General features: G+C 32.3%; 8 protein-coding genes and 1 long non-coding RNA gene across 9 annotated transcripts; 6 read left to right on the top strand and 3 right to left on the bottom strand.

Moving 5' to 3' along the window:
- Nucleotides 1-50,642: 50,642 nt before the first annotated feature.
- unc-13 (protein unc13 homolog) lies at nt 50,643-94,844 on the top strand. Its single transcript, XM_089707574.1, has 28 exons — nt 50,643-56,048; nt 57,808-57,851; nt 57,939-58,029; nt 59,253-59,327; nt 59,590-59,809; nt 61,955-62,075; nt 62,344-62,450; nt 63,899-64,040; nt 64,475-64,601; nt 65,283-65,423; nt 80,183-80,361; nt 80,676-80,826; nt 82,599-82,757; nt 83,125-83,250; nt 83,503-83,670; nt 84,009-84,122; nt 84,689-84,856; nt 85,300-85,521; nt 86,036-86,202; nt 86,786-86,927; nt 87,366-87,497; nt 87,878-88,021; nt 88,764-88,983; nt 89,529-89,627; nt 89,992-90,154; nt 90,602-90,728; nt 91,701-91,769; nt 92,106-94,844. Exons 1-28 carry the CDS (start codon nt 51,531-51,533, stop codon nt 92,277-92,279), a joined length of 8,310 nt encoding a protein of 2,769 aa, XP_089563700.1. The 5' UTR covers nt 50,643-51,530; the 3' UTR covers nt 92,280-94,844.
- Nucleotides 94,845-97,821: 2,977 nt separating this feature from the next.
- Nucleotides 97,822-132,959, top strand: LOC149479895 (actin-binding Rho-activating protein-like). Its single transcript, XM_089707358.1, has 5 exons — nt 97,822-97,964; nt 113,919-114,055; nt 117,601-117,778; nt 131,407-131,499; nt 132,317-132,959. The coding sequence occupies exons 1-5, from the start codon at nt 97,908-97,910 to the stop codon at nt 132,428-132,430; spliced, it is 579 nt and encodes a 192-aa protein (XP_089563484.1). The 5' UTR covers nt 97,822-97,907; the 3' UTR covers nt 132,431-132,959.
- On the bottom strand, nt 127,444-130,620 carry LOC149479896 (uncharacterized). Its single transcript, XR_016317149.1, has 3 exons — nt 129,345-130,620; nt 129,160-129,221; nt 127,444-129,085 (listed from the first exon to the last, which is right to left on the bottom strand). It is a non-coding gene; the product is annotated as an uncharacterized LOC149479896 (long non-coding RNA).
- Nucleotides 132,960-138,233: 5,274 nt separating the features above from the next.
- LOC149479894 (adipokinetic hormone/corazonin-related peptide receptor variant I-like) lies at nt 138,234-202,924 on the bottom strand. The gene is made up of 8 exons (XM_089707641.1): nt 202,646-202,924; nt 188,375-188,496; nt 177,686-177,791; nt 173,353-173,557; nt 152,168-152,321; nt 149,261-149,448; nt 145,159-145,217; nt 138,234-138,392 (listed from the first exon to the last, which is right to left on the bottom strand). Exons 1-8 carry the CDS (start codon nt 202,922-202,924, stop codon nt 138,234-138,236), a joined length of 1,272 nt encoding a protein of 423 aa, XP_089563767.1.
- Nucleotides 202,925-212,777: 9,853 nt separating this feature from the next.
- On the top strand, nt 212,778-219,389 carry LOC149479893 (lysosomal alpha-glucosidase-like). Its single transcript, XM_089707451.1, has 6 exons — nt 212,778-212,900; nt 214,526-215,444; nt 216,048-216,255; nt 217,415-217,705; nt 217,790-218,563; nt 219,023-219,389. Exons 1-6 carry the CDS (start codon nt 212,825-212,827, stop codon nt 219,374-219,376), a joined length of 2,622 nt encoding a protein of 873 aa, XP_089563577.1. The 5' UTR covers nt 212,778-212,824; the 3' UTR covers nt 219,377-219,389.
- A 2,916-nt stretch (nt 219,390-222,305) lies between these two features.
- On the top strand, nt 222,306-223,818 carry LOC149479892 (ribose-phosphate pyrophosphokinase 2-like). The gene has a single exon (XM_089707339.1). The coding sequence runs from the start codon at nt 222,368-222,370 to the stop codon at nt 223,391-223,393; it is 1,026 nt and encodes a 341-aa protein (XP_089563465.1). The 5' UTR covers nt 222,306-222,367; the 3' UTR covers nt 223,394-223,818.
- Nucleotides 223,819-226,835: 3,017 nt separating this feature from the next.
- LOC149479891 (glutathione S-transferase 1-like) lies at nt 226,836-230,718 on the top strand. Its single transcript, XM_089707346.1, has 6 exons — nt 226,836-226,966; nt 227,174-227,392; nt 227,859-227,917; nt 228,195-228,342; nt 228,617-228,810; nt 229,991-230,718. Exons 1-6 carry the CDS (start codon nt 226,952-226,954, stop codon nt 230,133-230,135), a joined length of 780 nt encoding a protein of 259 aa, XP_089563472.1. The 5' UTR covers nt 226,836-226,951; the 3' UTR covers nt 230,136-230,718.
- Nucleotides 230,719-231,092: 374 nt separating this feature from the next.
- Nucleotides 231,093-240,182, bottom strand: LOC149479890 (ubiquitin-conjugating enzyme E2 Q2). The gene is made up of 8 exons (XM_089707345.1): nt 239,910-240,182; nt 238,277-238,393; nt 237,605-237,705; nt 236,072-236,207; nt 235,540-235,711; nt 235,057-235,248; nt 231,873-232,100; nt 231,093-231,506 (listed from the first exon to the last, which is right to left on the bottom strand). Exons 1-8 carry the CDS (start codon nt 240,069-240,071, stop codon nt 231,475-231,477), a joined length of 1,140 nt encoding a protein of 379 aa, XP_089563471.1. The 5' UTR covers nt 240,072-240,182; the 3' UTR covers nt 231,093-231,474.
- A 738-nt stretch (nt 240,183-240,920) lies between these two features.
- On the top strand, nt 240,921-252,390 carry LOC149479889 (putative ATP-dependent RNA helicase DHX34). Its single transcript, XM_089707578.1, has 19 exons — nt 240,921-241,620; nt 241,762-241,880; nt 242,421-242,587; nt 242,984-243,187; nt 243,420-243,552; nt 243,899-244,047; nt 244,425-244,532; nt 244,947-245,052; nt 245,488-245,693; nt 246,346-246,549; nt 246,866-247,048; nt 247,403-247,500; nt 247,697-247,904; nt 248,931-248,993; nt 249,470-249,651; nt 249,953-250,063; nt 250,670-250,791; nt 250,997-251,276; nt 252,104-252,390. Exons 1-19 carry the CDS (start codon nt 241,064-241,066, stop codon nt 252,375-252,377), a joined length of 3,474 nt encoding a protein of 1,157 aa, XP_089563704.1. The 5' UTR covers nt 240,921-241,063; the 3' UTR covers nt 252,378-252,390.
- Nucleotides 252,391-288,358: the final 35,968 nt, after the last annotated feature.

Raw genomic sequence — 288,358 nt, 5'->3', positions numbered from 1 at the left:
ATTTTCCTGGCTTATATAAATTTTCCGGAAGTATAGAAATTTTCCTGGCGTATGGAAATTTTCCGGACTTAGAAAAATTTTCCTAACCTAACCTATCCTTTTCCACCTTATAGAAATTTTTCCTGACGAATAGAAATTTTCCTGGCTTATATAAATTTTCCGGACGTATAGAAATTTTCCTGGCGTATGGAAATTTTCCGGACTTAGAAAAATTTTCCTAACCTAACCTAACCTAACCTATCCTTACCTATCCTTTTCCACCTTATAGAAATTTTTCCTGACGTATAGAAATTTTCCTGGCTTATATAAATTTCCCTGACGTATAGAAATTTTCCTGGCGTATGGAAATTTTCCGGACTAAGAAAAATTTTCCTAACCTAACCTAACCTAACCTAACCTAACCTATCCTTTTCCACCTTATAGAAAATTTTCCTGACGTATAGAAATTTTCCCGGCTTATATAAATATTCCTGGCGTATGGAAATTTTCCGGACTTCGAAAAATTTTCCTAACCTAACCTAACCTAACCTAACCTAACCTAACCTAACCTTACCTAACCTATCCTTTTCCACCTTATAGAAAATTTTCCTGACGTATAGAAATTTTCCTGGCTTATATAAATTTTCCTGACGTATAGAAATTTTCCTGGCGTATGGAAATTTTCCGGACTTAGAAAAATTTTCCTAACCTAACCTAACCTATCCTTTTCCACCTTATAGAAATTTTTCCTGACGTATAGAAATTTTCCTGGCTTATATAAATTTTTCCTGACGTATAGAAATTTTCCTGGCGTATGGAAATTTTCCGGACTTAGAAAAATTTTCCTGACTTATACGAATTTTCCTCATCTGTTTAAATTTTCCCGACTTAAAGAAATTTTCCTGGCGTATAGAAATTTTCCTGGCGTATGGAAATTTTCCGGACTTAGAAAAATTTTCCTGACTTATACGAATTTTCCTCATCTGTATAAATTTTACCGACGTATAGAATTTTTCCTGGCGTATGGAAATTTTCCGGACTTAGAAAAATTTTCCTGACTTATACGAATTTTCCTCAGATAAAATTTATTTATTTATTCCTACTGTTTCCCCTATATCAAATAAATGGATGAACCGATTTTGATAAAACGTTCACTTTAATCTTAATCTTAATCTTAATACTATTATAAAGGCGAAAGTTTGTAAGGATTTATGGATGTATGGATGTATGGATGTATGGATGTATGGATGTTTGTTACTCTTTCACGTAAAAACTACTGAACCGATTACAATGAAATTTAGCACACATATAGAGGATAACTTGGATTAACACATAGGATAGGTTTTATCCCGGAAATCCCACGGGAACGGGAACTATGCGGGTTTCCTTTGAAAACGCGGGCGAAGCCGCGGGCGGAAATCTAGTTTAATATATATGACTTAGATTCGACAACTTTAATTTTTTTCATTCCCACTTTTACCCCTATAGGTAGGTATAATAAATGGATGAACCGATTTTGATACACTTTATCTAAGAACCAGCGTCGGAAAATATGCTGCCTAACAAAAAACCGCATCTAATTCGGATTACCTGTTAGCGAGCTACGGTGGAACAAACAGATACACACACACAGACACACATAGCGGTCAAACACTTATCACTCATCTTTTTGCGTCGGGGCTTAAAAATATATGTAATACGACATAATTTAAAGGACATTTTATGTATAAAATTTACCTAAAAATAAGCATAATTTTAATTTGCCCCTCCCCCCCTACTACCTCAGCTTACCCCCTCACCCCCACCCCCACCACCAGAAATAACTGTAGCGTATAACAGATAACTTACGTTTTATCGTACACTGTATAATAGTGTACCATAGAATGCCTTAGCAAATGTTCGCCGTGAATACTTAAATGGTCATAACTTTTTTATTTATAAACCGATTGACATGAAATAAACACTAAATGTTAAATGAAGATTACCAAAATATATTAGTGAAAACCGCATTTAAATCGGATAAGCCGTTTCTGAGATTAGCGTGTTCAAACATACAGACAAACAGACAAACGGACAAACAGACAAAAAAAATTTTAACGACAGTTTTGGGTTTGGGATCGATTTAGTAATAACCCCTGCTAATTTTTTTTTACATATTTTCATTGTACAGACACCACTTTTCTAGAATTTTATTATATGTATTGATTCAAACTCAAACTCAAACATTTATTTATACAATTAGACTTCTTATAAAATCACATTTTTGAATCGTCATAACATTTTTTAACATTTACCACCGATTCGGAAAGCAGTATCCATTGAGTCAAGTTAGTAAAAACCCACACATATTTTCATGCTTTTTATTTTTATCAAACTGTAACAATATTGATATGATTTTAATACTAACAAAGTGGAAACAACGTCTTGTACCGTTGTATGTACCTATATAATGATAAAAAACTGTAAAGATAACAGTTTTGAAGTTGAAAACACAGGGCAATTGGTAGGGCAAAATTTTTACTTTTACCCATGTCTACAGGTGAAACCGCTTTTCACAGCTCTAAAAATATAGTAAAAGGCATGCACCTTTAAAGTAACCGAGTATGACGAAGAATCATCAAAAATAATAATATTTATGTAATGTATGGCCCACACTGATTTCACTAAATATGGACACGCATTCACACTCGCCTGAGAATTCTTATGAGTAATGTAGGATATTTATCATGGCATGACACATCTGCTTTTTTCCTCTTAGATGTCTAAATAAATCACCTACCGAAGAGTGAAGTCTCACATAAGTGGTACATGGAATAGATAAATAAAAATAGGAATATAATATGCCAACCTTTATCACCAGTAAGTAGGTAATAAGTACTAAAAATTACAGTACGGTCCACATATTTGTCTTTAACGGCGCCAACACTTAAACCAAGAGCGCTTATTTCTCTCTAACCTCAATTTTTATTTTTTGATTCAGCGCTTTATAAAGACGTTATCTGTTTTTACAGTTGATAAACTTTTAACACAAAATAATTGTTATATTTTATTATGAAGATAAGTTTTAATTTGTACACAACGATGAGTTTTGAGAAATGTTAATATCTCAACATCTCTAAAGTTTTTGGAAAACATAAAGTTGAGAATTTAATATTCTCTTTGAACCACAAAGGTTTGAAATTATTTGAAACTCTCAATTTTGATCTTACCGTTGGATGCATATTATTTTTTTATAAATCCTTAAATATTAATATTCGCTAATTGTAGAATTATTATTTACCCTAAAACCGTAATTAATAATTTTAGAATATGCTAGATATAAGACAGCCTAATCTATACGGTTACCGTTGCAAAATAATTTATTAGATAAGTGCTCTCTTGTTAATTAATAATATGTACCTACATTTTAGGCTTTTATTTATTTGTTGATGAAAAAATATAAATACATACTTACCCTAAATAATGTTAACGGTAATTTGTAAGGTGTAAAATGTAGGTAAATAGGCGATACAAAGTTTACGAATAGCTCCTTTATAAATCAAACTTATCTTTTATGAGTGCACTCTTAAGGGGCTCTTAAAAGGTAAGTTTTGAATTGCGACAAAGATCTTTTATAGAACATAAACGTGAAGCCATTGATATATTTCTATAGAATATTGAGCACAAGCGTTGGATGTTGAGTAATATTATTACAGAAACACGGTCTTGCTAAAATAAAAGTCAGAGGAATACAAATTGTCTTTTTAACTTGGTTTTATTGCCGACACGTATATACTAAGGTGAAATTTATCACCAGTATGACAGTCCATTATGTCGGCAACAAAAGATCAGATCAAATTATATATTTTTGAAGCATTTTCCTTATTGCATGGGACATAATTGGGGTGGAATGGAATACTTAAATTGCATTAAAAAGGTTGACTAATCCAATTGTACATTTTTCCATGATATTCGAAATTTTTAACCTTTATTATTTTTATTTATTCATCTCAATTATAATTGAGTAAAACACAGGTAATAGGTATCTATAATTTTATTTAAAACTGAATAGAAGCGAAATTAGAATAAGATTTCATTAGCCGTTTATTACCGGGAAAAAAATCTTTTATATTCATTATATTGTTATTTTACATTCGATGATGAATCAATAAAAAAAAATCAGTAACTTCTTTGCATAAAAAATACCTACGCAATCCATATTGATTTCAGGATAACAAACTTCCAAATCCCCCTTAAAACTAGGTTAAAATGGCTCTGAAAATGTGATTGCATCGGTTATAAAAGTGTACCAATAAAGTGTTTTATAACTGTGAAAAAGTATTGTGTTTCAAGTTAAATATACCCATTGGGTCGTAACCGCCCGAAGCGGTTCGAGGCGTCAATATCTCTGAGGCTCTCAGAATAATTGCCTTGAAAATTGCTCGTCGGATGTACGATGTATGAGCATTGGTGTCCTGTTTCACCACTAATTCACAATTCACATGCTTTGTCCTAGCACTAAATTGCTCAAATCATTATACCGTATTTGTGTGACAGTTTCAGTGCTTAGTTGCGCTATGGCACAGATTAGATACTAGACTACGGTGTGAATAAACTCGGAAACGATAGCCTCGCCGCGTAGACGAATAAAAATATTTAGAAGTCTCTATTATTACGTATTAGATTTTCGACCGCGTAGTCATAAGAACCGAATATTTTCTATACCCATCGATTTAGTAGTATGGCTGTGAAAAAGAGACAGATATATAGACAAACATACATACAGACATACTTTCGAATTTATAATATTTCAATATATTGATATTGTACGGATAATAGGGAAATATTTTTAGGATCAAAAGAAACTTCCGCATTTATCTTATCACTAGCCGCTCGCATCGTCTTCGCTCAGACGGGCAAAGGGTTGAAGAATCAACCGAGATAAGAAAGGAAAAGCCTTTATGTTTATCATGGTTGGAAATTTTGTAGCAAATTTTAAGCAAATTAACGAGCTGTCTATGAGAGATTGAGTAATAAACATCTAAATACTAGCGCATTACTCCGCTTCTGTTCTCCGTGATGATATTATATAGCCTATATATAGCCTTCCTCAATAAATGGGTTATCTAACACCGAAATAATTTTTCAAATCGGACCAGTAGTTCCTGAGATTAGAGCGTCAATCAAACAAACAAACTCCAGATTTATAATATTAAAAGTAGGTATAGATATAATAATATCTAGATATTTACAATATTAGTAGTTTATGTAGGTTCAGTAATAAGAAGCAACATTGAATGTGATAAATGTATACTGACCTTATTATTACGAAACTTTATCTGCCTTTTAATGATCGGATCTTGGATCGTAATACTACTAAGTATTCATTATTCGCTCGTGGATCCACACTGGTAACATTGTTATTTTATAGATACTACGAAGTTGACATTATTTTAATTGTAAAAAATGTTATTTACATTGCCGATGTTGTTACTTAAAAAAGATGGTTTTTTTCTAATTAGGATAAGATTTGTTTTGATCCTCTGTTTACCGTCTGAAGCATTATTAAACCGTAGTTTCTTCCATTTATTTAATAAAAATAATTATTTACTTAAGGTTTCTGAGAATTCTATTTGTATGAGTGATAAAAATATAAGAAAAGATGTAGCGTATTTTTTTATTATTCTTGCCTTTTAACGTTGTTACGGAAAGTTAAAAACTCATGCTAAGATTTCGTGTTCGGAATATCTTAACTAGTTATAAAAATATATTCGGCTTTTTCTGTCTTCAAATTATTTAAATTCGGGTAATGTAAATTTTATCTTAACAGTACTGAGCAGGAATTTGGGTAATAAGTTCGTAGAGCATCATATTTAGATTAATTCAATATAATAAAATAATATAATATTATTTATCCTTAAGTTAAGTACAGCTGCATTAAAAGCTTGTTAAATTTGCAATGAAAAAAATAACGTTTGAAGGTCATTTAAATCCTTTCATATCCTTGTTTCTATTCCGAAATTAGCACAATACACTTTTGCTTTAGGTATTATTTTGCTTTTACCATAAATATTTTTATCGTTGGCTAAAGCCCACCTGTTGTAAAAGTTGGGTCAGTCGTCTGAAAGCGTGGCGTAACAACTGCTGTCTTATAACAGCTGCTACCGACTTTTTATCCGTCAACTGAAGCATAGAGGCTAACTGAAATATATCTTGCATAACTGTAGATAGTAGATAGACTTAAACATAGGTCGTTTATCGTCAGTTGTCTTCATTATAAACGATATGAGGCCCAAAGTTCAAGTAATATTAATTTAAGACCTTATCTCTATGATTTACAATAAAGAAAAGACAGAAAAAAATATGTGATGATTATGTAGAAAATAATATTATACCTTTTGGCTATGCAATGTCCAAATAGGTTTCTAAAGACAAAAATGACTGGCTCAGCTTTGAATTTATTCACAACAAAATGTCTGCTACATATATCATTACAACGAGTTAAGGCTGTTTCTTCTAAAGGAGCATTATTGAGGTACACGCTGGCATATTACCGCCCCTTATGGCGTCGCGAAAAAGAAATATACTTAACATTCAATACAAGTATCTGTGCAAAAGCTACCCAGCAAAATCTTATATTATCAAAAGAGGTCCCAATTCTGCCGGCAATGTGTTTGACCTCAATAAGGTATCCGTTATTTACATTTTGAACTATTCTACGAGCCTTCGCCGTCAGTTTTCACATGATATAGCGGAATCGATATCTACTTTCGGAGTTTTATTTATATGATCGTAGGGCTATAGCTTTAGCAATACCTATTTATAAGGAGGTTTCGTTTGGCATTTATACGAGAAAGACAAACAAATATTGTAATGACATGCAATGATTTTGTCTAGTTTTTATTTGTACGTATTTTGAATTATTTGGGGTCGATACGTTCGGGTATAATAATTATAATTGAACATCTGATAGAAAGGGCCATTCAGCTAAAATATTAAGTTAGCGAATTCTCTATCTCGCAGTTCGTACCAATGTCCAATATATATATACCTACAAAGAAAACTCACTAAATGGTCACTATAAAATATTTCTAAACTGTTTTCGTAATAAAATACAATAAAATATAAACTGTCCCATTGCACTCCTAGCAAGATTAAGTGAAGACATACAGGTAAATTTAAAACGTTATTTACACGCTCTCGCTGACCTGGTTAATACCTAAATACCAGGATAATGCAACATAATACCACCTTACTAAGCTCAACGCGTTTATTTAAGCTTATTATGTGCACGAACACAAAAATGTCCAGTAAAATACCTACGTAAGTGTACAATGTTTCACATTTTTGTGGCGACCCTACGAGGCCCTCTTAATTACTTTAGCTGACAATTTTCCGGGGAATAATGACTTCGCCCTAACCTTTCTTATTACTCATCTATGTTAGTCTATGTTAGTGATAATAAAGACAAATCCTGCCTTATGATGATGTAATGAAAATCGTACTTTAATAACGCATCGTTTATTTTATACCCATGCCCTTGGGACAGTTAAATTTAATTAAAAGGATTTGTAGCACGTCGCGCTCCTCTTGGATTTTATTAAATTGTCCCTGATTAATTGAATTTATTATTTCGTTCATTTAATTAAACATACATATGTGAACTTGTTAACTATGAAATATATTAACAAGATTAAGGTTGTCCTGGATTCGATTGAAACGGGAACAGTTAATTTATTTATAAACTTTTTGAATATATTTCTTGCTCTACTAAAATCTGCCTATGCTTTATCATCCAGTATTTTTTCTAAATTGAGTTTCCTAGAACATTCCTAGATCTTCATATCTGTTTTACTGCCATAGGGAAATTAATTACGAACTTAAACAACTCAAATTCGAGAAACAAATCGAATTATATTTATACTGAATTACATTTATTCTTATAGTTCTCTTCCAATGAATAAGAAAGAATAATAGTAACAAATTCTATTTTAAATTCCCTATCTAACATTATCTGTATAAGCATTTTTGCATCATATAGTTCACGACATTGCATTTTCTTCACAAGGATACAGCGCACAACTAAACGAGATTATCTCTTTCAAGTCACACGGGAGCAATCAAGAAAAACGGTTGAACTTCCAGTATCATCTGAGAAAGCTATTTAAGAGCGCGTCATAAAAATGCAACTGTATTTATTTAGAAAAATCTCCGTGCATCGAATGAAAGGAGAAACCGAAACGCTGCGCTCAATCTAGACTAGTTGCTTTTGATTTACTAGATATCCTTGTCCTGTGTATTGAATCAAGTTGAATGCTATGTTTACGACATGCAGAAGGAATATTGAATACTTTGCATGTTGATTTATATCCACGGTCAAATATTTTACTCAAGAACATTTTCGTGTTTACTTTTAAAACTAGAAAGTAGATACTAAGCTCGAAAACGTTGTTCACATAAATACTTCACATAATAATAAACTACAGTTTCACTGTTTATCTACCTATTTTCACTGTTTATCTACCTATTTCATTCAAAAATAAATCGAATATAAAAACTTAAACATTAATAGGAATTTTTCACATCAATCTCGTAACGAGTTATTGATTGAGCATATCACCAGATCAAGGTAACCCGCACAATGGTGGCCACATTTCCTTTCATTCGGAGCTATAAATTTCATTTGTTTCAATTGCCCTTTCATATCATTCTTTCGTTCGGAACAACAATAGGTCGCAACGAGCTGTAATACACCATTCTTTGCTCGCTCTTGTATTTGACATCCGTGGCAATTTACTCTTTGCAGACCGCTTACGGAAAACCTATTGCAATTGCTGAATGTATATTGAATGACCGTATTTTCTGAAGACGTTTGTAAATAGGTGCTAAACATAGTAATTTATTAATTCATTTGTTCATTAAGAACACAAACCATGCAGGAAAATTAATGAAAAGCCTGGTTAGCTCTCACTATCTATATTTCTTATTTATTTAAACATAAAACCGAGAGTTGTTAACTTATGCAACCATGGTCAAATGGACTTCTGTGTCCGTAATTTATGAAGATCAATATTTTCTCCACCCAATTACAAGTTATGTAATTGACTTTACAATGTGATTGTTTAATCCACGTATACCAAATAATGGAACTTTACTGCACCAAACTGTCCGTCTAACCCAAGCAAGATCCTTTATAAGAACCGGCGTCCTAACCTAAAAGTAAATTCTTGTTAAAGACGTCGATAACCCGCCTCAAATAGACCAAGAACATTGTACTTACACGAAATAGCACTAGTGTTGCGTGATGGAAGAATTCCTATTTCTTCCTATTCTATTATTTTGAAACTTTATCTTCAACTTTATCTGTAATTTAGAAATGCACATTGAAAGGTATGAGAATACGAACAGTGAATAGTAAATTACAGATGCTTTTTGAACTTTAAAGTATTGAAAATTTGAAACTTGTTACAAAGGAATTTTGAATAGCTTATAATTTATTAAGTTCTTATACCGTCAACAAAAAATGAAACTAAATTTAAAGAATTGTTTTAAATGAAGATTGTATTTTTACTACAGGATAACACACGAGAAGACAGTTACGACATTCACATTTATAAGTGGCATACGTACTACGTAGGCTAAGAATGAAGGGATTAATATTCGTAGAAAATGTAACAAATCTGCGTATAGGTACTACACACTTATGTTCTGGTAATATTGCAAGTGCAATAGGAAGAAATATTATGAATAAATTTAACACATAATATTAAGGTATACATATACAAGACTTCAATGAATTATTTAAATAAATTACTATTATAATCCACGTCTCCTACGGTTACAAGTGTAGCATACAAATTGCAAGTGTTTTGTATATTATTAAGTCTCTATCCAAAATCTTTTTCATAAAAAATCTTTCACACTTTATTCTTTACGTTATTTAATACGTGACTCACTCACAGCCTAAACGCGCATTCTCGCATTTCCGGCAAAAATAAATTACATGCTCCAAGTTCATTATTTTCACTAGTACATATCTTCAACACACAGACGTCCGACCCTATTACAGTTTTATTATATGTATACTCGAGAAGCACATCGAGAAGCAAGTCACGTTTTGCAATTGACGTCTGACAGCGTCTGCATTAATCTTATTCAATTAATTGAGAAAAGTGGAGCGTATTAAGATGCAAGTGGGACGACTTATAATCCAGGCAGGGATTAGATCTCGTGTGCCTTGTATTCAAACTAATAGATTTTATACTGTTTACTTAATACCGCTGAGATAGATTGCTTTTTAATACTGAATGTTTAATGTGTTTTCTTGGATTAAGGTTACAAAGAACGACTAAAAAGGATCATGTTGTATACAAGATGGGATTTTATATTATTAATAATGCGAATATTATTAAACGTAATAGTATCCGTATCTAAAGGAAACAACGGGACCCTATTACTTACGTTTCACCGTCTTTCAATTTGTCGGTTTGCATTTCTAAGATATAACATTTTACTCGAATATAATTTTGCTTAATAACATTGCACGTGTTAAAAGGATTATATTTTAATACCATTCACTCAATTATGTTAATACATTGCATAGAATAAAACATATTTAATTAAACTCATTATGAATTTTACAAACGTTTCACATTAATGAATTTATCGGTGCGCCATTAAAACTTAACGGATTGAAAATTGTGAGCCGATTAATCGGCAAATGAGTTAACAAACCGGAATTAATGTGATACTGTGGTAGTTTAGTAAAATGGATGATCGTACGTATCTCAATACAAAACGATATTTATCTTGTCTTTGTTGGTATTGTACCCGTACATTAGATTCCTACGCAAACACGTTAGATCTTATTGTGAAGCTTAGAGAAAATGGCATTTCTTATTATTTTCTTGTACACAAATTTGAAAAGAGTTGAATCTACCGTTTATGTTATTCAATAAATTCATTTAATTCAAGTTTTGGGAATCTTTGTCGTGGTTAAATTTAATATTAAATATCTACTATATTTTATACTAGCGGTCCGCCCCGGCTTCGCCCGTGGTACATATTTCGCAATAAAAAGTGGCCTATGTCCTTTCTCGGGTATCAAAATATCTCTATACCAAATTTCATGCAAATTGGTTCAGTAGTTAAGGCGTGATTGAGTAACAGACAGACAGACAGAGTAATCATACTACTGGTAGTCACATTTTGTTATTACGTTTCTTTGCTTATACACATAATATACTATATAGGTCATATCAGAAGCTAAGCAAAGATATCTTTTTATGATAATTTAAGGTGTAAGCAAAATTTAAAAATGCTCTGCTACTCTATGTTAAACATACCACATTTTCTTCCCGCCCCAACACTATCCTTAATCATTTAATTATTATGAAAGCGAACGTGTGGCACGTATAAAACGACTCTCTTCAAGCCATGTACAAACAGATACTTCAAAGCAAACTGCTGTATACATCGATGTATCTTTATCACTTCTCTTTGGGTTATATTTCGTAGAATTTTCGAGAAATACGGCGCTCCCAGCGACTGATAACTCGGATTTGAGACGCGACGTACAAATAGTGATTTTTATTTTGTAAGACGGATGCAAGAGTTTAAATAAAGGAAATGAAATACAATGTTTGCGTTTTACGCTCTTAATATATGTATTTCTTTATGGATTCATTTCTTTTATATCCGCAATAAAAGGAATATGAAGAATATCAAGTTAAACTCTTTCAAAGTAAACGCTAAAGGTCGTCTGATTATTTTATATTTGACTTAAACGTCTCTGAACTGTTCAGCTTCTTAGATAAATTCTTCAGTTACAGACGAATAAACCATGCAATTATTAAGACGCTCACTGCATACAATATCGCGTTAACCTTTGTATTTTGTAAGAATGGTTATTTCTTTACACAACTCATATGATTAAACGTACGGGATAAGTGCACCCTTGTACCCAGTTAGCATTTAAAACAGCAACCATTAAAGCGCTTGCTAGCGATGCATCGCGCATAACCGCGAATATCTAGCCACGTAGTGTGACGTCACGGGTTGAAAATTGTACCTGGAACGATTTTATTATTATAGCGTTGAGTGGAAGAGACTTTTAGGTGATAAGAAGTAGCGAATTTTTTATCTAGGCTAATTTGTTTGCATAAAAATTACAGTCTCTAATCGTATTCGTATGTAAAATACAGTGGTTAAATGTGCATACCTACATACCTATTTTGACAATATATCGATCATTTTGATATCTAAAGTAAAGAAAATCGTTTAAAGCTAAAACAATTTCTTCGTAAAAATATTAAAACACAAACTGAGATAACTTAATCTATTATTTTGTCATTCGATAGAGATTTTCTTATTGCTTAAAAAGTTAAAGTTGACAACAGAGGCGGCTCGCCCTAAGGAGCGCTGGTGCAGTGAACTCCCATAAATAATTATAATAAAATCATACTCCTTAATTTAATTATTAACATTAATTATTACTATTTAAAATCAATCGTAATCTTTAAAACTACTGTTAATACCCATGAATATATCCATCATTCCATCATCCCATACACCTGTATAATACCTAAGTCTGTATTATGTAACGCGCGAAGCGGTGCGCTCACGATTGCGCTCCAATGAAAAAAGATTTAGTACATTTCCTAATACGAAATCCAATAGGAGTGAAAGAGAGGGTTTTGCCAGAGCCCTGCGCGTGAAACAAAAGATTTTCTATCGAAAAGTAGCAAAATTCGGTGCGCCGCACCCGCAAACGTTGCCGGTTCGTTTTTACCGCCCGGCAGGACAGCGATTGCGACGTTGCCAGTTGCTACGTCTATAATATAAACAAACACTCGACTCTCGAGTCAACTTCAATGCACGCGCGCGATTCATGCAATTTTCTAATTAAAATTATAAAATACGTGTTGAAATAGCCTGTAGTTATCAGTATTACTTGTGAGTGTTAAAATGAACAATAATTATAATGTGGCGTTCATTAAAAAGTGTGATAAAACGTTACAAATTCGGCTTGAATGTAAAGCTAAGGGACCGCCACGGCCTGAACTTGATTTTACGCAAAAATGTACGACAAAAACGAAAACATATACGCGTGTGTTTAAATCTGAACAACATGTGAAAACACCGTGGTTGTGTGGTTGTGATGAAGCAACAACAGATATTTACGAATGTCTTGTCGCTTTAAGTTATAGATATTTTTGCACACCAAAAAGAAAGACGTATGTATTTCCTTTATAAGTAATTTTTTTGATAAATGTACTGCTTTACACCATGTATTTTCAGTGTTTTATTTCAAGTGAACACCCATAAAATTTTGTCACGAGCCGCCTCTGGACTTGACAAAATATGATTAAAAAGCGATCAATGTTAAATAAATTACAAGTTAATCTATCACTTGTTATTTAAATCAAAATATTCAATCCTTGGAAAACCTTGGAAACTTTTAGGTAAATGTTAGCATGCTGATGTCATGTTGAGATGCTCGATGGCTTTAGATTTGATCGATCATTGAGAGAATCGAAACGAAAACGGAATAGTTTCAACAAATATCCTTGACAATAAATGTAATCTGTACGTATGCTGTCTTTTTTTCGTTCACAAGTCACTATGTTTTTAGTATAGGTAATCATAATATACAGTCTTTTGCAAGTGTTGAAAATAATATGAAACTTCGAAGACGATCTTTTAAGCAATAAATGATAAGTGTATGTTGAATATATTGTTAAAGTACCTACCTACTTGGTCCGCAAAGGCACACGTTTGCTGTATGATTAGTTGTAAAAATGAATTTTGAATTTCGAAGTTCCAATTCATAAAACTGAAATTAAAAGCTATTTAAAAACAATGTTCATTGCTGCAATTAATATAATTGAAACTTGTTTATACCTTTTATTACATAAGAAATTGTATTTAGTTAACCCTCAGGGAATTCATAATAACGCTGAAATAAAGCGTGTTGCATTTAAGGCGTTAATTAAATTATCTAGGGCCATAGAGAACAATGCTTATTCTCAGTATTGGTCTTGCAAATTCAACGCAATTTATTAGCATTATTAGCATGTTCAAAGGAAATAACAAACAGTAATCAAATGCAATTGCCGGCGATCCAACTAGACTATCTTTCAGGTAATGTTGATAGTCTAGATACACGTTGAAGATATAATTAATGAAAACGTCTTTATTATATTGCGCTAATCTTCTATTGTTTGGAACACGTAATAAAGGTCGAAAATGTTATGAATTTATTTTGTTAGTGATTAAAATAACGATGTTTGTTAAGTTTATTAAATAGACGCAATTATTTTTATGTTCTTAATAAAAAAATAATAAATAATTTATTAATATATTTCATTTAATAACATGAGTTTAAAGTCGTTATATTACGATATTTGAAAAGCAATTAAAACAGTTTAAAATTTGTCAAGTTTTATTCATTGAATGTAGAAACTAGCTGTAAACACTATAATACGAAACTTTAGTAAGTTATTAAAAAAGTTTAATAGTTTGCAGAAGGCTTTTCCTTGAAGCAGAGTAGCGTCAAGAATAAAATTAGGTAATCTATAATAATATATATAAAAATGAAACCCGTTTTCCTTGGTCACGGCATCACGCGTGAACGGGTGGACCGATTTCGATAATCCTTTTTTTATAATATTCCTTGTACGAGTACGAAGATGGTTCTTATGGAAAGAAAACATAAAACATGTACCACGGGCAAAGCCGGGGCGGACCGCTAGTATCATATATTTCCATTTAATATGAAAACATTTCCAACTGATATTTACTACATACTACGCATATCTTCTTCATTATGTAGGTGTAGGTTATAAATATATCCAGTAATAACAAGCAAAACGAAAGTAAAAATACTAATTACAAACTAAAAACTTTTTAAATTACCACTACAACTATTTAACCGACCTCGACGTATTTCGTTCCCTTACACCTGGTCTACAATTTTAACAGCTTATGAAGCGACAAGTTTTATAAAAATAAAAATACTACTCGCCATGCCTTCCTAAAATTCTAGCCCTATTGAAGAAGAAATTTGACTACTTATGGACGAAAAAACACGTCGAAATATTGTGCTCATGCTCACTAAGATATTTGACAACGTTTGACAAAAAACACGTCGAAATACCGTGCTCCGATGTAAACACACTCGCAACTGTACCAAGATTTATTTCCCAGTGTGAAAAGCCTGTTTGCCATCAATATGAATCACGATGACACAAACTACAACCATCCTCAATGGTTATACAAGTGTTTTGACCCAAATTATGGCCAACTTGTACTCTTGACTAATGAACGCGTGTAAATAAAATTCTCTGTTCATTGCGATTTATTTTGCACAAATAACGATGCTAATTTCGCAAATATCATGTTACTTTCCGTACGTAATTGGATTTCTACGAATTAACACCGATGACGGTTTGTATTGGTTTGTAATTTTTAATATAAAGTTAATTTTCCTGTTCGTGCAACAAGCGTTCAAATCCTGTGTGTTTTATCAGTGCAATCTGTACTTTATTGATCTTACCCATGTTCAACGCTAAGTTAATTTCTACTAAAAATAAGAGAAAATAATATTGAATCCAAACGTATTATTTTAATCTAAAAATTCATTATAAGATAAAATTAGGTACGGTGTTTATTTAATTTTCATATTAAACTGTTACTCAATTCACATTCAAATAGTATAACTAAATATATTTTTATTGCGTATTCACAATCTAACTCAATACTAAATTTCGTAAGGAACAAAGACAACTTAAATTTTGGAGGTTCAAAGATACGCTTGCTACGAAAACTTAGCTGAAATAACGCAAGGAATTTGTTGGGGGAACAACTAACAACGCTATAATGTAAAGTGCACATTATCAAAGTCGCCAAGTAAAATATGAGGGTATAAATATTCACAGGTTATTAAGAAACTTATTGTGGGTAGAATGCAATGTAGGATACAAAATACAAATGGCAATGCTACTACAATATGTAGCTGCAACATGATGCTGTACAGATACGACATGCTATTCCCATTACACATATAGGTATTTCATATTATAATTCTAAGAAATGCTGTTTACACGTAACAGAGATATTATATTACTTCATATACTGAGAAATGCTGTTTATAAGTAACAGTTATATAAGAGAGAATACGACACTTGATAAACGCCTGCGGGAATAAATGTTGATTGTATAAAATTATAATTTCTCCGTTATTGTGATGATATTCCACGGTATCGTCGCAATAATTAAATTTTATTTTCATCTGCGAGTTTTACCTGGAGGCGAATATCAATAAATTGCCACGAGTTTATTTCTTCTACGTAAGTTAAAAAGAAAACCAAAGCGACTAAATTCAACGAACAATAGTCATTTGGTATAAAAAACTTAAAAATTATGCTTAGTAATCAATGGTAGTACTTAATTATTTATTAAATCTAAACACAAGGGTCTCCCAGTATAAAAGTGACATATTGTAATCCGTTCGCCTTAACTTTACACACAAGCGTCTTTTGACTCGGGCTAAAATGGGAAGTATTCATAGCTCGCAAGTTTTAAAGGACTCAAGTTCCATAGCTATGTGGGGTACTTTATCAAAGCGAATACAATGAACGCTAGAAGGCCATTGTTTTAACCCGGCCCGGTACAAAACTTACCATTTTGTGAAGATTGTGCGACCTAGTGAACGTATATTGTTATGATGGTTGTGTTTTTCTTAGCTTTTGTAATCCTTTTGAGTTTGCGTGTTTGTTTTACTGTGTTTTACTTGTATTCCTATGTATTTGTAGATACGTTAAAATTATATTTTATTGTGATAGTTTTATTTTAACCCTAGAACTACAACATCCAAATTTAATTAAATGAACCACAACATGGGTCCTGGGTGACCCCAAAATAAAAAAATGATTACTTACAAAATATTAAACTTTAATAAATTTAAACAATTATTACAAGGTTTTTTGGATATTAATGGAATGTTTAAGGGAAAAAAATTTAGTACAAATTTGAAAATCTAGATACAATAGTGACAAATAGGTAACCTGTGTTGTGCACATATTTTTGTTGGAGCACTTTACACATTTCTCTCTGCCCTTCCTATCTTTGGCTCTAGTGCATAAATAGCAGTGGGAACTTGAAGTTGATCGAGCTTGGGCTACCTGAGCACTGTTTTAGTCATCTACTCCCAAAACATGAAGCATTATCACTTTAAGAAATTGGGGCAAATTTTTGACCTCATCAAGGCAGCGTTTCACGTAGGGCTGTACTAAATGAAGGATTAGGTTTCTTAGAAAGTAGTTCCTTTTCAGTTTACTCCTGCGAATGATTGCCTTGAGTATTACATAGGAATTTACACCTCCAGCATCAAGCATGCCGTAGAAAAATCTTAGCGGCCACCTTCGTGTTTTTCTTACTGTTGTCTTAGAATGACTCTCTTTTATGGTTTCAGAAAGTCTGTCAATTTGTGCATTGGTATGCATCACAATAATAACCAATATTTAGTCTGGAAAAAAAAGCTTCCACGCTTCTAACTCGGTTTTTGCGTCGCGTGCGATACCTTTAGGACCAGGTTGATTTATCACGATGTTTCTACTTGCAGTGCGTGTATTAGGAACAGTGAACGGAGTTCTTCGTCAAGTATAACCATTTTTGCCCATACAGAAATCAGACAAAAGAACATCATCATCATCTGATCCAGATTCAACATCAAACAAATCATCTTTTTTTTTTTTTTTTTATTCAAAAACTGTTCAGGCATTTGACCGCGATCTCGCCTGATGTTAAGCGCAGATGCGGTCCATTTGGTTAGCATGCCTGATCAGAGAGGTATAGCCTATTCACTCTTTTCTTAAATAAATCCAAATTGTACTCATTGGGAAACACAGCAGGAGGAAGGGAATTCCACTCCTTCGCAGTTTTGATCAGAAAAGTGTTTTGATAACGCTTGGTGCGCACTCGAGGGATGTCAACCACGAAGGGGTGGAAACCGGCCGTTCGTCGCGAAGTTCTTAAGTGGAAAGGAGAAGGCGGTACAAGGCTGTGCAACTCGGATCCGCATTCGCCGAAGTGAAGCCTATAGAAGACCGATAGGCAAGCTATTTTTCTTCGGTGCTCAAGAGTAAGGAGCTTCTTCTTTAGCAGACTTGGATCTCCTATAAGTTTTTTCGCGCGCTTTTCCATCGAATCTAGGGCCCCTAGATGAGTTTTGGCGGCACCTGCCCATATATGACTGCAGTACTCGACACACGACCGCACTTGGGCTTGGTATAATCTGAGAAGTTGGTCAGGTGTGAAATATCGTCTTACTTTAGCCAAAATGCCGAGCTTTTTTGCAGCCAATTGGGCTTTTGACTCGATGAACTGCTTGAAGTTGAGGTCCGATGATACTGTGACACCAAGCAACTGCAGACTGTCGGACACTTCAATTGGCACACCGCGAAAAGTTGGAGTAAGATGGAGTGAACTCTTTTTCGCTGTGAATAAGCAAGCTTGTGTTTTGGACGCATTGAATTTTACTAGGTTGGCATCACCCCACTCTGATATAACCTGTAATGTGTTGTTTAAGCGCTGAATCATCGCACCTCTTTCAGACGTTATCGAATCCTTCGTCGCTGCTGCACTAGATAGGTATCTTTCAACAACGGTACTGTCGTCAGCGTACCCAAAGATGTTAGGCCCAAGCATATCATTAATATGCAATAAGAAAAGCGTTGCAGAAAGAACAGACCCCTGAGGAACACCCGCGTTTATATCCAGGAGATCAGACTTGCATCCGTCGATGACCACTTGGATGTATCGCTCACTCAGGAAGTCGGCTATCCAAGTGCAGAGGGCGGGGGGTATTCCGTATGAAGGAAGCTTACTTAAGAGGCCAGCGTGCCAGACTTTATCGAAAGCCTTCGATATATCAAGGGAGACAGCAAGTGCCTCCCCGTGATTTTCGATGGCTTCTCCCCAAATATGTGTAGCGTGAACCAAGAGATCGCCAGTCGACCTGTTCCTTCGAAAGCCGTATTGCCGGTCATTAAAAACGTCATTGATCTCAAGGTACGCGAGGAGCCGATAATTCAATACACGCTCCATAATCTTGCAGAGTATGGAGGTTATTGAGATCGGTCGATAGTTTGTGGGGTCTGCACGGCTGCCTTTTTTAGGCACAGGTTGCACGTTTGCAAGCTTCCAGGACTTAGGAACTTTTCCTGATTCAAGAGACAGCCGAAATAAGCGCGTTAAAACTGGAGATAGTTCGGGTGCGCACGCCCTTAGGACCACTGCTGGAATACCATCCGGTCCACTTGCTTTGTTCACGTCAAGGCCACGCATAACATTCAAAACATCCCTTTGCCTAATTCGTATAGCAGGCATATCTGAGCCACAGTGAGGAATTGAGGGAGGTGTTATATTCGAGGAATCAAGACGTGAATTATCAGCAAAGAGCGTAGCAAATGTGTCAGCTTTCTCTTTAGCAGTATGAGCAAGTGATCCATCTGGTCTCAACAGTGGTGGGAGTGAGGAACGGGAAAAGTTTGACTCAACTACTTTCGCAAGCGACCAAAAAGCCTTACTACCAGCAGGATAAGATGAGAGTTTGTTTCCAATACTGCGAATGTGTTGGAACCTTGCCTTTCTGAGAGATTTTTTGCATGACTTGGCGGCTTTGTTAAATGCTTTCTTTTTTTCACCTAAATCTGAGGCTTTATGAATTCGAGCATCGACCCAGGCACGATATGCAGTTTGCTTACTCTTTTCAGCTGCGGCACATTCCGCGTTGAACCAGGGTCGAGCTTTTGCATCGATGTTAACGTCATAAAAGGGGATAAAAAACTCCATACCTTGACGAATAACATCAGTGACACTATTCGCACAGTTTGAGGGATCTTTGGATGCAAAACAAACCTGCCGCCAAGGATAGGAAGAGAAAAAGTTACGCATCTCATCCCAGTCCGCTAATTTGTATCTCCAAACTCGTCTCTTTCCCTTAGTTGTGAAGTCTGGAGGAGAGTAAGTTGAGACAGTTTTTACTAAACAGTGGTCGGAGGTACCGAGCGGAGCTGAAACCTCAACTGAATAGCGGTCTGGGTCAGTAGTAAGTAGCAGATCCAAGCAGTTAGCTGTATGGCCTATAATATCCGGTATACGAGTTGCCTCTCTGACCAACTGGGAGAGGTTATAAGAAGTTGCGAAGTTAAAGGCCTCTCTCCCAGCATGATCTGTCTTCAGGAAGGGGAATAACCATTCGCTGTGGCAAGCGTTAAAGTCCCCTAAAACGACGATTTGAGCGCTGGGAAACCGGAATTGGGCCTCGTCTATTGACTCACTCAGATAGTTGAAGAGCCTAGTAGTCTCCACATCACCGCTGTGCGACCGGTAAACACTGGCGTAAATAATTTTTTCCAATTTAGTTTCCACTATGAGCCAAAGAACGGAGAAGTTTGGATCTTCAAGATAAGGAAGACGTTGAGCACAGATATCGTCGCGAACATACACGCAGGTACCGGCTTTAGGTAGGAACTTATGTTCAAGAAGGTATCCAGGATACCCGAGGTATGACGCGTCTGCAGGACATCTAATCTGCGTCTCCGTAAGGAAAAATAAGTGGGGCTTTTCTGTCTCAAGGTGATGGTGGACTGGTAGGATATTAGAGTGCAGACCCCGGATATTAGAGTTATCTTCATCGGAGTGTTCATTTTTTGCAGTTTCAGATCCATCTTCGTCCGAAAAACTGGAGGTTTCACCTTCATATTCCTCCAAAAGTTGCTCAATTTCATTACTTTCAAGGGCTCGTGACGTTGAGGCCATATTGAAAGACTATTCGTAAAATAAACGTGAAATCACACAAAAATAATCACAAAAAAATAGTTTCGATAACCACAACACGGGTCGCGGGCGACCCCAAACTGCTATATCTCCGAACCTAATGGGCGTGGGCACCCCGCCATGCGTCATGGGCCACTGATTACCAATTACGGAAGGTACCTAGATGCACAATGTTGTAGGTGCAAAAATCGCTAATTTAAAATAAAAATACATGTGCGTGGGGTCACCCATGACCCAATGTTGTGGTTCTAGGGTTAAATAACAGTTGTACCTACATTGTACAAGGGGATGGTGATGAAACTGAAAATTTTAACGTTGAAATGTTACATATTACATTATTTTTCTACGATAATTCGAAACCAAGAAGCTTTCGAAACTAATTCCATATTATTTGCTAACTTCTGTTCAGTATTATTATTATTGGAAATTCAAATCAAATTAATGTCACGTCAAACCGCTAAATAAACTTATTATCGCGAGCTAAACCAAATATATTGTGGCTTGATTTGGGTTTAGTTTAATAATGATAATATGTCAGTATTTTACCCATTGCCAACAGGGGTTTTCAAAATATCACTTTAGTTTTAATAATTTTAACTAAAATATATACGAATATAACATGATAATGTACATTTTAGAAATGCGATGAAACAAAAGAAGAAAAGTAAGGTCAAGGATATATTAATATGTACATAATGTTACATGTTCATGATTTTATTTCTGTTATTAGATTTGAATTATTTTCAAAAAAATCATACTTCTACGTAACCATTTTATTCATAAGGTATTTAATGCAACAAAAAATATCGTCTTAACAGCGACTTGTTTGTGTTCCCCTAATTTGTTAAATCCAAGCGTATTTACAAAATTTGTTAAAAGTTTCATGGTCAGAGAGAATCAATGCGACCTAAAACCATTGAGCCCTATAAATGCGGTCGGCATATAAATTCGTTGGCCGTCGCCTCTAATATGTCAATACTGCCATGTCACACTTCCCGCTTTGGTTTCGGCCAAATAATAGGCGTTCGATCGAAGCGACTTACGATACGTACTTTAGATACAACGTCCATTGCGCTCTATGTAAGAGACGTATTGACAAAATATAGACTGGGACATCTAAGAGATAAATCAATGTAGAAATACATTTTCGAATTAACACAATCGTGTTCGTAGTGAGCTTAATGCGTGAAAACGAAGGCTTATTAAATCTTAGATCATTAAGTAATGGATAACACACGCAGGCGTTTCCCCTTTTGCCGAGGTATAAGATTATTCGAATCGAAAAATCTTATGCTTTCATAAAAACTACTTGCGTAATCGATTACGAACACTCTGCGTATTCGTAAAACATCGAAAGGACGTCTGCGAGTGCTCCGCTAAAAATGCCGTTTTGCACTGTCAAGTCTTGCAGAAGCAATTCAAACATGTCGAATATTAAAAAAGATGGAATAACCTTTCATTTGTGTATATTTTTTTATTTTTTTAACGTACATTTCTAATTAAATGCAATTTCTAATAATCGTCGATGTATCGTTTAGCGATATGATCAAGACAAATAATCGAGTCATGTGTGTACTCGATCATTGATGCGGCCTCACGAGACTATCATGGAAAGAAAATATACAAATTTAATCTTTATGAACTAAGCGATAAAGTTGAATTTAGAACGCGATATTGAACCGCACTCCCCACGAGACTATAAAGTGATGTAGCGAGACTATCTTGAAGAGAAAATATACAAATTTAATCTTTATGAACTAAGCGATAAAGTTGAATTTAGAACGCGATATTGAACCGCACTCCCCACGAGACTATAAAGTGATGTAGCGAGACTATCTTGAAGAGAAATTCGAATTTAATCTTTATGAACTTAGTGATAGAGTTGAATTTAAAAACTCGTCGCTTAAAAGGTCGTTATTTTTTACGACTTTCTTAGTGACGGACTGCTTTTAACTTGAACGTCGATAAAAAAATATTTTTCTAAGTATAATTTGAAATGAGATGAGAATTAATCTTTATTATATTAAAATTTTACACAACTGCATAAAAAGGAGTATAATGTTTATTTTGTAAGTCTTGTATATATTTATTAAAATTTACGCTCAGTTACTTTTAACTGGCAGAACATTTTAATGGTACGGAACCCTTCGTGCGCGAGTCCGACTCGCATTTAGCCGTTTTTTTTGTAATGTTAATCTTGTAACCTTTCTATTATGTAATCTATACTAATATTATAAAGCTGAAGAGTCTGTTTGTTTGTTTGAACGCGCTATTCTCGGGAACTACTGGTCCGATTTGAAAAATTCTTTCGGCGTTAGATAGCCCATTTATCGAGGAAGGTATATATCATCACGCTACGACCAACAGGAGTGGAGCCACGGGGGTGAAACCGCGCGGAGCAGCTACTTTATTTATATGTATGTACGAATATAGCGTATATTTCAGATTTACAAAAAATCCTGCTTTAAGGCTAAGGTGGATTGAATGCTGTGGGAGAAAATCAGAATGGACACCTCGGTACAGAAATAATAAAAATTTCTGGGCCGATATTTATTTTATTGAATATAATATGTGATGTGTTGAATAAATACATATTCAAATACAAATAAAATGGCGTTTTATTGTTTTTTCGTATGCATATAATAATGATGAAAACGTTACAAATGACCTGTGTAGTATTTTTTATGAATATAATATTAATGTTATTTCTAATTTCAACAAAATTATTATTTTTGTAATATCGATATGGTTACATCCCTTTAGAGCGATTGTATTATTACGTATATGTATAGAGATTTTTCTGTGTAATCGATGTATGTGTGCAAAAACATGCTAGTCTGTCCATTTTGTAATAGTTTGAGTTTGTAAAGACACAAATTATTTTTGTGAATGTGTGATTGTGTTTCAAAGTGTGAGTTACCCTCCCCGCACCAAAACCGGCAGAAAGTTTAGTTAGAACATTTGCCAGCGTGCTCCATCCATTACTTAATGATCTAAGTATTAAATAGATTAGTTTTATGTCTCTAAAGTTATTTTACTCAATTAGTTTAACAAGGTTGATAGTCTAACAAAACATTATGTATTTAAAATTGTCACTTTCTTAAATTCTTTATAATATTGTTTATTATTTAGTTACAAAATTTTTTGTTCGTCGATATCTATAAATTTTAACCACAATACAGACAAAAATATAGTGAGGTTAAAATTAACTTTTTAATGAAACCGCGACAAACAGAAACAGTCCAAGCTCGTTAGTCAAAGGTCTACCAAACCTTTAAGGAATGTTTAACGAAAATTTTAATTACTTGTACACGATTCTTTAGCGGTATTCGGCGTTGAACATTGGAATTCGTATTTATTCCTTATTTTATCTCCGTAGGATACGTAGAGAAAATGAGGTTATTTTTTTAAGACTCGATAACATTGTTTCATGTTCCATGTTTTTATTGGATACAATATCAAATGTAATAATGTAATAATCTTCATTCATATAATGTGAATGCAGGGAAATGATAAAGATTTTTATTCGAGATAGTAAGCGAGTTTAAAAATCAGCAATAAGAATATTGCGAGATTTAAGATTACATCTTATTTCCTTCTTTGCGTGAAGCTTTTACGTGTGAATTTAATAGGAAGTAACATTTTCCCTGGAAAATGGCTGAGAATTGTTATCATCACGTGGAATTTTACAATGTTAGGTACAATGACAGCAATAAAAACTTATTAAAAAAAGTAAACATCTGATTTTTATTAAATTGGGTACACAAAAAAAAAAAAGATATTTATCGAATCAGCCAACTTGAAAAAATTAATACCTTCAGCCTTCATATTTCACAAATAATAAACCATCAAAATATCTCGAAATCTATCATTTTATTTCGTTATTCTCCATTTTATATAACAAAATTAATATTATTCGTACATTTATTAACTCTCTGCGTTTAAAACCCTAATTGGAAACTGTATGTGAAACAAGCAAAGCAATGCTTTTGACATAGTATCGTTTTATTAATTTAAACTTTAATTAATATTCGCGCCAATGCTCGAAGCTTTCAGATTAACACTCTTTTACATATTTCTTAATTAAATTCATAAAACGTGTAATTGAAAATATATTAAACGTGTTAAATTTGTTTGAGTTGGACATATTATATAAATTTGAAATAACCTGACGTTATTCGAAATTATTTACTCACACTATATACTATTTAAATAAAATAATTGATGATTAATAATTAGATAAAATCGAGTGGTTTTGTTTTATTATATAGTATTAGAATTTTTATTATATAGATTAGACATGAATAGATTAAAAAATGGAAACATTCTAAATTAGATTAAAATGTAATCTCATTTTTCCGAAGCCATTTGCTACAATTTACACAAAATGTTTTAAGAATTTCACTACTAATGATCATATTCTTAGAATTTAACATAATGATACAACTTGAAACTTAATATTCTCTATACTTATAGCTACGGTATGGAAGTTATTTTGTACTTTCCCCAAGGGCGGCCATTTGCCCGCACAAGAGCAGGCAAGAAACTCGAGTAACTCTTTTAGAATTGTAAAATTTATGCAATCTTACCCGCGTGGCCGTATTTGACTTAATAGAATTCTAGTTTTAAACTCAGTTTCTTACTTGGTCGCATTTTCTTGCAAGCGCCTCTAGCGTATAAAAATGAATGTTAAACCTTTTTAAAGGCTACTTTTTACGACTTACATCTTTAAATAAAGTTTTTTTTATGTACCGTCAGATTACTGGGTTAGATACTTTTTTTTAACAAAAAAACCTTATTCTTGCTATTAACAATGTGATTTCATACAAAACTTAGGATTTGAATTGATTGCAAAATATCTCTATATCAAATATTATAACGAAATATTAAAGTTTTAGTTTTAATATATTCAGGAGCTCCATATAATGTGTTCGTAGAGCTCACTTTAAGTATATAACCATAAGGTTATTTATGGCACGGCAAAATATAAGCAATTATTTAACGTAATATAAACACACTATAATATAAACTACTCCATTAATTATATTAAAATATATTCGTAATATATATATGTAATATTGTAATCAAATATATATAATGCCTTTTTGTAACTGTAATCGTCTAGCAACTCCCAGATTTCATCATTAGATGCTTCATGTTAAAATTATAATTAGTGTACAACTAAACCACGCAAAGTTCAGCAATTTTATATGAAAAGTCTAAGTGGCAGTGACATTACATAATTACATTCTCTCCTATTACTGCGTAGGATTTATTTTACGAAGCACTTTATTTTCCCTTAGTAATAATTATCAAAATAAAATTCATCATCATCATCAGTCCATATGCTTACCCACTACTGGGACACGGGCCTTCTATGAAGGTACAGGCTATAATCTACCAAGCTGGCCAAGTGCAAGTTGTCAGATCAAATAAAAAAAGTTAAACCAAACAAAAACCAAATGTCAATGTAGCGCAAATAATACAAACAGAGCCGAAACCTAAAGTCCACTGAGTTAACCTAACCGTGAGATTGGTCTAGAACTTTATCAGAGTTTTAGTGGCCGTTTCTTATCTCACCGGAAAAGAAACTTGTGCCTGTCGGTATAGCATCGTAAAAGTCAACATTTACTGTGCTGTTAACAGTGATAATAAAAAGTATCGGAGTTGGCACCTTCGCCTGGCACGAAAGTTACTTGTTGCTTTTTTAAATTATGAGTTGCCAGTTTAAATTGTATGTGTCTTTATCGTTTTAGCAGTGTTGATATTATCGTTTCTAATATAATGAAAACTCTTTATTAATTTGTTTACTAGGCACACAAACAGCCAGTCACTAAACTTTTGCAATTAATCACGTGTTACATATTGATTCTCTATTGAGTGTTTACATTTTTGATTTCCGTTTTTCGTAATGTTAAATAAAATTCTAATCTTGTGGTCGTATCCAATAAGTAATTAAAAAAAAACCTGCCTAAAATATAAATTTATAAAGAATAAAAAAAATTCGATCACGAGGCGGGACTCGAACCCGCATCCTTTCGCGCCATTCCGGATGCCCGACCAATTCAGCCACTCGTGACCCGCCAGAATAGTTGCCTAAAATAGTTCAAAACTATTTCTAACAAACAAACAACTAAATATTTCACCTCAGAATATCGTACCGATATTCCCAGTATTTATTTTTTGTTTTACGTAATTTTATGTAAAAAATAAAAAAGCAGTAACATTGTTACAAAGTAAAGGCTTGAATTGACAGATACTGTGCCCCAGCTGATGTCTTGGCATCGGTGACCGCTTTCAATCATCCTGTCTATTTATATAACTTCATACATTAATCACACGCCTTTTCCAATCTGGTCTTTATTGCTAGTAAATTTAGAGAGGCTTTTTATGTGCTCAATTTATAGCATTTTACAACATAGAGACTAATTTTAAATAAGAAAAAAATTGTATTTTTGGACCACAATTTTTGAATTTTATTAGTAGCTTTATTGTTTACTTATACACATAAAATGGATTTTTCTAACTAAAACCAATTTGCATAAGACATCGAAGGTATTTTTTATTGATGTCATCCCACTTTATAGTCGTCCTAAGCGGTTGATAATTACGAAGTAGGACGATATTTAGATATAATTTTAGTTACTATAATGAAATTTTCTCATAATTAACAAATTGGAACTTTTATTAACAAATGATTTAATGACCGATACATTGACTCGATTTAAGAAAAATGCAATAAATAAATTTCGTAGAGCTCTCGTAGCTCTTTAAACATTTCATAATTATTCAATTTATTGATTAAATTACGGCTTACATATTGTTATAATGTGATTCATCATGCGGATAATGTAATTGAAAATTTCACATGGCGATAATATTAAACCATGAACGACGAGAATGCAAATAGTCCACATCAATATGTCAACAATATCGGAACTTAATTAACTGCCAAGCTGAACTAATAAAACTATTGATGCTATAAAATGCCTCCGCTTAATATAAACTCTTCTCTTATTAATGAAATTCTGAATAAACACGGCACAGTGCATCGACGCATCTTCGATATTGAAAAAAATTTATAAAAGTATGTGTGCTCTTTTACTTACATTATTTAAAAATGCAACATTATTTACAACATTTTAAAGATATCGTAATAAATAGCAACATACATCGTGAAATTTAATTTCCCGTAAGTATAATATATTGTTCGTTATTCTGTTTGTTATATAGATCGTTCGTTTATTGTTAGTATATCGGTTCCAAACTATTTATAATAGCCAGCAAATAACCACGCTATCACGTAGGCACATAACATACTAAAAGATGGCCAATTTAGACGACAAACTTATAGGAAGTTGCTTCGGAGTTATTGATCTCGGCTCCGCTTGAACTAGCTATTCTAGTTTTCAGACAGTGCTATAATAGGCTACATTTTATCTTAGAATAGATGTTTATTATCTTGTTATTCAAGTTTTATTACAAGATATATAATTAAATATGTACTATATTCCTCGTTGGATTCTATGGTATCTTTCCCATGTTTATGACAAGCTAAATTGAAATAAACGTTAATAATATAGATCATTATTGTTCGTTACTGATCAGCAAGTAACGTTTGTTAGCTATTTCTAAAGCTTTTGTCAATACGAAATAATTTGAGCACTTATTGGGCGTCGTGTATTATTCAGTCGATTGTACCCTCGTAGATAAAGGAGTGACCTTGTCTTGCGCCAGTTTGATTTGAACCTCACAATTGGGGATATAGAACGTAATGAGTCCTTATTACAAAGAGGGCTTATAGATTTATATTTATATGAGCATTGATTATTATTGGTTCTACAAATAATGTACTTGATTATGATTTACGTTTATACGTGTAAGTATTTTAATATATTAGACACAATGGTGACTGACTGACTGATAATTCTAACTATTGGACGGATCGAGAAGAAATATGGCATGTAGATAGCCACTACGAGGCATGCGTTAAGAACGGATCCAAGGGGATAAAATAGGTAATGAATGTTACATTTAAATTTGAATGAAAATTTATTTTAACCACGCGAACGAAGCTGCAGTCAACAGCTAGTTAAATAATGATAATTTTCATAATGTACAATCTAATATTCCATTATGTAGATATACTTCGCTTCAACAATTTCGCCTCTATTCTTTCAGGTTATATTAAAAGTAAATATTTTGTTAGCGTGTTGAATGTAAAAGTTAGGACTCGATTCTGGGTCGCATCTATCTAACTGGTTTGGGATTAGCCTCCGATGCTCGCTCAGATTTGCGAGATCACTTCCAGCTTAACTTACGCTTTGAGATAAACTGGTTGCCACTCCCTTCACCCTTGCATAATTCTGGATTAATTTTCATGTAAATAAAAAAATTTCATGATTATTTTGTTCATTTCATTAAATCTTCTCGAGTAGGATTGGCAGATTCCTTTCTAATCCACACATTTTGATCACCACGCTCATGCATTAACAGTTGTAAGGATATAGTTGTGGTTGGAATTTAATTTGAATTATAAATAGGTTTTAAGACAAAAATAAATTTTTCATAATCTTTATACGAGTGTTGTTAATATCTAACATATTTGTACACTTAAATTCCTGATAATTCATATTAATCAAAATATAAATTACATTTTCGAATATTTCTCACGTCTTGTTAATAAATAAGGAATATTGTGATTATTGAAATTGACTCAGATTTATTAGGACTCAGTAATTGGTATCCTTAGATTCCAATTACAACGTGAGAAGGCTGATAGGAAATTAGTTTCGACTCGTTTCATTCATATTGAAAATCTGGTATTGATTTGTGCTAACGAAAATTTATATCATTACTTTATTCACAATGACTACGTACTTCTTACTTATTAAATAGATCAGATGATTAATAAGAAAATAATCCTACTTATGTTATTTTAACAGTGTATTCTTGTTTATTTCAGTGTGTTATTCTTTCATGCAAACAGCTTATTCGTTCTGTAAGAAATATGGTACATATTTAGGTTATAGACTAGATATACTATACCTATGATACTTTTTGTCGTGATAATATTACGCATGTTACGCCGCGGGATCCAGCTAGTTCTCGTAATTAATATCTAATTATATCGTACCTACATCAAAGCTTTAGAGTTGTAACTCCAGCTACATTTGGTTAGAAATATTCACTAGAGTTCATGTACAACGCTGTCGTACTAACTTTTAAAAGTATCTAAATGTAATTTGGCGTTAACCTTTCAATAAAACACTTTATATATTTCCGTGCCAACTTCTCTGCTTGGCACACTAGTCTTTTTAGTCCAGATGTTCCTCGACATACAACTACATGTATTGAAAAGCATTGAGGCAGATTAAATAACTGCGAAATAGTTAAAATGTAACAATTTAATCAAATACATTTTATTTTGAAGCGTTTGCAAATAAAATATAAATAAAGTTATTATGAAAACGTACATTTTATTTGTTACATTTCAATTGTGTATATTTTTGATATCAGGCGTGAAAAGAAAACAAATAGTTTGAACAACTAACCACAAAAAAATTTCCACCTTTCATTTTATTGATATAAATCATATCGTATTACGTAAAAATAAGCGTATTTATTTCGATAATTAATCGATTACACATAACTATACGCTCACTCCAGCACTTTCGTACACTAATGTCTTGAAACAAAGTCAGCAAACAAAGTTATTTAAAACATTGTAAGCCTGTTATTACTCAAGGTAGCTATCTAATTCAAGAACAGTTTAATTGGCTTTCCGGTCATCAGTAGATTAGTGTGAATTTTTAAACGTAGCGGCTAGTATTTTGGATTACGAAGTTAATTCTGTGTAACGAGAGGTTCAGAATGACCCATCTGCTTTCGAGACACGCACCATACAAATTACCCTGTAAACGTTGTTACAATACTTAGTTGTTCTAATTATCCTGATATTTATTATGGGTTTTCCCTTCCTTCTTTATCTTGTGTTTTTGTGGAATTAGGATAATGAGGCTTATGTTAACGTATAACATAAAAAGAGAACATTGTTTCAGCATTTGTATGGTTTATCTAAATAATTATTATCGTTATATCAATATTATTAGCTATAGAATTTTCCAATGGTTATATTATTACATCTATTTGTATTATCAAAATATAACATCATATATAGAGTTACAGTAAATTTACAAGTAATTTACATTAGAAAGATAATGTTTATCAAAAATAGTAATTTATCTAACAACTACGTACTCCTAATGGTTACAATTTTAAATTATCGAGTACATAAATTGTACAAGATTAATATCCTTTGCAGTGGCTTTAAAGATCTTATAAAATGTAAAGCTACAAGATAAAAAGTAAAACAACTAAAACCCAACTACGACAAAAAACGACGCTGAAAAAGTATAAAACAAAAGTTAAATTGATGAACTAATAAAGAAGCTATGAACGAAAAGATGTGAATTATATGCAATCAGCCCATGAATACAGGTAAAGTCACAAGCAAATGCTAGTAATATATATATATATTCAAAATGTGCAAGTAAAAAGCTTTCAAATGATACCAAACACGGCATATTTATCTTAACTTTATTTTTTTACGCTGTATGTTTTGTCCGCTAGAGGGCGCCACATTAGATTTTGTGAAACCCCATATAGCCTATAACCAGCGGACAATTAAGACGCTTCTAATGATATGTCATTTGTCGAATTCTGATAAGTAGTTTAGAAGTTACGAGGGAACAGATGAACATACATACATACATACATACATATATACATACATACATACATACATACATACATAGCCTGTCAAAATCATAACCCTCCTTTTGCTTTGCCGTAGTCGGGTAAAAATGGGAAGTGTTTGATGCAGATGTACACGCCCCCGGGGAACGGAGAGAAATCCGTATAGATTCATTTTATCCCCTGCCGTATGCAGTATTAAAAGTTTCGCTTCCCAAAATAACGGTAAAACTACAATTTTGCATATAGTGTGTGTTTTGCGATAAGTATTAACGAGGTATTGAGGTATTGCTTGCGGTGTGTGCTAGCATGTTCGATATGTAATATTAAACTTATGATTGCAGGAATCTTTGATTGATTTTAATATTTGTGGCTGGTTTATTTATTTACAAATGGAAAGAAGGATAAAATCCATAGGGATAATAAAACATGCCTGTTAATCTTGTACATTATATTATGAAGCAAATAAACTATTATTTTTTATTTTTTTATTCTATGAAGCTTAGGACATGATATCTGATTCATTTCAGATTGTTTTTTTATGAGCTACAGACGAAATATTAAATGCAATATATAATATTTGTGTCGAGAAAAAACTTCTTGGTTAAATAAGAATGTTTGTCGGAATCCCAATGAGAACGGTTATCGCCTGATAACAGACCACGCGAAATTACTCTTGGCACAGAATTCATATAAATGTGATAAATGCATGATTCGAATATAAAATATTTATGCTTAACATAATAATTTCATACGTTGACCCTGGAGATGACATGTAGAATACATTTTTCCCATAGGGTTAAATTGCTGACCCGTTTTCATGAATTAATAATTCAACGCACTCGCTATTATTATACTAAAGTTTCCAAATGAAAGCTCAGTTATGTTGATGTATGTGTGTGTGAAATGAAAACAATATTATTTTATGCCTCTATTCTACTTGGGTTTATGTTTGTGATTTATAATAAAATGTCTTGTTATAATGACCTTTGCCTTTTCTTTTGTATTGTGAGACTATCTTTTACATTTGCATTTTATGTTATGCAAAAAATATTGCTCGAAGTTTGAATGAATAAAAATATTATATAATTTTAATAATTATTTTATTAACCATAGAATCATAGACACCTCCACTACAGACCCCTCGTAGACACCTACGCATGTGCCTAACTAAACTATCGCATATTTATTATTTTCTCATAATTTTATATTCTTCGTAAGGAAAATATACCATTCATAAAATCATCAGTTGAACATTTTGCCTCGAACTGAATTCTCGATAAAAATGGTTTTTATCTTGTTTTTATAGTTTGATTTTCGTGACAGGCGTTAACATTCACACATAATATCGGTATTGAAAAGGAAAAAGATATTTATTTTACCAATTTCCGAATGAATCAGCTTATAGTTTTCCTTTGAAGTTGTATTGTGATTAGAGAAATTACAAAAGATAGAGAGACCAATATGAACTCTATAACTCAGCACTTTTCATGCCGATGCTTCGCAAAAGAATTTTCCATTCGATGATCTTCAGTGAGAAAATGAAAAATTAAGCTCAGTATTAAAAAGGAATTGCCTCGTCGTATGAAAAATATTGCACATTTTGTATATTCAAATCGGAAAAAGCATATTAACGTTCCGTAATCCTCTTTTAAGCTTAAAACCACGTTTCGAATGAAGTTTTTGCAAGTTAAAGTTGGTATTTAGTACACAGAATTAGGCTAAGAACTGAACGGGAATAGTCGGGTATTTGAAAGAAGTTCTCTTTAAACAAATTCACTTTTAAATATGATCTTTTGAACTTGAATTTATGTTACGTAATAATGTTTTATCATACTAAAGTACTTAGATAATTTGCAGCATTAATATATTATCATGGCAGAAATATAATGTTCATTTAATGTAAGTCTCGTATGAAATGGCAAAATTTTGTATAAATCTCACATTTTGATAATAGTTGGAATAGTTGCGCTGTTCTCTTAATGTATCAATTATTAAGGTAATCAAACTGTTCTTTGTTATATTTTCAGGAAAATATTACAAATGATATACGATTATAATGTTTACGAAATCTTTATAATTTCATAATAGGTTTTTTGTGTGATTTTTGAGAAAGAAACACTCACTAATTTTTTGCTTACAAAACATAGATTTATATTTCTCTAAATAAATAGAATACATCGAATCTACCAAACACTTCAAGCGCATGACGTGTGGTACCAACTTAGTCACTAAATAGTTTTGATATTATTATACCTTCTTATACCTAGCACATTCTTGAAACTAATGACCTGTATACATATTAAATGGGCCAAAAGAAATCGTTCAGTCACGTTTGCCGTAAACACGGGTTCATTTAACAGATTTACCGTTCGATATACATTCGTACCACCTTGTTGTTGCATGGTTAATTCTCTGCTGAGGTTTATTGAATGTTTAACTAGATGACATTATAACCAATGTAACTGCGTTTTAATTGAAATAAGTCCTTAATAACGCGACAATTATAAACCGGTCAAGGACATGAGTTTACTTCGTTGTGAATTAAAATTTTAATTCATGTATTTAATAATTAATGTTAGTATGTGAAGTAAATATTATATTTTTAAACATGTATTATATTTATTAATTAGAGTATCTTTGTGCACAAACTAGTCTATATAACAGGGATAATACCTAATCCACCACGTTCCTTAAACGGAAAAGTTACAAAGGAGGAAAATGAGAAAATCGAAAGTAAGTAGGTACCACATAAAAACCTATTACGTTGGTCCAATAAAAGAATGTTCTTTCGCGCTTTGTTCCCGATAAATACAACGTGTACTGGGAAAATTAGTATGAAGTTGATACATTAATGTGAAAGAAAGGTACAAAAGTCTTCAGTCAAAAAATCCTTGACTGTTTTATTAATCTAGTCCTTAGCGTAAACATAAATATAAGAATTTGAATTAATTTAAAATATATTTTGAACTGTTTTGTTGCTAAAATATGGACAGGAAATAAATATTATTTTTTTTCTATTATAACGTAAATCTAACATTTTTTAAACATTAATAAGAGTGAGGTCCAATTTAGTAGATTGCATCTTTGTACCTAGTTTAAACTATGAAGTCTAAAGATGGCAGTAATAATCGTTTGTGGAGCCGACTCGGGAACCACTTGTTTATCGTGATGATAATATCTGAGTGGATAAGGCAGTAACTCCAATAGGAAGTTAGTACTTTTAAAGCGCGGGCTTGTGGGAAGGGATTCATAATCTATCTTACTTAGTCGTTATGTTAATTTAAATGCCATTGTACATTCGATTATCAAATATTTTGTTTTATACTAGCTGTCACTCTGTTTTACTCTTATCATTTAGGGGTATGAAAAACATGTGTTATTTAATATGCATTAATATTTTAAAAAGAATCGGTAGAGCCGTGGTAAGAGTATGGGAACGAACGTTTTGACACGAGAATTTTCATATACGAAGATAATTTGTGTAATGGTACCCTTGTGGAATTTCATTTTTATGTTGATTATTAAGAAGTTGATTAAAGGTTTACAAAATTATGTATAATAGTTGAAAATTCTAAAACAATGAAATTATTAGCAATGCTTCACAAGTTTGCATGGAATGCGGTAGCGTGTGTTATTAGGTACTATTCATAAACCATGAGTTATGTTATTACACATTTTACACACGGAATATTTTTACAAGTTTAAATTTAATATTTATCCTGTTTAAATTATAGCTCAGTTTTTTAACTTATTTAAATTTAAAGGTTCCTTTAACATCGACATTCAATTAATAAAATGTAAGGAGTGGTAAGGTTAGTCAGTTCTATTATACTTGTAGAAGGATTTCTATGAATTTGAACCTATTAATAATACAATTATATCCGATTTGATTAATGGTCTTGGTATTAATTAAATCATTTCAGGGAATTAATTTACACATAGGTTCTACAAACTAATTGTTATATTAATATGTATTGTTTATCATATTAGCTCTACTGTTTGCTATTTACTTTACTTATAAAATAAAAATTTCACAACGTGTAAAATGCAGTTATAAATCAGCTAAAACGAACCCTCCGCGTCGGTCAATATCAAACCTTTGAACGAATTAAATTCAAATTAAAGCGTAAGCTTTATCAAAGGCGGATGTCTAGTTAACCCGTTCAATGCAAACTATAAAACGAAATGAATGTTTACTTATGCGGAGTGAAATCCGCGCGGTGTTGTGACGGAGCGTACAGGTGGTAAATGATGTGGGGCGCGGCGGTGGTATCGAGCGACGGCGCGCGCAAGTTCAGTGCAAGCGGTGTCGCTAACTCGGCCGGTCGCGTCCAGTGTTAAATGCGACTTACGGCCACGCTCCAGGCGGCCGCGCGGCGGTCAACCCGCCACCGCCTCCCGATCCCTCTGGCCCTTCTGACCCCCGAACTGTGCACAGGACGTTGCCAGCACGCGCTAACCCGCCGTACCGTGACAACCCGCTAATGAGGGCCTTGCGTTTTTAAATGTTCCTCTTCGTAAATCTCTAACCTATATCAAATTATTCAGTGCATAGTGTGTTAATATGTAATTACGGTCCGTATTATGTTATTCATAAAACTTGAATCCTTTACCCTATTGGCCGATCCTTACACGTAACCCTGTCTCGCTTCCTGACTCCGGTCTGCATTTTAATTCCTCATTAAATACCTCAATTATTTTTGGTTTTCAGTTCTTCATGCATAATTATATGACACACTTTTTTACACCTTTTAAGTTTTTAGAATATTGTGGTAAACAAAACATGTGTTAGTGATGTGAAGTGATTTTGAACACGTGACAACTATTGAATGATATAATATGATCTAATATATTAATATATTATCATCATTGTTATCTACTTAATAGATAAATAATTTATACAGTATAACATAGATAATTTTAGAACACTCTTCAATTATATGAAGTATTTTAAAACAGGACGTAAAAATAGGCCGGGCGTAGTACGTTAACTTTTAAGTGCTACGAGACTACGTGATTGCAATTTTAAACGAATAATATGATAAATATAATTATTTATTTCTGCTATCTTATTTATGAAACATTTTACCTAAAGTAAACTAATTAAATTCACTTTACCGTTTGGCAGTTTCCCACAGCAGCGTAGCGCAATAATTCATTGATATTCAAGTCTACGTAGCGGGTCGTAGCATCTGGCCGGATGCAGGCTACGCCGTAGCTTAAGCGAAGCGATGAATAGTGCACTCGAATATTTTCTCTTTTATATTTTTGGATTACACATTTTCAATTCGTTACTTTTTATATGGCAGTCTATTAAAAGTAGTAGTATAGTCATTAGTTCGTTGATATACCTATCTTGTTTAATGATTAACTATGAAATGATAATATACAATTTATCATTCCATTTATCAATTTATATATACGTTTTTAACCGACTTCAAAAAAAAGGAGGAGGTTATCAATTCGGCCGGTATGTTTTTTTTTTTTTTATGTATGTACACCGATTACTCCGTGGTTTCTGGACCGATTTACGTGATTCTTTCTTTGTTCGATGCGGGATGGTGTCGAATTGGTCCCATAAAAATTTTATTCGGATAGGCCCAGTAGTTTTTATTTTATGAGCATTTTTGTCTGTATTTGTAAATGTTGCAAGTGCAAGTTTGAAGTCGGTTGTTTTTAACGCAGTTATTGACTTGTTAATGAGAAAGATAATCGTCATGAAAAAAAGCTAACGCAAATGAAGCGCAATGCAGCTTCATTTGCGGACCTCGGATTATAAAACATTTTAATACATAATCCCAAAAAAGATTCATAAAAATAAATAAATCGATAAATGTATCTAAGTATGAAGGCCCATACAATGCCGCCGTCTAACCCGGTTTCACAAACACCTACTTTCATGATGTTAAAAATTCATTTGACTTTCTTACGTGAAACGGATTATTACAGAGGTGAAAACAGCCATACAAATACGTATAACCAGCATAACTTGTGTGTTTCATACATTATTCTGTAAGACGAGATTTTTTAAACAAATTTTATACGTTAATTCATTAAAAGTTCAATCCTTCTGAAGTAAAACTAGCGCTCTATAATATTATATTATATTTATTTCGTTGAGATAGTGGGAAAAATATTGTTTTAATTGATCGAGTAATTGTATAGAATCTTGATGATCTAGATAGATCTAAATAATAATGCAAAACATATTTTTTGCACTTAATCTTATTTTCTTGTAGAATAAGTTACTAGTAATTTAATATGCACTTTGTAAACACGATTAAGCTCATTTACGTGTATCTTAGGCAAGATTTCCCCACTTGAAAAAAAAAAAAAAACTCCTTTACGTCAAAATTAATCAGTAAAAGTTATTCTTTATATAATGCAGAATTCACCCTCATCATGACTTTGAGATTAAATTGCCAATATTAGAGAAAGACAGCGGGATTAAAGAAGAAAGAGATAGGAACAAGGACAGATAATTTTAATAAGTTTAACTTGATTGATGACCAATGACTTTATAAGTCACATCTGATTAGAAGGAAATTGAAAGAAAATTTCATTTCCTGAACATTTATTCATGTCTTCTTACCTGATTTATTTCTTTATAATGCCATGTTGAACTTTAATATTAAAACTTATATGTTCCATATTTCGCTTATTATATATTCTCGCTATCAGATGAATAATTAAAGAATTTGCTTTAAGAAATGTTTCGTAATTTTAACTCAGAGATATTTCTGAAATTAAATTACGGGCTCCGTAAATATTTCACACCTTTTCTAAGTAAATTACAAAGAGCGTCAAAGCTTTTTCTTATAGAATCTCTGCAAAATGTTAAATTTCTAGATATTTTCTTCATAAAAGGATTATGCAAATACTACGTTACCGTCAAATCCGTACTAATATTATAAATGCGAAAGTAACTCTGTCTGTCTATCTGTTACTCAATCACGCCTATGTTATTTTGATACCCGAGAAAGGACATAGGCAACCTTTTATTGCGAAATATGTACCACGGGCGAAGCCGGGGTGGACCTGTAGTGTAAAATATTTTTGATATCCTTATAAAAAACAAGAAAAATTGTATCAAATATTGGAAAAGTATTTTGTATTTAGAGCATGATCCTCTTCTTAGCATATTTTATTTTTCATAAAACTGGAGTAGAGTAACGATTGTAATTATGTTTCGATTGATATTGAAAGATCAGAGCCAACCGTAAGCACTCAGAAAACCAAAAGGGAAATTTGAGTGTATTACTGGCCTTTGAAAGAAATAAGGGATAATTTGTTAAAACTCTGGAACGTATTGTAGATGAGAATGTACAATACGTTCCAGAAACTTAAGACCGGCTTGCTCTTGTTCGTTGATATATTATAGTCGCTAATCTTTATCAGTAACAAGATAAATTAATTATTTTATTAATGGACGCTTAAAAGCTTTGTCCTGAATGCGACTAACCTCTTCTTATAGAATATTTGTAGCATCAGTTACAAAGAAATATTGAATCGCTAATATTAAGACGATATTCATTTACTTTATGGACACGTCGTTATGAGTCCATAAGCTTTATTAGCTTATATCATCACTGCAGGAAGACATAAAATATCATATAAGGGTTCAAGTTTAGGTACTGTAATTTATTTAGGAAATCTAAATTGAAAACCTCGTCCATCTCTTTAATTGTCGTAATAAATGAAGCCCATAAAATTATAGTCTTAAATCGACACTTAAATTTTCATATTCCCAATTCTTTGCACTCCATTAGACCAACTTGGCTTTGCTCTCTTAGAAACAAACCATTTGAGATATGTCGACCTATTTCGATTTTCCTTATAGTCGTTCTTTAAACAAGATTCCAAGTGTGAAGCGTTTAGACCGTATTAAATGTCAGCTGCTAGCATATGAACACAAGTTCGCATATTATGTCGATGTACGTTAATGGTAACTCTTTATATACTTCTTTTATTGTTCGGTTGATTTCTGTATAAAACTTAACTTTTCACATAGACTCTTGGTAGAGAAGAAAGTAAGGTTAGGAGTTGTGAATGAATTATTTAGACATGAGCGACGTCCGTGTCGTATAAAAATAGAAAAATTAATTTCTGAAGTTAACTGGATTTCAATTTGGAAACAGAGTCTGACATGAGCATCTAAATTATAAACTATAAATTTAAAAATAACCTCTTCTTTTATATATATTTTTCAAATAAAATAAAATTTCTTTATAAAAAATATGTCAGCATTCATTCTTAAAATAACAAGGCTACTCCAGTTACTAGTAGTATAATATCATAACATAACTATTATTTATGAAGCTGATAAAAATAGGAATCACATCACTTCAAGATTGTTGCAAACTACACCTCATTAGGAAAGAAAACGAGCGTCCGACGCGCACAATACTTTCATGCCAACTTCCTTTTTCTGGCTTTCTTCTACGAGCCCTGCTCGAGGCGCCTGTTAATGAGAACCCGACAGACACACTTATAGACAAACGCTATATCACATCTTACTGCAAGGACATAGAACACAAAATTGAGTGCACACCAAAGTTTTTACCGCGAATTATATATCAGTTTCTTCTATAACGGGCATCCATTCAGCCGACAATGCCGTTGTACTGATTTAAACTTTCGCAATTTGAAATTTAAATGGAATGGAAAAATTTAACTTTATCCTACATTTTCGGCTTTTATTTTTGGGCTTGTTCTGTGAACGATTTCGTTTTTCTTGATTCAGCTGGAAATAAATTGGTACAAATCATCATTTTAGTTTATTGCTGATTTCTCGATCTATAAACTCGACCTAGATCGAGACCTTCTCATATAAAGTTCAGCTCGATCGGTCAAGATGTGTTGCCTCCAACTTGCGAATTTGATATCAGCTATCGATCATATCTGTTACAAACACAGTGTGATGTCTATTAATAGTGTTTACTTAATTAAGTCTTATAAAATGAAGGAAATATTCCTAACGTTTATTCTTTAATCCAAACAAGCGCTTGTAGATTACAAAAATAATACTTTTACTCACTTAATTGTAATCCGTACAAAATTAAAATATAACGTTTACAAAGTTTAAGAATTATACCCACAGGAGACCGAAAAGTTATATCCAAGAACATTTTTCGATAAATTAAAACGTAGAAAGTTAACTAAGTATAAAGTGTCCGGGTGTAGCTTGCATTAAATCCCCAGTAAGAACGCACCTTGAATAACTAATATCAAATTTAAACGAACTTGAGCGCAATAAATAAAGGAAAATGGCTATAGAAAAAATTACTACACCGAATATTTCCTTTGCGTGCCCAACGGAACCCGAAAGAGCTGAAAAAGGCGATAAATAATTTGATGTATTTTGTAAGTTTTAAAAGCAAAGTTCGCGTGTTTATTTTGATAAGATATTCGTTGTTATAGTTAACGTAAAACTTGTGAACACACGTCCAAAACCGCGCTGATTTTCAAAAAAATACTCTCAGCCGTAGGTATATGGATTACTTCATAATAAGAAGCAATTTTTCACTTTCAGTAATGGAGTTGATCAATCATCATTATGTGACATACTCGATTGCTCATATTTTAGTAAAATAGTTTGATACTAAGTCCTCTTCAAGGACTCGTAGTGCCATTGACCTAATCGTACATCAATCTGTGTCACACTTAATACAATTTTTTGTGCGATATTTTATTCCATCACCATTTGTATAATTAATTGTCTACTTCATTTATCTTAGAAATAATGTTTAAATAAAAAATATAAAAATGAAAGTCGTTTTTATATATTGAGCTATGAGCGTTAAGTAACCATATGTTTATCGGTATTAACCGCAGTACATCATCTCAACTTGTTCATAAGATTTATAAGGCAATAAATTATTTATTTCCCCGTCACATCCCCTCATAATCCAAACATATATTCTCGGCATCTTCAAACAATCTCATGGGATGTGATCACGTAATGGTTACAAATATTACATAGAACATATTGTTGACAGCAAATATGCGTTGAAAAATCATAAATTATTTGTGTTTTCTTCTGTTCCATATTGTACATGGCTTAATTTATAAAATTGCTGCGCTGGACAACAGTCTCTCAGCCGGCGGTCGCTTGGGACAAAGGCTTTTGGGATCTTAAGAACAGTGTTAATCAAAAACAAGCTCTTTGTCAATAGGAATTACTTTGAAATTTCTTTTTCATCATATTTTCAAGCATCTTCAACAATCCACGGAGCTTTGCTACGTGAATGTATTAATATGTAGGGTCAATGTACCACTAGCTGACCAAGCGCCAATACCTGACCGAAATTCAAATATACGTGCCAATTAAGAAAATACGGCAGCCCCAGATGATAGTTTATTGTTTTTTCTATAAAGCAACATCATCTATAAAATAAAAACAAACCTTGCTGCCATTGGTCAGAAATATTGACATTTTTTCAACACGAAGATGTAATTAAGTAGGTGCCCCGTAAGTAATCACATTTTTTACTAAGAGTTTTTTATCGGGAGTTGATTGGGAAATCTTAATTTATCTTGAATGCAATCGATTACTCTTTATATGTCTTGTTATAGGCATAATGTTGAACCATTCTGTTATAGACTTTCGGCTTCATTTTTGGCATGAACAGTTTTTCATGATTTTTAGCGGCCTGGTTATCTTTTGGAGCAACGAAAACAATTTTTCGCCTATTGTTGACCAGTATGGTCAGCTCTTGGTTCTTTATATTTTGCTAAGAAAGACTTGCTTTGGTTTGTGCTTATACCTACCTAATTTAACAAACCATATAAGCCGTAGTTAAGTCATAGCTTTATGTTGCATATTTCCAAAAGCTGACCACCGTAAGATTTTTATACCGAACTTAGTTGGTCAGGTTTCGGGGCCGAGAATATTATTAACCTTGAGTTGTCCACTTGATTTCCGTGACCAAGTGGTTTGATTTCATCAACCTATCTTTATTTATTAAATAATATATTTATTTATTAAACAAAACTAATGTTCGAAGAAGGACATTTTGTCCATTTTGAAAATGGTCAACTTTTAGAGTAATGATGGTCAGATATTGGTGATCAGTGGTCAAGTAATGGTGTTTTTAGCAGAAACAACTTTCAGAGTAGTTTTCATAAAACCTTTGAAGGTTATCAAATTGATATTAAGAACAATAGTTACAGTGAGTATTCAATTATCTGTGTCCCAAAAATAACATTGAACGTAAAACAAATAACCCGTTTTTTATATATAGCTAAAGATAAAACCGCTTAAATGGTCAACTAGTGGTACATCCACCCTATATGAGTTTGTGTTTAAGTTGATCGCAGTGCGGTTTTATAAATGATGTTTGTATTAAATTTATAAACAACGCAAGGCATATTTGACGAGAAGCTATTTGCTACTTATTAAAGTGTGATATTTAACGGTCGTAATCTAAAGATTAAATTGCGATTTACATTTTTTTTTATATTGAATTTAAAAATAACATGACGGTTAATTGCTAAATTAATGGAAATAGTGGACTATATTTAAACCATTTGTTTAACCCTTGGCATGCCTGGTAGGGTCTGTCAGACCCACACCAACGCGCGAACCGTTGTAGTTCGTTTAAATTTGAATTTCGCGCCTCACCGTTTTAGTAGCTGGCCGTTACTAACCGCGGAATGCCCTCCGCCCACTTCCTCAGCCCGAGGCGAGCTACGAGCGTAAAAGGATGTGCTTAAAGTGCGTGCGGGTCCCACAGACCCCACCAGGCATACGGCGTGACTTTATTTTGTAAGTATTTATTTTTCTTTTTTCTTATAAATATTGGAATTTGGCGTTAAATAATATTAGTTTGTACATTACATTATCCTATTTTATTGTTTTTTTCAGTTTAATCATGAATAAACAACTAACAGACGAGGATATAGCTAGTTTAATATTCTAAGAGTTGGATGAGGAAGACTTAGTTGCATTTGATTGAGGAGGAAGAAAACGATGCAGGCTCCACCTCTTCGGATACTGAAATGGAGGTGCCTCTGTCCATCCATTAGTACATTTGTGAGACAATTAGTTGTCACATTTGTCTTGACCACTCGATTTTTCCATGCGCAAAGTGTTACCAAACCAAAGCTTTACAAAGTGTAAATGCAAGTGATGAAGACTAATTATTTTGTTATTTAGATTAAGTATATGATAGTGCCTTACCCTGGATTAAAGTCTGATTATGATCTCATTACTTTTGATACTAATTATATGTTAACAAAGTTATAGTCACGAAATGTTGCTTGAAAATGTGAGTTAAAGTTTAATTTCAAATATTTTAATAAAGTTGATTAATTTCTAATGTGATTTTTATTACTATCTCTTTTTTGCCCTTTAAGCATGCGTCTTGAATCATTAAATCACCCTACATAATAAAATTTATAGAAAAAAATACCATTTTAAAATCGGGGTCTGAGAGACCCACCAGGCATAGAGTGTAACTTATGCCCACCAGGCATGCCAAGGGTTAACTACAGCGCTTCATTTATTTAAATGTACTAGATTTCGTGAATGAATTTTAAAATAAACATAATAATGCTAACAAGGCCGCGTTCTATTTGCATAAAGCCAAATGAATTTTTATGCGAAATTTCATTCTTTTAAGCGTACGCTCTAAATGTTTGGAAAAACTGAAATTTAATACACTATAAAAGGAGCTTAATGACCATTTGGTATATAAAAACAACTAGCTCTGCATTTCTGTGACTGGGACGAGCTATAAGATCGATTTCTTTGCTACTTCGTCTGTAATTAATCACGTATCTGGGTCCTTTGTTTTATCTTTATTAGGTTTAACAGCTTTATCTGGCTTGTTCTTGTTGGGAAGATATAAAAAATGTACTATTTATAAAGGACAAAATATTTTGAATGCTATTGAAATCTTATTATTTAATAATTTGATATTGATACGTACTTAATTAAATTATTAAAGTATATCTGACTGCGCTTACTTCCTTAAATATCAGTATTATAAAATAAAACTCATACAATAAAGGAAAAAGAGTAATCCCAAATGTAAAATTCACGGAACTAACCGTAACAGTAAAAGATATTACAATAAGAAATAAGGAACTGGAAGATATTCAGTGAAAAGATTTCTCAAATATGCAGTCTTTGGAAAATTTCGTCAGATGTTTTATGTATATTGTTGTAGAAAGTTATATGTATTCTATTTTTTTCTATACATTTGCAATCATTTTGACGTTTTTATAAATGTGATTTATGTAACGTAAAGTATAAAATTAAGCTAGTGTGGAAATATTTTATAAAAGATATCATCTTATTTTTATAAAAGAAAATAGAATAATAGATAGACCATCTTCTCCAAATAATATCTATTGTTGATATAAAAAGGTTTATGCTTTTAAAGTAACCGATATGTTTCGCACAATATGTAAATTCAAGATTCTGGAGAGCATTATCTACAAAGGATTCCATAAAGAACGATCTAAAGGTCGGATAGGTTTACTAAGACCAATGGTTTGACATGTAGGTCGGGTCAATAGCTTTTGAGAACCGATTATTTAAGATAGACATGAATTACCTATAAGCTAGCGTTTGCTGCTAAAATATGTACCTCTATTTATTGATAATAATTTATCGAAGGTTTTTGAAGTGAAACTTCTTTATCGGGGGTGGACAAAAATTTTGTGTAACATTTTTGCGTTACGCCGCGCGCGTGACATTTTTGCGTTACGCCGTACTCGTGACATTTTTGCGTTACGCCGTACTCGTGACTATATACATTATACATGTTATATTAAAGTGATCAGCAAAATCAAAGGGTTTGTTTTAATTCTAATTCCAGTGAATTTCTAAAAAAAGTAAATAAGTAATTACATCTAGGTATTTTTCTAATACTTAGGTGTAATAATGGTATTTATTTTTCTAAGTTATTTATGATTACCCTCATGGTATCAATTTTTTCTAATACTTGAATGTTGATTGTGGTATTTATTTTTCTAAAATTGTATTTAAAGTTAACCTCAGTTTTTGATTGAATTTTTTAAAACACCAACACGTGGGCGAGATCATGTTATTTATTTTTCAAGTTATTTAAGCTTAACCTCTGTCATAATATGTATATACTATGTGCGTCATTAATTTCTGACTGTTTCGAGATTTCGACATTAGGAATTTATATTTATTACCTCTATTGTTCGAACAAAAATAAGTTACCGCCTTTAAGAACTTGCCGACAATGTAAGTACAGTATTGTTTCTTAGAAAACATTTTAGGAGTATACGATAATAAATCTATGACTCACGTTAACACGTGTTTGCTTGATTGGTGTTCAATTATGATTTTGTGAATTCAATATTTATAAGAATAAACCTCAAACTCTTTATGTCCAATCAAAATCCGCCTAAGTCGAAATCCTTTATAAGTTGAAAACTCTATATAACTCGAATTTTTTGGCGTCTCCCTTGGTCTTTTGAACTACCGCACGAGCTGAGCGAGCGAAGCGAGCGAGTCGCGGCAGTGGCCGGCGTAAATATTCAAATAGGTAGCGAGGAGCGAAGCGACGAGCATCTTAGGTTAACTTTTGAACTACCGCACGAGCCGAGCGAGCGAAGCGAGCGAGTTGCAGTAGCGGCCGGTGTAAATATTTAAATAGATAGCGAGGAGCAAAGCGACGAGCATCTTAGGTTAACTTTTGATTTTTGAACTAGGTACCGCACGAGCCGAGCGAGCGAAGCGAGCGAGTTGCAGCAGCGGCTGGTGTAAATATTTAAATAGGTAGCAAGGAGCGAAACGACGAGCGTGTTAGACTAACGTATTTCTGTAATATTGTATACAAGCTGTGCCGCGCGGTTTCACCCGCGTGGCTATGCTCCTGTTGGTCTTAGCGTGATAATATATAGCCTATATTACTCGTGGATAATGTAGCTTTCGAATGGTGAAAGAATTTTTAAAATCGGTCCAGTAGTTTATGAGTCTATTCATTACAATCAATCAAACAAACAAACAAACAAAGTTTTCCTCTTTATAATATTACTGTAGATAGTAAATTATTTTTTGAAAAATAAGGTCATAAAGAAGTTTCACTTCTTACGTGTGTACTCTAGTACACGCACACATTTTTTGTTTTTGATACATTAGTACACTAAATGAGAGATAAGTATAATCAGATAACAGTAAGTATATAACATAATGCTATTCAAAAGGGTAATAAATGCTACATTACGGCAGTAAATAAATAATGGGTAAAAACCAGTATGTCATGCAAAAAAAAATGTTGAACTGCCATAAATTGCATTCAAAATTGTCTCTATAATTATGATTCAAAAAATATAATATTCGTAATATTCTAACATACCACATTGACTTAAATTAAATATCTTAAGGACAGGTCTCTAAGGAACTATCGAAGTTGAAAAGTATATTGAAAATTCACAGCACAGAAAAGAAAATTCAAGAACAATTCTAATAAGTTATAAGTCGTTTCTCTGAAGGCGCTGCATAGATTGTTCGTGGAAACAACGCTCTTACGAACTACTATATGAAATAAATTTTAAATATAAGCAAACTTCTGATTTGTAAGTCACAATAACAGTTAGAATTTGTGAAATTATTTTTCAATTCAATAGCTGTAGAAGTGTAGATACATTACATTGATATGATTAGAAACAATATTTTATTTATGACAAATAGCAATTAAATATTAAAGTTAATTAAATTCAATGATGACTTATTCTATTTAAAAATACTGTAATCGAATGACATCACTTATTAGTTATTAATGTTAAAATATGAAAGATTGAAGAAACGGGTGACGTCGTCATTTCTTTCTACTCAAATAAATTACGGTTTTATCCAGTCCTAATTATGGTTTGAAATATTGAGTGTTGGATCGCAGCTTCGTTACATATATAATCAAATGAAATTATGTAACTCGTGTGGAACCATTTGCTAATTTATTTGAGTACCAAACTTCATCCAGATTCGTTCAACCGTTTTTTCGTGAAGGATTTTGAAAAATTTATTAATCTCGCAATATTTGCTCGATAGTGAGATGGTATTTTAATGTACTTGATATTTTGAAAAAATAATCCCTGTTATAAGCATGATACAATGTATCGAAAATTACGCAAAGGAAATAAAAATAAACACTTTTTCGATATTCATTTGTTACTCTTCATTGTATCCAATCTAATTCACATTTGAAAACAAATACGAGGTTAATGCGTGCGCGGGAAATTCAGTACAAATATGTTATGTCAGAAATAGTAGCAGTGTGGGTGAAAGGAAACCGTTGGCATGACTCGACAGTTAATGTTATGTCGCTCGATAACCTTATAGTTATCACACTTTGGGTGAAACAGTTTTGTATTTATAATTCTGTTTTATCTATAGTGTCAGTATCAAAAATTATGACTGCAAATGTTATTTTTGTATCAATGATGGAAATTATCACTCTCATTCCCATTTTAAAGACTTTGCTTATTTTTTCACTTGTAGACTACCTATATGTTTAATATATTGAGGTAATATTTATATTTGTTGACCGATTAATTTAATTTTTACTTTAGATCTTTTGTGTTACGCTTAAAACAGCAAATCATTAAGTTAAAGTTAATTCAGTAAAAGCAAAACGGCCATAATAACTTAGTATTAATAAGTAAAAATGAAATAACTAGGACTTATAAAATTACAGCAACACGTAATTTAAACACTTTCTCTAGATTAAAACCGAAGCTGACCTACTTTCCTCAATGTAATGGTACAAAATGTAAATAAAATAAAGACATTATAAATTAATTACTTTCAGTTACCTAATAACTATTTTAAATGGCTATAAACCTGAACTGGCGAGAAAGGGGTGCGTGTAAAATCATGATTACGATTTGTCACGTGAAACTTACATTCCTCTACAAGAATTAAATATTCATATTACGTGATATTTATCGAGTTACAATGCTTTTTGATGCTTTTTCCTGTATTTCTACAATAATATTCTTAATGACTATGATTTGTTTCTTTATGTGATAGCGAAGAAAACTACGTTTTAACATTGCAGAAAATTTTCATAATACGTTAAATCAAGCAATCTTCTACAATTTACGATTGAGGTTGAGATATAAACGATATTTAAATAATTTTCCCATATACCTATTTTTCGTAATGCAATCCATGTAGGTATATTTTTTATATCCAATTATATAAAGCAAAACGATAAAATTAAAATTAACAATATAATATTTTTTTAAGTGAACAAAATTCAACCAAATCTTCTAAAAATAAGATTATATAAAGAATCTATTTTACTGCAAAGATAAAGCGTAAGCGAACACTGCAAAATATTTTCAAACGATTGGTTATAAAGGTGCTTGGGAACGGTTGACTTTTAAAAGCTTTGCAGTAAAAATGCAGTTGTATAAAGTTGAATAATGTAAGTGAATAAACAAGTTAGTTTGAATGTGTTTCTAACATTTTTACCGCAAATTCTCGTCCTATTTACTTTATATATAGTTAAATTCCATTCACGTAATTTTTGACAAATTTTATGATGGCAAATCAAACACTAGTTTAATAAAATATTATATTTAGGAAAGATGCTATAACATAGTGTAGAAAATATACATTGGATGTACCATATATTTCTATTTTCTAAGTGGGTATGTTTCAAACTATAGGTACTATTTTTGAGTATTTAAGATAAGAGAAGAGTCCTAAGCCTATTGTTTACTTTAAATACTACTACGATGCAAAATATCAGTATCTACCGTTAGCAAAATTTACCTACAACACAAGCTTGATTCGACAGTTTCTTACGCCTTCAAACGCATACTAAAAAAATCCCGAAATCCCTCTATTTTCGCTTCCCAACTAGTGTCTCACAATCCCATTGTTAGTACATTCTTGAGAGACGTCGCGTCAAGCCGGTCGGGTTCATTAACCGAAGGCTGTTATGAAACAATCCAGAGGCTCCGGAGTGCAACATCTGGCTCCACATTTGAACATTTGCCAAGCGCATTTCTCTTTTCACTGCCGCTCTTGCGTAATAATCTTTCGTTTGTTCGCACGACGCGCTGCGGCCGATGTTGGCACGCGTTTACAGGCTGACATTCTGATTGGTGCTTATTGCGAAGCGATGGAATATTGGCTATGAATCTGTATTCAATAGACGCTTCTATATAAACAATGTTTTGGAGAATTGCTTGCTTGAAAGGTATGCTTCTGATTGGATGAGTTCACGAGTGCTATGTGTCGAAGATTCCTTCTATACGAGTAAAAATCATTAATATATTTTTAACCGACTTCAAAAAAAAAGGAGGAGGTTCTCAATTCGGCCGGTATATGTCTTTTTTTAATACTTACAGTTTACAGTATACACGAAGTAAGGTTCAATAACAATAAATAAAAGAAATCAACACAGTTTGAAACAAAATAACCCAAAGCAACTATTCATTTTTCTTTTCTAGAATAAAGAATATCAATCCCTTGTTCAAACTTGAAACTTTGCACTATCGGGCTTTGATTCCAACTATGGGCGCATACAAACAACAAAACATCTAAATTCTTCCATTCAAAGTTATCTCTGGTCGGAATAAAGGCATGAATGTTAAATAGAATAGATCAACACAACGACATCGATGTTCAATAAAACTTTCTTCTTTTTCATTGAGTCTACAAATCCAATTAGTGTAAAGCCAAACTTCCAGCTGGTTTTGGCCTGGCTCCAAGCATTTCAATCAGAGATAGCCATTCCAAGAAACTTTATATTCCTTTACCCATTGCTACTAATTTGACTTTGTAAAGACAGACCTTCCAGGTTGGAAACTTCTTTAAACGAGATTATCGTCACACTTCAGAGAGTATTCATTTGACCAAAATCGAAAGGCTAAATCGCTGATATACATAATATGTCATGTAATATTTTTGATTAATTAACACCGCATAAAATGAACCAATCGTATTTTTTTTTTGTTTTCCTCCAGTTTCGTACCGTTCGTATGAGAATAAACTAGAAATACGATGTGCTTAATCTCGTTTCGTTTACGTCGGCAATAAATTTTATATAATATATTGAATTTATGAATGAATTCAATACATACAATTAAAAAAAACTTACCACAACTTATTATTTATCTTAAAGTTATATCAATCATATTATTATACAACTAGTGTTGTACCAACAAACTTAGAAATTATGTTTTGTTTACCACTTCTTTTGAATACCTTTGTCAAGCGAAGCGGTGGTATATCTTGGTATCCTTTCTTACCTCCCATCCATCCTTTACCGAGTATGCCTTCCACCGCTGAGTTATGCTCATGTGGAATCTACAAAGAACCGCTTAGCTGCCTTACACCAAAGCACATTAACTACCAAATTCGAGCAAAAATGTATACAAACTATTAGCGATCTATAGTTCTGTCCGTGTTGATTATTTTCTTCTTTGTAATCCAAATAAGAACACAAATAAAGTGTTGTCTAGTTTACTGTAATATTTAAAGGTGCGCGTTTAGATTGTACGAATATAAAAACATATCGTCAGTGACGCTGAATCAATACATTAAATAAATGCACATTTTACGAAAATTCGGAACGAATTCTATACGTAGTTAATGAGTTTTATTGAGGTATACTTCCCTTCCCCACTGATATGTACATAACAAGTTTATGCGCAAATCAGTGATGATGCTTCATGACCCTAACGACATTTTCATTTACAGAAGTGAAATAATAATATTTAACAAAATATATTTTTGATGTAAATTATCATTCCGTCGAAGTACAAAATATATATACAGTGTTAAAAATATAAATTAGATTTAAAACAGTGTAAAAAAATAAACTAAACAATATGTGCTGAAATTTAAGTGTTACAATGATCTTAATAAAAACTGTGTGCGGCACAGGACTGTTTTGTGTGAAAAGTGTTAAGTGTAAAAAGATATGGGATGACTCATAGTGAAAGATGTTACATCCAGCCCACTTTTCGATCACAAGATGATGCACGAAATTCACGACAATGCTGGGGCAGGCGCAAGCGGCGTGATGGAGGGAAGCGAGGGCGGAGGGAGTGGGGGTGCCGTGGTCGATATGGACGATTGCGGCTCCCTCTCTCTGCCCCCTGACCTGCCCCCTTATTCAGGCGACTACATTATTAGTGATTACATGGAGAGGCTCGGTACTCGGTTGAATATCCTTGAGACAGAGCTAAAATACGCATGGAGAGCTTTAGATCTTCTGAGCCAAGAATACGTTAGAATGTGGGATCGCTTGGAGAGATTAGAATCATTACTGGCTGATCAACAGGGTGTAATATCTACTCTTCTAGATTTTTATACGTGTCGTACTGTAACATCTAGAGATCCTATGACCAGACTTGAGGTTATAAGAGAGATACTAGGAAATGGGACGATAGAAGATGGAATCGAAGAAGGTTTGGATATAGGCCGAAGTGCCATGCTTTTAGATTCACAAGAAGAAGCCATGGAATCGAATGAAGCGTTTTATCGAAGTTTAAATCAAGCATATAGAGATGATTACGTATGTGATGAAACATCCAGACCTCCTTCTCAACTGGACATGATTTGGGAAGCACCTGAGGAGAGAGAAGATATAGATACAGTACAAAACGTTTCCGGACAAATTTACAGCGCAAATGATTACAAGGATTACTGTGGCATACAAGGTGGACCCAGTATAAGCGACAGAGATTTAGTTCATATATCTACATTAAGTACAATAGATCAAATAACAGTCGATAAATTGCATGAATTAGATAGGTTGACAACTCAATTACACAAAGATTCGAGAGAGTTAAAAGACTTAAAATCTAGAATTATTAGCCCAGAGATAAAGATAAATACAGCTAAACACGAAAGAGATATTGAAGCTAAAGCGCTAGTCGAAGATGGAAATATTATCAACGAGCAATTAAAAAGTGTTTATTCTGGCGGCGATAACTGGGCTATTAATGATATGATGAAGAGTTTTGATGATTTTATGTTAACAACACCGAAAGAAAATATCGTAAAAGATAAATCTCCATCCAGATTGTCATTATCTGAAAGTAATGCGGACAGAACTTTAGATTATTTACCTCCGACCCTTTCACCCAGACGAAAATTTGTACCAGAAAGAACAACAACTGAACCTTATACAACTGTAACTGGTCGTTTAGCATATAGCTCAGCAGTAGCAAATGCCGAGATAAATGCTGCTAAAGCATCAAAGTCTCCAAGCGCTCTTTCGAGAGATCGATTCGAATATGGATCCGATTATACAGTGAGTGATCTTGCCAGGTCAAATTATTATCCTCCTAAAGCTCAACAAACACTTGGCGATACTTATAAATCCATTAAAGACCAACCGCATTCACCTATGTCTATTCATGAAATATATGATGGTGGTGCAGATGACAGAATTGATGTTTCATATGATGACAGAATACGTAAATCACCAAGTCCACCACCACCAGCCCCACCTAATGGGGCAGAAATATTTTCAACTCTCGAAAATAATAACGAGTTATTAACAAAACATCAAGCCTTACTTTCTACAGGCATAAGTACAATACAAGCGGAAAGTATGAGATTAAGTCCCCGATCACCAAAATCCCCCAAGACATCTCCTAAACATTTAAAAAGAGAGAGCGCTAACATAGTGACTGCTAAGTCTGATTCTGGTTTATCATCCATGAGTGGTTGGTCAAGTCTAGAAAAGAGTCCTGGATCTCCGAAAACAGGACGTATTTCTCATACTCATGATGGTCATAAAATAAGAGTTCCATCTCCACAATCTATGCAAAAAAATTATGATGATTCAAAGCCATATTTAGAAACTTTAGTAGATTCTTATGTGTATGAAGATAAACAATTAAAAAAAGAATATATTTCTCATAAAGCTGAACATTTAAAAGAATTGCAAAACATGATAGAGTTCAATAAATTACAGGAAAAAGTTGGTAGTGGCTTTCTGAAGAGTGATATCCATTTTTCGGTGCCAAGTCAAACTGCCCCAGGCAATGTAGGAGAGTATTATTACGGTAATGATGCTCCTTCCATATACTCAGTAGCAGGAAACAGACAACCAATTTTTACTACCGTGTATAGCACGCCTAGAGGAATGCTTTCAGAAGATAGAAGTTTTTCTGATTTAATAGATAGGAACGAAATTTTAGATACAGATTCGAAGCAAGCAATAGATCCATACCCCCCTGAACCTAGCTATCATGCACAAACAGTTGTGATGTCAGCAAATAGTGTGAATAAAAAAGCATTAACTCGAGCAAATACAATGACCGGATCAGATTCGAATTTTTATCAAAATGGTTATAAAGTGACAAACCACCGAGCCGGCTATCCTCCAGGTAATCTGACGGATGCTTTATCATACTATCCAACATCTAGTAGGTATGACTCACCCAAAAGGACACCATTAGAAGAGCGTATATCATGGCAAGGAGGAAGTCGCTCCCCAACAAGCTCTGTGGAAACATCTAGTCTTAAATCTCATTCGCTTAGCATAGCAGAGAGAAAACAATTTCAAAATCAACTACAACAAGAATATTTTAAACAGCAGCAATATGACCAACGTAATGGAAATGTAGTTTGTGAGGAACAAAATTACGAAAAACAAATTGCGGAGCACAGTAAAATAAGGCCTGATAAATATATGGACTCCAGTGGTATACTTGTTTCCGAGTCTGGCTATTTGTCAATTTCATCTAATTTAAAAATTAAACCACAAGAAAAACAAAGTAAAAAACCAAAAAGAACTTCATCGCTAAAATCAGCTATGTCGTCAATGAGCCATTGGTTACCAGATTTGCATTTACCTAAAAAACATCGCTCACATTCTTTACCTTCTGGAGTGGACGCAGTAGAACAGCAACAACAACAAGAAAAAACTTTAAAAGAGAGGCTTTTATCTGCGCAACGCCGAAAGAAAAAATATCAATTAGTTGCCTCAATGTCTGGTTTACTACAAAAGGCGAGAAGAAAACATCAAACCAGTCATCAATCGTTATCGGACCCCGAAACTTCAGAAACGGAGTGGTCTGGAGGGCGATCTAGTGCTCAATCAGAAGATAGCGACAGTGTATTTTCTGACTCCATTCATGAAAGCAATATGTTCACAAAAGTCCCAACAAAATTAAAACAACGTAAAGTTAATAATCAAGAAATAATACACCAACAACAAATGATACAGGATCTACAGCATCAACAAGCAATGCTGGAAGGTAATGGTAAAGAATGTATATTAGAGGAGAATGAAAGATTTCCATCTAGTAATGGTATACCCCGTGACAAAAGTGATGACATCGATTTTCATTTTGCTCGTGTTAGTCAAATGAATAAAGACAACATTTCGGAAATAGAGAAGCTAGATATCGACACCGATATATCAAACGTGGATCCGTTTGAGGATGAAAAGGAAGATAGTCAATCTCCGACAGCAATATTTGCAACAGTTGGAGACATGAAAAAGGCATCGATAGCCTCGGATGAATCTCAAAGTGAAAATAATAAATCTTATAGCGGGAGTTCTCAAGAATTCGCTGTGTCACGAGCTTTAGGTAAATATCGTCTTCGTAAATCATCATCTGTAACTGATGATTCATCGGACACATCACCGCCTAAAATCGAAACAAGTACACCAAATGAAATAATGGATGAACCAATGAAACAAAATGAGAGGAGACAAAATAGATTGAGTCCGCCTGAAGCGGCAAAGAGCACAGGTATCACAGTATCAGAAGATCATCATGTATATCCTGAGCGTAGTCCTTCGATACAGAGTGCTAGAGGAGTACAGAATAAATTCCAACCCAGACATCAACAAAGTCTTGATATTCCTAATAAACACGACGATGATGATAGTCGAAGTACACATTCTTGGAGAAGTGGATCCCGAGTATCTTCACGGAGACAGAGTACTGAAGACAGTATCGATTCTGAAGATGAATGGTACCGGTATGAACTGCGTAAATTGGAAGAAATGGAAAATCAATCACAACAAGAACTAGAAAAGGAGAATTTTCTATTAGAAGAGCCAGTTATAGAAGAGGAACCGGAAGAAGTTTTGAAAGAAAAGATGTCGTATGTATTGCGAGAACTAAAATTGAAGACCGCACCTATAAAAGTCAAATATGATGAAGCTCCAAAAGAAGAATCGTGGAAAGATATTACAACTTTTCCTGACATGGATGAAAAAATTGAAGAAACCATGTCGCACAAAGAATCTGATGATGATAAATCTTACGCTTCGTCGGGTTCTGGAGAAACTTCTGGGCCTGACAGTCCAGTACAGAGTGGTGACGAATTTGACGACGAGGAAGAAATGCCTCGAGAGCATCAAGAACCTCTACCAATGGAAACTCCACAACAGCAAGACGTTCCAGCGGGAAGTAAATGGAAACTTTTGAAGGCTCTCAAGGACAGAAAAGCAGAAGAAAAAACAACTGAAACACCAGCTGCCACAACACCGTCGACTGAAAAGGACAAAGTTAGCGCAGGTGTAAGTTATTTGATGCAAAAATTTCACGAAATTAGAGTTAAGAGTTAAAGTATTACTAGAACAATAATTTTAAGTGAAAGTTTAACAACTCGTTTAATGTGCATTGATTAAATTCACCACGAAATATTAATGAATAGTAAAAATTGCTTCAAAGATGCTACAATTCTGTTTTATTATAGGACTATATAGGTAGTTAAAATTTGATTTCAGATACACTATTAGATGGCTTGGCTATAACTTATTTATATATTATCCTAATGCTGAAAATTTTGAATACCGAGGTTGTGAATATTTATCTCTTACCCAACCAATATATATGAGGAAGAACAAAAAGCTGTCAGTATACAATTCTTTGACACTTTTATACATTATATTATTGAATTTTATCTGTACAATTTTATTAATTGTAATCATAGAAGATAGGTGCTCCGTATGAATTAAGTCTCTACTAGACATAATGTTTAATTGACTAATGAAATAATACTGTTTCTAATATGAGGCAATAACTAGATTAACCGCCACAATATATATTGATCGAATAATTGTATTGCTAATATTTTATTGAATTTTATAATGAGTTAAGGTATTAAATGTATTTGTGTCGAGTCGGTTAATTTTGCTTGAAGTTTTTTACCGCTAAGGTTGTAAATTGAAGTTAGTTTACTTGTTAGCTTGATGGTTATTACTTAAGGAGTATATATAATTCAGTGCGAAGCGCTAGTTCTTACATATATTAGCGACATTTAAATATAATTCCAATCGTTTCAGAGGTACAAATCATTCACTACCATATCATGCCATATCGATACAAAAGTATTTACATAAAATTCGCTTCAAACAAATCCTTCAGCAAAATTGAATTTAAAATTATAAAAGCGGTGTCTATTTACAATGTTAAGAGAATCGAAAATTTGTCATTCATTAATACATTGTTGAAATAATAAACATCTCATTACTTTTACGTAATTAAGCCTAGGAATTACGATGCTTAATAATGAAAATGTTACGTAGCTCTCGACACTTACGTAAATGTTAAATGTTAGCTGGCACTAAATGTAAAACATTAACTAGTAGAAATTTAGTAATTTCATACTCGATGTTATTTAATATGAATGGTGTAGCAAAATTTACTATAAACGAAGGCTTTTTATGATATGGCCTGCGATGAAATAAGGGACTCACTGTATTCGATCCCGCTTTTGCAGAATATTATGAATCTGTCAAATTCTATACTATGGCTGTTGCTTTGGAAAAAAATAATTTCAAATGTGTTAAAAGTTTCGTCTGTTGTATGGGTTACCTAATTGTAAAACGCAACCTCTTAGTTCATAATAGAATAATAACATCGCGAGTGTATACCAGATTAGATCGTTGTTATTATGATATTAATTCTCCATTTTTATTAATACTATTTTTAATGTTATTTAGAATATATTTCATTCTGATAAATTAATTATTTGCCGATTAATACGACACATAAGATCACATTAACATTGTCCAAATCGTTTTATGTGATTAATTTTTAGATAACAAATAGATATTATTGAATTATTCAATTGCTGCCATTTTACTTTGGGAACATTAATTTATTTACTCAGTATTATAGTTGTTCAATAGTAAAAATTAATTTATCAGAATTATTATTGTTAAACATTTACTTGTAATTGTATTGTTTTATATTTTATTTAAAATAAAATGTTAGCTTTAGGTTTTTTATGTATTTTTGTTTTTTAATTTTTTTATTTATTTTTATTTTTAGAATGGCACCGGCGGATTCAACGAACAAGGTGGACGTGGAAATGGGTATGTCTTGAACTTTATAGCTTCTATTGCATCTCTATTATGGTTCCTATTAATTATAAAAATAACAATTTATTTCACATATTTTAGGCATCCAGGGGATAATCCGTTTTACAGCAATATTGACAGTATGCCGGACATTCGTCCAAGGAGAAAATCCATCCCGCTGGTTTCAGAACTTGTGAGTAAAACCTTTTCGTTTCCCGATAACTATCTGTATACATGCCCAAGGGGATTAGTTAATGTCTTTATCTGGCCGGTTTCAATTGACTATCTTGTGAATCAAGTTAAATGGAATTAGGGAACATAAATGTAGATATTTGAAACTGACCGTTGATGTATATGGCCGCATCGACGTTCGCTTCCTGATGCTTAGTAACATTTGGCGCGTAATAAATGTTTTCTTCTGACGTCATATCTTCTTCAATGTACTCTACGAAAGATTTATGGGATTACATTTTATCATTGACCATACTTATATTGTTTGTCATACTTTTTTTTTGTCACCACAATGTTGTCATACCGTTGTACTCCCATTAATGTTTCGATTCTGTTTATAATGTGTTTATTGTTTAAGACCTTTACGTTACCTTCTTTCTTTTATGTATCAATGTTACCTCTTGTGTGATTTACTGTCCCTTCTAACTCATTACCTGTGTAGGTGGACGTATGTACATGTTTTAGAGGGCCTTACGACACTAAACCCGGAACGTATAAAATGATATAGAGGTCACCTTTTATGATGATTTGTAGATGTACAACAGTGAATATTCCTGGTTAATTAATGATATTGTTGCATTTTATCCCCAACCGTGGACCCGCAGGTTCTCAAGGTATATCTCTCCCAATAAACTTTCTAATTTCTGCATGCAGTTCTCGTATTGACGGCTTTATATATGCAATTATTATTCATAATATCGACATTATGTTGCTTGCTTATCGGCGATACGCATGATGTAGTTTTAAACTGAGTGTTGTGAAATTTCCAAAACTTAATTGGCACTCAATATTATTAAGATAAACATGCACGAGTTTTATACACCTAAAATTGCCATAATAATATGGTTTTACTTTTTATTTAATTAAGAGTCACTACTTATATAAATTATTATGATAGTAGTAGATACCTATTATAACCTCGACTTCTTACTACAAAGTATGTTATTATAGTTTATACGCACGTTTTATACAAATATAGTATTTAGATGACAGTTATACAACACTTAATTTAATTAAAACACGTTGTTTTTATATTTATCCTACTTTTGAAAAACAAAATGGTTTTACAAACATTAAAGAGCTTATGAACAGCTTAGGCATGCGTAGAATAATTGAGATATATTATGAGGCGGATTTTTTGTAATATTTTAATATTAATGTATAAAATAATGTGTTATTGTTTAGACTATGGCCGCTACTAAAAGGAATGCCGGTTTGACGTCTGCTGTTCATCGAGCCACATTGAACGACGAAGAGTTGGTAATTATGCTTTTTGATAAGACGACGTTAAGCTTAAAAAAGATAAGTCTTGTCTCCATATACGATGTTATGTTACGAAACTTCATTAAAAATATTTCATTAAATTTTACATTCTTTCTCATTCATGATATTAATTTTGAATTTTGTGATATCAAATAGCAAAAATAATCGAAGTTTCCCTTCGCAACAAACGCTTGGGTGCTAAGCTGCTGCAAAACGGTAGATCAAAAAATCAGCACCCTTTCAATAATATCTTTTACAGAAAATGCATGTGTACAAGAAGACGTTACAAGCGCTAATCTATCCCATATCATCGACGACGCCTCACAACTTCGTCCTCTGGACCGCCACGTCACCAACATATTGCTACGAATGCGAAGGTTTACTCTGGGGCATCGCGAGACAGGGTGTCAGGTGTACAGAATGTGGTGTCAAATGTCACGAAAAGTGTAAAGACCTACTCAACGCCGACTGCTTACAGAGTAAGTATCGCTCGACGCTTTGTATTTTTAGCATTCTAATTGCTGTTTAACTAGGTCATGGTGTAAGTATTCAAACTCGAAATTTACATGTTAAAAGAAGCCTAATTAAATTATAGTTTAATGTGAGCGGCTGATAAATTTGGATGAATAAATTGAGTAATTTAATTACGTGAGTAACGCTTTTAAAATTATAAATAATAATCATAATATTCAATTTCTTAATTTAATTTAACTTTCTCTTTTGTACTTTTAATTATTACAGCTATATTACAAAAAAGAATTATATATAATTTTTATATTTGGATAGTAACCAAACTAGTCAATGTATTAACGCTTTATTAAGCTTTTTTGTAATAAAGCTACAATTGTTGTATCGATGGATGTTGTACTATTGGGTATGTATGTTGTAATTATAATTATTGATGATCGTTATCTCATTAGTAATTGAATCGAATAAAAAACCAATACATTGACGTAGATAATGTTTGTTGGGAGCTGGAAGCGCTCCCTTATTAAACTCAAGTAGTGTCAAGTCTCACTCATAGAGGTCACGCTCTGGCTAAGATCTTTGTAGTATAGCTATAGAACATTATCATTATTCAGACGAAAAAGTGATGACACGGATATATTTGAACGTGAATACAGTTTTAGAACTCATGATGTATATATAGAATTAGTTATACATTTGGATGACGATTTATAAGATTGGCTATAGAAAGGAATTAATTTCGTGTATTTTTGAATTTTAAAAGTAGTTAAATAACAGAAAAAAGGTAAAAGTTAGTACTAGTCAGGTTTATCGACATAGTTAAAAAATAGGTGCATGGTAAGGTTGCATGTATGTCGCTGTTTAATGATCAAACATTCTTCCCAACAAATATGTCATTAGTGAAGTCGTTGAGTCAACGAGAGCAGGAAGAATACGTGAATTGAATGAATTTTAATTAATTCTTGGTGTTTTTATTTTCTATAATTGTTGTGTTTTAAGTTTACTGTGGATCTCTTCCTTTCTCTTTTGTCAGACCTCATATAATAGCATGAGTTTTCCCTTTCAAAATCGGTGTTCGCTTCATCGGTATGCATGGCTATCGATCTACGGTTAACACTGTTTTCAAAATTGTATTCCCTATGATTGATTTAAACATCACATGTGCACAATCATGCAGGCGGACAGTCGGTTTAAAAGTATTCAGATTTCAATCAATCGTTAATACAATTCGACTGCACGCCACCGTCATTTTTGTCTACACTTTAAAAGCATTTACATTTTTATTACAATAGTAGCAACACTCCCCTACACTATCCTCACATTAACATGACATTATAGCTCTAACATGTACACATATCATTGTTATATATTATCATTTAAATTAGTAATGTTTTTAAAGTGTAGATCATCACGTAGATAGGGAAACCGGCCCCATCCTCCGGGTTACCCCGCCAAGCGCCGACTAACAAAATCCTGAAACGGAGTTTATTTCTCTATACCCTACTTTACATTTCACACTGTGTAAAACACTCTAACTGAATTGGCTAGACGCTTCACACCAGAGCCCTAATAAAATGGACTAAGAACGTGAATGTTTGCAATGTGTGCACGCAATCCACACCCTCTCCACTTTATATTATATGTGGTCTTAGTTTACTTTCAATGTTTTACGTTATAGTTTTCGCGTCTATACTTTTGTTTTACTTCTCTTCTTGTATTATTTAATGTTTTAGATTCTGAAACTAAAATCTATAGCAGAAGGTTGTAAATTTGCGACATAACTGATCAGACATGAAATACTTATACAGTGCGAATAAAGGGTATTAAAATTTTGAGTTATATCCTATTGCTATTTTAATTCGCTGTACTGGAAGCCGATAGAAGTGCAAATTGAAATGAAAATAGCTTTGGGATGTTTTTAAATTGAAGGCGCCGTGCTCAGGTTTGCTTCGGCTGGCGCCGCTCAAGGTTTATGACTTGATCAGATCCGACGGTTTGCTAATTGTGCGTTTAGTTTGTCGTAACAAGTTGGAGTCTGGTTGGGTCGTGTCCTATGAGAGGTCGTTGCAGGCCTGATTGCGGGGCGGGGAGCCCCCCTGGCGCAACCCGCGTTGACGAGAACTGTGTTTGCACCGCCTGAGCAGTGTGTTTCGCAGGGGCGGCTGAGAAGTCTTCGAAACACGGCGCAGAGGATAAAGCCAACTCTATCATCACCGCTATGAAAGAAAGAATGAAACAGCGCGAACGGGACAAGCCAGAAATATTCGAACTCATAAGGTATAAAATTAAATTTCATTTCACATTCAAGAGCTAACCGATAACTATCTCTTTGTGAATTGAACTCAGTTATATTATAATCTTTCGTTTTATAGATTTGCATCTGCTCTGTTTGGAGAGCTTTATGGTTCGGATTATTGGTAAAATTGACAGTAACTTTTAATTAATTTAGAATTTATACAAGTGAATTCTGAATGTTATTACTGTATTGTCTACTGCCATAACGCTCTCTCGGGATGGTAAATTGACACATTTATGTATGTAACAGACGCGTGTTCAGCATCGAAACAGAGGGGCATTCGGCGCACATGAGTACAGTGAAGCAATCCGTCCTCGATGGCACGTCGAAATGGAGCGCCAAGATCGCCATCACAGGTTGGGAGATGTGTCGTGGTTAACCCTTTCCTCCCCACAGGTGCAGGGGGCGCCAGGAGCGACGATGTTCCAGAACACACACAACACAAGCACGACACTAAATTCTCTTGTCTTTCGTTTCATGTGGCGACCAGGCGGACTTTTAACGTCGATCCTGATACACACATAGACACCCTCGAACAGGCCGAGCAAATTACTATAGAAGGAACTTCGAAATGGTCCTGCAAAATCGCCATCACAGGTTTGCAGTGGTCTTTTGCGGCTGCGAACCGCGTGCTCGCAAGTTTGATCTATTAGACTGAATCTTCGCCTGATTTCTCTCTACCACTGTTTATATCTGCTCAAGTTTTTACTGCAACACTCTGATGAAGAGTTGAGCTAAGAATAGCTGCATTCAATATGGATAGCTCGAAACTTTAGCAGATATCAAACACATTCTATGCAACTTTACCTTACTAACCCCATTCACGGTCAATAGTGCACAGCCAAATCACTTTATTGATAAACGTAGCTTAATCTCATTGACATGAGGAAATTCCACGAATCAACACTTCACTTGAAATACGTAACACAATTTTAACAAAATAACGAGTGAATAAACACATTTATCACCTTTTGTACAATACGTCGATACAATTTACACCAGCAAACGTGCATGAGTCACACGATTTTATGAATTAAATAATTTTGATTAATACTCGACTGAAGTAAGTATTACCCTGTTTAAACTTTAACCTATTTACACACTGTACCAAACGTCCTTAGAAATAAAAAGGTCTATATAAATATACTTCGAATGTTGCAATATAGGTGAATGCGTTTAAAATTAGCGAAATAAAGCATGTATGAAAATGATTCCCAACTTTATAACTTCTTCTATCTTTCTCTTTAATCTACTTCATTTCTTTTTTCGATTCGTGAAAATTCCCACAAGATTAGTTTTCATCCCCGAGCATACTATTTTGACACTGAAAATTTCTCGGCAAAGTTTGCATTAGCGTTTACGATGTAGTCGCTATGTTTCAAGTTGTTTTAGATTTCGAGTTTGGGCATTCATAGTTGAAAGTTTTGGTAGATTTGAAGTTTGAGTCTTCTTAACCCCGACCCATCCTTATCACGGGATCACCTGATAGTCATCAAGACAGGTTTACATTGACATTTCAGTTACAAGGTAAGTCATCATTATGTAATAAATACATCAATTGGTAAACATGAGTAAAAGATACAATCGTGTAGATTCTCGAAGCGCCTTAAATAACATTGATTTGCGTTATTAAGTAATTGCTTTTATAAATTGCTGCTTACAAAAGCTGCAAAAATGTTTCGTGAAGCCTAAAAATGTCGAATATGCAAAGCTAACAACTGTATTTAAAAGATGAAATATACAATGTTCTTGCTCTTTTTAATTGTTTTTGCGAGGTTTTCTAAACGGGCCCTTTTCTGGGCAGTTATTTGTGCCCAAGGTTTGATCGCTAAGGACAAGAGTGGAACATCAGACCCGTACGTCACGGTTCAAGTCAGCAAAGTGAAGAAGAGGACACGAACTATGCCTCAAGAATTGAATCCTGTCTGGAATGAAAAGTTCTATTTGTAAGTTATAGTTATCTTATATATTTAAGTAGTTTAAATCCTCATACTACCTTGGAAATGCAATTATCCAATTAAATTTAATAACTCAATTAATTACGACTCATTACGTTGCTTAATTAATATTTTCACACCTGTCGTCGTGAATGGTCTGAATGTTATGGATATTAAAATCATATATTATATTGATCGAATTTGTGTTATCATATTCTACAATATTCAATGTTAATATAATAATGTTTAAAACAACAATAGACAACGTAATATCAAGCATTACTGATACAGATTTTATATTGTTTTCACTAATAATCAATTACATTATTTTTCTATATATTTCGTCTCTTGTCATCTATATCCCCTTAACGAAAACCGAGAACCAATTTATTATAATTCACTTATATTATAAAAACAAGTCGTAAATATTATTTCGTTTTCAGTGAATGTCACAATTCTTCAGACCGCATCAAAGTTCGCGTTTGGGACGAGGACAACGACTTGAAATCAAAACTTCGTCAGAAATTGACGAGGGAATCGGATGACTTTCTTGGGCAAACAATTATCGAGGTAAATATAATTGATTAATTTGTATGCTAATGTTTGAATTTCAGATATTTTGTTAGAGGAAAATTAAATCAAGTCAAGTCGTAAATAACGATAAAAGGTTTTTTGTTGAACTTGTTTTAATTACTTGGTTATACGATGTGATGTAAAGCAAACTATAATTTATTTTAAACATAATTTCGGCTTATATTATGCTAAAGTTTACCTCTAAACTGGTAATTAATCTATGTAAATAGCCGCTTTACTCCTCGTCAAATTTTGTTAACCGAAGTGAAAGGGGTAGTTTGTAGTTTGCGTAAACGTAATTTTGTCCTTTAATGACTCGCCTGGTAGCTACGTGTTTAGACTACGTGTATACCGGAATATGCAAACGTTTGCAAACCGTAAATTAGGTGTATTGACAATGATGCATTAGGCCATAATTCGGGTATCGTGAGGTGAACATTAAATGGCTTAAAATGAAATAATTTTGGATTATTCCTATGGGTATTGTTATTTGTTAATCTCATTCATTGAATAGTAAACAACCTTAGCGTGTTTTATGATTTTCGATAATTCAATATTTTTTAGTAAATTTAATAAACACTTATTTAAATTATTACAATTCGTATTACGGACAAACAATATTTAAGAGGCTGCACAGAACAATCTTAAAGCGATTCTAATTAAATTATTTCACAATAGGTTCGGACGTTATCAGGCGAGATGGACGTGTGGTATAATCTGGAGAAGAGGACAGACAAATCTGCTGTCTCAGGAGCCATCAGGCTTCATATCAACGTGGAGATCAAGGGTGAAGAGAAGGTGGCACCTTATCATGTTCAGGTGAGTCGTAGTAATATTATTACCTACTTAAAGGCATTTTAATGGTACTAAAGGTAAATGGGGATTGCTGCTGCGATTAAACGTCTTACATTTTTATACTTATTTATTTGATACTTGCGTAGGAAATTATACTATGTTAAAAATGAAATTGATACTAACATAATGATTTACTATTGTGACAAAGATCTTAATCTTTTAAAACGTTCGTAATAAATTACATAAAAATAGAATCCATCATGTTACGGGCAAGTATTTTAAAATAAAAAATAGAATTGTTGACTTACTAAAGTATTTAGAAAATGAATATGTTCTTTAATATTATGAACACTTTGTGGCGTGATTATTTTCAGCGTGACAGCTTATTCTTTGAACGTTGATTGAAATGTTAACATTTTAAATAGGTACATTGAAAAATTTTAAAACTTTATTTACATGAAAACAATGTTACAAAACTAATAACTAACTAAAACAGCCTCGCTACAATATTAAAACGTTAGCTGCTGAATAAAAATACCTATGTACAGCCAAAATGTAAATACAAGAAAAATAATATAAAGACTCTATTTAGACCATATTATGGGGAAGCAACACGTGGTTATGTTGGCACCATGCCACTGGCCTAGTGCCAACCTGCCGGTAATAACCTTCCCGCATAATTAGTAAATAACCAGCGAACAGCGTGTCTTACCTAAGCGGTGCGATAGCTTGAGTTATTGTGAAACGTCACGATTTACGTTTTTGTATGCTAGGTATGTTATTTTATTGGATAAGCTTCTCGCCTAACTTCGCTAGATAGAAGATAAACATTTATATAAGGATTTAAACTGGGATCTGGATACTGGATTACTGACTTAGGAAAGTTCCGTATAAACCGAACCAATCATTAATTATTGATTTATAGTACTACAAATTATCAGCTAAACAAAACTGAATAGCAATTAAATAAATTGTGATTTTTATTAATTTCTCGTTGTTGTTGACATGTAGTTTGTATTTAGTGGAACCCAATGCCTAAGTTAATTTATAAACATACTAGCTTTCCGCCCGCGGCTTCGCCCGCGTTTTCAAAGAAAAACCCGTTCCCGTAGGATTTCCGGGATAAAACCTATCCTATGTCCTTTCTCGGGTATCAAAATATCTCTATACCAAATTTCATGCAAATTGGTTCAGTAGTTAAGGCGTGATTGAGTAACAGACAGACAGACAGAGTTACTTTCGCATTTATAATATTAGTATGGATTATAATATTACTTTATTTATAAAACATCTGACCAGAACAAAGCAATTTCAAACGGAACACAGTTTGTTGTTTTCGCGCGGAAACAAATCCAATGTTATTAAAACTTACGACCAGCTTACGGCCGAGGTATTAAAAGTTTGCCATGTTAAGAACTGTGGCATACGATGGACTGAAATTCATTCAACAAATAATATCTGTTTTTAAACGAAAAATGTTAGTGCTAGTTCCGTTGTATTATTTTCTTTTGGATTAAATCTAAATCCTGTATATTTAATATTTATTTGAATTAAACTTGTTTCAAAAACATAAAGTAAACAACATTAGGTACTTTTAATGTACCTAGTTCTATTCTTTATTTTTTTAAGAAAAATGGATGAAATTTAAAATTTGTGTGTTTTATACCTACCCCAAATTACTGCAATATTTTTAAAAAAATATTCACATACTTACCTAAATCTCTCATTTTACTACAATTTTAATATAACACAACAGTTAATCGTTTTAATAAGTATCGTATATTTCAATTTACACGAATCGTTGTTAATATAAATTCAAAGTCTTCATTAAATGTAATAAAATTATTAACTACTAGGTTTCCGCCCGCGGCTTCGCCCGCGCAGTCAAAGAAAAACCCGCATAGTTCCCGCTCCCGTGGGATTTCCGGGATTGCGTCATTTTCCCGGAATAAAAAGTAGCCTATGTCCTTTCTCGGGTATCAAAATATCTCCATACCAAATTTCATGAAAATTGGTTCAGTAGTTTAGGCGTGATTGAGTAACAGACAGACAGACAGTTACTTTCGCATTTATAATATTAGTATAGATGTACTTCTTTCTTAGTTATTTACAGACGTATCTACTCTTTTAACAACATAAATTCCTTTAGAAATTTATAAATTCACTGAAATACGCTTCACAGATATATTTGAATAAACAAGTGAGCGAAGTATTTTAAAACTTTCTAGATTCTAAATTTCTAAGTAGCAAGTATCCAATTTGTCCCAAGGTATCTAGTATAAGTTGAAAAGTTTCATCCATCGGACTTTACAGCTTTACGTAATGAGTGGAATTGTTAGCTAAGTTAAATAATGTTAAAGTTGTCAGTTGTAACGTACTTACTGCTTATTTTCTTTTTCACAACTTATTCAGAGAATCAGCTATCGCGTAATGTATTAATAAATAAAATGTTGAAGATTTTAATACCAGTTTTTATTATAAAATCTGTAAATAAAAATTCAATAATGTTCAAGAAATTAAATTGAATAAGTACCCGTATTCAATTTAATTTCTTGACATTTGAAATTTATTAATCTTCACTCAAAAAAATAATATCAAGAACGTCAGAAATTATAAATTGAATCTGTGCATATCTAACAAAATGCCGAATTTGTTAGATACGCACAGATTAATAAATTTTCTTTATTTTGCAAAAATGTAACGAGTATAATAGCTATGTTTGAAAATAAGGTTCTTATATTCCAACGTATTGCTTTTCATTTCGTGTATAGTTGTTAGTTGAAAAAATTTGTTACATTTAGTTGAAAAAAATCAATAAACTATTACATAAATGGAATCGCATATGAGGTTAACGACACAAAACTATGAACAAAGAAAGCTGTCAATATAAACAAATTCCTTCGTAAATAACATATACGCTTCTATGTTCCTATATATCTCATATAATCGAATTTCATTTGTTCATATAAAGGAAACGTTCTTTTAACAGGCAATAAATATTATACAGTAAAGTGACTGAATAAATTGCCATAAATCATTTATCGTAAAAATAACTCGTACCTTTAATCACAGATAACGAACAGTTAATACGTAACCTATTCTTACTGTTAAGCTTATAATAGACATACGTAATTATTTGATTAACTATAAAATTTTTGGACAGTTTTGTGTAAATAATATAAAATCAGCTAGCGCGAATAAGAAACTATGCTATCTTGAACTTTCCGCATCCCTAAGAAAAATAGACAATCTCGCCTCCATCAAAACTTTTTCACCAAATTCATAAACCAATGTTGTCAATATAATATAATACAGCATCACATCAATATCGAATGCCTCACGTAACCAACGAAAAGAAATATCTTTTGCGTATAAAGTTTTATTGGTTTGATCGAATTTGTCACCCGTCTCATAAGAATTCGTCGCAAGATGTAGAAACCGCGTGACAAATTTATTGACAATGCTCACATACTACTTCTTTCTGCGGTGTCGCTTAAGTGAGCCTCGGGGTCATATAAAAAGCTTCTTGCCTGGATATTGCTTTTTATTGGTGTACTTGAACTAATGTATCTTGTATGAAAAAGACGTTATAACGAAGTGTAGTGTGATAGGCTGTTCAGATTATAAATAACACTGGCAATCGTTGCAATTTAATAGGTAGTTGCTAATACAATTTGCTTTGCGATTTGTTTTTTACATTTTTTGCTAAATGTAGATTGACACACTTTTACGCTTTCTGCTTTAAAACTAGAGTCATCTTCACAAAATTGATCTATTATTAGGTAGAGTCTTCTTTTTCAATGTGTATAAATTTATGTTACCTATTATAGTGAATTTTATCTGCAATAACAAAACCGAAAGCTGTCATTTAGTATCACAAAATAGGTTAAAGACCTGTCGATTTTCGTCAATAGCTGATCAAATATACATTGTTGGCCTCAAATCGTGTTCAAGTCAAACAAATTGACGTTAATTTATATAGAATTTTGTTTGTTCACGTAATGGTTAAATGTACGAGTACATCGAAGTTTTTCGTATTGTCATCTCATCTATAAATTCCATATTATAATTTTGGAATATCGGATAACGTATTTCTTTAAATTAGTAGCGGCGAATGTCACTTTTGTAATATTTTTTTATCTGTAGCATAAAACAATCCTACGTATATTTATCATGGTGAACATTGGACCTATTTTATAATATTATAATTTTTTTAAATGAAACACGGTAATAACAGTCATCTATATTATGCTTACATAATTCAAAAATAGTGTATAATAAACATATTTTACAATGTACCATACGCTTTAATGTAAAATAAAAATGCATAAGTATGCATTTTTATTTTACATTTCTAAGTAGAAACAGGCGAGAACTATAACATTTCATTTGAATGTTGCATGTTTATAGTCTCATTCGACTAATGAATTAGTTTTATAGTTTGTGCACACGTCAAAATATGCTGTATAAACTTTCATGATAAATATTAATAAGCGGCTTGTTATAATTTACAGAATTGTTGATTATATAAAAAATGTTAATATACAAAATCATAGTATTTAAACAAATGGTGTATACCGGACACCGGTTTACTGGTTGTATTGTTTTTTTTTTTCGTTTATTTCATTTAGTATCTGAGTTGAATTATAAAATATTTCAATTTTAGCCAAATTTTATCATACTTATAGGGCATTTCCCGCGACAGTTTCTATTCGTAAATACAACATAGTGCCTATAAATCGCAAAAATAAATTAAGATAAATCGAAAAGATTAACGCATATACGTACTGTAATAAAATCAGTACCTACGCGTCTAACACTAATCTATGTAATTATCGGATTAATTATAATTCCCGCTAATACCGATATTAACAACACTTACGGGCTTACGTAATTAACAACCATGCCTCCCGGGTGTGCTTAGGTCTTACTGGAATTTACCTCAAATACTAAACTGCCATTGTTAGAATTAACCTCATAAATGTATGGTTAATGGAGCGTAATTTGTATTGATTTAAAGCAATTATAATGCGTGGGGGAGAAACCGAAAACAATATTGAGTTCAGACATAGATTATGTGTAGTACTGATTATAACTTTAAAGTGACCTCTACCTGATTATTCAAAAGATATTATGTCGAAACTTTTATAAGGAGGCGAAAATGTAACTACAATTGTAATAAAAATAAAACATTTCTTAAAAGATAGCATACGTATTTGTTAACGGAATATATCCAAATAGCTTAGCTTATTCGTACAATTTTCTACGACGTTATTGGAATTGTTTTTGCTACTTACATTTCTACTATTTCATTATTTACAGATAACATTTAATAACAACAATTAAATTAGACAAGGAATTAAAGTTCAAAATATTTTCTATGATATTACTTAATTGTTAGATTATTTACAGCATTAATTTAATAGTAGGTTTCCATAAAGACCCTCGATTAAAAACATCCTTGTCTAGTAAGTGTAAAATGCAATTAACAATTGCTTGCGTGTGACATTCTGACCCCTTTACAGGTAATTAAGGTTATAAGAGCCTATAATATCCTCAGCAAGGGAATATTCTCGATATACTTGGAAATTTGTTAACGAGAATGTAGGAATAGTTAATATAGAGATGATATTGCACAGGTTATTAATGAAAAGTAAATTATTTGCCACATTTCTATTTCTTTTTCGAATGTAAGTTATTTATTACAACTTGATATACGCACACGAGGAATACTTTATAAGGAATTAATATTCTATTATTTTTGTGAAACAACGACCAAATTAGTACTTTAAAAAGTATGAACATTGTTACTTGTTAGTGCTACTTAGTGTTTCGCTTAATGTTAAGTTCTAAGAAAAATTCCAAATTTCTTAGAACCTTTATTATAATAATCTTAAAAGAAATAAATTACATTTCATACAAAATTGAAATCTATTTTCTATTTTATAATTTAAAAGATGTATAATTTATAAAATATATTCAAGGTAAAACTAATTCAATAGAAAATTGAGCCTTTTGTCACTGCTACCTAGTACCAAGACAAAAAAAATACAGAATTAAAGCTCAATAGAACTCATTACATCCTTCCCAAAAATGCGGCCTACCCTAAATTTCGAGAAGAATACATTAATTGGAAGCGAGACAATCGTTCATTCAGACCATTACTGTAATTACTGTGACGTCACAAACGGTCCAATATCAGTCCGGGTTAATCGAAACCAATTTATATCTCCTCTAAACTTATCCGTCTATTACACGGTAATGGCGGAGTGCACTTAGCGATTTTGCTTTTTGCCACGGTTATAGCGTTTTAAATGGCCTTAATGTGTTGCGGTTAAAATTTTGGGGAACTAATTACGCAGTTCAAAGTATGTTATTTATAAAGTTATCCTAGTGGTTGGTTAGTGGTGGTCCGATGGATCTACAACGTATTCTTAATTATTCGGATTCTGGACAACGACCATTCTTTAAGAAAATTTACATTAATATCCCTATCATATTTGTTACGGAATTTGTGCTTCTTAAAAAGGTTTATTTTTCTTAAACAAATTGTTAAAATTAATGAAGTCAAATAATATCTCAAATGAACATTAAATTTAAAACATAAATCCGCAAATCTTGAAGCTAGTGTGCAATAAAATAGGATAGGCCTCTAAAGAGCTCACTTAAACTAGACAAAAAGCCAAAAAAATATGAAAAATTACTTTTTACTATCACTTAATTTTATATGACAGCAGCTATATTGCGTGTAAGAGCAAAAACTTGAACCTCTCTTGAGATATATGGAATTTCCTTAGCTTTCACAAACTTGAAGGGAGGAAAAATATTATCTCTCTACGGCCATATAATCTCATCGTAACATGAAATATTAGCGAGATATTTTTAGCTAATGAAAAAATTTATATGTGAAAATGTAATAAAAGTAAATCACGGCTTTCCTTTACCTAGAAAAATATCTACCATGTTCCATTCAAACAACCAGCAGGTATTTTTACCTTTAAGTACTTTTTTTGTATTAGTTAGGCATTGAAATTTATAACAACTTAAGCCAAAAAATTATCCAGCACTATAAGTAACATAGGTATAATATTTATTATGTATTTATCCTATAAGAGAAGAAACTTTTTAATTGGACAAACGATAAAGACATTAAAATAACCATCGATACAGATAAGAAATGGACGTAGCATACAATACAATATATATATACGATACGCCAATTATCGCTAATAAATTAAATACTAGAGTAACGTATTGTTAAAATGACCGCACATATAACTTTATATATCATACAAATATGATATACAATATATAAATCATGGTATAATCCGGTCTTGTTTCTAAGCTGACGTTGGCCTCATACTAAAGTATTAATAGTCAGCTTACTGTATATTTATTCATAACTAAACGGGAACCTAAGCTTATTTGTTTCATTCAAATAACGTTAAATAAAACCATTTAATCCTCTTAAGTTTGCTCTTGGAGAAAGAAATGACTTTAAATATGCATTCTTCAGTCGTCGTTCCAATGTTATTTATTTATGTTATTTTATTTTTTTAACGACTTAACGGCTTCATAGAAATCTCACATCTTTATTGTATTCAGTCATATTTGTATAATACTGGAACAAAACTGGGTTCAAATTTATATCATTAATCTTATTAATGTCCTATATATTTTTTACGGTTAAATTTAAAACAAGTAAGTACGTAATAAAAACACTCTGTACACAACAACCGTACATAAACATTATTTCAGCAGTAGAAAAATTTCTACACTTTAATTTTTACAAAAGCGAAATTATACCTACAAAATTAATTTCCTCTCCTAGTTAATTTCAACTCACATTCATTGTATTACTCCTTAAATAGACTGAGACGTTGCGTGTGATTAATCAATGCATTTAAATTGAATTAATTACGCGTGCTTAGACATAGTTATTAAAGTGAAACTTTTATTACATCGTCTCAAACTTTTTGGTCTGTGTAGCGCATGTCGCGTGACGGTCGGCTGCCGAGTAGGTATAAAGCAGTGTTCGGAACCGTTCGAACAGATTCACTTTTACCGTGGTTTCATAAAACCACACAACATTTTTTCAATTACAGTACTCATTAGTTAATAAAGTAATGTAGGGCGATTGTGTGGCTGTTGAATACAAATGTCAAATTTTAGTAGGAAACGGAAGCTACCGAGCGAATCACAGCCAATTAACATGGTAATTATTCATTGGGAGCCACGCACTAATGTTTCCCTTGCTTAATGCTTGCCGGCTGCAAAGGAAAAGTCAATTTATCTAGTCAATTAGATGGTGTAATGTATGAGTTTAACGTGATTTTAAACGTAGTTGAAGTCTACGGTTATTTTATCATTGGCTTGGCTATTTGACAGAAGATAGTTACAATTGTTGTTTTTACGACATTTGATACTATCCACTAGTATTTAGATAGTAATACAATTTTTAATTAATACTTCATAAATATAAACACAACAACTTCTATCATGCTTATTTTTAAATTGAATTGAACAATTCAATATCATGCAAACAATAGGTAATCTACCTAAATTACAATCCTACTTAAAATCATAAATTACAAACGTTACAAGACCTAAAACTTGACAGGTATAATTAATAAACCTATATTTAGTGTTGAATCCATTAGACGTAGATTAATACAATTTGCTTTGATGTTTTCTCTCGAATCGTACGCATTGAGATTAAAATCAAACTGGGTTAGTGTGTCAGTTGATATAATTTTAAAAGCCTCCCCGAGTCCGTATTACACTCCTGGGGTGACACAAAGCAATGTTTATATAAATTAGGGACATAACTGCGCCTATGTGATTATGTGAGGAAATTATGAAAACAAATGTCAGTGTTTTAAAAATCAGTGCTGTGTGAATGGCAAGAATCAAAGTACCAATATATTATTTACCGAGGCTTGAGTAAATATAAACAGAAACTAGTAAATATGTATATCTAATTACCTAATTAGAAGTCTTTGCCCTTTTTGTTCTAAAACACTATGTTATTACATATAACCGTAACTTTGCCGTTAACCTAACCCTTTTTGTCTTAAAATACTACCTTATTATAACGGGATCATGTACGTATATATTTTATTTTTAGAATAGTCCAATAGAAATTTGGGTTGAATAAAACATCTATGGTACGTTTTTTATCCAGTTATACAAACAGCCTTTGGAATTTATCAATCATCCGAATATTAAATCAGAAAAAACGACATATCGGAAAAATATTTAAACCCACGTTCCAGTTGACATATTTTATCTGTGATTTAGATGCGCTGGTTTTACTACCTCCATTATTGAATAGTTCGAGAATATTTTTCGAAGTTGAAAACTGCATATTTTACTGAAGCAAAATGAAAAACTGGGACTGAAACGATACCTACTCGGCGAAGTTTAAACAAAAATTATTAATATTTTAGTTTCGATTGCAATTATTTGAATGTTTTCATGTTTGTTCATCGTGAAATGAATATTGAACCAAGATAAGTATGCGATTTTAAGGCCATGTATGATTATTTACGTTTGTATGATATAGGTCCTCTACCTATATCATACAAACGTACCTACCTACTAATATTAAGACGTAAAAACTTTATTTTAATTATTCCTCTAATAATTGTCATGTAAAATTAATACATTGTCGATTATATAGATTATTAAAATATTTACTTTGTATGAGACACATTAATGAGTTTTATAAAAATACATCATGATGAGAAAAAACCCGCACGTGTATGAAACATTTTTAATAAGCAACCTTTTTATATTGATTTCACAAGACCGAAAAATTCATTATAAAGCAATATTTTTCCATTTTAGTAATGAAAATATTATCATCATCCGTCACATTAATCCTTTCTTTGTACCCTTACAAAAATTACTTAAAAAAACAAATGCGTAGAGGGAATAAAAGCCTTCCGAGAATATACGAACTTTTGGGTTGGCTCGTTAATTCTTTGACCATACGTTAAGTTAGGGGACATTCAAATTGGTCGCATATCCTCATTCTAAGGTAGGGGTGACACGTTTAAAGCAATTTATCTTAGCTTGATTTATAAAGGTCGCTTTAATTAAATTAAGGTCAAAATAAAGGCACTTGCGTTTCAGAATGATAAATAAGGACCTAAAGTGTTAATAGTACCACATGTTTATCAAAATCTTCTTTAACCCATTGACCACCGTAAGCCCCGATCGGGGCGCGACACAATAGATTTTCTATTGTGTCTGTGATTCCGAGGACTGATGGATTAAATGGCGCATGCTCTAAAATATATTAATAACTACTGGTTCCTATGATAAAAAGAATACGTGTAGTAATGTAAGTACGTAAAAATATTTTTGTGTTTTACTTAAAATTAACTCTAAAGTGTTTTTCTCTAAATTTTCCTTACAATTTCACATAAACGACTCGACAATGTACCACGCTTTTCTTTAAGTACATAATAAATAATACAGAAATTGTACGCTATTATTTGGAGACCTATAACAAATTCAAAGTCCAATTTCTAAGTAAATTGGTAAGGCAACACCTAATCGAATTATTGAAATGAATAAATCTGAGAAAAGAAGCTTAGGCTGTTTTTCAATTATTATGAAAATAAATTACAAATTGGCTGACCAAATAAACCTTCGCAATCCTAATAATATTATAAATGCGAAAGTTTGTGAGGATGTGTGTGTGTTTGTTACTCTTTCACGCAAATACTACTGAACCGATTACAATTAAATTTAGCACTCATAAAGAGAGTAACTTGTATTAACACATAGGATAGGTTTTATCCCGGAAATCCCACGGGAACGGGAACTATGCGGGTTTTCCTTTGCAAACGCGGGCGAAGCCGCGGGCGGAAATCTAGTCAAATATAAACAGGCCTAACGAAAGAAACAATTAGGTATATATATTAAAAAAATATTATTTCAAAAAAATAAACAACAAATTTGGCTAATTAGCCGAGCTCGAGAAAATAACAATGAACAAAATTACTTTTTCTTTATCTTTATTTAACAAGTAACAAGTAATAAGCTCTTATTATTTTGTTTATATATTTTTCCCATGCCGTATTAAGGAAAATTATTAATATTTATTTTAATAAATAGAATTTACTGTATAAATGTGGTAAGATTTATAAGTCTTGCGTAATTATTTCTGGGAAAAGACGTTCTTGAATATTATCAAATGCATAAACTACATAGATTTGATAAATTAAATAAGACTCGGGATGTTCTTCTCAGTTTGGATAATTGGTAGTTTTTAATTCTAGTTCCGGTTAGGTCGTACTAAAACACTTATTGCAAAACGACACTCAAAATGTGAAAATCCAAATAAAATAAAACTTTCACTTTTGAACTTTAAAATCGTCACGTACTTTTATTCCCACAGAATGCACCAATCAGGTCATCAAAAATTTTAATCAGAACACAGGCGCAATTTCCAAGTTCCCTTTTCCACAAGATAATGGTAGTTTCATTATAATCCAGAACAAAAGAGCCTTACGCAGCGTATTTTCATTTTTAGCATACATGCCATTGTTTGGAAAAAAAGTTATATTATATTGAAAAATGGTGATCATTTATGACTTGAAAAGATGAATTGTTGCAATAAACGATTGAACGTTTTTCATTTATGTGGAAAATAAAAGGGGCTCGTCATCCTTTGTAATTCTCGTGACACCAATTAAACAAACATGTATTAATTACGCGTTGATTATTTATTGAATGTACGTTGCATATTTAAACAATATTTCTGGTAATTATTTTTGTATTATTGATTGGGCAGTTTCGTAAATCGTTATTAACAAGATCTTTTTACGTTAATATAGGTATTGAAAATAAATTTACATCGTTCAGCGTCTTTTGCTTATGGCAACTTTTTTGGCGGTGTCGCTACGGAATATTGTAAAGCTGAAAAGTCCACTTCTTGATTTGGTAGGTTGGTTTAACACGCTAATCTCAGGAACAACGGGTTCGTTTTGAAAAATTGTTTCAGTTTTAAGCAGTCTATTTATCGAGTAAGGTTATAATATTATCATCACGCGAATTTGTATTCAATGCTCTGATTAGTATAATTACAAAACCGGTGAAATAAGGACAATTTTACGACTACGATGCAACCGTTCCTTGTATAACACTTTAATGAGTAATTCTTAACTTTATATAGCTTTCGGTGACCCGTTTTCCTTTGAATTTTTTATTACTTTTGCTCAATTTGTTCATAATTATTAGTCCTATATTCAAATTTTAGTAATTATCCTTAAAAAGCAGTCTACTTCCTTCTTGGTTTATAGGGTAAATTTAAATCAAAAAACAATTGACTTGTCCGTATTTACATTGCACTGGTGATTTTTTTAATAACAGTCTCTTTAGTATTCACGTTTTTTTATTTGTGTGTATTTAAAATTTTTGATCCTGAATACAGTGACTAAAAAAATAATATTCACAGCAGGTGTTGCTAAAACGAGGTGACTCGGATAAGCTCTGAGTATTTCAATATTATAAAAAATGTAGTTTGATTTTTACACCTACTTCTTTACGCATTTGTTTTATTTGATTGGCCTCAAACATAACATTGCTAACACAAAATGCGAGTAAACGATGCGTAATTTTATAAATTGGATTTAGTTGACAACACTTAAAGATTACTGTTAGCGGCTTACACGGGCTTCTTGTCATCATTTTCTAAGAATTAAATGGAAACTAAAGGAATATATTTTGCGAGTGAACGCCATTTTCATTAATATCGTTATACAAAATTAGGTCAGCCTAAGTAAAGCTGGCGAAATACGGGAATTAAATTAAAAGCTGGTGGATTGGTGAAAGGCTTTTTATTGATGAAATTAGTTTAGCCATTCGATCCCGTAACCTTTGTAAAAAGTACAAGGCTAGAACTATAATAGCAATTAAAAATGTGGGTATTAAATATGTGTTATTCACTGTTAAAATTAAACTAAATAATTATGATGTGATCAACTGTAAAATAATTTCGTCCCTACTCAATTACAATGATAATAAAAATCTATAACGAGTTTGAAATGTGTAATGATAATATCAAAACGAAATGTTTTTCGGTCTTATAATCGTTTGTAACAGAAACTGAGTTTTTACTGAAACATTCAAACATATGATCATATACGTAAGTATTTTATTCTTGTCGCAGATTAAAGCGTAATGACAACAAGCCCAAACGAAAAAGGACAGGTAGCATCGAATTCAAACCCTTCAGTAAACACTCCACTAAGTGAAAATCAATTTATGCCCGGTCCACTCTGATTTCCCATATGAATTCTATTGTTAGGGGTACCAAATTGAAAACGCCTGAATGTTATGACAAGAACACTTTTTTTACGCAGATTTTTACTCTACAACTTTTTTCATTATAATTTTCTCTTGTTCTAAACTAGTTGTGGAAGATTCTACGGTAATTAGTTTTTTTCAATGAAGAACAATTTTATGGTGAAATTATTATTACTATTAGAAATTTGTCCGAATTCATATGCGGACATAATAATACCTATAACCTTTACGACTTTTTCTGTATGTTTTCCTTTTATGTGCATAAGATAATGGGCGTTTACAATTAAGAATAAATTTTCTTGTTTCTTTCTTGGCGCGAACTTTTCTTTACGTAGAACACAACTACGATACGTAGAACGAACTTTACGTAGAACTAACTACTGTTTACTGCTTTGAGAAGCAGGGCTTCATCTCCAAGGTATAAATTGCTTTAAAAATAAGTGAATGCACTGATGAGACAAAAAAATTGACGCACAATTTATTTTTTTCATTCACGGTCCTTCGCAGAATGACGTCATGCGTCAATGGTTTTCACACTTTCATATTTCGAACGAGGGTACACAAATAGAAAAACATGAGAAAAACTGATGGTTTCATTTTCAAATAGAATACGTACGTACTATGTATGTACGTACCTACGTATCAACTCAAACACTTAAATATAACAAAATAAAAAAAAAACAAATCTCGAACATTAAACAAAGTAATTATCGTTATGTTTTTCAAAAATACAAAACCGCAAACGGTTCAAAGAGACTGTTAATTGAAAATGTAAATGCAATTACATTTATTCTACAAGGCATGACACTTTCAGACCGTTCCAGAAACATCTTTGTTAAGATAGAATGATAAATGGGCAGTTGGTTTCAAGCTCGGACTTACGTTTGCATTGTATATCTGTTACAGCATTAGAATACTATGTCTTACGTGAAATGGTCTTGAAATTCTCTTGGAAAGTCTAAATGCAATGATAAGGTAGAAACTGAATGTATATAGTGTAAATAATAATAAAAAGGCCTTTAAAAGTACTTTAAATTTAATATAAAAAAACAGTGAAGAGATATTATGTTAATAAAGGCGACTTATATTTCTGACTGACCTCGTATTAGCAGTGGTATGGACATTTTGTAATAACGTTTGAATACCAACTTTTCTAATCTTCGACGTGTCGATTTTCTCGCGGTGTTTTCTTTACCGTTGTAGCAGCGGTGATGTTATCAGCATGAGCAGATAAATTGAAAATCAATTTATTCCTGGACTGACTTCTCGATTTGAAGTTTGAGATCCTCACCGTGGTGTCACCATTGGCACTGCTACCAAAAAACATTTTTTTAATTATTTTTCACTCGAAAAGTTTTTTTTATAAGCAAAGCAATTTCAAGTCAATTTACACCTGTCTGACAATCTAGAAACCGACCTTCACCATACACTACATGTTACTTATTTACTTATTTCTTCCACAGTACACGTGCCTCCACGAGAACCTGTTCCACTACCTTTGCGAAGAGAACGGTGGTGCGGTCACGCTACCAGCGGCTCGAGGTGATGACGCTTGGAAGATCTACTTCAACGAGAACCCTGAAGAGATTGTTGACGAATTCGCTATGAGATACGGCATTGAAGCTATTTATCAGGCTATGACGTAAGTTGAATTTGTAATGGAAATTAGCTGGTTAATGATGACACTTTTTTTAAATGGGGAAATCGATGATGATGACCCTAAATACATTCATGCGTTAATAGTATTTTTAGTGATATTGATTATTCCGCTATGTGACTTTCTAATGTATGGGAACGCTAGAGCAAAAATGTCTAAGACCCTTTAATCTACATATAAAACAAACCTCGACATATAACTGTATTGTAATATTTTGTATATACTAAATCTATTTTTCGTTTGTTCTTGTTCCTATATCTGTTGTATCATATTATATTGACACCGTTCATCTTTTCCAGGCATTTCCACTGTTTATCAACAAAGTACTTATGCGCGGGAGTTCCAGCTGTCATGTCAACTCTATTAGCCAACATCAACGCATACTATGCGCATACTACGGCTTCGTCCGCTGTGTCTGCGTCTGATCGTTTCGCCGCTTCTAACTTTGGAGTAAGTCTAAATTATAAGTGAATGAATAAGCTGGAAATAAGAGTTTGTACCCTAATGAAGAATGAATTTTATATAATTACGCACTTAAGTGTGTGAAATATTTAACTAATTTTGAAAATGTTTCAATAATTAATTTTTGTGATATTTGTAATTTCTTAGGCACTTTACTGCTTATCCAAAATTCTCTTGATCATTAATTATAATTAACAACGTAATTACAATAAATTAAACATTAAACATATTTAGTCGCTATGTATATTCAAAAGTTAATTAAACAAGACGTTGTTCAATATTAATTTCATAATGAAAGGAGGCACAAAATGTAATAAAATTCGCAATACGAATGATTAATTATATTAAATAACAGTCTACCCTTTCCCTTTCATTACCCAAGTTATTTCAAGATTTTCACAAGAACAGACCTTAGCTTTGCCAATGCTCAAGTATACATAAAATAAAATATGAGTTTCTAGCGGGCATTATAGGCCTATCGCTAAACCAACCCAAAGATAAAACGGCTAATTACCTTTTCCTTGACTCTGGGCAATAACCCATTTAATTTAAGCAATTTCACTGCGTATTTCAGACCATGATGAAATATCGGCCATGCTGATAATTAATTTCAATTGGACTCTGAATAGATTAAATATATTACCTGTGTTTTATTTCAGCTTAATATACCCTTAATATACCTAAATGGACTACAGATTAGTTTTATAAATTAAGACACACTAAAAATAGTAGCAATAAAACTGAAATTGGGCAAACTCTGTGTCGTTTTAACACAAAATACGATGTAACATTTTCTTTTCATAGTTACGACAACGTATAGAGTTTTTGTTTGAATAAAATATTGTTGATTCTATCGATTTTACGCGATGAGTGACCGATTTTAACGACACGCCACCCGAAAAGAAACAAAATGGTGGAAGTATAATTATGACGTCATCATAAATTCAACACGCCACATATTTTGACATATACGTTGTTATGAATAAGTTCTGTTATGGGTAAGGTTATGGGTATGTTATGATGCTTCATTATGTCAGGTTAATTGTATAAAATGTTATCAATTTCATTGAAAAATGTGTGCGTGTAGGTACTAGTGTACACACGTAAGAAGTGCAACTTTTTTATGACCTTATTTTTCAAAAAATAATTTACTATATGTAACTTTACAGAAATACGTCGAATCACGCGTGGTAGGGATAAGAAAAAGATGGCGCGTAACGGAAAAATGTCACGCGTAACGAAAACATGTTACACTAAATTTTTTTCCAATCCCTGATAAAAGAAGTTTCACTTCAAAAATACGAAAATAGTTAATGGTTTTAACAATATTTTAATGATAGTATCAATATGTATATAATCTCAGTATGTTAGAAATAATTATTACCACGTCGCGATTTTTCATGAAAGCTTTGAGACTTTCCACTCAAAGCGGTTTAAATATTTATGATATTGATCCGAAACTAGGCATTAGACTAGTATTCACCCTTTAGAGAATCATAAATAATATGGAAACTAGATTAATTATTGAAAAGTTGTACCAAAACATGTAATAATCAAAGCATTTCCAAAAGAATATGACAATATTATCACTCTACTACGTCAAACGCATAGTCAATAGTTGCCCTTCACGATTTCACGGAAAAACATTCCTTTGTCGAACCAAATCATTCCATTAACTGAACAAATTACTTTTTCCTTTCAGTCATTGTTATAATTATTGCGTCGATAATCCACTCACACCTTTCTTAATTCGATAACAGAAAGAAAAGTTCGTGAAACTACTCGACCAACTTCATAACTCACTTCGGATAGACCTTTCAATGTACAGAAATAATTTCCCGGCTTCGAGTGCGGAGAAACTTATGGATCTCAAGTCCACAGTCGACCTTCTTACGAGTATCACTTTCTTTAGGATGAAGGTAAGTTTCTTATGAGTTTACGGCTTATATTAGTCAAGTTTGGAGCGAGAGATACATAATGCAAAGAGATGGAGAAAAAACTAAATATAATAATGAAATTAAACGTATTCTTACTAGACAAATCAACTCAAAGTTTATATTAATAAACAACTATACTTTTCGCCCAAATTTCCCATTCCATATTTAGATATTTACCAAATAAATCGTTTGTATTTATATGGCTTTAATTATTTTGCGATAAGTGCTAGACTTGACTCTAGACTATAATTTAATTTTACGTGTAGTTGTTACCAAATTAAAAAAATAAAAATTATCTCATTTTTATTTATTTGACGCTTAATGATTTTAAAATAATATAAATTGTTAGGTACAAGAACTTAGCAGTCCGCCTCGAGCTAGCACCGTAGTCAAAGACTGTGTAAAGGCGTGTCTAAGATCAACGTATCAATTTCTATTCGAAAACTGCTACGAACTTTACAATAGAGAATTCCAGGTAAGTGTTTAAATGTATTTGTCTTTTTTTTCTTTTATTCAACCTTCTTGAACTGGCAATATATTGTCTATGCTCATTTGTCATAACATAGAAAAAAGCTAAGCATTCGAAATTTGAATTACATAACATTTGACGTTTGTTCTGGCGGTAAATGAAATAAAATTTATTTCCAAGTAAATTAGTGTTAACCACTGTATCAATTAATTAAGTTAATGTTTTATGAAACATAAAGAAAAATCCATATATTTTCAGGTAGACCCGAACGAAGCTAAAAGGGATCCATCGGACCACGGACCTCAATTGGATTCAGTTGATTTTTGGCACAAGCTCATTGCTCTTATAGTATCTGTGATAGAAGAGGATAGAAATAGTTATGCGCCTGTTTTGAATCAGTTCCCACAAGAATTGAATATTGGTCAGGTAATAAGATATTTTTTAATATTTTTTGCTGAATATTTAACTATGAGAAGATGTAATTAATAAATGTGTCGATAAGATGACGTGGCCTTGATTAGGCGTTGGTGATTTTTTTACTCTGGAGAATTAACACTAACGCCTATGCATAGTCTACACAATATTGTTTTTTTAGCATAAAAACCTGAAATTCATATATTTTGTTTAACGTCCTTTGCGACACCTTTATAATTAAAATTCTTTATCATAGTCATTTCTTAGTATAAAAGTGAAAAACATACGAAAGATGCAAATAATAAACATAGAATACAGTTAATATGAAATACCTTTCTTTGTATTTTCAGTTATCAGCAGCGACAATGTGGTCGCTTTTTGCAGTGGACATGAAGTACGCTTTAGAAGAACACGAACAGCATAGACTTTGCAAGTCGTCCGCATACATGAATTTACATTTCAAGGTATGTTTCTATATTGTTACTGAACAAATTACGTAAACTAGTAACTAAGTATAGGGATATTCGGATTTAACAATTGTGAAGGTAGATGACAATACACTGTTATTATAGAAAATCATAGATCGACGGTAAGCTATTGTATCAATAATTATAAAATCTAATTCGGTAGCCCAAACTCTTTGTAATTAAATAATAGTTATTCATAGAGTCGACCGCCTCCTTGGTACAGTGGTTGACGCGTGAGCGTAGCACAGAGGGGTCCTGGGTTCGATTCCCGGTGGAGACGAAGAAAAAAGAAATGTCTCGGTCTGGTAGGACACAGAAGGCTGATCACCTACTTGTCCCTAAAGAAAATCGATCAGTGAAACAGATGTATAATGCATCTGCCCCTTACCCCACTAGGGGACATGGGACTTTACTCTCTCTCTCATAGAGCGGATTTTTTTTAAATATCGTTCTAATATCAAGCAGTTACCGAACGGAATATGCATGAAAATATTTTTACATTACTAGACATTACTAGAAAATAACGAATAAAATAAAATAAATACATATTTTCCTTCAAACAGGTGAAATGGCTGCACACAAACTACGTGAAAGACGTGCCTCCATACTGCGGCGCGGTACCTGAGTACCCAGCGTGGTTCGAACCCTTCGTGATGCAGTGGCTCAACGAGAATGATGATGTTTCGTTGGAATATCTAAACGGAGCTTTTAATAGAGATAAACGTGATGGGGTTAGTATGAATTGTTGTGTAATTTTTGATGATTTATCTGGATCATATGGTTACCATTTACGGGTAAATCTGTTTGGAGTAGGTATTGATTGTTTCAAGATTTTTTTCAATTTTATTTATTTTGTGTTAGTAATAGTTAAACATCATTACTAAGTATAATATTTCTAATGATTTGGAGAACTCACAAGAAACAAGTATGTAGTTGATCTAAATTATAAAAATAATGTATTAACTATTAATAAACACTAATATAAGTAGTATTTTATTATCTGACTCGACGTATTACGTTGTTCACCTGCTAACAGGTTACATAACCTTTTATCTTTCGTTATCGTCATTTCTGAAATTAAAGTCATTTCCACGTAACAACTGACCAAAGAAAACAAAGCTTCTTTATATAATGATTTTTATTATGTTTTATAATAAAATAATCCCTTCAACAGTTCCAAAAATCAAGCGAACACGCGCTATTCAGCAACTCAGTAGTGGACGTATTCACCCAACTAACCCAATGTTTCGACGTGGTCTCCAAACTGGAGTGTCCAGATCCTGAGATATGGAAGCGATATATGAAGAGATTTGCTAAGACCATCGTGAAAGTGCTTGTCGCGTACGCTGATATCGTGAAGAAGGAGTTCCCGGAGCATCTGAAGGAAGAAAGAGTGGTGAGTGGATTTAAAATAAAATAGTGGGAATAGGTATTGATTATATGAAACCAAGTCAAGAATAGTAAATGCGTGTACTTAATTAAAAAAAAATGTTTGAACTACTAGAATATTAATAATTGGCGAAACTTTTGAAACTTATAAAAATAAATACTGTATAGGTAGTACTTGAATCCCAAACGTATTTATTCAAGTAGACTTCGTTTAGGAGTGCTTTTGAATCGTTAAAATAGTGAAAAATAATAATTTACACATACACGATCAAAAATCAGTATATTATGTATATTGTTTGAAAAATTATAATAATTTTAATAGTATAGTAAAACTTTTTAAGACGGAAGAGACTTTCGTTGATTCGACTATCTCCACAAATTTTGGGCGATCCACCTCATGAAATATTATCAAATAAAACATCCTAGGCGTCGCTTACATTAAAACTTATTTAATATCTGTTTATGAAATGTGAATGTAAATAAATAAATAAATTAAAACCAAACCACATCCAATATCACAGGCGTGCATCTTAATGAATAACATACAACAACTCCGCGTACAATTAGAGAAGATGTTCGAAGCGATGGGCGGCAACAAGCTGGAGCGGGACGCGGCAGACATTCTGAACGATCTGCAGCAGAGCCTCAACAGCACGCTGGATGAACTGGCCTCTATGTTCGCTAACAGGTAGGGTATTTATTTATGATGAATTATAAACGTTACCAGAAAACACTTTTTGTTGAAACCCCTAATATCTGTCCCAGAAATGAAAAAAAGATCTCACATTTCAAATATAAAAAATAACTCAAAAAGTTTCAGATAATAGTGGTATCAAACATTGTGCCATGTCATATGTATATTTATTAAAGTGAAACTTTTATTACATCGTCTCAAACTTTTTGATCTGTGTAGCGCATGTCGCGTGTATCGCGGCTGCCGAGTAGGTATAGCCGTCACGCGACATGCGCTACACAAAGCAGTGTTCGGAACCGTTCGAACAGTTTCACTTTTACCGTGATTTCATAAAACCACACAACATTTTTTTATTTTATATATTATTTTTATTATATATATAAGTAATTATATATATTATTTTTATTTATAATGATTCCTCCTTCGTCTGAAAAAGCGAAGTAATACAAATAAGCAATCATTCCTCGTTAATCTGAAAACTGACATTTCAGTTGGTTCATTACCAATAATTGAAATTTCCAATAAAAATTATTTATATTTTTTCTTTGTATAATTCAAACCTTTAAATAATCCACAGCCTAGAAACCCGCATCACGGCGAGTGTCAAAGAGCTGGGTGAGCTACTGCAGAAGGTTGGCGGTGGAGCGGCGCCGGGACAACCACAACCACCCGCACATCATGAAGCGGATGAAGTTCTGCGACCGCTTATGGATATATTGGTAAGACTTTTTTGTTGTTCTTGTTTTCTTTTTGCAGAGAGTACATCAAAATGGAACTCGACTGCTGATGGATTTGGTCATATTGGTGTGGTAAGGTCTTTGTTTTCATTTTAATAACTCAGGCCCCGGAATCACAGACACAATAGAAAATCTATTGTGTCGTGGACCGATCGGGCCGTTCGGGGCTCAATGGGTTAAATGGTAGGTTATATGGGAAGAGATGTCAGGTGGAAAGTGATTAGAATTACTCAAATGCAAGTATCATATTGGAGCTGCAGAACTTTGCTGAGAGGCAGCTTTTTATTTTAAAGGCTCTACCAATCAACTATAGGAGTTATCGAAACTAGCAAGGGGTCATATTTATGTTTTGAATTTTTATTTCTGAATCGCATATTCAAGCCAAGGCAACTGCTTAAACAATATTTTTAAAATTTTCAGGACGGTTCGTTGACAATGTATGCCGAATCCTGTGAAAAGACAGTACTAAAGCGGTTGCTGAAGGAATTATGGAAGATAGTTATGAAGATTCTAGAGAAAACGGTCGTTCTTCCACCAATGACAGATAAGACGGTAATATAACTATCAATTATTATCATACCTAATAAAATCTTTCCATTTTTGTATTATGAACGTAAAGACACCCAAAATTATTTTCGAAATTCCAAGATTAAAAAAATAAACTATTATTTTTTCATTGATTATAATATTTAAACGAATGAAAAAGAAATAAGGCAACTTAATTCTTTATTTCCAAATTACATATTTAAATTCTCCTATGTGCTCTTATTTATGAAATCACCACAATCCAACACCATTTTACGTCTCTACAAAAAATAACACACCGAACACGATATCACAGAGTGATTCACAAATCACGTCAACATAACATACATTGATATGAAATAAAACAAATAAATCAGCTCACAAACAACATTGCATCAATCCAACAGATGATGTTGAAGAATCTGACGAACAACGCCAAGAACTTGGCAGCGAACGCTAAGATCGAAGATATGACGCAACTGTTCAAGAGTACAGTTGGCAAACAGGACGTCAAGCACGCTCTGTCCGGGGTTATGGATATATCTAAAGAGGTATGTTTGTTTGTTAATTACAACCGTAAATTTTTAAATTCACACCATAATATACAGACGTTTAAAGTGTGAATTTAAAGATTTACGATATAGAGATTTACGATAAAGAGGTCAAGGCGTAGCCCCGGAATGGCAAAGAAACGGGTTCGAATCCCGCCTCGTGATGGAATTTTTTCTGTTCTTTAAAAATTTGTAAAAAGTTGGTTATTGTTTGTAATTATAAATCATTTGGATGCTATAATTTAACTAAGTATCAAATTCGAGTATATAGTGAATTTAATTGGAATGATGGTAACTGAAATTCCGTTTTGAAATAGACATTTTAATTCCTAATATGAATTTTGTTGAAATCGTAAAGTATAAGTATACTTTAAATGTTACTATTCCATTTTATTATCCGCGAAAAATAAAAAAAACTAGGAAGTATAAATTTCAAAAATTATGGATGGTAAGTAATAAAAACTTTTTTTTTCTTAATATGTAGATAGTAAACGCGTGTATTATGCGGGTTGACACAGAGCGAGGAAAATGGCAACACACGCCCTTAATGCTCCGCTAATTCACTTCCACACAGACAAAGCTGCTTTACGCAGCAATAGTTTCACATTTGCTTTGTGCGGATCCCATCCATTGTCATAGAACAGTTTAGTCGTTCTAAACGCTACTAATATTGTATTTGAAAACATACATTTTAGAAGCCCTACCCTTAATATTACCACTTAACCTAACCTTATTTCCACAGCATCTCTCAGCAGAGAAGAGTCTCACGCCAAAGCAATGCGCAGTTTTAGACGCGGCATTAGACACCATCAAGCAATACTTCCACGCGGGAGGAAACGGACTCAAGAAGACGTTCCTAGAGAAGAGTCCCGAGTTACAGTCACTGCGATATGCTCTCAGCCTCTACACACAGACCACGGATACGCTTATAAGGACCTTTGTTACGAGTCAGCAGAATCAAGGTGTGTGTCTATGGAAAAAAGTTTATTTCAGTCAAAAAGAGTGGTTACGAACCACATACATTGAAATTGTTGGAATCGGTACTGAATACACTAAAACAGTACTTCGAGTCAGCAGAATCAAGGTGCATTATAATAACAACAAAATAAAATTATACTTAATAACTAAACTAAAGTCTAGTTACTTACCTTTTTTTCGATTACGATTCCTATCGAATTGTCGAAATGTGGAGGTCTTAGGTCTTAATAAATTACTTTTATTTTATTTTAAATGTACCTACTAGTGTTGTAGAGGAAGGTACAATTGCTAATTTTCTCTAATATTTTATTGACACATTATTTTCTAACTGTCTATCTACTCATAAAATAACTACTGTTGAACACACACCTTCCCCTAAAAATGCTGTCATTACCATATCTTCGTAAAGAGCATAGCTTTACCACTTTTAATTGAAAATGTTGCAATTAACTTCACATTCACATACCACTATGTACAGACAATATACACACAATTATCTTTATTACATTGACTCGAATGAAATGTTAAGATGCTGCAGTGGCGGAGGAGGGCAGTGTGGGAGAAATATCGCTTCAAGTGGATCTGTTCACGCACCCTGGTACTGGCGAACATAAGATTACTGTTAAGGGTAAGAAATTTATAATTTATTAAAAAAAGAAACATTTCTGGCATAATTGCTCTATCTGATCCCATATCTTCAGTCTCCTAATATTTACTACCTTATTTTTTACGATTCAAAATATTCAATAATATTGTTTTATTTGATCGTATGTATTTCAATTTTGCTCTTTCATTGTACAGAAAACAATTTCCACAACTTGATTTTGTGAAATAATATCTACTACTGTCGTAAACATTTTTAACTCTCTTTTCCTTCCTGCCATCAACTCTTCCAAAAATTCTTTTTGAGTATATTTTCTTTTTTTTCTAATAACTTAATTATAAAATTCTTCTTTTGTGTTTAAATTCTAATATAATATTATATTTTATAGTTGTGGCAGCAAACGATCTAAAATGGGTGATAGCGAGCGGTATGTTCCGGCCATTTATCGAAGTGAACCTCATCGGGCCACACCTCGCTGATAAGAAGAGGAAATTCGCGACCAAATCGAAAAGCAATAATTGGAGTCCAAAGTTCAATGAGACGTTTCATTTGTAAGTTTTTATATAATTATAATCGTCCTTAAATTTTTCATATTATCCAACGTAATGTAAAGTATCAAATTTCCAAAATATATAGGTATATTATGTTGAGCGCAATAGACAAACTGGAACTTTTCATTATTACATTATTCGGGAACATTCCAGAATAACTTGTACATATTCAAAATTTCATTGGAGAACGTTCTAGAACATCTCCATACAAATATTCCTCACACACAAGTAATTTTTTTTTCTCATCACAAAATGGTATACCATTGTTACACATACATTGTTAATCTATATTATATCTTTTAACTAACATTTGTGAGAGACTGGTGCTCGCGATAAGTATAAAATACTTGTGTTACGGTTTAACAAACAAGTGAGCACAATCCACAAAAGTTGTTCATTATTGGAATATTCGAGAACAATCTAGAACACTCCCATACAAATCCGCAGCATGGTGAGCGCAACGGAGCAGCTAGAGCTGTTCGAGCTGCACGTGTGTGTGCGCGACTACTGCTTCGCGCGCGAGGACCGCCTCGTCGGCGTCGCCGTCATGCGCCTCGCCGACATCGCCGAGCAGGTGCGTGTAACCCACCGCGTAGTTACCCCCAGTTATATAGGTGCAAGAAGCTTATAACTAAAACACTGGAGATTTCAGTATGAACATTAACTTGTAACAAGAAAATATGACCTTGAATGACGCCTGTATGTTCACACCTAACTTGCCAAGTGTGTGTGAAAGGGATAAAAAAACATACAGGCGTCATTCAAGGTCATATTTTCTTGTTACAAGTTAATGTTCATACTGAAATCTCCAGTGTATTAGATATAAGCTTCTTGCCCTAGTTATATAGGTGCATACAAACTTTGGAAAAGCGGACATACAGTAACTTCACTTTCTGCTATGTGCTAGCTTCACTTCCTGACACTTTATAGCATAAAGCTGTATAGTGTCAGGAATTAGGGTGCTTTTCCACCAGAGATGTGCGAAGATGCGTACGAGGGATGTGTTTGTAAAGAACCAATCATTTAGCGAAACGATACTATTGGTTCCTTACAAACACATCCGTCTGGTGGAAACGCAGCCTTAATGTGATCATATTATGATAGTTGATTTAAGTTTTGGGTAGGATTTATGTATCATTACAAATTCTTGTTATCAACAGTTTCAGAAATCATTAATTCATTAGATTTTTCAATTCATCCAATAGTTGAGTTCAATGTAGAGTTCACTTTATATTTGCTCAATACATTTCAATAATTTATTTGATATAGTTGCATTAATTGATTAAGTCCATTAAACATTTTTCAAAAGAATGTCCGCTTTTCGTTATAGCAATTTTATGAGCGAATTGTCAAAATTACTGTGTGTTATGAAACTATTTATAATATTAATTAATGATTGGCTGTAAATTAGTTATCTAACACAGGGTGTATCGAAAAATGTCTCTCGACAAAGATACTTATAAAAAACCAAGTTCAAGTTTGTATGTACCATCCATTATAATCATTTACGAACAATATAATCAACTAATTCTTTTGTTACTAGAAGACCGAAAATATTAACCGATTGGTAACACGCATTCCGGATCAGTGTCGGCCAAACAATATGACTGACTCTGTAAGTGCAACATGTCACCGAAATGTTAAACTGTATCTATGTTTTTAGTTATTTCTGTGGAGAGTACCTCTTCTGTATGAATGCGCAACCTGTCAGTAGATATGGTATTATTTAGCAGTTATCTTTGTTCTCCCGTTCAGTTTGCCTTCCTTCGATGTTCCTTCGATGACGATGCATTACTTTCATAGTGCGGCTTTTTGATACCTCTTGGTAGAATGTATTTAGCGGCTGTCTGTGTCGTTCTATATATCCTTCCTTCAATGTGCCTCCGCTGTCGGAGATTGGTGTTCCCGCTTCATTCGAGCTCCAGGGTCTAACTGTGGGTCTTGTCCCTAGGGATCCTGCGCGTGTTGGCTTCCACTCGGCACGAGAGTCAAAATGGACGAAACGGGTTGGACGATATTGAGGATTCTGTCTCAGAGGCACAGCGACGAAGTGGCCCGCGAGTTCGTCAAACTAAAGTCCGAGATGCGAGCTGAAGCGCCGGCGGGAAGTCAAGGCCCCTCGTGAACTTTGTAAGATGTGATCTAGTGTTAGTCGATCGATCGGGATCAGATCTTCCAAATTGCGACTGGAAATACCGGTTGTGATAAGTTAACGATAGTACTAAATACGTACGTTTAAACGTGGTTTAATTAATGGACGATAACGAACGCTCGAGATCCAAGCGGCATTCGGCGCGCCGGCCCTTCCCGGTCAGTGCTCATCGTTTCGTTCGACGCCGTCTCGTTCTCGAGGCGGGTTTTTGTAAATAAATTTACGGTGTTTAGTTGACGCGACTAGTAGAAATATTTTGCACAAACTCGTAAAAATTAGCGAAAAAGACTGACCGTAGGCGGCCGGGCGCTTCGTCCATCGATCTTTAGGGATCCAGCGAAAGACTCCATCGAACATTTTTCGCTATAGAGAATGACATATGTGGAACGTTTAATGCAGTTATTCGTGTAGATATTTACCCGTTTCTTCGAATAAATCATTCAAGCTAACGTAATATTGTTATCCAAATAAAATTTAAATACGAGTTTCATAGACTTTATTTGAAGATTTTGCTGGACACCTAAACGTTCGGATGGACACACTCGATTTATCTACTAATCTGTTTATGGACCAAACTGTCGTTAATACAAACGCATTACCTTATCCTTAAAACGTAATATTAAATCGAACATTATTTATCTAATTAATCATCTAATCGTTATACGTGTACAGTAAATATGATATGGCCTTATGTACATTATTTCCCTTTGTTGAGTTGAAGCTTTCGGTGAGAAAATGTAGGTATGAGTAATATAAAGTGAGGATGCGAGTTCGGAAGCGAATGTATAAATTGAATATAGACGTTCTTTTAGGTGAATGTTCTGGAATTTTTTAATAGAGGTTATTATTTGTTGAACGTCTTCATCTTTTATAACCTTCGTCCTGTTTAAATTCGCATTGTAACGTGATCAAATTGTGTGTAAATAGAAAATTAAAAAATGTTAACGCGTATTCACGTATTTGCTATTACTTTATGCTTAACCTGTTTAACGATGTTATCTAAAATATTCCCTACGTCCTTTTGTATATTATTGAAAATTGTGATATTGTTATGAGATATCTAAAGTAACTGTCGTGGTTATTTACCTATAAACCTGTTTCATAGTTCGTGAGTGTTTACTGTTATATTTCGCTTCTAATTCATTTGTCCTTCAGGGCATCGATTAGTTTACCCATAATATATTATAGTATAAAATGTTTAAAAAATATTTAATGTAATATTTACTATTAGACATTCAGTGCTCAAATTAATTTTTGTTAATAAATATTAGTACGATTATTGTGAGTTATTGAATCACTGTCCAGTTAGAATGGTTACTAAGGAACACGGTGTTTGGTCTTATCACATACATAAACGCATATATTTTCAAAATCGCAAAACTAAAATACCTCAAGTTGTATACGATTTTTATTTTGATAGTTGACGTTTTGTAATCATTCAGATTTCGAAGTTTTACAATCGCTAAGTCGAAATTTTAATCACGATTCCCAATTTCATATACTTATCAACATTAATTTAGTCGACCACGTAATACTGGGTACATTCCACACGACATGGCTAAATTTAATACGTGAACCGAACAAATTTTAGTTTAATTTCCCGGATGCATAAAAGTAAAACGTCATTAGAAGGAGAATTATTTTCGTTTGGTACACACAAGCGGTACAGTACAAACATTGCTAGTGTGTGAGTTATAACTTCAAAGCGTAGTTTGCGCAATTAGTTGTGATTGATGGTTATGAGCGTGCATAATTGGATAAAATCATTTATTATTCCCATTTAAAAACCTAGATAATCTTAAATCGTAATAACGTGCCACCATAAGACTTTTTGAACTCGACAATAAAGTTTTCATAATTAGAGGTTTTGTTCATTCTACAAATGATTAGTGTACAACATGTCATTCTATAGATGTTTTGTAATAAATTGAAAGCGGTAATGAAAATATATGTGAAAAGCACATCACTTATCCGACACGGAAATTAGATTTCAAATAATTATAGTGTTTATCATGGATTACATATCTGTAGATAGAGAATGTGGTTTGTCTAGTCCAAATCTCGATTATATTTAAAATATATTTACGTATCTTAAATTACTAATAAATCTTTTTTATTGATATTGTTTTTTATCTGTCGGCAGACGATCGTATAATTAGATTTTATACTTGAGTTACTTTGACAAATTTTTAGTAAAAATTAGGAAATAAAAACAATATTATCCATCTCATTAGTACCGTATTGATACTTTTTATTAAATTTCGACCGTTTCTATCGATTTAATTATACGATATGAACTGCTGAATCTCCAATTCGACTGAATTTGTTCTAGAGATGTAATAGAGTGAATTATAATTTCAATATTTTCTTATTTGTTTTTTCTAAGCACACTTCTATAATAGTAGATTTTACGTTCTGTTAATCTCTTAAAGATAATAATTAAAGCAAGAGAATCTTCCGTGTGCTATAAATATTGTTGTTTAGTGAAATTACATATAGTGAAGGTATTTAAATGAGTGGTTAGAATTGCTGTCAGGTAAAGTACCCGTCACGAGAAGCTATAAATTATGTAAACAAACATCTTTTACTAAGTAAACATTTTATACTGCGAGATAATAATAAATTGACCATATTCAATCGACATGAAATATAGACGGGTTATATGAAAGTAACAACCTATTTAATTTAGTCGGATCATATTTTAACGACGCAAAGCGCTATCGTTTGTGTATCTTGGTACCGGAACGCGTCCGTCGCAGGGATTGTGAACTATCGGGACGCCATTTTGAAATAAACGCATCATTCGAGTTTCGAATGCGTACGAGTTTGTTTCATTGCTTTGCATATATCGCGGATCTGGTTGTTATTGTTAATTTTGTTATTGTTTCGTTATCACTTTTTTATTGTTGTTACTTTAATTGTTGCGTTAATTTTATTTGTTATTACGTATAATGGAGCCAGTAGCCAGTACATCTAAGGAAATAAATTCGCCACGAAAAAAACGTCAAAAGGTGCGTAATACAATTTATCTAAAATATATAATAAGTAAAAAGAAAGAGTTGTTTGTTCAAACGCGCTAATCTTTGGAAACTTAAGGTTAATATTAGAAGTAGGTTTTAAATTGTGAAGTAGTGCGCGCCGTGCGGAACATTCTCCGCCCCATGCTGGCGTCTCACCTGCCTCTCCGTACGAAGCTGTGCATTTACAAGGCCTACGTTCGCACGCGACTCACCTATGCGGCCCCTGCGTGGTTCGCGCTGACCAACGAGACGGACCGCAAGTCGCTGCGAGCGCAGCAGTCGCTAGCGCTCCGTACCATCTCCGGAGCACCACGCTTCGTACGGAATCAGGTCATCTCCAGGGACCTGCGCATGGAGAGCCTGGACGACTTCGTTCGTCGCCTGAGCTCCTCTATGTTCGCGCGCGCCGATGGAGCACGATCCCAGCATTTGCAGGGCATCGCGCCATACCATCGGAGACCGCCGGACATAAGAGGCCTACCACGTGACCTAGTCTCCTAGGACACGACCGCTTCCTCGCCGCTGGCTGATGGGCGCCCCCCGGCACCTTGCCGGCGGGCTCGACCTCGCTAAGCGGCGGGTGGCTTCACCCACGGACATTCCTCCCTGCAGCAGCTAGCAGATCGCCCGCGATACCACGCGGGCTCGATCGCACTGCAGCAGAACACTTCCCGGACACGACACCTCGGACCATTAGATCCCACCCAGTGCCCCGCCTGTAGTTGCAGGCGGCGTTGCCACCACTGAAAGGGGCCGTCGCCCCGAACAGTTACCCCGAGGCCTGTGAAGGCCTGCGTGGAAGACCCCGAGATTGTGAAGTAATTGGTTAGGTTAATTGGTATATTTGTTATATTTGTATATATATGTGTATTGGTATATTTGTTAATTGTAATATTTGTTACTTAATAATTTATTAAATCTTAAACAAATTCATTTTTTTTGTTGGTCCAAATGTTGTGAACTCCTGAACACTTGTTTACAAAATTTATAGCTTCTCATGACGGTTACTTTAGATTATTTAACTAATTTTTTACCCTCGTTTTTTTAGTTGTTTAAAATAACAGAATTGGCGCCGTAAATATGTTTTTTGTTACTGAACGATGTACATTTTTATTATAACAGTCATATAAATAAAATGGAAGTATATTTTTACACAATACAAGAGTTGATTTTTGTTCTCATAATGTATATTGTATACCGAACGTAGGTTCATTCGTCCATCACAGTGGGTAAGGTAAAAGGGGCTGGATTCATAGGAACTATAGTATGAAAACTTCAAAGTTGTATGCATTCATATTTTTTGAATAACATAGTTTATTTATGTATAATTTAAATTTATTTTCATAGTTTATTTTGAATTCAAATGCGCACAGTATTCATGGATTGTCATTATATACGTCGCTACATACCTTTACCAATTGACAATACCTGGTAAATATTATTTTTAAGAGTAAAATGTGATGTCCCATGCATCAGCATTATTGTAAGTCGGTTACGCTCCAATTCTAGTATTAAATATCACTAAACATTGCATATATCTTTGTATAAACGCATATATGTAAATGTTACATGTTTAAACACATTATTGAATTTAGAATTTTTATGAAAAAAAATAAATATCCGTATTTCAAATATATATTTTTGTTTAATTTCCCCCGTCCAAATAAAATCAATTTTGCTTGGGTATTTTTTCATTGCTTTGATAGATTATATGCAAACAAATTAATTATAGAAAAAGATGGTAAGTATTTATCTTCAGAAACAAGACAATTGAAAAATCAGATACACGAATCACATAAAACATTCTGTTTTTGTCTCGTCTTAAAAATAACTAGCTACTGAAACAAACTAGAGCTGAAAGAAATAAAATATTTTATTGACCTAATTTTACCAAACATAATGAATGATCTCTAATACTTCACTAATCTTATAAAATTTTATATTTCAGGTTATGAAGTCTATAACGAAGAACACAACTGAAGATTTGAATTTGAATTTTACCTTTTTGTAGGTAGATCCTTTTATATCCTCTACTGAACATTGCTACGTGCTTTATAAGATCAACGGTAAGATACTAGGTCAAAATTATGGTGACAAAATTTGGATTGTCCGCATAAAACTGTAAAGTGATATCTGTGTAGTATGGCTACAGTTTACAGATATATAATATGTCAAAACTGTACAAAATTTTCCAAAATAACCTTGGTAAATTCCTAACCAACAGAAAACCATGAATTGACTATAGCAAAAGTGTTATGTAAGTATTTACTCCAACGCGTGTTTACTCCTATCTCCAGAACGGAACTCCGGTTGTGGACGTAACTTTCCACGAAATTCGCATAGCTGATTCACAATAACCCTTAACGAAATTCCAACACAGCTGATCAAACAATCTATTTCAATAACTATATGTTTGGAACGTAGACACTCCTACGTTTCACGTAGCGTCACGATCGTCGAGCAGGGTCAGGCGGGCTATTTAAAAACGTCATTCATTCATAAAACCGGTACAGCATTGCAAGAGTAACCGCTTTGCAGTGAACACGTCCGTTCATATTTCAGTGACTTAAGTGATTTCAAAATGAGCGGGAATTTCCTCACGATACCCAACGATGAGTCGATCCAGCGGCGCTCCAGGGTAAGGCTTCGATTACATAAACTAATCGTATTATTTGATTATCTGTGGTTCGTGCATGTGATTTAAAGTGGTTAAAAACAATACAAGTGCGGTAACGAACAGTGTACGTAAATTTAAATTAAATTGTGTGGTCAGTTAAAATAGTATTGGTAGATATCGGGGATGGACAGTAATTGTGGTTTGCTACAATATTAATATTATTGTATTTTTCGTATTTAATTTACTTTCAATAGATTTAACTGTATCTGAAATATTTTGCTGCAAAAGTATAATTATCAGAGGGAACCCATCAATCTACCCTTAACATCCAAATGGTAAAGGTGTGATATCAAATACGTATATCAAGTCTCGAATATTAAAAATTCTATTTACACAACTTCTTAATAATCGCAGTAAACAAAACAGAAATCTTATATATAAAAATGAATCGCAAAATGTGTTGGTAAGCGCATAACTCGAGAACGGCTGAACCGATTTCGATAATTCTTTTTTTATTATATTCCTTGAAGTACGAGGATGGTTCTTATGTAGAGAAAACGTAAACATGTACCACGGGGCGGACCGCTAGTATATGATAAAATTGGATCATATAAAAACTTCAACCTTCAAATATTTTTCAGCGTCTCCGCTAGACGGATATTCATGATTAGTGGGACATGTGAATAAAGTCTTACAATGTTAAAAACAAATAGTTTTACGATTTGAAATTCGGATGTTCATTCTTTAACCAAGGTCTCTACATTTATTTTGATACAAACATAAAATGATAGTTTATGTAATGTTTGCTATCTGTTTAATAATGTATTTATAATGTTAACTAGTTTTCGTAATAATGTTGTTAGGCAGCTTATTATATTATGTCATTAACGATAATCGTATCATGGGTTAAGTCAACCGATTATATTTAACTGGAAGTTGTAAGCAAATGTACTATTAGGCTCTATAATTTAGAAGGAAAAATTTAAAATAACAGCATTAAAGTAAAGGTAGGCTTTTTGATAAAAATATGTATTAGAAAATCTCATTGTTATAATGTTTTATACTGAGAATCAAAAGAAATAGATTAAACACTATTGTGAAAACAATTATGCTAATATAATAGCTGTCTTTGCCGAATCTGAAAATTAATATCGGTAACATCACTACGGAAAGAGATTCGGCCAAAAATGTAGGTCAAGCAGGAAAACCTTAAAAAGTTAAAGGTATCAATAACCCAAAATCTTATAAGGCTTTATTTAATATCATCGGCTTAAACACCACAGGCGCTAAGTGGTACAAAACAGAATAATAGGATAAAGATTAACCTATAGAGATTCGGTGTTTTTATGATAGGGCTAGCCTTGTTTGCGATAAACACTTCTCGTTTTATTTTTAGGTTTAATGTTTATTTTGTACTAGCTGAAATTCCTAAATTCGTTGGCGAATCGGAATTTGTTTATCTAGGATAATATTTACTCGTATAAACTCAATATTCTTCTTTCTAATATTAGGTTCAGCTGCCTAAGCAAATCCGAAGTACCCCTGAAATGAAACCCTGAATGCGTATATACCTAAATACACGTCTCCAACACAGAATTCTCACTTCGAAAATAGTTGATATGAGAATAATAGTTAATACTAAAACCGTATTATATTATTTGTTGAGATATGACTCAGAGTATAAAGTAAACAAAAGATTGTGACAAAGAAGAGAAGGCTTTGATCATCAAATATGAATTAATTATCATTATCATATATTATATAGATATATAAGTCACAAATATCGCAGCTTTTGCAATTATTAATTAGGGTTTAATACCAGTATTACTAAGCGTTTAAAATTACCAGTATTATTTTGGTATGCAGGTGAACTGAATTTGTCGAATTTTGGCTACATATTTGACTAATAGAGCGACTGAAATGTTTGCTTATTATACAAAACGGTATTTGATAATCAAGTACTTTGTAGCAGTAGGTACATTATTGATTTGTATACAGATATATGTTTAATATGTATATAAGTAAAGTGTAAATACTACTTATGTATATATTTAATCGTGTTTAGACAACTTCCGGTTAGCGCAAAGAAAACTCGTTCATGATCTCATAAAAAGTGATTTATGTGTTTATATTCAGAAACCATTTAGATGTTTACGTGGTTTTAGTAAACTGCGTAGAATAATACAGATCTTTTTGGTTGCATATTTAAATTACAATTTAAATCTGTGTATTTTGAGACAACAACCTTTATACTTAAATAGCTTTTCCCTGCGGTTTTACCCGATTTGCTCCGCTCCTGTTAGTCTTAGCGTGATGATATTATATAGCCTTATAGCCTTCCTCGATACATGGGCTATCTAACACCGAAATAATTTTTCAAATCGGACCAGGACTAATCTCAGGAACTATCCTGAGATTAGCGTGTTCAAACAAACAAACAAACTCTTCAGTTTTATAATATTAGTATAGATAAAAAAACCTTTATTTTACTTACTCAATATTTATAGATACAAAGATCTCATTCCACTTCAGCTGCTGAAAGTAATTATATTAAATTTTAATCAAACTTGTTACCCGCTAACAACTTCATTATTTTGTTTAGGGAAAATTTCCTTCAAACTGTTATAATGAAACTCATTGTTCCTACTCAATTATATAACCATTAGATATATTACTACGCATTTATATGTTTTATAAATTACCTTTAAACGAATGTTTGATATAAAATGATAATTGATTGCAATTTAAGAACATAAAACACATTTGCTAATGGATTGCAATGAATAATAAATAACACATATTTGGGCAACGACCTTGCTTCAAAGTGCATAAAAAGCATACAATTAGTCGCTTTGCAAATGAATATTAATTAGTTATAATAAGACAATACATGAAGGCGACGATAAAGAATTTGTAACAATGTCAAGAACAGAGCTGGCGGATCGCCAACACGTTTTTATTACACAAAAGAAATGTCTAATGCTGTTTGAAGCTGAACCGTTGTTCTATCTTCTATGCCTCTTAAAACAGCTTTAAATTAACATAATAAATTTAACATTTAACAGACACGGGGCAAATATTTTGTTTAAAATCCAATATTAATTTCATTAATTTAAGACTATCGAAAAAATTCGCAACAACTCTACAATTCTGAACAAACAATATAATTTAACAATGAAAGCTTCTCAGTAACGAAAAAAATATATTTATATAGGTTTACACGTATTTCTCTACCTACTCACAACTATTACGTATATAGTTATAGACACTAATAAATAATCTTTCGCACTACTGCCTCTTTCAAAATTTAAAGGCGAACCCAGACACGTTTTTACAGCTGTTACTCTTCACGGTCATCCAGAGTTCGATGACTGAAAAGTATACGAATGCCATGTTCATAAACAAGCAATTACTTGAAATAATTCAAATCGAAGGAATACAGAAATAAACGCGTAATTTGCGTGAATTCCTTTAAATGTTTTCAGTCGGAAGTGACTCATAGCAATCTTTCAAACTGAAGCGAGAGGTCGTAAATATGAATCATTGTCATTACCACATTGGACATGAAGACGTCTTCGTCTAATTATAACTTTTGAGCTCACACATATCAATGGCTTGTAAAATAAATATATTGGTTGTTTATGAAATAATCTTTTCAATATTAGCTAGATTTGAATATCATTCTTCAAATATATTTACCGTAAAATGACTTATTACGGTTTATTTTTTTATGATATATACTGATATTATGAAGCTGAAGAGTTTGTTTATTATTTGCTTGAACGCGTTTATATCAGGAACCACGTGCCCGATTTGAAAAATTATTTCACTGTTAGATAGTCAGATTTATCGAGGAAGGCCTATAGGCGCTATAATCACGCTTAGTCCAATAGGAGCGGAGCAAAGCGGATAAAACCGCGGGGCACAGCCAGTATTACATGTATATGACTAATATTTAACTATAAGCGCCGTTACGCAGCTGCATAATATCTAATTTTAGTTTTAATACTAATCTAAAGTATTGACATAGTATAACATACTTGGTATTAATCCGTGTTGTGAAATGTAGTAATAAAATATCTGTATATATATCTCTTGTGTAATAATCCGTATGTTTCATAATAGGATAGCAATTTCGTTACTTGTTTGCAAATAAATTATTTATATTTTATGTATAGGCCAAGTATATTATCAGAGCAATTCTTGGTTTCTAAGAATGTCGTGTTATCATTTAGGTCCTTACATGTTATAATATTATTTACTAATAAAATAAGTGAAGCTTCTACAGTAAAAGTGGATTAGATATATCACAGATAATACTTTACTAGTACGACTAATAGAGCAAGTTCATGAGTGGCGTAATACTCAATAGACAATAACAATGCTTATAATTCTGTATTATAAATGTTAAGAAATAACCTACAAATGACATAAATAAATAAATAAATCACAATGTTCCTTACTTGAGAAACATAAGGCGATTGATATAAAGACAATAAATGCAGTTTTAACAACTAACAAGCGTACTTACAAAGCGGTTGTTTATATTTTCTCTGCACGCCCACGTAGTTCAAACAGCATTTTACCAATTCCCAGCAACATTTTAGGTTACTTAAAGACCCCTTTTAAATTCTACTTCCGTACTTTTAACGTACATCCCTAATGTTTTATTTGACGAATAACTTTTTATCTATATCAGTGAAAATAATATGGGCTCAGTGTCACAGAGGGAAAACTCTTTTGTTGACTGATTATCTATTATAAGTATTTGTATAACTTGTTTCTTTGGTTCATAATAAAATTTTATTGATTTTAATTTTATTTGACAAACATTTGAATTAGAAGTGTAAAATTGTACCGGAGATAATTCGATCTCTACCTCGTAGTGGTAAGCGATAAATAGTAATTAAGGAGATTTAGGAAGTGGAATAATAAGCCTGAATGTTTCGTATTATCTTGAATTAATAAAGGGTTTTCTCTTATCTGTGCCAATTAAGCTCTTAGAACGATTTATTACTTTCAGCCAGCTAAAGATAGGCGTAGGAATTAAATCATCAGATTTTCAATATCAGATTTACATAATATAGAGAATTAATTGCTAGAAGAGATTGAATTGTTAATATTTGGAAGTCTATTTTTGTTTTACAAGAAAAATCTGTACCTATATAAAATATTTAATAGGCGGAATGGGCGGTATTTTACAATATTATCAAACCTTAGTAAATATAAAGGTTTTTAACGACACTTTTTCAAGGATGTGATTTTTTTTTCATTTGGATTTATTGATATCCAAACAAAAACATTACAATCATTGAAATAAGTTTTATAAAATAATATTAAAATAAGTTTGATTTATAAACAAACAGTTTCATAACTATTTCGTCATAAGGTCATTTCCAGTGAGTAATGATATAATAAATATTTCAGTTTTTCCGGATCTATTTTAAAACCCATGTCATTATAAACCGCTTTATTTTTGGCCGTTCTATTTAGATCCTATTTGTTCGATAAATATTGAGTATTCATTTCTCAATCATCGATAAAACAAATTGATACGGTTGCCAATACATTATTGTGTGTACAAACATAATTAGGTATAAAAATATTTTATTCGTCAGCTTCGATTTTGAATCATTTAAATACTTACTACTAAGTTAATAAGTAGTATTTAATATATAGATATAGATAATAACTCTATACTAATATTATAAAGCTGAAGAGTTTGTTTGAACGCGCTAATCTCAAGAACTACTGGTCCGATTTGAAAAATTCTTTTGGTGTTAGATAGCCCATTTATCGAGGAAGAATATAGGCTATATATCAATCATGCTCAGACCAACAGGAGCGGAGCAATGCGGGTGAAACCGCGGGCAACAGCTAGTACTTGTAATAAGTGAAATTTATAGCACTCAGATTTAGTAATTTCTCCTTTTTTCCTTTTAAAAATACCAAAATTAAAAAAAAAATACTTAAAATCATGATTTAAATCTATCATCTGTACAGCAAATACTAATGTAAAAGCGTATTCTACAGATGCATTATAATATGGTTCCTTACTTGTGAACATTGCATAGTAGATGCTGAATGTAGTAGTTACATATTAGTATTGCTTTTGATTTGAAATTCTATCTTAATTAGATAGAAATTGTATGAGCTTTGGTATATCATATTCACACCCTGACACCCACATGAAAATTTACTTGCAAGAATATATTTAGAGCAGGTACACCTATTTAATACCCATCTAACTTTTGTATGACATTTTATATATGAAATGGTTGTAAAATACTTTACTTTTACATAAAGAAGAATTGTCCTAAATAGCAAATCATTAATTATCATTTGATCGAATTATGAACCTATTTATTATATATTTATTTTCATTTTCAACTAAAATCCACATTACTTGAGACGTCAAAATCATAGAAAATGATACCACAAAATATATTTTATTAACCAAATAATCTTCACAAATACAAAGCAGTGAGTAATGTTATGATATAAACCAGGGTTGGCGCCAATCGTTTATTGTTTTACTTGCATTTAGACGTACATCGATTAATATTGTACAGTTTACTTCGATACATAATATATTAACAAAACATTTGTCTTGCTATCAATAATTTAAAATAACATTACTGTTATCCCAAAGACAGCTAACAATTAATCATACAATTTGGACTTAACTAGAATGATAATAATTATATATGTATTATATAGGTATGCACTTCTGCCCACCACTTTAGAATATAATATAAGGAATGTATGATATTCTTAGCTATATGCCATTTGCATTGCATGATAATCATTCCATATTTGCGTTATCATTCACAAAAATATTTATTCGCTTTTATTTGGAAAACCAAATATATATTTGTAGATAAACTTATTCAGTCATATCCATTCATGAAAGTAACAATTCATTGTAAATAATATCTTCGCATGTACGAAATCAACATTTCATCGTAGATAATAGAATACGTGGAAACCACACGATTTTATATTATTACCTACTGAAAATACATTTCATACTTTTTTCATATTGTTATTTATTTGCGTGGTCGGATTATTATGGAAGCCTTGAAGTACATAGTGATTTCTCGAGTTATTCAAGAATAATTTTAATACACAGAATATGTCAATCCCTTTATAGTCTTTATTGGAATTCCAAATACAAAGAGAATAATTCAAATTCTATATTATTGTACAAAAAAATATTTCTGAAAAGTTACACGTGTATCTAACGTGTAACTCGAACATTACTAATTAATAATTATAGTACCTATTTTATCCCACTTTCTTCTAACATTACTGATGAAATAGCCACCTAAATTTAAAGTAACTGTTAAAATTAGAATTATTAAAACATTGATTAAATTTATCCAGTTATTATTTTGAAACATAGATAAAATTTATCCATTGTATCTAACCTACCTACATATTTTTAAGTAATATTAGTTTTCTGGGTGGTCAAAGACACTGGAATCTTAAAAAGATTCACCTAAGTCTTGTACCTAATTTACGTATGGTCTAAGATCCGAACATAAGGCGAAATTCAACGGCGTGATAATAGAATGAGACCAATTTTATAATTAATTTAGTCTATTAAAAAATGTATTAAAAATGGGTTGACTGGGAAAATCCTGGATTGGACATTTTTAATGAATAAAATTTTTTTATTTATTTTTATTTTTTATTAATTGCAGTTTCGAGATAATAAAACAATTTTGTAATAAAACAGTGCTGACATAATTTTTTTTTTCATCATCCTATCAAGTGAAAGTAACTGGTACCGACATACCTGTTTATACCTGCCAACCTAGCCGTTTGTCCCGGTAAATATTAGAAAACTATGACTGCACATTCTGTAGGTTTCATACTTTAAGTCTATTATATATATTTTTTTTATTATCTTGATACTGCAATTAATTAAAAAAAATGTTTTTTTTTAATTCATTAAAAATGTCCTGTCCAGGATTTTCCCAGTCAACCCATTTTTAATACATTTTTTAATAGACTAAATTAATTATAAAATTGGTCTCATTCTATTATCACGCCGTTGAATTTCGCCTTATGTTCGGATCTTAGACCAGTAGGTTTCCGAAGTTAAATTTATATTAAACTTTTATTAGTTTATGCTTAATGCCTACACGTGGAGGTGTATTTTCAGCTGAGGGCCGAATTTGCAAGTATATTATATATCAAGTATGCATAGAAATCTAAATAACAAGACACTAGAAGTCGTAAGCGTGCGTGACCTTGTCGCCACTCAGGTGATTTGCACATCACCAGTGCATTCGTCACTGTTCAGTTGCTCTGGAGACGTATGAGTGTATACATGGTGTGTTTCAGCAATTCCCATTGCGGAAATTCTTCCACAAGTTGTAGTTATACTTATAAAGGAATAATATTTCATCGGAAAATATTTTTTTTTAGAAATAATGCCGTTTTTCCTTAAAATTATAGAATATTTACAAGTATTACGAGTGTCACCATAGTAATCGAAATAACAATGAATGACACAGTCGACCATTCTTATTATCACGTTTGTTCGTATTGGAGCAAAAAGTCTCATATACTTAGGGATGTTATTCTAAAATAAACCGTAAATTCGTGCGTTAGGATACATATTCAAAAGCTTAATTTAATAGATAAGTTAGTTTTCACTAAAATCAAGCTGTCCAATAAAAGGCATAGTTTACTTGTGTGTACTGTTTAGCTTTCGGTTTGAATGTGTTGATTTTGGCGACAGCGGTTTTCATACGAATTATGACATTATAGCCCTTCTATGTGTCTTGTTATTTAGATTTCTATGCAAGTATGTCACCAAATTTTGGTGACATTATAAGCTTAATGACATTGTTCGTTGTACCAGAAAGCCTGTCACTTCATCCGTGGCTTTACTCGTATGCACGTCATGTGATGCATACATGTGTATGTGCGTTTAATAAATAATTAAATAATAATTTAATTAATTAATTATTACAATCGTGATTCAAACGGCATTGTCTTTAATTCTTGTCAAATGTAACTGTATCTTATCATAATATGGACCTTATTGAGTATTAAATGTAAATTAATTTAAATTTTGCCCTCGTTATAGTTTCAAATTCTTCATTTATAAACAGATAACGAAAAGCATCGACCATAACAATATAAAGAAAATAAATTAATTTGAAACACGTAAAGTAGCTTTCTTTAAAATATACCTACTAACATAACAATGATTGCATAAGATAGTCATAGTCCATAGATACGTAAGCATTATAATTTATAACGATGGATTGAAATACCTACTAATATTCTAACATCAAGAAATGTGAATGGTTGGAATAAACAAATATTCATAATTATTATGGGTCTTCCTTTGATATGCCGGGCTATTTTTAGAATATGCACGTTATCTCATTCGCAAAAGATTGTAGTGGGTTTATTTATTATCACCTATCCTATATTTTATCATTTTCATTTTTCCTCTTTTAATATCTCGTTCTTTGTCACCTTCAACATTTTAGGTATTATATTTATAAATGTAATAATTGAAAAACACAATACAAAGATTTTCGGATAGAAATATTACGTTTGATATTTTCTTTTGTATTTTCAAGGGTCGGCACCTCATTAAATAATTTTTTTTATTAAATTAAATAATTTCATTAATTTTTTTTTTATGTAAGAGCAGGTAACTGAGCAGGTGGATCACCTAATGAAGTGACACCACCGCCCATGAGCACTGACAAAGTTACCTTTGTGAGGCTGTTACCGGCTGTCGAAGATGGATGTAGGCTCTCTTTTTAAAGGAATTTAAGTCATACACGTGCGGGAATACAGAAGAGGGTAGACTGTTCCACAAGGTGGTAGTGCGGGGTAAAAAGTGTCGCGAGAAGCGTACGGTACTCGTTCGCCAGCGGTCCAAATGGTGTGGATGGAAGTATGCTTTGTGACGGGCGGAGCGGTGGTGAAATTCCGCTGCAGGTATGAGCTCGAATAACTCCTCTGAACACTCCCCATGGTATATGCGATAAAAGACACACAGTGAAGCAATGTCTCGTCGCAAAGCAAGAGGGTCAAGCCGATCGCTAAGTCTTGGGTCGCCAACCATTCTGACTGCTCTACGTTGAACGCGATCAAGTGGAAGGAGTTGGTATAACGGGGCGCCGGCCCAGAGATGTGAGCAGTATTCCATGTGTGGCCGTATCTGAGCTTTATACAGTGATAGAAGATGGTCAGGCCTGAAATACTGCTTCGCTCTGTATAGGACGCCCAGTGAAGCGATTAATGAAAGCGATTATATGAAAACTACACATCATGCTGATATATAAATACGTAGGTACAAAGTTATATACGCAATAGATACATAAGCAGTTTCCACATTTGTTTGTGTATATTATTAAGATTATTGTAGCATGCTTGAACTTTGATCAAATTTTAGAAAATATTATGGGAAATACTAACAGACTAATATTATTGTTGGAATAAAAACTTGGACAGTGGGCGAACTAGGGGTATACGTAACCGTAGGCTTTCTACCATCTACGGATTAGTTGTACATAAATTAGTTTAGTAATAGTTAGTTAGTTTCATTAATTGTTCATTGTTGATTACATATTGATCTTTTGTCAGCTATAATATTCCTAATGAGCAATATCGATGCCGTATACAAATATTTCTTTATTTGTTTTGAATGCGCTAATCTCAGCTACTACTGGGATGATGTAAAAAAATATTTTACTGCTGGATACGTGACCCCTGAAAACTATACCTACCACGTAAAGCTGGCACTGACTACTAAACAAAGACAAAGTTAGATATATAAAGTGACAGCTTTTAACTTATTAAGATAAAAAAACCAACGGATTTGGTACTAACAATTCAACATGAAAATAAATCAAAGGCAACCCAGATTTAAGGCAAAGCGCGTTAGGTTTGATGATAATCCGTGATGCCAATTAATCTACTAGAATTGGGAGCGCTTATCCGGGCACGAATTATTCATTTCTGTCCTGTGTGATTGATTCGGGGTAATTTATCAATTTGCTTATTCTGATATTGTGTAGTTGATAACAACTACCTACTTTTGGATTTCATTTTCCTTCGATGGGTCAGACTATAAAAATACACTACTACAATCAAAAAGGAAATAATATATTTATTAATTTAATACAAAGGAGAATGTTTTCTATGTCTATTGTCTCCATCGTCTGTTTTGGCACGAGACAGAAGTTCGTCATCCATCTAAATATTGAGTAATTATTTATTTGTAAGAAGATGAATTATCTTCTTATGCTATATTTATTAATAAATAAAAGTTTAATCAATAAAAATTAAACGTTTAATTTGTAGGCAATAAAGATTTATTACATTCATATTTCTACGAAATTTCGGATTAAAAACTTTAGACAAAGACCTTTTATGGATAATCCCTGACATTTACGGAGATAACGTGGGACGGGATAATAACACAGTTTTTCAAAAATGAGTTTATTAATATCAGATAGTTACATACTTCGTACTTTAAAATATATTTAATGTTATTATCTTAAGTAATCTTCTAGAAATGCACGGATTTACTACGAAGATTTTCTCGTTTACACGCTGATGTAAGAATTATTAGTGTCATTCATATTTTCTTGTAATGAGAGATCTATGTTCACCTTCATAGGTGTACATAGTTCCTAATTAAGACGATTAGATCAAAACTACCTAACGTATTTGTGTGAAACTTAATACATATCATTTATATACATATACTTAAATAATTTACAATATACCTACTGAAATATTTTTAACCATCAGCACACACAAGTAGATGACGCATACGTGGGCCTCTAAGTACTTGAACAAAAGCATTTTTCATTGTACATATAATTAGCAGCGAATTGGCAAGTACGGGAAGATCCATCAACAAAATGAGCGTCACTGAGTAGGAAGGGTAATATTACTATATAAATAATATAAGTATTCGAAGCAAGTCCAAATAACACCAGGTGTTGGCAAAACAGCATGACATAAATCATGATTCAGTGGGTACTAACTGGAAAACTTGTTGCCATATAAATTATAATATTATATAGGTACCCAATGTTTGAGTCGGGATAAGAAAGTTCGTACGTAAGTTGGGGCTGTATGGCATGTGTATTTAGAAATACGTACGTATTGCCGTCTAAATAAGAACCAAGATAATTTAATAAAGAGGATAATATTGATTGTTACCTTTTAACTCAATAATTAATCAACCAATTTTTAAGACCTTTAAAAAATCACGTGATTACTTATTGCTGGCTTTAATTTTGTAAGTTGACGTTGAAGTTGGTAATTAGTTGACCATTAGTATTTTTTAAAACTTTTCTATACCTACTCAATTAAATTGATGATTAATTAATTGTCATTTAAAAGAATTAAAAAATATAATATAGTAACTAATATGTGTTTTCATAAAAGTACAAAAACAATTACATATTAATGCATACCCGGAGATTATTTTGCAAATATTTATGGCACCTCTATGCCCTTTATAATCTTATGCTCAATAACTCTCTCCTGTCTGATATGTTTTCGCGCCGCTTTTTGTTTTTAAAGGAAGTTACTTAAGAAAATATCCGCTTTTTTACTTTATAGTCTAACTAGTGGTCCGCCCCGGCTTCGCCCGTGGTACATATTTCGCAATAAAAAGTAGCCTATGTCCTTTCTCGGGTATCAAAATATCTCCATACCAAATTTCATGCAAATTGGTTCAGTAGTTTAGGCGTGATTGAGTAACAGACAGACAGACAGAGTTACTTTCACATTTATAATATTAGTATGGATGAATATAAATTACATTGTTAAATTAGTATTTAATATTAAGATGCAAAATAAAGACGCAAATTCCTATTTGCAAATGTGTATATTATATTATATATGTATAGTTTTATTAAATATTTTTTCCTCATATTATAATTGAACAATTCGGAAATTCTACCCTAAACAATCCACTTAAAGGGTTCACGAAGGTCGTTGGTATGCATAATTGTCTACTTCCTAAACCTTCGGAACTTAAAACGGTATAATTCCAAAGACAATTTAATCAAAGTTCCCTTAAAGCTGAGGATTTCAGGTATTTGTGAAACGATTTAGTTAAGATTTAATTGAATTAATGATGTGTCATTTCGCGAAATTTTATCCATATTACCTAATGGATTAATTTTTAATTTAATTTTATATTTCGTCTCGTCACGTTATAATTTTCTTTTTAAATTCTTTAGAATAATACGTTTTCATTGTGTGTTTTTTCTTCTATTTCATTGTTGTTGTGCTTGATTGAATTTAACTTAGAATTAAGAGTAGTTATTTAAAAAAATACCTAGGTACATTTTCAACGTTTTCAACGTTTTCAGTACATTTAGATAATTAAAAAAAATGCAGTCTAAGGCTAATGAATGTATGAAAATATCTAGATCTTGTTTATAGCGTAAACACATTAAAATGTTTACGAAATAGTTGCCAAGTTTTGGTAAATATTATATGCTAATTTAGCATGAAATTGCTTAAAATTATCATTAAATAATTTGAATTTAAAAATATTATTATGTACATTGGAAAGTTTTAATCATTTTAACTAGATATCTACATATTTCTACATAAACTAATAAATAGTGAAGCATTGTAAATATACCTACATTCACCCCATTATCGTCTGGAAAAATGTCTTCTGAACTAAAAGGTAACCATTTTCATTACCGTATACATATAATTTAGTATTAATTATTGTGTATAGTCAAATAATTAATTTGAATATCTTATATTATTGTATTGTTATGTAAATAGCGGTTAAACGTTTGACCCCTGAATTGGTTCGTTTAACGAAATAACAAACAAAAGTAGCTTAATAATCAAGGCTAATTGTTGTTTTTGGTTGATATATTGTTTCCGTATAACAAAAGACGAAGAATAGGGTGTTGATTCGAAATGTTTAGGTGGTTTATTTACAAGAATCTACTTAATACATAATTGTAATATTCAAAGGAAAATAGCTACATAACGATCAAATGTATATTTATTTCATTTATTCGTTTCCTGAGTTATTTAGAGCTTTAAATAGTGTTTTAATACAATTCCTTAAAAATGCGTATGGTATTTATAATGCGTTACTACAACTTAAGTCCCGATGTGTGGATAATGTAATCATATTCATCCAATTTACCAATTTAATTTACCACGTTGGATTTAAGAAGTATTTAACGACTGTTCAGGTTACAGGTCTTCTTAAAATAAATTCATTACAATCAAAAAAGTATTTCCGAAAACGAAAATTGACGAGTAAGCGACGCAACGTGACATAATTACGGGTTTAATTACAGAAGTTTGTCGGAAGACGCTTTCTTTTAAATTCTTCGGCCTGACAGCTGGCAATGAAGAGGGCGATGACACATTTTGAACCTGGGACAAACTTTTAACACTGACAAATATTTTTGTTGTAAATATGAATTCCATACAATTTCGTTAACAATGGCTCTGTGATAAATAGCTTCTAGAATCTTCAAGGATAAAGAACTAAAAATAGATTTTTGTTACGGTATAAAACTTAATATTTTACAAATATTACAGATAATCCGTGGCGTGAAGTGGTTAATACTTGACTTTAAATGAGTCTTAAGATCGATGCCCTCTGGAGAATTACAAGAGTCAGTTTGGCTGTTCCTTTTATTTATTTATTTATAATTAAATACACATGACAGGTCACGATCTTGCCGGGTCCATAGGCGCCACATCAATTTCACGAGCAGATCGCAATTCGCAACCCAACAAAATGTGTACAATTAATACTACAATGGGATACAGCTTACAGTTATCTAAAGCGTATTGCAATAAATTAATATTTAAAATTCGATAATTTAATCTTAGATATAAAAGAAAGACAATTAAAACAATGGTTCCTTTAAACTCTTCAATGAAACAAAACATTTGTACTCATGTTTCCATATAACAAAATAAATACGACAGTGTCCTGTCTAGAAAATTTAGCTTTATTAAACATATCAAATAATACAATTTTTTAATTCAATTGTATTTTGCACAGTATCAAATCAGATGATATTTAAAATTTCTCATCTGTTTATTGTTATTTTATTTATACAAAGATGTATTATAAATTCAAGATATAGGTGTTAATACAATTGTCTAGAATTCACCAAATCAAGCTTAAATTACACGAATTGATAGCACTTAACGGAAGTACGGAATTTGATTGAAATATATCGGAATGTATTTGAGACTAGAATTACACATTTAGGCAATATTTGCTTCAGGTGAATGACCTAGGTAACCTTATTATTTAGGTATCAAAATCTAGTAAAATGTGCCATTATTAGGTAATTACCTAATATAGTTAGGTATATATTACGATTTGACTAGCTTAACACCCGCGGCTTTGCCAGCTTTTTTTATAACCTAATAAATTATATACTAAAACCTTCCTCTTGAAACACTCTATCTATTAAAAAAAACACATCAAAATCCGTTCCGTTGTTTTAAAGATTTAAGCATACATAGGAAGCATAGAATACATAGGAACAGAGAAAAGGGACTTTATCTTATACTATGAGTGATACTGAATAATAAAAAATATTAGTTTTGGCAAATGGTTGAAATTCAGTCATGTAATTATTTTGTTCCACTGCACGTATAGTCATGAAAGTATGTTTTCAATATATGAGAAATTCGGAATATCTGCATTGTTAGATCACTAAAAACCACAAATTATTTGGATACAGACATATTCAATAGTTTCATATCTACCAATATTAATTCGAACGAAAAAAAAAAATTTTACCATCGGTGATTACATCACAGATTTATTTTACCAAAGATAAAGCAATAATAACTTTTAACCAAGATAAATGCCATGAGAACTATAGTATGTCTTCTATACTAAAAAATAAAATAAAATGTTCCATGTTTTTAATTGCATGTAAGATTATGAACATTGTTTTACAGAGTTCATCGCTCACAGACCTTATTTCGGCGTTCGACACAAAGGCTCAGGCTCACAGCAATTTACAGAAAATAACGGCTTTCAGTGGACAATTTGACAAGAACCACAAACCCACATTCTCAAAGGACGAGTATGGCAAGTGAGTTGTTTGTTTTATTTTGTTTTTTATTTTAGTTTTTGTTTAAGCTGTAGTTAGTTCCTTTTTAGAGTACAGAAAATCGTATTATTTTTGGAGCATTTGACATGAAGATGAAATATATTTTATGTGTGAGTGATTTATATCAATCAGTTTTTTTTTATAATCGAATACTTCGGGTTTATATAAACACAGATAAATGAGAATTTACCTACCTCATTAATTTATATACCTACCTACCTACTTATTACTTACGTCTTAATTATAAATGTGGCTTATTTTAAGTTTTCCAATGAATATTAATTCAAAGCAAAACAGTTTACATAACATATTACGATATACCTAATATACTTGTTAATAAATAAATAAATTCGGCATCGGCATTAAATTAACATAATGTTAAAAGCAAATAGCATTCAATCAATTAGTAATGAGCAACTCGCAAATTAGTAGGTATATGTATATTAATTTCACATTTAACAACATTAAATTTCAAATTTTATACAGTTGTACAAACTGTACCCCTATTTTTGTTGAAAACTTTAACTAAATTTTAGGTTTTCAAACGAAGAAAACACATAATATACGAATTTCTCTGGGTAGCGCCTCCGCGTCAACAACTTATACCTAAATTTTAACCAGAAGTTTTAATATATTTTTTCTGGACTTGTAAATTTAAATAAAATCTTCGTAGAGTGGCTTTAAACATTTGACTCATATTTTATTTGTTAGAATCGTTTTATAGAGATTGTCTGTTTTGTTATTATGAATTATATTCACAATATATTTTAATTAATTACCTACTGTAAAATGAAAGTAGAAATAATTAAGGAATCTCTTTTTATTCTATAAGTTAGATGGATAATAATATAAATTCTGATAAGTAACTAATTACTTCTTTCTGAGTTATGAACGATAAATCTTTGATGTAATAATTTCAATACAAGATAAATACTGTTGTAAAATTAATTTCTATCCTTTGATTTATTTGGAAAATAGCTCTGAACCGTGTACACTAAATAAATACCTTGGTATTTGAAAATATTTCCTTTAGCCTAAATTTTCCAAATTCAAATTCAAATACATTCAATTCAAGTACATTCTGTCGTAAGATCTCAGAACTACCTAATTTGCCAAATATTGAAATGATATATTAAAATGCTATTACACTAAATACAATCTACATGTTCTTTGTTAGCAGAGAAAACATATTTGTATGGCTTTGTTCTAAGCTGCCGTTAAACTCTACTTATTGCCTTACGATTAACCTAACATTTTGCCAATATTTGTCGTATAGTTTCCTGTGACGTCATACACCCCGAAAAAAGTAATGACGTCGTATTGACTCATGACCTTAGATTTTACCCACACAATACCAATTCTGTACAACATGTTAGTCCTTAAAAAATAGGCTCTACATACAAAAGCTCCTGATTATTTGTATCCCTTTTAGTGGGGTCAGCCTTCACGAACAATATTGAATTACGTATGTTACCTAAATAAATATTCGTGGCCTTAACACTTAAACTTTTATGCGATCTTTGAGAGATAATATTGAGTAGGTACGGGCACGGCCTACATTTATAAAGAGGTCGATGGCTATATTATTGAATAGTTTTTTAGCTTGCTAACGATTTGTGGCACTAAATAGATTTTTTACGTTCTAGAGATATGATGAGATAACTATTTGAATGTATGAATTTTGAAAATTTCTGTAGTTTTTCATTTTTTTTTTTTCAGTTTTCAAATGCAAGCAAACAAAAAAGTATTAACCCAAAATCATTAAAATCCATTCAGATGTTTACAGGCTTACTTACACGTATTAAAGTTTATCTTATTTCTATAAGTTTGTATAATATATATGTATATGGGCGGATGGCCATAATCATCAGGATCAGTCATATCTTCAGTAAATTATAATGTTGGTGGAAACAAATGAATCATCAATGTCACAAACAAATGTTATTTAAATCGCACAAATCTATGCGCTAGTAATTAGGGGATCACTTAATCAATCGCTTTTAATTAGTTTTGAAACAACAATGCACAAGATTACTCGGAACAATAGCGATTCGTCGCCAACGTGGTGCTCTAGCCGTTCTTCGTTTGTAAACAAGCAACGTCTGCAGCCGACAAGCAGCCGACCATCGACGCGACGCTCCGCTAGATCGGCAGTTGTCAAATCTCGTTCCGATGTAATTCTCATCAGCCAGTAATACTCCTACATATATATATATATGTATACGTAACTGTATGTCATCGACAGATTTGGGTTATTAAATAATAATAATTAATAATTTTTAAGCTTTAGAATTTGATACTTAATAGTCCGTTTTAGTTCAAAGATAGTCTCAGTAAATTATTCAGTCTCACGCTCTTGTCGCTTATGTAGATTACGCACTGGATATAACACTCCATTAGGGCAAATAAATGTTAGTTTGTATTCACTACCAACGATTACTATTAATGGTAAAAAAAACACAAAATAGATTATTTAAAAAAAAATTGTGATTTTATGTGTACCTACACAGTACATAAAATCACAATTAACAGATTAACAATTAACGAAGCCACGGGCGAAAAGCTAGTACTGAAATAAATAACTAAAAACGTGATCGAATTAACAAACATGAACGAAAGAAAGGAATTCATTATATCTTAGCATTGTATTTAAATTGTAGACAAGTTTCCAAGAAATCCCGGACGATTGTTTTGATCTTTTAACACCAGTTAAAAGTTTTTCAGTTGTCATCAGCGACGCCATCGTAAAATTTATTACAAACCACATATTGTTCAGACGTTTGTATACCACAGCTGTTCGCGCCAATCTTGAACAAAGATCCAAATAAACATTCCTAAGAATTTGACTAAATACCTTCCTACTAAATGTTTACTGTTTGAAACAATTTCTTTGATAAGTATTCAAAACACGCTAAAGATAATATTTTTGTCCACAGTATCAGTGATATAGCATTAAATAAAGATTTTCTTACGATAAAATATGAATTGCTATCACATTCTAGGGAAATACACAACTTATTTTTACGAAGAATTTCAACGGATGTGACATAAAGAATGTCCACGCATGGAATTTTAATAAAACGTTCTGTTTTGAAGGGTCTTTCCCATTAAAAAGTTTTGCAAAAGAAAAATTACGATGCATACGTTATTAAAAATGGAATATAATGCAAATACATTTATTTTTAATTTTAAATTTTCATCTTTATATTAATTTCTTATTCAATGTCTCAACTAGTTAGTTGTGTTTGAATAATATTTTATCCATTCATAAGCACGAGTTAAACATAACAATGTAGTATCACAACAATATATTTTATTAAAACCTGTAATCAAAACCTGTTACGGAGGTAAACTCACTGTTTGATCAATAATTTATCGATCATTTAGCCATATTCAAACAATGTAGCATCAAAATTAATGCCTATAAATACCAATACAAATAAATGCCTATGCCTAGATATAAACTTAAAACCGAGAGCCAGATTACACTAACTTGCATATAACCTAAAACTACCTTTCTTTCTCAGACCAATACCAGGATCAAAAACAGAATTCCGAGGAGCAGAAGCCCAGGCAAGAGTATGCACAGAGATGAAGGAGCTATGTGAAATCATCAACGAATATGGAAAATCTCCCTGCAAGGGTCTGTTACCCCCTGAACTACAGGGTTCTACAAAAGTAATATCCTTCGGAGAACTGTTCACGGTACGTAAATAAAAGTTTAAATTTAACTTCTCACCTTTGCTCTGTGTCGTATTATATAGTGAATTATAGAGATTGTTATTTACCAGGAAATTCTATTTCTTTGACAGATTTTATATTTTGTGACTACTTATTTTTATGTAGGATATTACCTAACTGTTAGTTGAACGTTTTTCGAGAAAACTTATTTTAAATAAAATTCATGACTTAATATTATGATCGAATCAAAAAATTAATAATCAAATTCTTCATAATTTTGTCCTATTCTTTACAGTCTACTGTATGTAGGAGGCAAATTATTAGTGTCAGGTAGAAACAGGCCCCAAATTCTATGAACGGAGCGTGGGCACAGTATCATTATTAATTATATTACTAAATTTTTTCTAATATGCATCTTATTATTTTTTGAATATTAAAATACATAAATCTCAAAATTCGTAGTAGTACCTTATTTGTCGAGTTCAACAGAGGTTAGGTATATAAACAAAAATGTATTGAATATATCTAATGTATTGTGTATATCCAGGCGTTCACACGGATCTATCACAACGTAAGAATTTGTACAAATTGAGTATGTATTATTATTATATAATTTGTACAATGTATTGAGTCAACATAATATAGTTAGACCCCATCCTTGGTTTAGTGGTTAACGCGTGAGCGTAGATCGATGTGCCCTGGTTTCGATCCCGGTTGAGACTAAAAAAAAACTCTCGGTCTGGCAGGATAGAAAGCTGATCACAGATACTTGTCCCTAAAAGAAAATCGATTAGTGAAACAAGTGTATGTATAATTCATCTGCCCCATGCTTTCTAGAGGACACGGGACTTCACAATATTATATTGATAAATTCTTCATTGAAACATCCAATATTATTCTGAGAAACTGTCATAGAATAAACACCAGTTGCTCTTATAATCTCTACACGGACAACATAAAATTTAGATAAGACAAACAAAATATTTTAAAACTTCGCCTAATGTCTGCGAGACATTCATTACTCTATTTATAAATATTCATTGTTATGTCACAGAACACAAGGCTCGCAAAATTTTCTGGCACATTTAAATAATCAGAGAGAAAAGAAATAACTGAATTACGTACGTGTCAATTTAAAATATGGATTTCTTAGGATTTCGCAGTTTTTCAAAATAATGACAATTAATGTTTTCATATAGATTTCAACGTTATATTATTTCCATTTCTACATAATTTGAAAGTTTTATTTTAGTTTGAAACAACTATTAAACATAATATTATACGTATAGGTAAAAGAAAAACATAGTGGGCATATTATATTTGAATGAAATTATCCACAAAATGATAGGTAGTTCTTAGAAATCTGTGGTAAAAGCCGTAATCAGAATTTTATATTAAATGTCACGGTGTTTCTTTATAATTGGTAATTCGAGGAACTTAATTTGGATAGACGTTATTTAATCTGGATTAATTTTTACAAGTCAGTTACGAAAAAAAAACTAGTAATTATTCAAAAGTATCTTTATTTTCATTTAGATAATAATATAATATCTATTCTATAGGTATTATTTATCTTATATATTTCATTGATTTCATCGTTTGAGAAATAAGACTGTATTAATTATTAAAGTATTGATGTAATTGTGAAGAAACACTACAAAACATAAAAACATACTTCTTAAGATATTAACAACACTTTTAACATTAAATAAGATACAAATACGTGATATTATATTGAATTATGAAGAACTATGTGGGAGGTGATTGAAAGTTTACGATCAATCTGAAAACTTTTCATATTTTGCAAAGTTAAATAGCATCCTATTTAAATATCACGCTTCCTACAAAGTTACAATTTTATATTTCCCGATTTCACGTTCAATCATTTTGGATTGCTGTTCTGAAACAACTTTAGGTGGGAGTTGGAATTAACTCGTAGGTAAAATAAAATTCACTAACTAGGCTCTGGTGATTTCGAAAAACAGGGCTTCAAAGACGAGTGCTTTTAGGCTAATACAAAAACATTCATAACTTTTTGATGCGTTTATGCAATCAAGCTGATACTGTTTCATTTCAAAGAATAGTAGATATATTCGTACCATAGAAACCTACGTATATGGATTTTCATATTGTTAGCTTATGTCAGAATAAAGATACTTTAGAAAGTCAAATGGATTTTCTATTTTCGGCCTTTTCCGGTATATTTACGCACCAAACGTTTGAATATACAAACATTTTCAAATTTAGAAGTGGCAAGAGTGATTCAATTTATTCGACAGCATGTTTATTTGTTTGTCACTTCTAAATGGGAATCCATATTGACGTTAAAACAACTTCGCTTTATGTATTTTCTATTGAAAGCCTATATTTCTGCGAAATAAATTTTGCCGATATTTTTGGTGGAAATTCACAGATTATGTTAGATATACTGCATAGTGCATAAATCTAAACGAAAATTAAAATGTTAGTTACGTAATAGATCCTTAAAGAAACTAGAAAGATAATGCCTCTATATGTTTATGTTTTCAAGCAATACATGAATTTAAATTTGAATTTTAATCGACACCGCGACGAAAAAACTTATCTTGCATTTCATTGCTTCACCTTTTTTCCATTTAATTTTCTTTGTATGTTTTGTTCTCTGAAATTCCAAAAGGCACGAAAATACAATGTGTAAATACATTGAACTGTTTCCTTTGGTCAACAATCACTCACACAGTGCATATATTAAAATGAAACAAAAAACATTTCCTATTTGCCAATGTTTTGTTTGTATTTGAATTATGTTGATTGTAAATACAATACTTATGTAAAGATTTTGCTGATGTGTATAGTTGCTTCTCAATGCAGCGTGCAAGTTTTTAAACTATAACTGATAACAAGTAGGTACTAAGTAATATTATAATATTATAATAACTAATATAATATATATGTACTTATATCTTTTTAGTGGTTAGCCACTTGTCCACTAGCTACCTGGTAAAAAAGTAGCCTCAGCCTCCATCTCACAAATAATATTGTGTTTCCACATTTCTTGTGGAAAAATAATTTTCCTCTAACAAACTCGTTAACTTCTTAATACTATTATAAAGGCGAAAGTTTGTATGGATGTATGGATGTATGGATGTATGGATGTTTGTTACTCTTTCACGTAAAAACTACTGAACCGATTACAATGAAATTTAGCACACATATAGAGGGTAACTTGGATTAACACATAGGATAGGTTTTATCCCGGAAATCCCCCGGGAACGGGAACTATGCGGGTTTTCCTTTGAAAACGCGGGCGAAGCCGCGGGCGAAAATCTAGTTTTATAATATTAGTACCTATAGTATATAGTTAACACAGTCTATTGATATCTAAGCATTTCACACGAAACATGTCTGTCTGTATTCCTTCTTTAAAACACCAATTTTACTTATAATTGGGCATTCAACTTTCGAAAATCCAGATATTATTATACAGCGACATTTTTAACACCTGACTAAACATCTAACAATGAGATCTGTGTTTTACGAGCCTTTGTCTGGTTTAAAATAAACAGCAGAAATCAATGCGACGAGACAATAATGATTTTGGCACGTAAGACTATTACACATGTGAGAAATATTTCAAGACCAACAACGATTTTCTTGAAATTGTTGTAATTCAAATATATAGAAATCAATTCAAGATAATTCTTTCCTATTATTGTACCTACAGGGTTTGCTTTAGTTTAGACAATTTTTAATAACTTTCCTAGTTCTTAATTTTCAAATTCCTACAGCTAACATCCAAATCCAAGTAGAGACAAATCTAGTTAACCAAAATCCATTCCGCCATGAGTATACAGTGGTATAAGTAACTCAACTTTATTTTATTCTTAACAACAATGTCATTTAAGCTTAAGCATCAGCTTCTAAACTTTATATTAGCTCTGTGGGTGTCGTCACTTGAAACGTTCTCGTCAGTTCAAAACAAAAGAATTGATAGCTAAAATAGTCGTATACACCTACTTATGGTTTTAGAATAGCGAAAAATAACATAGTACCTATTATTATACACTTGAAAGCTATAACTTAAGAGTTATTTTAATGTTATTCAGTTCCCAATATTGACAAAAATATGATTTATTTTAAACATTTTCGTATTGTTTTAACACTATATTATATGCAGTGAATGAGAGTGAATCACTATAAAGTATTTACTACTTAGGTTTATTAATATTACATAGGAAAATCTCAGTTTGTTTAGAGTAGATGAAAATTACTACAATTTAGACAACAATCCTCAGACTCAGTGAGGAACGTGCTATGTCCTAAAATATTCCTAGATATTCTATCTAGTCTCGAGACACAAACTGTGTGTCTGAATAGTTACTATTTCCCGTTATTTATAACTTAGTTATCTAGTTACAACTTACAACTTAATCTTAAGTACAAGTTTAGTGACTATTTCTTAAATGGTAATTTTTTTTTACCATTTACATAGGTAATTGATAATTATAGTATTTTCGAATACTTATATAATTGTATGAATATATAAACATCCAATTTCATGCTATTCATAATACAAACATAAATATTTAATTATTGCAAATCGTTCTTAAAAATTAAAATTAAGATATTGAGACCGATTTAATTAAACTTTAACTCTTGTTTTTGGTGAAACGAAAATTTATTTATAGGTATTTCAATTTAAAATATTCTTTAAGTCTTATGCACTTCTACTGCTTAAATGAATTTTTATAAAGCATTTTAAAATTTAATTTAATACAAAACATTTAAGAAGTTTTTAAATTATAGTCATGGAGCATCTAATATCAAATTTTAAATTCTTATATTAGGTTGCATTCAATATAAATTCATTCTAGCGAGACAAGACTTTTTGCAATACATTTTAATCCATCTCAGTGGTGAACGATCTTTGAAGATTTATACTTCAATTAAATGGAATCTTAGAAGGGTACCTTATGTGAATGACTCCTGAAAGCAAGAGACACCATGATAGTATAAAACCTTCGATGAGAAATATTGTTAGTGAATAAAAGTTAGAGGCGTAGGACGTTTTGTTATTTTTTTGTTTTATTCTAGATAGGGAAGCACTTGACCACAATCTTGCCTGATGGAAATGGCCTAAGATGGTAAGCGCTTCCCTAGTAGGTACCTATCCGTTCACTCTACACTTGAAAACCCCCATATTACAGGTACTCGTCGGGGAACAGTAGTCAATAGAAATCAAACGAAAATAATGACTTAGGAAAAGGAAATAATTATTGTTTCATTCATCAGGATTTTTATACCTACTTACAAAAAATATTATTAAAGTGTGGATAACTGTGGTTGATTTTTCTATTCTTCGAATTATTTGAGGAATTCTAGAATTTCTGCAACAATTTCAGTTATAGAGATAGGAACGTTCTAATTAACTTTAAACAATTATTTCCGATAGAGTTTTACGTTTTACTAATATTTTCATTGCCTATTTTTTCTATATTAAACTTTCTAATTTTTGTATTAAGGCATATCACAACTGAGCTTTTCCAACATTTCTATCCATCTCATAAATCCATGCCACAACATCTGCCTAAAAATCCCCATCAAAACATCCAAACACAAATAATAAACCATCAGAAACAATGGTTAAAACGGAATCAGTCATGACGTCACACATTCCACCCGCCACGGCCGCTCGTCGACGCCAACATTTGAACTTGGCATACATTTCGACGATAATTCGTAATTAGCAACACCGCTCCAAACCGAATAAGGAAGCGACCTCAGCACTCTGAAAATAGCTCGGAAAGTGCGTTTTCAGTTGCTTTATGCTTGAAATGATTCAGGATGAGGATGCGAAACAAAAGAAAAATGGCATTCATATCAACCTTCTATTTGATTGATTCAATATTTTTTTTTACTAACTGTAGTGTTTAATTCAGCTATAACTCAAACTCAAACATTTATTTATTCAATTAGGAATCGTCGTAACATATTTTTAACATTTACCTTCGACTAATTAATTAAACAATTGTTTAAATGTAAACAGAAAAATATCAAATTTAAAGTGTATGTTATCAAAAGAAATCATTCTTTCGATTACTGACTTAACGTCGAGTAAAATATTGCTTTAACAAAAATATCGTCAATGTATTTTACAAACTAACATTGACCTGTCCGGGCGTTGTTTACCCGGAATGAGACTAACCCAATTCAAACGAAAACATTCTTAGAATGGCTCTTTCAATTACTATTACGATTTTGATTGGTTGTTAACATTAATTTACTTAACAAAATCAATAAAAATTTGGCCATTACAGCCTTTATAATGTTATTTAAAGTTTCAGCATTCAAGTTATAATAAATATCATGACTATACTATACCACAATATAATATGACATGGCATTTAAACATGGCATGTGTGATATAGAGAATCATAAATTATCCACAAAAATATCGGGAACTTTCCTATAGCTATGCTTTTTGCTAGTTAGTTATAGTTACATTACCTGATGACTCCTTCAAGCATAGTAACTGCAATAATTTTTTATGAAACATGTCAAAATAGCAAATTAGTCAAGTACCTACCTACTTGAAAACCTCATGTACCTCATGTGTTATTTCTCAAAATAGACGTTTAATGAAACAAAAACGATATGATTTCAAAATCATGTCACGTCCGAAAATTATTTGCGTTTGAAATCTCTGAAAAGCTGTAATTATAAATGGACGCTAACTCAGAAGTCAATGTTTTCCCCATTGTAACCTTCACAATGTCATTTGTTATGTGGCTAATTAAATAATTTATTCAATACGTAGCTTTTGCGTAGCAAATGTCAAAAATAAAGAAAAGAAAGGTGGTTCAGACAACATAAAAATCTGGTGACAAGATTATAATATTATTTACATTAAATATTTAGTCTTCTCTCTAATAGAATGTTCTCAAAATCACGCCAGGACTCGATGAGGTTAAAAAATCGTTTAAAATATGAGAGAAAATTGCAAGAAGATTGAAAAACGAAATTATTACCTATAATGGTTATAGAGGGCTGTCGATTAGTGTTAGCCTAAGAAAATGACTGAATTTGGATTATGTTTATGTATTCGTGTAGTATAGATACTTGTAACTTGTAGATAATATTATTAAACATCCCTTCCATCGATAGATAGATAGATAAGCTACATAGAACATATTATCTTGAAGTTGCGAAACTGGGAATTAATCTGCCGTCAACATAAAACTTTGGTTACTAAAATACCGAAAGAAATTTTATACATAAACCCGTTCCAGTCTAGTTATGACGATATCTTTATATCATAAATATTTGCGATAAATATTGGAATAATTTTAGATATTACGTCACGTAATACGATGATCTATAATCACTGAAATAAGATTTATGTAAATATTATGAATACTGTAATCGATTGCAAAATATGCGAAGCACGCGGAACTGTGGAGATTAATAAAAACTTCAGTACAGCTGCTGTTAATGTATGTTTCTTGTTTACTATCTAAATTTAGATGATTTCTTTATCTTTTTACTCAAAGACTTTTGTATATGTTCATCTTAATTGTTACGTAATCAAATTGCTAACACATGCTTTGCGAGTGTGGATTTTGGTCTAACGCTAACATCAGAAGGCCTACGTCCTTGAGGTGGGAACAAGCGTGTCGAATTATGGCCTAAAGCTTAAATCATAATAGCAGCATGTGTCCTTGCTATAGGAACAATATTGGTTAATGATGCTAATTTACCTAGTAGAGTTTTGTTTACGGATACTGTACTATAACCTATATTCGACTTATATATCAGCCACATTGCTTATCATCCATCGAATATTTATTACCCTATTAGATACCAATATTAGATGTAATGGCAGTTGCAGACTCCTGTGCCATAAATCAAACCCTTTACTGCCATTATCGAGTTCTAATAGAAATTGAACGAGCGTCTATTATTGAATTATTGAAGATATTAGATAAAACGATTGTTTAGTTCGTTCATTTTTTATAGATAAAATAAAAAAAGCTTTCCGCTCGTTAAGAGCGCTTATTCAATTTAACGCAAGTCAAAATATTCGCGATCTATCGTAGCTTGCGCTATCCTTTTACTATGAACAGCAAAGGGGCCAAGGAGAGCGCCCAGCAAAATGTCCTCTCTCTGGAAAGGCTCGATCGCTGCCGACTGATTTGAATCGGGTCGCGCGCAGTGTTTTATAGTACTTTTAAAAAAATTGTAGAAAAATAATAGAGATACCTTAGTTGATTTTTTAAATTTTGTCTTATAAAGAAGACATTCTTTTGTTGCAATATGTATAAATTATATTCAATTAAGTCAAATATCTTGGTGAAGATAATCATTTTGTCGACTATAATTTCTAAAAAATTTCACATTGTTCGGATTTTAATTTCGTAAGTTAGGAGTCCAAAATAAAAAAATATTTTAACTAACTATTTTTATAAGGATTTTTGCAGTTAGTTAAAAAAAATGTTTGTTAGATCTGTCAGCAATTTCAGATATTTTTAGCTTCGAAATTGACACTAAAAGTGAAATCAAGTGATCATCGGCTCAGTTATCTTGATTATATTCACAAATACTGTATTAATTGAAAAAAACTCTTAACTAACAACATAGACAATAACATTTCCTAAAATTATTAGTAATTCATATCTTTGTAAGATAAGTGGTTTGATGGACAATCTGGTTTGAAAAATCACATATTTGAGCCAAACAGCGCACGGACCGCGTGCACGGCGCAGTTTCAGTTAAGAATTAATATGATTTTAATCCTTCCATATTAGCTTAACCATACTTTCGCATTAATGTAAGATGAAAATTCGCTTTTGAACGTGATAAATTCTGTAAAAAAGGCGTTAATAGAGAAATTAAACAAAAAAATAATTATTTTAAACTACAGCATCTCTTATTTATCATAATCGGACAACCAAACAACCAGGAAAATAAAAAAAGGACAAACCAAAACTTTTATATTCCGTACATATTACACCAAGATCGGATATTACTTCCCATGTGCAAAATTATTTGCCTCACATAATCTTATATATAAAAATGAATCGCAAAATGTGTTGGTAAGCGCATAACTTGAGAACGGCTGAACCGATTTCGTTAATTCTTTTTTTATTATATTCCTTGAAGTACGAGGATGGTTCTTACGTAGAGAAAACGTAAATATGTACCACGGGCGAAGCCGGGGCGGACTGCTAGTCTTATATATAAAAATGAATCGCAAAATGTGTTGGTAAGCGCATAACTTGAGAACGGCTGAACCGATTTCGATAATTCTTTTTTTATTATATTCCTGGAAGTACGAGGATGGTTCTTATGTAGAGAAAACGTAAACATGTACCACGGGCGAAGCCGGGGCGGACCGCTAGTATAAAATATAAATGAAATAAATAATATGATGCTGCATATACGATGAGAGCCAAGAAAGATCATAATGATGACGTGACTAGAAAATAAATTATATTCGATACAGAATTGTGATACTAATAATGTAAACAAACCTTGTTTTTTATCCGGGTAATAAAATATTGCTTATAAAAAATCAGATCCGATTTTAATGGCGTTTATAGAATATTATTATCCGCTCGTCGAAGTTATTAATCTCTATCTATTAAAGCTAATAATATCTTATACTGATTCCTCAAACCATGCGGATTTAAATTAAAAAGGGACTAATATAAAAAAATAATTTGGAAAATCCAAAAGTGCACGCCTCATAATTTTTTTTAATAAATATTTATTAATTATTATTTTTGTTTATTTAATAACAATTAAACCACATCGAATCAGACCCTGAAAAATGAAAGGGTTCTATTCCTGAGCATACTCAAGCGTAAGAGAAAAAAAAAGACTCGATTAGTAAAGTATTTCGGTCGCTATCGTGTTAAGACGATACACAAAAAAAAATCCACTGCTTGGCGGGCGGAGTCTAATAGCTCGCTATCGCGAACGCGGGTGTGCGCGAAGTCATTCTTGCAAACTCGCCGCGCTGCCGCTGGCCGACTCGGGACAAACATGTATGGAGTCGTCATACAGTTATAATATTGTTATACATTTATTCAATTGTTGATTTATTGGTTTTATTTTCTTGCTTATAAACAAATAATCTTCTTTCCAACAACTACTTAGACATTATTAATAATTATTATTATTTCGTAATGTTTACTTTATTACAAAATAATACAGGTTATAAATAATCTTTAAAATAACAAAAATATTGTTACTCTGAAAAAATGAAATGGTAATCAATAACGCGGACTACTGAATTGATTTAGATAGAATTTGATGCTGACGTAGATATTACATCATGCCCAGAAATGAAAGGTACTATTTCTGAAAGAAGTTATAAACCCTAATTCTTCTCAGTCAAAGTCAAGAGTGGAAGATATCACTAATACAGTAAAACTGATGCGAAACTTTGGATGTTAATTTGTATATTTTTTTGTTAGTTGTTACTTAATCACGTCAAGACTACATTACCAATTTTGATAAAATATAGCTAATTGCCTGGATTTACACATAGGATACTTTTTATCCGAACTGAACACTTCTGTGGGATAAAACAGGATTCACGATATAACCTAATTCCAAGCGGGTAAAGCCGCGGTCGGAATGATATTTTTTTAAATAGAAAAATTGTTTTAAAAAAAAACACAAAATATATTGACGCATGTATTTATTTTTTGCACTCTATTATAATTGTAATTATTCATTACAAATAATCAAAATAAAATAGCCAGAACAAAGTTAGGCCCTGGTAGGGTAGGTAGGCAGGTACAGCAATGTGAGACGAACACTGGCTTATCTATACCAATAATAATGTATTATAAACATTAAATTAAGTTTACAACAAAAATACATAATATTAGCTAATGTGAAAACGAATCAACCAATCATCCCACAACAATGAAATGTGCACACAAATATTCACCCAAATCGGTTCATGTGATTAGGAGTGACTGCAGCGCCATCTTCCGGGCCCAATTGTGTTTCCAGATCACCCAGGAACTCAATTTAATATACTTACACAAAATTATTCGAAATTAAAACTCACATTACTATGTAAATATGAATATAAACCTGTTTTAGTACTAAGCAATTTCCCGCACAGGTGTAGTAAGTATAAATGAAATAAATATCAACATCAAATTCTTTATACAACATACTTATCTACCACCTACTGAGAAATGTAATTCTTGAAATTTTTTCGTATTTTTTTTAAATATAATACTACTCCAATGAGCTCCTGTTCCATATCACGTCCGCCATACTTCCACTAAGTTCACCATGATTTTTTATTTCTTTGCACTTTGTTGCTTTTTGCTAAAAATGGAATCATGCGATAAAACCAGTAGAACGTTGATAACATACATTTTTGACTGAATAAAGGTACTTACGAAGGAGTGGGTTCACATTGTGAACAATCAGTGGGTTTATTTTCCTTCTGGATTCCGGATTTCTGAAAAGATTATCTATGCTATAAATGAAAAAAATCTTACACATTCGTTATGTACTTAAAACAGGGGTACATATCAAACATCGTCTATAATACAATTATCATCAAATTTAAAATAAAACCAACTTCTTCATTAATTTGTTCCAATTGTAAGCATTCTTTTTTCTCCAACCTTTATGTTTCTTCTTCTTATTTTCTTTATTGTCCCCATTTGTCTCATTTTGTCTTATCGTGTTGTCACCCTTTTTTACGATTGCGCGAGCGACACAAGTTCCCCGTGTGACGGCCGTAGCGGGAATGACTCGTGCAGCGATCGGGGTAGGAAGGTACAGGGCGGCTCTCGCTATATTGGCTGGTCGCGCGCTAATTTCAAGTATTTCTTGTTTTTTTCAAAACCATCGCATATTTCAAAATTCTAAATCGGTAGACGTATAGGTTGTATATTTTATAGTTAATATCCAAAAAGTCGTAACTTTACGTTTGTTATTTTGAAGATGCCAGAGATTATAAAAAATAACAATGAGAACTTTGTATTTTTTTTCTATCGAGAAAATATCATGGAATCATGTTTCTAAAACGGTAGACGTATTGTGTTACTATTGAACTTTCTTGTCAAGAATTTTCATCACGACAACTTTAATAATATAAAAATTACGAAGGTTTGAAAAGGGCCGTAAATGTTAGAAAAATTAATTCATCACCTTAACAAGAAAAAGGATCCGCACATACAGACACACGGACGTCCAAGACAGAACTTTTTTAAACTGTTTTTTAACTAGTTTAAATAACAAAAATGACATCAAAAATATCATGAACGTTAAAAATAGTGTTTTTTCTTAATATGTGTGTCTATGTATTATCTTACAAGTGCAATGTATGATACATAAAGACATTTTAACACGTTCGCTGCGGCACAGATATATCTGTACTTTCCATTACTGCGTTACGGGTCGTTTTAAACCTTGTCCTATACCAGAGATTGTGGCGGCACGAGGCATATTAAACCCCACCGCCCGTAGGAGACCAAAATCCTTTTTTTGGCGCCAAATAAGACAAAGTGTGCGGCTTTTGTCGTGATTATTATTAACAATGAGTTCATTAACCTAAATCTACCGCCGCCCGTGGTTAGATTAGTTAGTTTAGATTCTATGGGTAAAATAAAATGTGGGGTCTGATGTACCCCATACCGCACTGAACAAAATTAATTTTTCATATAATTTAGTGATGGGAAAAGAAATATCGATTTTATTTAATTGTATTTATTTATCAAACTTATGGATGTTTTTTTATTAAAACAGGCCAAACCAGAATATTGTTTGCAACCAGTGCATTCTGTGAGAATTTCCTTTACTTTTTTGTCGGCCTCACGACTTGTTAAGAAGGTGCGGAGTTTTTCGTAACATCCTACACATCTCCTCTTCTTTGATCTCCCTTTAAGAGATGATGTGCCTTGTTTGTTGGCTTGTTGACTTAGGCAAGAGTTAAATTTTGATGAGCCATACACCAATTGCCGGGTGTTTTGGATTTGCCGCTAGTTGATTCAATGAACAAACACACTAATAGTAATCATGATTATCAACCTATTTGAAGAAAGTTACTCAACATGTCACATTCACCTTTCTATTAACGATATTTATTATAACGAGTAGTTAGGATGTTTTAAAATTACCTGTATCCACATTCAGGTCCTTCTTTGTAAAAGCTTCAATAAGTTGTTCCACAAATAGTCTCGAATGCGTTGCACAACACTAACCGCGTGAAGCTAGCTTAAGGTGCGGTACGAGGTGCGCGATGGTACGAGGTGTTCGCAACCTCGTTCCGCACTGTGTTAGAATTTTTATTTGTTCAGTGCGGCACGAGGTCTAAGAAACCCGGTATTAAGGTCGGTATACCATTGAACTAGGAATCAATAGCACATCTCAGATATATAGATATCACTTTCCTACACTGAACCAGATGGAAGTTATGCCTCCCGCACGACAGAGAAGTTTAAGTTTTTTCCTACCGCTATAACGACGAGACACGGACAGGGTGTTTCAAGCCCTGTTTCGCAGCGAACGTGTTAAGTTTGAAAAATCAGATGTTTTGCGCGAAGTGACAGTAGTACCCACCTCAACGCTTCGCTTATGAGGCGTGCAATATATTTTTCTTGGGAAAATATAATTAATATGTTGTTTTATTGTTTCAGATATACACAGTTATATCAGATAAATTAGTTGGCCTGTTACTGAGAACGCGAAAACATCAATTAACGTACTTTGAAGGAGAGGTTTTATTCCAAGTAAGTAATAAAGTAAAATGAATAGTCATTTTATTACAAATCCATTGATTCAATGATATTTTTCAAGTTATAAAATTCTTATAAAGAAATTTTGCACGCCTCATAAGCGAAGCGTTGAGGTGGGTACTACTGTCACTTCGCGCAAAACATCTGATTTTTCAAACTTAAAATGTCTTTATGTATCATACATTGCACTTGTAAGATAATACATACACACACATATTAAGAAAAAACACTATTTTTAACGTTCATGATATTTTTGATGTCATTTTTGTTATTTAAACTAGTTAAAAAACAGTTTAAAAAAGTTCTGTCTTGGACGTCCGTGTGTCTGTATGTGCGGATCCTTTTTCTTGTTAACACGATAGCGACCGAAATACTTTACTAATCAAGTCTTTTTTTTTCTCTTACGCTTGAGTATGCTCAGGAATAGAACCCTTTCATTTTTCAGGGTCTGATTCGATGTGGTTTAATTGTTATTAAATAAACAAAAATAATAATTAATAAATATTTATTAAAAAAAAATTATGAGGCGTGCACTTTTGGATTTTCCAAATTATTTTGAACTCTCCACAATAATTTAATGGGGTAGATACTTCTCAAATCTGTGAGATTCTATTAATCAATATTAGTAATACACAATGCATTCTACCTACATTTAATAATTTATTATGAAATTACCACTTAATAATAATTAATTGAACGAACGCCCTAATTTAATTCGGCAAATAGACTCTACAATGATCATGAATTTAACATTATTTCTAGTAAATGCATGTATAGAAAACTGTAAAAGAAATATTATTTTGTTTTTTAGAAACGTGATGATGACGTTCCCATCTTCCTCATGCAACCCATCGCGGACATCAGATCGTACTGTGACAACAAGGCATTACAGGCGCGACGATCAGTGTCGCCCATGCCTAACTAACTCGTCTAGACGCACCTTTACAATGCACACAAGGGCCAATGTATATTATACCCCCTTTATAATGCACTGCAATAAATTTTCTACAAAATAGGCAGTGGATTGTACATTAATCGGTAAATTATGAATGAGCAATCTATTATGCTTTTGATTAATCGCATTCTGACATAGGTGCAATATATTTTTTAGCTACCTGAAATTACAATCTTTTGCCATGTCTTGTATGACATGTAACGAATTTACCGCATATTTTGTAGGACTTTTATTAATTTATTAAAATATTATGTTTTAACATTAAAAACCGACTAATAATCTTAAAATTGTGCAAATAAGATGGTATTTGTGTATGACGCTCAAATATCATTTTATTTGTGAGTAGGTAGGTATTTTAGTTATAGTTTATTATTTTCTAGAAACGTTTATACATTTTTAGTAATTATAGCAATCAAAATGAAACAAACTTTGTTAATAAAACAACAAATAATCTTTTTCGTTTAACAACATTTAAAAGAGAAAGTAAATCCTTTTTGTAATACTGTACAATACCTACTGAAAAAATAATATTTTGATATCTAATTAAAGTAAAAAAAAGAAGTGTTATAAATAAATAAATAAATAAATAAATAATAAAGAAATGTTAAGTGATGGCACTTCAAAATGATTAAATTACATCGCAGAGTAAGTTTATCTTCAACTTGACCAATTGAAATGGATAATTAAGTAAATGGTTAATTTTATCATTTATCAAATTTGCTTGGTTTAACAAAAATCTTACAGAGGAATAACATTGAAATCAATATTTGGGTATGTTCATTGAAAATAAAGCTGAATTAATATTAATTAATAATAAAATTGAAGCAGATGTCTTTCATCACTCATTAGTGGGTGCATTATTTTTCTTTAAATAGGTATGCCAAACGATAAATGTTGTGCCGAATTACTCCTATGTAGGTACTATGTATTTATATAAGACCGTTGCAATGTTAAAATGTTTAAAATAGAGTAATCAATAGACATGTTATATACAGTACTCCAAAATTAATAATGCGCATACAGATCTTCGCTAATTATCGTATTTCCAGAAACACCCGAATCACCCCGAATCATTGAATCGTAAGTGCCCTAAACAATGCACTTGCATCTTGCACCTTGTTCGAAATAAATAGGAGTCAATTCAGAGTCATACACAATCGAAAACAATTCGTGCGATAGGTGACGGTAGCCTGTCAGTCAAAAAATTCAAAAATCCGTCAGTCGTCTTTATATATTGGTGGTGACCGCACGTATTATCTCTGTATGGAATTATATAGAGCTGCTGTTACATACCCTTCTTAGTTTTGTTTCAAAGTTGAATTTTCCGGTAAAATGATTATTTACACAGGTAGCAGATAGCAGTGGGGAAAGTGAAAATTAATAAGAGCATAATGAAAGTTCTGATCATTCTACGATATCAGAAATAGAGATAATCCCTGATTATGTAAATCCTTTGGACTGAGATTTTAATGATTAGATTTCACAATTTAAATGTAAACCAGTGTTTGAAAATCATTTTTTTGAATATAAACTTTGTCTTATTTTAACCTTCCATACATCCATCATTACGCCAGCTTCAGTAAGACACTTTAATAGTCCTAAGTATAGAATTTTCCAAGTAAATCAATACAACGAAATATATATATTCGCAATCGTGTGGCTTATCCTCGCTATTAACTTATTATCGAAACAAATTTTCGTTACTTATCTCTTTTACCATAAAATCACAATAAAACTCATAATTCTAATAAACTATGCATGAAGAAAATACATTTATCCACTCTATATACATATCGTCTTCAGAGGCTCGGAGAATATGACAGTTGCCGAACAGTCACGAATTTTTCTATGCGCATTATCAGTTTGGGAGTACTGTAATATTATGAATTTATATTAATATATAACAATCTAACACCCCAGTTTTGCTCTGCATAAAAGTAGTGTTAATTTTATTCAAATCGATACTTAATTACAATAATTAAACGGGTGTTGTATTGTTATAGTATTAATAAAGACAGAATAGTCAAAATATGTAAGAAAACTTTTACTCCGTTATAAGGCAAACACTGTGTTCTGATAAGTATCATCATATCTTGAGACAAAAAAGTGCAATTATCTCGACGCGTCATTTCATAAAATTCCAATAAATAATAAAGGAATGTTATGAATATAAGTTTTACACAACATTATATGAAATTGTGAGCAATTAAGGTGTCTTTAATAATAATCTGTTATCGTTTTTTCAGACGAAAATGAAGTTTAAAAGTTACGTATATTACCAGCTATCATTGTTGATAATGAAAAACAAAGGCATACAAATAGAATAGTAAAAATTTTTTTTTTAAGAATCTAGTCAATTAAAATAATTAGACTATTTACTGTATAAGTGCAATGTATGCGAGAATGTTTGTATGGTTTATGTATAAGTAATAAAATAATAATAAGAGGATAATGTGTTTTATTGATATTCCTTTCGCTGATTTTTGTTTAATTAATATTTTATTAAAGTAAGTACCTACCCAATATTAGTAAAGAAAATTAAATATATTTTTTGAATTAAAAAATAAATTAAATTGACTACGTCTGTGGAGTAAAATATAATTTATTAATTCAATCTAGCCTGTTAAAGCTTACTCGATTTTTACTCGTGTAAAGTTCGTAATAAACTAAGGTAATAAATTAATCTTTTTCATAAAATAACGAAGTCTTATAAAGGAAATATTGCGGACTTATTTTTGGTTTTGGAGTGAACTAACAACATTTGAAAAATAATGGTTTTTTCGATTTTGTGACAATTGCAAGGAAAATGGCATTTTTATAAATAGCGTCATGTTTTGAAAATGCCTGACCCATATCTAATACCTAAATATTAACATATTTCTTTAGGCAAAAGCCATTTGATTCCAGCATTTGGAATAAATTTAATAACATTATATCATCCGATATTTACATATGCCACCTTTTACATATAAATGACAAAATAATATTATTCTATAATAACGTGTATTGGCAGCTAAAAAATTTTCCCTTTTCAAACAGTCGTCAATATTTAAAGCTCCAACAGTATTCAACACGTGCCATGAGCTCTATTTTCGTAAGCCATAATACGTTAACAGAAGCTTCTTTTAACGAAAAAAGCTGTTTTAAAAGCATGATACGAAATTGTATCATACATTTGTGGGCTGTTTATGTTACAGTTAGAATTCATTGTCGGTCAAAACCACTTTTGACTGTAAAAATCAGTCGAAAATGTTTTACTAGGGGGATCGGTCAAAACAAATTTTAACGTTTAAAGTAGAGCTTAATCCTTGAAAAAAATTTATTGATCAATAGTTCAGCTGAAATCTGACGATACATAATTAAAATGCAAGCAAGTAGTAATGTAGGTAACAATTAGACGATTTTGTGGACAAAATTGAGGCTTAATGTGGGATCCGATTACCATTCATTCCTTTTTAGGCCAAGGTCTTCACGAAACTTTGTAAGGATAGCAATTAGCCGCATCAACGCCTTTGAGGGAAAAAGCTATGTGTTTTCGGATTATAAAAGAAATACAACGGACATAATATATTATTATGCTTATTTGGACTAATTAACAAGAGGTATTTTATATACGTTAGGTTTATCTTAAGAAATATAGATATCCTCTTGTCATTTATTACTACGTATAAAGGTATAAATGGTACCTAATTATTGTCAACTTGCTGAATTTTAGAGTTTCGGCCATATAATAATATGTCAAATATTGTATTCATGATGATAATTTAATTGATGTTCTAAATAGAAATGGATAATTAATAAAATTAAGTTAGACCATTAATATGTTTGTGTCATATTGTGTTCCTAGTAAAACAAATTTCAGTGCACATCTCATTTATTAGATAGCTGTTGGACAGATTGATAATATGATACTTACTTACTTACTTACTTACTTACTAGAGTGGCGCAGGGACCCAAAGTGAGTCTTGGCCTCCGATGATAATATGATAATTGGATTTAATTTTTATGAATACTTAGTTAGAAAAAATTGAACTACTAAAGAACACTACCTGTTAAAAATTACATACCTATATGAATATTTTTTTTGAGTTTAAGATGGATCGTTGAAGAATATTAAAACTTTAAAGGAACAAAACGTAGACTGATTCCAGCAGAACAATAAAAATTCCATTTGGTAAAAATAAAAAATTCATTAGCAAGATACATTACCTTATGTGTAAATATGAACGATGAAACTTTCATGGTGTAATTATCCTAATTACAATGTTGGGGCATTTAAATAAAATAAAATGTGTGAGTAAAAAATTTATTTTACATCCAAAACATTTATAAACTCATTTTAGGTACTAACTTACTTAGGTACATTTCAATTTTTAATCGTATACATACATCACAACAATTTATACATCTATTTATTACATTATACTTATTTATTAATTATTGATCAAACAATTCATTGACTCTCTTAAGATTATAAAATAAATTATTATTGGAAACATATAATTAAATGTAAAAAGTTATGAAATTTCAGCTATATAAATTACGTCTGCTATTCTGTAGAAAGATCTGATTGTGTTTTTCACTAGTTTCCCATATAATTGAGTATTAAATAGGTGTATTTATGTATTCTTTTTATATAGCTATAGTACAATGCATTTTTTGATCAAACTTAAATAATAACGATTTTTTAATATCAACAACACACATTGAATCTTTTAACTCTATATACCTACATTAAACATCATCTTGACTGAGTTTCATTCACAACAAAATAATATTTATATACTTACCTAATACTAGCGGTCCGCCCCCGCTTCGTCCGTGGTACATGTTTACGTTTTTTCTCCATTAAAACCATCGTACTTCGAGGAATATTATAAAAAAAGAATTAACGAAATCGGTTCAGCCGTTCTCAAAATTTGCGCTTAGCAACAAGTTTAGCGTTTCATTTCAATTATAGATATTGATATAATATTATTGTATCCAAATTATTACTATGGCTTAGACGATATGAGTTTCATGAGCAATTGAAACCATAATAATATTATATTATGGAGCATTCATTTCTAAATGGTACTGATAATAATTTACACTTTTAATTAACCTAGTATAATAAACTTTACAAAATTACAACATTATCACAATTAAGTAACATCAATATTAACATCTTATTAAAGAATTGTATTCTTTCCGAACCAAAAACTTCTTTCGTAATATAATTTGGCACTAAATATATCTATTTATATTTACATTTTTACAACAATAAAATTGTTTATATTTATTCAGTGTTTTTTATTCTATTAAGAACAAAAATAGAGTACAATATCATCAAGAAGACTTTGTACAAACACATCAGAAAAAGTAGAGCTTTTTTGGCACATCATTATTAACAGCACACATTTTTTGATAAACATTTGATTTGTAGATTATCTCGATGGGAAGAATACATATGATTTCACTTAGGTCATATGTACAAACGACTTCAATCCGTCGAAACAACAGTCAATCCAGGACCACAGCACTTAAAACTGGTAAGGGCCGATTTTTCAATGAAAACTTATACGTCGAAAATGTATAAAACTGCCATTTTAAAAACGTATTCTAATTGCCCGTATTTGACAGTTTACGTGACATTTTATTATTATCGTGTTTTTAAATTGGACAGATAAGTTTTAACCAAGCATTGAAAAATCGGCCCTAAGTGATATACAAACTCTCTAAGGAGCATTTGAAAAAACTAATATTATAATATACACGTAATTCTCCAACAAAGTTACTTAGCAATCCGATTAGTCTGTAAAGTGAATATTTCGTACGCTTTCGTCTTGTACTCCTCAAACTGGCGCTCACTCCAACACGGGAGGGGCTCCGTACTCCCGCTCGGTACCACTAGGGAGGTCTCTTGGTACCCAACGTACCGGGACTTTATGTTCTGAAAGAGAAGTGGTAATTAGTATGTGGAGTAATGGTTATACATATTTAACTGACTTCAAAAAAATGAGGAGGTTCTCAATTGGGCCGGTATTTTTTGGTAAATATTATTTGATAACACATTTATCAAAGATTAAAAATATTACTTTTAATACGCAAATATTTTCATTTATCTTTGCTCTACATTAATATCATAAAAACCTTGTTCCATAATATCTTTGTTAATATTATAATACGTAGAAATCTAGAGCACCCAAGCGTTGTTGTGATGGAAACAAAAGAAGAATCAATTTGCCAGTGAATTTGATTGATTGTACGGCTTTGTTAACGTCTCTCATAATAGGTATAATATATAGGTAATTGAATAAATTATCGAACAAAATGGGTTTGAATTACGTTGATTAATAGTGAATGTTTGTGATTTAAGTAGGATTTCGAATACAAGCTATTTATGAGTAGAGACAAGTATTTACAGCGACAATTTTTACTAATTTACTTTCAAACGGAAATAGAAATCTTTGTAAATGAAAAGTCAAGAAAAGGTATTTTCTTTGTTAACCATTCGAATCAAAATTATAACATTACCAAATTCGTAAATGTAGTTAATACTAATATTACACTTGGTATCCAAATTTTATGAAGAATGTGAAAATTGTATTTTATGGACTACGTAATACCTTCGCCATCAGAATTGACTTGAAACATTTTCAAATTTAAAAACTCAAACTCAAACATATATTCATTAACTTGACTTCCTTTAGAAGCACTATCAAATCATAAGAATATATAATTTATCCTCGACTTTATTAAGATAAAATAGATACCCACATTGGAAAATCTTGAAAATTGCAATAGAATTTTAATAATTATAAAAAGATGTTTTGATTTAATTTTTTTGTTCGAAAAAGCCGATTCAACTCGTAGCACGTCCCGCGAACCACTATACTTGTTTCTCATACCCATTACTCATTCGCACAGTCTTCAATGTCATTGATTAATCTAACCATCTCAAACATGGCAGCTACAACAAGGCAACTATTGCAATTGTTCACAGAAGAAGGTCAAGGAACCTGGGTCTAATGAGGTAATTAACAAGATTTAGTAGAGATTTACCTACTATTCCTGCTTGACTAATCCTAGTATAAAGTACTCCCTAGGCGGATATGCATGCATGACATGCGTTTACGTGAAAGGTCATGCTGCATGAACGTTTTAATCCGTCAGTCCTCGGATCACAGACACAATAGAAAATCTATTGTGTCTCGGCCCGATCGGGCCGCTCGGTGGTCAATGGGTTAAAATATGAAATTATAGATTGCCACCCGCTTCACCCGCATTTCTAAAGAAAAACCCGTATAGTTCCCGTTCCTGTGGTACTTTACTGTGATAAAAAGTAGCCTATGTCTTATTCTGGGTCTTCAGCTACCTACATACCCAAATTTCATTTTAATCAGTTCAGTAGTATTTGCGTGAAAGAATAACAAACATCTGTCCATTCATCCTCACATACTTTCGCATTTATAATATTAGTGGGATGTATTTTTATACAGTTCGCGTCCAATCTGTGTGTATAGTGCATGAAACACTAAGCTTTTGCAAGACAGCAAACAACCAATCTAAACAAACATGCTGCATGTCAGTATCTTGCAGGTTATAAAATAGAAAGCTTCATCAATAAATTTTTTATCCCTTTCACACCTAACTTGGCAAGTTGGTGTGAAAGGGATAAAAAACATACAGGCGTCGTTCAACGTCATATTTTCTTGTTACAAGTTAATGGTCATAGTGCAATCTCCAGTGTATTAGATATAAGCTTCTTGGGCACATAGTTTGCATGACATTCATTTCAAACTGTCATTCATGCATGACACCACATAACGCATATCATGCTGCAATATCATCTAGGGACGACTTAAGAATTTTTCAGACATATAAATCAATATTTTATACCCTTCCACATTTACACGTGTTACAAGCGTTGCAGTCCATTACGAAATCGACTAACGCTTGTGAAGTTTTCCGTACTAAAATATTTTACAGTTGGCTAAACTCCTTCGAGATTTGCTAACAAGGTCGACGTTTTATAAGATATTAAACTTTGTATAGGTTTTTAATTATTATGATAACTCGATTTTTTTAATTTTTAATTGACTTAAAAAACGGGGGGTTATAGATACTTAAATATTTTTATGGTCACCGATTTTCACTCAACTCTGGGCCTATTATAAAAACCATATTTTAATGTTTTGAACTTATACCAATACGATACGATACAAACCTCGCAAATAAACAGAACAATCAACTCGGATGAGACATATTTGAGTTTCACGACACTAACGAACAGCGTGTAGATAATTAATGCGTAAATCTTAGAACTTTACTTATGTACTTCAAGTCTAACTAAGGCAATGTTACCACACATTCAATTCAAAGCATGCCAAATAACAAGGTTGCATGATAAATATCAAAATAATGGAAAAAGCATGATTATAAACCGTAATACCCGGTAGCCTTGTGGTGGTATTGCTACCGTTAAGTGAAAGACACTGTTTCCAATCCTACTTAGCGATTAATTATTTTCTAATCTTTCATCTTATATTTAAAAGTTCCTTGTAGTAATAAATATCTTTTATTACACGTGTATTCCTCAGGAAAACAGCTACAGGCTGTTTTTATTTTGTCAGTGAATTTACCATCACTAATTAAATTAATAGATAGTAATATTATGAGAGGAAATTCTAGGAATTTCTTTCGTTATATTGTATGTATAATAGAATGAAATATTATGAGATAAAAAGAGTCTTTGTGAAGATATACCGAATTATATTATTATACAGCCTAATATTGAAACGTGTACAAAGTTGATAGTAATATAATACGAAGCTTTATAATATTACTAGCTGCACCCCGCGGTTTCACCCGCGTGGCTCCGCTCTTGTTGGTCTTAGCGTGATGATATATTATATAGCCTTCCTCGATAAATGGGTTATCTAAAAAAAATTTCGTATCGGACCAGTAGTTCCTAAGATTAACGCGTTCAAACAAACATACTCTTCAGCTTTATAATATTAGTATAAATTTACTATTATTTATTATATTAAATAAGTAGGTAGTTAGTATTATAGATTTAGCTAGGTACTAGTTTAATTTAATTTTACCAACGACCATTATTTGCATTCGTCCATTTTGGGCTAGGAATTTCCTTTTACCAGTTTAAATGGCGAAAGTTCTCTCCACAGACATGTATCAAGATAGACTAAGCGAGTGTATGTACTTCCCGTGTCCAAACTAAGTTTATGAACCTTACTTGACGCTGGCCTACACTCAGTCCGCGCTTGCAGTTCGCCAAGGAAAGACGTGAAGCTGAATAAAGTAAAATGCCGAATTGCGCCGTTATAAACTGTAGAAACTCCACAGCTGTGAGTGGCCGAGTTATCGGAGATGTTTCCTTCCACCGGTAAGTAATTTTCTAATCAGAATATGCACTATTTATTTTAAATTCAAATAAAGAATATCTGTGGAAAACGATCGTGACAAACATGGATACCAAACCATACGGAATACATTGCGGCTTTTACTTGGCACGGTAAAGATCGCGTCGTATGATAACAAGCAATGAATAGCGTCTTCTCATTTTTCTGTTCTCATTTTTCTGTCCAATTTTGTGGTTAGTGATGTTCATTTGATGCAACAGTTCTCGATTCTAATCGATTTTATAATCGAACAGAAAAATGATAATTTGAAGGAGCAATTTTTCAGAAAAAAAGGCATAGATTTTTTTTGTCATTTAATACGACTTGACCTAGAACTTTTAAGTATTTTAGTCCGTCAGTCCTCGGATCACAGACACAATAGAAAATCTAGTGTCTCGGCCCGATCGGGCCGCTCGGTGGTCAATGGGTTAATACAAAGGTACTAAAAATAAATATTATGACATGGACGCCATTAGTTAAAGTGTCATCTTGGGAGTTTTTTAAGAAAACTCCTTATTGCTTAGACTATGTCTGTTTTTTCAGTTTTCCAAGTAACCCGAACATAAAAGAAAAATGGATCGATGCAACGGGACATAAAGATTGATTGATTGACAGTTTCATTACTTTCTTTCGATGGCCTCTCTAGTACGTAGTACATGGTAACACAATGGGCATATGTAAGAAAAAGCTAAAACACATTAGTTTACTTGTTAGAATATTAAAAGGTTTATAACTTTATTTTATCATTCCTCTAATTATTTTCTAATAATTAGGTAATTATCATTTTTCTGTCTTGAATCGATTTAGTAATCGATTACGATTCATTTATTTGACTACCTAGACATAGATCTAGTTTGATCTGATTTCTTTCGATTTACTTCGATGGGATAGGACGATACTAGAATCGCCGCGCGAGTGGCGTCCTAATCGATTAAGCGTAAAATGAAATTACCATCACTAAAAAGCGCTCGTGACGTCATAACGCGTCAAGGTCAGTACAAAAAATATGACACGCTTGGTTTTCATACAGATCGCGGTACTTGCGTAGTCTATCTATGTCTGTGGTTCTCTCTAACTGGCTTTGTTTGCATTTTAGACGTTGCGGCTGCAAAGTATGAAGTCTGGTGAACTACCCTTATATTTCAGATAAATTAACTTTTCCTATTTCAATTCAAATAATTCTCAGTGCACAGCTTTATTCAAAAATAGTATCATCATATAAATGTTATCATAATATTATGTGTAACAGGTTTATTTAAATATATGTTTTTAAAAGGTAGTTTTACATACATTTCAAAAGGGCGAAATTTTATTTTTGCTGTGACTTATTTTAATAAATTAGTACTAAATTCACACTTCGACATGTAAAACTCGTAAGCCAATTTTATTATTATTATTTTTTTTATTGTATGATAGGGAAGCGCTTGACCACGATCTCGCCTGATGGTAAGCTGAGATGTGGCCTAAGATGGAGCGCGCTTCCCTAGAAGGTACCTGTTCACTCTTTTCTTGAAGACCTTCATATTGTACTCGTCGGGGAACACAGACTCAGGAAGCATGTTCCAGTCCCTCGCGGTTCGAATGAAGAATGTCGATCCGAACCGCTTTGTCCGGGTATGTACCCGGACAAAATTAATACTCGAAGCCTCTATTTACGGAGTATTCGTAAATAGAGGCTTCGAGTATTATTTAAATACATTGTTAAAAGTTTTCAATAGCTCGCCAATATTTTACGTAGAACAGATATTGAAATTGACCTAAATCTAAAGGTCGAAATATTTTATGGTCTTTTAATTTTGGTTTTGCCGCTGTGATCATTGATAAAACTTTTAATTCACACTGCCTTTTTTTGAACCCTTTTCATTTACTACTAGAGACGAAGAAATATTTCAGAAATTATATATTTAAGGGTAGATATTCATATTCTGTTTCTCTATTTAAGTACTTCTAGATAAACCTACTCATGCAAGATTACTTAAGAAAACAATCCTATAATCCAAAACCTAAACTAGCAAAGCTTTATTTTAAAATAACTTAGCGAGAAATCCGAAAATTGTTTCTCAATTTATCCAAAACCTTTTTGCACAAGGTATTAATTTTAGGCTGTTACGCGTTATCCGATACTCAATAAAAATTTGATGGATTGTCTTTTTTATATTAGGGAGTTTCACGTCGCCATTTTTAATAAAATACTACGAAAAGCTAATCTGACATATTTTACGCCATATAATATAAGTTGATTTGTGCATTCTTTAAACACTTAATTTATTTTGTGGTTAAGACTAAAGATACATAACCCACTTGAAAAATAGGTATTTTTATTTATAGAGTATGTATGTATGTGTACATGTGATATTCTTTATCGCATAATTTTCTAAACTAGGATAGTCTAGTATTGTAACAATTTTCTAAAATTGTAGAAATTACATCGGCGAGGTTAAATTGTAGCATCATTATAATATAATGATGAATGTTAAAGAATGTTAAGGTGTTTCTTCATTATATAATGATGAATTATTACATTTTGTCTAACAATTTTCCCAGAAAACTAAGCATGAAAGATATAAAAAGGTCATCTTTGATAGCAGTAAGTTACATTTCTTTTTATAAGTCAGAAATTCGGCAATCACGCTATTTCAGATCCAATTTAGTCAAAAAGGTTCTATAATGTGGCTCATCTTTATATTCCTTATATAACGTACATCCTAAAATCTCCAAGGAACATTAACACTAGTACATCAAAAAACTGAAAAAGGTACCTAATTTTCACTTCTCCTTTTTCGTACACTACGTACGTTTTCCGTACACATTTTATACCCAACTTTATCTAGACAAAAGGTCTTTCCCATTGAGCAAAGGAATCGTGTAAATCCCTTTTGGACAACAATTTCATTAGACCTCAAAAATCTACTTATTCAAGCGAATAGACGTTTATTTGAAACTTGCGTGTAACATGAAATCGTGAAACTTTTCGGCTGAAGTTGAATGGAATATTTGATGATGTTGAGAATATTTAATATCAAATACCCTAGTATAGGAAATGAACGGGAAAATATTTTCTATAAAAGGAAATTATTTATAATCAATTTGTACTAAATATGATATTACTTTTAAAGGAAATTTAGTATATCACAATATTATAATCAAATAAGATAGAGTCAAGTAAATGTATATAGCGTATACCAAACAAAGCAATGAGGAAATACTGAATTTTAATTTTAATTGTAATGTGACCTTCACAAATCTATTAAATCTGATTCTTTTAAAATAATTCCCTTTATTATCTATACTTACATTATTGGTTTGAACGACAGCCTGTTGTTTGCCAATATATTTGCCTGGCTCCATTATTCCTGTACGAACAAAGAAATTTTATTATTTCAACGGCAAACAACGTAATTTTAGGATAAATTTGTTAATGGATTTGGAGTTGGTTTAGCAGATACACGGGGCGTTTTCTAAAGAAAAATACGTAAAGTAAATAATTCGTTTGGTTTTATTTTTTGTTCCACTTAATTTTTACTTTGATAAACAGCTTCTCGTTTTTCCTCGTTAAAATTAAAGAAATAGTTTTTAATATAAAAACAGGGATGTGGCCAAAAAATAAATACATAAAACAAACATAAGTGCTAAACAGATTTATTTACAATAAATAATAATCAATCTATATTGAATTATAGAGCAAAACATAATAAAGCGGTAACACGTGTAGTTACACTTTATATACTTATATAATTTCAGTTGAAGTATGATATTTTGAAGAGAATATGAATATTTTGTAGGTACTAACATACCGACGATAAATTAAGCACAAATATTTATAGTAATTATTGTTAATTGAATTAGGAATTTTAATATTAATTGAAATGAAGAAGAAATAGAAATATTTAACAAAATTCGGTAATCAACGATATATAAGAAGATATTATATCAAAATTCTACAGATATTTTAATTATATCCTCCTTTAAAATTAACTTACTTTAGCAGAAACAATACAATAAAATCAATCGGGGCAATTATTCAAAATTCTGTTATCTGGCGCAACCACTTATTGTTATTTTTTTCAATTAGTTCAACAATCCTTGTGTCATACATTTCAAAATTAATTACATTTATGTTGTCGGCATATTATGTAAAAAAATGTTTGATCTTGCCAGCGTGATTTTGTTTTCAAAACTATCAATTTAATAATTTTTATCTCAATCATTGTGCTCCTTAATATTTCAAATTTAAAATATCAAATTTCAGTACATAAAAAAGCAAACATACTACATACGTTATTAAATTTCATGAAGCCGTGTGAGGCTTGTATAAGCAGCGTAGGCGATTGAACTATAACCAGTATATTATATTCTGTGCTATAACGTTGTTTGGATAGCAAAGTTTCTATTCATTTTACATATTCAATAAAGATATGTTTTCTTACCGCGAAGTATTTTTTAGCTGCTACCAGCAAACAATATACATGTAAAAAAAAACCGGCCAAGTGCGAGTCGGGCTCGCGCACAAAGGGTTCCGTAGCAGCAAATATAATAAATTACAGTTAAATCAACCTATCTCAAAAACTATAAGAGATACTTTGATCAAACCAAAAATCGTTGAAAGAGTTAATTAGCATGCATCACCTCTATTTTTTTTAGAATTTTATACCCCGTAGTTATAAAAATAGAGGGGGGGGGACATACTTTTTACGACTTTGAGAGCTGATATCTCAAAAACCGTTCACTTTAAGAAAAATGTTTTTTAGAAAACTTTATATCATTTTAAAAGACCTTTCCATTGATACCCCACACGGGTATGTACATCGAAAAAAAAAATTTCATCCCTCAGTTACATGTATGGGGGGCCCCACCCCCAATTCTTTTTTTTACTATTTAGTGTCATATTTTTGTAGCGGTTCATACAACACATATTCCCATCAAATTTCATCACTGTAGTACTTATAGTTTCCGAGTAAATCGGCTGTGACAGACGGACAGACGGACAGACGGACAGACGGACATGACGAAACTATAAGGGTTCCGTTTTTGCCATTTTGGCTACGGAACCCTAAAAATGGTAATTTATTGAAAGAAGAGATCTTCTAATTGAAAAAAAGTTTTATTTTAAAGCAACTGGTATAAAATCCCACTTGATAATAATAAAGATATAAATTTATAAAGAATAGAAAAAATTCGATCACGAGGCGGGACTCGAACCCGCATCCTTTCGCGCCATTCCGGGGCGGATGCCTGACCAATTCAGCCACTCGTGACCCGCCAGAGCAATCGAATCTATTCTATTCTTTCAGTTTTATGTGTCTAGGGACACACCGCGCGCCATCTATTGATATGATTAACAACCATCTCAACCAAGACACATAAAACTGAAAGAATAGAATAGATTCGATTGCTCTGGCGGGTCATGAGTGGCTGAATTGGTCAGGCATCCGCCCCGGAATGGCGCGAAAGGATGCGGGTTCGAGTCCCGCCTCGTGATCGAATTTTTTCTATTCTTTATAAATTTATATTTAAAAAGCATTTGAATGCCATAAAACCAAAAATATCAATTTCAAGAAAAAAGATAATATATATAGTTTTAAATTGCCGTCAAAACGTCTGCTTATTTTTGATGTTGGTATCTTTTTTCCCCACGCAAGCTATAATCTATAAGCCGTTTACACAAAGCGTGTCATAAACATAAAGGTCCTTCTTGCGCAGTCGGGTAAAAAAATATTGAAAAAGGAGAAAAGTTTTAATTGCTTAGACTAGATGTAAGGAAATTTGACTGATAAACGCACACAATAGTGTTAAAGGTCAAATTTTATGTCCGTAAGTAGATAAATATTTTGTTGGTCATTCGAAATTCATTACTTGTATTCGTGTCATGCTTTTTACAGGTTGTGGGCGTAATTGTATCTTTTTCTCTTCGTATACGTCATAAATGATTTTTCACTTTTTGAATGTATTTCCATATCATCGTGGTACGTTATACTTACTAAAATTATATTACAAATGCGCAAAAAAGCTTTCCGTCTATCTTTTACGTTTTTAAGGCCACATCAAAACTTTTATCTTTTAAGGCATTTGGATTGAAAATAGTTGTCTTCAACTACTCTCAAGTTTAATATCGCATTATATTATCCGCAGCAAAAACTATGACCTTGGTAAGAAAGAAAAATTTTTGCTGTGGATATGTCCACGGGTGAAACAGTAGGGCACAGCTAGTCCATATCGCAGAGAAAGTAATAAACAAAATCGGTTAATGAAAAATACTATAAATGTGCGTACACAATTCTTATCAATTCAATTTAATATTTCAATAAACATTAAACATCAAACAAAATTTAACCCTCTACTACCTGACCCTAATTTCTTATACGTAACTACCTACTTGGAGTCTCTCAGACTCCCATACTTTGAACTCTTAATAAACAAAAACTATTATAAATGAAAATAAATTAAAAGAAACATGTTATAGCTTGAACACTTCTTTATTTCTTAAAAGTAAAAAAAATACATATAACCTTATGGCTTATACTTAAAAACCACACTTTTTTTTAAAGTAAGCAAATTTTTTTCAAAAATTTTACACTTTTAATAAATGAGATCCTGAAAAAAAGTAACAAAAATTAGGAACTCTCTTCATAAATTGTTTAAAGTTTAGTAACTAATCAACATAATGTGACACAAATTTTTGGCAAAAAAGAATTTTTTTTATAAAATTGCAAGGCTCAAACTTTACAATTTTTCCCGTCATATTGAGCACGCCGTGTAGGAGCACTGCAGGCATGTAGGCTTCTTATATATGAAACACAAGTACTGCGTCTTAAGTTTTTTTTTTCGGGTCACATGTGAAGCAGTACTTGCGTATTGCCAACTTTTCAGGTGCTTCATAACAACATCCTGCATCTGCATCTCTGTATCAGATGCAGAATCACAGGGAAGAACACAATTTTCTTCAATATCTTCCTCGTGTCCACTGCACAGTTCATCAAAACATTCTTCTTCGTTCGAGGAAAGGTCCTCCTCCAACCAACGATCAATATTTTTATCATTCGAGGTCATTTTGAACTAAAACAGAAAAAAAAAGTTTCATGAAAAAGTCACGTAACTACCTACCTGGAGTCTCTCAGACTCCACGACATAGTTTTTTACTCACCAAAACACAGCGCGCGCGCGTATGACCTCGACGAGTTCAGGGGCGGTACTGCAGGCAGAGGGGCGAAGGTACACGGACGCACACCGTTCAAATACATTTGCTTGTAAAGATATAGACAAAAATAAGACTGCTGGAGTCTGAGAGACTCCGGTCAGGTAGTTGAGGGTTAAATACATATTAAAATCTATCAATGCCACACTTACAAAATACCTACCAACCAAATAAAATTAAAACCAATCAAATTACAATACTTACTGTGTCCATTCAAGTTTTCGCTATGGATGCAAAAGATTTTCCTGAACGTTCTGTTAATGATGTTCATATCCAAGGTATAGGAACCATACACCAGGGGGTCCATACAGGAGTTGGAGACCGCCATGATGAAGAACAGGTCCTGGACCCGCGCAGACACCAGCATCGCGGATTCCCGGTCGAACATGTACCTGAAGAGAATATTAACTTTAAAATCTATAATTTTTAAACTAGTTTTGTTTTTATGGTTCTACTAATTATTCTGATTATTTTATTTTATATAACGGAACGTATAAAATAAAAATAAGTTAATGATGTTAAAATGACGTATGTTTTTCTATTGTGTATATCTACGAGCTTTTTTATTTTTCATTTGTTCATTTATTTTTCCGATTTCTCGGTAATATTTATACTTATAAATAGTAAAAGTACAATCAATTAAGAAATTGATGTACGAAATTAATTGTACTTTTTATTTACTTTAATTGTATGTTATGAAGAGGGTAAGAACCCTTGTAAGAAATTAATTGTACTTTCACTGTACGGTACATTTGCAGAACCACAAAGTACATTTACATTTTCAAACAATAACGTTGTCTGGGACGTTAGTTAGTTGTAAATTAGAATATCAACTACATCTACAAGCTACAATAAGCTACAGCTGCGCCGTCTGTCCTCCACTAATGTGATAAGACAGAAATCTGCCTCAACTGAAACCTATTCAAATGAAGGCCTTACTTTGCATACTGAGAACTACGTGGGATTCTCAAAAGGACCAAATAAAAACCACTTGAACTAACTTGAATAAAGGGCTGGTACATTAAAACAAAAAACATAATATGATAAATCGTAAAAACCACGATATTATAATAACCAAATGTTCAAGTAAACAATTATTTCCCTTGATCTTAAAATAAAAGAAATTATTTACCCTTTCTAAATCGTTATAAGAGAAAGTCAAAGAACTCTATAAGTTAGATAAGCAGGATACGAAGAGAAACCTCAAAGAAATCTGTTAAAAAGTAGTAAAGTGGTTTTCTTTGCCTTAAATAATAGGCTCTTGGGTTCAATGACACTTAAAGGAAACATAAGAGTTAGTGAACCTTTGAAAAAAATAATTTAATGTATATTGTATTCTTCCTTCCTTGTGATGATTTAATCTAGACCCGTATATAAACTTTTTGTTTTATTTTAATAGTATTTAAAACTTTCAATTACCTTCATACGACTTTATTCTATTGTTGTATTTTCTTGTATTTGAAGATTTTTAGCAATTATACGTGTTTTTATGAATCAATTCCTGGCCACCCGTAAGTATAAATACTAAACTGTTAGAAAAATCATGTTCTTTTTATATCTTTATGATTATTCATTGTAATTCTTTCTCTTCCACATATATTAGGTGAGTTTATCTTCTATTAAAAGATGAAGAATTAACAAACATCACAAATCGCACATAGCGAAGCGAATTTCCGTTGGTTTACGTAGCATAAATTAACATCGAATGCAATGTTATAAAATTTAATTAAGGCTACGCTTACAATCTCTCATCGCATAATATATTAATGTAATAAATTTTCAGTAGGTATAGGAACCGTAGTAGTTAAATAAAGGAGGTCGTTCAATATCTTATATATAAAATTCTCGTGTCACAATGTTAGTCTGCATACTCCTCCGAAACGGGTGGACCGATTCTCATGAAATTTTCTGTGCATATCGGGTAAGTCTGAGAATCGGCCAACATCTATTTTTCATATGTACCACGGGCGAAGCCGGGGCGGGCCGCTAGTATAATATAAATATATATATGACTGTAAGTACCCGTTTCCTAAGTACCTAATAATATAGGTAACAAGTAACAACTTTTCAACTGTCTCGTTACGCTGTCGTTGGCTTTAATAAGGCGCTAAATAGTCATCGTATTTCGGAAATTATTAACTTAATTTGAAAGATTAACAAATTAAGTTATTTAAATTTCGAAAATTTGATGGATTAACATTCAAAGCAATCGATTCGTATTAATTAATTGATTAACCTACGTTAAATTTACCTAATCATCCCACTAACCAATTTAGCTAAGATTGTAATTAATATAACAATTGTAGTTAAATTAGCGTATGATTACGATTAGGTTTGGAAATATTATATTTATATTATAATCCGGTCAAATTAGACCTAAAAATATTATTGAAAATGATATTGCCCCTGCGGCCGGTAAGTGAATAGCCCGCTTAATCATGTCAAACAATGGTCAAAATAAAGTTTTTTTTTGTCCTCGAAATGGAATCCCACCAAGGCCACAATTAAGATTACTTTAATTAACTATAGTGTATGTAAGTATATGTATTTATTAATTAATCATCTTATTCGATCATATTAATTTAAAGTTTGTTAAATAAAGTTTTGTGTTTAAACAACTTTTAAGTTAAAAATTTAAACATTTTCCTTCTATCAAATTTCCCTTTCATTCCACAGAAACTACGATGATAAACAAGATATAAATGAAATAAGAATTAATTCAAACTCGAAAGTTTAAATTAATTAAGAAACCCACAAGAAACTATCACTTCAAGTAGTTTGTTAATCAAACCAAATCGATTGCAAATCTATATCTAGAACCTAGCTAGAATGCAAGGTTACTCTAATACCTAGTTTCTTGAAGTCAATACTAATCCTCTGTTTCTGTTTATTTTGAATCATTATTGATACTGAAGACAATCTATATACGAACAAGTTCTTTTCTATTTTAAATTAAAAAACGTTTGTGAGACTTCTTAATTGTTATATGAGATTTGATGATATGTTTTATATTTATGCTATTTTCATTTTGTTCAATAAATATAGCAATATATCGCTAAGTATCGAAAGAAATTCAGTTTATTTTATTTTGCATTAAATGGCCTTACTTACCACAACGTCATAGTGGCATAGGGCATCCAACAGCAGGCGAAGGCAGTAACTATCGTAACTGTCATCCTGAGGGTCCTTCTCCTAGCCCGTGCTAGTGGCCTCTGATCAGACCTCCGCAGGTGAATCCTGCCATGTTCTGATTGCTGACATTTACCTGCCAAAAATTGAGAAAAAATATATCAAAGGAGCTCTTCATAATGGGCAGCGTTGGACGAGTAGAGGCAATCACGATAGTGTAGAGGACCTAAATGTCTATGATCGAGTCATTATAGATAGTATCTGCGGCAAACATCGACGATCATTTGTTCGACCAGAGCTCTCGATTGTGAAGATGGCCCATTAATTAAAGCATGAAAAATAACTAATAGCCGTCAGACATTCCGGGAAACACACACAGTCAAAGTGTAAGCGACTTTTCAAGAATGGGCCAGTATTATGCTATTAGCTGCTAAGTATGATCTGAAAACTGATCGATTTCAATTAAATAAGATTAAATACCTGTATTAATTTTTTTGTGTTTAAAAAAAATAAAATAAATCTTTATTTCACCTTTAGGATATACAATATTGGTTATGAGGCTCTGGCTCTCTTGCTAGGCATAGCCTGTGTTAAGAAAGCCAGTTATAGTTTGTAATTGTAATTTACCTGCTATATCAAATTTGTTTTCTCAAATTCTAGAGTGTTCCTGACAATTTAAATTAAATGTGACAATGTCGTGTCAAAAGTCAAGCCTCTTTCATATTCATTGTTTTAATTATGAACATGTAAACATGAATATAGTATATTTGAAGTATATTTTTACGTATAAGCAAAGGCCTTAATTGATATGCGAAAGTTACCCGGGGTAAAAAGGTTAATGCACGTTTAATGGGAATTATAATTTACGTTAGTTTGTATAGTATTAACCCATTGAGCCCCAAGCGGCCCGATCGGTCCCAGACACAATAGATTTTCTATTGTGTCTATGGTTCCGGGGCCTGAGTTACTAAGTATCTTTACTTATTATATTTTTTTTAATTTGTTGCCTCTAATAATCTGGCTCTAATAATTTTATTTCTTGGTATGTCCACGTAGGTAACAAATAGTGGTGTGTAATATAATAAATATCATGACACGAGATATTATAGCAGAATCATCTTATACACAAATATTATTTTGTCTTCACTGAAAATTGGATTCAATACAATAAATTATTCAAGGATGTATAATTTTCGTTCATTCATAACGATGATTTGTCTATACCCTAAGTAACTACTAAATATAGATGCTTTTATATCAAAATATAGAAATCAGTTCGAAATTATTTATAACTCTAATAAAGAATGATAACGTTCTCCAAAAACTATACATAAAAAAATAGTACGTTAAATTAAGACCAACCTACATTTTCTTCTACCAAATTGATAAATCATATCATTATCGCAATAAACAAAACAACTAAAATTTGGGTACTTCAGTATTTGAAGACGATGGAACAAAAATATCCAATTTAATCTATCTCAAGTTGTCTGACTCGTGACAGACAGCAGGCGTCCCTATAGTCCCTAATACATTCCGATATATTTGTCCATAGAAATATAGTAGATACTTATAGTATGGAAAATTAAGATTTTTGGAGATTTAAGTATTATTCATTTTTGCCTTTAAACACTATTTCGTTTCCGTGTAAATGCAATTTATTAGAAATTAAAATGTTCACTCTTGATAACGGGCTATAGTTTTATAGATTCAAGCCTTTGCCGGTTCTGACCTAGTAAAAGCGACAACACTGCATAAATTAAAGCTCGATCACAATAGTAAATTATACCCGATTCATTTCCCATTCATTTTGCAGTTCATGTCAAATAGAGACGCTCAATATAAAATATGTTTTAAGCTTACTGCTTACTATTTAACTAAGTTTGGAAATAAGAATATAATAGTCAATAGTCAGTAATATAATAGTTTTAATGAAAATAGTATTGTTGTTATATTATATGGAGATAGTCTTAATCTAAAAAAACATGACATTGATATAGGATTTCAAAAAATGTTGAAAATTAGTAGTGAGACAAAATGCAAATTTATGTTGTGTACATTGCCATATTTGCCTAGTTTGACACAAAATCAAAATAGATTTATCTATAACATTAACTTAAAATTATATAACCTAACAAATCATCATAGTGATGCATTTATATATTTTGACATAAATTCATGTACAAAATCTTTTTGCTTGACAAGGAATACAGTGTATCTGCCATTTAGATATAAGAGAGAACTTGCTATGTTAATAGCATATAAAATTATTAACCAGTCTGGTACATGTTTGGTATCAGACCATCGATCTACTATAATTTTATGTAGTAATAATTATATACATCAACCTAGGTTAAGTGTTGACGGACAAACTAGCCCTAAGCTAGATTTAAACTAGTATGTAAGACAACAGCTAAGCAGCCTTTTTCCATTGTACATCAAAATATTCAAGGCTTGGCTAGCAAATTATTAGAAATAGAATTATTTTTAAATCATAATAGTATAAAAATATTTTGTGTAACAGAACATTGGCTTAAACAATGTCAGTTGTTATTAAATATTGATAATTATAAATTAAAAAGTATATACTATAGGGCACATGCTATTCATGGAGGTTCTCTTATTTTTGTACACAATAGTGTTAAATGCAAAGAACGAACTGACATTGTAAGTCTTTCTGTAGAACGCACCATTGAACTGTCCTGTGTTGAGCTTGAGCGTTATATTATTGTTTGCGTATACAGACCTCCTTCCAGTGACTATAATATGTTTGAGACAGTCATGGAAGAAACATTAAAGCGTTTAGGCAGGAGTAAAAAGAAGGTAATAGTATGTGGTGATTTTAATATTGATTTACTTTCACACACACAGACGGCAACACGAATAGTTAATTTGTTTCACTCATTTAATCTGTATAAAGTTTTTGATGAACCCACACGAATTACACCTACTTCTGCAACTTGTATTGATAATATATACTGTGATTGCAACTGTCTAGAAAAAAATATCCTCAATATACTGACTTCAGATCACTGTGGCCAGAAAGTAGTTTTGGAATGGGATTGCATACCTAAGTTTAAAAGAATTAATGTTAGGCCTATAACTAAAAAAGGCATTGATAAATTTAGAGATAATATTAATAATAAACTGCCTAACCTGAATGATCAATCCTTTTATAATAATCCTTGTGAAATGTTTACAAATCTTTTTAATTTAGTTCATAATGAGTTTAAAGAAATATTTAAAGTTAAATCTTTAAGTATCACCAAGGATTTACCATTTAGTCAATGGGCAACACCTAGTATACACAGATGCAGGAACATTCTATATGAGTTATATGGCATGAAGCAATATAACAAAGACTTGTCATTCCATAATTATGTTAGAAATTATTCAAAAACTTTTAAAAAAGTTTGTTTCACTGCCAAGTGTCTATATGTCAGAGATAAAATACGCAACTCTGATAACAAAGTTAAAACAGTTTGGACAATTATTAATGGTGAAATGGGCAAAAGCCGGACAAATAGTACCATAAAACTTGTAAATGCTGGCAGGGTCATTGACAAAAGTGCTGATGTTGCGCTTGCTTTTGAAGATTTCTTTAGTAGTGTCCCTGTTAGTATTACTAAAAAATTAAATTCATCATCAGTGCTTGCGGAGTCCTATTTGAGGGACCATGTTGCGGAGTGTAATGTATTATTTGAATTGCGACATGTGACTGCAGATGAAATTGTTAAAACTTTTAAAACATTAAACTTAAAAAAAACATGTGATCTCTGGGGAATGTCTGTGAATTTAGTAAATAATATTATAGAAAACATTGCCAACCATTTAGCGTTTATATTTAATCAATGTTGTGACTGTGGTATATTCCCTGATTTATTAAAGTTTAGTAAAGTTATTCCTTTATTCAAAAGCGGTGACCAAGAAGACTGTAATAACTATAGGCCTATTTCTATTTTACCAACTTTGAGCAAAGTCTTCGAGAAATTGATTTTAAACCAATTATGTAGTCATTTTGTTTCAAATGGTTTACTGCACGCCAAACAGTTTGGTTTTACAAGGGGGCGCTCTACCACTGATGCTGGAATAGCTCTTTTGTCACATATATATAAAGCATGGGAAAATTCAAAGAATGCTTTGGGGATATTCTGCGACCTTTCTAAGGCTTTCGACTGTGTAGAACATTCCACTCTATTACGGAAACTAAATTTTTATGGTATCAAAGGTTTATCTCAGGACCTCATAGCTTCATATCTTCAGAACAGGGTACAGACCGTTGTTGTTAATGGAGAGAAATCTTGCGGTGCGCCGATTAACATTGGTGTTCCGCAGGGATCTATCTTAGGACCGTTTTTGTTCTTAGTGTATATTAATGACCTACCTTATTATTTGCAGGATATGTGTGAAATAGTACTGTTTGCAGATGATACCTCATTAATATTTAATGTGGATAGATATGACACAAATGTTGACGAAGTAAACTCTGCTCTTTTACGCATATCTAATTGGTTTAATGCTAATAATTTATTATTGAATGCAAAAAAAACAAATTGTGTAGAGTTTATCCTTCCAAATGTAAAAAAGGTCAAAAGGGATATCATTTTAAACGGGGAGGTATTATACCCTGTCGAGTCTACTGTTTTTCTTGGTTTGACACTAGATGAGAAGCTACAATGGGGGACCCATGTTGCCACCACCGCTGCTAAGCTCAGCTCAGCTGCATATGCAGTTCGAAGAATAAGGCATCTCACCGATGAAGATACGGCTAGATTGGTTTATTTTAGTTACTTTCATAGCATTATGTCCTATGGAATTCTACTATGGGGCAGGGCTGCAGATATAGAAACTATATTTATATTACAGAAAAGAGCCATACGCTCTATATATAATTTACGTGCTCGGGACTCACTAAGAGATCTCTTTAAGAATATTGGTATCCTCACTGTACCATCACAGTATATATTTAATAATGTTTTACATGTACACAAAAACGCGGACTTACACACAAAAGTAGGAGATAGACACTGTTATGGCACAAGGAATAGAAATAAAATTGAAATGCCATTTTATAGGTTAGCTAAAGTTAAAAATTCATTTATGGGCCAAGGTATACGTTTTTACAATAGAATTCCTCATAGTATTAAAGAGTTTAGTAGTGTTAAACTTAAAACTTATTTAAAAAATGTATTAGTTCAGAGAGCCTACTACAGCATTAAGGAATATATGGAAGATGAAAATCCATGGAGGGTTGTCGCGTAAGAATAACAGGACAGTTCTTTGGCATATTATGATAATATATAATATTATGTAGTTAGATGTAAGTAACATGTAATGTAAAATTATATTGTATATGGACATGACTTTAAAAGAGCAACTATGGAGTTTCTTGCCGGTTCTTCTCCATAGATACTGCTTTCCGAATCGGTGGTAAATTTAAAGAATGTAATGACGATTCAAAAGTGCTTCTGGAAGAAGTCTAATTGAATAAATAAATGTTTGAGTTTGAGTTTGAGTTTGAGTCCCTTTAGCTTAGGAAAGAGCTTGATACTTCCATTTGTATTATGTGCTAATACCTACGCTGCCTTGAATAATTATTATTGAATCAAAGTTTAGTTTTCTTTGTTCTTAATCGAGTTACTTACGTATACTTATAATATGTATGTTTTTGTTTTAAGAGAATAGAAACTGCTTTCGTTCAAATAATTGTAATCTAATTCATAAGTATTTTATGTACAAGATAAGGTGATTGTGAAAATAGAGTATGAAAACTTTTATGAAGTACGATTATGTTACAATAACATGAATATCAAACAAAGCCGCGAACCAAATATTACTCAATTATTAGTTAATAAAGTAATGATTTCACTTTATTTGTAATCAAATTATGAATAAGATATCGTTGTGTTTATTACTAATTCATTAGGGACCAACTATAATTGGAGGCCTTTTGATATTTGAAGGTCTTTGCTCTTTTAGTTTCTCTCTAGTGGTATACCGGTGACCTCCCAGATCTCTGTAGTTATTAGGCTGTGTAATTCAGAAATAAATCGTTTATGTTACTTGATATTTTAATCTATAGTTTTTATGTAGTTAATTTGGATAATATCTAGTCTAAGAAATGATTAAAGCGGTATAAAAAGCTTATGAAACTTTTGCTTTATTACCTACAACCTTTATTAGATAAGTAACTCGAGTAGTTAGATAGATAGTTTAACCTAGAGTTAAATTGAAGTTAATATTATGTATACTTCAGACCAGAAATACCTATGTTAAATGTAAATTCATGTTATACTAGCGGTCCGCCCCGGCTTCGCCCGTGGTACATATTTACGTTTTCTCTACTTAAGAACCATCCTCGTACTTCAAGGAATATAATAAAAAAAGAATTATCGAAATCGGTCCACCCGTTTACGCGTGATGCCGTGACAACGCGAAACGGGTTTCATTTTTATATATATACTAGCGGTCCGCCCCGGCTTCGCCCGTGGTACTTACGTTTTCTCTACATAAAAACCATCCTTGTACTTCAAGGAATATAATAAAAAAAGAATTATCGAAATCGGTTCAGCCGTTCTCGAGTTATGCGCTTACCAACACATTTTGCGATTCATTTTTATATACATATAAGATATAGATTACTGGTCATGTAGTAATTTTGGCCCCTATACACTATTTTCCATAATAAGCGAGCTAAAGCTAAGCTTCAACTTCTAGGTAAGTATATTAAAAGTTTCAACACTTGAAGATTGTATGCACGATTCGAGCCCAAAGTTTAAGACAAACAATCTACATCTGCTGTATGAAAGTTCTTAAACTAGGACAGGACAATTGGTTTTAAACCTCCATTGAAATTTCATATCTGCTACCGTAGACAGGCTTAAAATTAGGTCGGGACTTAAGGCATCCTTTAAGAAATATACCTATACCTATAAACTATACCTTATAAGTGACAAATATTTTATATATAATACCTATTAAATAAATCTGTGAATTGTCACTGAAATAATCTTCCAATCGCATTTATCATCAAATATAAAAGAAGGGCAATAGAAAGATTCGCCTATTAGAAGCTTGACCAACGTAGTGGAATAATACCAAAGCCATTATTTAGTCTCACTGTCGAGATTGGATACAAAAATAGCTTATTAAAAATAACCCACACTAAAGTTCGAAGGATAACATATAAAAATGTTTATAAGCTTAAAAGAATGGCAATTTATCTTGTGAAAGTGGATTAATACCGTCCATACATCACTGTTGAGCTCAAATGGTTACTTCAATAAAATAGCATTTAACGTACATTCCCTTTATTATAAATTCATTCTTAATCGTTACACGTCTTATAATGTCGGATTAACTGCAAAATATCTTGTACAAACAGATATACATTAAGATATCAAATATATAAGATTATCGTGTCGCGGTGTTTGAAAACTCCTCCGGCTTGATCGATTCTCATGAAATTTTGTGTGCATATCGGGTAAGTCTGAGAATTGGACCACATCTATTATTCATACCCATAAGTGATAAGTGTGGCAGAACAATGTTTGCCGGGACAGCTAATACATTAATAAAATACTAGCCGCTCATCCCGGCTCCGCCCGGGTGGACCCGGGATAAATACATCATAAAATATAGCCTATGTTCATAAGGGATAATGTAGAATTCTAATGGTAAAATATTTTTTTTTAATCGGTATAGTAGTTTCGGAGCCTATTCCATTCACAGAAAAAAAAATTTTTCCTCTCTATAATATTACTGTAGATAGTTTTTCAATCTGAACCATTCTTTTGTAATTTCCTAGAATGCCTAGACTTCTTAGAAGTAAGTTATTGAACAAATAATATTAGTTATTATTTTTGAAATATACTCGCAGAATTTTTCCACGGTAATAGATTTGATTCTATGTCAGTTACATTATTGATCACGTCTCAGCCTCTGTCTCGTGTTAAAAGAAATATTGTCATGTGACGACTTATAAGATAAAAATTATGTACAAATTACCTGTTTAGATATGTCTGTAACGTATAATTCAGGTCAGTTAACTCTTATTAATAAATTACAACGAAAACGAAATAGTTGAAAACAGAATGACGTTGATTAAGTTTCAATTAGGCACAATTCGAAAGACCCATATTCTGAAGAAGTAGGTTTACTTTACCATTAAATAGCGACGAAATATAAAATGCTTAAAAGGTTGCGGTCGCCGCTCAGAAATTTCCACGTGTAGGCATTTTGTATAAATGAATTTTACACATTGCTCAGCACTTAAACAGACTTTGCACATAATACCATAACATTCTTGTCATTGTGTTTGTTCTTTATAAACAGTATTAACCCCGCTGTTTTGTGACTAAACTAATATAAGTAAGGCACAGTTTTATTCATTGATTAACAATCAATGAATAAACCTGAAAATTGGATATATTGCGGCCAAAAAAATTATGAAAATATGGACCTTCAAATATCATAAGTTGCTTATTAACTATTTTGGAGAATCCTTTGTATACATGTCAGATATGATAACAATTTAGTACAAAGTTATTGAAACAGAAATGATGAAAATCTATTCCGTCACATGTGGATACAATACATACGGAATCTCTGTTAAATGTTGTCAAATTTTACTCTGTTACTCTATAGGTTTAGATTATATTTGGCAGTAATGTACTAAATTTCCCTTATGCTACTTGCAAGAAATACTTGCTTTTATGCGTAGGTTTGTATGGCATGCATAAATATTTATTGAACCAAAATATTATGAATTATATTTAATAATCACGATTAGCTATTCCCACAATAGGGTTGATATAATATGTCGCCAATTTAATAAATTACGAAACACATTTCTCAGTTTGTAGCTATCTTTTTTGTGAACTCGAAAGTGTGTAGGAAGCTGTAGTCCGAGCTATTTCATCTAATCCTTATGAAACATGTCACGGGACTAATGCTACGAAATTAAATGAAAATCCGTCGTCTAATATGTACTTGCCTTGATATTTATTTTACTAAAGTGACTGAAATATTTTCAACGTCTGGCTTAGAAAATATCTGTAAGTTTACTTTACTGTCTCTGGTTTGAATAAATACTTGTTTATATTGAGAGTATATTTGTGTTATATTTATTCGTTTTAAGGCAGTAGCTTTAAAATTACTGACTAGGTACTTTTAATGCTTGTAGTTATTGCGTTAAATCATTTAATGAATTTATTGCACAAAAATCATCAATTAATTTCTATTATCTTAAAATTTGGTCTAAAAAAAAACTAGTCGTGTAAGGCTGGAAGTAACAAAGTTTTTGTTGTAGGTAATGCAAGGAATATTACTATATAAATAAGGGTATATTTATTATGTGGGTCGTTAAGCATTCAGTAATAATATATCACATAAGACTACTAGATACATGTGCAATTAAAGGGAAATGTTTCTTACAAAGTGCAAGTGAATCTTATTGTTGTATCGGACAACATGAATACAATGGAGAGCCTTTCAAGTCTAGTGAACCTTAAAAGCATGCTTATATATAAGAAATAGTTTATTATATACAAAAATATCATATAGAAAAACATCTTTTCTACATGATTTCTCGTGATTTATCCATTGGATTTATCACGAGAAATCATGCTCAGAGCCTCAAATCACGATTATAAGCAATTTTGTTTACGTTTTCTCTCCATAAGAACCATCCTCGTAGGTACTTAAAGAAATATTATAAAAAAAGAATTAACGAAATTGGTTCAGCTGATCTCGAGAATTGCGCTTAGCAACCAATTTAAATTCATTTTTACATTAGGTATAGATTACAACTACTATACCTATCATCGATCCGTAATAAATAGAACAAGATAATTAATCACATGAGCTTTATTAACATTTGTGTTTGAAGCATCCCCGGAAATACATTCCCGCATACGTTTGTATTAAAACAACATAGGTACCAATTCCACGAAACTAGAATTGATGAAGCTTTGTAGCAGATACTATATTACGCTTGAAAATACCATTTATGATTAAATATCATTGAGATAATATTACTACGTATGGAGGAGACACCACGAACAAAATCTGTGCGCCATTTTTTTGCTCTAACTAAGTTTTAAAAATTATTATTTAGTTAGGTTCTTAACGATGAAAGTTATTCCTTTGCACTTTTCCGTATTATTTGTATTATTTGTGCAATATCGTAACACACACGAAGGCATGTTTGATGCGTTTCACTTTAAAACCATTAAAAAATACCGCTCAACATACGTCACATGACGTATGTTGAGTGGAACATAAGTGATGTAGGCGGTGTCGTCTCCTATTAATATTATCTCAATGTTAAAAATATACTTTTTTAACACGCAACTTTGTCTGCTATCAAAAGAAATATTTTGGAATATTTTTCTCAATACTGCTTCCTATTGGTCGTTGGTCGTAGAATATAGCCTTATAGTCTTTCTCTATGAATAGAATATCAAAAACAAAAAGCTTTTTTAAAATAGAAGGAGTCCTTTAACAAAATAAATACTTTTCAGCGATATTGTTGTTCTGAGACTCATATTATTTTCAACAACAATGACAGTGCTTCTAAAACCTATTTCGAAAACGCCAAATAATCGCACTGAAGATTCAACTGAACGCAAATTCAGTCTCTTTTGCATTACCTAGTTATTATTCTGTGGCATTACTTATAATATGCCGATAGTTGATATCACAAAATTAATAATCCCGCATGGGATATTCGGAATACCGAACTAATAAAACAAAATTGCTTAATTAGAGGTAAAGTAGCTTTCCACTGGTGAAATCATTTTCAAAATAGCATCAGTAATTTCGGATATAGTTAATTAACAAAATATTGCTCTAGGTGAATAATCTCAACTCATCTATTTTTTGTTTACCTATCGGTAGAAGAAAAAGGCTTGAATGAAACGTGTTCTTTCTTACACACGACAGTCATAATAATTATGTTTATTTCTTTTTGCTATAAAATGGCTATTTTACACGTGTCCGGATCGAGTGAGAACGTGTAAATCCCAGAAGAATAATATCTGACGCACTTGCTTTGGCTTTAATGGATATCTAGAATTATCGGCTTTTACAATTTTATTTATTGTCTTTGAGGAATTTGAATTGATGTTATGTAATTGATTGTAAGGGATTTGTATTTTATTCGATTTAGTATTAAAATTGTATATATATTATTAGAATAAAGCTAACCTATAGCTTTCTATCTGGTATATAAATTTCATTGAAATCAGCTCTTAGTCTTGTCACGTTTAGAGCAATAAGGTAAAAGTTATGAATAAATTTTACATGTTCAAACCACTTTTCTAGAAATCTTTTCTCTTTAACTTAATTTTCGCCTCTTTAAATTAATTCAATTTAAGTGCTTGTTTAAATTTCAAATTACTGTGGCAGTTATTTCAGTCGAAGATCGACTTGGTGTTTGTACTAATTACTGTGTAATTGAATTACATAGCCAAAACCACTATGGCTATCTAATTCAATTTAGTACAAACACCAAGTCGATGTTGGAAAACGGAGAAAAATATAACAAAAAATGGCTTTTAGACAATCAGTATTTTATTATTTCTAAAGACTATTTTTATATTTCATTAATATTTTGTTAACTGAAATATATTATATCATATCCTGTGAAGCTATTGTTGCTTCAAATAGCGCTACTGGTTTTTTTATACAAAAATCAATTTTATACCATTTAAGGCTCGGCGCACATTGAATAAAGGATCATTTTCCACTCTCAATCTATTGGTGAAATTGTCCGTATTGAAATTATATCGAAAATCAATATAGGTAACAATTAATTCATACATATTCAAGCGACTACATGGATAAGGTATAGTGCACATAGTGGAATAGGCAAAGCGCTCCTCTCTGCCATATATGTGCGCTGATCCTTAAATACATACATATCTAGTATGCTAACATGTCATGGAACTCAAGGAGAGCTAGTTTCAGCTTTTTGTCCCACAAACTACTAATTACAAGCAAACACAACACTTAAACTGTTGGATAACATTGGCCGTAATTTCCACCTGCCTCAAACTGTTGACTTGATTTAATTAAACTAAGAACACACAGTAATACAAATAGGCAAACAAATATCAAACCATTGCGCGTCGGTATTCTAAGATCCCATTTGTGGTATTTCAAGAAAAATACATATTCGTTTAATTGAAAAATGTCTTGGTCTAGCAGGACACAGTAATGTACTTGTATATTATATTATATTTTATACAAAAGAAGACAAAAGCCTTGTTTCTATTATCAACTATCCTATTGTTAAAAATTATATTACTGTTTCCTTTTAAATTGTACAAACGAAATCTCATAGACCTTTATTACATCAGCAATGAATTGCTACTCAAAACCAAACAATTATGTTAGATTAAGGAAAAGGGCCAAAAATAAGTTGACAGACAGGCGAGGTCAATCGGAGGTCCAATCTTTTGATCCGTTTTTATACTGATGCAATGAAATAAACATAAATATATTGTCATTCGGGACACATTTCAACTTTTGAATAAGTAAAAACGAAAATATAACAGAGTAAAGGTCAAATTTAATTAAAAGGAAAATTGAAAACTTGTACATATATTCCGAACAATACGATGTATGACTTCAATACTACAATGGAAGAATCAGATATTTTAATACGATATTGAAATTAATTAAATGGGCTGAATCTGGAACGTAATCATAGGACTACAATAAAATCTTTCTCGTACACCGTCGATATATTTTACGAAATATCTTTTTTAAGATTTAGACCAAATACTTTTCATGATTTTAGAAATAGTTCAACACAAAAACAATTTCAATTATTCCTTTTAACTGAATGTGAAACATTTCGGACTTTGACGTCCGGAAATTTCTGGAAGTGAATTGAACAATCTGTAGCTTTAGCTGTCAAAGGCTTTTTATTAAGTACTCTATGCATACCATTTGCAGATTATCTAACATCAAAGAAAGAAGAACTCTGCTCTTTTTCGTGAAATTAAACATCGTGAGGACATAGACATGACGGAGAATCAAAAAGTTCAATGACATTTGATGCGTTAATGAGATTTGTTTAAAAAGTGTCCTACAACAGAGAGCATGTAATCAATGATATTATATTTTATTTAGGGCCGATTTTTCAATGCTTGGATAAAACGTATCCGTCCAATAAAGTATTACACGATAATATTAAAATGTCACGTAAACTGTCAAATACGGGCAATTAGAATACGTTTTTAAAATGGTAGTTTTATACATTATTCGACGAATAAGTTTTATCCAAGCATTGAAAAATCGGCCCTTATTGCAAAGGTTTATTTGTAATTTATCTAGTGCTGTTAGTTTCAATATGTGTTATATACTATACCTATTATACTATACCTTCAGAATTTTGGCGAATAAAAAGCGAGCTGGAATCACCTTGTAATAATATGCATACCCAGCGTATTTTTTTTTTGAAACTATCATTTAAATTATTTATAGACTATAGTATCTATGTTTCATACAGGTAATTATATCTTTGCTTCGTTTCCCTTGACTTGATTTAATATCAACAGCCTTAATTGGTTCATATGGATAGACTTACATAAAATATTATGAGAAATAATAGTATATAGAAATAATAACTCTGCGCATTTTTTGTTAACTATACATTAAAGCTGTTAACAGTAATAGGAGTATATATTTTTGGTTTTATGGCATTTTAATGCTTTATAAATATAAATTTAAAAAGCATTTGAATGCCATGTCCCGCCTCGTGATCGAATTTTTTCTATTCTTTATAAATTTATAGTACCTAATAGGAGTATATATTTTAATATAGTATTAAGCCTTTAGCACAAATATTTACGCATTTTCGATGTATATTTATAAAGTAAATGCAAATTCAAAAGAGTTCATTGTGAATATTGCGTTAATATTTCAGTATTCAAGAATTTCGTCACGTCAAAATACGAAAATAGCAGATAAAATTTCGGGTGGTTTAAACACATTGAAATTTCATCATTGCTCACATTTTAATTCTGAAAATCGACGTTAAATACGTTGGAATTTATTGTAATTAATTCTGCGAAAGAAATATTTAACCGTTTTTAATTTATCTTAAAATAAATTCCTTTATACTAAAATTCATTAAACATAATCAGGTCAATGACACACGCGCAAAGTAATAAAAATCTCGACACGCTTTTGACTAAGTCTAGTATAGTATTTTATTATGTTTGACTAAGTTAATATTATACTAGTTAAACATTCAACCATAAAAGATGAAGCAAACACAAACTCTACGTTTATTGTTTCATTTACCTAGAATTCAAGATGGAATTTTCTATCAAATAAAAGACATATTAACAATAAAATATGTACAAATAGTAAACATTGTCATAATATCCGTTCGTCGTTCGTTCGTTCCAAGTCCCGTAGAGTCCCCAAGAGTAATATGTTAAAGGTACAAAATATAATCTACTTTCTGAACAATTTTCTATAAAAGAAAGGGATTACAATGGTTTAAGTGCAAGGAAAAATATCCTCCTATAAAACTGAAAAACTATATTGTTCCAATCATTTCAGAAAAATAAAATGTTGTTTTGCCAAAAGAAGATGTATTTGAGTGGATTTCAACAACTAGCATTTTTTTACTAATTTTGGTGGAAATTTTTGTTTATGTTTTTTTTTTTATTTAATTTGATTTTAGGTGTTAGATAGTACTATCTTTTAATTAAATTATCAACAAGAATAAGAATATTCCCTTAAATAATCATGTTATTCCTGACACCGAAATTGACCTCCCACCAAAATTGGTTTTTTGACACCAAAATTGAAAATGATACCACCAAAATTGTTACACCCCACCAAAATTATATTTGGATGGAAAAAAACCTTGTACTGCAATAAAAAAATGAAAAATAATAATAAAAATTGCCTTTTGGTAACAGATCTGCTGACTGCCTTGGCTGGCTTGCCTGCCTGAATAACTTTACCTTAAAATTCATGTCATGTAAAGCTAGCGTGCAGCTTAAGATGGACAGAACATGTACTAGTATATAAAGATGAATCCTAATGGCTGAACCTACTTATATATTTTAAAGACTAACAACCTCAAACCTCAAACCTCAAACCTCACATTTACGTAGTAAACAGGCAACCGTAGTTTTTTCACAAGTCAAAGTATTTAAGACCTCTGTTATGGAATTTTCAAGAATAATCTTGTTGTTCTTCAGAGATGATATTACAAACTCCATATTAGCATGCGTTTTACACATGCACGTCTCACGGTTTTCGATTCTTGGCTTAATAACCCAAAATGATCTCATTCTTGTAAAAGTAATATAGCTTATAGGCGGGTACCCATTCTCAAGATATTTTTGATGTAAATTCCTTAGAGAATCATTCCAATATCGTTTTTGCTTTCAAACTCAAACTCAAATATTCATTTATTCAATTAGACTACTATTTAGTAGCACTTTCGAATCGTCATTACATGAGTATTTTTAACATTTACCACCGATTCGGAAAGCAGTATCTATGGAGAAGAATCGGCAAGAAACTCCATAGTTGCTCTTTTAAATTATGTCAATATTACATAATATGTAACTTATATCTAACTACATAATATTATATCATAAAATGCCAAAGAACTGTCCTGTGGTTTTTACGCGATAACCCTCCATGGGTCTTTATCGTCCATATATAATTCCTGAACACTGTAGTACGCTCTCTGAACTAGTACATTTTTATTTTACAGTACTAAACTCTTTAATATTGTGAGGAATTCTATTATATAAGCGTATACCTTGACCCATAAATGAATTTTTAACTTTAGCTAATCGGAAAAATGGCATTTCAATTCTCTTCCTGTTCCTTGTGCCATAATCGTGTCTATCTCCTACTCTTGTGTGTAAGTCGGAGCTTTTGTGTACATGCAAAATATTATTAAATATATACTGTGAATTGTGATGGTACAGTAAGGATGCCAGTATTCTTAAAATGATCTCTTAGTGAGTCCCGAGCACGTAAATTATATATAGAGCGAATGGCTCTTTTCTGTAAGATAAATATAGTTTCTATATCTGCAGCCTTGCCCCACAGTAGAATTCCATAGGACATAATGCTATGAAAGTAGCTGAAATAAACCAATCTAGCTGTATCTTCATCGGTGAGATGCCTTATTTTTCGGACTGCATATGCAACTGAACTGAGCTTACCTGCAGCGGTGTTGACATGGGCTCCCCACTGTAGTTTCTCGTCCAATGTTAACCCTAGAAATACAGTAGACTCAGTAGGATGCAATACCTCCCCGTTCAAGGTAATATCTCTGTTCAACTTTTTTACATTAGGAAGTAAAAATTCAACACAAGTGGTTTTTTTGGCATTTAATGATAAATTATTGGCAGTAAACCATTCAGATATGTGTAAAAGAGCACTGTTCACTTCGTCAACATTTGGGTCATGCCCATCCACATTAAAAATTAATGAGGTATCATTTGCAAACAGAACTATTTCACACCTATCCTGCAAATAATAGGGAAGATCATTGATATATACCAAGAACAAGAAGGGACCTAAAATTGACCCCTGTGGAACACCAATGTTAATTGACGCACCGCTAGGACGTTCTCCACTAACAACTACAGTCTGTATCCTATCATGCAGGTATGACGCTATGAGGTTCTGGGCTTTTCCTTTAATTCCATAGTGATTATAGAATCTTTCTCAATCCACCTCTTGTTTATAATCTTGCTTGCCCGGACAAATTCGACTATTTTCATCATCTTCAAAGAAGTTTTTCACAATATTGCGTAGTCTTTTTTGTTTAGGACTGATTGATTTAGGACTTACCATACGTTTGCTACACCCAACCTTAACTTATCTTCATCTTTTTTTCCAACCTCTCAAGTCTTTTTCTATACAAAAACTTTTGTTGTTGTTCCTTCAGAAGAGCTTTCTTAAGTAATCTTATTTTGGACTTTTTCTGTTCTCGGTATTTTCTAAGTTGGTTGTTCAGTTCTCGTTTAAAGATGCTACTTGTAGAAATATCTGACTGTGGACTGTTTCGCCCAGACATAGAACTGGGAGAGTGTATGCAGCTTATGTTGGGACTTATAAATGGAGAAGCGGTCTCATTAACGGGTGTGCTTCTTTGAATAGCATCGATGGATAAAGTTTCTTCAATCGGAGCAGCAGGAGCAGCTTCAACGGTAAAAGTAAGACTTTTGTTATGGGATCGCAAAACTCGAGGTGAATTTGAAATTGGCTGATGTGTTTACTGTGGCCTGTGACGTAGGCTGTGACGTTGTTTCGATGGGTAAATTATGTAGTGGAATGTAGCTGGACAGTATTGAAGGTAAACCTCTTCGTTTTTTTCTTTCACAGTACGCTTTGAAGTTAATATAATTTCGTCTCTGTTTCAGTCTACGGGCTCGAGATGGTAATTCGGACAACGCACGGTACAATTTTGCCTTCAGCTTTCTTTCTGTGGTATCTTTCGCGTTCTTTTCTTCTCAGTTCTTCAAGCTTGAGAGGATCTTTTCTGATGTTTTCTTTTCTCTTTCTTTCTGACTCTCTCTTTCTTTGTAACTGCTCTGCTCTAGTTTGTTTAGTTTTTTTCTTTGGATTCCTGTAACAGAATACCTTCTTAATTTGAAAATATCTATCTACAGGATAAAAAAATAGTGTTATGTAGGGTGAATATTGTAAAATTACGAGGCAAAGGAAAAGAGGGCACAAGGCGGTACATTGTGCTATCATCATAATATTTCGACTCGTATTCGATTTCATAGTAATTACATTAATATTTAATTCGATTTATTAATTGATTTTATAATTTTGGTCTCATGAAGCAATGTTGGTTTTAGTAGATAAACATTTTTATTTTAATTTTCTAATTTTGGTGTAAGGAAGCAATTTTGGTGGGTCTAAAAATGCCACCAAAACCACCAAAATTGGAAATTGCAAGAAAAAAATTCTTAAAAAAAAACTACGTGTACTAAAATAATAACATATTTACTAAACAATAAACAAACCAAAACTCTACTAATACTCAAAATAACAATAAAATATTACTGTCACAAGTATTATTATTTAAGTACACCAAAATTGCATAAAATCGGGGGTGTTGCAATGAAACTGTTTACTTACATTTTTTGCGGGAAACTGGTACGACACAGCACACAACCACCTGCTAAGCCGGTTAGCGCGTGACTAAATGAAGTGCATAACGTAATTTGTATGCTTTAGGAATCACTGGTGTTTTGTAGAAATATCGTTTTGTAAATGACACCAAAATTAGAAAATTCTCGGCGACAGACCTAAATTGTGCCTGTAAAACTATACTACAGTACTTAATATAATTAAATTGATATATTTTGAATGGTCAACTATTATAAAACGACTACATAAAAATTAAAATCGAATCCTACGTCTAGTTTTTAGTTAATCGATCTTGATATTGAGTGAAGTAGGTCGGCGACAAGCCACCAAAATTGGAAATCGCCTATATTTACTTCATTTTCTTGGAAAATAATAATTATTTTTAAACTATAATGATAGGGCCATATTATAAACATTGTGCTTTACGATTAAAACAAAAAATAAAAACAATATCTTGAAAAAATAGGATAGTTTTCAGCCTTGTCGCGTAAAAAAGCGGTTTGGGAAATCCACCCATTTATGACCTTTGTGATCGATCTTAATAATGTCTCTTTAACATTGTAACAACTATAATATGATTCTTAATCATTTTATAAAACATAATTTTCCGGGCGTTTCTCTAGCAGTCACTTAGAGCAGTATAAAAATAAATTTCATACAAAAGTACATAAACATCTTTGTGAATAGAGCTTCACACTTGATAATAAAAGGCTTAAAATAAAATAGTATTAAATCTAAACGATGGTACTATACTTGTCGTAAGGCGCTTATGTGATTTGCTAGAGCAATAGGTTTTAGCCATTTACTTTGAATAGATTTAACTTTATTTTATTTTTGAAGTCGTCGTGCTTTTATGCAATTATTTAAGCTTAAATCAAAAGTGCCGTTTTGTTTTAAAAGCGGCTAAAGTGATTATTCAGTATCATATGCTCTTAATTAGATTTAAATTGCGTTATAAACGATCTTTTCATTTTATGTGTATTCTCCTCTTTTTCGTGAAATTAAACATTGTGAGGACACAGACATGTCGGAGAATCAAAAAGTTCTATGACCTTTGTCGCGTTAATGAGATTTGTTTAAAAACAGTCCAACAACAGAAAGCGACTTTTAAAAATTAAAGAACCCTAATTCTATCATCTATCCACTAGTCCAGACTTAGTAGACCCTGCCGTTTCATAGATTAATTTTCAATAACCAATAAATAGACTGTAAACCCTAAAAGCTTACATTTTACGTAGGTACATTAAATTATTTTCATGCACGACGCACGTGTTAATTTATTCTTATAGATTCAATACAACTTGTGTCCTGGCCAGGTCCTACAGTCGTTTCTACTGTAATACCTACTGTAATCCCACACTAATAGCCGTTAAAACCTCAATCTCCTGATCTGCAACCTCATCCCGATCCCTAAGCACTCCTTCATTATTCAGAAGTCATTATCGCCCGTAAGACGTTTGACCTCAAGTCGTGATAATTGCCTCTGTCCTAAGAGAATAGTACGACTCCACACAATTACTGTAGAATAAGGAAAAGCAAACAATATCGGTCTGGATCTATATCTACTGTTAATTTCTTGTGTATAACTTATAAAATACTGGAAAATTATTGTGTATTTATACACATTTCTTAACGGTACATTGCTATTGCAAAATAGTACCTATTCAATAGAATATTTGTCCAATTAAAAAACAATTATTTACGTCTTAAACTAACTTCTACGAATCTAAAAACCCACTTTATTATGTATGTTTAATTCCGGACAGATCTAAATTAAATATTATCATTATTTATTATTTTAAAATTTAAATGTATGTGATATGATGTGATTAAAATATATGACCTATTCACTATTGTATTGCAATACCTGCATAAGGTTTCTAATATGTATGTAAAAATGTATTGGTATGCAATAAATGATTTAAATTTTAATTTTAATTTTCAAATAGAAAAGGTATCAGATTTAATTTCTCATCAAAGTGATTTAAAGGTAAATCTTAAAAATCACTTTAATGAGAAATTAAATTATTATCACAAAGCGTTCGCGCCGCGATTATAAATGAACCATCTCTCTCAATCGTGAAATATTTTAAAGCGCTCTCAAATCTCCTACAATCTAATTAAACGCAAACAATGTCATGTTCATTTCTTATAATATATAGTATCATAATTTAGCCTCTAAATTCCCATTATTTCTGCCTAAGTGAAAGGTTAACATTCAGAACACGTGCATAATATTCACGCTTAGGAAAGCATGCTATTGTTAAAGGCATTTGTGGTTATGCGTGTTCAGACTTCGTACATTGCTGGCTATATAACATATTCTATATGTAAGGTATTAAACCTGGCGTTCAATGTAAAACAAATTGGTTAACCGGGCTCTAACGTACGCATGCACGACTATTTCAGTTTATGCAAACTAAATGTAGTTTCGAATAGCAATATTCGAAGTTAACTTAGCCGCAGACGTTTAAAACTAAAACTAGTGGTTAATATGTCTGCGTAAATATCGTAAAGAATAAATAGAAATCAGAATATTTTAATTTTGTTTTATTTGGGGCATCTATTATGAGGTAATGATAAAAAATACAAATCTAAGGTAAAGAAGATAAATATGAAATTGTAAATTTGTTCTTTGTAGATAAACACATAAATGTCAAGAAAATTTTGAAAACTCTTTAAGGTACCACCAGAAAGCTACATTAGGTATTATAATTGAACTACAACGGTCTAGATTTTTCGTTAGTCAACTCAGCCGGCGCAGTGTCCAAAATAAACAAAATTATATAAATCATAATTTCAAACACACTCATACAGTTACAAAAATAAAGCTTATCTATTCATATTTTTTTTAATGTTCTTTGATTAATTAATACACTCGCAGTATTTCGCAGCGCAACTAAAACAATATCTAAACATCAAGTCAAAAGTCGCTCAAACCATTATAACCTTACGTTATAATAGTATACTTACGTTATAAACAGTATAAAGTTAGGTCAAGCACTCACCAGACATTTCAGCAGAATTCTTGGATATTTCGCAGAATATACACGCGTAGCAGACCGTTATTATCACCAACGGTAGGAAGTACATAGCCAGCAGACATGTGACGTTGTACGCCAACTCTTGGTGTTGGTTCGAGAAAGCTTCGAAGGATACGCACTGCTCGAACTCCGGGACCGTCGGATGTCGCATCACACGGAACACGAGGCTCTATAACAAAGAATAAACGATTTAAATACAAAAAACAATAAAATTTTGAAAAGTTACAATGTATAATATTTTTTTATTAAAATGCATGTGTTATAGAGGATTGAATAAACGTTCTAACTTTTTGTGAGTGACTATAATTGAGAACAAATACGTTTTATTTTAACTTCGGTAATGATACTAAGTTAATAAATAGAATTATAAATATACTATAGAGTATAGGTATTAGTATTTATGTAACTAGTAATTAGTATAATAAATATACAAAATCTGCTCTACAATAAGAATAAAACACAGAATAACTATAATTATTTTGAGGGTATGATTAATCACCTGTTTCTGCTCTAACGCCGTCACTACCATAATGTCAAAAATTCAGTTCATATTACAAGTAGGTATATATCTATTATGAAAAGAATCATAGATTAAACTTTCAATTCCTTTCAATTTAATACCATATTTTCTATCTCACTTAGTTCATAAACGAAGAAATAACATATTTCACAGATATTAAAGTCTTTGATTCTTCAAAGACTTAAACCTTCAAGTCGTTTCAATAAAATGATGGCTTATTTTCCATTTCACTTCGTCCATTTTCCCCTCAAGCTACCCCTAAGGCGCGGGACATATACAAGCGGCGCGGCGCGCATCGGGCGCACCGCGGGCGCGCCAGCCGGCGCGCCTCGGGCGCGCTGCCGGCGCGCCTCGGGCGCGCTGCCGGCGCGCCTCGGGCGCGCTGCCGGCGCGCATCGGGCGCGCTGTTGGCGTCCGAAAATGATATTTATATAGAGTGGTTAAATGCATTTTCTTCATGCATAATTTAGTAAAATTATGTTTTTTGTGCTAAAAGAGATTTGAAAGTAACGTTAATTTGAAAGTAACGATTTTGTTTTGATAATTCCTTGTAAGTAAATAGCGAGGATAACCCCACGATTGCAAATATATCTTTGTTGGAAATGTTGGAATTTACTTGGAAAATTTTATAGTACCTACTTTTAAAGTAATTTTAAAGTAGTACTGGTGTAATGATGGAAGAAAAGAAGGTTAAAATAACACAAAATTTATATTGTACTAGCGGTCCGCCCCGGCTTCGCCCGTGGTACATATTTCGCAATAAAAGGTAGCCTATGTTCTTTCTCAGGGTCTAAAGATTATCTGTGCCAAATTTCATCAAAATCGGTCCAGTACCTAGTTTATGCGTGAAAACCATACATACAAACATACATACATACATACATACAAACCTTTCCTCTTTATAATATTAGTATAGATAAAATATGGTTTTCAAACACAGGTTTACATTTAAACCATATAAATCTTATCATTAAAATCTCAGTTCAAAAGTATTTACAGTACCTACTGATCATTCCACAATATTATTACAATTACAAATAAATAAAAAACACAATCAAAATCAGGATTATCTTTATTTCTGACATTGTAAATACATGGGAACTTTCATTATGCTCTTCTTCATTTTCACTTTCCCTACTGCCATCACCTGTGTAAATCATTTCATCGATTAATTCAATTCACCTTTAAAAACAAAACGAAGAAGGGTATGTAATAGCAGCTCTATATAATTCCACACAGAGAGAACACATTTTTGACTGACAGGCTACCGTCTCCTACCACCCGATTTGTTTTTGATTGTGTATGACCGTGAATTGACCTCTATTTGGATGCGATGGGGGAAGCGCGCCTGCGGTACGCCTGCGGTACGCCCGCGGCGCAACGGTGGCGTGCCGCCTCGACGCCTGTCCAAAATTCTTTCATACAAAATGTATAAGAAGGATGAGGTGCAAAACAGATTGAAGAGGCGCGCTTATGGCACGCCCGCGCCCGCACCGCTTGTGTTTGACCCGCGCCTAATAGGATCTAATTGCCTGTCTTTGAAATGCTAAGCTGTAAACTTGACTTTACAAGAAATATGCTTTTTATATTTTGCTGAATTAATTGTGTATTGTAGAGATTAGAAGTAGCTTTTACTAGGTCTAACTTAATTTAACATACCTACCTAACATTATTATTTACGTCAAATATGGATATTATGCCGACTAGTTATCTGTTATGTTTTCCTAATTATGCAGTTTTAAAGTAGTTTTGAATGCTTAAAATTATTTATCGTCATATTATTTTCACATACCTATAGCGAATTCATAACAAAACTTACTCGTTATTTAATTTCACACCTAAATTTGTTCATTATTTTAAATTGAATGAAATATTTAAGTATGTCAATTATTATACTACAAAAATATTTGCGTATTTGAACAAGCTAATTTCACGGACTACCTACTGGTTTAAATTCAAAAAATATTTTCGTGAAACAATATTTTTATTCGTTCCCTTAAGCCTGTTGACATGGTTACGACAAAGCTGATGAAACATAATATAATTTATTTTAATGAATTTGGTTTAACTAACTGTAATTTAATTTTGAATAATGAGATTTTACAGTTGGCATTTAGTTGATATCGTTGTAACTTTACACTAATAATAGTATCTATGTAGCTGTTTTAAAATTTGAAATTACCTATGTTCATATTATAGGTATTAGCATGTATTGTAAACAGATTTAAATTTCTAGTTGACAGCAGACATTTTAACTATTTTTACATAATTTCATCTAAAAGTTTAAAACTTTAAAACATTCCCAGTTAATATTGCCATTCGGAATTCTGAGAAACATCAATTAACTAATATTTGAGAACCCTTGAAGAGCAAATAGTGTAACATCAAAGTCCTTATCCTAATTACTTTTACAGCTTGTAACTAGCATGTACATAGAGCTGAAGAGTTTGTTTGTTTGAACGCGCTAATCTCAAGAACTACTGGTCCGATTTGAAAAATTCTTTCGATGTTGGATAGCCCATTTAACGAGGAAGGCTATAGGTTATATATCATCACGTTAAGACCAACAGAAGCGGAGCCACGCAGGTGAAACCGCGGAGCGCAGCTATAGTGTTATATATTTGTTTCATTTATCGACATATTGTGATTAAAGAAACTCATTTCAAATAAAATTTTATTTTTCTGCTTTTGTGCGGGGACGGTCAGTAATCAAAACTTGTGAATGAATTTGACCCACTTTTCCTTTGATTTTTACTGGAATTTTTCAAACGCATTTTTGCTTTATGAAAGTAAATTATTAAATGCGTCTTTTGATCTATGTATTTTCTATATCTGGAAAATAGTTCAATTTCAGTAATAAATATTCTGGAATACTAATGTCCTGTGCGGTGTTATTGTATCCCATTTTATTCGTGTTGTTTATTCCATAATTTATTTTAAATTTTACATTAACATTAACGGGAGTAAAGTCCCGAACTCAAACTAGTTCAAAATTTAAAACAGGCATACAAATTAATTAGTCTCTCATATTGGTTTTAGTTTGTTTGTTTGTCAGCCGTTGTTACAGTTATACGAACTAATCAATATCCGACGCTTTTGTTTATTCCAAAACTATATTGGATTTTCACAAAATAACACCGAATTTATTGAGATCGTAAAATATAAAGCCATTATTCAACTTAATTAATACCCCAAAAATGTGGTTTTGATACTCTTATATTATTTCGTATTTTACCTGTAGACTAGGTATATTAAGTTAATTACTTTGTGTCGAAATGTATTAAAAAGCCTGCCCAAAACGACGTTGACATAAAATATTGTGTAGATATTACGTATTCAAATTCATGTATGGTCCAAGATCCCAGAGCCGTAAGACACAATTTTTTTTCTAAAGCATATAAGTTTCGGTTCACAGTAGTCTCTAGTGTACTTTACTACTACTTACATACTACTACTACTTAACTTGGTACTTTTTAATATCTGAATGTTTGTGGAGCTCTACCAGTGACACCTGCACCACCTGAGCCAAAACTTTTATCAGACGCTTTAAAGCTCAAATAAATGAACTTAATTTATTTTTAAATGTCTGATTATTTGATATTTTATTAAGATAACTATTACAATGTTATATTTGATCAGTCAGACAAATTGCAATGACCAAATTTAATAATCTTAGCTATTCCTGAGTATAACTTTGTTCATATAATTGTTCTATATATTACACAGATGACGTCATATAAAATACTCACAGGGATTTTAATAAGCAATGTTACTTACTTGAGGTACACTACATAAGAGGGCGACGACCCACGCCACCGACAGCATTGTTTTACTTCTCTTTCTTGCTATGGCCAAGCGGAGTGGATATAAAACTGCGAAAAACCTGCAAACAAAAACAACCATTTCATAACTATATTTTTATTTTGAAATACGATCAAAAAACGTCTAAAGATATTTTTATAAACATTGATTGATGATTTTAAAACTGCGTATTTTATATCTGAATTTTATAAGGTCAACAAAAAATACTTAAACATTATAAGCTTCTATTTATTACGTAGCAACAAAGAGCAAAAATACAATATTAAGAATTAATGTTAATATTTTAATCTTGTAACACAATTCATCAAAAAATTTTCCATTTTATTTCCCTAAGAGACAAAAGATAAATATTTAAGATTATGAGGATGAAAGGAGATGAATGAGGTAAGTTATTTAATATTATTTTAATATATCCTAGTACGATAATATTACATTGCCTAAATTACTAAACTAACAAATAGATTAGTATATACCTAATATAAATAATAACATCGAAATTTCTGAGGAAACAAATTATGAACTTGACGCATGTACAATACATATTCGCTTTTTTCTCTCGCTTTTTTTCACAAAGAAATTAAAATTTTTCGAACCGGATTTCTAAATAATATTTATCTAAATTATACGTTTATTTCTTTAATAATAAATTAAATGAAAAACGAGTTTGAGACGCATCTTTAACGTCAATCTAGAATCAATAAACCGAACAATCTTTAACAAAGCATGAAATAACGTTACAAAATCATCCAAAGACGACATTCAGTTCACGTCTGAGGATTTAGCGACACTTCTATTAATTTCAACTTAAATTTAAAAGCTTTTAACCCATTGACCACCGAGCGGCCCGATCGGGCCGAGACACAATAGATTTTCTATTGTGTCTGTGATCCGAGGACTGACGGATTAAGTCTAGATATTAAATTACTAACTTCATTAACGTAATTCCGACGAAGTCACTATTCATCAAACCATTTTTGCAGTTTATAACAACCACTTTGACAATTAGCTCTTATTTTAACAAAGGCATTTAACAAAGCGAAACCTAATTAATTGGGTTTTGAATGCCTCCAAAAATATTACAATAATAAAGCTGCTTTAATAGACTCGTCTTGGTTGTAAACAACGCCCACGCTATATTTGTTTTGGTGTTAATATGGTACAATAAATAACAGAGCTTAAAACATTTAATATATGAGAATCACGTATGAACGTGATTCTCATATATTTGAGTCGTACTAGTATAACTTATAATATTATAGTATCTGTTGTTATATCTAGTAGTAATAAAATCACACAGCTCTGAAAATTCGTTGATAAAAAAATGCTTTCAATCGAGTTACTTACTTGTTAGTTGTAGGTATGTACTTTTGAAAGAGCGAACGAATCTTAAAAAATTCAGACAGAGACAGACAGAATGTTTGTCTGTTTCCGTTTAGATAATATTCTAGTTAGAAGTTAGCTTGTTTCAATAAAATATTGACTATAATATAATTCATAATAATTAACATTAACTGTTTATAAGGAGGCTTACTTAATAAGAGACTGACGACAAGGCTATATCTCAGAAAACCTCGAACAAACAAAATACGATTTCTCAAAAGAGCTAACTTATGCCTTCTGCTAATACTATAGATTACCGAGATTTTCAGAGAAACCATTACAGTTTTAAATATTTATACAAGTAGTTACTGTTACTGGAAATATTAATTTGATTTATTTCAATTCTGTAAATCCATTTAACATTTATCTCTTTAAAATTTAACATTACAAACTCGATTGTTGAAATCAATACAAATATTACAATTTAAAGTAATTTACTCGATTTCGATAATTCAAGAAGTGATTCATATTTCATTCGCATATTTTATACAATTAATTTTATGCAAAAACATTCCTTCCGCATACGTATTCAGTATTGGGTACACGGATTTCTCTCAAGTAGGTACTGAAAATACTTAACGTGCACTTTTAGAATACATTGAGTAGCATAAAGAACAGCCATAGATTACAGTTTATTAAGTCAAAACTATTTAATGCACAATTAAAGTAGGCACAAAATTACGTTTTCAATGTATAAATATTACGATGATGTTATAGCCATAGCATAATATGGTTTATAGTATTTATTTAATATGCATCATACTGACCATCACCAGACTGCTTCTAAGCGATATGTTCTTTAAAACTAACATTATCGTAACGTAGTTATTAGTCATTAACTATAATAAAAACCCTTCAAAGTATCAACCAATAATTTCACTGTAATATCCTTAAAATCTAAAGTAACGCTACAATTAATGTAAGAACTGTGTCGCTTTGTAAACGACTTAATTGACGATTTTGTTAAAACGTTAACTACAACTGGGTACCATTACAGATTTAATTTTAAAAGATAATAGGCATTTATTGTAGTGATTGTGTAAACTGTATCACTGTTATCATTTTATATTATTTTAGCCCGTTATCCTGGTCCAAAACAGGTTTTATTAATAAAAAATATGGCCTATGTCGCTGAAAAATAATCATATTTCCACCGATAAAATTTTGAAAATGGCTTCACTAATATTTTTTTATTAGACTATGAAAATATACCTACCTATTTTGAGTAGGTATTATTTAGAAATGAGCATTACAGTCTGTGAGCTCGGAAAAATCTATGCGAATTTTTACAATTTAAGAAAAAGCTGTTACCTGATTTAAAAATGAATTGAAGCTTTCGATTGAACATCACAACAACAAGAAAATTACTTATGAAATTAAAAAAATACTCGTTTTAACCCCCGAGTGTGCAACATGTGAATTTAACTTGGTTAAATTTAGTTCAGAACAATGTTTACTAGGTACACTAAATATATTGATCTAGGAAAGGTTGTATTTACTTAGCTGCAATTCCTTAACTACTTGACTTTACGAATGACTGGTTTCATCTAAATTAGAGAGAGTTGTAAAATCTATACTCAATAATACAAAGCTGAAGAGTTTGTTTGTTTGTTTGAATGCGCTAATCTCAGGAACTACTGGTCTGATTTGAAAAATTCTTTCGGTTTTAGATAGCCCATTTATCGAGGAAGGCTATGATATACATATATATCATCACGCTTAGACCAATAGAAGAGGAGTACTGCGGGTAAAACCGCGGGGCATAGCTAGTGTAGGATATAAATATAGGATACAATAATATTATTGTTCTAAATGTTTTTTTCAAGTTTCTGGAAAAGAATGTGATAATTTTTCAATACAAAGAATAGATCGGATCAACCCACTTTAGTTTAGGGGTCAATATGCATTGCATTTATTTTCGATTCATAAATAGCATAATTAATGAAGCTTTACTGTGCAATTAATATTAAAAATTTCAAAAGTTCCAAAAATAAACTCTTGATTTAAAACTTTACAATATTTTAACGTAGGTAGATATGAATCGAAACTGACCGAATGGCTAATGAAAATGACAGAATTATTTTGATGTAAATACTACCTACCATGTAGGTACATATTTCCATTTTAGAATTAAAATGTATAAGTTTTTTTTTTATTAATTGCGCTTTAGTAATGTGTATTTACTCAATGGCCTAAATACCGTACCATAGTAGTAGGTATAGTATAAAGAGTATACCATACTACCATAGTATAAAGAGAAGTACAGTCGCAAAAATAATGCTAACTAAATAACGAGTTTAGACAAACCGTTGCATTATAAACTTGCTTTACCAGCGTTTTCACAACTCCTTTCAATCTTATTGCAGACGTGTCATTCTACCTTAGTAAGCGTAATAAAAGACGTTATCTTTTTCTGAAAAGGCATTTTTAATAAACCGTTCATTGCTTTCCTCCCACGCAAAAAGATAATAATCCAGAACTTCGAGCCGGCGTTAAATTTTAAAACCTCTAAACAATGTGAAGTCTTTTGTAGTTGCTCAATTTACCTTCTTTATATGAAAGCCTGAAACTCGATCTATGAGCGTTCATAAATATATCTATACTATAATACTATAATATTATAAAGAGGAAAGGTTTGTAATTATGTATGTATGTATGGTTTTCACGCATAAACTACTGGACCGATTTTGATGAAATTTGGCACAGACAATCTTTAGACCCTGAGAAAGAACATAGGCTACCTTTTATTGCGAAATATGTACCACGGGCGAAGCCGGGGCGGACAGCTAGTTATTTATATATACGTATTAACTCTTCCATTTAATCTTAACAATTATAACACATTATGTAGGACCAAGTTTCTTACGAAACATATTATTATGCACTTTTAAAAAAAGAGTTATAAGCCTTTGCCTAACAAACTTATATTCAAATTTTCACGAGGAGTTAAGACGGTAATATAGAAATAAACCTAATTTGAATACTTGAAGCAGACAACTAATTTTGTAATTGTTAAATTACATAACACCTACTTATATCTCATAGTTCAATGAGAGTTATATTCAAAATATTAAGCTGGATTAAGTTGCACTAGAGTTTCACTTATGCTTTAAAAATATAAAATTGTGTACCTACTTTAACAATCCCCATATGCAATGTAACATTGTATCAGATATTATGCTCCTCTTGCAAAAATAATATTAATATTGGGGATAACATTCTTTCATAATATAAAATGTTCGTAGATAGATCGAATATTGCTTTTAGAACTTCATATATTTGGACCGTATGAAAATGTATCTAATATATACCATTATATTATAATGCAATTTAATAAGTCAATTCTATGGATGTTTACGAAAACAGGCAAGTACGTGACTTACAACGCTTTATAATTATATTATAAACATATTACTTCGCGCCGACGTCAACATCTTAATTCTTAATCTTATCTTAATCTTAATCTTAATACTATTATAAAGGCGAAAGTTTGTATGGATGTATGGATGTATGGATGTATGGATGTATGGATGTATGGATGTTTGTTACTCTTTCACGTAAAAACTACTGAAACGATTACAATGAAATTTAGCACACATATAGAGGGTAACTTGGATTAACACATAGGATAGGTTTTATCCCGGAAATCCCACGGGAACGGGAACTATGCGGGTTTTCCTTTGAAAATGCGGGCGAAGCCGCGGGCGGAAATCTAGTAATTAATAATTCTGGCTCAACTACAGAGAACTAAATGGATCTTGGGAAACGTGTCTTGTTATTTAGATTTCTATGGGAAACTACTTACACTCTTATTATCTTCCTTTATTAATTTAGGATGATATTAGAAATTAATTTCGTGTTTAAGTAAATTGGATAAAGATGAAAAAAAAAATGAACGTTTTTTAAAATTGCTCAAAACTAAAATCTATTATATTAGTTTTTAGTTAATTTTCCAATCATAATAGAAAGTTACTTAAATCTTATTTTTAACAAGTAATTTTCTTAAAACCTTCTGCGTAAAACTAGTTTTGACATACGGCCATACAGAAATTAACGCAAGTCATACAACCAAGAACGAGTATCTAAAACACCATACAACTCATATCATAGGTACGTGTTATAATTTTTATTGTGACGACTGGATTGTTTAAGAACTAAATATTAATTCGATTTAAGCTAAAGAATACGCCAAACATGAACAATCAAATTATATAATACGTTACCTGAAATGTATGAAATCAAGGAATTGTATACAAATCCTAGGAAATGTGTACAATTCCGATACTATTTAGGAAATGTATAGATTTCCTAGAATATGTGTACTGTGTAAGGCGGGCCGCACACCAGGCATACACTTGTATCTCGATAATTGTGGCACCACATTAGAAACGCGACACATTTATCGCCCCCATATATTTGTACGCGAGCACGCACACCGTGGAAACATTTGTAGCGGGCGCACTTTATGGCGAGACGTTGTCCGCGCTACACGAATTCAAGATCGAACACGTTCGTTATTTGTGGCGCCACACCAAGAAATCGTCGTCATCAGACGATGATGTCGACATTCTCAAAGCGGTGCCACGCTACAACTGTGCTTCCGATGTGCGCATATACAATAAATTTGTAGCGTAGCGCATTGATTGTGGCGGCATAAATGTTCGATGCATGTAGCATGTGGCGCTGGTGTGCGGCCCGCCTAAGTATAAAATAATTTATTTCACACATTTCCGTGCGATTTTAGGAATTAAATACATTTCCTAGGATTTGTATACAATGACGGATTACATACATTTCCGTTAACATATACATTAATTTACCGAATTATATAAAATTAGCAATTAAGTAGACATTCTGAAATAAATGTAAAAGATCAAACCCTTTTTATAAAAATGCTTTTAGATTTGGCAACTTCAAACAAAGAATAAGACGCTTTTAATTAATTATATTCATTGCGAAACTTTTACGGATATAAATTAATGGTAAATTTATTACTGATGAATGTACCATTATAATATACTAGCTTTCCGCCCGCGGCTTCGCCCGCGTTTTGAAAGAAAAACCGCATAGTTCCCGTTCCCGTGGGATTTCCGGGATGAAACCCATCCTATGTGTTAATCCAAGTTACCCTCTAATGTGTGCTAAATTTCATTGTAATCGGTTCAGTAGTATTTGCGTGTAAGAGCAACAAACACACACACACACACAACCTCACAAACTTTCGCATTTATAATATTAAGTAGGATTTTTAAAAGCTTTGAACTAAAGTTTGCTATAAAAAAAGACGGGTTGCACTCCGGGAGTGCCGGCAGAAGTGAAAACTTGATTATTAACGTTCAGCATGTTTGATATTTTGGAATGGTATCCGTCTTACGTGCTGGCCACGGACAATTCGCTATAGCGAAAATTCGCGCGGCGCGACTGGCGGCGCGTCTTGCGAATGAATCAAATGTATGGAAATGTACTGGGCATGCCACGCGCAGCGGCGACCAGCGAGACGACCGGCGAATTTCCCCGAGCGAATCGCGCGGCACGACTAGCGATCGAAACAAATGTATGAGTTATTACGGCGCAGGCCACGGAGTCGAGCGGCAGACGCGGCGACTACTCCCGGAGCGAACTTAATTTAAAATAGTTTGTTTTTTTTTCGCGAAAATGGAGACGGAAGCTTTTATTGCAGAAATTCTAGCTAGACCAGCTATTTGGAAGTCTAGCCACCCGCAACATAATTTTTCATCATGCCTATATTTTTCATATTTTTGGTGGAATTCTCTGTCTGTTGTTACAGACGGAGAATTCCATTTCTATTTAATTCGTGTACTCCACTATATCTTCCAAACATTAAATCTTGAGCAAAAAAGCTGCTACTCCAAACAACGTCGAGCTAACTTTGATAAAGCCATCTCGTCTCCTCGTCTACACTGGTCGCGGCGGCGAACGCAACTGCCCGTGGCATGCTTACCGCGCCGCGCGAATTGCCGCGCCGCCCGTCGCGCCGTCGGTCGCGCCGCCGGTGTCCGTGGCCAAGGTGTTACGCGTGGAATATAAGGGCTAAAAAAAAAAAGTCCGTCTTACGCTTTTTCGATCAGGCCACGTGTCCTGACGCGAGTTTAAGATTTTATACCCAACGCCGCTAAAGAAGTTTTCACTTCAAAAAATCGTCTAGATAAGATGAGTTTTGTATTTTGTACCTTACTTTTTAACTAAAATATTCCCTACCAGGATGTAACTTAAATATTTATAAGGGCGTATAAATTAATGTCACTCGCCGTACTATGAAATGGAACCCTTTACCTAGATTTATTGTAGCATTATGATATTTTTCTTCCCAGAAAGTGACATAATATGTTTAGCTAAGATATATCAATGTTCCGCGTTGTGTCCTAATAATATTAAATTGTGACGAAGTTATAAAATATGAAATTAATTACCTATCTTGTGTCTATTTAAAATATAATGGTTACGTAATAAAATTTACAATATATGAGCACACACACACACACACACACAAAGATACACACCTGTTCTGTTCCTTATAGTATATCTGAATAGTTTTTACATATTTATCTTTATATCACTTTTTACTTTATTGAAGAAAATGTTATTCGTGTAACAATAAATGGTAATGTACTCTAGGAAGAGCGAGATGTTCTAACACAAGCATTTAAATGCTTAAAAGGATGAATAAATGACTGATATAATTGTAAACATATTTGTTACTGAATAAATATTTTTGATTTTTGATTTTTTTTGAGCGAAAAAAATACATTTCTTAGAACATACTTTTTCTAGTTTAAATAGAACTTCGCTCCTTTTTAACGTTAGGACGATAAAGATAAATCCCCTTGTTCAATCCTTATATAAAAGTTTCACTTCCCACTAAGTGCGATTAACTCTAATCTTCTATACTACTATCACATACGTTCTAATTTTATCGTGAGAATTCATACAAATCGTGGATGCATTACGATAAAACCCAAGGGACTTTTCAACTACTAGGTAATCTAAATCGAAATATTCTAGTGTCACTGTTGAAATAAATTCCGAAATGGCTTAACCGATTTTTATGCACTTTTCAACCGATTCAAAAAAGGAGGAGGTTCGACTGTATATTTTTTGTATTTGTTACCTATGAACTTTCGACTGGATGAACGGATTTTGATAATTCTTTTTTGATTTGGAAGCTGGTGCCTGCCATTTAAATGCCATTAAAAAAATTCTGTAGTTCTGACAATTCAAGGCAGTTGTATATTTTTCATAGAATATGCTTGATTACTTCATTATGAAAGCCTTATTCCACTCTTATAAATTCTTTTCAACGATTAAATTAAATGTTATTAAGAGATTGTATTGTAATTAAGAGAAAGCTGAACGAAAACGTTTTCTGTTGAATTGATGAAATATTGTAGGAACAAAGAGGAAAGTTTGTTTTCTGTATGCAAAGAAAAACAAAAGAATTATTGCACATGGCCCATTTAAATAATAATTGGACATAATAATGAAGTTTTTAAGGTGAATATTTTGGACTGAAATGTGATTTTAATTTAATATTCATTGTATGTTTGATTTCTTAATAAATTAATAATATCTTGTGTATATTTTCAAATTTCGTATTCAACATTTTTTACAATCATTGTTTACTGTAATTATTCGATTGCAAGATGAAAAAAGGTGCTTAGGTAATAAAGGTATTAAGTGAATGTCCACGTCACTAGTCACTTAAAAATAAAATAAAATAAATATGCTCTACTAACAAAAAAACTCCTTTACTACTGTTATTTCCATTATATAAGTCATATTTTATTCATCTATTTGGCGATATCATAGATATTTCAATATCTCGAAGTTCATTGTATAAGAGTAACAAGTAACAATATACTACCATATTGATTCTGCTACATAACATACTTGAGCAGAAATCTCAATCAAACTCTTAATGCATGGTCAGACATTATCCGTAATAACTTCAACACGTAGTCGGGGCACGTGAGGAAACAATAGCGTTGCATTTAGTTATAGTTCATGGAAAATCATTATGAGAAAAAGCTGTTATTCAATTTCTGATAGCTACGAAGTACGAACAACTTTATCTAGAAAATACATCGTTAATAAAAAAATAAACAAACAAATCAAATGTCAAACAAATAATTTATTTTACACCATAATTTTATGTTACATACATTAATTATTATTGACCATAAACTGTTTTTCAGAAGCCTGTGTTCACACTAAGTTATATTACACTATGGCGTAGGTATACCAGTTCACTCAGCTAATTACTTAATTAGACATTATTTACTATTATATTATTTACTACATATTTAAAATGGTGTGCGAAATTAAACCAGAAACACTATATAAAAGTGGCCTAAAATTATTAAATAAGTTCAAATTCGCTACTTTCTTTATATTAAATCCAAATTTAATTATAGGTATGAAATTACATCATAGGGGTAAACATCACTAAGCGAAAAGGAAACAAAAGGTAGTCCTTCAAAATCTGTTATGTACATTACTTCAATTCTTATAACATGTAATACCTACGGGATGCGTGGATCTAATAACTAGACTCATAAGTCATAACATTAAGTACCTAAGTTAAGTATTATCTTTATACAATGTAGTAGTTGTTTATCTCAAAATCTTGAAAGGAAATTATCCTACTGTCCATTAGACGTCTTTCCAAGTAAAATTATTTAATAAATGTAATAATCTCTTCATTCATTGAATAAAATCTTAAAATTGATTGGAGTTATTTGAATAATACGATATTGTTCTGGCCTCAAAACCACAAAGAATTATGTATATTATATTAAAATCGATTTTGGATAAGACTTCACACAGAGCTTATTAATATTAAATATTTTTCGGCGTCCATTCATTTTTACTTAAGGCTTTATCAGCTTATTTAATTGTGTGGAAAATTTCTCACAATTTCTAACAAATTTCTTTCTACAAATACAAATTTAATACTTCAGAAAGAATGGATTTCCGATCAAGTTTCTTTCTACGAAATGCTTTTAAATTGGATTTTATATTAAATCCAGTTTCAATATAAATTATAATACTTATATCCCAAAATAACATTAATGATAGTATAATTATGTTATAGCCAATATTATTATATTCTTATGTTTCTCCTGACAATACAACAAAAATTGAATTAGCGAAATCTATCCAATCGTTCACGCATATTCAAATAAAAAATTCTTATATAGATTAAATTATTTACTTTACCGTTATTATATTTTCTACGCTTCTTACCTGTCTAATGATATGCAGACCAGTACATTTGAAGATAAATAGAGTCCAAACGCTCTCAATACTAGGAAAAACTTGCATGCCCAGTTACCAGCTAACCAAGCGTTGGTTGTTCGCCAACCAATCTGAAAAAAAATGTTATTTTGCATAAAAAAATTATATTATGTTCCTTAAATATTTTTACAAGGAAAGATCTTTTTTCTTTAGCATGACATATTTATTACTATATAAAGACGTTAAGAGCAATCCTTACTCAAGTAAAGTTACAGATATAAGAGCCCACGACGGCCAGACTTTCCTTTCTTTCGGAAAGTTGAAAGTTTCTCTGTATATGTCTCCGATACAGATAAGAACGACTAGCGATTATCAAGTCTGGGTTGTGGTTACTTTGGCAGGAAACAGGTAGTAAGGGTGTATAAAATTGTACCTAACTTTCATTATAGTTTAAAAGCTAAATTTTATATATGTTACTTGGGGACCTATAAAAAGACATTACCTTAAGAGCCAGACAGTTTTCATGGTTCTTACATCTAGCCAGACACATTTAAAAAATAACTAACATATCATCAAATTCACATAACTACCTAAAAGCGTAACAAATATGAAATAACCCACTAAAAACATTAGTTAACTATAATTATTAAAAAAATAAAAGTATAATATATAAGTAATAAAGTTATTACTTATCTTTTACTTAGATTTATGATGATGGAATTTCACGTATCCCGATGACTTTTTTATTGTGTCATCGAGATACGTGAAATTTTATCAACATAAACCCCCGTAAAAGATAAGTAATAACTTTATTACTTATATATTATACTTTTATTTTTTTAATAATTATAGTTAACTAATGTTTTAGTGGGTTATTTCATATTTGTTACGCTTTTAGGTAGTTATGTGAATTTGATGATATGTTAGTTATTTTTTAAATGTGTCTGGCTAGATGTAAGAACCATGAAAACTGTCTGGCTCTTAAGGTAATGTCTTTTTATAGGTCCCCAAGTAACATATATAAAATTTAGCTTTTAAACTATAATGAAAGTTAGGTACTATTTTATACACCTTCACTACCTGTTTCCTGCCAAAGTAACCACAACCCAAACTTGATAGTCGCTGGTCGTTCTTATCTGTATAGGAGACATATACAGAGAAACTTTCAACTTTCCGAAAGAAAGGAAAGTCTGGCCGTCGTGGGCTCTTGATCTATAAATCATAGATTCCAGCGGAATGATATCACGAATAAAATACACCGATTGGCGCGAAAACACAATCGAGAATGAAAAAAAATACGATGAATATTTATATAAGAGTGACAGATTCCAAATTCAAATGTAACATTTACAATTTTTTTTTTGGTTATGTGTTTATGGCCAGAGTCTTGGCCAGAGTCAAAGACTACAGAGCTATAATATATTTACAAAAATACTTAAGTAGATAATGTATTAAATTTTAATATTTAGAAACATTGTTTTTCTACGGCAAAGTCAAATAAATACTTTTACAGTTTTGATATACGATAATATTCATAAACTGAAAGTACCTTTCCTCTAACTTTAAAGGCGCGGATGCCCTAAAAATGTATAAAGCTTATTTCGTAACATTGCCAACAATTCTAGCTCAATTTTAATTCTTAAAACTTCCATAATGCTAGTCTTTGTCAGAAGAAATTGAAACTTGAAAGTTACTATGCTCGTTCTTTTCATTTTACAACATGGTTAATAATTAAATTTGGGTTGAGAATGCGCTAGTTCTTTTCACCCCGACTCTCCATTTTAATTTTTGAACGACAAATAATGTTAACATTTTTTGACGTGACAACGTCTTAAATTAGGTTGCGACTGGGAGTCACTTATGAAAAAGTGTAACGCTCGGTAACGTTACGATGAGTCACCGAACGAGAGAGAGGCCCGCCGAATGCCTTGCGTCTCTCTCCCACTCAACTATGATCGAGAAAAAGACGTTGTCACGTAAAATCTTCGCCCGTAAAACCGACTTTACAGGCAACCATTTTTTTATCAGATAAATAGTTTAAGAGATATATCGTAAAAACCATATCAACCGCTATTTTAAAGATGGCGGCCGTGGGACAAGGGTGGCGACCCCACAAACTTGGTGATAGCTTCACACTGAATCACACAAATTGCATCCTCTAAAAAACGCAACCCCAAATGTAACTTTTCAATGGACTAATTGATGTTTACATGTTTACGATATTGCATACTAGTGTCACTTGTAAATGTAAGTCCCTTCGTACACATGGCTTCTCAAATTGACGACAGACGATTTTAGTCTTTAAGCGACTACTTTCATACAAATACATTGAGGTTCGTACACTAGTCGTGTCGTTGGCGATGAAAATTGTCAGTATCTATTATATTTGAGAAGCCTTGTGTACAAAGGGGCTTACTTTTGTATGTGACTTTTCTACATGTAGATTCCAAGTCGCTTTTATAAAAGTATACAGGTAAAAATAGTCCAGTCCATATTATTCAACACAAAACATTCTAAAAATACGTCAATATGTCAATATATCGTAGAGTATCTGGCACACATCTTTTCAGAAAATATGAGTTTGAAAATATACAAGACTTGGTTGAATAGGACCGTTTAGACATGGTTTAGACGTTGCGGTTGATACGGTCATTACATTTTATATGTATTTTATGTCTTCATAGAAATTTATCATGCAATTTATAGATTTTAATAATTAATTATATATACTTTAAACTATTTATATTTTGTTTAAGCCGCATAAGTGCGTGAGATAAAAGTAATCATAAAATAAAACATTGTTTAAGCAAACTCTATGTTAGAAAATACAGTTCATATAATATTATCTATACTAATATTATAAAGCTGAAGAGTTTGTTTGTTTGTTTGAACGCGCTAATCTCGGGAACTACTGGTCCGATTTGAAAAATTCTTTCGGTGTTAGATAGCTCATTTATCGAGGAAGGCTAAAGGGTATATATCATCACGCTACGACCAACAGGAGTGGAGCCACGGGGATGAAACCGCGCGGAGCAGCTAGTGAGTTATATCTAAAATTGAATCTTTCCTACGCATGTGGCTATGAAGCCAAGTTATCACTTAGCTTCATAGCCACATGGACAGAAACGATTGAATTAGAATTTTGTCAAAATAATGATAGCGCCTGAATATATAAACTATTCTCCATATAAAAATCAATTGGGCAGTCAGACACGAAGATTTTGATTTGGCCATTAAGTAAAATAATAAATAGGTCCAGTAAAATATCTATTATTAAAATCACGGAGATAGAACCGCTGATCTTCATACAGTCTTTCATTTGAAAATTGTACAACTCTTATTAACGAGACAATATTTGAGAGTACTTATGCAAGCGCAAGCAATTTATTAAATAAAATGTGTCTTAAAAGAAACTAGAAGAATCCTCCTTAAGATAAATCTTCCAAGCACTGTCAAAGTAAATTGATGTTATCTTTATAAATAAGAATTTCACTGAGAAGAGAACTGCTTATTTACGTATATGATTTATTCATAATTTTATTTAACCCATCGTTTCGAATACTTTACTGCTCTAATTTTTATATGTAAGTACTCGGGATGCACCCGCTACTTCGCTCACGTACTATTATGCAAAAGTCAAAAGGTGGATCCACAAGAGCGAGCAGCATCGCGAAGTAATTACCGCGCGAACTCAAACCAATTAGACCCATTATTTTACACATTTGACATTATTTGTCCAATTAGACTTCTTCTAGAAGCACTTTTGAATCGCCCTAACATAGTTTTACCGTTTACCACCGATTCGGAAAGCGGTCTACAAAGAAGAACCTGCAAGAAACTACGTAGTTGCTCTTTTAGAATAATGTCAATTTTACATAACATGCACATAAATCATAATAATGATACCAAAGAACTGTCCAGTGTCCTGCGGTTCTTAAGCGACTACGTTCCATGCTTTTTCATGCCTAGGTCTATATATGAACGTCTTTCCTCTTTCCTCGGCCAAAGCCAAGGCCAGAGCCACGGAAAAAGGTTCGCGAGGCTGCTCGCTCTGTGTGGACCTATTGAATAACCGTTGTCGGGCTATGAGTGATGAGCCAGAAAGCAAATTGCAGTAAATTTATCACACTTTTGATAAATGATAAATTACAATGTTTTTCATTAAAACGACAAAGATCTGTCACACAAAGTCCCATCTATTATTTCATTCTCAAGTTTAGTTTCCTTGACACAATTTAGCTTATATCCTACGCCAAGGTTCCAGCAATATTACAATAATTGAGATTCGACTCTATTAAAGTTTCAGTCTTGATGTAAATGTTCTAGATGAAAATACAGAATAGCCTTCGCATGAATAATAAGTATACAATCCGCCTATTTGGTCCAGTAATGACGTTTCAAAAGTGCTTCTAGAAGAAGTCTAATTGAATAAATAAATGTTTGTTTGAGTTTGAGTAATTAACGTTTGATCGAAGAACCGAGTTCGATTCCCGGTGGATAAAAACAAAAAAGTTAATCGTCTAGTAAGACAAGAGGCTGATTACGAACAAGCTCGTTAAGAAAATCGATCAATGAAACAGACGTGAAATGCATACTCAGCAACAAATGCTTTACTATAATAGAAACAAATTCAAAAGTATTTTACTTGTTCCTCTTAAGTGCTAGCTAAAAAAAACTTCTTATTTTTGTACCAACATGATTCATTTCTAGCAGATTCCTGGTTTAGACTTTTTGTCTTATAATAGTTCTGTCAAAATTTAACAATCTATATAGGAAGCGAGTATAGATGCTAGAGTTCAATTAAAATAATATTGTTTTCTTATAAGAATACAATGACAATAGTTTTATAAAACGTAAATGCGAACTTTTTTCAGTAAATATAAGTAGGATTCGTCAAAAACTCATATTTTATTATAATAATTCTCAATTTGTATGTAAGCAATTCAATTCTTTTCAACTATCAATCATACAAATAAAAAATAGCACCTCAAAGCCGTTACCAAACCAACTTTTTAGAGAATGTCGAATAAATAATAAATTCACCATAATATAAGGTATCCTTTCAAAAAATACCCTGTATAGAATAGGGTGTTTTTTGGATCATTACGTATTCAATGAACGCACTGATGATGTTTTGATATCGCTAGATGATATACTGTATTGGCTAAAATTTTTTCACAAAAAATCACAATAACATTTTTCCATAACATATATTTTAAGTGAACATCATAGTATGGACGTGGTATGGACCTTAAAAATTAAAATACTTAGTAGAAAAGAAATCTTTATAACGATGAATGATGAATTCATCGCGATTCGTACACTGGAACACAGGTATGGGGTCACGGACGAATTCTACCTATACCCGTGGCCCCGTTGTTGATGCGGCTTGACGGAATACAGTGGGGTTTTGGTCGGTAGGAATCCGACATAACCCACGGCCCTTTCCCCGGAAGCCGTGGGTACCTATGCAAGATTTCCCCACTTAAAAAAAAGGTACATGGTTTTAAGAATTAAATAACTAAGATTATAAATAAATATCCAATAAATCATGTGTACTCTTTACCGCCTACATTGAATCCGCATGCTCGAATTATTCAATGAATATTGAATGGAGATTACCAATGAATACAGTTGGTAATTAATATCTTTCTTCAAATTCAGGATTTGATAACAGACGGGGCAATCAATTGAATATTGTAAATTATTTATTAGCTTTATATTACCGTGGCTTGATTTGGTGAATAGGATTTATGTGAATACATATTAATAGCAATCCGAGAAATACCTGTTTTTGATACATTAGATGTATTATGTAAGAGTACCTATTATCATTCAAAGGCTTTTCTGTTTGTAATTTCTGAATGAACATGTTTTAGATACGAATAAATTTCTATATGAATAGGTATACAGGGTTACTGGTAATTAGGCCTTCCATATTATCCTTAATATCTCAAAAATGAGCCATTTCCGGATATACAATATACAGTCAAATTGTTGCAAATAACCTCCCCTACCACCTCTTAAAAGGATCCGGTCTAATTACCAGTAGCCCTGTATACCAGTTGTATTGTGCTGTAATATCGAAGTGAAGTACTTTTAGTCGTTATCGCATAAATATATTAGATTTAAAAGATAATAACGTCAAATGAGCACGTGCAACGTACAACGTGATATAATATTAAAATTGGTGAATAAAAGTATCGTAAGTTAGAAGTAATACCTAACTTTAATGAGTTAATTTTATATAGAGCAAAAATTATTATCTGCTCAGTATAAAATTACGTAATTAATTTAATACAGTAACTCCTAATTAAACATATTATTTTATAAAAGAGACACTTAAAATTGTTAACAAATAAACTTATTTTTATAACAATTTAAAGCACTTACAATAAATTTAATATCAAAGGATAATTGTGAAAATTTTAAGTCTCGTTGAAAAGCACTTTTAATATGAATAGAGTATTTGTGTCCATTGTTAATTTCCATTATCAATATAATAAATTAAATTCTAGATATTTCTGAGACCTAGTAAGAAGTTAGAAGCATTAGAATTTAATAATTTATTTCCCTACAAAACTCTATTATTACCGCGAAGAAGCCAAAGAAATATCACTGCGAATTGCGAAAGCCATTATAGTTAAATCATAGTTTCCAGAATATTCCACATGGCTCTCTTTAATGAAATAATTACATAGAATTTCGGAATAAATTGTATTTAATGGCGACTGAACATATTGTTATTTAAAATTTAGCTGTGCCCCGTGGTTTTACCCGCATTGCTCTGCTTCTATTGGTCTTGGCGTGATGCTAATGAGCCTTAATAAATAAATAAATAAATATACCTACAAACGGGCTATATAAAACTGAGATAAATTTTCAAATCAGACCCGTAGACGTAGTTCCTAAGATTAGCGCGTTCTACCAAACAAAGAAACAACCTTTCAGCATTATATTAATATTATATATTATATAGATTACTACTAAAACTAGATTACTACATTAAAACAGTACTAGCGAATAGAGAACACAATTATATACTTCTATAATACTAGTTCTAACTTTGCAGAATACAGAAGGCTACAGCTATATGCACCACGTAGACTGTTAATTACTTTGCTCAAAGTTGAGTTACATTGAGAAGTCACAACTTCGCTAACTAGACTGCTAACAAATCCAAAGAAAAACTAGCCGTACATGAAATTATAAACCCACTTCCAGAGAATATTTCTCTGTTTTAAAGTTAGGTATCGATATCGAACTCTTAATTTATCTCGCGAAGTCGGCCTTGTGGCTAAAGAGCAGATTTTTCTATTTTACTGAAAATACAGTCGAGAAAATATAGCCTTTTGTAAATAGTCTGATTTTCTTTTAAATAAATAGCACACTGGTATCTTTTTGTGTCTGGTTTACTCGAGTATTAGGTATTTAGAAATAATCAATAAATAAATAAAAAATACAAATACATACTTTGTATTATCCAGTCTCCCTGTGAAACACAATTTGAATTGTTCAAAATATTATGTTGGTTCAAATCGTCGATATGTAATGTGTAGCATACGCTTTTAAATTTCGTTAAAATATAGGTATTTAATTTCCAAAAATAGGTGTTTCTATGGATGTAAGATGCGTTGGATAACTTATAAACGAATGTTAATTTTAGAAATATGTATTATTTCTATGAATTTATGGAAGTCATAGAAATTCAATGATTTGTGCGAGACTAAGAGTTTTCCAAAGTTAACCAAATAGTAGACCTTGTTCGCTTATTACAAGAATTGGAAAACTTGGAATGAATGCCAATTTTAGAAAACATGATAAATCTATGTATTATTTACCTACAGAAATCATATAACTGTTTTACTTTATGAAGTTTGACATATATTTTTAATCAGAACTTATAAAATAACTTTACATGAGTTTACGATGACCTAGTTTTCTTTATATTGTTTGAGTAGAGCTATTCTTGAGATTATACATCGCTAAGGTCGTTTTCTAAAGGCCCCTATAAAATTAATATTTTGTAACCCAATATTCATAATAAGCTATTGTTGTATTTTAATTTGAACCTTATTCATCCCAAGAAGAAAATTTGTTATTTATGTGATCCAATTTTTTAATAAGCACTGTCTATATCGATATTTTCCACAATATCTCTTCGAAAGAAATATACATATAAGCAATATTTTTAAAGTGAAACTTTTATTACATCGTCTCAAACTTTTTGGTCTGTGTAGCGCATGTCGCGTACGTATCGCGGCTGCCGAGTAGGTATACCTACTCGGCAGCCGACCGTCACGTGACATGCGCTACACAAAGCAGTGTTCGGAACCGTTCGAACAGTTTCACTTTTACCGTGGTTTCATAAAACCTCACAAAATTTTTTATTTTTAAAATTTCACAAAACGTTGCTAGCTCATTGACTGTACGTTAGAGTGAAAAAAGATATATTTTTGTGAGAGTGAAAGATTCCACGAACTTGCTTAGTGTAAATGTTTTGGTAACTAGAGGAAAAGACATAAACATAACTATCAACTAGTCATGCCAAAAGTTTTATTTGACAATTTCTGTACTAGCGTCTTTAGTAAACTCGATTTTGTTTGATTTTTAAAAGTTCACTTTGTTACGCTACGTTTATGTACACTAATATAATATACTTACTTTGTAATTTACCAAAAATAAATAAAAAACACATTTTGGACATAAAAAATATATTTCATCTTAGATTAACCAGCCTTTTCGCTTTTTCCTCATTGATAATATGATTGATATTTCCATAAATATCATTCGTTTGCGATTTAATAATCCTATGAATTCAATGCTCATACAAGTATGTTCAAACATGTCAGAGAGCTTGAAACTCACGAAATTAATGTTTGCTACATATTGTACATAACAAGATGATTCCCTCCTTTGACTGTGAAAGTGATTCTTAGAAGTATTTATAGATCAATAAGAGCATTTAGCCGTCTCAACTGATTCCTTCTATTTAAAAGGTCAGAATGAAACGAATGAAACAAAATGCTATACAGGGTGTAATCGTTAAGTGTGCACAGGCGATTATTCCGTAACTATTGCAGATATAAAAAAAACTTTAAACTGATATCGAAAGTACTTAACCTAATGAGTAAAATGGCCATAATAAATTTTTAAAAATAATACGAGAAATATCCAAAAATGTTACATTAAACGCTCTAAATAATCTTCCCTTCGAATTTGCGAAGTAATTAAAGCAGAAAACCAAAAAAAGAAAGAAAAAGCTAAAATCTTTCATATTAAATGTACTTGGCATATTCGTATCTCATACTAAATGTATGGAAGGGCTTCAAGTTAATTTTTTAGATATTTCTCGTTTTATTTTTAAAAATTTATTATGGCCATTTTACTCATTAGTTTAAGTACTATCAATATCAGTTTAAAGTTTTTTGATATCTGTTATAGTTACGGAATAATCGCCTGTGCACACTTATCGAATATACTCTGTATAAAATTTTATTAAGTTATTCAAAATTACTGTAGATACCTACACGCGTTAGACTGTAAACGTGATTTATTCATTTTTATTATATAGACCGCAAATACACAATTACTAGCATGTTCGTTGTGTATATATGTTAAAAAATACGTGGTATACCACATAATTTTTTATTGTCCTCATTGCATTCGTTGCTTGGAAGAAATTGCGTGTTATATATAGCATAAAGCCGCCTTTTGCATCAAATGTCCATTTTAAGTAAAATTTTCTTTTTTTGCATGCAATAAAGTTTTTAAATAAATAATATTCAAACACGCTCGTTACGTTCAACTTCTCAAAAACTCTTTCCAAAACTACGTATCTATTCCATAATGATATAATTTTTATACAATGTTCAATAAATCCTACATACACAATCATATATGAACACGATAATCGACATGTTTTATTCATAACTTCGCCTAAAACGATTCAAATGTTACACGTGTAAATGGCTAAAATAACACTTGGAAAAAAAATTAATATTAAAAAGCACTCTATCTTCTCTGTTTATGTGTTTAAATTGTATTTAATATTTTATAAGAAACGCTTTCTTTTAGGTTTACTGCAGTAACACATATTAAAACAAAAAGATGAGGCACAGCTAGTGATATCTATATATATAAAACTCAAAGGTGACTGATATAGTGATCTATCAACGCACAGCCCAAGCCACTGGACGTATCGGGCTGAAATTAGGCATGCAGGTAGATGTCATAACATAGGCGTCCCCTAAGAAAGGATTTTAGAAAATTCATCCCCTAAAGGGGTAAAATAGGGGATAGAAGTTTGTATGAAACGTTTTATTCCTTGGATGTATTTGCATGAAATTGGGCATGTAGATAGATCATATGACGTAGACGTTCTGTTAAGAATTTTTTTTTTAAATTCATCCCCTAAAGGTGTAAAATAGGCAATAGAAATTTGTAGGAAACTTTTTATTCCTTTGATGTATTTGCATGAAATTGGGCATGTAGATAGATCTTATGACGTAGGCGTCCGGTAAGAAAAGATTTTCGAAAATTCATACCTTTAATCTGCTTAATAATATATAAAAGTCAAAGATGACTGATATAGTAATCTATCAACGCACAGCCCAAACCACTGGACGGATCGGGCTGAAATTTGGCATGCAGGTAGGTATCCCCTAAGAAAGGATTTGGATCAATTCTACCCCCAAGGTGATTAAATAAGGGATGAAAGTTTGTATGAAAGTTAAGTATTTACATACGCTAAACAAAAGTACCAAAGCCGCAAAAATATACCTAATTAATATTAATACTTCTTAACGCGAGCGAAGCCGCGGGTAAAAGCTAGTAGGTAATAAATAGGATGAAAATTAGAAGTTAGTCTGAAAAACATTTATATTTAAAATTAAATAACATTATCTATTATGAATTTGAATGTCGGATTTTGTTTGTACCCGATTTTATTATATTATATAAATATTAATTACCTATATATTAACATAGCTTATTATAGGTATCCATCCAAATTACCTACATGATCAACTCAAGTCATTTTAGATTAAAACTATTTAATTCATTATTTTATAAACTTACATTATTCGCAAGCTCACATAGCTCATTTTAACCATAAATTGTCAGCTTATTATTTCTGTGTTATTTCCGCCCCTTATACTCAAGACAACCCAATTTACATAATCAAATAATGTCACAGTATTATAACTACTAGCTTTATACTACTGCTTCCCACATGTTTCCACTAATAATTTATACCAGGATATCTCTGCATATAATATATATCTGCATATAAGAGAAAGTTCACATTCTAACTATCGCGTATATAGTCATGGCTTGTTTCGGCTTCTGCGTGGTATTCTGTTAAACAACTTATCCAGACTGTAATCTATCTATGTACCAAATTTTATACAAATCTGATCCATCTGATACATCCATACATACCTACACGACATTCGTGTTTATTATTTAAGGGGCGATTTGTCAATCCTTGGTTTAAACTTACCTGTACAATAAAGTATAACATGACGTTGAGTATAACACAATAATATAAAAATGTCACGTCGAAACTTATAGTTGGGCAATAGAACGGATTTTTGAAATTGTTGTGTAATACGTTATTGGACGAATAAACTTTAACTAAGGATTGAAAAATCACTCAGTAATATAAGGAAAAATAAAGCGGATAACATATTTTTAATTAAACCATTCTGTCATACGTCAGTCAGTTCACGCAAGTAGAGATTTCGCTACAAAACGTTTGCTTTTATTTAACTTTATATAACAAGCCACTGGCTTAACTTCATGAAAGAAATGATGAACTTTCGAGATTTAAAAATTCATTTCATACTTTTTAGATTATCTTGCTCTGAAGCTTGTCTTAAGTTTTTCAAACAATTAAACTTGCAATTTCTTTGTATTTTCTTTTGTACGCACAGTATATCATATTTTTGCATTAAACTTTGGTTTCTGTTATATTTAAGACTATAAGACGTAGCTGGAAACAACTGGAACCAAATTGCACGACTTATGATGCGAGGCATCAGAGAGTGCTTTACGATCGAAAAATTTTTTTCGCCTCATTTTTGCAGCTATTCTTATTATTATAGCCTTGTTAGTTCACGGAATCAAGATATTTTGCATACTATTGTCGAGATAATTTAATGGAGATTAATCCCATACTTTTTAAAAATTGATTTACTTCAATAGAATTGGAAAAAAACACCGAAATAGGTCAAAAAATTTTCCTGTCCGTCATGTGTGAAACCTGAAAACAATAACTTGTGAAAAAATCCATCATTTGAGTTAATTTTTTTTTTAATATTCTAATCGACGATTGTAGGTCACTGAATGCGAATGATTAATTAATTCAGTGTCGTTTAATTGCAATTAATAAAAAACGAAAACTACAATAAGTTTTTTCTTTTTTTTATATATTTCATAATTAAATGAGCATTATGAGTCGTGCACTTTTGGATTTTCCAAACTTTTATTCATATTCAAGTCGATAAATATGATATTTGATCAAAATATAAAACTACATACTTAAGATCTTAATCAAACTTTTATCCCGCGAAAATATCTTTAATATATATCTGAAAATATATTTGTATTTAAAAAAACTCTGTCAAGATAAAGTATTTTTAAAAGCTATACCAAAATAGGACCAGATTTTTGGAACATTCTCATATCATAATATACTAAGCTGTCACATGACGTGAAATAATCCCAACTGACTGATACGACACACGCTCTCGACCTTGAAAGCCTTAAGTACGCAGAATAGATAAAAATATATTCTTGTACTTCTTAATATTATCTAATATATTAAACATTAAAAATGCATTTGATTAATATTATTAAATATTGTGTGCTTTTAAGATATTATATACAGAAAGAATATTAGAATTTCGATTGCTGTTGCGAGATCGTGAAAAAACTTGAGCTTTTAGAAAAGCTACTATGAGAAGAAAACGCATAAAAAAATATACAATTATTCAATTTAAACTAAAGTATAATATACTATCTAAATAAAGCAGAATAAAATTTATAATTAAATTAAATAAAAATATTTTGGGTCGGCTTTAGTGTGAAATGACATCACACTAAAGCGGACACAAATTCCGTAACTATAAGGGCCGGCGCCCACTGCCGGCACGGCACGGCATGGCACGGCAGAGCATCCCGCGGCGTGCAATGGCATCCCGCGGCGTGCAGTGGCATCCCGCGGCGTGCTGCGTGATCCCGCGGCATTCAGTGGCATGCCGTGGCATCCTGCTAAAAGCCCCACTAATGCTGCATAAGTTTCAACCTTATTTCAACTAGCTAGCAAAGTGACGCATACGCCTCGCGGGATGCAATGGCGCGCCGCGGCATTCCTTGGAATGAAACAGCAAGACACGTCATGCCGCCGCATCCTGCGGCGTGCCGCGTCATGCTGCAGCATCCTGCGATACGTCGCGGCATCGTGGCATCGAAATAAAGTAACTTGAATTCTAAACTGATTGAAATAAGATTCAAAATAACTTCATTAGTAATAAAATCCTCTGCCCTGCCATGCCACGCCGTGCCGGAAGTGGGCGCCGGCCCTAAATCATGTATAAATGTAATTTAGGAAACGTCAAGCTACAATTAAAGTGTACGTCAAGCGATCACTTAAGTGCTCCAACTTAAGTCTAACTTAAGTCTAACTTTTTGTCCCAGTGCGGGTTATCACCCTTCAAGAACTTAAACTAATTTATTTTTTCCGGAAGTCGCTCAATGCTTTCTATTGTATTATTTTTAGTTTACCTTATTTTAAGAAGATCTTATACAATTTGTATTTACAGTGCATATAAAAAAGATCATGTCAATTAGTACATATTTAATAAATATCTATACTAATATTATCAAGCTGAAGAGTTTGTTTGTTTGAACGTGCTAATCTCGGGAAATACTGGACCTATTTGAAAAATTATTACGGTGTTAGATTCACATTTATCGAGGAAGGCTATAGGCCAGGTATATATCATCTCACAGCACACTCTCAACAGCTAGTAATTGATAAGTTTGTCTGCCTGTTTTGTTGAACATACATACCGATTTGTATGCGGTTTCTAAAGACATTCTCGTAAATAAAATAATAACGTTTTTTAAATTTAATTGATAAGTTTGTAAAATCTATTCTAGCCATTAAATTCGTTAAAAATAATAAATTTACTAAATATGTGAATAAGCGCTTACATGTCTAGACATAAGCAAACCTAATTTTTATTTAGGTAATTTAAAAAAATTTAAACCAACCTCCAACGGTATCACAATGAAGGTAACTATCAGGTCTGCGATGACCAAATGTGTCATCAACAAGTTGACCCTTGACTTCCTCCGCCTCGACCGAATAAGGGCAATGAACACAGCTATGTTACCAGCAGCTCCAACCAAAAACAATGCACTATATATCCCCACCACAAAACCCTGGTCTGAAGTTAGAACTGTCTCTTGCTCAGGGTCCGTAGCATTCATTATAAAATCCATGTTAAAATATTCCCAAAATTTATGATCTGTGTCCCACGTCTTATTCATCTTAACACTATTGTTCGGTCTGACATTCCTTCACTGCAACTCTCACGGCACTTCATTTAAAGTGTTTGCAAACAGGTCAATTGTACGCACACAATAGCGAAATTATATTGCATTAAATCACTGTCACATAAATATCCGAAATTTCTTTATTCTATTTTATGGAATTACTTTTTTATTTAAAAAAATAATTGCTGTGATAACACTTCGTAAAGTAAATCACGCGTAGCGGGCCTACGACGCGGCCGTACTTCGTAGCAGCGTAGCGGACTATGCCGCCTACGGCTACGAAATACGTATGAACTTCGTAGCGACAATACACTTCAAAGCTAATCAAAGCTCAATTGTTACGATTTCTGTTATCAATGCAATTTACAATTGTGAAATATCATTAATGCAAATTTGGAAATAAAATTATTTAAATAAAGTAATTATATAAATAAAATAATTCTGAAAATTTTAATTATGTAAGATTATGAAAATTAACAATGGCATATGCCATAAATTAATCATTACATAGTATAAAACAAAGTCACTTTCTCTATCCCTATGTCCCTTTGTATGCTTAAATCTTTCAAACTACGCAACGGATTTTGATGCGGTTTTTTTTAATAGATAGAGTGATTCAAGAGGAAGGTTTTAGTATATAATTTATTAGGTTTAAGTCAAAGCGGGCGAAGCCGCGGGTGGTAAGCTAGTATTATATAATAGTTGAATCAAGAACCATTTATTACCGCAGTTATCGAAGCCGATTCTGTATTTCCCATTTCCTTATAGCTGTTCTATTATTGTCATACCTGTTGCTATTATAAACTTCTTATAATAACAACATATAAACACCAAATGATTTAATATCGTACAAGCCAGAGCCAAACCTCCTTTCTAAGTTCCACCCCGGAATCGAACCTGTCCTAGGTTCGATTCCGGGGGTTCCGATTTCTCAATTACAGACTACAGGAGCTTACTACTATACCGTAGTTGACCGACTTGGTAAATGTAATAACTTCTTACATAAAATATTATTTAAGTACTTCTTAAGCAGTTTAAATGATAAAATATTTGACCCTGCCTTCCAAGCCAGAGGTCGTGGGTTCGATTCCCACCCGGGGCAAATATTTGTGTGATGAACATAGATGTTTGATCTGTGTCTGGGTGTTAATTATATCTATATAAGTATTTATTTAAATTATATATGTATGTTTATCAGCCATCTGGTTTCCATAACACAAGCGAAAGCTTAGTATGGGATCAGACTGTGCCGTGTGTGAAAATTGTCCTGAAATATTTATTTATTTAATATAAACTTAGATTCTAAGAAATGCGCTGTAAGAGATTATTAATTCCAAGATATGAGATTAATCTCTACATTTTTGCGGAACTTGAAACATAAATTGTAATAAAATTCTTAATAAAAAAATTGGTTGTTTGTAAAGTAGGTTTACGATCGAGATGTTTACGTGATAACGTCTTATTGGTGGCAGTGCTCGAGATGAGACGGGAGATCGGTCCGTCTCTCTCTCGTTATACCTGCGATCGCGCTCGTGAGGTTTTGGTGTGACACAAGTTTCTGAACATGTCACCCGACTAAAACGATTTTAAAAACGTTATCACGTTAAAAAGTTAAATTTAAAATGTATCTATAAATCTTCAAGATTTATTTCAATCACCTTACTATATTCATAAGGAAATTTCCCGAAGATATTTATTTTAGTTGTAAAAATCAAATGCGTTTGACGTATCAAAATCATCGTTTAATAAAACAAAATATTTTTCCTCCGACCGCCGCCTTGGTACAGTGGTTGACGCGTGAGCGTAGCACCGAGGGGTTCTGGGTTCGATTCCCGGCGGAGACGATGAAAAAAAATGTCTCGATCTGGCAGGACACAGAAGGCTGATCACCTACTTGTCCCTAAAGAAAATCAATCAGTGAAAAAGATGTATAATGCCCCTTACTCCCTAGTGGGGGGGGGGGCATTAGGCATATGGAAATTCACTAATAAATATTTTTGCTTCGGTTGGATTTGTTTGTTAATTACGGAAATTTTAGATAATATAGATGAAGAAGGGAAAGAGGTTAAGCTTCTGGTACTGACAGATTTTATATTAAGCATAATTATTATCAACAACGTGATCCTTTTATACAGTGAGGAAATTTTCGATGGGCCCTTAAGGGGAAATTACTTGAAATACTCAAGATAGAAAAATTTGCTAACAAACATTCCTTTATTGGAAACATTCCTTTATTTTTAAAAAGAAATAGAACTGCAGTCAAAGATTTTCGAACATTCACTTGCTTCGTCCGGGAAGGGCGCGTTCCCGCTATGTCGTAACGACTAATTTATCGTTCGACGACTGTCGTCTCTACCTGTTCCCATTATAACGATTGTTTGTCGTCAACATTTTTTATCGTTTAGCGACTGTCGTATCTAGCTGTTCCCATTGGATCGCGACGACATTTTATCGTTTCCTGGCAGTCGCTTTGTCGTTTACACATCATCAGCAAGTTACAAATCTAGTCGCCTCTGCCTTCGCTTGGTGATTACTAGTGCGTTTACTCTCCTGAATTCAATGGACGTCATAGAGTTGCCGTCCACGATTTTTTTATCGTTTTACGACTGTCGTGCTTGCCGTTCCCACTGTCCCGACAAAGTGTCGTCACTGCAAAAACTGTCGTAGACGACAGTAAATTGTATCGTTCTAAATGTGAACACCTCCATTTAAACATATAAGCCACGACACTTAAAACTACACGATTATCTGTCGTCACGACACGGTGGGAACGCGCCCGAATCGAACTAACTAAAAATTAAAAAAAATATATTCTTTTTTATTTTTTTTATTCAAATCGATATAAATATTCTATACCATTATATCCGTAAAATATTCAATTTTTAATTTTACAAGCAACATACTAGAATAATAGTGTTTTATTTTTTAGTCCAATCAATAGATTTCGTGTAAATCGCAAATTCTTATTACCAAACCAAAAACATACGCATGTGTGCGTGAACGCCTGTGCACCGACAGTACCGGCCGAATTGTTTGTTTTTATTGTAGTGTCCATTTTACTTACTTTAAAACTGATAAATTATTTGTAATTTTGTAAATTGTTGTAAATATTAAGTATGGGAAATAAAACAAAACCCGTCAAGAGGACTAAAATCTGTCTAAAATCTAAAATCGTGATCTCCATCAACCGTCGCGTCGTCGATTGTGTTAATGTATGCGCGAGTCACTCAAGTTCAGCTAGCTCTTGTAGTCCTCTTAAATATTAAAGATTCCCGCAACCTCATTTCATGTATCGATAAATAAAGATATTAAACGCAAATAAAACTAACCTTTGATTAAATTCCAAAACATGTTTATTTCTTCAATTTGACTGAGTAACATCTCAACTACATCCTTTTCTATGAATCTATCGCTTTCATCTTAATACCTAAGAAGTCTTGTGGATACAGTTACAGAACGAATAGATACATTTTCATAATTATTGAAGTGAAACTTCTTTAGACGCGTTGAGAGTAAAATTTCAAGGTCGCGTCATGGTAGTACCGTTACGTCATGGAGTATGACGACGAATTTGGTATCTTTGAATAATGAATACCGACTGTACCGACCGTACCGATGACCGAGCTCACATTTAATCTATATTTTTATGCTTTATGAATGATATATTAATTTCATTAAATCATATAAAATCTAATTTATCCAAAGCTGTAAAATTACACACGATTATAATTAAATCCTTCAAAAGGATTTTCCTTGTTAAATTAGATTTCTCAATTTTGAGAGATGTCATTTGAGCTAAATAACGAGCACCTTTTAATTTTTGCTAAAAGTTAGGCCCTCCTCCCATTACGATACGCACAGGCGATTCAAGTATCCTGCAAGTCTCGTAGACCAGTCGCCGCGGAGTATCTCACATACATTTGTATGATTGTAGGCTCGCACACTACGCTACCGGTAGCCTTCACGTCCGCGACTAGTAGTGCACGACTCACCGTGTTGGTCGCTTTTGCGTCGCGTCTCGCGCGTATCTCTTCGGTAGAAAGATAAAAATTTCTTATCATCATGTTGTAGTTCTCGAGCGGCTACAAAAACTCTACAATTTATGTTTCTTTCAATATATGGATGAATCCAGTACCTACTTCCTACTTTTACGTCGTCACTGGAATCGCTCGACATAACGTCCGTCCAGAAAAACGAGGCATAATAATGATGAATTTAGTCATTTTTTAGTCGCATAATATGCGAGCATCGGGTAGCGAGCAAATGTCTAACTAGTATTCTACTCGAGTAAGTATCGTATTCTAGAAGCATTGTAATGGGAGAAGGGCCTAAGATATCAAATTAAATTTAACTTTACTCTCTACTGTGATAACAACCACGTTTATCAATGATGATTTATTTATCAGTATTTTATTTATGTTAAAATGTACTTTCTTGTTTCTCTATAATTATATTCACACATTTAACATTTAAAAAATAACGTAGTGTGAAATAATAAAATAAAATGTGAAAGATAAGACAACGACTCGTTTTAACTAGTCGTTGTCTTATCTTTCTTTGGTGTATTTTTTATTATATTTTAATATATCTAATAAAAAATACACCAAATTAATTTGTATGATGTTCTAATTCTAGAAATACAAATTACGCAATTGAAGCGAAAAATTCGAAATAACAGCATACGATAATAAATTAATTCACCAAGCAAAAACTTATTTTGTAAAAAAAATAAAAATGCACGATCCTTAGGAATCTACTATAATTTTACTTAATGAGATCTGGAAATATCTAATGAGGCAGAAACCGAATTTTCAACTCAATTTACATATTCTTCATAAGACAGGTAGATGATTGGAATTCAAAGTGGAAACTTTCGGATAAAAATTCAAAATACACGATTTTATCAAACTCTTAGATCAGCAAATCAATAATCACTACATGGTATAAAACAAAGTCGCTGTCGCCGTCTATCTGCCTATGTATGCTTGTGTTTAAAACTACGCAACGAATTTTTGATGCAGTTCTGTTTAATTGATAGAGTGATAGAGTTTATAGATAAGTAGGTGTTTGATTTCTTATATTTGTATAGGCAGATTTATTTACAATTTTGTTTGAACTTTGCGTTTAAATATTGGTTTGTTTATCACTTGTTTTAATGACTTTCTATTATCAGTCAGTTTGACATTCAATTAGATTATAATATATTTGTACTTCATATACAGGGTATATATAGACCTTATATTATGCGCTTATGTAAAAGGCCTATTCGGCTTATATACCTATACTAAGTGTACACATTTGTTGCTGCTGTATATAATGAGGCTTCAAACATTAATCACAAAAAATATAGTATAAAATACCTACATTAAAAATCAAATACATCACAAAATAGAGAAATGTATTTATAGTACCTTATTCAATTTTTTTATATAAGTACTGCGTTGCCACTATTTTGCCAATGTCACGCTGTATATAAAGATAATTAAAGATTTATAAGTTTATACTAATTTCTAACAGCCTACAATAGGGTTGTTGAGGATTCCTCTTCCGCTTTCTCATAATGCGGAAGTTCCGCAATATTTTGGGTTCCTCTACCGTTACCGCATCCTCAAAAATGAAAATAAAAAAATCCTCTTCCGCTATCGCTTCCTCAAAATTTAGAGGAAATTTATGAGGATGCTGATCCGATCGGGCGGCGAATTTACAAAGCCTATTTAAACTAATATATGTATGTATTTGAGTTACGAGTCGGACTCTACTAACGAATAAGAGTAGAGTCTTACCGCCATATTTATATCTGCGCCTAACACTTATCTCTAAACATAATAATATAACATTTTCTCTCATAGGTAGGTACTCAGAAGAAACATATTTTACCAAAGATATCAAAATGATGAATCGAATGTCAAAAGTCATTTTAAATTAAAAAACAAACAAGTTGTTTAAGCTTACATAATATTATCTACCAGTTAGTTTTTTTTTTGTGGAAATCGCCTAATGTCGCTTCTGGCACTGAGATAGATTAGGTTTTTTCGAGTAATATGCATAAACAAAAGCTCATCTGAGTCCGGCTCGTGACTCAAATAGTATAGTACTTAGAGGCTTTGTAAATTCGCGATCGGGCGAGCTAACCTCCCCCAACATCAATATGTACAGACAGGAGAATGGCTTTTGTTTTAATTTTTAATTTTGATTATAATTTCCTATCATCCTCATCCTCATCCGCTTCCTCATCCGCATCCTCTTCCTCAAAAAAATATCCTCTTCCTCATCCGCATCCCCTAAATTTGTGTGTGAAAATTCCTCTTCCTCCTCCTCTTCCTCAAAATCACTTCCTCAACAACCCAAGCCTACAAATTATCATACGTGTGTCCTTAAGATTATACACCAATATAACTGATAGACCTTAATGTCAGCAGTCTGTAAATCTCAGCACTGTCTGGAAGTATTAGAGAGAGGATTATATCGCTAACTTGGCTTGGATTTAAAGTTCCTATACCTATTACAGTAAAGACTACATTGAAATAAAAGAAAGTTAGGGGAAAGGGGCCTAAAGTGGGCACAGAGCCTAAAGCGGGCACTCAGTATAGTATCGGAATTTTAAATAATGGCACGCGCGCGACTCGTGAGCACGATCCCCGCACCCCTCCCACCTTGCGGCAGTCGTTGGATTCTCTTGCGAGCACGCATTTACAAGCTGCAACAAATAAATGTTTTTCGACGATTTTTTTAAAATATTGCAAGGTATGTAATATGTGTTCTTTTTATTTTGGTGTTTACAATCCTTTAACCAAAATTTGTTAGTTATTTAGTGGCTATCTGGCCATATTTTGGTTCCATAAAAATCCACGTGTCTAAAAATTTTGAGGTAGAATTTCGTCTGAACCTTTCAAATGTCGAAAAAGGCAAAGCGGGCAGGGTAAAGCGGGCACGCGCCCGCTTTGCCCCGTCCGCTAAAATGTTACATTCCTTTGTTAATTTCCTTTCAGATGACCGCTTATAACCGGCGTAAATATAAGCGTAAAACTTCACAAGCCTCATGGCAACGCTCAACTATGCAGCAAGCAAAACGAGAAGTGCAAGAGTTAGGGAAACCTGTCAAAAAAGTAACAATTAAAAATGGGATTCCAAGAACGACATTGCATACATCTAAATCGGGTTCGTGTAATGTAAAGCTTGGTAGGTTTACTACTGTCTTTTCTACGGAACAAGAAATTGAGCTTTTGGAATACGTATTCCACATGGACTCTTCATTTTACGGGCTGTCTAAACAAGAATTTTTGGAACTTGTATACCTACCTACCTATTTTAGGATTTATAAATAAATAAATATATAAAATAATTGTATCGCTTATTAGAGACTAAATAATGATAGACTGTAAACAGGGCGTTATTTTTTTAAATATTATTTCAGATATATCTGGAAATATTGTACCTAAAAGTTTAAAGTTCCTAAGAAGTTCCTTTGTTTCATATATACATTTAAAAATAATTGTATGACTGTTTGAAATACATAACTTATAAAATATTTTTGTGTCTTTTACTCTATTTATTATATATATTATTTGTGGCTGTATATTTTGAAATCTACTGTTTAAATCCAGGCCTGCCCGCTTTACCCAACTACTGCCCGTTTTGCCCTAAACGAAAGCCCGCTTTAGGCCTCCCCTTCGGGCAAAGCAGGCAATCGTAGGCTTTTAGTAATCTGTTAATAATTATTATATACGTTAACTTTTGACAAATTTAACCACTTAGCATTCAAAAGTAGTTATTAATGGAACTTTTGGCAAAAAAATAAATGGATTAACTTCTTTTCAAACTTCATTTTTTTTAATTTTTCGGTAAGGCCTTTGGGCCCTTCTCCCCTACTACATTTTAAGAGTAAGGAACTATGCCGTCGTATTCTGTAATCATATTATCATAAATGCAACAGGTATTCTATCCAGGTCGCCGGATCCTTTATTTAAATATACTTTTCTCTAGGGGAGGCATAATACCTATCTAGTAAAGGAGACTGAGATGACGAATATTCAAATGTGTGATTATTCAAATTTTCATAGGCGTATTAATTGCTAGAGTTAATTGAACAATTTTTTTTTAAAAGGCACCCGTCATCACAGGGTGTTCGCGCCACCTCTGGATTATAGTCCAGAGACATTTTGTGCTTTTATTTTTTAAATACAATAAAAAAAATTAAAATACAATAAAAAATACAATATAAAATAATACTTTAAACAAGATAAAAAATACTGGTATAAATTACAATAAAATGACTAAATAAGTACAATAATTGCTTAAAAATACGATAAAATAAAATAAATGACCAATTTAATAAAAGACGGCACAAAAACACTCAACTTAATCCTATATCACAGTAAAAGAGCTAAAACTAATATCACACACTATTCCTTTGGTTGACTACGACTACAATATTTCTACAATATCGTAGGAACGCATCCCTACACTTGTCCCCCAGGGCAGAAGGCAGATTCTCACCCGTCATCGCCATGCCCAATTTCTGCTCAATAGCATATCTATGGCTTGCAAAAATTGGGCACTCCAGTAACAGGTGAGGAACCGTCTCCTCAACTCCAGGCTGACATAGACACGACGGATTATCCTTCAGCTTGAATCTGTTCAAGTAGAAGGCGAATCCGCCGTGACCAGTCAGTACTTGTGTGGTGTGGTGTAGGTTCGACTCGTTAGCTCAGCGGTGAGAGCATCCAATTTATAACTACGCACGTTCATTTAATCTCCTATCTATGTATTGAATGCATTAACAACGTCAACGTTGCAGCTATTAATACCTACAATTAATACCTATTATCAATCTAATAAATTTGTGAAAAGCGGCGTATAATACAAAGAAACAGTTGATAAATATAATCTTTAGCATTATTTTTCATTCCACTATCGGCGTTATCAATAAAATCAGTTTAATATTATCAATTATTGGTATTGTCTTGAACGTCGCAGTGGTTTGAATATTTCGCATAATTTATTTATTTTTATATATGTTAATTCAAAATAATAAAAGATTTGTGAGTGCTTTCTTTGTTATCGGACTATTATAAAGTCAACGGTAAGTTATTATTGTCGATTAGTGATGAAATTGTGTGATGATCGAAGTACCTAATCGAATCTAGTGTGCATAACTTAATAAATTATAATGAGATAATAACACCATTTGCATAAATAATGGGCGTGAATGTACTAATAGCATTTGAATAGTTAAATGTATTATTGTGTTGAATACACCGTTGTTTACACATTTATTTATGCAGCTATGGATATATCACTTGACCTTTAATAATTGTTGAGATAAGGATTAATTTAAATTGCTAACTTCCGTGTCTGTTATAATAATATTAATAGCTTTGAGCCGGCCGCCTCCTTGGTACAGTGGTTAATGCGTGAGCGTAGATCCTGGGTTCGATTCTCGGTGGTGACCAAGAAAAAAACGTCTCGGTCTAGCAGGACACAGGAGGCTGATCACCTACTAGTCCTTAAAGAAAAATGATCATTGAAACAGATCTTTGAATAATAATACATAGGCTCCATACCACAATAGGGGACACGGGACTTACATAAAAGCTTTGGACTAAATTTTAAAGACACCAATATAATATTTTAAAACATTTAAAGCACCTTGTTACGGTAAAAAACACAAATAAAATACAAACCTACTGTATTTTTTATTCAATAAAAGTGGGCCTTTTTATTACAAAATTATTCAGATTTGCAAGTTAATTATGTAGCAGGAAACAACATTCGCGGCCTAATTAAGTAATTTATGAAACCTCTTACTTTTTGCCTCGTGTTTTAATTTCAGAATCATGAAGTGGTGCCAAGTTATATTTTTATAATAAAGGATAAATATAAAAATATATAGAAATGATACCGAGGATCGATGATTCTAAAAGTGAAGACAGTAATGATAATCAAAAATTCTCTTATGATGCCATCAAACGTGAGTATTAAAAAAACACTATAATATATTTTATCTATTTGTGATGTCTCATTCAAATACGGAATTAAAAGCAGTTTGTTTGTTTATTTGTACATTTTAAAGAATTATCAAACCGTCAATATTTTTTAATAGAAGTAGATAACATCTGGGAAAAATAATTGGAAACATTTCGAGTAGATTTTTACATTTATCCTAAGTTTCATAGAAGGGACTGCCACGTGTAGCTCGCAATTATCTTAAATAAGATTTGAAACTGTATTAAAACAGTACTAAGAAACTTAAGTGCCTAATCCTAATCTGCGGCTACAAAATCAAAGTCGAAACTTCAAAGGGCCAAACCGTGTTCCCACTTAGTTTTAGAAGGAGTAGAAGATCAGAAAAGGATAATCTTTATAGAAAATCATTAAACCAATTAGTTAAACTAACGGAACGACACTTATTCTAAAATCCTTATTTATCACTACATTATTATAGTATAAAACAAAATCACCTTCCGTCTGTGTGTCTGTATGCTTAGATCTTTAAAACTACACAACGGATTTTGATGTCGTTTTTATTAATAGATAGATTGATTTTCGATGAAGGAACTTATTAGGTTATGACAAAGCGGGTGAAGCCGCGGGCTGAAAGCTACTTATATATAAGTCGAATGAGGCCACGAACAAAGGTCAATGAATTGTCTTTACAATACTACGTTGCTACGAAGTTAGGTGTGGTTAACAATTATCATAAAAGTTTTCTTTTACAATACAATCACGTTTTATTCAAAGCACTTGCGAACTTTGGAAGTACTGGTTACGTCTTTGAATATTAATGTGTTAAAACTTAAAATTGTATTATGTATTTGAGATCGGCAATAACGCCCTTATGGGCCATAGATGAATACCTAATATTATCCTTCCTTACGAATATTATAAATGTGAAAATGTGTTCGTTTGTTTGTCTTTCTGCTCGATTTTTTGGTATTTTATTTGTCTGGAGTTAGGAGGCTGGAGAGTTACATAGGCTACTTTTTACGGCGGAAGCATCTCATTCCATTTCCTTTGATTAAGCTAACGAAAGCACGCGCGGAAAAAGATGAAAAGGTTTTTGAAGCTAATTTTCTTACGATTAAAATACGGATTGAATTATAGTTGTAGTTCACTTGTAGTGAAATTACTTAGAACAAATACGCAATATAGTTTTATTGTTATTTAAATTATAATGAGCGATAATATTTGACCTTCCATCCACCTTATTAAGGTACTTATACCATTAAGAGTACTTCAATAAGACCTTGTTCGGAATAATATGTAACCTTTTACAAATCTTTTTTCTCAAGTGGCTTGTATTTTCTTTTATAATGAGAGAAAAAATTAATATATCAGAGTTGACCTTCTAACATAATAAAAACAACGCATTAAGAATTATTATCGATATTATAATTTAACGTGACAGAGAAATTGACTTTATTTTCGTAATTTGCTTATGAGTAAAATTCTTTCATACCCTTAGTACTATTTGATTAAAATATAGAAATGTACTCTGTCCTTGTATGATAATATATTAAAACCAATATAATATTATATCATTTGAAATAACCTGTACATGTAGAGAAGAAATTTAATAAAGAACTTTTGTTACAGACGTAAAATGGTACGAGCCCATACTGCTAAATCGTCCGCTAAAAGTGTTGACAACACTGCTTCTATTAGCTGTAATCATTCCCCTATTACTATACCAGTTCTACTTTATTCCCAGTGGAGACTTCCAGCTTTCTATTGGATCATGTCTTATAGCAGAAACTTCTAGACTTCCGTGTGGACCTGGCATCGTGCCAGAAAACGAATGCCACCCAGAATGTTGTTACGATCCCACAACTAACTTCTGTTTCCACCGCCTACCCTCAAGATTCTCATACCTCATGGACAGACCGTGGTCCGAATACCAAGTCTTATATCCCAGAGTATCTACTGTGCCCTACAATTCAATGAACAGCCTCACAAACATCAGGCTATCAATCAGCGAAGAAACAGCTACGCATTTATCTATTACCTTATACAACGCAAGAGACGCCTTGAAGGTTGGCAGGAGGCTATTTAATAAAAATTACTCTTACACAGTTTCGTCTCCAGAATTGAATATAGTAGTAAGAGGCCCTCAAGGAACTATATTTGATACTATGCGAGGGCCATTAATAGCATCGGACGGGGTTTGGGAAATAACATTTAAATTGACGGATGCAGGCATGTACGGCTTAGGCGAATTGCCTTTGAAGCCAGGAACTACTAAAATCATGTATAACAACATCAAAGGATACAGCTCAGTTCCTTTGATATTCGCACACATAAACGGCTCTTACCATGGGTTATTGATAGATACAAACGCACCAACAGAAATTATGATTAGAAGAGGAAATCATATAATCGTTAGGAGCTTAACGGACTTTGAACTGAAGTTTCATTTGTTCGTGGGACCTACACCAAAGGATGTGATGAAAGATTCAATGAAAATAATGAGGGGTAGTAAAAAACTGGAATATTGGATGCTGGGAGCTCACATTTGGTATGTAAAATATATTGACCTACTTACAATAATTAAAATGTGTTACACACGAATATTGAACGTATATTCCATTGGAAAGTTAATTACGATATTGTTTATTGACACGTATAAAACAAAATATATAAAAGCATAAGCCCAAGCTTCGAACGTCTGAACAACAAATTCATAATTTTATGAACTTCATTAATCAATACAAAAGTCTAATTATATTTAATTTTAAACTTATAACAACACCTTGCTTAATAAGGGTGAATGCACTTTATATTTATTCAAAGAAACAAAGTAACGAAATCAAGTTATTTGTATAACTAAATCATTAATTATACAAATAACTTGATTTCAGTTTCAAAGAATCAAGTTATTTGTATAATGGTATAACTAAATCATTAATTATACAAATAACTTGATTTCGTTCCTCTAATATGAATATTATGAACTGTCTGAATTTCAGTGAAAGGTAGAGCTTCAATTGCAAAATGCATACCAAAATTATTTTTCAAAATAAAACAAACATAGACTTTTAATCCGCTTTCTATTATCCTAGCCATTAAATAATTACAGAATTCAGTAGGAAAAATATTTAAAAAAATATATTTTTTTCAGTGGTACAGCCGGCAAAGAACTAAGTGAGTTTATTTCCACCCTTACATCAAATCGTGTACCATTTGAAAGCCACTGCGGTCATAGACCTATTGTGCTAGCGAGCAACCGCTGTGAAAGTATAGAAGAGAAGAATATACAGGATGTTGCTGATGGAGCTAATGTTATACGGCGGGCGAATAGACGTTTAGTACCACACTTATCACCATATGTAAGTGTTTTTCAATACATAGTTGCAAAGTCGCTTCCCGCGTCTGTCCTAATGTCTGTATGTATGCTTAGATCTTTAAAACTACTTAAAGGATTTTTTTAATAAATAGAGCAATTCGTACTTGTGGACTTATGAATTAAAAAATAATCAACCAAAAAATAACTTATCTACTGAGGTTAGTTTTATGAGTATCCGATGTAATAATTATATTTTAACAAAAAACTAAACTAAAGAACTAAAGAAAGAATTATCAACATCGGTTTACCCAGTTGAAAGTTCTGAGGTAACAAACCCGAATTAAGAACTTCCTCCTTTTTTAAGGTCGGTAGAGAAAGTTCAACAATCTTTGTTTTCACATAATAATCACAAGTAAATTGCATTTTTATGCATGAAATATAATATGTGCATTAAAGCATCTCTTCAATTTAGTCAGGTTTCACGAACTCCGGTTATTGAACTTTTTATCAATGAAAATATAATTATAATACGACCAATTTAAAGGGTGCCTGGTGTAGTATTGCTTTTGACAGTTTAATAATAGTATTTTAATAGGGTGGATATCAAGGCATTTAGGGATAAATATTTAAGGAGATTGCTGAAAAACTATTAGTTTATTCCTATAGAAAAAAATATATACACCTATCAGAGTAGTGGCAATAATGATCTCTGCGAGATTATATGAAACTTCTTCTCTTACACAAACATATTTATTAAAAAATCAACGGCAAAAAGTAATCATTTGTAGCATTCCTATTACGCAATACTTTAATACGTACACGTGAATTTGAACGTGTATTTCAGCTTTCTTCAATACAAATTGAAACACGTTCGTACCAGACTTTAACAGTAAACATACTTAATAATCAAATTCATACGACCTACTGTTAGGTTGGATGTTTTTGATAACATAATATCAATTTATATAGAGTCATGTTCATCTCCTACATAATGATTGAAGAGACAAATATTTCTTACATAAATTTGTACGTTTTACTTAAGGTTTTACTATTTGAAACTATCCAAAGCAATTAAGAAAGTACATACCTTATAGTTCAATTATATCCTACAATTATAAAAAATGTCGTCTTTTAAGAACTTGTAATAGCATTAAAAGGATGTTCCTACATAGTAATGTAGTTTCTCCAATTTCTTTTTCCAGATACGCTATAATGAAAACAACAATACACCAGCAATTCCTGCCTGTTCTATTTTGCCGGAATTTCAATTATTCATGTACCATGAGCCTCATAGTTTTGAAATGTATAAAGGTAAAATTGGAAACGATTCAGTATTATATCCTGCTTATGACGTCGCCACAACTCATTTCCTGTCAAGGGTATGGCCTCATTCTATCAAATTTGACGGAGTAGTGATGGAAAATAATTGGCCTTTGGATAACAGTAATAAGTCTAAACATGATCCATCTCCGTATTTACCATATTTCAATCAGGTATTTTTTTTGTATTAACTTATAATTATTCTTGACTATTTATGTAGTCATTTGTATTGTTAATGTATTTTGTTTGTCTTGCAGAATTTCAGAGAAGTGCTCACACACACTCCCAAATGGAATATCACCTTACTAGATAGAACAAAAGATTATTTTTTCAAGCATAATGCGTATGGACAAGAATCCATAAACGCCTTCAGGGAAATAATTGGTAACGACACATATACATCAGCTAGCAGTCACTGGATGGATGGATCAGTGGTTGTAAATAGACAGAATATAGATGCTCTATGGTCAATTCTTCATAAGGAACTAGTAGCTGCTGCTCTAGGAGGAATATCAGGACATTGGCTGTGGTCTACACCAATTTGTGGAGACACTGATAAATATTTCCCTACAAACCAGACGGATCTCTGCGTAAAATGGTACATGGCTGCCACGTACTTTCCAATGATTAAAATAGATTCTACCTCCGTCCCAAGAGACCCTACTTCTGTAAATGGAACGTACAGAAATAGAATGATAAAAGCATTGAATACGAGACTGTCGCTTCTCCCGTATTTCTATACGGTATTGCAAGATGGTCCACTGCTCAGACCTATGTTTTACCAGTTTCCAGAAGCAGATTATCTCCGAGAAATAGATAGCCAATTTGCTGTGGGAGACGATTTGTTAATCGTTCCTAATCTACAACCATTTCAAAGTCATGTGCATATAACCATGCCACCTGGGACTTGGTACGAACTGTGGGGAGGTGAAAAAATAACATCTATAGAAGGAGAAGTTATTACAATGCCAACTTTAGAATCTGATTTTCTCACTTTAATACGTGGTGGGTCGATAATATTACTTCAGAACGTAAGTTTGTATATTTTTTCTATTCAATTACGTTTATTATCAAAAAATATGGTAAACATTGTTAATTATGTTATGTTTACGATTTCTAATATTCTTAATAACAAATTAATATGTACAAGAATAGATTTAATTATACATATTCTACGCGAAACGATTCCACAGGGTAAATAAAGTTAATTTAATTGGTACCCCAGACAAAGTTAGTACCTACCTACCTACCTAGGTACTTCATAACAGACTAATTTAAGGTTATGGAAATAATTAAAATTGTCTAGGTATTTATTATCTTTGTCTGTGAATGTGAACCTAAAGGAAAATTATTCAAACAAATAAATCTATTTTAAAAATTAACTAGTAAATTACTTCAGATATACCAATTGTTTCAATTTGTTTTTAATACCCAGGTATTACATATTTAATATGGTAGTTAGCTCTTAACTTACAACATTATCTTTTCAGGATGTCAGTCAAACGGCAGAAGATACTCGTGTAGACTCGTCTTTTTCCCTTATCATCGCCTTGGATTGTAACAATTCTACAAACTGTTCAGCATCAGGGGATCTTTATTTGCTGCCAACAATCTCATTTCACTTTGAGGCTACGCAAGAGAAGCTATACGTCACAGCTATAGGGAACGATTTCAATCCATTATGTGATTGGAATAATGCGATCATCAGAGACGATATTAAAGATATCAAAATATTCGGACTCGACACTCAGTTTAACAACTTCGATACGCACAGACATATTGACGACTGGATTATATTTTGTGATTTGGAATACGATGATGTTATTGAATATGACCTTATTTAAGATATTATTAAAGTATACTTCTATATTTGTGTTATTTTAATGTTACCATATAAGGTGTGTTTTTTTCGGTGATATAAATATCAAAGACGTAGACAAAAGATATAGTTTGTACAATTTTCATCGTTCAATTTACTTAAATACCCGCAGCTAAGTAACCGTATGTAAAAGACAAAAGTTGAATTTTAAATTTGAAACTAACTAAACTAATCTAATTTAAAAAATTACTGTCCATTTTGAAACTATCGAAATCTAACATTAGTTATTTCTAAAAATATCTAGTTAAGTACCAATAAAAATAATGTTCTGGTAAAATTATCTCTACTTGACGTAAACCTACTTATAAAATGCACAGAGCTAAATAACCTGGATTCGAAATCCTCCTCTTTAAAAATAATAAAAGATAATTCCAACACAATTATTCATAATAACATCAAAAAAATAAGTAATTATAGAAATTAGAAATTATATTGGAATGGACGGAAAATTAATATTAATTTTAGATTGACCTAGTTACTACTTTGGTATTCATTACGAATTTTTTATTGCTTCCATATGGTTAAGCGTGGGAAAATAGGCCGAATTTATACAGATTATGGAATTATCTGAACGCTGTTTTAATACTAAGAACTTATATGAGCCGGCCTTTAAAAAATAATATTTCTTTAATAATATTTATTACTGAAGAAATACTTTATAGCCATAAGCCATTATCTCACTTCACTCGTACCTATATATACAATAAATTACTTATAAATTAATATTCCTGTCACAATGTACACAAAGGATTTTAATTAAAGAATTCTACTAGATAAATTTATAAAAGGGAAGGAAACTCAAAAATTTATCAATGCAAATTTGTAAAGACATGTTTGTAAACATTTCTTAGTTATGATGAGGTACAGAAATGTATCAGATGTTATCTTTGGATGTAATACAAACTAACAAAGGATCATCAGATTCTACTATGATAGACTAGCTTTTTTCAAAATGGATAAACTTCAGGATAGAAGAGTCACCCTAGACCTAACATTTTTGTTTAAATTGTTAAACGGAACAATCGATAGCCCAGATTTGCTCAATAGTATAATGTTTAATGCTCCCCGTTCGATTCCCAGAAAACCTATCCGAACTTTCAGCATTCCAACTTGTAGAACAACTCTCGGTTCGAACTCACCAGTTTTTCGCTTATTGAGAACCTACAATGAATACCTCACTAAAGTTCCGAACCTTGATATTTTTCACGATAGTTTATCAATGTTTAAACGAAAAGTGCACAGATCATATCACATCACGTTTTAAAATTAAGCAATATTGAATTAATATACTAAGGTACTTTATTTGTATAAAACATCCCCATTAACTACATTTATCTTTAGTTTTTCTTGTAATGCTGTGTACATCTATAATAGGATCAAGCATTAGAATATTCTTACTTTGTAGGTATTTATTATTAAGGAATGATGTATGCGCGATCTGTCGATGTACCCAAATAAATAAATAAATAAATCAGATTCACGTCAGTATCATTATTGGCGTCATTCGATAGACGAGAAACACAATAATACCTAATTAATTAATCTCTTTCATAGATTTCTTTTCAAATAATTTGTAGATGAGCTTATTACTTTAGTTTGATCCGAAATTAATTAGACTTTTGAATTATATATTTAGTTTGATGAGATATTTTTAAAGTGACCTACCGTAGTACCATACCTCGTCAATAAATAATATAAACTTAAACAATTATTTAGTTACGTATTGCATTATGCTTCAATATCATATTATTATTTTGTAAGTAGATAATTTTAATGTTGTTTTAAAAATAGGAAAAAATACATCTATTCATAAATCTATCTAAATAAACGAATTAAAAAAATATAAAAACTCGATTAGGTACTGGTAGTTACTCATACATAAATACACTATAAAACTTAAAATTGTTACAAGTAACTAGATATCATACCTTCTACAATAATAAATTACAATCTTTAAACCTGGCGTTAAATTGAGATAAAACCATAATTTATCAGAGTATATAAAGGGTGATTTTTTTGCTGGTTTCTTTTTGGCAATACTGTTTTTGATAGATCACGCGTGAATCGTGTCTTGTGTCTTTATCAAACTTGTTCAGTTTGGTCTATAATTTAACCATGAATCGACTTACGAACGAACAACGCTTGCAAATTATTGAATTTTACTATCAAAATGCATGCTCGGTTAAGAGAGTGTGAAGTCGGTTAAGAAGTGCGCGATGCACTTCATCGATTGGCGATTTTATTTTTTTTTGCCCAAAATGGAAGAATTGGACATGCCTCACACGTGGTTTCAAAAAGACGGTGCCACATACCACACGGCACGCGAAACAATAGCCCAATTGAGAGCCGTCTTCGGCGAACAGTTTATCTCACGTTTTGGGCCCGTCGATTGGCCGCCTAGATCGCGTGATCAAACGTCTTTGGACTATTTCTTATGCCTACAGGGATAAACCAGCAACGATTGACGCACTGGTAGCCAATATTGAAGCATTTAAGTATTCGTGATATACCGGCCGATATGTTGTAGAGAGTGTGCCGAAATGCGAATGGGCCATCTAAACCGGAGCCGTGGCCATCATTTGCATGTAATCATCTTCAAACATTAAATTATATTGATCGTTTTATCAATTCCATTATAGATTACATCAACATTTTCAAGTTTTTTGTGTTTTTTTTGAAAATCAAATCCTATACCTCTTAAAAAATCACCCGTTATATATAGAGTCAATTAATTATATAACCGTATCTCTCATGTTGACATGATGAAATCGTGCTTGTTTATTTAGTTATTTAAACGTGATTTGGTGACAAACAATGTACTTCTATTACGGTTGCGATATGAATCGAGCTGACCCCGACTTGAACTTTGATAAATCTGCCATTTTATGTACATAACATTTCATTTCACTATCAGTAACCGTAAAGTGAAGATTCTTCACTTGCGTCAGTCAGTCTCATGAAACCAACTGGTGACCACGAACCTACCACCGAACAAAATAAAAGTAAAGCCAAAGAAGAACCAAGGATGCCAAACATCAAAGTATTCTCTGGAAGCTCTCATCCAGATATTGCAAAAAGGATAGTCGCACGACTCGGTCTCGATTTAGGTCGAGCGACGACAAAAAAGTTCAGCAATAAGGAAACTAATGTCGAAATTGGGGAATCCGTCCGTGGAGACGATGTGTACATCGTACAGAGTGGCTGTGGGGAGATTAACGACAATCTCATGGAACTCTTAATAATGATTAACGCTTGCAAAATCGCATCCGCCTCTCGAGTCACAGCAGTAATTCCGAGCTTTCCTTATTCCCGGCAAGATAAAAAGGACAAGAGCCGTGCTCCTATCACCGCCAAGTTACTCGCTAATCTCATATCAGTTGCCGGTGCCGATCACGTTATAACAATTGATTTACACTCATCCCAAATTCAAGGTTTCTTTAACATCCCCGTCGACATTCTTTACGCTGAGCCAGCGATCACAAAGTGGATAAAAGATAATATACCCGAGTGGGAAAGTAGTGTTATGGTGTCGCCTGATGCGGGCGGTGTAAAACGAATGACATCTATCGCTGATAGACTCGACATTGATTTTGCGATCATACACAAGGAAAGGCAGAGAGCGAACCACGAAGACTCGACCGTATTAGTAGGGGACGTAAGGAACAGAACCGCTATCATGGTAGATGATTTAGCTGACACCTGTGACACTATTGTAAAAGGTGCTGAGAAATTACGCGAAGCTGGAGCTAACAAGATCTACGCTATTCTTACACACGGAGTTCTCGCTGGAAATGCTATTGATAAAATCAACAATTCTTGTCTAGAGGCGATGGTTGTTACGAACACTATTCCGCAAGATAAACATATGAAGTTGTGCCCTAAATTGCAAACTATGGATATATCTGTGATGCTCGCTGAAGCGATAAGAAGAATCCATTACGCCGAGTCAGTTTCGTATCTCTACACTACCGTGCCATATTAAAACGTATCTTGTATACTGTAGAATATTACCTACCTATACTTATATTTGTAAGACTAATCTAAAATAAATGATCTATAACTATTATAGACATAAACTATGTACCTACTGTTAATCCATATTTGGTTTGAGGTTGTTTAATTTAGCTACCAAGGCTGCAATCCATATTAATGAGATATGCATATAAAGTAATTGTATAATATTATCATCCTCAGAACATTATTACGTGTTATCTTAATAATAACTAAACAATATAAACTTAATATGTTTTATTGTCAGGCAATAATTGCGTCATCTTCTTAGTTATCGGTATAAAATTGAAAGTGTAAAAATATTTCACGAAGGTTTGAGTTCGAACGCTGGAATCTTAAAAACTCATTTTATTCAAAAGAAACATAAGAAATAATAATAGTTAGTAGGTACCTAACATAATCTGTTTTTATTTTCCGACGTTCTTTTTTGTTTCTGTGCGAACCAAGTGTAGCTTGTTTATAATAATATAATGTTTACTGGGATATACTGTTTTCACCATACAAATCGTAATCCTAGCTGACACTCTGATTAATTACAGTGAGCGTCAAAACCATGGCTAAAAGTAAAAGGGGAATGTGGTGTAATGTGATTTATCGTTTCTAAGTAACATTCAAGAACGTAGCAAAGAAAAGTAAAGTAATTCAGATGAATTGCAATTAAATCCAAGGCACTCGGGACTTCGAATTTGAGGTTTTTGTTTAACGTAATTTCATTAAAATATTGGTATCATGGAATTAATTATGACGTCGTTGGAAAGGCGCCGTATATTAACTCAGGCATAAAATATTAATACTTGATATTAAATATTTATACCATAATAATATAATAGTTAACTACTTAGTTACCTACTTCAATTAGTTATGTGTAATTTTTCAAAAAATTGTAGGTAGTTAAGGATGCGATACCGAGTCGTAAAAAAAGATAAGACATTTTCGAAATGAAATACTTAGTACACTATTATCATATTAATTACATAATATATTAATATGGTATCTGGATAATGAGATCATTTATTAGATGACTCGTGTGACTAACATATTTCTTGTATAAACTAAGATGTTATGCTACGGCATTGAGGTATTATTACTACGTATAGAGAGGACACCACGAACAAAATCTGTGCAACAATCGCGGCGGTGCGGGGCGCGCGCGGGGCGGCTAGTTAGTCACAGATATAAGCGATGTTTGAGACGCTTGGCTCTAACTCGTGTTACAAATAGTACGTAGTACGTACGTGTACGTAGTACATAGTAACTCAATGTGCTAAGGTGTTTCACTTGCTCATTTTCGTATGAATAAAATTAAAAGTATCTAACATTGATTACAATTTACAGTTCATTCAAAGTATCATAATTTTTCTTGAATTTTCGAAAATGAAGTTCTATTTATTTTTAAAAACAGGAATCTGGAATGTTTCCTTTCAGAAAATTTTGCTATTTCCAGTATTTCACGTTGGTACTTTCCCTCCAGGGCCCATCAAAAATTTCCACACTGTAGGTAGGTATAATTGAATATTTTGCAACCCATATATGCAGGAGTACGTAGTTAGAGATTTATTAAATTAACTTCAATAACGTCAATAACGAATCACAAAGTAAATATTGTGCTGATGTTAAATGATCGCATCGATTAAATTGTATTTTGAACTTTGATTTTTGAACGATAACGTCACCAGTGGGTCGACACTTATGGCTGGCGTCCACTAGGCGGATCGGGCCGGGCCGCATCGCAACGCAAAAATACGCCGGCCTATGTTTTGTATGAAACATCGTCCATTAGCGACGGATCGGGCCGGGGCGGGCCGCAACGCATTGGCGGATATCGCTTCGCAGGCGGATTTCTGCCGGCGGTGCGCTGCGGCCCGGCCCGGCCCGACCCGTCTAGTGGACGCAGGCAGGCGGATGTAAGCGGCGAGCGTCTGTTAGATAAAATCCGCCTAGGCGATCCGCCGCGCCCCGTACAGGTGGACGCAGGAGCAAACAGCGCGTCCATTAGAGACGGCCCGTTGCGATGCGGCCCGGCCCGATCCGCCTGTAATGGACGCCTAGCATTAGAACATCGTTTTCGTTAGGATTCCATTATCAAGCAATTTTAAACTTCATTCAATTGACATAGAGTTCAAATTATTTTGTACTTTTCCAAGACCTAAGGGCGAGTCTGGCATGCCAACATTTAGAAAAAATATATTTCTAATGTTGGCCTCTCCGATGTAATCAAACATTATAAGATTTAAAATTTTAGTTGTAATTATTTATTATTATTTCTTCTTTTTTTTTAAACCTTATTTTTGTACATTTTAATTTTAAGCTAGTACATTTATAAATTATTTCTTTCTTTCTTCGATTTCTTGTCAATGGTCAAGACTTAAGCATAGACAACGTCTTGATGTTGATTCGTTGTTTGTAATTTGAATTCAAAATGGCGTTTTATTTTGTTTTGGTGGAAGTTAAACAAAATTTGTTCTTCATAAATCGTAGATTTTGTTTTTTACTCAGTTAATCAAAGTGTACATTGAATTTGTTAATTTGTTAAATTTCTGCCAAAAGTGATAAAAGAAGAAAAAGTGTTATGTGTAAACAATGTTAAAATCTTTGTGTGTACATAATAATTATTTGATTTATGACTTAATATTTGCAATATATACCCAATGACTGTTCTATAAGGAAGATAAAACATAATAATTACATAACAATTTATGAGAAAACTTCTCTATTACGTCATGTTCTGGCTGTAGAATCAATTGGAGAGATATTATTATGTCCAAAGAAAACAACGGCTTCTTCATATACAATTCCAATATGGCGATCCGAACGGCAACGATATAATTAATAATTATTATTGGTATCGAAATTTAGAACGAGATTTTAAAATAGAAATCCCGCAAAATATTTCAAGGAAAAGTATAAAATGTGAATCTAGTTGTATTCACATAATATTTAAGCCGTTAGCCGAATTAAGTCCTACATGCCTAAATAAATATATTCAGTAAAATTCAAATGGAATTAACCATTTTTGCTGATTATAGTGAGTTTTAATATTATATAAAAATGTTATTATATAATTAATATTATATTATAATAAACTTATTGATCTACATTGTTGGTGTTTTATTTTTAATTTCCTATAAATTTGAATAAGCATGAGAATTAGTAGTGATGTTACCCAGCATAGAAAATTTTATCGATATCGATATGAAGTTTTATCGATAATATGCACTCAAAGAGACATCACTAGCACGTCAACTTTTAAATGTTGGCAGCAATGTGTGTCATTTTTGACGTAAGTGAGCTTATGTTGGTATATAAGATTCGCCCTTAGCCAATACATGCATATGTGTGCGTGAGCTCGAAATCAAAGTACTGAGTGCCGTCTCTTACTTTAATTCTTGCTCTGTGAACGTCACAATGTCACAATATGATTAAGTTTGACGTGTATGTCAATTTATAGCAATAATAAAATATCATGTAAAAACTCAAATAAAATTGAATTATTATATTAAAGTATATAATACAAAAGTCTGCAGTCTACATGTCCAAAGCTAAGGTTAGTAATTTTTAAGGTTTTACCAAAATTTATAGATAAATTAGGTAATTAATATGTAGGATATTTATGATCTTATCATAATATTGTTATCAGAAAATGAAAAAGTAAAAACAACACTTTTAATCTAAACATTGGGAATTTAATAACTTGGCAATTATTGAAACATAAATACAGGCTACCAGTTAATAATAAAATGTATACTTACAGATTCTTATAGGATATTTATGGAAAGAACGAATAAAATCCTTTCAAAGGTTGACCTGTAATAATTTATCAAGTACAGTGAAAATGGCGAAGTTTTACAAGATAGATGGCAGTCCCCCAGCTCGAGCAGTGATGATGCTTACAGACATCCTTAAAATTCCATATGAAGAAGTAATAATTAATCCATTCCTTAGAGAGCAAGATACACCAGAATTGACCAAGGTAAGGAACACAATAAAAAAAAAGTTGTCAGGTATATGAAATTAAAGAAAATGGTGATTGATGGTCATGAATTTCTATCTCACTAGCTGTTCCCCGCATTTTCACCCACATTACTCTGCTCCTGTTTGTCTTAAGGTGATGATAAATAGCCTTCCTCAATAAATGGACTATCTGACACCAAAATAATTTTTTAAATCGGACCAGTAGTTCCTGTGATTAGCGCATTCAAACAAACAAACTCTTCAGCTTTATAATATTAAGTATAGATTACATACTTTACTACAGATATAGCAATTTATTGATAGGTACTAGCTTAAAAATAATATACATATGGAGAGAATCAATCAAGCTGTTTTGAGAAATTTGATTACTAACTCTGACACAAGAATTTTATTTAAATAGAGATAAAATTACATATTTGCATAAGTTATCGTATATAATTAAGTTATACAATTAATCCTTACAGAAAAACCCGATGAGAACTATTCCACTATGGGAAGAAGATAATTTTAACTTAGCTGACAGGTGAAATTGATTTTTTAGCACTTAAAAACAATTTAAGGCTCATCAAATTAATTTTTATTGATAGTATAAAATTACTTCTGACTGAAGGAGGAAAATGTATTAAATAAATTAATAGTCTAGTCAAATTCTAAATCATAAGCTTTGAATGGATCTGCAGGATGTTGTTGATATTATATCAATAAACAACAAAAAATATACATTTAATTGTTATATTGAGTATATTACACTTATTACTTACCCCTTACTTATCATCTTGATAATTTATTATTTATTCCAGTCATGCCATAATGTTGTACTTATTTGACAAACATGCAAAACCAGAGCACTGTTATCTATATCCAGAAGATAGAAGGAAAAGGGCCATAATTAACCAAAGACTATTCTTTGACTGTGGTATTTTGTTTCCAAGATTAAGATCAATTATGGTAAGCTATTTTTTTGTGTCTGTCTTTTATTAGGTACTTTTAGTGTCGCTTGATAATGAACTTATTCAAAAATTGGAATACACAATTATATTTGAATTAATTCACATATCATTATTTATGTTAAGGTTTTTTTTTCAATCAAAAAACTGTTAGCAGAACTAAATCTCCTCTTTACCAATATTCAATTAAATACAATACTTTAAAAATATACATCTACTCATTTAATAAATAATACAAATTATAATACTTAAGATTTATTACTTATAAATTACAGGCTGGTACTTACACAGGTAGAATGACTGAGATATCAATGTCAACAATAAGAAACGTTGAAGACTCATACAGGATACTCGAAGCTTACCTTTCCGAAAATCTTTATTTGGCTGATGATGTCGCCACACTTGCAGATTTAAGTGTAATGACAACAATGTCTTCACTACATGGATTGATTCCTATAGATCAAAATAGGTGATTCTATTTCTCATGTTTCTACATAAACGGCGAAAGTTTGTAAAAATATTTGTTACCAAACAATCACTGAATGGTTTTTAATAATACATGGCAGTGATTTAGCTTATGCCCCAGCCACACTATGCTACTCGTCCTGCTACTCGTGCTGCTCCTCGTCCTGCTCATCGCGCTGCCGCTCGCCTCGATATTGCCGTCTGGCCACACACTGCTCTACTCGCGCGATTAATCGCGACGCTCTTCACTAGGGATGGGTCGTCGACGTATTTTTCATCAACGAGACTAGATAGTTAAATGTCGTTCATCAACTAGTCATTCAACTAGTTAAAATCTTCGACTAGTCCATGTGTAAAATAAATAACTATTATTAAATAAATTCTTAAAACAATAAATTCTAATCTCAATAAAACAATTAATAAATATTTATGCTTTCTTACAAAAATTATACTCCCTAAAAAAAGTATTACTAAAAAACTTATTATCGTTTGTTTTTATAGTTTAAATTCAAAACATTGGTCTTGTAAACCAAAAATATTTTTTTTAAAAAACTTCAAAGAAAAGAATTTATTCTTATCAATAAGACTGTTTAGCCGTTGAATTCAACTAGTGCATTGGTGAGCGATGGACTAGTCGAATCGTTGAGTGTACATATAGACGGTTAATTTAACTAGTCCGTTGATTCCATGACGCCCATCCCTAATTCGCACTCGTATTGCCGGTCCTTTGACTCGCGCGCAAAAGCCGACAGCAGTGAGCAGGACGATGAGCACGACGAGTGGCATGACGAGTAACGTGGCCACACTACGTCCCTGCCTACTTCCCTCGTCACTTCCCATACCACTCGTCGAGTCGTGTGGCTGGGGTATTATGTACTAGAATAGCATATAAGCTATAGAAATACTTGCTTATGCATGCAGGTAAAACTGACAGCACAGCTAGTAAATTATAATAGTACTTATATTTTTTTAATAAATGAAGATATGTTATAGCTTGCATATATGAAGCTAAAATGAAAGTGATAAAATAGTAGGTCCAGTTGTATTCACTGTATATTTTAATATAAAATTGCAATAAGTATTTCAGTTCGTATGCTTCCATTCCATTTTAATTTCTTTAAAATAATTAATTTTTACACATTAATATCTTAAAATAACTAATACTTACACATCATTTCTTTTAGATTTCCGAAATTAATGCAATGGTATAATACTATGAAGGAAAAAGATTATTGCAAGAGAGTGAATGAGCCTGGTGCAATACAGCATGTGATGGGGTTGAAAAGATTCATGGAACATAATAAGGAAAATGCCAAAGCAAAACTATGAAAAGTAAATTCTATAGAAATAGGGTTGTTCAGTTTGTATTATGTAGAAATAAGTAATTTTGTAAGTTTTATATGGTATGTGGTGACTGTTAAGCTATTTATGAAAAGATAATAATATATACGTTTTAACATAATCATTGCTATTTTATTTATCATGCTTCTTATTAACATTTAAGTATAGTGATGGCAAGTATAATAAAAAACATTATTTTGTTGTCTGTTGAGAGATACTGGTTCTGCAGTGTTTTTTAATGGGTGCCACTGGTAAAATTGTCCATTTTTGTTTGCAATAAAATCATCATTCATTTCATTCCAATGAATTTGGCTTTGAATTAAAAAATATTGCAAAATATTATAAAGCTAGTGTAAAAGGGAAAGTTTGTAGTTTACAATAATCAAGTAAATATGAATATATTTTTATTTTTTTTACGCCGACAACTAAAAATATTTACAAGTTCTGGTTTTAGGTACAATGTTATTATTTTTTTTTATTCTGTCTCAGAATAACCTTACTACAACTTAATTTATTTAGGCACAAGATGAATGAGTACATTGTTTTGCTGTTCATATAAAATTGTAAGTTATTTCAAACTATTATAATATAAGCCTTACCTTTAAGATGGTAGCATATAACATTGTACAAAAGTGATACATACAAGATCCTTGCTTGATATGAAATATATCTTGATCTCTACAGTGAATAGTTACGTCTACATCCATCCAAGTGTTCTATAATCATCTTTCTTAATCTTCATATGCCTTATTCATTTTCATTCATTATTTCTAGAAGTTTCCTTCATATAGCATGTTTTCTGTACATTCAAATGTGTCAATCAACTATGCTAATCTCAAATCCCAGGTCGGATTGAAAAGCTGCACTTCTATGACTACTCGTATTTCACTAAATATATATGGAAGTACTAAAATACCCAATAATAAGAGGATCAACAAAAAACTGTTTACGAATCACAGGTTCTTTTTATTCCGATAACTAAAAAGAAATGCAAAGAGTTTTTCACTTTACACTCCGTTAACGTCTAGGTCTACACATATGGATAACTTTACGAGAAAAAATTAATGATTACAAAAAACGTTACACATTAAACATTTCCTATAAGTCTTATGAGTCTCTCGTTACCACTTGCATTCAGAACAATAATAGCACTTATCAATACACATACAATATGAATACGTTCCACAGTCATACACGACACAGTATTATACAAACTGCGCTCAATAAAACGTAATGGAATCGAATACTATTCGTCACTTTCCGATTGAGTGTAGAGTTCATGGGCGATAGTAACACGTTAGTCTTATGTGCTGTGCGACGGCTACGCTTAGCCGTCCTCCTTTGGCGGTGTGAACCATCCTGGAATAACAAACGCTATGTTAATTATATCAATTAATTTTTGATTTGGTAAGTTATATGAGTTGATAATAAGCAAAAAAACTATAAACATAGTCATAGTAACAATCGATAATATGAGATTTAGGAAGTGACAAACTCGTAACAAAACCTCCTTTGTTTTTATCTGATGCACGCTGGCGAGGATGTACTGCGACTGCGACACGACTTTAGTCGCGACTGTTGACTTCAGTCGCAATTGTAACTCACCGTTCTTCTCGTGTATCTGCACTAGGCACTTGAAGCTCTGTTGCGCGCGGGCGAGGCTGTACTGCGACTGCGACACGACTTTAGTCGCGCCTGTTGACTTCAGTCGCAATTGTAACTCACCGTTCTTCTCGTGTATCTGCACTAGGCACTTGAAGCTCTGCTGCGCGCGGGCGAGGCTGTACTGCGACTGCGACACGACTTTAGTCGCGCCGAACTGGATCCGCGCCTTGCCCTTGACTAAAGTCGCGGCTATCTGCATGATAACCGCCTCCACGGTGTACGCGGACGACCAGCCCTGTTTCGTTAACAGCTCCATGCATATCGCGCCGCCGACTAGCACGTAGCCTCCTGGAATTATAAAAAATAAGTATTTTTTAATTCTGAGCTAAAATAATCTATTGATGAACTCTTTCAACGGTTTTTTCGTATGTGTAGCATCCTGCAGGGGCGTGCACAGAGTTTTTGGACAGGGTAGGCAGAAATTTGCAATGATAATAAGTCATAAAAACTAATATTTCATATTGCAGTACTGATATTTGATTGGAGATACATAGTATTTCCGCAAAATAATGGAAAACATATTATCACGAACATAGGTCATATTAATATCTATAAAATAATTGTCAAAGTAGGTATGATATCCTAACTAGTAGTTCTATATTATGTAATTAATGATTAACTTTACCTTTGTGTATTACAAATTCCGGTATAGATCCATTTATAGATCGGCCTTTTTCCTATCACTCTCTGCTTGATAAAAGTGTATTCATAAAACAAAAATATAAGAATTTTTCGTTAAATTAGGTATGCCTTATTATCTTACAAAATACACTGATGATAGACATAATCTATCTAGTTACTCTCAAAACACTTCACTTGCAAATTGTCGTAGTAAACATTGTTAATTTTCTCAAAAAACAAATTTAACCTCAAAGTAAACGTTTGTTATTTCCAAAACAAAACAAACGAATAATGATACTATTTGCAGATGGTCTTTACCGCTACAAAATTGTATACATTATCACACTTCTTAAATTGGTCGCATATTCAACTTCATTTTCGACTTTCAATGTAGTTCCGAATTCGGTTCGTATCTAATTCGTATATCTTCGTAAAAAGACACTGCCTACCTTGTGTGTTTGTGTGCGTGGTTTTATTACATCAGTGTGCCGTGTTTATAGGCACGCACACATATAAAATATGCGTAGACACGCAGAGCACACATATAAAAACTTAGACACGGATAGTTTGTGTCTTTGCCGTCCCGTGACGTACTGGGTCCTGTGGCGGCGCTAGTGCAGCGCATGAATAGCTCAGATGAATAGTGACTTGAGCCGAGCCGGTGTTATAGAAATTAGATAATAATGCTATCAAAATACCGATAGATGGATCTAAAATAATATATTTGAAATATATTACTCCAGAAGAAGTGTCGTCTTACAGGCCGATAAGTTTGCTTCCTACTCTTTCCAAAGTAATAGAGATTCTTTACTTGAAAAGGTTGAACTCAGTTATAGAAGAAAACAAAATCATACCGGACCACCAATTCGGATTTAGACAAAAACATGGAACCACAGAACAAATTCACCGACTGGTAGAAAAAATTCACAAAGCTTACGAGGCCAAAAAATACTGCAGTGCAGTGTTTCTTGACATATCACAGGCTTTTGATAGAGTCTGGCATCAGGGCCTACTATATAAAATAAAAACTAAATTACCAACTAATCACTTCATATTTCTCAAGTCCTATCTAGAGGACAGACACTACCAAGTAAGGCAAGGAGAATATGTTACGACCCTTCACAAAGCTCACGCCGTAGTTCCCCAAGGAAGTGTACTCGGTCCTACACTGTACCTGCTATTTACAGCAGATTTGCCCATGACAGATGGCGTGGTAATTGGAACTTTTGCTGACGACACTGCAGCCCTAGCGATCCACGAAAATCCAGTACAAGCTAGTGAAAACCTCCAAGTCTGTCTTGATAAAATTACAGATTGGTTATCAACCTGGCGAATTAAAGCCAATGAAAAGAAGTCTGTACAGGTAACATTTGCGACTCGTTACGGCTCGTGCTCACAAGTGTCTCTCAATGGTGTACCTATTCCTCAGGCCGATGGCGCGAAATACCTTGGCATCTATCTGGATCGCAGACTCACATGGAGAACACATATTTTTACTAAACGTAAAGCCCTTGGCATTCAACTGAGAAAAATGTACTGGCTCCTCAACAAAAAATCTAAACTCTCGTTGGAAAATAAATTACTTTTGTACAAAAGCATCATTAAACCAATCTGGACCTATGGGATCCAGTTATGGGGAACTGCTTCCAACTCCAATATCGAAATTTTGCAAAGGTTTCAATCGAAAATGCTTAGACTAATCACAAACGCTCCTTGGTATGTTACAAACCAACAGTTACACCACGATCTTAAAATTCGAACAGTTAAAGACGAAATCAAGCACTCTATGAGCTCCTACAAAAAAAGACTTGATAAACATCCCAATGCTTTGGCCATGGATTTAATGAAAAACGACACAAGATTCCAAAGACTTAAAAGAAAAGCTCCCATAGATTTATAAGAAAAGAAAAAAAAAAAAAAAAAAAGTAATAACGGCTGGCATCACTGGATCGCTCGCCCTACAAGTCTCAATACATTCATAACCAAGTGCTGAATGTTCTATGAACAGATTGCATTTACATATACATAAAAAAAAAAAAAAAATATTTTTATTTCATAACTACATTGCGCAATTAATAAAATTTAATGACGCTGTGAATTTCATTTATGCATATTAAATATTGATCAGAGTTTGGTAAATGGTAGGGTAGGCAGTGTCTTTATGTCTTTATGGAATGCACGCCACTGGCATCCTGTAGTTATTTAGTTACATTTGTTAATGTGTTTTTAATTGACAATGATGTTCATAATATAAATAATATGAATATGAATAGTTCCATATGTTCCATGATGAAATTAAAAAATTTGAATGTAGAAAATAAATCAGCACAGTATTTACTGAAAATAATAAGAATTTTTTATAAATGTAAAAGTAATTGGGTACTTTTTCACAACAGTACTGCTTAGTGGTGAATATGTACAAAGTCGTAATAGAAAGCTAGTAACAAATACGGACAAAGTAACATGTTTAAATTAATTTTAATCAATCCACACAACTCATCCCACAACTATCTATACGCAAATATTTGTTAATTAACAGTTCCGTCCTAAGTAAACATTCACAAGACTTTAACCTCAACAATTCCTTACCAGATATAATAGTGACCTTAAAACGAAATCTTACCTGATATAATCGGGTACACGACCCTTACAAAGGGCGGCTCAAACGGATATGTCTCCTTGAACATGATATTGAGTAATATCGAGTCCTTTCCCTCCTTCTCCTTGAGAACTAACAGATCATTGTGTAATGGACTGTCCGGATCCACTGACCTTAGTCTAATGTTCCATTCGTATAGTGAATCGTTTACCAACTCTGGAAATTTTAAACAGTCAAAAAATTAATAAACTAGGTGATTGAAATTTTATAGCATAAGTTGACACAAATATTTTTCTATAAATAATTTTTATTTATCTTTTATGAACAATAATTACTTATATTCAACATTCTCACAGGTTAAATTACAATTTTAATTAAGTATATCAGCTCTGGTATATGAATATGGTTTATATTTATCAAATGTTTACACTTAAAACACACAAAACGTAATACATTTCTCACCAAAACAGTTAGAAATTAATAACATTAAACGCAAAACCATCTTACCTATAGAGTACATATTATTCTTAAACGAGTGTGAACGGTATATATCCCTGAGCTCCTTCATCAGCCGATCAGTCGCTTGTAAGCTCCCCGACACGCTCCCCGATAGATAGTCCTGTCGTTGGTTCTGTCTGAGCCGCTCCAGTGTCGCCAAGTGCTCTGTTTCCATGTCATCCTGGAAAATGTTCAGTTTTTATTAATATTTTAGTTATTGATTAAATAAAATATGAAAATTTTCTTTAAGAAATATTGAATTATTATTTTTCATTCCAGAAATCAGCTATTCATACCTTTTTCAACTTAAATAAAAAAAAATCACAAATCTATATATTTATATAAAAGAAGTCGTGTTAGTTTAACACTATTCTATATAATATTAACTCACAAACTTAGAACCAGGAGAGATTTTTATTTATTCTAGCCAATATCTACTTATGAATTAAATAAACATTCTTAATTATTACTATTACTTATTATAATTCTACATACTAATTAATACATAGTTGAAAACATTTCTTAATATATCACTACTAACCTTATTGCTTCTACCAGCATCGTCAACCATCTCTAGTGGCAAGTCATCCTCCCCCTCTGATTCGTCCTCCTCGGCGGCCATTTCCTCGTCCTCCTCTGTGCCAGACTCCGCCCCATTCGATGTTACACTTGGTACTCTGCAATTTTTTATTAATTACTTGTAAATATTTCGATGTTTGAGAAATAAAAGACGGATTTTATTCCATCAGGCCCCAGAATCACAGACACAATAGAAAATCTATTGTGTCGCGGTCGGATCTGGCATCTCGGTGGTTGAGAGGTTAAACGCGATTTATTCATTATATTATTAACCCTTAAATCAAACACCAGCAAATACTGAAACTTAACTTATTGAATAACTTATAAAAAACTACAATATCAATAAGATTCAAAAGCATTAACTAATAAAATTAAATTTTGCAGCATAGAAGTGAATAGTCACAGGAAACTTGTATAATTTTGAAATCAAGTTCATTGTTACCCCAATATTTTAATGAGTAAAGATAGAGAATAAAGACAATCCATATTATACATATAAAATACAAATAAATAAACTAAACATAAATGTTTTAGTTTTTCTCTTCAAAAACAGCAATATCATTCTGAGATGTTATTTACACAAATAGTTAAAACGCGAGTGAATGAATTCGAATAAAATGAAACATAATACAATAACAGAGGTTATAGCAAATAGGTACATATATGTTTTTTAATAGCATTATTAACAAAACCTACAACTATTTATTCACTAAAAATAAATCTTACTACAATTCTTACAGTACTAGAACGGAAGGAGTTACCGTTCAATGAATATTTAATGTAAACACGATCAACGTACGGAAATAAAATTGCGCAGTGCACTATCGATTATCGGGTGTTATGTGGCGAGCGAACAATAGTTATTTACGCTCGATAAAAAGGTGAAAAAACGAGTTTATCCATGTAAACTGAAGTTGCGGAACCTTTTTGCATACTACAATGGCTAAACTGAAAGTGCCAATTGAATAATGTATGGCTAATTTTGCATATTTTTTTAACATGTTGGTACTATAATATATGAATGTTATAACAATAGAGGGATTTAGAGAGGTAGCCAGCATTCATTACCTATGTTTACAACGAGAAAATTATTTTATTCAGAAACAAAATATTATAATTTCATACAAAATTGATTTTACATCTTATAAAATTATGTATAATACATATATAGTATGTAAATGTAGTGCTCGTTTCTTATGTTTCCATTTTTATAATTGTTTACTTAACATAAGTATTTTAATCTCCGCATGCCTGCTATTTGTTGAGCCATAAAGTTAAGAAGGTTAAAATTAGTTTACAAGCATAGCGTTAATTGAGACATTAAAAAAATTTGAAGTGAAATCTGTAGGACCAGTAAGCACCACATGCAACTAATATTTATCTGTGCACCAATATAATTGTTATTAATATTATTAAAGTTATTTACATTTAAATTTCTCATTTTCTAATTCACGAAAGTGTTATTTGCATTTAAATTTCATATTGTTTGACAAACCTCTGATGGGGCGCGGGGTGGAGGGGCAGAGAGAGCGAGTCCAAATCTGGAGGCTCCGGCACACCGTGTAACTTGCATAGCTCTCTCAATAATATACCCACCTATAAATTATTTCATCTTGTTTATTGTTTAGTTTAATTTGCTAAGTTAACTATAAAAAAACATGAACTACAATGAAGAATACTATAAAATATTGTGTGCATTTAAAATAAATTGTGTTTAATTTATTTTGAATGCTAAAAAAATAAATGTTTTTGGAAATGTTGTAATAAAAGAATAATGTACATATATCATCTTCTTCTTATATATAAAAATGAATCGCAAAATGTGTTGGTAAGCGCATAACTCGAGAACGGCTGAACCGATTTCGATAATTCTTTTTTTATTATATTCCTTGAAGGACGAGGATGGTTTTTATGTAGAGAAAACGTAAACATGTACCACGGGCGAAGCCGGGGCGGACCGCTAGTATAGAATAATTACATTGTTTCATTTTTTATAAAATATTTTATACTCATCACTGACATATTATCATTTATAAAACAATTATTCATATAAAACATTATTTTCAGCAACTACACTAAAACGAATAAGCCATTTAACTTTAATGTTAAAAACTTCAATTTAAAATTTATACAGTACCTTCATAGGGACCTGAATTAACCATCTTACCTGATTTATAACATGATTATCTCTCCCCTGTGTGTTACTCAGAATCTGCACAGCATTTGTCACTATTGGATCTTCACTGTCCGCGAACCATACTGGTGGAGTATTTGGGTATGTCTCCTGAAAAAAGAATAATTACAATAGTATAGAGAGAATAATTATATGTAATAGTAATATTTAATCATAATACTGCTTAATAACTCAGGCCCTGGAATCACAGACACAATAGAAAATCTATTGTGTCGTGGACCGATCGGGCCATTCGGGGCTCAATAATGGGTTAAAATTTTCAACTTCAATTAGTCTCTGTAAAAATTGATCTTACAAATTTACTAAAGATATTATTAGCACTGTAAAAAAATCATCTTTCAATTGATTTGAGTCTGAACAATTTATTCTTTGTTGAATGGAAAATATTATAAAAATTGGGATAGATTTAATTTACTTCACACACTGTTCATTAACATTATAATACTATTGTATTATAATACTGTTTGCATGAAAATGTACTGTGACTCAAATTAAAGATTTCAAGCTTCATTTGATTTAAATTTGGATGAGTAATGTTTATATACAAATTGATTATAATATATGTATTGAGATTTGATATTGTGGCTATGTAATGTTTTGTCAATAAATAAGTATGAAAATGTACAGTATGACATATATTAATTATTGATTATTGTATAATGAAGAATTTTTGTCATAAATGGTTATATTTGTTATTGTAAGTAACTTTTCAAGTTTATTAAAATATATCTACTACATAAACACTAACAAACTAACTAGGTACATGTTGAAAGTTCAACACTTCATATTTTGTTTGGAGATACCTGCATAATAAAACTTTTTAACTATTCAATTAATTAATTGTTGATGTATAGTTTATGTTTCTAAAACTATGGTCATTATAATGAAAATATTTCCACATTCATATTAAATATATTTCTTTCTAATAAAATAATCATTAAATACACATTTTTTTACAGAAACAAAATTAAGAAAAGGTATTTTTTTAAACTAATTAAAATATACATAACAACATGTAATAAAACAAAATGTTATATTCTATACTAATAGAAGAATATACAATACTTAACTTTCTATACCCTTAGTTCACAGATTCTTTCAATCTGAACAATACAAAAAGAATTAGGTACAATGCTGACAAAAAACAGGTAGAAAACATGACTAAGTGGCTTTGTCCCAAAATTCTCGCATCAATACCGTTATTCAAACCAAATAGTGCTTACCCTCAATAAACGTAGCTGTAACTAGTTACAAACACTAAGACCAGCGCACTGAAACCTGAATGATCGATACAATGATTCGTCATGGGCTCGTAAATCTCTATCATGTTGAAATGTGTTGCGATCGAAACCTGCGCGCACTGCACCAAACTAATTGCATCACTAATCTTGAATAAACATACACGATTGAAACTACTTGTTAAACACACGTGAATAAACGTTTTAATCTAGAAAATAATCACTTCCGTAAATCTTTTGTTGACAGCCCTGCCCTCATAAACAACGACCCTTTGTCACAAAGGTAATCAATAAACCTGTTCATCAATAATAAAATATGAAGTGCGTACATTCTAAGACAAAATAAAACTGATACAACTAATACTTACTGTGATATTTGCGTGTATCTCATATTTCTTTCCATTTCTGCCAACGAATCTGCAGGTCAGTTCGTCGACACTAGCTGACATTATCTGAAACCGCTCATGATTTTTTGGAAACACTTGTTCTAGAGTCTTAATTTCTAACTTAAGTGTATTTAAGCAAGCCATTAGTGTATTGAAACACTAATTGTATTAAAATAAATAACTAAACACCACTTTAGAATACATAGGAGCTGTTTTACGTTCTCTCCTGAACAAGCAAAATGGCGGAACGCAATGGCGGATACAAACTAAAAATCATAATATCGACGATAGAGGGCATTGATGCGGTATAAATTATAAAGACGCGTTTTAACTGTATGACAGTACAGAAAAACTTTATTTAAAAATGTATAAAGAATAACTAGGTATATTTTAATTTTTAATAAACTAAGATGATACTAATTAAAACATTGAACTTGTTAATTAGAACTCATTAGTAAAATATGCGAAAGGGGAATTTTAACATGCAATTATTTATGATAATATGAATAAATTTCTAAAACTTGAACAGTGCTCTAACTTGAGCTACTGCCTACTGGAAGGCTGCAGGTTGTGTTGTTTACCATTATGTACCACTTTACATTTTTAGTGTATTGGAATGCTTTATAGGAGTAATTTAGTACTAATTAAAACAAAATATATTTAAATCATATACTTGGTACAAAATACTAGAATCAATATATTATACTCAAATTCGCTGATGTTGAACAAAAAAACCATTTCTAATGTATAATAATCTTCGATATGGTGCTTATGATAAGAGAACATCTTAGTAGGTGTTAGTTATTTATGTTAGTTAAATAAAAAAATAAAAAATATATATTTTGATATTATGGAGAATAATGTGCCGAGTGCCGACTACCGAGGCACCCATTCTCCTTCTGTATCTCCTGTATGGTCTCTGTCCTTATTTTATCTGTGTCTGTCATTCCACCACGAGTTTCTCAAGTTATTGTCAATGTCAAATCCTAAAAGTCAAAATTCAAAATAAAAACATCAAAACATGTCAATTTAATAAATACACAGTTGAAAAATACGAAAATGATTTATTTCTTAAATAAATAAATAGGCAACATAGTATTATTTTTATTTAAAAATTGCATAGCAAAGTAAAAGTCATGGATAGAAAATCTAGAGATCAGAGATATTCTTCAAAACGAAGACGATCTCGCTCTCGGAGCAGCGAGCGTCGAGACAGAGTTAAAATAAGAAAAAGAGCACCATCTCCTACGACTACTGCTGATATTATTGAAGAAACTGAAGATTTTAGTTTCTTAAATTATAAGCGAAACTTAAATAAAATAATACAATACAGTAACGATACAAATACAGTTGCAAATAGTATTGACGACTTTTGGATTTTTGTTAAAAAGTATGAAGCTACTTTGAGAAAAGCTGGAAAGCCAATCATACCAGTAGAAACTCATGATACAAACACAAACAACTCTGAAATAAAGCAATCGTTTTCAAAAACTGACTGTATTAATTTTAAAGTAAAAATAAAATATATGGACACAGTGTATGATGATAGAAGCAGAAGAAGATTGGACGAAAGGAAATTTAAAGTGTTCCTTAACATTATTTCCATATATATTGACTTTAAAAACAAGGAAAAATTTGAGAAACTAAAAAAATTAAGGAAAGCACAAAAAGAACTGCCTGTTGCAAAATATAGGTATGGAAAAGATGTGATTCTATTACTTTAACATTATAATATATTTTATAACTACCTACAACATTTGACCAATTTCTTATATTCTTAATTTCTATAAATGAAAAATTCAAATTATTTTGAGAAACTTGTACCTAATTATAGGGACGAAATTGTATCAGCTGTGCAGAATGAAAAAGTTGTAGTTGTAGCTGGTGACACAGGATGTGGAAAGTCTACTCAGGTTCCTCAATATCTACATGAAGCTGGTTTTCAAAATATTGGTAAGAAAATGTAGAAATTGTTGTTCATTTGAACTACAGTTCCCAAATACAATGGATGTTCTCAACTTGTAGCAGAGATATATTGAAATATGATACTATATGTATTGAATAAAATAGATATATTTTTTATACAAATCTGATACATTTCAATATCTATTTTAAAATCGATTTTTACTGATTGCATGTGGGATATGCTTTTGGTGCTCAATTATATTTATCCTACCCTCACTAGAAAAATACGCCTAGCTTTACCTATCAATGCCCCAATCAACAAGTTTTTGATCTCTTCTATATGGTCCAAACTTATCATTTTTTTATAATTTAACATTTATTTGTAACACTAGTTAGGTTTTACCCGCAGTACTCTGCTCCTGTTCGTCTTAGCGAGATGATAGACTTCCTTGATAAATGGGCTATCTAACACCAAAATATTTTTTTAAATCGGAGCACTTCCCGAGATTCGCGCATTCAAACAAACAAACAAACTCTTCAGTTTTATAAAATTATGTAAATATGATTCATATAACATAAAATTTTCAGCTTGTACACAACCAAGGAGAATAGCATGTGTATCATTATCAAAACGTGTTGCGTTTGAAATGCTGTCACAATTTGAAACTAAAGTTGGGTATCAGATCCGGTTTGAGAAGAGCAAAACTGCAGATACAAGTATTTGTTTTATTACTGAAGGACTGTTATTGAGACAGGTAATGGAATTTATATTTCTTTATTATTGTACATTGATAATTATTTATTATTTCATATTTAATTTTTCATGAATACGTCCATCATTCATTAAAACACACAAAAAAAACAATGTTAATATTTAATATTACATTTGAGGTTGACATTTTAGTCATGACAATTCAAAAGTGCTTTTATAAGAAGACTAATTGAATAAATAAATGTTTGAGTTTGAGTCTGAATTATTTTTGTGAGCTTATGCTAAATTGGAAAATTTGCTTCTGGTACTTAACAGCTCTGCATCATATCAGTAATGATTTCTTATACAGTGATAGTATAAAATTGTCTTTATATATGTATAGTTATATGTACCAAACATTATAACTTGTAATAATTAAATTTTGTATGCATAATTTCAGATGTCCTCAGAAAACTTACCAAATTATGATGTCATTATATTAGATGAGATCCATGAAAGGCATTTAATGGGTGATTTCTTGTTGGGAGTATTAAAATGCCTTATTCATACAAGAAGTGATATTAAACTAGTTTTGATGTCAGCAACAATTAATATACAATTGTTTGAAGATTATTTTAGCGCTGAATCTGCTGTTGTTATTCAAGTAAGTTAATTAAAATGAGATACACATATAAATACTTGTAAAAGTTTACAAAAAAAAAATATTTTGAGTTTGAGTATGAATACCTTCATAATTTTTTTATAAGGAATGTATGCATGTCTTTAAATATTAAACAACTCATAAATCAATATTTCTGCATGATTTTTTATAACAGTATAAATCAATAAATTGTCCCAATATTAAATGAGTCAATCAATAAAAAAATACAATTCAGGTGCCTGGTAGACTGTTTCCTATAGAACTCCACTATAAGCCAGTATTAATTGATGAGAAGCCCACAAGAGATGATCGGCTGGATCCACAGCCTTATATGCAAATTATGAGCTTGATTGATAATAAATACCCAAGTGAGTGCTAAAGCAATTTAATTCACCTGAATAAACCTTTCTGCAATATTGTGTAGAGGGAATATTTGTATTTTTATATATACCGTTACATAAAACTATTGCCATAATAAGCCTTTTAAGCCTTAAAATTTCTAAACTGTCTTTGAAAATTATCGCTTCTTTTCGTTGTTTAAACCTATTCCAACCTGGGTAGAGACTAGGTGAGTGGTTGATTAAAATTCTAATATAATAATTAAAATTCTAATCTAATATAAGTAATAATAATTCGTTAAAATAAAAATTCAGTCAGAAATAAATACATTTATGAATACATAAATTTTTTAAAAGCTATAATTTTACATTTCAGGTGACGAAAGGGGTGACCTTTTAATATTCATGTCTGGCGTTCAAGAAATAACAGCTATTTGTGACGCAGCACAGCAATATGCTGAGAAAAATAAGTCTTGGATTGTCCTTCCGTTACATAGTGGACTCTCATTGGTTGAACAGGATAAGGTAAGTTATATTTGTATACGTAGTATATTATTATTAGTCTGTGGTAGTACGTTATTTCCCCACTGGCGCTTTAATTGCGTAAATTCATAGTGCAACTTTTTTTGTATGGAGTGCACCGTCTGTTGTATACGTAGTATATTATTATTAGTCTGTGGTTATATTATTAACCGAAGATTAAGCACATATTGAAGAAATACAATACACCTATTAAGTATTTACAATCTAATGTCAAATCAAAATAATTTATATACTTGTGAGTTGTGTTTTTAAATAAATAACCTGTCTCAATCGCTTTGTTTAAAACTTATCAAAAAGCTTCCTGTATCCATTAAAAAAACCGCATCAGAATCCGATGCTTAAATGTGCAATATTTTTAGGTATTCGATTATCCACCTGAGGGCGTTAGGAAGTGCATTGTATCCACAAATATAGCTGAAACATCGGTTACGATAGATGGCATACGATTTGTTGTCGATTCGGGAAAGGTAAGTAATATAATATAATTTTAGGATCTATTTATAATCAATATTAATGTAATAAACTAGCTATTTGCCCGCCGGTTCGCCTGCGCAATCAAAAACAATATCCGTGAAGATGAAATGTTACAACACGGCAAGATTTCGTGATTATTTGATCAGATTTGGATATATTATTCATAATTGGTATAGAAAAATTTTCGATTTTGTTACGAAATTCAGAGATAAATAACAAAACATGATGTGTCATATAAAGATCGGTCATGCATGTTAAATATACATGCATGCATAAGCAGAAAGTTAGCATAAAGTGTGAATTCAACAAAAGAAACCTATTTAGATTTACAAAAAATAAAAAAAATATTAACTATTTTGTATAATTTTGTTTTTAATAAGGCAACAGTATCCAAAACTTATTTATAGGTAAAAGAAATGAGTTACGACGCATCTACAAAGATGCAAAGGCTCAAAGAATTTTGGATATCGAAAGCGAGCGCTGATCAGAGGAAAGGCAGAGCAGGAAGAACGGGTAATTTATTTTTAATGTGTATTCTAAATTAATAATCTATACGTATATAATAAATCTGTAGAAGGGTCAATTCTGTACATACTGTCTGTCTGTATCGGAAGACATCACGTGAAAACTAACGGTTCGATTTCGATGAAACTTGGTATAATTATACCTTATTATCCTGGGCGTAAAATAGGATACTTTTTATCCTGGAAAAATACGTAGAAAAAAAAATTAATCTTAATTTTTCAGTTTTATCCATAGACGTTGTTCTGTAGAACCGCGAACACACGTTGCGTATTATTATAGACCTAGCCGTATTTGGGTCCAATAGATATTTATAAGATGTCATTGTCAGAGTTAATCAAAATGGAGACCATCCACGCGAAGACCGACATCCGCGCGGACGGAGTCGCGGGCGGAAGCTAGTATAACATAAAAAATTATTTCCAGGTCCCGGCGTATGTTACCGCATATACTCCGAAAACCAATACACCGATATGGATGCATTCAGCACTCCAGAAGTGTCAAGGGTGCCGCTGGCTTCACTATTATTGCTCATGAGTTCTCTGGGAGTGAACGATGTAAGACGGTTCCCTTTTATAGATGCACCCCCGGAAGATGCTATTGAAGAAGCACTATTGGAATTGAAACAACATGTATGTGTAATTATCATTATAATAAGTTCCTCGAAATTTATATTTAATTAATTCGATCAAAAATACGACTTAGTAGAATTAATAATTCAAGTTTTTACGGAGTCAGTGTGGAGCTGAAAGAATTAAGTGGCATTTAACTCAAATGAAATCTTTATTTGTATGACTTTTGCAAGTTCATGTTCACGCATATTTCTTATTTGCTATACAATATATTTAATAACATTTGTGATAACAGTAGTAACACTGGATATCATTTAATCTTGATTTGAGTGCATTATTCGAATGTTACTGATTAACTCAATAAGTGCTATTTCGACTTTAAGGATTTTTTTCAACAAGAGGAGGTAACATGCACTTACGAAATTGCAATCTCCTTATTATGTTGATTCATAGTGTGTACATAGATAAAAAATAAAATGTTGTGTGGTTTTATGAAACCACGGTAAAAGTGAAACTGTTCGAACGGTAGCCGACCGTCACGCGACATGCGCTACACAAAGCAGTTTGTGTAGCGCATGTCGCGTGACGGTCTGCTGCCGAGTAGGTATACCTACTCGGCAGCCGCGATACACGCGACATGCGCTACACAGACCAAAAAGTTTGAGACGATGTAATAAAAGTTTCACTTTAATAAAATATCCTACATTTTCAGGGAGCATTAACATCAAATGAAAAACTAACAGCTCTAGGCAAGGCATTAGCGAACCTCCCAGTAGAAGTGTCTCTAGCTAAAGCCTTGGTGGTAGGATCTGCGACTTTACCTCCACATAAGTTGGATTCCGCTTTGGCCTTAACTGCCGCTTTGGGTATAAGGTCCATTTATACTACGAGAGCGCATAGAGATTTTGAGTGCGAGGTAAGTTTTTATGGGTAGGAATATTTGGATAACCTTGCGTGTATTATTGTTTTGATAAAGGAATGTGTGTTCCTATACTAAGTATAATTCAAATATCATTTCATAAATTATGTTAATAACTTTTAGAAGGAAGGATCAAACATCACGATTTTCATCAATTTTCTCTACCTAATCAAATTACAAATAGCTCTTCTGTATATTATTTTTAGGGCGGCTTAAGGCGGGCAAGCATGTCTGTATAATCTATACATACAATAAATATATCGTACGTAAGCATAACTACATTTTTTTAACTTATTTTATATTTTTATTTCAGAATGCCAGAAAACCAGATGAATCAGACCACGGCGATCCCATAACCTTAGTATCTCTATATTGCGCTTGGCTAAAGGAAAAAAGTAAAGGAGGAGGAAGGGCGTGGTGTAGACGACGAGGGATAGAGGAACAAAGGTTATACGAGTTGACAAAACTGGCTGCGCAATTGAAGAACTTATTGCAGGTGAATAAGGTTCATTTTTAAACTCATAGTGTCTGTATTCTGCGTGGTTCAATAAGAAGAATAAGGGAAAGCTAAGTTCAACAAATTTGCTGCGCAATTGAAGACCTTATTACGGATGTTAAGTAGGAGTCATTTTTAACTTTATTGTAGATAAATAAATAAGATTCACTTTTAAATTGGCGTACCTGATGCGTAATTTCAATTGTTTATACTTAACCGAATTATGTGCAGATATTTTCTTATGTTGATTTCCATATATTGTTTGTTCCATCAATACTTAAAGTTATGTTTTGAAAATAATGTTATATTCATTTTATAATTACTGATTAAAACTTTACTTGTTTATTTGTATAGGATAATAATTTGATGGAAGCTCCCGAAGCAGAATCGATGTCTTCGGCGGAAAGATCACTCCGACATGGACAAATGAAACAACTGAAAGATATGAGAAGGTAATTTAAGAAAGTCAATTAAATTATTTTTATTCAATTTATGTATTATAATAAGAATCTCTAATTATTTTAATAAGAATCTAACAGAAAGGGATTGATTAACGAATTAAATCTAATGCTTTATAGTTGGGTCATATCCATCTCTCTCTCCTAAATTTGCGGGAGATATAATGTGTCACTTTATTATTATTTACAGGCAGTACAAACAAAAAGCGGCGGAAGATTCGAAAAAGCGGAAACGTTTAAAAGTGGATTCTTGGGAGATTGTCGACGAAAAGGGGGATGATGATAATATAATGGATATCCGTGATATCGAGTTCCGTCTGACGAACGACGCCAGCAGGATACAGGCGCTCATCAGCGGGGCCAGTGCGAATAGTGGCCGGGATCTCGTCATGTTGAAAGTATATCTATATTATACAGCAGAAGAGTTTGTTTGTTTGAACGCGCTAATCTCTGGAACTACTAGTCCGATTTGAATTTCTTTCGGTGTTAGACAGGCCATTTATCGAAGAAGGCTATAGGCTATACCTATGTCATCACGCTAAGACCAGCAGGAGCTGAGATACTTGGGTGAAACCGCGGAGCACAGCTAGTCTATATATAATATTCCCGAACAACTACGACATTGGGGCCTTCAAGAAAAGAGCTTATTTGTCCATAAAAGGCCGGCAAAGCACCTGTAACACTTCTAATGTTACAAGTGTTTATGGGCGGTGGTGACCACTTAACATCAGGTGGCCCACCTGCTTAAATTAAAATGAAACTTAATAAAGTATTTGCTAAGAGGCTTTTTGTGAATTTATTTTAGAGGCAAGCTGTTTCTCCTAAACACAGGTTGCCCAGTAACCTAGCTAGGGAAACATTGGCTTGTATAAATTGTTTTGGTAGCCTTTTATTTATATAATTTTACATGAATATTAATTGTATATTGTAATAAATTGTAAAAAATAAATTGTAATTTAATAATAAACTTTCGATAATTCTAGAAATTAAAATCAAATCAAGAAACCCGTTTCGCGTTGTCACGGCATCACGCGTGAACGGCTGAACCGATTTCGAGAATTTTTTTTTATTATATTCCTTGAAGTACGAGGATGGTTCTTATGTAGGGAAAACGTAAAAATATACCACGGGCGAAGCCGGGGCGGACCGCTATTAAGTAATAAGTAAATAAATAAAGGAAAAACATTTATTTATAAACGTGACAATTTTTAAATACACAATAGCCTTAAAAAAACTAAACATTGCATAAAATGGAAGGAACATAATAGTACTTATACATCGATAAAAGTATTCCTTATTAAACACCCTTTAAGTAAATAGTACCACTTTTTTCTGTGCATTACTACTTCTAACTACTTTTTCTAAGGAATCCACAAGTATATTCAGGCGTCTTACTAACTTACAATACTTTTTATATTTTACAGATAGTGCTATGTCGCGCGTTATATCCTCAAATCGCGGTTGCTGATGATTTTAACCACTGCAAGGTAAATAATACAGTTTATACTTAGAATTTACCAAAAATTTGGTTTAGATATCTGATCGAATGGAAGCTAATGTTGCCAGAAAATTTAGGTTTTAGGAGAATTGATTAGCAAAACTAATCGAAACGATCAGTTTTTACGAAAAAAAAAACCATCAAAAATCGACGTGCTTTTGTACAAAATACGCTATTTTTATCCTAAAATATGCATCATATTTTCTTCATTCTGTAGACACATATTATGCATTTAAATATATGTATTACTGATACTTATTTTTAAACTGCCCTTTTTATTTTTCGCATCCGAATCAAGATTCAGATATTTTCCCTCAATAAATAGCGGCTTCTTCTGGGTTAAAAGCGCCAAGCAAATATATTTTCTCTTTATAAGTTATACAACAGCTTAAAAACAATAGGTGAATCTTATTTTAAATAATATATTTAATTATTTATCAAAATAAAATTGTTTTTCCCTTACAGACGGTAACAGACCAACTCTACCACACTTGGAGCAAACCCTTCGTGTTTTTACACCCCACCTCATATTTCGGCAAACAACCCCGCACGCTACAACTGACAGAGAGTGACATAGAGACAGACGGGCCTCCGGGGTTTAAGAGTAAACTGGCGTTATCATCAAGACACCAGATTCTGTGTTATTTGTGGGTATTTTTAGTTTTTATATGCGGGTAGATTTGATTATTCTTACCTTTTAGTCCTGGTAATCTTTTGCATTAATAACGTCAAGGTGGTATTCGGGCACTGTCAAAAAACTATTTTTATTTATATTGTATGTTATGTTATTGTTAAAGAAAAATAAAAAATATTTACTAATGAGCAATTTAAAAAAAAAACATGTAATTTAAACATTACTTAACTTTTATTAAAAAAATAGTCCGAACTCCGAAATAAGTAAATTCTGTATGATATTATGTAAATAATGCGTATTTAATAAATTTTCAGATCGCTATTGGAAACAACAAAACCATACATAGTAAATTCTATGAGGATGCCCGCTGCTCAAACATTGCTTTTATTGGCACATTCTATTGATACTAATTATGGATTTACAAGGTAATTATAGTTGTAGAATGATAAATATTTATGACTAGATTTCCGCCCGCGGCTTCGCCCGCGTTTGCTAAGGAAAACCCGCATAGTTCCCGTTCCCGTGGGATTTCCGGGATGAAAACTATCCTATGTGTTAATCCAAGTTACCCTCTATATGTGTGCTAAATTTCATTGTAATCGGTTCAGTAGTTTTTACGTGAAAGAGTAACAAACATCCATACATCCGTACATCCATACATCCTTACATCCTTACAAACTTTCGCCTTTATAATATTAGATCCGTACATCCATACATCCTTACATCCTTACAAACTTTCGCCTTTATAATATTAGATAGAAGATAGATAGATAAACATTTAATTTTATACAATTACTTAAAAAAAAGATAATTATTAAAATATTGTTAAAAAAGGGAATATAGGTAAATAAAGGTAAAAAAAGTTTTAAGTTCTACTTTCCGTAAATAAATCATAAGTATACTTTGCTATATACTGATTTCAAATTAAATTAATTGATTATTATACTATGTATATAACTTCTACTTATATTTTTGTTTCAGTCAAACATTCATAAAAGACAATAAAACGGTATAAATGTAATTTTTTTCAGGTTAATCTGTGATTCGTGGCTTTTACTAGAATTTCCATATCCAGAAACCGGATTGAATTTATTGTTCAAAGCTTCCAAGTTGCGGCAACGATGGGACGCTCTTATTAATAGAAGGCTTTTAGGTATTGGCTTATACATTTTAATATTTGCACGCCAAAAGATATACATATTATATACTAGAGATTCTCACGAATCAAAATATTATAATTGTGATATTTTATTAATAACAACTACATAGATATTTTACAAAAATTTCAATAAAACCATCCATGATGAAGCTTTCAAAATAAAATATCCCAAAAACTCATATAATTACCATTATTTTAGATGCAAGCCCAAACAAATCAGTGGAGACCGAACTAACAAAAAATAAATCAAAAGTACCCTACGAAGAATTACAATACGAATTATCCAAAGATATGAGTGCATATATGAATAGTGATGTGTATTATACAATAAAACGGTTATTACCAGCGGATTTGAAGATTTTATACACTATCGATGAATGTCCTAGTGTTGTGCCTAATCCGTTCTGTAGCGATTTTGAAGGAAGACCGCATGAGAAGAAGGGAGGCGTTTATGTGACTGATAATATTGTTTTTAATTGGTATGTATTTATTTATGTTTCCTGGCAATCATAATATTATAACGTTTAAATCAAAACGAAATCTAGGACTAACGCAACGTAAAAAACTAAATTATTATTTAAAATACGAGAATTTAGTCTATCTGTACACTTTGTATCAAAAACTTACCAATAAATTAAGGTATTTTTTATGATATTTTTTAAGGTATAGTCGAGCCAATTTAATAGGCAACATTTGACGTCTATCAATTTTATCTTCGAAGAGAGGTAACCTGCTTAAAAACATCGATTAAAGTGAATTAATCGATAGGGATTTGAAACATTTGTAAATCGAATTTATTAATTTATGATGATTTTTGTTCACAAGTAATCAATGCATTCGATTCTAGATGTCAGATCTCGATTTTTAGAGTAACATCTCTGGTATTTAAAAAGAAAAAAGGTTTATTGACACAAAATTGTATCGACGTCAGTTCTTCAATTCAGAAATTGTTTATTATGTTTAGAATGGTTCATCAGTAAAATGAAATCTTAAAATTACTTGTATCGGTCATTATTATTATAAATATGTAATCATTATTGAAAAAAGTTAAGCAAATGTGCAGATCTAACAGAAAGAAATATCATGTTATTCTATGTTGTCGTTACTAGGTTACGTTGTTGAATTTTGTTGAACTGTCAAATGTTGCCTATTAAAATGGCTCTACTATAGTTATGACTTTTTAATCCATAATAATTATACAAATTAAGTTATTACTTAAGTATTAAAAAAAAATTATAGTAGTATTTAAAAAATTGTTAGCTTACTACTAAATATCTAAGTGAATGTTTTATATATTATTTTTCAGTGTAGTCGATTCAGATTGGAGTTACAACAGCTATCAAGAATCATACTCCATACCGTGGAAGTGTCCGAACTGTGAAATTACCGTATGTTTGTCACCTTTAGAAAAGTTACAGCATACGGAATTTATATGTTCTTCTAGAAAAATCGAGAAGGAAGAAAAACCACCGCCAAAGGAAAATAGACCTAATGCTAAGGAGTATAAGTGCGAAGTTTGTAAAGAAACATTGTATATGACGCCGGTAGAAATATTAAGGCATAAAAAGAGTTGTAAATAAATTATATATAAAAGTTTTATGGTTTTATTTACATTCTTAAAAGCAATAATGCTCATTCCAATATGATGTACTTGAAATGAGTAAAAAGAGTAATTTTCTAAAAGTTTAAGTTTTGCCCTTTGATTATAAATACCTAATACTTAATTTAAAGGCATAATATTATGTGAACTAAAAAAAAATCTGGACAAGGCAGTTTTAGATTTTTTACCTAGGTAATCAAAGTTAATCTTTGAAACATAATTACCCCACATTGATTAACAGAAATAAACCCATCTATTTTTTTCCCTTTCAAGTCTAAACGCATTGCCATAAATAGTCACGTTTTTCTAAAACACATACATTATAGCAAGGGGATCACTTTGAAAGGCATTTATAAAATAGTTCTGTAATACGCTCCTGGACTGGTCACGACGGTGGCAGTAACAAAAAGGTATATTACGAACTAGTGTACCTGTATGAACCTAGGATAATAATAAGTCATTTTAAAAGTGCAATTTGGTGGTTTGCCTGTAGTTTTTATAGTGATGTTGTAGTTATTGGTAATAATATAACAATTATTAAATTAGTGTCTTGTAATTTGGTGCTTATGTTCATTTAAGTATGGTCTTAATAATTACATTAGGTATGCTACCTATATAATACGTATACGTTGATTTCTGTTATTTCTTTGATCTCTTGGTTGTAATTATTTTAATGACTTTTTTAATGACGCTAATAAATAACATAAGTTAACAATTGTTATTTATAATATAGTCAGTCAAAATATCTTTAAGCAGAACCTTAAATTTATTTTCAACTTCGTACCTACATCCAATCACAGTATTGTCTCCAATTACTAGATACTAAATCAAAATATCGCAGCTATTTTAATCCTCACTTCAAGTACCACGCATGCCTAGATACCACTCTCATTACGACAACAATCAAGGCATACTCCACATACCTTCGCATACGTATTAATAAAGTGCCCTTAATAAGACGCACACAGGTACACTACACACACACAGGTGTACGACACACACACGTAGTCAATACAGGTCCGACCGCACTAGGCATAACTGCGCGAAATATTTGCCTATTGGTCAAATTTGAAATTAGGCTGTGCTAGTTTTGGTGTCGCGTAGTGCGATATACCTCATTAAAAGTTCATAGAATGAATATTTTGTCGCTATGCTCCCGCTTAGTTACGCCTAGTTCGGTCGGACCTTACAGGTACACATACACAGGTGTAGACACACATATACAGGTGTAGTATACACACACGCACACACAGGTTTGCGTCGTGACCCGCCCGCCGGCTGCTGATGCGGACCGCGATGCCCTTTTTAATTCGCACAATAACGCACAGTGCGTTGTGTAGGCGCACACGAGGTGGTTTTGTGTAAGGTAATGGGTAGATTTATACGATAAAATTGATCATAAATGTGGTCTAATGAGATTGTAAAGCTCTACTTGATACGTAAACGTGATGGTATCAATGTGACTTTTCTTCTCCAAATACAGCAGACCGTTAAAAGAGAAACGAGATGCGTGTGCAGCGTAAGTATAGATAATAGAAAGGAAACAATAATACAAATTAGAAGTTTCACGCAGTTTCACCCGCGAAAGGACCAGCGGGTATTAGGCACAAGCAAGTATTTCATATTTACTCATGTGTGTCACTGGTAAATAATCTTCATCACTGCCAAATTTCATCAAAATCAGTTCAGTGGCTTTCGGGTGATATAGGAACAAATATTCATCCATTCGTACATCTTCCACGTTTGTAATATAAGTAAAATAAGAAGTAATAAAAACAACGGATTAAACGAAAGATCGTTTGTCTCTGCACTATTTGCCCACTCGTAAATAATCCAGGAATGACCCCGTGTGCTCACACAGCAGTCATCGTGAGACGCGCCACGCCCCCGCGCAGCCTGACATTAGACCGGCGTGTTTGTGCGATCGTTTGCAGCTCTCATCTGTGGACTGGAGCTTTTCATTTGCATGCCTGTACACTGTAGATTGTAGACACTAAATGGGCTGTTTTGTTTTGTACGTTATTAGTGGTAACAAATAATATGCAATTGCAATGATTTATATCTACCATGAATCATGATATTACATATTTTGTAATAAATAATTAGATGAATGTGTGCCGCCCAATTTTTTCTGACTGCAATTTTTTAAATGTTAAAAAAGGATAACATGATTAATCCTAGTGCCAAAGCTACAGTGATATAGGTACCTATGTAGGTATAATATCTTTGCTACAATGCGCAATGTATCTTTATGTTTATGTTTTTCAGCGTAATTGCCCGTTAAATTACCATTTGTAGTCTATATTACCTATACTTACAGAATAATAATAATTATTAATGTAACTATCGACTTGGTTCATAGATAATTAAATGATGGTCAACTTTACATTTATAAAAGTGGAGATAAGTGGATGATTAAATAGACAGGTAACTTATATTAACCGCCCGCCCCGAATCTACTCAAGAATGAAAACTTATCAATGAATAATGTATCTAATATCTATTTGAAGGGAAAGAAAATATAATACTAACTTGGAGGAAAATTCTTCTTATTTCTCTTTAAAACTTCCGTCGAATGTCGAAACCATGTCGAAACTCTATAAATTTGAAGAAAATCATAAAATTAAATGCTCTAAAGCATTATGCCACAATCTTATATCACCTGCTGTTTAAACATTGAGTACCTACCTACGACACGTTTAATTTCACCGAACCAACTTCCAAGCGCTTAGCACGAATTCGTGTAATCCCAAATGTCTTATTTTGATTGAAAAACGCTTACCACGTAAAATTTAACATCGTCGTGATCTAACTTCTGAGCAGTTGTTAACTTTTGACCTACGTCTGTTCACAGACTGCTCGAAAAGTATCATAACTCTTATTATATTTTGGTGTAAGGGCGGTATTTGTTTATATTTATGGCATGTCAACCCATCACTGCAAGAAGCCACGGTATCTGTTCTGTAGTTTAATGAAATTATTTCGTGAACGTCTGTTTGTGACGTACTGACGTATGAAAGCGTTTTAAATGAAGTCGTGCCGCGAATTTCGTGATATTGTTGCTATGTAATCCCTAAAATGGGTTGTCTCATTATGTTTCATAAGTGTTACATTTTTTGTTTTATTTTACGAAAGTAATGAAGCAAACACATGGTTTAAAAAGAAAGCTCTAGAACAGGGGATGCGCCTACTGAATGTAAAAAACAAAACGGAATCATAGTTTCATTTTTCTGACTGTCTTGTCCATAATAGACAAGATAAATAGAAAAACAGATAAGTTATTTTGGTTACCTAAGGTAACTAGGTAAGGTAATTAATTATTTAAAGTAGGTACCTACGGCATGACCATCCTTTTAAAATGAGTTAGGACTCTTGGCAAATTTCAAAAGCGAACAACTTCACGGCCTCATCAAATGAAATTTCTGCAGATTTGTAAACAGTTTAATTAAGTAAAAACGGCATTAATAAAAATGTAATTAAGAGTAATCACACGATCTTTGAACAACGATATAAATTGCCTTGCAATTAGTGATTAAGATACAAAAGATTTACGTCTTCACACACTCTAGGTATACACTATACCTACAGGTATCTATCTAGAATCTATAAGTTAAATTCTCAGCCAGTGTCCATTATCGGGTAATGAATCCCGACACAGCGGTCTGCACGAGGTTTTTCAATTTACGTCCTGCGCTTGCGCCGTACTGCGTTACTGTGAAAGACGATCGTTGTTATGTTAGGGATGGTGTGGAGAGGAATTGAAACTAATTTATTGTCGTATGTGTCCTATTTTTATGATTAAAAAAATAAAGAGATTTTTTGTTGTATAACTATCGCGTTGTTACTACTGGTATGATATTATGGTAAGATATCGTCCATTGGTCTAACAAATTACTACATCCTAATAAATTACTACACTAAGAACTCATCCGTTTATGTCTTCATAAATAAAATCGAAATTAATTCGTGAAGCAAGGATAGATATGGACAAGACCTCTGCAGAAAACGTCAATTGAAAAAAATAATTTCACTTCTATACCATCTACCTACGTTAGGTTTGCCTTACTTACATAAATCCTAAAATTAGGGTGAAGTCCTTCTGATATTTACAATAGATAGGTACCCGCTTATAACCGCTTTTATAATACATTCTTTACGCGAAATTCATTCTTCGCGTAATACATTCTTTTAGTATAATTTATAAAAAGAAATAAAAAAATAACCGACGTCTCCACATCTTTCCCTGTGCGTTTCATGTCGCGCTAGGTCGCATGGCGGTCGCGATCTATCGCAGCGTCCAGATGATTCATATCTGATTCGGGTCACACGATCTTCAATTTTTATTTATTTACTTATTTATAAAACAAAACGGACATTCAATTTAAGGCAGTTCTTTAAGTTTTGTTTGAAAATCGATTATTTCTAGCCTTTTTTGATTAAGTAAAAATACTCTTACCTACCTACAAGAAATTAGACTCATCCGACTAACGGAATCTAAGATAGTAAAGAATAAAGAAGAAATGCTAGATTATTTATATAAACTATTTAAATAAACTTTTGCTCACGGATACTAAATAAGTAATTACTATTTCTTTAGCTGCGTAATTTTGTGTTTTGTGTTCACATTCTAAGAAAAACGTCCGCGTCGATGCTCCAGGATCCAGCAACCTCCCTTCATTTGTTACCTATAATTAATTTTATTTGATTGTTAGTTCGTTGTAATTATAATTTTTTTTAGGAATATCGAAGATTATGCAATATACCTACATATGTAGAGCCGTTGTAGAGCCATATTGATGTTGAATAATAATAATTATTGCTAAAGGCCTACCTACCTTTTTGTCTTTATTGGCCAGAAAAGATATATCTGATTGGTATTTAACCGATATAAATTTTGACGTTGATTTTGACAAAAAGTCTACCAACACCTACCTACATTGAATATATAGAAGCTGAGTTTATCTGGAAAAAAATATTTTGAATTTCATAGCCTTTTTATTAAAACTTGACTTAGATGCACTACTTACTAGATGCACTAATTATTTAATATGAATGTTTTTACCTACAGCTACGTCGTAAAACAGCACTATTATCAACAACCCAATATAATTATATTTTTCTACAACCCTCTATAACAATAACTCCACTATAAAGTAAAAATTAAATTGTCTTATTTTAAGACAAAATTACATTAACAACTTTCTTTAGAAATAACAGAAGCGTAAATAGATTTGAGGCGTAAAATTGTACTTTAACAAGGTAAGCGCCGGATTAACTTTACCTTATTTTGTTCACCTGCAAAATCAACCTTAGCTGCATGAAAATAAAGTTTATTTTCCTGTAACATGAAGGTGTTTTCACTACAGGGAGGTCCGTTCGTCAAAGCTTGTCATATCTGCGATTGTAACAAAAATTCTTTCATTGTTCAATGAATACTGAATTGAATAATTGCATTATAATATTTCATAATTGGATGTAGGTAAGTGAAGCGAATTTGTTTTTACGGATTTTAGAGGATTTTCTTTACCGTCGCAATTTAACCGCATTTGATTTTGTATTGTTAGGTTATACTATAGTTTAATGATAATTTTGGTAATTAAAACTAGTTTATTTGAATACCACCATACAATTGAATTATTTTGTTACTCACATCACAATGTTACAAAGGTAATTACTAATTAGGTACTGCTTGAAACTACTTCTTAAAAAAAAACTTAGAAAGACTGCTAGGTAGTATAAAATATCTTCATCCACAAAATTGTTTTAAATGTAGTCTAGGTAGGTTAATGTTATTCCATTATATGAAATAAAAGTTATTATTGTGTTTAGTTGCCATATTTCGTGGCCCTCGTATCCCCTTATTTCATATACCTACCGTACCTACTTATTTCATATTAAGCACTAGGGTAAAAGTGGGATAGATGCCGCACTAGGATAGATGCCCCATTTTCAAAAAACCTCACTTCCCAGAGTCCTGACTACGAATTAATGATTTAAATAGGAGCTCCTATCACCCCGCACCTCGTGTACGCATGAGCTGTTGTTTGGTGAAGACGTGTTTCGCTAGTGCGTGTTATAATATCAGCGGCGAACTTCACGAACACGTTAAAATTTAAAAAGGTTGATATTTGCCTTTGCATAACTTTATAAGTATTAATAAATTTCACTATATTTCTTATTATGTCTATACACTGGTTCATTAAGTACAAATCTAAGTGAAAATAGTGGCTCTTTTGTTTTTATTTAATAAAAAAAAATACTGGGGCAGCTATCCTTATCAAAAAGGATAGTTGCCCCTTTTTTTTCGAGGGATAGATGCCCTTAGGGGCCTCTAAGGGCATCTATCCCTCAATACACGCTCAATACATATGTACATGTTAGTATCGATAATCACAGGTACTGTTTATATTTTTACCTGATTGCGTCAGAGGTTTTCTCTATGTTAACCGATTTTACTCGTTTAATTTGCTTTTTTTGTTATGTTTACTTACTTATTAATGATCTGCCCTTATACTGATTGTAGGAGAACCACGCCACGAAAATACAAAAGAAAAGAAGGAGTGCGAGCGCAAGTATATTCTTGGACAACAGAACAACTATGTGAACTTGACATTTGCTGGTTTATCATATTAATTTTATTAGATTTCGCGTTTATAGAGTATGTAAGGCATCTATCCCACTCTGCAGGCATACATCCTCCTTAGTATTTTCATGGTGGGGCAACTATCCAACTAGGTAGGCATCTATCCTCAAAAAAGGTATTCTACAAAAATATTTATTACACATTATCTATAAATGATAGGATTAAAAATATATATAGTAATTCAAAACAGATAATTAACCTAGCTATATTCATACAAAGTGTTCGTATAAGATTCATGTTTTTTAAATTATGAGGCTATTTCAAAAAGTGGGGCATCTATCCCACTTTTACCCTAGATGGCGTCCTACAAAATGCATAGAGCATTTTATTTATAAATTTTTCACACCTAAGCCTATAAACAGTAGACACTATCAGGTCGGATCGCGTTGGCAAATGATGTTAATTTCAAGTTTTACAGAAAACCGTCACTATCTGTGGCGATCTCGCACGACTCGGTGTATCTTCCCCTTAGTTGTAAGGATTGGGGTACACTGGGATAATTGTTGTATTTTTATTATTTCGTTCACGTTGTATAATAACTACAATGTGTAATTCAAAATCAAACGACATTAAAAAGTTGTGATTTATTTATTTATAGATAATACTGCCCCAGAGGTAAAGTACCTAGGTAGGTAGTGTAGGTACCCTAAATAGTTTCATGATTTTTTGTAGAAAAAAGGGGAAATCTTATTATTAAAACCTTATAATAATATAGTTACAATCTAATACTTAGCTAAAGTAGGTACCAGGTACCTACTTCACTATAGTATAAAACAAAGTCGCTTTCTCTGTCCCTATGTCCCTATGTCCCTTTGTACGCTTAAATCTTTGAAACTACGCAACGGATTTTGATGCGGTTTTTTTTAATAGATAGAGTGATTCAAGAGGAAGGTTTATATGTATAATAACATCCATTAAATAGTGGAGAAGTACTGTTATTTTTGAGGTTTCTAATGTGATGTCGTAAATAATTACATGTTTTTCCGCTTACATTGCAAACGCAGGCTGAACCCTACCAGCCGTACAAATAAAAACTTGCTTATTCAAACCTTATGCAATGCATAGATATGATAAGAATAAATAAAGAATAAGGATGTCATAATTTCTTACAAATAAATTTGGAATAACGTCGATGAAACTATGCTCACGCTATGCAATAGGCGCGAAGCGGCAACGTCGCAATTCATTCACAAAATTATGAAAAACATTGAAATTGTCTACGGTTATGCCTTGGTGCTGTCATTTTGCTGACGCTCGTTTGACTTCGTCGAATTTGTTGTGAAGTTTCATCATACGATGTTCTGTTTATTTATTTTTTTAAATATTTATTGGAAATAATTTAAATATATCATTAAATATGCAAGCAAATGATAACGCTATCCAATATCTGGAGAACAGAAGATAAACCCACCTTGAGATAGAGAGTTGCCAAATATCTGGTACTCAAAACATACAACTCCAGGCTTAGAAGATTTATATTTTCAACGAAAGTGTATATTATTGTGATAAGTTTAGAAATAAGTTTTATGTATGTATGGATTGGCGCATGTTGTAAATAAATAAATCATTATAAATATCAAAAGGGTTTTTTATAATTTCGTATATTTTGACATTTCATACAAAATTTTCCATTTCAATAGGTACGTAATGAAATTATTAATGTGCTCAACTTTTTCTACTTCTTGTATTACTCTCATTGCTATTATCTCAAATTTAGATTGAAAATTGCTTCTAAAACTTGTAAAACACAGCACAATGTACTAAAAGATATGTTATAACTCGGTTATGTCAGACTTATACTAGGGTGGTAGCCGTAATAAGGACGGAATAGCATTAGTATGAATACTTATTACGAAGTTATACTAGGTTACATTTATTTCGTGTTTATTTGTATGATTTTTCCTTATTCTTAGTTTATTCTTTGCATAAAATGTTATAACTCGTTTATTTGTACGGCTGTACGAGTTTTATCAAAATAATGTACTAAGTATTGTACACATTGAAAAGTTCTACAGAAAAGTCCGTGATGGTATATGTCTATCTCTTATGGATATCCCACAATAACTTTTTTTTGTCATTTACTTTTTACGACAAATAATGGCTAATTTTCGAAGCGATTTTAACCAATACAGCATTAATCCTTAACCAATTAAATACCTTAAATACATTGTTCATTTAATATAGATCTATATGGCCCTTTGGCCTTTACACCGTATGATTTAAGTGAATATTTTCGAAGATATTACAGATTTAAAAATTGCGGGACGTAGCGTTTGCGGCGGTACCGGCCGGCCGCCATTGCACCCGTGCGAAGCCGGGGCGGGTCGCTAGTTGTGAAATAACTGTAAAGTCCTATTTCAACTAATTTTATAACAACAAGTCTAAAAAGGCATGAAATCCGAGAATTAAAATAGGTATTATAAACGACTCTACCTATTAAAACTATTGAAAATTATTTTGAATAGTTTTGTTAAGAATGTATGCTTCTTTTGTATTGTGTAGGTACGTAACAGTATTTAATATTGTAATAAAAAAATACATATATATATTTAGTAGCTCCTATTTGTAACCACAGCACAAACGAACCATAGCCACGACACGCAGCCAGCGACCGAATTACGAGACTGCGACAAACAAATGTCAAATAACATTCTCGAATATTTTTTTTATGTTAAAAATATAATATTTATAAATAATTATCGACAAAAAATAGGTAGACAAACTTAAATGTGCATTAAAATTATTTCGGAACATGATATAGATAATTATAATTACATTTTTATTTTTTAAATAATATGTAAACCTGATAATATTACCTATAATCACAAAATATATGAGCCAAAAACTTATAAGAAAGTAATGAAATATGTACTTACTTCATTCTTCTGAAACATTCCGCATATCGTCATGATATTACCTATAGGCTATAGCATCAAACTTTTGATCCATCGCTGAGTATTTTGCTGCAGAACGAAGAACCTTAAATTATTATTTCTTCCCCAATACTACATTCATTTCGTAATTAAATTCCCAACATTATAGCCCAAATAATACATTTGCATGTATTCAATTTTGTACACGCTTGGAATCTTTATAGCAGTGATATAAGGTTGCAAAATCCAGGAGGCTATCAATTGCTGGATAACATCGTATAACATCTCGCGACTGATAGCGGACGGAGGCTTCGAGCACGCAACCTTAGTACCTACTACCTAGTTAGTATTAGACACTGATACTATCCTTTTTATTTTTTGTTTTTTGTTAGATTGTTGGTATTAACTATTAATATAAATGTTAAGGAGAGTTGTTTTATATCGTAGGTATTCATAATTCAGGGGAGAATTGAATTGTTTGAAGTGTCAGATAATATGCTAGTATAGAAATAATTTACGAATTTTTGACCAATTAACAGCTTGTTACTTTGTTAGTAATAATTATTACATATGTATAGGTATACAAGTATGTATATGTACGTAAGTACGTAAGTAAGTACATATATCTAGATTGACAAATTATTAAAATCTGACAGCTTTGTTGGTATATGTTGATAACCGTTTTTAATAAGACTTTTATTAGTAGTTACTACTCCAAACAGCTTTTAGCGTTAAATTATTGTTTGTTTGTTCACAAAAAACTAAGAAATTTCACTTGCCTCATGATGCATCATGCAACCTACTTTGTGATTTTTGCGTTCCATGCTGAAATGCATCTGGATGACGGGGGGTAAATTTAAAATGACGGGAGTTAAAGTGACGGGAGGTAAAGTGACGGGAGTTAAAGTGACGGGAGGTAAAGTGACGCGAGTTAAAGTGACGGGAGGTAAAGTGACGACTTACTAGTTAGTACGTTTGCTAATGTTATATAACTGATTATTGTTTTTGTAGTTAGTTTAGTTAAATAATTTTAATTTTTGTTAATGAGTAAAAATCTCGTAAATTAACCTATTTATTCTATTAAGGGCCGATTTTTCAATGCTTGGATAAAACTTATCCGTCCAATAAAGTATTACACGATAATATTAAAATGTCACGTAAACTGTCAAATACGGGCACTTAGAATACGTTTTTAAAATGGTAGTTTTATACATTATTCGACGAATAAGTTTTAACCAAGGATTGAAAAATCAGCTCTAAGAATACCTACATTACAGTTTATACTCTTTCCATACATATTCCCACCGTACATTTTGACTCTACATTGTGACAGATATTCAAAATCGCATTATAATTTGTGAAATAACACTGTAAAGTACCATTTTGGCCATTCATTATGCTGAATGTCTGGTCAAGTGAGCGCAGCGAAATTTTGGCTCTAATTATTGTAGCGATAACAAAAAAAACAACTAATAAGGCAATAAATAATATTAAACTTTTATGCAGACGGGAAATTTAAATGAATACCTGAATTCTGAAGCAATAACATTTTTATCAGTAGACAACACTGATGGGGATTTTCTATTTCACACATTTTATCATTTCACTAGATATATTATGCAAAAGAAAATTTTAATTTGATTTAGAAGCAGCCGAAAAGAAAGTGATTTTTTATATTAATGATGGGGTCAAATACATAAATCTAAGGAACTACTGGTCCGATTTGAAAAATTATTTCGGTGTTAGATAGCCCCTTTATCGAGGAAGGCTAAAGGCTAATAAGGCTAATAAGGCTAATAAGGCTATAATATCATCACGCTAAGACCAACAGAAGCGGAGCAATGCGGGTGAAACCGCGTGGCACAGCTAGTAAATAATAACATGCTTGATAAGATCATATTTCATATTGTTGTGAATGTGAATTCAATGCTCCCTATTACGAACATACCTACATAAATAAATAATATTTTTTCATATTTTTTGCCGACGGTACACAATTAGCGGCTAAGTACGGTGCGCATCGCAACGAGTCAGTACTGCCCGGTGGCTATTTACAATGACCCACCCAACGACGATTACTTACAGATTTTCCCAGGCATTGTAGCATTTTTTTTGCACACGGTCATTTTTAAAGACAACCTTAGTTCTTAACGTATGGGGTATTTTGGCCTTTTTGTTTGTTAATTATTTGATTGGAAGAGATTGAATTGTTCTTTAATACGAAGTTAGTTTATATTCTAGTTAAGTGAAAACAAATATTATTTTTTCTATTGAAATCTTCACTTTATAAATAACTAGAGGTCCGCCCCGGCTTCGCCCGTGGTACATATTTCGCAAATGTCCTTTCGCGGGTATCAAAATATCTCCATACCAAATTTCATGCAAATTGGTCCAGTAGTTAAGGCGTGATTGAGTAACAGACAGACAGACAGAGATACTTTCGCATTTATAATATTAGTATGGATTCTATGTTCACACGCACAATGCACATACTTCTTATGTTTAACTGGCGATCGAAATATATAGTAGTTCGTATACTTATACGTAACTTTCGACTTTTAGTGCAGGTCAACACTGCATACACATCCACACCATTACACATCGCAAATCTGAAATGAAAAAGTATTAATTCATAAATGTAATCACTAATTATAATCAGTAGGTACCAATAACATTTCGTACAATACGTACTCAAATTCTATAAAATTCGTGATTAGAACGTGATTAGAACCCGCGTCTTGCGCTCTACCATAGAGATTCATTATTTTTTTTTAATAATTAAACGGAAAACGTTTAACTATATATCTTGTAGATATAGAACAAAGATGTACTTTCAGTCAAACTAATTTGGTACAAGCCAAGCCTTTACAAGGTTTCCCATAGTGTGTTTGTGATTTAAAATTTTCTTTTTTTTTTTCAGTCTGCGTCCGTCAAGTCACGCAACTGTCTGAGATAGAATGTGGTTACGTGTCGTGATTGCAATAGAGATTGTTATTGAATCATAGAAATTGGTTTATTTTGCTCTACGACAAATATTATTACGGTTTTGTTGCACATGCTAAAGACGGAGTTAAAAGTGTGATGTTATGATTTCACAACCGATTTATAAATAAACATAAAATCAAGTATGAATGTAATTATTTCAATACAGTTTGTTCACATGAAACTTTTCAGCCGTAAGTAGGTACCTACTTACATAGAAGAATATAATGTTAATTTAGTTTCTTGAAGTTTTTATAACAGCGCGAGCTACACAACATCAAGCGTCACTGCGTGAAAAATTCAATTTTCCTTAAAAATTATTTCTATATTTTCTTCATATTACCGATTACGTAATAAGCAACATAATTTAGTGTAAGAGTTAAGCGGTGGCTATTTCGGGTGAGCATTGTCTTGTCTGCGGATAATTGGGAACAGGTGGGTCGCTACAGTTACACCCCATACGTTATCTGAACACGTTATATACCATGGACCATAGGAAATACAAACAGTTTAATAAAATTATGGAAGGGCTACAGAAAAACCAGGAAAATGATACCTATATTGGCGGGAAACGACGTAACTATTTATAATCTGCGGTAAAAGCGTCATGGAACAAAATTTAGGCGCGACATATATATATTTTATTTTTATTTTTATGTCAATATTATTTATCACAACTTACAAAGCATTAACCTATAGTGATTACAGACATGAAAAAATGAGTATAGGTAATATTAAATCTACAGGCAAATCAAGTTATTTGTTACTATCATATTTATTTTTAGCTTTTTAACACAGTTTATTTTGTAAAGAAATATTTAAATAATATGAAAAGTTTTATTATCTATCCTCTTACTGTTTAAGTCGTGTTTAAGTACCTATTAGTCAGTTCAATAAAGAAACGAATCTTCAATGGCGGCCAAAGCTGACTTTGACAGATGGTAGGATCAGCAAAAAAGAAAATAAAAATAACGTAAATTGATAATTATTTTATTAATTATTTCAAATTGTTTGTTGACAAACTTTTCTGTTATTGTATTTGTGTATTTATATGAATTATCATATTTACGTATACAGAATGTAATAAAATCCCCATAATACTTGTAATAAGCCCATAAAACTGAACAACTTTTCCCAAAGAACATATTTTGTCAAATTCCAATAAAACATTATTTACTTTCGCAAATGCATAATTGTCATTGTAAATTTATGATAAAAACTATTATAGGGAAAATCAAATACATTTTAGTGATTTTATTTTTCCATTTTTTTTTTACATACCGTACGGCCGTGTGTGAGCGAGAGGGAATGATAAGCGCCGCCATTGAAGATTCGTTTCTTTAAAGAACTGACTAATACCTAAATTTTATAAAAAAAAAAAAATTAATTACTGTTAGCCACTGCCAATTTTGTTTTTTTCTGGGATTCTATTTTCAAAATCCGTTCAATTTCACGATTCCCGCGATTTAGAAAAGAAAAAGATTTGACATTTAACTTTTTTTTAATTTTATCGATGGCCAGTACCAAGTACTACGTAAAAGAGGTTGTAAACTAAAAAAAAGCTAAGCGTGATTGGCGATGTATTGACCGGGTAACTTGTACAGTGGTTGTAATGACCACCTTCTCGTTCCCACGCTCAGCTGAGATTAACTGCGCACGCATGTCACACTATTGAGCAGATTACAATGCTGCTTTAAATGTTTTGTTTTTGGAAACAAAACGACGTTTTCGATGTTATACTTTTCAGTGTTACGTATGTGACGTGTTGGCTTACTTTTTTATGTTGTATGTACTCAAATTTCGACGGACCGAAGGACGATTTTTAAAAACACAAGATTTAATTTACACGTCTTTAATTAATGCTTTCTACATTCAGAATGAATTAAAATAATACTTAAACTAATAAACTTATCTCTAAACAAAAATGCAGCGTTTGAAGAAATACAATATGTATGCATTAAGGCGATGCAGGGTGGCCATAGTTTGCTGCGTTAACAAATATGACATCGCTCGCATGTACTGCGGGTGGCCCCGATATAACTCCTCCATCCTCAGTTTCAAGAAAATCTGAAGGGTTTTCTTGAATACATATTTTTCTTAATTTAGACTTAATAACTATGACGATTACAATTATAATTACGATTAATACAAAAGTTATAATGTTAATCACTCCGACGGCACTATTCACTGTACTATTAAACTGGTTTTCACTATTTTCACTATTTTCAATTAAATGCCTAAGCATATTTATGTCAGTTAAATTTGCACCCTTCAGGTTAACAGGCTTCCTGTCGGTCTGGGAGTTCATCAAATTTGGTAATATAATTTTTGGTAAACTTGGGTATATAATATCATTTCCATTCGCTTCATATTTCTTTAGTGTTATATCTCCGATTTTCACGTAGCAGCCAATCTCGTCTAACGCCAATAAATAAGTACCACGAAGAAATTCTTGGGTTACCTCATTTTCACAGACCTTAGTAAGTACTGTTTCCACATTTACGTAAAGTATCCATCTATTTGGTAGAACATTGTCGATTTTCACGTCATCTATGGAAATGGGAATCTGCTGACAACTGGAAACATTTGTGGATAGCCGCAGAAGATCGGTTAAACAATCATCTTTATATAATGTTGATGTCAGTATTTCCGGGCATAGGAACCGGTCTTCATCAATTTCTTTGCATGGTTGTGAAAGTGGCATCGTTTTCAACCCCTTCACAAGGACATATGGGTATTTGGGAAGGATAAGGGAAGTCTGACCTTTTTCTTCGTTAAATATAGGCAAAGGTATTATTTTAAAATATGAGTAAATATCATCAGTAATTAATGGAATAGTCATTACGAATTTTATTTGACTTTGTTTTACATAAGTTTGTACTTCTATTAATTGTTCGATTTTAAGAACATTATCTAAATTTACTGGAAATGGTAACTTAGAGCTAGTTTCAATATTTTTTAATAAAAGCAATAATTCCTTCGTATCTACAACGGATTGGTGTAAAAGTTTAATTTTACTAAAAGCTACAGCAGTTTCAATTTCACTTAATCTAACGTAAATAGACATAAAATTATGTAAAAATGCAGAATATGTATGTATAATTTCATTAGTCCTTTGATGTAAATTTGTGTCATTTAAAAGCGAATCAATTACATTTAGCTTATTCTGGATTGCAATGAAATTGTTATTAGATATTTCAGCTACATTTAATAACGAACCCACCATCTCAGTAACGATCGTCATCTTATGTATTATAGAGTCTTGTTTAGTCTTTAATTTTTCAATAGTGTTTTCAAATTGTATAGCATCTTCGTTGTCGAGGTTACCGGTGATAATTTTTATAACTGAACCAAGTGGATTTAATAAACCACGTTTAGATCTAGAAGACGGAATTAATTGTTCAAATTTATCAATAGTATAATTCATATGATAATCTGTTTGTAATTCTGTTGTAATAAAATCGGAACCTAACGCTTTTACATCAATACAACTATGAACCTTATTTCTAAATGATAGATAACTGTTTATATTAAATTCTAAATCGTCATATATTAACTTTAAATCTAACACCTTAATAACTCTCCATGTGCCATTGCTGACGACTGCATAGCCTTCACGGAGGGGTAGTATTCCGGGATTCCGTTTAATCTGGTGCAGTTGAAGGCCCTGGTTTTGGATCACATGGATCGTCAGAAGCAGTAACCTGCGGAGGACGCTTAATGTATTTAAATGGAACTTTAGTCTCACGATTGTGTGTCGTTACTGGTACAACATTTCTATGGATCGGTCCCGTGACTATCGCTTTCTGATACCTAGGCCTATCTTTAGCACGTCTCGTGTTAAATCCTTTAATGTAAACTAAATCTCCTATGACTATGTTAAAATCATTTTCACCGCCATGCTTATCCTTAATAACCTGTTTCTTATGAATAATTTTGTCTGTAAGATATTTGTATAAGAATTTTGTGCGTTTGTAGTGATCTTTTACAAATTGTTGAGTTAATTGTTTATTAAAATCTACAGCTTGATCTAGAATCAGTATGCCTTCCGTATCAAGATCGCGAGCTGAATGAACCGTATCTGAATTTTCGCTATTATTGTTAGACGCAGTCAAGGTGCTGCTTTCCATGGTTATTGTACTACTATCAGGTGACAGAATCGAATATGGGGACCTTGGGCGATTATTTTTAGTGATAGGCACTGTTCGGTCTGAATCAAACGAAATTGTAATCGGCGTCAGGGGTCGGTCACATTTCCCCGCCTGATCGTTAATAACTTTTACTATTTCATCGGTCAATTGTTTTTGAAGATTTCGATCCTTTTCATCTACATTAACTTTCATTGACACGTCGACTATTGCTGCTGGCATACGAACGCTTTCACGAAAAATCTGAAAATCTAATATAGCGTCACCGTTCTGAAGGTTAGTTGGAATTGATACTCTAGTTTCTGATCGAGGCTCTAAAGTGATTCTTAACGGAGGGTTATATATAATCGGTATTTTGGCGTTAAATGTTTCTAAAACTTGGTGCTTCATATCGATATTTGCATCTAGTTTCTTAAGTAAATCAGATCCGATTAATCCATCATACTTACTGTCTACATTGTATACATAAAATTTGTGGGAAAGTGAGCTTCTAAAAGTTTTTAATAACGGAATTTCTATAACCTCATCATGTGTGCTTTGCGCATGGGTACTAACAACTGTAAAGTGTTCATACTGTTTATGATCTCTAAAATATTCTTCTGCTTTGGCTGGACTTATAAAGGAACGACTGCTTCCTGTATCTATGAGAAACTTTGCTTTTATTTCAGGAACTATAATATGTGGTAATTTTAAATTGCTGTCGCAATAATTTAAATTTATTATTTCACTGTCTCGTCGGAGGCCGGTAACAGGAAATTCGTTATTGTCATTAAAATTGCTTTCAATTACTTCCGGATCGGTATACTCGTATAACTCGTTCACTGCGTCTTCTTTATAATCTAAGGGCGAGTTATCGTAATTTTCATAATTTGGTTCATCGCAGTAATATATGTTATGAGTTACGTTTTGCCTCATAGGTGCCGTACGCATTGATACATCGCTATTTAAGCCGGGGTTCGGTGCCTGGGCATGTTGTATGCCAAATTTAAAACGAGGTTGGTCTGTTTGTTGATTTGGGATTCCAAATTTATAACCGGAATTTTGAAAAGGTCGCAATTGGTGGTTATTATTAGATTGTGTGCCAAATTTATAGCCTTGGGCTTGTGGTGTTTGCCTTAACTGTTGCATAAAATTTGGTCGAGGTTGTTGTATCAAATCTGGTTGGGATTGTTGTGCGAAATTAGGTCTATAACCAATTGGTTGTTGAGGGCTACCGTATTTAAAGTTTTGATTTAAAGGCATTGTAATAAAATTAGGTTTGAATGAATTTTGAAAAGTGTTTTGGGTTATAGGTTTTGGCTTACTAGTCTTTGCATTATATTGTTGTATAAAATTTACTTCTTCCGTAACTACGCTAAGTGCATTTTCTAAGTTTTTACAACCCCTTAATCTAACAATCCGGATCATGTCTTCCGGGAGGTTGTACAGAAAAACATTTAACGCAGTATTATTGTATATGATCATTTTCGCGGCTTTGACCCCTTCATCAGTGAAGCGGTTCACCTTTGAAAATAGGGAACTTTTTACGTTTTGTATTCTGTGGCAAAACTGTATGTAACTTTCACCTTGTTTTATTTTTAACCCTTCTAACTCTAATGCTATACACTCTTCCGATCGCGGGTCTCCGAAATGTTGGGTAAGTATTTCCTTCAATTCAGCCCATGAAGTTATATTTTGGTAATCACTAAGCAGTGAAGCTGCCTTACCGATAAGCCTGCTCGTTATGGCATGGTATACATATAAGTTTTGTGCGTTATTACTCGCATCTTGGAATGACCTTATAATATATTCACTTTTATTGATAAATAGGTTTAACAGTTTTTCATCCCCATCAAATTTGGGAATGATACATAGTATTTCTCTAGGAATGAGTTTAATCTCTTCCATTTTGCGTAGTTTTATCGATTAAAACACGAAATTAATGAAAGTACCTAACACTTAAAATCACTAACTAATAACTAACAATTAAAATTAAACACTAAAAATTACGACTTATCACGATAATTGCAATGAACAAAATCAAATAAACGTAATGATTAGGCCGACTATTTTGGGTCGGGGATTTCGTGAAAAACAGGGACTATGAAAAACAGGAGTGAAGAGGTCTACTCACAGTCTGCTCGCTCCCATGTCCTTCACTTATGATCCTGAATGCTCGTCCTTGAGGTCTCAGTACGCGTTTCACTGCAGCGATTCAGTTTTACGCGTACGCGTCGCGGGAGTTATTTTTTTAGTTCGAGGATACTCGTCTGTACCGCACTATCACAGGTCCTTAATTATGGCTATACTGATAGCTCGGCAGCAGGATATTATCGAGTATCCTACCGGCTGCGCCACTCAAATTTCGACGGACCGAAGGACGATTTTTAAAAACACAAGATTTAATTTACACGTCTTTAATTAATGCTTTCTACATTCAGAATGAATTAAAATAATACTTAAACTAATAAACTTATCTCTAAACAAAAATGCAGCGTTTGAAGAAATACAATATGTATGCATTAAGGCGATGCAGGGTGGCCATAGTTTGCTGCGTTAACAAATATGACATCGCTCGCATGTACTGCGGGTGGCCCCGATATAACTATGTAGGTTAAGTTTGCGTATTGTTATTTGTTATATTATTATGTAGGTACCTACCTATGTATATCAACAATGATGGTAAAATTATGAAAGTTGCACTATTTTGTTTGAAATAAAAACCTTACCATAAGCAATGAGTAAAGGTCGTATTTGAGATTTTCCTATGAAATTAGATAAAATTTATTTATTTTCTCATCACAAATGCACAATCAAAACATACCTACATTGTTAATCTATAAAACATTTCTTGTACGATAACATTAAAATACATTATAACACTATTTTATTTCACTCATAAAAATCCCAAGCATTCAAAAGCGTATGTGTTTTGCATTAAAATGTCTTCCCTTCAGGCATTTCATGTCGCACACTCGGTCACAGTCTCTTACTACCCGCGCGTAAAAAATAAAACAACAAAACGCGGCATTCGCCCTCCGGCAGCGGTCGAGAGCGGACGTCCCTTGTCGCTTGCTTGTGAGAATTTAATGCGTCCATTTGTTTCAGCGTTCTATAGCTCCGTGATATATTGCAACCATTTGTGATAGTGCCAATGTTTGCGGTGTATGTACATGTTAATATGACTGAAAATAATTATTGCTATTTTATTTGTGCCTAGAGGTGTTTGTTTTATAAATACTCTGTAATTTGTTTGTGTGCGATTACACAACTAAGTTTATTTGCTATAATTTAAAGTAATGTCAATTTAATTGCATTACATATCTAGGTCTATTACTTTTTTTTAACAATGTGAGCTTGGAATTGAATAGGTATAATGTAAAATTATCACAAAATAATGAAAGTTCACATTAAATTAGTTATAATAATAAAATATGTAGTGCAATCTCTTTAAAATATATTTTAACAATTGCTAGATAGTTTTCTACAAAGAGGCTTAACAATACCTCTTCTATGCTTCATCATCACTACATCACTACATAGTATAAAACAAAGTCGCTTTCCCTGTCCCTATGTCCCTATGTCCCTATGTCCCTTTGTACGCTTAAATCTTTGAAACTACGCAACGGATTTTGATGCGGTTTTTTTTAATAGATAGAGTGATTCAAGAGGAAGGTTTTAGTATATAATTTATTAGGTTTCAGACAAAGCGGGCGAAGCCGCGGGCGGTAAGCTAGTGTACAATAAAGCGTAATCTAAATCTATACTAATATTATAAAGAGGAAAAGTTTGTAAGTATGTATGTATGTATGTATGTATGGTTTTCACGCATAAACTACTGGACCGATTTCAAAAATTCTTTCACCATTAGAAAGCTGCATCTTTACTGAGCAACATAGGCTATATTGCATTTTCAAAAAAATTAGAGATCCTTACCAAAAATGCAATAATGTAACCCAAGGTGTAAAAAAATCCTCAATAAAACTTCTGTCATCGCGTGCGCTGCGGAATCTATTGAAGATAGAACAAAAAAATGTTCTACGGTATTATAGAATGGATCAATATCTACAAGAAAGTCCGCGATACCATATGTCCATCTTCAGTAGTTATGTTACTACAACAACTTTTTTACGTTTTCAAAGTAAATAGAAGTGCCGACAGTAATCAAACCATGTTATCCATACACATATATTAATCCTTATCCCATTAAATGATGTATTATTATAGACTGTTTTAATACCAGCAAAACACTTTTTAAATGAAAAGAATTGGATATTCCATTCAAAAGATATAACGAATTTTTAAAAGTGTCAATCTACAGAAAATAGTAGGTATACTGTTCGAGCAGGCCGTAGTGCGGGGGTCACGGAGGAATTCTACCAACATGCGTCTTGACGGAACACAGTGGGGTTTTGGTCGGTAGGAATCCGACATAACCCACGGCCCCTCCCCCGGAGACCGTGGGTATCTATGAAAGATTTCCCCACTAAAACAAAAAAAAGTAGGGCCGGAGTGCGGGACGGGGTAAAGGTGATTTTCATGTGATTAAAAATTAAACCTATAGTCCGACCTATAGTAGACTTTTCACTGTAACGATATCGCTATCTATGCGGGTGAAACCGCAGGGCATTGCTAGTCACATTATAAAAAAGCAAATTACAAAATCTCTTGCGTTTTTAAAAGATTCCATAACACGTGCTATATTGCTGTTAATTTTGGAAAAATATTTGAAATTATAGTTTTTTTTTTGTAATAATTATGCCTAATTATTAAAAAAAAAGGCAAAGGATCTTTACCTGGCACGCGCGACCCGTCCTATATTTTTATGTTATTTTGCTATTATAGTAATGATAGGGTTTTGATTTATAAGTAGCAATCCATAAACCACAATAATATAATGGTACGCAAGAATTTGGGACCGATGTCTGTTACTTATGTTTCACTCTACTAAATATTAATTCGTCTTTTTTGTGTAAAGTTTGACATTATTATGGTATTTTCGTTCAGTTGATTAGAATTTTCTCTTAGAAAGGAATTAAAGACTAGACCAGGAATTATTACTTACGTTAAATAAATAACTAACAGTATTATTTAATAATGAATAATTATCTATCCAATGGCTATTGCCAAAAACTAGTGTGTTTCATTCCTCAAATTCTGCATTAGTCAGAAATTATTGCTTAAGTCTCTACTCTATAAAAATATAAGATTTTTTTATAAGTATTTCATACCTAGTTATTCATATCCATCACCTCATATTAATCGTAAGGTATAAAATCATATGAAGTCACAGCCAAAACTAGTATTATTAGCTCCGATTATTTCATTCTCAACAACATAAATCATAACCTAATTAGATTTGCCTCGGCTTTGATGATCCGCCATTAGCGATACCTTTTTGTTTCTCTTTATACGAACATTAATTATCATAGTTATAAACATGATAATTTTATAAAACTTTTAATCTTAATTTCTAGGAATGTATCTTTTATAGAACTAGATCATTTTCAAAAGGTAAGTAGGTGTATGTACGTAGCTGTAAATAACAACTAAATAATGATAGGCCTTTTATTAAGCTTAATATATACAAAGCTATGTATCTACGTATCCATAATTACTGTAGGTACCTACGTATGTTTCACCCTTAGGATTTAGCAACATAATGGCTCAACAAAATATGATATTGTGATGAGCCTAGAAATAAAACATATAAAAATAAATACCTACACGATGGGCAGACTAACACAATTATACTTTTAACAGAGCTAAATCCAAAGCGATTTAAATCAAGATTACTATAACGCGAACGTGATCCAAACAACATATAATTAATTTAAAAAATAATTAATATATGTACGGCGGTGCCCTTGGCGATTCGTTTTAATGCTTAAATATCAAAGCGGAAAAAATACACAAATGTAGCCGTAAGGGATATCAATCATTGTGTCAACATCTAATTGCATGTTTTGTCACAGTGTAGGGTCAATGCAACACTTGGCGGCCATTTTGAATTTTTGATTTTGATTTTTTTTTGTGTGAAGTGGACCTTGGACGTTTGATCATCCTTTTTGATGTGATTCTTCTATATAACTAAAGCAAAACGAAGTTTGTCATTCAGTGGATTAAGGATAAGAAAATGTACGAAATTATATACTTACTTCAATTTATTATACATATTTAGTATTTACCATTTATATGGGACATTATTTATCTGTCTATACATAGGTATATGAGTTTCATTGCATTTTTGTACTAAAATATGTTTACCTAAAAATTGGAGCTAGTGTGCATCATTCTTCTTTTATGAGCTTAAGTTAGCGAAAAATTACACTTAAATAAAAAAACAGGGCACACATAACGATATTTACCCTACAAAGTTGTCAGTATTTTATTAATATTGGTCACAACTCACATCACAATATCCAAACATTAACTTAAAAAAAACACACACATTAATTTTAATTTAGTCTGTTTGTACGATGTTATAAATTATTTCGTAAGAACTTATGTACTGATTTCATAATTTATTAAACAAAAAACTGAGGTACTATGTGTGAATTGTGATACTGTGTTATTGTACACTTTAGCATATGGAATTGCTCGTAATCTGTGTTAATATGAGGCTAAGGTAACCTTTAACACAGATAATATAATACCTACTATATTAACTTACCTTTAGATATTTATTTATTCCGGGCCTAAATTTCAGCTCTAACCATTCAGTAGCGTATTGCGTAAATGACAAAAAAAATATATTCATCCTTTCGTATTTATTATCTACAAGTTACATTGAGTTACTATGTACTACGTACTTGATAGGGGAACGCTACTACACAGTACACTATTTGTAACACGAGTTAGAGCCAAGCGTCTCAAACATCGCATATACATATCTATGACTATAAATAGCCGCCCCACGCGCGCCCCGCACCGCGCCGCGATTGTCGCACAGATTTTGTTCGTGGTGTGAGGTGTCCTCTGACCTCTCTATACGTAGTAATAATACCTCAATGACAAGTTAGTAGTTTTATCACAGTATTACAATAAATAATATTGTAATACTGTGGTTTTATCACATTTGTAAGTACCTACCTAATTACGTGTTAACAAACGTTAAAAAATAATAATTTAAATTAGATAACAAATCAGAGACTAGGTAGGTAGGACTAAGTATATTATGTGAAGGTGATGGAATGCTTTTATATGACTACTACCAAATAATGATCAAGATATTCCATTTTCTTTGTTACGTGTATCAACTATCAACGGATTAGAACATAACATAGGTGTGAATATGATAAACTATATATATTAATATCGATCATGGCTCTCAAATTGGAGTCAATCAAATTAAATACATATTTAGTACGGCGTGTCTACAAATCGTGTCACGCACAAAAATCATTATTCATTTGCATCCGGCATACAAGCGTTTTGTAATCGTTTTGTTTCTTGGGAATTTTTTTTCAAGGATTCAAAGGAATTGGGCAATTGTATATCTATTCACCTTGCTTTGTTGGCCCTTAATAGGTCTCTGTGCCTTATTCCTTAAAGGTTAAGTTGTTGATATAGGTAAGGATGCCGATATTACGTGTGATGGTTTTAGTTCGAAGATGCAATAGATAGGTATGTACCTAGGTAATAGAGGAATGAAAGATGTTGTATGTGTATTTGTTTTTATGTTTATGTGTAATACAATACATATATATGATAGGTATAACGGATAACAGACTTAGGATCTTCTGCAGTAGTTCTCTAAAAAAAGGAAATTGGATTGGAATCTACCGTATTTGTAAATTTCTCTCCATTGTGAAGAGAATACATAGACCTTCAATAAATTCTTACAGTAGATACCTACACACAATAGCAACAGACCATCGTCTGTAGGTAGGTACTCTATGTCAATGTTTAACCAACTTTTAATAGACACAGCCGTCAACAACAAAGAACAACGAATCATAAAACTCATTAGCTGCGACTTCTTGTAAAGGTCATCAAATCGAAACAATAAGTCAGCGCTAATCAATTTTAATTGCGCCTTAACCAGAATATCTTGACCTTTGTAATGGTAATGTTAGTTTAGAGCTAGGGGTCAAGTAAAACTGGTTGCAACTTGCAGTCATGTCACGTCGAGTCATTACAGCCGAATGTGGCGTTTTCCCGCTAATGGCACTCATTGCCCGCCAATCAGTTTAGTACGTTTGCGGCATGTGCTAACTGCGGCGCCATCTTGCCACGCGTCTTGCGTTCCATTTTTTTAAATTTAGAACGATATTGGTTTTTTTTTCTTTTTTTGTCTGCAAAGAACATAGCATGCCAATAGATAATTAATTACAGTGAAAGGATTGAAATGTCAGGAATATGATAGAACTGGGCACTGGACACTCGTCTTCTATTATAATATTTACAATAAATAGTTTTGCATCAGCGCAAGTAGATAGAGCCAATATTTACGTTATACTTAAGGCCGACTAGATATGTCTCTATAGCATACAATTACAAGGAAATAATAAATGATGATCACTGTAACCATTTACCAAGTATTTGTATGTGTTTTTTTATATATTTACTTACATAAATAATCGATTTCAAAAATCTGATATTTTAGATCAGTAATGTCTACCACATTTAACCTAGGTAGTCTTAAACTTATCTAGGTATACCGCTAGGATAGTAGGTAATGTCTATCATACCCATACCTACTAGACTGAGATTCTCTATACATGTAGTAGCAAATGAAATCAGCGTTTAGTCAAATCCCTGTATAGGATAAAGCGCGTGACACACGGTGAAGATACGTACTGGCCTATCTCGATGGTACTATAATATTTTATCTTAAGATACTGTTATATTTTATATTACAGTATCTTAAGGTATCCGGTATCAGCGTTCTGACCATTATTTTTCTTTTTGTCATTACGTACTAAGACCTCTGTAGAACCGCCATCCTGTTACAAATGACCCACAAAATGATGGTCAGAACGCTGATACCGGATACCTTAAGATACTGTAATATAAAGCGCTTCTTACTGGCTGTACAGTGGTAGGTACAGCCAGTATTATCCACACAATGCAATGTGTTAATTGTCAATAAGTGATGGCCGGCCACCCGCGTCGTATGTATTTTAGTTTTTACTCTCCGTTAGTTCGCCATAAATGTGTTTATGGTCAGAGTGATAGTGTTGTGATATGACCGTAACGTTTATCCGTTTATCGATATATGCTTTTGCTGTGGTTACACTTGCCTTTATGGTTATTTTGAGTTGGTTGTATGGTGCTTTAAAATGTAAGGGAAATGTTTGTTATGGGAGTTTAATCGTTGTGGAACGTCTCTGTAGGCAAAGGAAATAAATGTATATCATTCAATTGATGTCCAATTTTACTATTAAATTGGATTAATTGGAAATATTAATTTTACATACACGTAACATGTGTGTTTCTTAAAGTAAATATCCTATGTCTCATACCTAAATCTCTGTCATCAGAACTTATGCTAAGTCAAGTTCTGTAATAAGAAAATCTCAAAACATCCCCAAATCTTGTCAATAACTCAACAAACAGCAATATTCAATATCCACTTCGATAACTCATGCCATTCGCCGCCTCCCTCGTTAGCGAGTTGAAATTTTAAATTCATCGCGAGTCATTTGGCGTCGCGGTCCGCGATCGCTCTGCGCGGGACACATGACGTCATTAGTCAAGTGGTGTGGGTGGATTGAACGGTTTTGATACTTGCTATTTTTGAGTGGAAATGATTTTATTTTCAAGTTATAGAATTAATTTACTGTATGTTAATAATATAAGTTTTTGAAGTGGAACTTCTTAAGGCGCGTTGAGAGTAAAATTTCAAGGTCGTATCATGGCAATACCGTCACGTCATAGAGTAAGACGACGATTTTGGTATCTTTGAATCTTGCCAAAGAAGTTTCACTTCTGATACGTGTGCTCGGCACACACGCTCTTTTTTGAGAGTTTTCGTAGCTAGCAAGTAATTTATACCTTATTTTAAGTTCGCAGTACCGAACCTAACAGAGATTCGAGAACCTATCTATTCATATTATGTAATAAATATTGTATACTACTTGGTGGAACTTATACCGGACATTATTTTAAAATCTTAACTCTACATTTTTTATACCAGCTAAATAAATAGATCTCCTAATACTAAGCTAAGACATTGCGAAAGTATCAAGCACATTCAATCCCAGTACTAGCAGTTTTGGCGGCGGAGTGTCGCGGGCGGCGACATGACGAATGGCCGTGTTCGAGTGTTCCAAATTTAAAATCTGCCGCGTAACGCTCAGCTAATGGCATTGTTTATGGAAGCGTTGTAGCTGCCAGTGACTTAGCTTTCAGACTCACGCATCGGCTGTACGGCCTGTTTCCTTTGCCTTAAATGACGCTTGAAATTGGAATAAATTGCGCCAAAAATGTTCTTAATTTTTAAGGCGTCATATTTCAAGAAAAACGTTGTTGTTTATTGGGTAAACATTCCATATTAAATAAAAAATTAGATATTATTATTATAACAATTACAGGGATGGATATGCTTCCAGCGAGACAAATTGATACAAACCACAAATACTTAGATAGGTAGGTATAAAGTCACTCCCATTTTGAAAATTATAATAACAAACAGACTCCATAAATGCCAGCTTTCCTTAGTAACAGTAGAATAGACAACAATATTAGACGGTACTTCTCGTTTTAATATAACTAAATGTTCTTGTAAAATTTATAGTCGCCTCTATGTATGGAGATAAATTGAATGATCGCATATGGAAGTTTAACGGTCACAAACTTGGAATGCAAATTAGAAATTTATAGATGGTAGGAATTGTGTAGGTATGTTGTAATGAGCGAATTAATACCTAATTATGTTGGCTAGATCGATTTAAATTTCTAAAATGTTACTATGTTGGAATAAAATAATATAGAAATATTACAATAAATCAAATAAATATTGACTATTTTTATAATTATTTTAATAATGTTTAAAACTGGGACAAATAGATACTTTAAATAGGTAATGAGGATTTGTTGCTGATCTATAAAAAGATTTTGTTTTTCTTTGTGTTGTTGTTGGTGATCATTCAGTATTTTTATCTTTGTGAAATAGGTAGGTATGTAACTGCTTTACAAAAAGACTTCTACTAGTAGATACCAAGTAAGTAGATTTCCAATGGCATCATAACGACTCTATATCTCTATAATAAAATATGTTTCCGTTATTTATAGTGGTTTATATAGTTTATGATTAAAATTGCAGCACCACTCGAGTCAGGAAGCTGTGGTGTTTTTTATTATCCCGGGGCGTAAATTAAGTTGTCGGTTCTGACTTCCATTTTTATCATTTCTGAATTCGGAAGTAGGTACACGTGGGAAGGTGCGTAATGCCACAGATTAGAGAATAGTTACTTCGTAACAGATACATCACTCCCATACAAAAGCTAAAATACCTACGCTATATTTACCTACAAAATGCGCCGCAACTCGGCTGCAGTAAGAAATGTACTCTACGAACACGCATCGAGAAGCGAGTTTCCCGCGCACGCCGCGTGATTGCGTCATCAAACGAAAACTTTAGGGTTGTACCGAGCGCGTAAATTAAACACAGAGTTGCTGAAACACTTAATTTTTTATTGTTAATTATATTTGTTACATTATACAATAAAAAAAATGAAATCTTATTGATAGTAGCTGTTGTTTCCTTCGGTTTCACCCGCGTGGACCCGCTATATGTGTCTCCTGGATAAAAAGTAGTGGTAGGTTTGTTCCTGTTTAGGCAATTGAAAAAAAGACAATTCCTTGTTATTCACTCTTGAACTCCGACACCCGTCCACATCGCAAAAACCGGGCATCTTGGTAGCGAGCGCGGGAAACGTGACGCGGGTGCGCAGTCTCGCGTGTGCCAACCAACTGCCGCTTGGGTCGGTACCGACCTACTGTGCGGTAGGCACTTATAGCGCGACCTTGAGCGAGTGACGGAGGCCTGGTAATGCATAAAGTCTGGTCAAAATCGATTCAAGTGTTTCATTTTTACGAAGACACAATTTTTTACCTATACACACTTAGTTATTACAGATCGTACCAATAGGTATACGTCTGTATTAATTAGCATTTTATAAAAATCGATTATTTTTTTATTTCAATTTTAATTATCAATCACGACGATAAAATCAAAGCCACTCACATCCCTAAAAAACCACAACTATCAAACACTTAACTTTATTCAATCGTAACTCAAGCTTTCAGTAACTTGAAAACAACCCTTGCACTTAACCCTCTACAGTAAAAATAAAGGGACAATAAAGCCCGGGTCTAAAGTACCCCTGAGCAAATGAAATGGAATGCAAATGTGGAGTATAAATTTAGAAGGTACCTACTTCGCGTGAAAAATCTTTTTAAGGAGTCTTCGAGGATTTTGATATTCAAAAAGTGGAGACGTAGGAGCAAACGATGTTTATTTATAAGTGTCCTTTTAGTTTAATCGTGACCAAGACGTTTTGAGTGTTCAATACATCGGGATAGGTAGGTAAATATTACACAAAATGATTCAAAATAAACTCATGTTTTAAAGAAAATTCGCAAGAAATTCTATAAGTAGGTAATACCTATTATGAGCTGAATTAAATACCTAGGTATGCATAGTATTTTTAGAGACCGTTTTGTTATAATTTTAAGCTCTACCTAGAGAAGAAAATATAGATATTAAGATACAGTAGAATAAATGAACGAGTAAAATCTTAAATATAGACATTAATGATTTTTACAGCTACTAGGTAATGGTTAAAATAGATATTAACGTCTGTATCGTAATGTGCTCATGTTGTATCCAAAAAATGAATTATTCACAAAAAATCACCAGGAATCGAACCCACTACCTATTTAACTTAAACACAATCTTTTCCCAGTAAGCATTGACTTCTAGCAGAGCAAATAATCGTAAACCTGTTGATACCATACCCCGCATAAAGTTTTATGTGCAAAGAAATTGTATCTACCCTACTTGCTTTTATTGTTTCTTTTTAGATCTTTTTTATTTACCTAAACCTTGAAAATATAAATGCAAGGTAAGCATAAAACGCTTTATAAATATGAATGTTTGTTTTTATTGAGAATGGGAAGATAGATTTGGATGTAGGTAGTTTGATAGATTTTGTAAATGAAATTTTGCCTGGTTCAGTAGGTATAGGGATTTCACCTTGCTGCTGCTAGACTAAGAATAAAAATAATAATTAACGAAGATACCTACACGTTCGTGGTTTTAATCCTAATAAAAAAACCTGAAACTTTAAAATAGACGATTAGAAAAGTTTTTGTTACTGAAAAAAAAAAAACATGAATTTTGACGTTTTTCGACAAGCCTAGGCCTACCTACTACCTACCTATTAAAAAAATAGGAAACAGCAAGCTTTAATTCCCAAAGTACTTACAAACTTACCCTCATAACTCCCAATTAATCCAATTACGCAAACAACGGTACAAAAAACATTTCACCATTAGCTGCAGAAAGTTGGCAAATTGAATGGCCAACTTTCAGGAGGACCGATGGAAGTAGTTTGTTTAATTTCATTCGTATTCATTGAGATTTTGATGGTCTATAGCTGTAGGAGTGTAATAAAGTTGGTTTAGTGCTAATTCTACCTAAAATATCTAGTCTATCTATGAGTACGGTTACGGTTTCTATAGTAGGTATGGATTAGTAATTTAGTACCTACCTATGCAGTAGCCACTATCTATGAGTAGGTACCTATTATTAAGTGCAGTCCCATGTCCCCTAGTGCCCCTAGTGCCCCTAGTGGGGTAAGGGGCAGACGCATTACCTATACATCTGTTTCCCTGGTCGATTTTTTAGGGAAAAGTAGGTGATCAGCCTTCTGTGTCCTACCAGACCAAGACATTTTTTTTTCTTCGTCTCCACCGGGAATCGCTGCCCCAAACGGCCAAAACCCCATGCCCCATGCCCCATACCCCACTTTCTAAGCTAATTAGCTCATCTCGTGTCATTTGTCACGGGCGTCGCCAATCAATAGTTCCGCGCAGACTCCCTTCGCATTATGAGCTAAGTGTTATACATGGCGGTTTTGTTCGTTTTATTAGATAGACGGAATGGATGGATTGATTGTGATGAGGTTCGGGTGATGTTTTGAATAGATATGAAATTTAAGAGATGTTAATAGGTACCTAGATACTGTTTTTAATTATGACTAAAATCTAAACCTAAAATCTCTATTTATTTGTACATGGTCAATGCTTTTTAAGAGAAAATCTAATGTTCTGAAATATACCTAGTTAAGACACCTACCTACGTCCTACAACAAAAGCGTAATGCATAGACGCCTACTATTAATTTCCTTGAATTAGGGTAAAAGTGGGATAGATGCCCTACTTTTTGAAATAGCCTCATAATTTTAAATACATGAATCTTATACGAACACTTTGTATGAATATAGCTAGGTTAATTATCTGTTTTGAATTACTATATATATTTTTTATCCTATCATTTATAGATAATGTGTAATAAATATTTTTGTAGAACACCTTTTTTGAGGATAGATGCCTACCTAGTTGGATAGTTGCCCCACCATGAAAATACTAAGGAGGATAGATGCCTGCAGAGTGGGATAGATGCCTTACATACTCTATAAACGCGAAATCTAATAAAATTAATATGATAAACCAGCAAATGTCATGTTAACATAGTTGTTCTGTTGTCCAAGAATATACTTGCGCTCGCACTCCTTCTTTTCTTTTGTAATTTCGTGGCGTGGTTCTCCTACAATCAGTATAAGGACAGATCATTAATAAGTAAGTATACATAACAAAAAAAGCAAATTAAACGAGTAAAATCGGTTAATATAGAGAAAACCTCTGACGCAATCAGGTAAAAATATAAACAGTACTTGTGATTATCGATAATAACATGTACATTTGTATTGAGGGATAGATGCCCTTAGAGGCCCCTAAGGGCATCTATCCCTCGAAAAAAAAGGGGCAACTATCCTTTTTGATAAGGATAGCTGCCCCAGTATTTTTTTTATTAAATAAAAACAAATGAGCCACTATTTTCACTTAGATTTGTACTTAATGAACCAGTGTATAGACATAATAAGAAATATAGTAAAATTTATTAATACTTATAAAGTTATGCAAAGGCAAATATCAACCTTTTTAAATTTTAACGTGTTCGTGAAGTTCGCTGCGGATATTATAACACACACTAGCGAAACACGTCTTCACCAAACAACAGCTCATGCGTACCCGAGGTGCGGGATGATAGGAGCTCCTATTTAAATCATTAATTCGTAGTCACGACTCTGGGAAGTGAGGTTTTTTGAAAATGAGGCATCTATCCCCGTGCGGCATCTATCCCACTTTTACCCTACAGTAAGTTCAATAAGGAAAGTAACTACCTATTTTTGATTCTTTGGTCATACATAGGTACCTAGGTATTGAAAAAATTTCTTACTTAAACTTTCTTATAGAAATGAACTCTTATAGATACAGAACACGTGTTAAAAGTAGACCACCTTGCTATATGCTATATGTATATGTATATATATATTCACTCACTTTATGAAAGTTCACTGAAAGCATCTGAAAGTTAACTAACAACGTAGGCGGCATCCCACCAATAGGTCCAAGAGAACATTTTTAAATTTAAATTTAGAACACGTTCGTGGGCGTGACATCCACCGCCATTGGTTAATATTGTCACGCGCGGTGACGCTGTGACATTATGAACCAATCACGAGCGAGCACTGCGGTGACAGTTTCAACCAATCACATTTCCCGCTCACAGTTTCGTCTATTTGAATTTGGAACGTGGAAACTCATGTTTATTGATGGTTTGTTCGTGTGTAGAGTTTTGAATTACTTTGAATAATTTAATTGTAGAATTATTTTTAATCGGCAATAAGCCGTTGTGATAAAAGTAACTTTTATTTGGTAACCTTTTTAAAAAGCATGGGTAACCGACTTAGAATTAGCATAGGTATTTGTAATTTGACCCACTTTAAACAGATTTTCATTCCAAACTGCGTAGGTACATTTATTAACGATCGATCACAATACAATCATTTCATGATCTTATTATTAGTTAGCTTGTTGTTTAGTAATAATCATATTCATTTTATGAAAAACAGTCCTGAATTTCAGAGGTGACATTTTAAACCAATAGCGAGACAGTGCGCTCTTATTGGTTCAAAATGTCGCCTAGATGTCATTGTGTTATGAGAGAGATTATATTGTACTGAAAAATAGGTAGGTATATACTTATGTACCTATACCTATCCTACCTATTATAAAGAGGAAATTTTGTTTTATATTTCAAAATTTTGAAATTCATTCGAAATTCAATTGTTCTTTGTTTATAAAAATATTTTCAAAATTGGAACGCTCGACAGTTCTTTATAAAATTTTGTTTTTTTTTTTTTTAAATTTCATTGCGTGGCACAGGAGCGTGTTTTATGTACAAAATTGTAGCACGAGCTTCATCTTGTGATCAAAATGAAAATGGCCGCTGGTGATCGGCTTCCGTGTGGGAATTTCGCGTGATTCCTTGGGCGATGTGTTTAGCCTTTCATTATTTAGATTTATAATAATCTTTGATATCGCTTTTGAGGTTTTGATTATATAGGTATTGATCATTGATGAAGAGCGAGCCGTGGATTTAATGTAAGTACCTACGTGGAATTGGTTAAAGGTTAACGGAAGTGTGTTTATAGAGTTTCTTCCTTGTAATATTTAGAGATATGTTTACCAAACATGTTAATACTTACAACAAGAGAGAAAAGCAGTTTTAATATGATAGGTAATTTAAGAAACACAATTGTGTTAGGTAGGTAGACCTACCTAATCTTATCTAACTGGCCTACTTAATCTTCTTCACAATATACCTAGATATCACTCAGAGTTCTATGTAGATAGAGGGTGTAGTAGGGCTACGTTTCCTATGTTTTTCGGCTCTAGTGATTTTAAGTTTTTTTTTTTTTTATAGACTGTAATAATAGATACCTTTAGATTATTAATTTAAGATTTGCATATAGAATGTAAATCATGACAAATCGTGGGAAACAAAATACGTGACTTCTTATTTAAATTTTTTACACAATTTTCGAATGCCTGACGAAATTTAAATTTTTAAAATAGTCAAATTATCATGTCCCAGTGCTAATTTATAAAGAATGCAACCGAATTTAGCATTCCTTTTTATTACAATAATGCTCAAAGCAATAATTATTATAAAATGCACAATTTGTCAGTTTAAAGAACGTGTGCGTGGTTGAATGTTTCGAATTAATGTTCGAAATTCGAAAATTCTGATTCGAATTTTTGGTAGTGACAACCCGTGAGAGTGCAATATCGTGCTTCGATATTCAAATAGGTATTTCAAAGCAATTTTGGAATGCCATTTCTTACTTTTTTGATACCTATTTTGTTGTATAAATATTTAAATGAATTGCATGAACACTTAATATTCAAAGTTGGTAATTAATTAATTTTTTCTATAAAACTAATGTAAAGGCATCAAAATTCAAAATCTTCGTTAATACTTAGTTTATTTAGAATACAAAAATGCCTATCATCGTAGAAAAGTCTTCTTTAAGACACTTCCCAAAAAATAAAGAAAATCATACTTATAGGAAAACCATCTCAAAATACATATAGGTCGGTAATATTATAAAGCACTTAGGTAGGTATCTACATAGGTATAGATAATATATTCTACAAATATATGTATAAAAGTGACTTATTTAAAAAAGCTTGCGGTCTGTAATTATTTTAAAGTTCATATTGTGTTCACGCCTCAAGGCTCAAACATGAAACCTCGAAGGCTTTTAGTTACAAAATATAACAATTGATTTAAAAATATTTAGTTACCTACCCATTTTTTTGCAGTCTTATAAAATTACAATAAGATTAGTAGATCTCAATTTTTGTATTGCACTAGGTATTTTTAGGTATACTTATTTTGGGCATATTTTGTAAACGTATTTCTACGTTTATTTTACAACGACTATTGCCTCTAGGCTCTACTGTTTTAATACAAAAATATATTATGACTAGTGATGCAACGAATACTACTTTTACGAATACGAATACGAAATACGAATACGAATATCAAACCAACTATTCGGCGAATACGAATACGAATACGAATATCTCGCCTTGATAATAAAAGACTTATTTATTTAATGAATGTTTACTCTTCTAATAATTAAAATTTACAAAAGGCAAATTTTTATTCAAAAAACATAAAATTCGTAGACATTCTGGTTTTAGGCGATTTTTTTTTCAGTCTGGATGTTTCCAGCCGTTGAAAAAAGTCTTTCCGAAGCGACTGTACCTACATGGCTTCAGTGAAAAATATTTTTGGGCGAGTTTTTTCTGACTTGGAAAATGGACATCTTCTCGCCAAAAGGCCAGTGGATCAGCAGTCTCTGCACACGTCATATTTTTACGCGCGATTTTTAAATCTGTAGTACCTAAATAGAGTTGCGTACAAAAATATTCGTTTTTAAATATTCGTATATTCGCCGAATACGAATATTCGGTAAATGTCTACTATTCGGCGAATACGAATATTCGTATTCGTATTCGTTGCATCACTAATTATGACAAAACTATAAGAACCAATTGCAACCAGTTTGACAAGTTACCTAAGTACTTAAGTAGGTTGGTACTTTTTAATATTCCTCATTTACCTATACCTACCTAGGTACCAAAAGGTAGGACAAAATAATCTTAATAACTTTACCCATAATCACAAACGGACCAATTTTTTGCACTGTTTCATTCAACATCGTAAATACAATGTTCCGTGTTCCAAATTAAAATAGTTTCAAAATAACAGTCATTGTGTTGTAGCGTCGCGTGCAATATGGCGGCAGCTCGCGGCGACGCTTCCAAATTCAAAACTCGAGTTATGATGCGTTTACACTCTTGAATTCACTATTCACATCGTCACTCGACGATATATCGATATTTAGTACTGCTTTTGTCTTCCTTGTGGATAGTAACGAATAACGATGTATAGGTACCTATATGCGAATGCGTGCGCTGTTACAGATTCCATAAGATTTGGCATCGCGAAATTATGTTATTGTATACTTATTATTAAGTAAAACATTCGTATATGAGTGTCAACGAATCACCTTTGACACATTCATGGTCCTCTTACTGGTATTACGTCAAAAAAACCGCTAACACGAATACGCGAATCTCAAGGCGAACAGCGAGTGCACTGTTTTAACATGCGTGTTCGTTACTCGCCTCTCTATTCGAACGTGTAAATGCACCATTCGAATTCGAATATCAATTGTTTTTTTTA

The sequence above is a fragment of the Colias philodice genome, chromosome 19 (genome assembly GCF_061535455.1).
Source record: "Colias philodice isolate Cphi_HAF_F1 chromosome 19, ilColPhil1 Martin Lab GWU primary, whole genome shotgun sequence".
Classification (NCBI taxonomy): domain Eukaryota; kingdom Metazoa; phylum Arthropoda; class Insecta; order Lepidoptera; family Pieridae; genus Colias; species Colias philodice.
Note: the sequence above shows the minus strand (reverse complement) of the source record. Positions and strands in the feature narration are given on the sequence as shown.

Bases quoted from the DNA above. Each gene is read 5' to 3' on its own strand.
- LOC149479892 (XM_089707339.1), top strand. From the start codon at position 222,368: ATGAAACCAACTGGTGACCACGAACCTACCACCGAACAAAATAAAAGT.
- LOC149479893 (XM_089707451.1), top strand. From the start codon at position 212,825: ATGATACCGAGGATCGATGATTCTAAAAGTGAAGACAGTAATGATAAT. The intron at 212,901-214,525 runs GTGAGTATTAAA...CTTTTGTTACAG, and splicing joins CTCTTATGATGCCATCAAAC to ACGTAAAATGGTACGAGCCC. The intron at 216,256-217,414 runs GTAAGTGTTTTT...TTCTTTTTCCAG, and splicing joins TACCACACTTATCACCATAT to ATACGCTATAATGAAAACAA.
- LOC149479895 (XM_089707358.1), top strand. From the start codon at position 97,908: ATGAGCGGGAATTTCCTCACGATACCCAACGATGAGTCGATCCAGCGG. The intron at 97,965-113,918 runs GTAAGGCTTCGA...ATTGTTTTACAG, and splicing joins CGATCCAGCGGCGCTCCAGG to AGTTCATCGCTCACAGACCT. The intron at 114,056-117,600 runs GTGAGTTGTTTG...TTTCTTTCTCAG, and splicing joins TCAAAGGACGAGTATGGCAA to ACCAATACCAGGATCAAAAA.
- LOC149479894 (XM_089707641.1), bottom strand. From the start codon at position 202,924: ATGAATAAGACGTGGGACACAGATCATAAATTTTGGGAATATTTTAAC. The intron at 188,497-202,645 runs GTTGGTTTAAAT...ATTTTTTTTCAG, and splicing joins TCATTGTGATACCGTTGGAG to ATTGGTTGGCGAACAACCAA. The intron at 152,322-173,352 runs GTGAGTGCTTGA...AATTTTTGGCAG, and splicing joins GAATTCTGCTGAAATGTCTG to GTAAATGTCAGCAATCAGAA.
- unc-13 (XM_089707574.1), top strand. From the start codon at position 51,531: ATGATGCACGAAATTCACGACAATGCTGGGGCAGGCGCAAGCGGCGTG. The intron at 57,852-57,938 runs GTATGTCTTGAA...CACATATTTTAG, and splicing joins CAAGGTGGACGTGGAAATGG to GCATCCAGGGGATAATCCGT. The intron at 83,251-83,502 runs GTAAGTGTTTAA...ATATATTTTCAG, and splicing joins TTTACAATAGAGAATTCCAG to GTAGACCCGAACGAAGCTAA.
- LOC149479889 (XM_089707578.1), top strand. From the start codon at position 241,064: ATGGATAGAAAATCTAGAGATCAGAGATATTCTTCAAAACGAAGACGA. The intron at 242,588-242,983 runs GTAATGGAATTT...GCATAATTTCAG, and splicing joins AAGGACTGTTATTGAGACAG to ATGTCCTCAGAAAACTTACC. The intron at 245,053-245,487 runs GTAATTTATTTT...AATTATTTCCAG, and splicing joins AGGCAGAGCAGGAAGAACGG to GTCCCGGCGTATGTTACCGC.
- LOC149479890 (XM_089707345.1), bottom strand. From the start codon at position 240,071: ATGGCTTGCTTAAATACACTTAAGTTAGAAATTAAGACTCTAGAACAA. The intron at 236,208-237,604 runs GTTTGTCAAACA...AAAAAATTGCAG, and splicing joins CACCCCGCGCCCCATCAGAG to AGTACCAAGTGTAACATCGA. The intron at 235,249-235,539 runs GTAAGATGGTTT...TAAAATTTCCAG, and splicing joins GAATAATATGTACTCTATAG to AGTTGGTAAACGATTCACTA.
- LOC149479891 (XM_089707346.1), top strand. The intron at 227,393-227,858 runs GTAAGGAACACA...TAATCCTTACAG, and splicing joins ATACACCAGAATTGACCAAG to AAAAACCCGATGAGAACTAT. The intron at 228,811-229,990 runs GTGATTCTATTT...CATTTCTTTTAG, and splicing joins ATTCCTATAGATCAAAATAG to ATTTCCGAAATTAATGCAAT.